We start from the raw sequence: 288,358 nt of genomic DNA, 5'->3' as shown, positions 1-288,358 counted from the left end.
TATCCTTGCCGCGAGCTACTTTGTAGCAAGCTCTCAGGGGTACTTCGAGGTGACCCTCATCAAGGTTGGTCTTTGGGGGAGTTCTTTTGCCCAGGTGCTAGAGCGAGCTGGTTTCCCTAGCTCGCGAGATGAAATAATCTTGGAGTATTCCCTTCTCAGTAGCTCGGGGGATCTAGAGCTCGCGTTGTAGCGAGCTCTCCCTATAGAGAGATATGATGTAGCGAGCTGTTCCACAGACTCGTTACTCGGTCGTGGTCCAGCCAGACTGCTGAGCTATTGCTCGTGCTAAGTCAGGTCCACGTGTCATCATCTCAGTAGGTCGGGTCAATTCATTCTCTGACAATTGCCCCCCACTCCTCGAGCTAAGAGTGTTTCCTTAGCGCGAGGAGTTCATGGAGTGTGACGGATTGATTTGATCGAAATTCGAACTTGATTGGCTGTTCATATTAAATGCCTGCACAGGAATCATGTGATTTTTTGACTTTTTGAATACCGAAAACATGCTAAAGCGGCTCTTAACTCCAGACGTCGTGCAGCCATCGTTACCCCAATCATGGGATACGTGCAGCCAGTCACATTTTGGTTTCAGAAGGCGTGCGGTCAGCTTGACTGTGAATTGTTAGATCTGCTTCGATCTGGGCCATTGATTCAGGGACACTGTGACGATAAATAGGAGGACCCCCTGGGTCTCATTTCCTTTCATGCCACCTTGCTGCCTTCGGATTCTAAGGTCGCGCATTCATCTAGTCTACCCGAGTTCCTCAGTTTACTTTGTTTTGTCTTTTCCGGTGAGTCCCAATCACTACCAACCATGTTTGGGTACCCATACCACACCTACCACCGGGGCGATAATCAGGACGACGATGCTCCCTCGAGCTCGAGGGGAGCCTGACACTTTCGACCCTTCCTCCATGATGGAGGAGAGACTCAGGTCTCTAATCTGCTATTTTCACCTCCCTGGGGACCTGATCTACAGCCTCCCCACTGGCAACTTCCCTTGGGAGCATGGTCCCAATGACAGTTATTTTCTAGGAACAGCTCGAGGCTGGCCTGCGTCTCCCTCTGCACCCCTTAATAGTGGAGATGCTAAACCATTTTAACGTCACCATCGTTCAGCTTCATTCCAACGCTATTCGGAACATGGTTGAGACTATATCTTTGTGTTATGAGTACTGTCTTCATTTGAACCTTGACATTTTTGCCTCTATTTTTGCATAAAAAATGCCACTCCTGGGGTTCCACCGGAGAGGCGCTTTTACTACCTCTCTCCCCGCCGCGGCTATATTCTCTTGTACGAGCTACCGAATAAGATTCCCGCCTGGAAGCGGGATTATTTCGTGGTCCATAACCCCGAGGGGTGGCCCTTCCCCACTTCTTGGAGGGGCACCATCCAGGACCTCGGGGCCGAGTTGGACCCCGAAACTCGAAAAACGATGTTGTCCTTGTCATCGGTAGGCTTCCTCTGTTCGGACTACTTGACCGAGGAGAAGCTCGTGCAGGCCGGCTTGACCCTCATCAAGGTTGGTCTTTGGGGCAGTTATTCTGCCTAGGTGCTGGAGCGAGTTGGTTTCCCTAGCTCGCGAGCTGAAATAATCTTGGAGTATTCCCTTCTCAGTAGCTCGGGGGATCGGGAGCTCGCGTTGTATCGAGCTCTCCCTATAGAGAGTTATGACGTAGCGAACTGTTCTACAGACTCATTACTCGGTCGCGGTCAATCCAAGCTGCTGAGCTGTTCCTCGTGCTGAATCAGGTCCACATGTCATCATCTCAGTAGGTTGGGTCAAATCAAACTCCATAAAAAACAATGAACTGTATTAATGAGCTTGGCTGAATCCAAAAGTTCCCTCAAAGATTCCAATCTGGTGGTGCTAAGATAGAGTGGACCTTATTCTAAAGAACTGTGACTAGGCCATGTATTGACAAAACTGGAGGCGGTTGATAAGGAGATTGGACCGATATTACCTTGTCCATTGCATTGGTAGAAATGCACCTCTAATTCAATGTTTTGAATTGTGAAGAATGTATATAATAGAGTATCTTTTATTGCTTATGACTTATATTTTTTTATTTAGTTCTTGCTTATATTGTGCTTGCTTCACAACAATAAAAATGTCCTACGGCGGCGATTTAGAGCCGGCGGCCTTTAGAACTGCCGTCTAAAGAATGCCGGTATTGGGCGGCGGTCTTTCTGTCATTTTTAACTTCGAACCAAAATTAAACCGCTCTCCACCCCATTCTATTCCAATGGGCAATCGATATATCGCTAAAGTTAAATGCAAAACTCTTGTTATTTCCCGCGTTCGAGTTGAAAGAGAGGGAATCCAATAGTTTGGTAGAAACCGGGATTGAACCCCTGTTTCGGTAGTAGTCGATTTCCCCTTTGTGTAGATTTTAAATCCACCACCATCGCTGCTTCTAGTTCCCGACCACCGCTTGTTATCTCATGGCAGTATGCTACGAGGGGTTTTTACGACCTATCTATATTCCGATCTTAATCAGGTTCCGATGGGCCACCGCTTACATGACTAACTAAAATTAACCGGTGGTTTGTTGGTCAGTTCCAGAAAAGAGCTCACATGGCCAATTGATTGTTGCGTGTTTGGAGGTTCATTTGTTTGCTTGCATTTCTTTATCTATGCAGGTTTTGCCCATCTATATACTTTCCATTTGGAGCAAAGGCTTCGTATGAGGTGTAAGGTGCTTTCTTTCATGTGGTTCTTACTTCAATATAGATTTTATGGCTCTCTTCTTTATTCCATCTTGATTTTTTTGTTTGTTTTAGCACTTTTTTTTTTTTTTCATTTTGTTTTTTATATTCCATTTTTCTGTTGCTTGCATATAACTGAAACTCAATCAACTCAGACAATTTGTTATCCAAAATTAGCAATGATTGAATAGTTTTTTTATCATTTAAGTTTATCTTTTGATTAATCTTCTCCTTCATCCTTATTTTTACTATTTTTTTTCTGTGAATGATTGTATCTTTACATATATTTTCTTATTTAATCAGTTTCCATTCTACAAAACACCAAGAGCCTATTGAGACCCAAGGGGACTCCACTAAGGAGGATTGGTCGGTTGTATTCTTGGAGGGTTTTTGGTGCTGATGTGGTGTTTCTTAGTTTTAGTGTTGTATTTTCTTTCATGAGAGAGAGAGAGAGAGTGTATATGCTTTCTTCCTCTCACTCTCCATTCTATTATTCTTTTTCTTCTTCCCTTCTTACTTTTTCTCTTTATTTTTTTCTTCATTTCTCTTTAATGGAAAAAGACATGGATAATACCTAAAATTTCTTTTGTTTCCCGTTATTGCTTCACAATGTCACTAGTGCTCTGTTGTATTTTTTTTCTTCTTTTTTTTCTTCTTCTTCTTGTGTTCCCTATTTTATTTCCAATTTTTCATTTGGTCGCTAATAAGACCTAAAATTTCTACCATTTTTGCTTACTAGTTTGTAATATCAGCGGTGCTCCATTGTTTTGCTATACAGATTAAGAATGGAAAGTTGTTGACAGATATTGTTGGTGTCTTACATGATTGTTATGTATCTTCCTCCTATGTTCCACATCTTATTTCTAATTCTTCATTTTGGTCCCTAATGTCTGTTTTTCAATTCACCGTTTAGGACCAACTACTTGGAATAAACCGAATCTTAAACAAGCAAGCAAGAAGCTTTGGGTCCCGGGTATAGCAAAAGATTCGATTTCCAGTATTCAAATTATAAACTACGTTATTTTGACAAAAATTATCTGATTGATAAGCTATCTATCTATGCTCCCCTTGGTTGCTGATAAAAAATAAATCTACGCTCCCATCTACTTATGTGTATCATACCGCTGATCCTTGCTCTACACTATCCAATGCCAAATTTCTTTATGGAAGCAAGTTCATGTTTTTTTTTAGCATCTATTTGAGAACAAATACAATGAGGGTAAAGTCAATTATTCTCATAGAGCCATAACTCATATCATTGACATAGCCAGTCAACCAGCAAATCTAGAGTACACACTGCTCAATAAATGGACCTTTGCTTTACATAGGACAAGGCCAGGGATCAGTATGATGAGAGACCTTAAACTTGGATGGGAATAATAGGTTGTGTTTGGCTTAGACCATGGGATCAAAATGTAATGCCTCTATATCAATGTGTGTGTGTACACATCCATGCATAATGAACAGGAATAGTAGTATATGGTTCAGAATTATTATAATATTATAGGCATGAAAACATGTATTTTTAACATGCTCAGTATATGTGCATTATTACTTCTTGAGAGATATTCCTTTTGGCATAGATTTGTTAGGTTTTAATCTCTGTTAAGTGGGCTTACATATTCAGTGAAACAATTGCAATGATGGGCTATCTTGTAAGTGGGTTAAATCAAATGATTCATTTAGGCAAAGCCTTAGACTTCAACAAAAGGGTATGGGACTTAATGAGTGGATACCACATTTTGGCCCATATAGGCTTAATGGGATCCTATTAGGTCAAAATATGAAGACTCCTAGTTATGGTTCCCAAGAGCGGAGAAAATCTAAGGAAGAAAGAAGATTTAACTGAGGGAAACCACATCAGTCGATCAACCATTGATTCATCACTCATTCCACAAGGGTTTCCACTACTGTGATGGATACAAGTATGTATGTTTAAACCTCCTTAATAACTACAACATGATATTCTTTGGTGCAACATGGTTTCTTGTTTTTCGTACATGAATAGTATTGGTATGATTCTGCAAGACTAATGATTGATTTGCTCCCTTTTATTTATTCTTACAAGTGGTATCAGAGCCTTATATCATGTTCGGTTATTAGGATTATCGTTTTTTCTTTGTTTGAATCGATTTCTTTGTGGTTGCCTCTGGATCGATGGATACAGTCATTCGGCTGTGTGTGCTTTTCGAACAGCCATGAAGCAAGGCTATGTCGACCAAAAAAAAAAAAAAGAAAAACAAAGACAAATTGATGATTCAATGCAGTTTTGGTTTTAGTCGAAGGGAAAGACACATTGATGATTCAATGCGGTTTTGGTTTCAATCGACCAAAAAAAAAAAAAGGACGCATTGTCATGATGATTCAATGTTGTTGCGATGCGTCTCTAGAAGCAACAAAAAAAAACACAGAAGATGCATCGGTGTTGCGTCTTTGGTTGCGATGCATCTCTGGAATCAGTGATTTGATGCGTCTATAGAACCGGCTCAAAAAAAAAAAATTTGGAATCGTGATTTGCATGCACGTAAGCAATTTGCATGCATCCGTTCTTTTCTCCTTTTGCATGGAAGTAACCTTGAATTTTTTTTTTTGACTTTGTCATGCATGCGATGAATATAGTTTTGGATGAATACTTTTTCCTTTTCAAATTAAATTGATTGAAGCAAAATGTTACCAAAGTATCATCTGCAGTGTAAAATTAATTTGATTTGAAATATAAAGATTTTGTGTGTTCATTGTCCATGCGGACATTGATCGGCCCAAAGGAAGGTTGATGTTTGGTCGGGCAGTGAACACATGCAATGATTTGAAATATAAAGATTTTGTGTGTTCATTTGTCCATGTGGACTTTGGTCGGCCCAAAGGAAGGTTGATGTTTGGCCGAGTAGTGAACACACATGCGATGATTTGAAATATAAAGATCTTGTGTGTTCATTGTCCATGTGAACATTGATCGGCCCAAAGGAAGGTTAGTGTTTGGCCGGGCAGTGAACACACATGCGATGATGAAATTTGATATTGTAAAGCTATTATCCATGTGAATAGTAGTCGGTCCAAAGAAAGACTATTGTTTGATAGGATTTATTATCAATGTTTGATTGTTGCGTTGAGAGTACCATTTACAATTGATGTTTTTGTGCAAACACTAAATGTCAAGTTGTGTCGGGTATCTTACCTTTGTAATTTATATTGTTATTGATTAAGGACAGAGTGACCCATCTCGGCTGAGGACAATTCCAATGAGGCCAAAGTTGAGAAATGGGATTGCTCTAATCGCATGAGTCTGATGATTATGAAACGTTCCATACCGAAAGCGTTTCGGGGCTCTATTTCTAAGAGCAATAATGCTAAGGAATCCCTTGTGGTGATACAACAGTATTTTGCCAAGAATGAGAAAGCGGAGACTAGCAACCTTTTATCTACTTTAATTTCTATGAGGTACAAGGGAAAATGAAACATAAGGGAGTACATTTAGTTCTCATTTCTCTTCCTGCACAATTCAACCAATTTAAGGTGAATTATAATACTCAAAAGGAGAAATGGACTCTTAATGAGCTCATTTCTCAATGTGTGCAAGAAGAAGAAAGAATCTAGAGAGAAAAGATGGAAAGTGCTCACTTAGCATCAACCTCTCAAAATAATAAAAAGAAGAGGACTAAGGATATTGCAAATGGAATACCCACGCAGAAAAAGGCGAAGAAGCAAGGTGATGGATTTACCTGTTTTTTCTGCAAGAAAGGAGGACACATGAAGAAAGAGTGTCCCAAATACGCCACATAGCGCATAAAGAAGGGTGTCTCTCACTTTAGTTTGTTTTGAGGCTAATTTATCTTATGTACCTATAGACACTTGGTGGATAGATTCTGGCGCTACTACTCACATAAGTGTGTCTATGCAGGGTTGCATCTTGAGTCGACCGCCAACTGATGCTGAAAGATTCATCTATGTAGGCGATGGCAATAAAGTTCCTGTAGAAGCTATAGGACATTTTAGATTGATTTTAAAAACTGGTTGTTATTTGAATTTAGTTGAGACATTTGTAGCTCCGTCATTTAAAAGAAACTTAATTTCTATTTCTTATTTAAACAAATCTGGTTACTTTTGTGGTTTTGGAAATAATAAAGTTAGTATTTCTCTAAATTCAAATATTATTGGTACCGGTATTTTAATTGATCATTTTTATTTGTTAGAAACTATTGCTTCCCACAATGCAATCCTGCATGCAAGTACTAAAGGTGCAAAGCGTAAATTAACCGAGAATTCTGCTTCCCTATGGCATAAGCGTTTAGGCCACATCTCTAAACAGAGATTTCAGAGGCTTGTGTCGGACAGAATTTTTGATTCCCTTGATTTAACGGACTTCCAAGTCTGCATTGAGTGTATTAAGGGAAAATTGATGAACACAAAGAAATTAGGTGCCAATAGATGTACAGAAGTCTTAGAACCGATACATACGGACATCTGTGGGCCATTCCCTACGCCTGCATGGAATGACCAGCAATACTTCATCACGTTCATAGACGACTATTCGCGGTATGGGTACCTATATTTAATAAGTGAGAAGTCTCAATCCCTGGATGTTTTCAAGTCTTATAAAGCTAAAGTTGAACTTCAAATTGGTAAGAAAATTAAAGCCGTCAAATCTGACCATGGCGGGGAATACTATGGCAGATATGATGGATCAGGAGAGCAACGTTCAGGACCCTTTGCTAACTTCCTAGAGGAATGTGGTATCGTCCCACAGTACACCATGCCGGGTACACTCAACATGAATGGTGTTGCTGAAAGACGAAATAGGACACTTAAGGACATGGTGAGGAGCATGATCAGTCATTCTTCTTTACCTGAATCACTTTGGGGAGAAGCATTAAAAACTGCAGTGTATATCCTTAACAGAGTACCCAACAAAACAGTAACTAAAACCCCATATGAGTTGTGGACTAGGAAAAAGCCCAACATAAGGCATCTACACATTTGGGGATGTCTAGCTGAAGTGAGGCCTTATAGGCCCAACAAAAGGAAATTGGACTCTGGGACATTTAGCTATTACTTTGTTGGATATGCGGAACGTTCTCGAGGGTTCAAGTTTTATGATCCCACTACCCGCTCCTTCTTTGAGATGGGAAATGCGAGATTTCTTGAAGATGTTGAGTTTGGAGGGGAAGAATTAATGAACGTCTCTTTTGACGAAACCATTGTCTTGCAAGAAGAGAAATTCATTTCTCTTTCTGATATTATTATCGCCAGTGATCAGACAATAATTCCTGACACTGTTCATGAAGCGATTCTAGTTCAAGACAACAATGAAGTTCCTTCCATAGAGCAAACTCAACAACCTCAAGAAGTGCCATTGAGGAGATCCAACAGACAAATGAGAAGTGCGATTCCAGATGACTATATCGTGTTCCTCCTAAAACAAGAAGATTCGGTAGGCTTAGCGGAAGATGATCCAGCCACCCTTATATCGTGTTCCTCCTAGAACAAGAAGATTCGGTAGGCTTAGCGGAAGATGATCCAGCCACCCTTCGTGAAGCCCTTCAAAGTTCTAATTCTCAACATTGGATCAATGCCATGCAAGAAGAGATGAAATCCATGAAAGACAATAACGTTTGGGATCTTGTCGAGTTGCCTGAAGGCTCGAAACCCATTGGTTGCAAATGGATATTTAAAACCAAAAGGAATTCAAAAGGCAATATCGAAAGATATAAGGCTCGTCTAGTCGCCAAAGGTTTCACTCAAAGGGAAGGCATTGATTATAAAGAGACATTTTCTTCGATTTCTTTGAAGGACTCCTTTAGGACAATAATGGCACTTGTAGCTCATTTTGATTTAGAGCTACATCAGATGGATGTAAAGACAACGTTATCAATGGAGACATTAATGAAACGATTTATATGGTTCAGCCAAAAAACTTTGAATCCAAAGATTCAAAGTCTATGGTTTGCAAATTAAAGAAATCCATTTATGGTCTCAAACAGGCTTCTCGTCGATGGTATCACAAATTTCATCAAGTGATTATCTCATATGGTTTTGAGGTAAATGTGGTTGATGAATGTGTATACCACAAGTTCAGTGGGAGCAGGTTTATCTTCCTGGTACTATATGTTGATGACATACTGTTGGCGAGTAACAATATAGGCTTGTTGCACGAAACCAAGAAACTTCTCACTAAGAATTTTGAAATGAAAGATCTTGGGGATGCCTCTTTTGTGCTAGGCATACAAATACTACGAGATTGCTTTCGAGACGTTCTTCGATTGTCACAAAAGGGATATATCGAAAAGGTGCTTAGTAGATTTGGCATGAAAAGTTGTTCGCCGGGTGATATGCCTGTGGTTAAAGGAGACAAGTTCAGTCTCAGTCAGTGCCCCAAAATAGACCTTGAAATAAAGGAGATGCAAAAGGTTCCCTATGCCTCGGCTATAGGAAGTTTGATGTATGCTCAAGTTTGTACCTGTCCCAATATAACATTTATAGTGGGACTATTGGGAAGATATTTGAGTAACCCAGGACTGGATCATTGGAAAGCAGCCAAACGGGTCATGCGGTATTTATAGAGAACAAAGGACTTCATGTTAATCTACAGGAAATCAGATAGTTTGGAGATCATTGGGTATTCTGATTCTGATTTTGCGGGATGCCAAGGCAGCAAACGATCCACTTCGGGCTATGTTTCCATGTTAGCTGGAGGAGCTATATCTTGGAAAAGTGTCAAAAAGATGCTCATAGCCCCTTCAACTATGGCAGCAGAGTTCATAGCTTGCTTTAAGGCATCTGTTAGATAGTTTTGTATGCCCTTAGCTTCAACCAAAATGATGTACTTTATGAGTTTATTGTAAATGAATAAAAGTGCATATTTGATTCATGTTCCCTTGGTATGTTTCTATGTAATACCCTTACACTGGACACTTAATGAGACTCGTGTTAGTTTAGAATATTCACAGCCAGTGGGTTGGTCTGGGGAGACCTATCCTAACAAGGCTGACACTCTGGTGCCCCCAAGTCGGTTGAGGTGGCCTGTCTCAGCTGCCAGGGTGAGACCCTAGGCACATAGAGTGTAGGATTAATTGAATCTTTGAACTGGACCAGATTTCCAGTATTGCCCTAGACCTTGGAGATTGATGGGCAAAACTGGAAAGTTACACCTGACTCTAGACTCGATTATGATACTGCACTAGGTGTCGGATTGGCTGTCTTTGATATACCACTCAGTGAGATCCTTAGCGGGGGTCAAAACCTGGGTATGTTGGGACAGTCTGAGAATTCATCTGAGTGGGTGATCATAGTGACAGGATCAGCCCCTTTGTCGGACAAAAGTAATGATCGGGGATGCACTCTCATTGATGGAAACCAAGACTACCAACAGCCGATTTCAATCATTGAAATTTGTTTTGCAAAATATATTTTATATGAGATATAAAAATATATATATTATGGTTTTGAAATGATTTGTAAAAAAGTTTTAATTCCCGGGATCCATATAAACAGAGAGTGCAACACTGCTCTTTACAGCCGAGGGAGAGGTCCTCTCTTGTCGGGCAGTGTATGATCATTATGGGCTGAGAGGTTAAGTGTAAGACCATTGAGGATAATACCTGATGGGCTAATCTTGCATCTGCCCACAGTCCCTGGGTGTTAGAAGGTGGCTTGGCACAGGGACCACTTAGGGTAAGTGTTGGGCCCATAGAGACCATGAGATGGTTTTCAGGGGGTGCACTATCCATAACAGTGTATCCAGGCCTTGTAACAAAGGCTGGGCTGAACCCATGTAGCTGATGTGTAGATCAATGTTTGGGTCCCACGCCATACAAGGAAGCCCAACTGGGTAGCAGTTTGGAAGGCTAAGTGAGTACATAACCTTAAATGGGCCTTAAGCCCATTTGAACTGGGTTGATTTGATTAGTCACTTAAAGGGGCGAATTTTGAGATGGATCAGCTAATAGGATTGGGCCTAGACCCTATCCACTTAGAGAGTCCAAGATCTAAATAAGATTTAGATTTGGAAGCCTCGTAATCAGATTAGGAGATGGCTGATCTCATCTACAGATAAGATAAGGGTTATCCCTTATCACTTAAAGGGACTTCTAATCCAAATATGATTTGGGTTAGCAACTTCTAATAGGATTAGGAGCTGATCTTTTTGAGTCTATAAAAGGAGGAGGGGGTGGCAGCCTTTAGACATGCAATCAACACACTCTTGTCTTTAGAGCTGAGATTATAAGAAGAGAGAATTCTGCACCCTGCAAATACTCTCTTGCCGCCTCCTTCCTGTAGCCGCCACTTCCAGTAGTTCGATTTTCAGTTATTGGGAGAAATCAAGATTTGATCTTGATACCAATCTTTTGAATTGTATTCACAGGCCATCCAGTTGATTCTTGCGAATGGTCAAGTTCTTTTGGAAGAACACTGCTGATTCTGCTCCACCCTGCATTGCGCCATCTTCAGTGGGAACAGATTTTGGATCCTTCTTTGGGCGTGAACACCTCCATTGGGAGATACTGCTCCTCCGTATCAGGTATAATCCCTCTCTACTCTTTTTGGTTCAGATCTAGTTCAGTTTATGGTTCAAGAATGACCATTGAAATATGATAGGGAATTCGGTTCCCAGTTGAAGGGAGAGAAAAATTTTTGAAATTCGCCCCCTTATTCCGCAATCTTTGGGCGTCCATGTGATGGATATCCTATCCCTTCAGCATCCAATCATGGGATATGGCTGCGTAACTTTGTCACGGGGCTGCGAGTGGTTAATGGCATTAAAATGCCATTAAAGTTATTATGTGACAATAAATCTGCAGTTCTGTATTCCAACAACAACAAAAGTTCTGTGAAGTCGAAACATATTGATATCAAGTTTCTATCTGTTAAGGAAAGAGTTCAGAGTGGTCAGATTTGCATAGAGCATATAGGGACAAACTCCATGATAGCGGATCCGTTGACCAAGGGATTGCCACCTAAGGTGTTTCATTAGCACACTGCTCGTATGGGTATAGGCATGTTTTATGATACCTTGATTTAGTGGGAGTTTTCTTTTCTTTTGCTGTTGGATGTACTATGGATTAAGGCATGTTTGCATGTCTACATTTACACATAATAAAGTTTATGACTCTTTCCATCATCTACATCTTTGAATATGTTTGTGACTTTGATTGATCTCTCTAAAGAATAAAGTTGAACCAGTTGGAAATAGGCATGTTTTGAGATCACATTGCATGTAATTTTCATGCCACTCATCCATACTTGATCTATGTCATTGAATGCATTGATATGGTGAGCATGAAAGGTTTAGTCACGCATATATGTGGTGAAAGCCGTCATGGTCTCATATTAGTACAGGAGATGGACCAGATTGAAGCTAAGGAGAAGTCTAAAGAAATTAGCACAAGAAGTGTACACATAAGGAATAATTGTTTCAGTTCTCATATGTAGCCCAAGTGGGAGATTGTTAGGTTTTAATCTCTATTAAGTGGGGTTATATATTCAGTGAAACAATTGTATTGATGGGCTATCTTGTAAGTGGGCTATATCAAGTCATTCATTTAGGCAAAGCCCATAGACTTCAACAAAAGGGTATGGGGCTTAATGAGTGTATACCACATTTTGGCCCATATAGGCTTAATGGGATCCTATTAGGTCAAAATATAAAGGCTCATAGGTTATGGTTCCCAATATGTTAAATCATCTAACCGCCCTCTTGCTCTACCCCATTAGAGTCAAGAGCTGAGAAAACCTAAGGAAGAAGGAAGATTTAACTGAGAAAAACTACACCAGTCGACCAACCATTGATTCATCACTCATTCCACAAGGGTTTTCACTACTGCGATGGATACAGGTATATACGTCTAAACCTCATTGATAACTGCAGCATGATATTCTTTGGGATGCAACATGGCTTCTTGTTCTTCGTACATGAATGGTTTTGATATGATTTGCAAGATTAAGGATAGATTTGATCCGCTTTATTTATTCTTACAAGATTCTCCAATGTGGACAATCCTAGGCAGCACCAAAGTTGAATTAGTAATTAAATGTATGATCCTATCCATGCAAACTCGAGTATCATAAGTATTTGGACCAGATAATAATTCACTAACGAAAAGCAAAGATAACACCTTGATCAGCATAATTCTGTCATGTTGATCTAGTTTCTGTGTTAAATCTTTAAATCTTACAGGTCAACTAAGTATTTAAGATTAGTTTCTAAAAGTAGTGATGTTGGATTGGAATTATTGGCATTGGATGCTTATCCAACACTCCACATCAGAATTCTAAATTCCACTACACTCCTATAATAATTCAAAAATTGAAATACTCCCACAATAATTCAAACTTCCTAGAGTGCAAACATCTCATAACACTTCCAAACCACTGTGCCACATTTCATTTTAAGAATGAAAGTAAAATAAAGTATGAGAGAACCGCAGGTATACAGAAGGTTGGATTGGGACGTTTAAAAGGCTAAGCCCGCGGTTTTGTGGTCCAGCAAATTTCGATAGAGTGGTGGCGTTTTGTGGCTTTTGTCATCGTTGTTTTCCATTCCATGCATGAATGCAATGAAAAACGCCGCTCCAAGTTTTTTGCATGTAAATCACTATCACTACTCTCAACAGCATAGCCTCCTAATTTCTGTCCCCCCGATATCCCCATCCCATGTCCTAGGGATTGAGATAATGGAAAAAAAGAAAAGAAAAAAATGCCATCCTAGCCAACTCTCAGTCTTCTCTGGGACTTTAGATAGATGCCAGCCTTTAGCCCAGATTATTATGGTCTTCTAGGCGCGTTGATTGGTCTACCATGAACTTAATTCTCTTCTAAACGTTCTTTGATTTTGTCTTGTGTTTTTCTAAGATGTCCACAACCAAAATGAATATATGCAGTACCCATCGCTTATCAACTTTAATTAATTGGGTTAATTCCATCCCACACAATACACGGCCAACCAGTACGTTTATGGTCCAACAAAATTAAATTCGACAGAGAGAGGAGACGTTTTCAAATGGTTGCGTTCTTCTGAGTCTGAGTGCAAGAAAAACAAAACCTTATGATTAATCCCGCGATCTTCGCATACAATTACTCTACACGACGACGGTAAGCCAAGACATGCAAGAACGTGTTTTTTTGTGGAAATGCAGAAATGCTGAGTCAAACACCCCCTAGCACGGCAAGAAAATTAATTCAATTAGTTGTGTGCACTGTGAATGACGACGGTAAGCCAAGACCTGCATCAACGTGTTCTTTGGGGAAATTAATGCAGATGCAGCTCTATATAAAGGAGATCCACCTCAGGGATATTGGACATTCTCCAATCTCCTGTTGCATACATAACCTTTAGTTTTCTCAATTATTTCAGACGACAATGGCGTATCAATTCATTTGCTTGGCCTCGCTTCTGATCATTTTGGGAGCTTCCATTTCTCAAGCTATTGCTCGCACTCTCCAGCAAGCATCCATGTTGGAGAGGTTTGAGCAATGGATGACTCGCTATGGAGTTGTATACCAGGACAATGTAGAGAAGGAGAAGCGTTTCAACATATTCAAGAACAATGCGGAGCGCATAGACTCTTTCAACCTGGCTGGAGACAGACCCTACAAGCAAAGCGTAAATGCAATTGCTGACCGCACCGATGAAGAGTTGAAGTATTACCGTAAAGGGTACAAAAAATCTGCAGAATTAAGTCCGTCGTCGGAATTTTTCAACAGCCGGTTCAGATATGAAAATGTGACTGAAGTTTCACAAAGTCTAGATTGGAGAGAAAAAGGAGCTCTTACCCCCATTAAGGACCAAGGAAATTGTGGTAAGTAGCAAACTACTTTTATTTTATTTTATTTTAATTATGAAGATGAAGGAAAACTTAGTTGTAATTAATTAATACAATTTTCTAACACATATATTATTTAAAAAAACAAACAACATAGGATGTTGTTGGGCATTCTCGGCAGTGGCAACAATGGAGGGGATTATCCAAATCAAGACAGGTCAACTAATCTCTCTATCTGAGCAAGAGCCATTAGACTGCAACACTGAAAACGATAACTGTAATGGTGGTTCCATGGAAAAAGCATTCCAGTTTATCCAACAAGATGGAGGTCTTACCACTGAAGAAAACTACCCTTACAGTGCAGTGCAGGGAATGTGCGACACAGAGAAGTCAGCATCCAATGCAGCAAGTATCAATGGATAAGAGCAAGTCCCTTCAAACGACGAAAACGCACTATTGCAGGCTGTAGCAATACAACCAGTTTCCGTCGCCATAGATGCCAGCAGTCCTGACTTCCACAATTACCACAGTGGTATTTTCACTGGGGAATGTGGAACAGAATTGAACCATGCTGTTACAGTGGTTGGTTATGGTACAAGTGAAGATGGCATGAAGTATTGGCTACTCAAGAATTCGTGGGGCACTCAGTGGGGAGATGGTGGATATATGCGAATCCAACGAGATGTTGGCTCAAATGGTGGCCTTTGTGGTATTGCCGTGGATGCCTCTTATCCTACTGCCTAAAGATCTTCATTAATATAAGTACCTGCATGGTGATGACATCCATCAGAGTTTATATATATGTATATATATATATATATATATATATATATATATATATATATATATATATATATATTAATTAGCAAGAAGTAGCTAAAAGTGTGATGCATATTATATGTTATATTAATGAAGTTTCGTTAATCAAGTATTAAGTGTTAACTATATGTCATTACTAGTGGAACTTAAATTATAATAGGGAATGTTTACCTAAGGTGCATCTATATTCTATTATAGATCTCTCTCTCTCATGTTTCCAATCACTTATCCAACCCCCTCCAAAAATTTCTCTTGAATTATCTCTCCCACCTAAAATTCCTCTTAAAACACTTCTTGATCTATATTACATGCTCAATAAGCCATCTAAAAACCAGAAACGTGGTTAAATTAACTTGGGTATTTAAATTAATTTGTAAAATAATTTTGATAAATTTCAATAATTACTGATATTATTGAATATTGTTCAGTAAATATCAATACCAAAACTATAATTTTTCGTAACTTTGGTAAATTGGAAAATTTAATTACTAAAAATTGCTTTCTGAAAATTACTAAATTTGATAATTTAATTTCAGAAATTTTTGAAAATTAATTATTGAAGTCAATAATTACTGAAAATAAATAAATAATTAAAAATTTATAAAAAACAATTTAATAATTAAAAATTATTGGTAATGTTTCATTAGAAAAATTAGTTCAATAAATATAAATTTATTTTTTACATTTTAGTAATTTTGATATTATCAATAACTTTAAGCTATAAGTAGTTATTCATATTTTCTGTAATTTTTATCAATTTATTAATATTTAATGATATTATCAGACATTAATTAAATTTTTTGTAGTGAAAAAATAATTTCAATAAATATAATTTTTTTTTTATATTTTCAGTCATTTTAATATTTACTATAGTTTTTGAGCAATGATTAGTGATTTTGGTAATTTAGTTACTAAAAATTACTGACTTTGGTAATTTAATTGCAACCTTAACAGCAATTTGCATCAATAACAATTGCAACCTTAACAACATGCTGAGACGTATAATTAAATGAAAAAGGTCAATCGGTCAGTGCACCTGGTAACCCGATGTTTATCGGTTAACATTCTCATAATTAGATGAGCGTAATCATTTTTATGTTCTTTGTTGAATTCTATTTACTTAAAAAAATGGAAAATTTCTGATCAGTACCCTTTACTTTGGCTCAAGTGACAACTTAGTCTCCAAACTTTAGAATGCGACAATCCAATACCCAAACTTTCAATTTTGTGACAATATGGTACTGACATTAATTTATTGTCAGTCAGCGCATAAAAAGACATAAATACCCATTTCATTTTTCAACAATCAAATTTGAATCATTTTTGAAATGACAAAAATGACCACTGTATTGAGGGATTCCTCTTCCGCCTCAGCCTTGATCCCAAAATCTAATGAACCTGCCCTTCGATTATAAACAACCTATTTACTCCCACTAATTCAACAGCCTCTGCTACAAATTCAGCTGGAACCCTGCCCCTTCTACTACCTCAAGAACCCCTCTCCACTTCCAAACCCCTCTTCCATTTTCACAATAGGAGAAGCCACAGACCCAACATGATAGTAACGCTGAACACAATCCATACTACCACTTGACCTTGCAGTGCGCTTTATCCCAATAGAAAGTTCTCCAGTTTGGTTCTACATAAAAACTACTGAATCTCAAAGAAGAAGCTTCTATGATTAACGGACTTACTCCACCCAGTCGTCAAAAAATGCCAACACAATGTCCCACGGTAAATGTGCCAGAAATCCCACATCACACCATGAACATCTCTCACTACAATTGTCTATACTAGCGGCTCTGCCTTGTAGTTCAGGGGGGGAAATATTGAATCTTCACAAAACCTGGGAACCAAAAACGCACCTCCATTGTTTGCATCGCTTGTGTCGCTTTCGGAAATTTGTTCCTCTCAAAAAATAAAAAAATAGAGAGATCATAATCTCCTACAATATTGATCGCCATCGAAAGCCCATCTCTCCTCTTTACTCTTCTTCGAGGAAGAGGAGATGCTACCCTTCCGGAGTGGGCATACCCTTCAAACGAACAATACCGGGCGATAAACTTTTCATTTCTGCAACCTCTTCTTTCTTCTTCTATCTTGTCGTCGCTGTTGTAGATTAATCGAGTGTGCTTCCCGGTAAACCTTGCCATTTTCTTTTGGTTCACGTTCATCTTTCTCAGCAATGACCAAGTGACCAGAGTCTTTCGAGATTTTGCAACTCTTTGTTCTTTCCATCCATCTCCATGATAGACTAAACACAAAGTAGAATAGATTTTAGAACTCAATTGGATAAGAGGGAAAAGGAACGGATGGTCAGTGAACACCACCTCTGTTCTATTGTTTCTTTAACCCAGATTGAAGGGAAAGGGGAATAGGGTAAAAAGAAAGGAAAAGGGTAAAATCTGAATAATAAAGGTTAGTTTGACATTATGAAATTATTTAAACTGCACCTATTCTCACGTAATGACTTTGATTGATGGTGAATTAACGTTAGGTACCACATTGTCACAAATTGGAAGTTTGGATATTAGACTGTCAGATTTTAAAGTTCAGGGACTAAGGTGTCACTCGAGCCAAAGTACATGGTATTGATCTGGAATTTTCCCTTAAAAAAATAATGTGTTCTTCAGGTAGTCTAGTGTAGCAATGCTATTTGTATTTGAATCATTTTGGGTAGATTTCATAAGACATTTGCATTGTTACACCACATATGAGAATCACATCAGCTGAAACTCCAATCTTAGGAATGCATTTTAGTGTATGCTTGTTTTAACTAGTTTTCAACCTGTAGTGAACTGGCCAGCCTAACCATTTGAACCATAACCTGATCATGATCTGATTATCTACAGCCCTAGACCATCCCAATCATCATAGAGTTTATTGATGGTGGTCGAATCGCCCAGCTTCCTTGCTGGATGATAGCTCGGAAAAGTGGTGTTGAGGTTGGCAAATCGATCTATAAGAAGCAATGTATCAAAGTGCACAAGGGTTTGGACCTGAGCTTGGCACTCCGATGCTTAAGTTAGCTGAGTGAACAAGAAAGCAAAGGGAGATTCTAGGAGCTAGCGAGCTAAAATTCACTAAATTGCACCTACCTCGTGAAGGCATGGAGGTGCCTTATTATAGGCTTTGGGGTCCAAGAGCTGTGTCCAAGATATTCAGGAATGATAGGTCTTATCAGCTCGATACCTTTGGGGCATGTTCTACCAGCGCTAGTGATGATTCTCATCTAGTCCCTTTGAAGCATGTGGGATTGGGGGTCATCCCTGCTAGGTGGACGACATGCCACCATTTGTTTTGGAACTGATAGGCGTGTTAAGCAAATAAGGACAACATGCCACTTAGGTCAGATAGCCACTCAAGTCGTTGGTTGCCTAAGTCGAGGAGGTCAAGCCAGCATTTGAAGTCACCTACTTGTTATCCTGAGGTGATTTGCTTCACTCTGTTGTGGAGCAACCAGCCAGTCTTCTTTCGGTTGAGACATAGGTCAGGCTGGTCAGCTTGGATAGACTTGGTCAGGCGCAACCTACCTCCATGTGGCACCGAGGTGTCAATTAAATGGTTCGGGCTAGCCATGTGGCTCTTCGTGGGTAGATGGTTAGATCACCGCTCATTAATTCCCTTCCACTCCAAAGCCTGATGTGCCAATCTCGGTGAAGGGGGCAACTCAGTTCAGGGTGATTTTGGCCTAGCACCTAACGCTAGCTCTTCATTGGGTCATGGTTCAAGATTGAACCGGTTCGCCTAGTTTGGAACATCTGACAGGTTGCGTCTTGGGCATGCACAAACATCATGTGGTCATTAGGCTTTGCGGACGTAAAAAGCATGCTAAACTCATTTTGGCCTCGGAAGATGAACCATCATATCTCTCTTAGGGATTGGATTGGATCGATCTCAACCATTCATATGACGGGTTTCCCATCTATAAATAGAGGCCTTTGGGGGTATCGACACCTGTCTTTTGAAGTTTGAGTGAGATTGGAGCATCATGAGGTCAAAGAGCTCGACATGGTTGATTGAGGTCAGCAAGGTTGGTCGGTTCTCTTAGTCTTTAGTGAGTCTTTTCCTTTTCTTCTCTTTTCCTTTCCATCTTTAAGTTATGCTTCATAGTGAGTTTGGAGGAGAGGGGGAGAGGGTCGTTCACACCAAGGAGGGGTCCTCAGCTTTGGAACGGCGAGGTTCCCATAAAGGAGCCTTGACCTCCTATTGTCAACCTAAGACTAAGTCAGAGTTTGGCCCGATAGACTCACACCCGAGGAGGTGGTGAAGCTCATAACCGAGTACAACGAGATATGCCTCTTTGAGTAGGCCTTGGTGGCCGGGCTCAGGTTCCTGCTCCACCCCATCATCGGCGAGGTGTTGGGGTACTTTACTATCTTAATTGCTTAACTTCATCCAAACTTCGTTAGGACCCTTGTACACACCTTCTTGTTCTATCACCAATACGGCTTCCCTCTAACCCTTAAGAACTTCATTGGCCTCTGTCACCTGAAGAGGAACCCTACCTAGAAATATAGCTTTTATTTGTCCTACATCCTAATTGCGAATTGCTAGGTGGATTCCTATCCAAGGTGGCAAAGTTGAAGAGAAGATTCTTTTCCCTCGATGCTAATGATGGGTGGCCCTTTAACCCAGAGTGGAAGACGACCATAAGGAACATAGGGTATGCCACTTAGAGTGAGATCCCGCAATAGAGGGTAAAAGACTTGTTTTGAAAGGTAGAATGGGTTGGGGAGTTTTGACCAAGGAGGCGTTATTCGAGCTAGGCTAAGTCCTCTAAGTAGGTCGTCATACCACACTTAGACATGTTGGTAGTAAGAACCTTGGGGCTCTTCCAATCCATGAAGAGGAAGGTGGCCCACAACAAGGCTCCTCAAATCACAATCAATTAGCAGGTCAGGAAGGTAGCTTCCGAAGTTGTCCACATCAACCTCATTGAGGATGAATGAGAAGAGGGTGTCTCTACAAAATTCGGCAGCGTTGAGGCTCCTGAGGAGAGTCGCACACTTCCCAAAGCCAACGAGATCGGCATCTCAGAGGCTGGCTCTAGGGAAACACGCTCGACCTTGGACCCGTTGACAGTGCTAGAGATGAGTAAAGTTATCGTCATCCCAGAGGAGTTAGAGACATAGTGTACATGGTGACCTACTAAGGTCGACAACAAGATACTTTGTTACCTCATGGCGGTAAATGCTGTTACAACTTCAATTTATGTTGTGTGTCTCTTATCACTTTCTAACTATCTTGAGATCTTTTTCAGGTGATCTCCTTGACACATGCTTTATGAGCCAAGCCAAATCGGGTTACTGATAGTCATGGAGGACTGCTAAGGTCATTTGGAATGGGCTTCTACAGTTGGCTTAGACCTGAAGACCGAGCTAGGGTAGGAGAAAGAAGAGAAGACCGAGTTCATAAAGAAGGTCAACAATTAGGCCAACAAGCTGGAGTAGAAAGAGGTGGAGTTTGCAGCGTAAAGGTCAAAGTTGTCTAAAGACATCAACATCTCCAAGGCCAAAGGAGTCGAAGAGTATCGTGCCTCTAACAATTTTATCAGGAGAGAGAGGACTTTGACGTTGCTGCCTTCTATTAGGTCTTCAAGTTGTGTTTCATGCTTGTGGCTTCTTTGTGCCCAAGTTCAACCTAGGGAAGCTGAGGATCTTAATCTGCACTATTGAGATGATGGCATGGGTCAGCAAGGAGCTCAATTTCGAGGAGGAAGGAGAGGATAGTGGAGTTTGAGTAAGCCAATGATGAGGTTGAGGAGATGTGGATTGAGGACAACAACGTGCCCCATAGCAACGAGTGATCATATTCATATTTTCTTGGACCTCCTATACATATGATGAATCCCAAGCCTCTGAGATCGGTTTTCAATTTTTTTTTTGTAGTAGTGATGTACTTTTTTCTTTTCACTGAGAAATGGAAATTCACTTTTTTGCATGATGTTCCAGAGTGTTTTCCTTTCTTTCACCTTTAATTTCTCTAAGTTGGAAAACTTTTTAAGAATTTAGCTAAATCAAAATGATGTCAAGGTGCTTAGTGCATGTTGGCATTCTTTTTTAATGAATCGAAGTGCGTAGAGTGGGTTAGTCGAACCAAATCATGTGAGTGGTGATCGCATAGGTCGGAGCCTCAGATTGCTGAGTTGTTGCTTACAACACTTAGCAAAAATCCCAAAGTTTTAGCTTAGGAGCTTGAAACTTCAAATGTAATAGCTTCTAAAGATTTTGGCATTCCACGTACGGGGTACCTAGCTCCCTTTGAGAGTTCTGAACTTGTAAGTCCCTGGTCCTAGTACCTTAGTCACCTTGTAGGGACCTTCCTAGTTGGCGCCAACATTTCTCGAGCCCAGCTCAGGTATCATGACCTTCCTTAGCATGAGGTATCTGGCATTATGGTATCAAGCTATCCTCTGCTGGTATGTGGAAGTTCAAATTTGAGCCAGGTCGCGTACCTCTTTGATTAAGTTGAGATTGGTTCTTAGCTCGTCATCCTTCTCCTTCTCGTCATGCGTTTTTGATCGTAAGGTCAGTACAACGATCTTGGTAAGAATAATAACTTCAGTCCCAAACATTAGATTGAATGACATTTCAACCATTGTCATTCTACTCGTCGTTCAATATGCCCATAAGAGATTAGGGAGCTTATTGACCCACAAATCTTTAGCTCGAGTAAATCGAGCTTTCATGCCTCACAAGATGGCCCTATTTGTTACCTCAGCATTCACCTGGGGGTGAGAGACCGATGTGAATTGTAGTTTAATCCCCAGATCTGCACACCAATATTGGAATCTGATGTCCTCAAATTGTTTCCTATTATAAGATCAATATGCTTGACAGTCCATATCGATAAATGATATACTTCCAGAAGAGTTTTGGACGTTCCAAGTTGTGATGGTCGCTAGTGCCTTGGCCTCAACCCACTTAGTGAAATAATCCATGCCCATGACCAAGAACCTCCTCTACCTAATTGCTAATGGGAAGGGACTGAGGATATCTATTGCCCGCTAGGCAAAAGGCCACGGGTTGGTGAGGTTCTGCAAGTCAAAGATGAGTTGTTTGGTATGTTCATGGCACTGGCATCAATCACAACGTTGTACAAACTGGATTGTGTTGGCTTTCATTTAGTGGTGTAAAATGGGTCGTGTTGGCCCGCCGACTGTCTTGGGTTGTGTCACCCTCCCTAGGGATGATTTGGGGGGTCAGCTCGGCACGGCTCATGGCCCAAGTCCATGCGGTCTGGGTCGGGCTGGCTATAGGCCGTGCCATGGGCTTGGGCCATATTGGGCTGGTCAACAGGTTGGGAGAGACTCAAAATGAGAAGCCAAAGAGACAAAGACTCAAAATGAATAACAAATTAGAAGAAAAATAGGAATTTTATTTCATTTAAATTTGAATGATACAAAGCATACAATGGTTGGATTAATGGAATATGAAAATTAGAAAATGGAATAAATCAATTTTTTGCCTAGTTGAGAAAACTAGATAATTTTTTGAATGTTTACTCGATCAGGCTAAAATACCAAAATTATTTGTTCGCTTCGAGGTGAAGGAAGAATCACCTAAAGTAGAAAAATTTGATTGTAAATAAAAATTAAGTTCAATAAATGAACTTGTTGTCGAGACAGTGGATTTCTACCTCTTACCTATTAAATAAAAAAGTTTTTCTCTTCCACTATTGGACTCAAGTTTAGAAGTGGAAGATACATTTGTACAAGTTGTAGAATTTTTATTTTTCTCTGTTACTTCGGATTCATATAAACTATACATTTCAAATAATAAACTATTAACTTCTTCTTATTATTTCCAATTTCAATATTAGTATTTTCACAATATGTTTCAAGTAAAATATCTAAACAATCTTTCCTAATCCTAGGTTTTAATATTGTAGCTAAGCAATAAAGAGGAGAAATGTTCTCCCAAAAAGTTTAAAATTTATTTTCCATTATTTCAACAATATTTTTAAATTGTGGATTCTTTCTATATTTTGAAAAACAATCACTAATCATCATTAATTGATAAGCTAAATTACATCTATTTGGATAATAAATACTCAATAATTCATTAGTTGCATCATAAAAATGTTTTAAAAAATCTCCTATACAAATTGACATTTCCCAGTCTTCCTCAAATATAATATTAGTAGGCATTTTTGCATTATAAAAATCACTATGAATTTCTATGTAAGAAATACAACTTTCTAACATAGCATCAGTAGAATCCCATCTATGTTTAACATCTAGTATAAAATGTTTATATTTTAAAGCATAATTTTTACATAAATATTTAAATTATTGTTTTCTTGCTCTAGAACTTTTAATATATATAATACAATTCTAATTTTAGAAATATGAATATAAATAATATTTAAAGCATCCTGAATACATAAATTTAAGATGTGACATGCACATTTATTTGAAATAATTTAAACATGTTTTAGATGAGATTTTAAAATATTTATTGTTGAACCATTTAAACATGTTTTAGATGAGATTTTAAAATATTTATTGTTGAATCATTATTACTAGAACTATCAAAACTAATAGAAAATAATTTATTGTCAATTCCATAAACATGTAAAGTATTTAAAATATTTGCAGCAATAGCTAAACCAGTATGTGCCCATTCAAGCCTAGTAAAACTTAAAATTCTTTTATTTAAAAGGCAATTTTCATCAATAAAATGACCAGTAACAGCTAACAAAAAAGGTTGTTCAGCATGTATAATGTATTTTGCTAATTCTTGCATCATTTTTTTCTTGAGAATATTTAAAAGTACCAAAATACCCCCACCAAATTTGTGTTTGTGTTGTTTCTTTTCCGTCTTCTTCTTTTTCTACTTCTTTTTCTTCTTCTTCTTCTTATTCTTTCTCATGGGTGAGCAAATGTCTGCCCAAATGGCTAGTACCACCCTTTCTACAATAGCTAAATTTTTTCCTACATTTTTGGCAAATCTCTTTTTCCCTTCCCTTGAATCTCCTTTTCTTTAAATATTTTCCAAATCGGGCTAATCAACTTAGTGGCCTTCTTTTTCCTTCCCCTAGTATCAATACTAGGGGTGGAAGTTCCGTCAATACCAATAGCATCCATATCGGTGCTTACACTACCATGTTGTGACTAAATATCGTTGACATTGAACATGTTGAGGAATTGGTTTTGAGAGAAGCAGACAATTTTTTTTTTTAAATTCTAAAAAACTATTAAAGTCTAGTATTAGTACTTACTCGGATTGTTAGTTAGGAATCCCAACTTGATTTCAATGAATAAAACCTTTGAACTCCAAGAGTCCAAGCCTTACGAATTGCAAACTTGAGATATTTGAGCTGTTGAGCAAGCCTTCTTCTTGTTAAAACTTCAATAAAGTTAAGAATTGGAGAATCAGATAATGTATGAGAGATTGAGAGACTAAGACTTGAGAGAGTATGAGAACTAGAGAAGAGATTAAGAGAATTATTGAATTGGTGTGATGAGAATGGTAGTGATGAGAATGCAAAACATCATATTTTCTCCCTTAATGTTTAGTCTTTTATACTTATTTAGTGCCTAAATGGGCTCATTATTCTTATATTTTGATTTAGGGCACAAATGGAGGTGTTAAGTGAAAAACATAACTAATTGGGCAATTCAGGACAGTTTCAGCATCGCTTCGTAATCTCTGTATAACTCTTTCATCTGAACTACGATTGAGATGATTCAAGATTATTTGGAATGACAAGGAAAAATTCTACAACTTTTATGTTTTGAGTTTTGAAAGATACTGACTGCATCAAGGTCGAAACTGGGCTCGAAGTAGCTGCACCTGCACTATTGATGTGCTGGAAACGTTTCTTAGCCCACAAGTTCAATATGCGGAAATCACCACTCTCCCACTTGCATTAGAACTTTATTTTATTTTATTTTTAATATTTTTCTTGATAAGTCAGAATTGGAGACTGTAATCTAGAAAGAAATTTTAGGAGATTTTGTCAGCTTCTCTTGGGGAATGGGAAGTATAGAAAAAAAAAAGAAGAGAAAGAAAAACAATCAGACCATGGCCGATGCACCGCCCTCTCTTCTTCTCTAATTCTTCATCGAGTTTTCATCATGACCATGTGTGGCTAAACCTTGATACTTCGTCAAAGGAAACCGAAGCCTCAGAATCAGCAAAACTGTGAGATCTAATTGAATTTTTATTGTTTAATTCATGATTTGGGTATCGAATGTTCTTCTATGCCTATTTTCATGATTGTCTTGTTTAATAGCTAGGAGGCCTACTAGTTCTTTATTCGTTGCAATCTACTACTAGGTTAGATATCAGATCCGTAATTGTTTGATTCATCTAATCTGCAAAGCAACTAGGATTTAATGATTTGATGCATCAGAAGTTGTTAGATCTTATGAAGAGCACTCGACTAAATTAAATACAACCGCTTGTGCTTGTGTTGTTTAGCTTTATCGATCTCTATCTAATTCTTACAACTACTACTGGATTAAATCTTTAACGCTTGTTTCAGATTATTTAGTTGTAAGGGTTAAGTAGATCGCTTGTTTTCTAATTAACTACAACTAAGGAGAGAGAGGAAAATAGTTCTAATGGTGAATATTCAAGGTGTGAATTGATATATTCTTGCATTGATGATCAGTAGTAAAATTCTGATGGTGGATATTGATTTACACCAAGATTTTCTCTTTTGATTAATTTCAATATTTCAAATTCAGTTGTTCCTTATTTGTTTTCGTTATACTCAAAACCCCCCTCTTTGTTCACGTAGCATAAAATAGGCTAGATACTATCTGTGGGAACGATCCTTATTCGCACTACTGCATGTATTTGTTGAGTATAGGTTTTATTTTTGTTTGCTTGCGACAGCACACCAAATTTTGGCACCATTGCCAGGGAGTTTTTCTAGTTGATTTTTGTTCTTCTTGTGATCCTTATTTCATTCTTGAAATTTTTGAAAAAGAAAAGAGAGATCACTTTGATTGTTTGTGTTTTAGCGTATAATTTTTTATTTTATTTATTTATTTATTTTCATCACTCTAGATTTTTCTTGATATTTTTTTCATGGTTTATTATGGTTTCCTTGATTTATGCCTGTAACTCGATTTTCTAAGCAAGGTGATTTGCAGTACGATCCAGAAATAGAGGGAATTTTGCACAGGTTAAGGAGGGAAGCTCAGAGTAATTCTAAAGAGAACGATCCAGCTCTTGATTCCCTATCTATTAACAATTCTGATTTAAGAGAGGAGAAAATCATGGCTGGAAATCGAACTTTGAAAGAATTTGCCACCCCTGATTTGAATCAACAATTGAGGCAATTATAGCATTGGTTCAATTGCTTGGTTTAGATGGGTTTTGACCAAGTCATCCATAGCTTTTAAGCCAATTTTCATGTTTTAGAAAAACCAAACAAAAAAAAGGGCTAGGTAATGGTTCAAATGATTTAATTTGAATGTCCAAGTTAACAATGTGTTGAAAACGTTTGTTCTTAGCACAAAGATAAAAACCTGGCTCAAACTACTCATGCTGCTACTTTTCCTCCAAATAAAATTGAGAAACCAACGATTAAATTATTGATATATATATATATATATATAAATGACAAATGCCCTCTATTTTCTTATTTTTATTTCATTTTTTTAGGTAATACTAGTAGGGACCCAAGCAACGGGATTTATTAAGCGAAAGTTAAATAATAGAAAGGGTCATTTACTAAAATAGCTCTTATAGTTTTACTAAAATCTACCCTATAGTTAGTATTTTACTAAAACACCGCTTATAATTTGCAATGAATTTAATCAATCTTCCATTAGATGACAGTGGAAAATGACAATGTTGACCCTAATGTTCATTTAAATAAATTTAATCAAAAGAAAATTAAAAATAAAAATACCATTTTTGCCCTTAATAAGACACGGGCAACATGCCACTTTATTAGTTATATTTGGTCAATTTTGTTTTCTATACAAAAAAGTGTTAAGGGTATTTTTTGAATAAAAATCATGGGTCTAATGGCAAAACAAAAACTCCTTAATGAAAGGTTGATTAAGTAAATATGTTGTAAAATATATGGGATGTTTTAGTAAAATGAAAACTATAAGGTAGGTTTAAGTAAATATGTAAAATCATAAGGTGTATAGGAATGGCAAGATGGGGATCATATTCCCCATCCTCGAGCCCAATTTTGAAATTAACCCCCATCCCCGATCCTCGACAGGGATGGTTTCCTCATGGGAACCCAAATCTCCCAAATATTTTCAGATAATAGTATATTTTTTAAATAAATTTAATTAAAATAAATAAAAATTTTAAATTATAAATAACATTTTAAATATGTTTTGATATATATACAATATAAAAATATAATAGTACATTTAATATAAATAACATTTAATATATATATATATATATATATATATATATATATATAAATATATAATTGGGGTCGGGGGGGGGGGGGGACATGGACCTCAATCCCCATCAGCAACCACGACTGGGGATTCCTATTAATCCCCATCCCCGTTCCCACCCCCACTCCCGCCCCGCTAAAACAATCCCCATACTCGGCCCCATCGAGTTGGGGAAGTCGGGTCCCAAAAGGGGATGGGGAAAATTGTCATCCCTAAATGTATGTTCTAGTAAATGACCCTAATAGAAACACAAAAGAGTATACAATTGTTTTACGTTTTCAACTTTTTAAATAATTAATAATTATTCATATTTTATATACTACTTTTAATAAATTATTTATAATAAAAAATAACTAATAATTTCAGTTAGGTTTATTCATCAAACTGATTAAATCGACCAACCCGATCAACTCGACTTGAGTTGTTCATTTTTCTAGTATTTTTGGTTGCCTTTGGTTCAAAAATTTCCCAATTCGACCAAGTTGGATTAGTTTCACTTTGGCCATTTGTAAATAGACCCAAATCGAACGACCTAACCATGGAAAAGTGGGAAATTTCCCATATTTCTTAGTCTAAAATGTTTTATTTCATAAATCTAATTTTTTAATAATTATATTATAAATTTTCAAATTAAATTTAATTTTTAAGTTTAAATCTTTTGAACCAACTGACCAAACCAAAAAATTAACCCAAACTGATACAATTTGAGTGGGTTAGATTCCACAAAATGTCAATCGGTTTTAGCTGACCAACTCCCCAACCTAACCAAGTCAATTTGGTTGGCTAAATAGCCTACAACCGAACCTAACCAACTCACGAACACTCATAATTTCAACTAAATTAATATTCTCATCTCTGATAAAAAAGAATAGTTTAATCTCCAATAATTATTGAAAATTTATAGTGAAAATACATAATTATTGAAATTATATTGTTAATGAAAAAATACAATAATTACAAAAATACAATAAGTACCAAAAATATATTAACTTAGTCAATAAAATTTATAATTTAAAATAATAGTTTAATCTCTAATAAAAATTAATCAATAAGTTATAACAAAAATATAATAAATACAATAAATTAAATTTAAAATTTTCAATAATAGTAGTTTAATCTCCAATAATTATTAAAAGTTTTCTGTTAAATAGCAAAACAAACTAAATGTATACATAACCATTGAAAATACATTTCACAAAAAACAATAAATAATTACTAAAATACAATAAATATTAATTTTAGTATATATAATTATATAATAAATACAGATTAAGAGTTTAAAATTATTATAAATAAATATTATTTTTTTAAGTTATTTCCTTGAATTATTACTTGATATATTTGAAATTGTTTATTTACAATATTATGTAAAAATATTAACTTATTATTAATTTTAATATTATATAATATTTATTTTTCTAATTTTCAGGATTTTAACGGATATTTGAAAGTTAGTATATAATTTTATTAGAATATTTAAATAATTCTTAAGTTTTTTAATCCAAACTTTTCTTTAGATAGATATAGATAAAATGTAGTGGAGAGGATAAATAGGAATTAGAGATAGTTTTGGAGAGAAACTCTCTACTCAATTAGAGATCATTTTGGAGATAAATAGGAATTAGAGATAATTTAGAAGATAAGTAGGAATTATATATAATTTTGGAGAAGGAGGAGGATACTGGGAGAGGTAGTTTAGGAGAAATTTTAGGAGAAGAGAGTATTTAGGTTATTGGAAAAGTACATTTTACTGGGCAGTTTAAAAAATGACATGGAATAAAAAAATAAAAAATTCAAAAAAAGGAAAAAAATTCTTTTGAGTGCAAGATAAGATTAAGCACATCATCCCATATTTTGAATATATTACTACCACTCTCACACCACTAAATTTCTTAATGATAAATGTCAAGTCAAACACCCCTGAACGGCAAGGAAATTAACATAGTTGTACGCTACATGGGGAATTGCACATGCAACTCTATATAAAGGATAGCCACCAAAGGGATTGGATATCCTCAACCACTTAGCCTTTTGTTCTCATCTTATTCATCATCATATAGTTATCCGCTATTTGGGACAATGGCGTGACAACTCATCTACATGGCCTCTCTATTAATCATTTTAAGAGCATCTGCTTCTCAAGCTAGTGTTCATACTCTCCAACTGTTAAATAGTGTATGCCCTTAGTTTCAATTTGATTGATGTATAGATACATTTATTGTAAATGAATCAGAGTACATTATTGTTTCATTTTGATATTGGTATGTTTCTATGAAATTACCCCTTAAACTGAATACTTATGAGACTCGTGTTAGTTTGAATGTTCTTAGCTATTGGATAGACTTGAGGAGTTTATCCTGTCAAGGCTGAGACTGAACCGGGACAATTTTCTCAATTGCTAGGGTTAGACCCAAAGCACATGCAATGTGTGTTTGGATGAAACACTAAACCGGGACCATTTTCTAGTTATGCCTTATACCATGGAGATTGATGGGCAAAACTGGAGAGTTACACATAACGCCTAGACTTGATTATGGTACTACACTTGGTGTTGGATTGGGTTGTCTTTGATATGCCAATCAATCAGATCCATTGAGGGTCAAAACCTGGGTATGTTGAAGTGGTTTGTGAATTCATCTGAGTGGGTGATCATAATGTTAAGATCTACCCCCTTGCCGAACAAAGAGAAAGATAGGGCTTACACTCTCTCCGATGGAAATCTAAACTACCGGCAATAGATCTGTCGAGGAGAGGTGAAACTGTACCTTGCAGCCAGGGGAGAGGTCATTCCCTAATGGGTAGTGTTGTGTTCATTATGGACTGAGAAGTTAAGTGTAAGAGACCATTACAGGGTTGATTACCTGATGGTCTTTATCTTACTTAAGTCTATTATCCTTGGATCTTCATAGGATGGCTAAATTCAATGATCATTTAAGTGTAAATGTGGGGTTTGACGCCATACAAATCTAGCCTAAGCTGGCCATGCAACATCTTAGGTCATGAGCCTTTGAAGAAAATGGGCCTAAGGCCCATAATTAATAAGATTGAGTAAGATGTCACATGACAAATTAAGTTGTCATGTGCTCTAGGTCAAATCTGGGTTAGGAAATGGGTATGGAGCACCTATCCTCTTAAGAGGATAAGGCTTATCTATTATTAGAGTCCAGATCCAAATTTGATTTGGATAATCTCCTAATTTGATTAGGAGAAGTGCTCCATAAAGAGATAAAAGAAGAAGAGGGTGAACCAGACAGGAATACCACTCTTTCTTGTTCTCTCTTCTTCTCTTTTGTCTTCCATGAAACCCTATCACGACCTAGGCTTTCAAGGACAGATAAAGATCAGCTTTCTTTTCATTTTGCAAGAAAAATTTAAAGGAGCTTCAAGCTCACTTCCCCAGTTCTGTATGTTTCGGGCTGTAACTATTGCCAGAGGTTCAGCTTCTATCCACTTTGTGAAGTAATCCACTGCCACCACTAGGAACTTTCTCCCACCTGTTGCTGGCGAGAATGGCCCCAGGAGGTTGATGCCCCATTGTGCAAAGGGCCATGGACTGGTGAGGTACTTGAGGTCGGCAGTAGGCTGATGGTGGATATTGGCATGCTTCTGACACTTGTCGCATTTTTTTATGAGCTCGACAGCTTCTATCTTCATCGTTGGCCAGTAGTATCCTTGTCGAAGTGCCTTTTGGGTGAGGACTCTGCCCCCTAGGTGTCTGTCGTACAGACCTTCATGAGTGTCACGGAGTACAAGCTTGGCTTCGGCAGGCCACAAGAAACGCAGGTAGGGGAGCATATAGGACCGTTGGTATAACCGTTCGTCTATTATGATGTATTTGGCTACATGGCGCTACACCCTCTTGGCTACATTGCGGTCCACAGGGAGGGTTCCATCCAGCAAGAAACTCGCGAGTGGGTCAATCCAGCTCGGCTCTGCTTTAAGGATGGGAGCGACCTCCTCTGCCCCACCGAGAATGCTAGGCCAAGGTAAGTCCTCTATGTACATGGTTCTCATGGTGTTGTGACTCGTGCTGGCTAATCGGGACAGTGTGTCAGCCTCAGTGTTCTCTAACCTCGGGATTTTCTTGATGAAGTGTGACTTGAAGTTGAACAGAGCCTCCTTTACTTTTGCCATGTATGCAATCATAGTGAGCTTGCGTGCTTCGTATTCACCCGTAACCTAGTTGACCACGAGCTGGGAATCACTATAGATAACCATGTGCTTTTCTCTTACCTTTTGCGCTAGGTTCAGTCCGGCTATCAGTGCCTTATACTCCGCCTCGTTGTTGGATGCTGCGAACTCAAAGCGTAGTGTGTATTCCAATTTCGTGCCACCTGGGTCGCGTAAGACAATTCCAGCCCCGCTGCCCTGCTAGTTCGAGGAGCCATCTACGTGAAGGATCCATGGCTCCTCATCCTAGTTCGCGTTTGGCCTAACTAGGAGAAATGTCACACTGGTTGCTACTTCACAGGGTTCAGACTTTATTGGCTTGGGAGCTCCGGGCTCACCCGAACTAGGGATCTTGGGCTCAACCAACCTAGGGACTTCGAGGCTAAACATGCACTCGACGATAAAATCTGCTAAGGCTTGGGCCTTAATAGCAGTTCATGGCTTATACTGGAGGTCGTACTCGCTGAGCTCGATGGCCCACTTCGTTAGCCGACCGAAAACCTCGGGCTTGAGTAAGACTTGCCTTAGAGGTTTGTTGGTCAAGGCCATGACAGTGTGAGCCTAGAAATATGGGCGGAGTTTTTGAGCTGCAATTACCAGTGCATATGCTAGCTTTTCTATCTGCGGGTATCTCATCTCTGCTCACTGCAGAATTTTACTAACATAATAGATGGGCTGCTGGACCCAATCTACTTCTTTTATTAGTACCGAACTGACCACTTCATCGCTTACCGAGAGGTACAGTTCTAAGACCTCGCCTTCCTCGGACCTGGCTAAGGTTGGCGCAGTGGCAAGGTAGCTTTTTAGCTCGTCGAATGCGAGCTGACAGTCTCGGGTCCATTCGAACCCTTTGCCTTTGATTGCCTTAAAGAAAGGTAGACAGCGGTCTATCGATTTGGACATGAAGCGGCTCAGAGCGGCTATGCGGCCGTTTAGCCTCTGAACTTCTTTTACTTTTCGAGGTGGTCTCATATCTAGGATGGCCTTTATCTTGTCCGGGTTGGCCTCAATACTGCGCCGGTTGACAATGTACCATAGGAACTTACCCGAGGTAACACCGAAGACACATTTGTTGGGGTTTAGTTTCATGCTAAATTGACGCAGAATTTGGAAGACAGAATCTAAATCTTGTATTAAGTCCAGTGAAAACTGCGTCTTGACGACCATGTCGTCTACATAACATTCTATTTTCATGCCAATTAAGGGCCAAAACAACTTATTTACAAGTCTCTGGAGGTCGCCCCAGCATTCTTCAGTCCGAAGGGCATGACCTTGTAGTAGTACAGGTCGGACTCGGTTATGAAGTTGGTTTTTTCCTCATCGGACTAGTCCATCCTGATTTGGTTGTAGCCTTAGTAGGCATCCAAGAAGCTTAGCAACTCATGTCCCGAGGTCGCATCCACTAGGCGGTCAATTCTGGGGAGGGGGAAGCAGTCTTTTGAGCAAGCTCGGTTCAGGTTGGTTTAGTCGACGTACATGCGCCACTTGCCGTTTGCCTTTTTCACCAGTACTGGGTTGGCTACCCAGCTCGGGTAATGAACATCACTTATAAAGTCTATTGTAAGGAGCTTTTCAACCTCCTCGTCGACCGCCCTCTAGTGTTCTGGGGCTAAGTTGCATTTCTTCTGTCTAATGGGTCTGACTACATGGTTAGTATTAAGTTTGTGAGTTATAAGGCTGGGGTCAATACCGAACATATCGGTCGCGGACCATGCAAAAACATCTAAATTTTGAAGTAAGAAACTCACCAGTTCGATTCGTAGAGGTTCCTTGATGGAAGCACCGATCTGTAGCATTCAAGTCGGATCCGTAGCCAAGGTCGGGTTGTGACCGTTTCCTCTCTGGGCGAAGCTCGTTCCTCACCCTGCTCCATAGGCCGCTCCAGCTCGAGGTCGTTAGCCACCTTGGTTTTCCCTTCAGGGCGACAACATAACACTTGTGGGACTCAAGCTGGTCGCCTCGCGCTACCCCCACACCGAAGTCTGTAGGGAACTTCATTGCCAGATAGTAGGTGGAGACCACTACCTGCAGAATATGCATAATTGGCCTCCCTATTATGGCATTGTATGGGGAGGGGGTCGCGACCACTAGGAAATTGTGGTTGAGTCTGACTACACAAGACCATGTGCTGACTTCCACAGGTACTGTTATCTTCCCGAGGGGCCTGACTTCCTCTCTGCTGAAGCTCACCAGAGGAGTGTTTGCGGGCTTCAGCTCGCTTTTCCGCAACTGTAGCTGGTCAAATGCTGACTTGAAGAGGATGTCCGCTAAACTACCTGAATCCACAAGTACGCGCCTGACTTCGAAATCGCTGATCCTTACTTTTATGATGAGCGCGTCATCGTGGGGTTAGTGGACACCTCGCGCATCGTCTTCCATGAAGAAGATCGGTTCTTCTGTCTTCGACCTCTTTGGAGGGTTCTGTTCTTCTCGGGTTGCCTCGCGAATTGACGTCTGGGCTACTGCCGAAGTACACCCTGCTACCACCGAACCTCCCATTGTCACATGGATGGTTCCCCGAACTGGCCTCACTTCCGGAGGCTATCGTTGCAACGCTTCAGCTGGTCTGCTAGTAGATTCGGGGGCGTCCTTTTCGTATTGCCTTATTGTTATTATTATTATTATGCTGTACAAAATTTCTCAAGTATCCGCAATGGATGAGTCCCTCTATCTCATCCCGGAGATTATTACACTGTTCAGTACTATGACCATGATCTCTATGAAAAATATAGTACAAATTTTTATTTCTCTCGTTTGGATTCCTCGTTAGGCGAGGTGGCCACTTTGCGTATTGGGCGTCTTTGATCGTCATCAAGATCTCGGTCCGCCTCGTGTTTAACAGCGTGTAATCCGTTCGAACTACTAAGGGAGCTCGGGATGGCTGGCTCGGCTTCACCTCCTGGGTCGGGTTTCTTCTATCACCTGGGTTGGAGGGCTCACCTTCTCTTTTCCTTTTCTCGACCCCACCTTCGGTCCTTTGGTTGATCTCTTCCTCTGTTCTCATGAACTTGTCTGCAAGTTTGAGGAATTCGGCCACGGTCGCGGGTTGGCTGGCTACCATGTGCCATTTAAACTCCTTGTGTGTTACTCCTCTCTTGGTCGCTGTGAGCTGTACTACGGGGTCTAATCGCAGTATCTGCAAGCATGCTTCATTGAACCGCTTGATGTAGCCCCGGATGGATTCTCCTTCTCTCTAGACTACTCCGAAGATGCTTTCCTCGGTTCTAGGGCACTGCTTGCTGGTAACGAAGTGTGCGGTGAAGACCTGCACGAACTGGGTCCAGCTTCTTATTGACCCTGGGGCTAGGTTCCTGTACCAGGTGCGGGCCACCCCCTGAAGGTGGTGGTGAAGGCCACACACATGCATGATTCACTGGCCCTAGCGAGGCGCATTTGGGACTGGAAAGCATCGACGTGGTCGTTGGGGTCAAAGGACCCATCATACTTGTCCAAAGGTGGGAGCTTGAAGTCTCTAGGCATGAGGACTGCCAAGAGTTCTGATGCGAGGGGGGAAGGAACTGAGAGAATTGGGGCAGCTTTTACTTCATCCAAGCTCGTCTCTTCCTTACCCTTGAGCTCGGGCAAGACACGGGTGGTAGTTCGGCGACTTCGCCAGCGCCTTTGTTGTTGAGTGGGCCTGGTACTGGCGCTGTTGGCCTCTGTGTTGCCGAGCTCGATGGGCCCGGAATGTTGGTAGTCTGCTGCTAGGGCACTGAATCGGTTCTCTGTGGGCGGGAACTCAGGCTTGGAGCATCGAGGTGCTAACGTTGCGGGTGAGGTTCCCGACCCTCCTGTGAGCTGCGAGGCGGGGCTGATTTTCCTTTCCCTTCAGCCTGGGGATGAGGCCTTGCTGTTAGGGGGGTTCTGGAGTTGGGAGGTTTCTCCTCGGTGAGGGCGTCCACCCTGAGGGGAGGCCTTAACCGGCTTCGGAGCAGGGTGCCGAGGTGGAAGCAGTGACTGGTTTAGGGGTAGTTGGGGGAACTGCTGCTGATAGTGGTGTTGAGAGAGGTGGTGTAGTACTTGGTGCTACTGGAGTTGATGCTGCTGGAATTGTTGCATTTGGGCTTGCATTGCCCGCATGCATTGCATTAGGTCGTCAAACTGGTTCTGACGGGTCGCCAGGGGGACAGCAGTTGGTTTAGCAAAAGTTGTTTAGATAGGGAGTGGAAGAGGGATGTTCATGGCAGGAAGGTTTACGGGAGCCACTATTTGTGGCACATTCAAGCTGAGGATCCCATCCACCAGAAGGGGAATGGTGAACTGTCTGATGCACACCACGGGGACTTGGAGTTGTTCCCTGGTGGTGTTCATCTCTGTGCCATGTCTGGCATTGTTGGAAGAAGCCATGAGTGTTGGGGTTTTTTGAAGAAGAAGAGGTTATGAGAGTTTTAAAGGGAGGCTTTTAGAAGTGTTTCCCACAGACGACGCCAATTAATGGTGTGCAATCCGGCCGGTCCTAACTGTCAACCACCTTGCCTCTGAATGGAGCTACAGGGAATCTGTAACGGAGAAGATGAGGAAACTCTGGGGGGAATCCGGTGAGATTGCTCTGAAGCTCAAGTTAGAATTCTCTCAAAGGAAAGATAAAACCAGATGGCACAAAGTTCACATACCTCATTCTTGGGGGGTAGGGAGCCTTTTATAATCACCTCGCGCACTCACTCCTAAGCTTCTGTCAAGTTGGGTATGATTATCCCTGCGCTCTTGCTAATTCAGGTGTCATCACCTCTGCTGGGATAGAACCACCACTGCTCTCTTTGTCGGAGCCGTATCAGCAACTGGAGAAGGCGGTAGTAGGTGGCGGTGGCAGGTGGTCGTTGGTGTGCGGCTCTCAAGCTTCAGATCCCAAGTCAGTCAAGTGCACCACCCCTGGGTACGGACTTCCTCGATGTCAGGTGTGGTACGGTTGTTCAGTTTTGCGTTCTGGATGCAAAGTGCTGGAGTGGTGAGCGAGGTGAAGTCTTGAGTTCGGATAGAAGTGTGTCCCAAACTGCTATGGGGCAGGCCAGTTCAGGTCGTTGCCCTTTGTGTTTGCAAGGCTCGGGGCTTAAGGGAGAGCTCGGGCTCCTTAGGAGGAGTTCAGGCTCCTTGTAAGGAGTTCGGACCGCTGGTTTCTTTTCGGAGCTCACATCTTGGGTGTGTTGTCGTGCCGAGCTGTTGCCTTCACCACGTGTCGAGTGATTATGAGGTCAGGCCAAATCTTCCTTCATCGTTATGCATTCATTATATTGAACAAAAATTAAGTTTTGTACATAAGAAATAATTTTATCAATGATGGAAATGTAATACAAAATTTAATGTCAATTTAGAAATCAAATGATTCTTACTTTTAGATGGTGGGTTAGTGGTTTGAGTCAAATGATACCATAGACAAACAAAAATTAAGTGTGATAAGTAAAAACTATTTTATATAATGTAAATGGAATATATAATTTAAAGTGAAAATTATAATTAAAATTTGTTGTGCATTTAAAATTAGGTTTCAAGTTGGTCCAGAAACCAACAAAACTCTGACAACTAGCTCTACATTTAAAATTATAAAAACCGCCACCATGTCATTAGAGGCCTATGTGGTTATTGCCAACATGGGACTCTTAGTCCATGTTGGACATAGCAAAAATTCCATGCCGAAAATAGGTTTTCAGTTTTTCTCTCACTTTCCCTACCTCTCGATCTCCCTCCCTTATCTCTCACTCTTACAGTCTGAAAGAATGGTAGGATCCATCTAATGGATGCCATAAAGGTTGCGGAATGGGTGGGCGAATTTCAAAAATTTCCTACCTTCTCTCAATTGGGAATCATATTCCCTAAATTTAGAATACAATATTCAAGGATCCTACTTGAACCATAATCAAACCAGATCTGTACCAAAAGATAAATGGGAGGAATATACCTGATCCGGAGAAGCAGTATCTTCCAAAGTTGGTGTTCACGCCCAAAGAATGCTCCAAGATCCGTTCCTGCTGAAGATGACACAGCTGTGGATGGAACAGAACCAGCAGGGTGCGTCCTACACACTGGATCCTTCACAAGAATCCTCTGGAAGTACTAAACATTGAATCTTTTTCAGTCTTTTTTGCAAGATTGATGTCAAGAACAGATTTCTTGACTTTCTTTTCTGCAAAGATCTAATCTTGCAATGGCAGATGGCGGCGGCAGGAGGAGATCTCCAAAAATGAAAAAGGCTGAACTGCTTTTTCTCTTTTTCTGGAGAGTATGAGATCTGATCTCAATTCGTAGGAGATTTTCTATACCTCTTCAAGGTGGTTCGAAATCTCCTCCTTTCTTCTTGATTAAGAAACCTCCTTTTTAGGAGTTATCCCAATCCAAATCAGTATTTGGATAGGGGATAATCTTAATCCTTTCTGTAGATAGAGTTAGCTTACTCCTGATCTTATCAGGAGGTTACCAGATTCAAATCTAATTTGAATTTGGTCTCTGAGAGTGGATAAGGCTAAAGGCCCAATCCTTTTACTAACTTTAATCTCAAATTCGCCCCATGGATGGGTGATCATATCAGCCCACCTCGAAATGGGCTTTTGGCCCATTAAGTATTCAGTGTCTAATTACTTTCCAATTTGCTGCCCAGTTGGGCTTCTTTGTATGGCGTGGGACCCAAGCATCGATCTACACACCAGCCACATGGGTTCGGCCCATCCTCTAAAACAAGGCCCAGCCGAATTCACTGAAAAACTCAATGAACCCCTTGAGTCCATCATATGGACCCTATGGGCCCAACACTTACATTAAGTGGTCCCTGGGCCAAGCCATCTTATAAAAACCCAGGGACTGTGGGCAGGTGCAAGATTAGCCCATCAGGTATTATCCTCAATGGTCTTACACTTAACCTCTCAGCCCTTAATGATCAAGCACTGCCCGACAAGAGATGACCTCTCCCTCAGCTGCAAGGAACAGTGCCGCACTCTCCTCTCACATGGATCCCGGGAATTAAAACCATTTGCAAACAATTCGAAACCGTACATATATATATATATATAAATATATTAATTTTGCAAAACAAAATTCCAACGATTGAAATCAACTGCCGGCAGTTTGGTTTCCATCAGAGAGAGTGCATTCCCGATCATTACCCTTTGTCCGACAAAGTGGCTGATTCTGTCACTATGATCACCCACTCAGATGAATTCTCAAACTGCCCCAACATACCCAGGTTTTGATCCCCGCTAAGGATCTCACTGAATGGCATATCAAAGGCAGCCTGATCCAACACCTAGTGAAATGTCATAATCGAGTCTAGGGGTCAGGTGTAACTTTCCAGTTTTGCCCATCTATCTCCAAGGTCCAGGGCAATACTGGAAATCTGGTCCGGTTCAAGGATTCAAGTAATCCCATACTGTATGTGCCTCGGGTCTTACCCTGATGGCTGAGACAGGCCATCCCAACACTTGGTGGCACACCAGTATCAGCCTTGGCAGGATAAATCTCCCCAGACTTATCCAACGACTATGAACATTTAAAACTAACATGAGTCTCTATAAATGTCCAGTTTTAGGGTTTTACACAGAATTAAACCAAACAACATGAATCAAACATGCACTTTATTTATTTCCACTAAATAACAAAAGTACATCAAATCAGATTGAAGATAAGGGCATACAAAACTGTTTAACAGCTCCAACTTGCACTTAGGTCCAATCTGGTACAAGCCTGAGTCCCATACTTTCCACGTGTTTCTCAAACACCTTCTGTGTCAGTGGCTTAGTCAATGGGTCTGCCACATTATCCGCTGATGCTATCTTCTGAATCAGGACGTCCCCTCTACCAACGATCTCCCGCAGTACATGGTACTTTCTGTCGATGTGCTTCGACTTCGAGTGAGCCCGAGGCTCTTTAGCCTGGGCGATCGCTCCATTGTTGTCACACAACAACGGGATGGGAGATGTGCTGGATGGAATCGCTCCCAATTCGTGTATGAACTTCTTCATCCACACGGCTTCCTTGGCAGCTTCACTTGCGGCAATGTACTCGGCCTCGGTTGTGGAGTCTGCAGTGGACCCCTGTTTGCTGCTTTTCCAGCAAACAGCACATGATCCTATCGTGAAAACATACCCAGATGTAGACTTTCTATCATCTGGATCCGACTGGAAATCGGCATCGGTATACCCTAGAACTTGCAGTGAACTACCATCGAATACCAGACAAAGCTCTTTTGTCCTTCAAAGGTATTTGAGTATGTTCTTCACAGCAGTCCAATGCTCCTGCCCTGGGTTTGCCTGGAATCTGCTTACCACACTCACCGCCTGAGCAATGTCAGGGCGAGTGCACAGCATGGCATACATGATGCTCCCTACGGCTGAGGCATAGGGAACGTCTCTCATGCTCTCAATCTCCTCAGAAGTCTTGGGAGACATCTTCTTGGAGAGAGTGACTCCGTGCCTGAAAGGAACGTTTCCTTTCTTGGAGTTCTCCATGCTGTACCTCTTGACAATTTTGTCAATATAAGCAGCCTGGGATAATCCAATTATCCGCTTCGATCTATCTCTATAGAGTCGAAGACCCAGTATGTATGAAGCTTCTCCAAGATCTTTCATGGAGAACTGCTGTGATAGCCATACCTTGACCGAAATCAACATTCCTACATCATTCCCAATGAGTAGGATATCATCCACGTACAACACCAAAAAGGTGATCTTATCCCCACTGGACTTCCTGTAAACACAGGGCTCATCCAGATTCTGCTCAAAGTCAAACGTTTTGACTGCAGAATCAAAACGGATGTTCCAACTCCTAGAAGCCTGCTTAAGTCCATATATGGATCTATTAAGTTTACATACCATGTGTTCCTGACCAGCAGCAATGAAGCCTTGCGGCTGCTGCATGTAGATATCTTCACTAAGATCTCCATTCAGGAACGCGGTTTTGACATCCATTTGCCAAATCTCATAGTCATGGTACGCTGCTACAGCTAGCAGGATCCTAATGGATTTAAGCATGGCCACGGGCGAAAAGGTTTCCTCTTAGTCGATGCCTTCTTTCTGAGTATACCCTTTCGCCACCAAGCGAGCTTTAAAGGTCTCAGTCCTGCCATCGGGGCCCTTCTTCCTCTTGTAGATCCATTTGCAACCAATTGCTTTTACCCCGGGGGGCGGATCCACTAGAGTCCATACTCCATTGGTCTCCATTGAGTCCATTTCAGCTCTCATGGCCTCCACCCACTTCTGGGAGTCTATGTCTAACATAGCTTCCGCGTAAGTCACGGGATCCTCTTCACTAGTCAAGGTTTCCACCAGGTAACTATCCTGGTCATAACCATATCGGACTGGTGGTCTGGATACCCGGGTGGTTCTTCTAGGTTGGTCATTACCTGGAATTTGTGGGACATCTCCCACTGCTCCTGAGCTTTTCTCATCAAGAACTATTTCCTGACGATGGGTGTCCAGGATGTAATCGGATTCTAAGAACAGGGCGTTTCGACTGCAGAACACTTTCTGCTCACTCGGGTCATAGAATAGATAACCCACCGAATCCTTTGGGTAGCCTATAAACAGGCAACGACTGGTTTTAGATTCCAACTTGTCCGCACTTGTTCTTTTAACGTGTGCAGGACAACCCCAAATCTTCAAGTGTCTTACACTTGGCTTCCTTCCGGTCCAAAGTTCATATGGAGTTTTCGGAACTAATTTGGTTGGAACCCAATTCAGCACGTAGATAGCAGTCTCTAATGCGTATCCCCAAAAGGATGTGGGTAATTGTGAGCGTACGAGAAGTGACCGGACCATGTCTAACAAGGTCCTATTCCTCCTCTCTGAGACACCGTTGAGTTAAGGTGTAGCAGGAAGAGCTAATTGTGACACTATCCCCTTGGCCTTTAAGTAGTCCCTGAATTCGTCAGAGAGATACTCGCCACCTCGATCTGATCGAAGGGCCTTAATTTCTCTCCCTAACTGTTTCTCGACTTCCTGTCTGAACTCTTTGAACTTTTCAAATGATTCAGACTTATGTCTCATTAGGTACACGTAACCATATCGTGAAAAATCATCTGTAAAGGTGATGAAGTACACGTGTTGATTCCATGTCCTAACACTCAGGGGACCACATACATCAGTATGTATTAGGTCAAGTGTGCCTTCAGATCTTTCAGGCTTACCGTCAAATGGCCGCTTAGACATCTTACCTTGAAGGCAAGGTTCACAAGTGGGAAGATTTTCTACAGTTAGAAAATCCAAAGGACCATCCTTTACCAACCTTGTGATTCGGTCAATACCGATATGGCCAAGTCGGTAATGCCAAAGGCACGTGGGACTTACTGTATCACGATTCCTTTTCTTGGGATTTTCGACCGACGTAGTTTCGGTTAAGTTAGTTTCCAGAGAAGGATGTAGAACATAGAGACCGTTCTCTTGTTCCCCGCATGCGATGAATTTATTATTCCGTTTAACAGTAATCACATTACTAAAATAAACAGTATATCCATCAGCACACAGTTTTGAAACATAAATTAAATTTCTTCTCAAGTTCTGTACATAAAGACAATCTTTAAGTACAAGTATTCCTTCTTTAAAAACTAATTCTACGGTTCCTATTGCCGCTGCTGCAACACTTGCAGTTGTTCCCAAGAATAATGTCACTTCACCTTCACTCAACCTTCTGCTAACTTTGAACCCCTGCAGTGAGTTACATGCATGAGTTGAAGCCCCGGAGTCAACACACCAGGATACAGAAGTAACTAACATGTTAGTTTCTATGACACAAGTTTCGATGTTACCTTTCTTAGATTCCAGGTAGGCAGGACAATTCCTCTTCCAGTGGCCAGTCTGCTTGCAGAAGTGACAGACATCAGATGCCTTGTTCTTCTTTTGCTTCTTAGGATTTGTAGCCTTCTTCTGAGGCTTCTTTGCCTTTCTCTTTTTCTTGCCCGATTTGTTAGCTTCAGCAAGCATAACTACAGGCTCATCCTTCTTGAGTAGATCCTCGGCTCTCTGCAACATATTGCTGAGTTCCTGGACGCTGATATTCAGCTTATTCATATTGTAGTTCATTGTGAATGCATTGAAGGAAGAGGGCAAAGAATTGAGGATGGCATCCACTTGCGTGCCAAGATGTAGCCCGGATCCAAGAGCTTCAAGTTTGTTAATGTAACCCATCATCCGAAGACAATGGTCATGAACTTTCTGCCCTTTGGTCATCTTCGCGGTCATGAACAATTTCAGGACCTTCTGTCAAGTAGAACGGTTCTGCTCTTCATACATTGTTCTTAGACTGTCCAATATGTCCTTGGCTAGTTCGATCTGATCGAACTGCCTCTGTATTGAGTTGTCTAATGAGGCAACGACAAAGCAGCGGGCTAGGGAGTTCTTATCCTCCCACTCTTGGTAGTCCCTCCTACGGGCCTCAGAAGCCCTATCACCCGGACATTCCGGTGCAGGATTTTTCATCACCTTGTCTAACTTTTCGGAAGTTAGGACCAGCATAAGATTTCTGTACCAGTCGGCATAGTTTGGGCCCTTTAACTTGTTATCGTCTAGAAGCTTTGCAAATTGACCGTTTGCCATTTTCTGATAAAATAGCAAAATCATTAGTCCACAACCTTAGTTTGATTCATGTTACCTACATAGATATGGCTTTTAATCTATGTTCCATTCCCATTTGTTCATCTCTGAGATTTCCCTCCTTTCTCAGTGACGGAGACAACGAAATGTCTCTGGAAATGTGGGAAATCACATGGGATGCGTGAAGCCAACTGTTTCAGCTGCATAACCTCACCACCTTTCTGTGACGGATCATATCCACTCATCAAATGAGTTTCCCTTTGGCCTCTGTCAGACAAGGTTCAGAGCCATTTTCAGGTAAACCTTTCTATCCAGTGAGTGCTTACCCATCATATTCAGGTTACGCCAAGGTACCGTGAGAGAGTTCCCATTTTCTGGTGAAGCCCCTCCCACATCGGTCTATGACGCCCCTATCATCTTATGAAACACTCTAATAGATCCAACAGCAAATGGATAGCCCAATTTTATGGTGCGTTTCCTCATTACTGAAGGACCCATCATTATGCTAATGACGGAAGGCCTTTAGAGAGTCCATCATATGGGTCTCCCTATCACATGCATTCATATTTGCTAGAGGGAACAAAAACGCCCTAGTTTTAATTTAGGTCAAACCAGAGTGGCTCCCACTGACTTTCATAAAGTCAGATTTCTGGTGGGCCTTAATCGGCTAGGGGTTCCGTACGCATCCCTTTTCAGGGTTGTGGGGCCCACCAAGAAAAGAGGGGTCATCCAATGACCTTGAAGAACACTATGGCAATGATGTGCATTCAGCCATGGTGTGCGCAAGAGCCACTAACGAGTCTTCATGGGCGAAATACTTATGGCCCATGGTCGCAGCACATCAAACATCCAAACATCACATGTAAAGGAGGAATTGATCCAATCAATTAACTGCTGTAAAACCCATTGAATAGCCCATTGAAAATCTAAGTCATTAACAATTAATGACTACTAGGTGTATGGGCTGAATCGCAGATAGCAGTTCAGCCCATACAGCTTATCTCATAGTAATGGGCCTTTTGCAGTTTTAACCCTTTAAAACTGGGCTTTACAGGTGGGCCGAATTAATCCTTGTAATTGAACATCAGATTTGGAACAACAAGTGTGAGAAATACAGACTGAAAAACAGTTCCTATCGAACCCCAGATTCGGTCCAAACAGTTTTGGTCCAATCTAGTCCGAGAGGATCCAAAACTGATTTTCAATTCAAGAATTAATTCATGAAAGATCTGAAATTAATAATCTTGATTTCAAACAATCACAAATCAAACTATGGACTGTTCGCACCACCTGCAAAACAGAGGTTAATCACAAGGGTTGCAGTTTCACAAACTATAAATCGCAGAAAGCGATTTCTCCAACTGCAAACCTCCAGCGCCGCCTTCTTCTTCCTTCTTCTTCCTTCTTCTTTAAACAAGAAAAAAAAACAGAAATCCTATTTCTATAATTACATTCTTGATCAAATCCTATACATTCAGTCTAAAAATAAAAAAAAAATATTTACAAACCGAATATAAATAAATAGAAAGAAAAAAGGGTGCGCAGACTATCTGCGCCAAATCTGCACTATGATCTCCAGGTTCGAACAGTCCATTAAATCAAAATAAATAAAGAACAATTCTAAATAAATTTTGGATTTAATAAAATTAATTTCAGATCAATCGCCCTTAACAAGAAACAGTTTCTTCAAAAAGAAAACAATCTGCGCAAAACTTGAAAGAACACCTTTTATCCATCTGCTCAGGGTCAGATCTGATTTTCTTTTGGTTCAAGATTTGAACCTGTGGCTCTGATACCACTGAAAGAATGGTAGGATCCATCTAATGGACGCCATAAAGGTTGCGGAATGGGTGGGTGAATTTCAAAAATTTCCTACCTTCTCTCAACTGGGAATCATATTCCCTAAATTTAGAATACAATATTCAAGGATCCTACTTGAACCATAATCAAACCAGATCTGTACCAAAAGATAAATGGAAGGAATATACCTGATCCGGAGAAGCAGTATCTTCCAAAGTTGGTGTTCATGCCCAAAGAATGCTCCAAGATCCGTTCCTGCTGAAGATGACACAGCTGTGGATGGAACAGAACCAGCAGGGTGCGTCCTACACACTGGATCCTTCACAAGAATCCTCTGGAAGTACTAAACACTGAATCTTTTTCAGTCTTTCTTGCAAGACTGATGTCAAGAACAGATTTCTTGACTTTCTTTTCTGCAAAGATCTAATCTTGCAATGGCAGATGGCGGCGGCAGGAGGAGATCTCCAAAAACAAAAAAGGCTGAACTGCTTTTTCTCTTTTTCTAGAGAGTATGAGATCTGATCTCAATTCGTAGGAGATTTTCTATACCTCTTCAAGGTGGTTCGAAATCTCCTCCTTTCTTCTTGATTAAGAAACCTCCTTTTTAGGAGTTATCCCAATCCAAATCAGTATTTGGATAGGGGATAATCTTAATCCCTTCTGCAGATAGAGTTAGCTTACTCCTGATCTTATCAGGAGGTTACCAAATTCAAATCTAATTTGAATTTGGTCTCTGAGAGTGGATAAGGCTAAAGGCCCAATCCTTTTACTAACTTTAATCTCAAATTCGCCCCATGGATGGGTGATCATATCAGCCCACCTCGAAATGGGCTTTTGGTCCATTAAGTGTTCAGTGTCTAATTACTTTCCAATCTGCTGCCCAGTTGGGCTTCTTTGTATGGCGTGGGACCCAAGCATCGATCTACACAACAGCCACATGGGTTCGGCCCAGCCTCTAAAACAAGGCCCAGCCGAATTCACTGAAAAACTCAATGAACCCCTTGAGTCCATCATATGGACCCTATGGGCCCAACAATTACATTAAGTGGTCCCTGGGCCAAGCCATCTTATAAAAACCCAGGGACTGTGGGCAGGTGCAAGATTAGCCCATCAGGTATTATCCTCAATGGTCTTACACTTAACCTCTCAGCCCTTAATGATCAAGCACTGCCCGACAAGAGAGGACCTCTCCCTCGGCTGCAAGGAACAGTGCCGCACTCTCCTCTCACATGGATCCCGGGAATTAAAACCATTTGCAAACAATTCGAAACCGTACATATATATAAATATATTAATTTTGCAAAACAAAATTCCAACGATTGAAATCAACTACCGGCAGTTTGGTTTCCATCAGAGAGAGTGCATTCCCGATCATTACCCTTTGTCCGACAAAGTGGCTGATTCTGTCACTATGATCACCCACTCAGATGAATTCTCAAACTGCCCCAACATACCCAGGTTTTGATCCCCGCTAAGGATCTCACTGAATGGCATATCAAAGGCAGCCTGATCCAACACCTAGTGAAATGTCATAATCGAGTCTAGGGGTCAGGTGTAACTTTCCAGTTTTGCCCATCTATCTCCAAGGTCCAGGGCAATACTGGAAATCTGGTCCGGTTCAAGGATTCAAGTAATCCCATACTGTATGTGCCTCGGGTCTTACCCTGATGGCTGAGACAGGCCATCCCAACACTTGGTGGCACACCAGTATCAGCCTTGGCAGGATAAATCTCCCCAGACTTATCCAACGGCTGTGAACATTTAAAACTAACATGAGTCTCTATAAATGTCCAGTTTTAGGGTTTTACACAGAATTAAACCAAACAACATGAATCAAACATGCACTTTATTTATTTCCACTAAATAACAAAAGTACATCAAATCAGATTGAAGCTAAGGGCATACAAAACTGTCTAACATACCCTTATCTCTCACTCTTACAGTCATCTCTCGATCTCCCTCTCCCTTTGTCTCTTCCACTCTCTCAGCTTCTGTAGCCAAATCAAAACCTCTCTTCTATTGTTCTCCCTCAATCTTTCTTATTTTTCTCCCTCACTCTCCCACTCGGTTAATATCTCCTTCCTCAATCTCTATTGTTCTCCAATTGATGTAAATTTCATAGCCAAGAGCTTCTTATGAATTTTTATCAAATTGGTGTAATAATTTTTGAATCATACTAGGTTGGTCTTATGTTCTTTTATACGATCTAATCAATACCATATAAGTGTGTAACAAATTAAAAAAAAAACTAGAGAGTGGGAGAAAAACTGAGGGATAATGATAGAAATTAGGGAGAATGAGAAATCGACCAAGAAAGGGAATGAGAGAAAATAATAGATAGAGAGAAATCGATATAGAGAATGTAAATAAAGAAACTAAGAACCATTTTTATTTATTTTCAAATCACATAGTCATTGAGTAGATAAAGATGACTATGAGTGAGAGAGTATGAGGGAGAGAAAGAATGAGAAAGAGAGAAAAAACTAAAAACATTTTTATTTTCAAATCACCCAACATTAATGGGAAATTTTAGTATAGGCTTTTTGTTGTGTCCAACAAGGATTAAGAGTCCCATGTTGGCAACAACCACATAAGCCTCTAATGACATGACGAGGGTTTTTATAATTTGAAATGTAGAGCTGGTTGTCAGAGTTTTGTTGGTTTATGGATCAATTATAGCCTAAATTTAAATGTATAGTCGGTTGTGACTATAATTTCCCTAATTTAGAACTAACCCAAAAGCAAAGTTGTATTCTTATCTAGATGGTGGGTTGGTCATCCAACTTTTCAAAGAAATCCATGATGTCATAATTGAATAATAAATATTTAACTTTATTTTTAATCATTTTGTTACTTTTTTTAATTTTCAATTTCTATCTTAAATATGATATATCTAAATTCAAGTCATTAATATAAAGAAAAATTTCTCACGTGCAATGCATGTGCTTAATTACTAGTATATATATATATATATATATATATATATGAATGGCAACAAGGTGGGGCAGGGATGGGGACCCCATGGGAATACCCATTCCCCGTGATTTTTTATAATGTTAACCATTTTATTTTTGTTTTTAGTTTTATTTAAAAAAATAAAATTTACAATCCTATTAGAAACAATTTAACCATATTTTTAAAAATATTAATATATAGATGTATGTGTACATATATACATATACAACATATGCATACATATATACATATATATTAGTGTGGATCCTCATCCCCACTAATGGGGATGAAAATTCCCCATCCCCGTCACCATAGGGAAAATCATCCCCATCCCCGCCCCATTCGAGGTGGATCACCACGGGGATTGGGCAAATGGGGAAAATTGGCAACCCTATATATATATATATATATATATATATCTTTAGACTAATATGCTTCCAAAGAAATTGGGGCAACTTGTCTCGATTGCTAGGGTTAGACCCATAGCACATGTAGTGTGTGTTTGGATGAAACATTGAACCGGGACCATTTTCTAGTTATTCCCTGAACTTTGGAGATTGATGGGCAAAAATTGAGAGTTACACATATCCCCTAAACTTGATTATGGTACTGCACTTGGTGTTGGATTGGGCTGTCTTTGATATGCCCATTAATCAGATCCATTGAGGGTCAAAACCTAGGTATGTTGGGGCAGTTTGAGAATTCATCTGAGTGGGTGATCATAATGTTAAGATCAGCCCCCTTGTCAGACAAAGCGAAAGATTGGGCTTATACACTCTCTGATGGAAATCTAAACTACCAGCAATGGATCTGTCAAGGAGAGGTGACACTATACCTTGCAACCAGGGGAGTGGTCCTTCCCTATTGGGTAGTGTTGTGACCATTATGGGTTGAGAGGTTAAGTGTAAGAGACCATTACAGGGTTGATTACCTAATGGTCTTTATCTTAAGTCCATTATCCTTGGATCTTCATAGGATGGATGAATTCAAGGATCATTTAAGTGTAAATGTGGGGTTCCACACCATACAAATCTGGCCTAGCCATGCAACATGTTGGGTCTTGAGCCTTTGAAGGAAATGGGCCTAAGGCCCATAATCAATAAGATTAAGTAAGTTGTCACATGACAAATTAAGTTGTCATGTGCTCTAAGTCGAATCTAGGTTAGGAAATGGGTATGGAGCACCTTCCTCTTAAGAGGATAAGGCTTTTTTCTTATTAGAGTCCATATCCAAATTAGATTTGGATAATCTCCTAATTTGATTAGGAGAAGTGCTCCATAAAGAGATAAAAGAAGAAGAGGGTGAACCATACAAGAATACCACTCTTTCTTGTTCTCTCTTCTTCTCTTTTGTCTTCCATTAAACCCCATCATGACCTAGGCTTTCAAGGACAGATAGAGACTAGTTTTCTTCTCATTTTTGCAAGAAAAATTTAGAGGAAATTTAAGCTCACCTTCCCCAGTTCGATCCAAGTAGTTGGGTTGCAATTTTGTTGAAAACTGTGTTATTGAATCAGCTTCACCTACACACTGTGCCATTTCAGAGGAGGCTGGTTTTGGGACTGATTTGGGCATGATCTTCCACCTTAGGATCTGCATTTGTTGTATCCATATCAGGTATAAATCTTCCTCTTTGATTGGTTTCAAATCTGGTTTGATTTAGTGCAAGACCAATTATGAGAAATGTAATTTTTCAAAACATAGGGAATTCGATTCCCAAAAGGATTAGTAAATTTTTTGAAAATTTGCCCAGCAATCTAGCATGGTTCAGCCATCCATATGATGAATCCTAACCCTTCCAATAGTGGTATCGGAGCTAGGTTCATCCTTGGAATGAACCAAACTGAATTTTAACCAAAACTCAAATCAACAAGTGAAGGAAGGTGAAATCCATCATATGGATGGCCGAACCATGCCAGATGGTTGGGCAATATTTCAAAAATTTTCTTGCAACCTTCACGGAATCGTATTCCCAGTTTTAAAAAACTGCATTTCTCAGTGATCGTTCTTGCACCGAAACCAGACTAAATCTAAAGCCAAAAAGAATGGAGAAGTATACCTGATATGGATTCCACAAATGTAGCTCCCAAAGTGATAGTTCACACTCAAACTAAATCCCAAAACCAACTTCCCCTGAAGATGGCACAGCTTGAATTGAAGCCGATTCAGCAACACAATTTTCAACAAAACTACAATCCAACACTTTGGTTCATACAAGGGAGGTGAGCACGAATTTTCTCTGTATTTTTCTTCCAAAAATCAGAGGTGGAACTGATCAAGATCAGTCCAAGAAGGGGAGGTCGAATTAGGGTTTCTGGGGCATAAAGAACAGAGAGAGAGAATTAAAAGTAGAGTAAACTGGGGCAGATTTGATCTCCACTTTTTTTAGCCTTAAGGATCACCACTACTAATCAAATTAGGAGGTTCCTTGTTATGGTCCCGGGCGTAGGATTTCATCACGGGTCGGTCCACCGGGGGAACCTCTTGCTTCCCCTTGCGCTTTCCCTTGCGTGCAGACTCTATTGTGGAAAACCGAATGGGTGGTTTGTCCAAGAGACCACCTGAACTCTCCTCAATCTTCTCTTGACTGGAAATTGAATACTTTATTCCCAAATCACAGCTCCTTAAATAGGAGATTACAAGAGAAGACTCCTTACTCCATTCGACTAAGCTAGGACAATCCAACTTTAAATCAAACTCCTACTTCCAACAGACTTCTAACAAAACTCAGTTCTTATCTCTAATAGATAAGTAAGAACAGAACTCCTACTTCTAACAGACTTCTAACATAACTCAGTTCCTATCTCTAATAGATAAGTAAGAACAAAACTAGAATAAGTAAACTATTGGCAAGCTAGCAAGAAGAGTTGGCGTGGCAAGATAAGCTGTTGTGTGGGCCCCCTTCACAATTGCTGCCGGCGGCAGTAATTCTTCCCACGAATGCATCCACAACATTACTCCCCTCTTGGACTACGAGCTTGTCCTCAAGCTTGAATTCAGGATGGGTGTAAGGAAACACCGTCAAAGGAATCCTGGATAGGTGGAATGACTTTGCCCTCCTGGATCGGGTTCCAATGAAGTGGGTTCATCCTCATCTTCCTCTTTTTTCACTAGGAGGTAGAAAAGTCTCTTGCACTTGTGCCCTACTGAGTAGAGTTCATCGCAATTAAAACATTGCCCCCTTGCCCTGCGTTTTGCCATCTCAGCCCTGGACAAGTGCTTAATAGGGGGTGTAACGACGCTACTCCCCACACTGGATGCTGATCTGGAATTGGTTCTCGTTTGTGGCTTCCGTTCTTGGTTGGCTGCTGGATATGGAGCCATTCCGAGTGGTTCCGGGGATGCCCATGCTGATGGAGGCCATCCCATACTAAAGGTTCCGTGGCTGAGTTGTAGTTCACGTTGGAAGGCGTGTGCTAGGTTCATGGCTGTGACCAGGTTGGGAGGGTGTTGCATCTCCACATCCACTCTTAGGGTTTTTGCTAGCCCCATGGTGAACATATCGACTTGTTGATCTGCGTGAACCGAGGTTGCTCTGGCGAGAAGGGTTTGGAACTGGTGTTGGTATTCTACCACGGTTCCAGTTTGCTTGAGGTTGATTAACTCACCTAGCGGGTTGCTTGTCAACAGTGGTCTGAACCTAAGGAGACAATATGATTTAAACTGCCCCCAACTGAGCCCGTGTTCTTCTTGATCTAGTTGGTAGAACCAGAGTTGCGCCTCTTCTGATAGGTGGAAGGTGACCAGACTGACCTTATCTTTGTCATCAGTGCACTGATTATGGAAGAACTGTTTGCAGTGATACAGCCATCCTAACGGGTCTCCGGTGCCGTTGTAAGATGGGAATTCCAGCCGGCTATACTTGGGAATAACTGCGGTTGTCGGGGCAGCGGTCTGCTGTTCGCTGGATGTCTCTACCCAGTCCAGACGGTGACTGTTTGTGGTGGCAGTTCCCTCAAAACTTTTATCCTTGTTGGAGAGGAATGCTTCTAGCAAGCGTCGCAGCTCCCGGACATCATCCTTGACTTCACTAACCTCCATGCTGGTTTCTGCGAGCCTATGTTCTAGTTCGTGGACCCTAGAAGACAGCGGCTCCTATTCCCCCATGATGGTAGGCTCTAATACCAGAATGTTATGGGCTTGGGCGTAGGATCTCATCACGGATCGGTCCACGGGGGTAACCTCTTGCTTCCCCTTGCACCTTCCCTTGCGTGTAGACTCTATTGTGGAAAACCGAATGGGTGATTTGTCCAAGAGACCACCCAAACTCTCCTCACTCTTCTCTTGACTGGAAACTAAATACTTTATTCCCAAATCACAATTCCTTAAATTGGAGATTACAAGAGGAGACTCCTTACTCCATTCGACTAAGCTAGGACAATCCAACTTTAAATCCAACTCCTACTTCCAACAGACTTCTAATGGAACTCAGTTCTTATCTCTCATAGATAAGTAAGAACAGAACTAGATAAGTAAGAACAAAGCTCCTACTTCTAACAGAACTCAGTTCCTATCTCTAATAGATAAGTAAGAACAGAACTAGATAAGTAAGAATAGAACTGGAATAAGTAAACTATTGGCAAGCTGGCAAGAAGAGCTGACGTGGCAAGATAAGTTGTTGTGTGGGCCTCCCTCACTGCTGTTGCCAGTGATAGTAATTCTTCCCACGAATGCATCCACAACATTCATAATCCAAATCTTTATTTGGATTTGAACTCGCTAAGTGGATAAGACTTATCCTCTTATCCTAATGGATGATCCAGACCCATATTCACCCATATCAAACGACCGCTTAAGCTGTCATGTGACACCCTAATTAATCCAATTAATCATGGCCTTTAGGCCTAATAAGCATGTGGCTCACATCCTTGGTTTGTTGTTGGCCCATTTAGGTTCACTTTGTATGGCGTTGGACCCCAACAATGACCTCACATAAGCATATAGGGTTCGTCCCAACCTCTGTGAAAAGGCTTGGCCGAATTCACTATCAAGCAGTGTGAACCCCTGAGTCCATCAGTATGGGCTCTTAATGGGCCCAACATTTACAGTAAATGATCATTGAGTTCAACCATCCTATGAAGGCCCAAGGACAATGGACTTAAGTGAGATATAGCCCATCAGATAAAACAACCCTTCATGGTCTCTTACACTTAACCTCTCAGCCCTTAATGATCAAACACTGCCCGACAAGGAAAGACCTCTCCCCTGGTTGCAAAGTGTAGTGTCGCACTCTCTTCTCGGATGGGTCCCGGGAATTAAGACCTTTTGCAAACCTTTAACCTTAAAACATAATATATATCATATAAATATATTTTGCAAAACAAATCTCAAACAAGTTTGAAATCGACTATCGGCAGTTTTGGTTTCCATAAGAGAGTGTAGTTGTTATGGGCCCATGCGTAGGATCTCGTCACGGGTCGGTCCACCGGGAGAGACTCCTGTCCCCTGCCCTTGCCCTTGCGTACAGACCCTATTGTGGCAATCGCGTGGGTGATTTGTCCAAGAGATCACCCGAACTCTCCTAACACCTTTCTTGGTTGAAAACTGAATGCCTTTCCTTCAATTCGTAGCTCCTTAAATAGGAGGTTACATAAGGGAACTCCTTGTTGGATTCGGCTAGGCTAGGTAATCCAACTTAACTCAAACTCTTAATTACCTACTCCTAATGATAACACAACTCTTAAGATAACATAAGGGATGGGGTAGTTGGCAGCGAGTTAGCGAGCAGAGTTGATGTGGCAAGATAAGTGCGGACCCACTCTGATGAGCTGTCATGTGGGCCCCACCCTGTTGCTGCTGTTGTGGGGTGCGTGCTGCTGCCGAGTGCTGGGCGGTGCGTGCGCGCTGTCGGGTGGTGCGTGCTGCACGCTGCTTGGCAGTGCATGCTGCTGTGCGGCACTGCTGAGCGGTGCGTGCTGTTGTGTGGCATGTTGTGCGTATTGCAGCCTATGACTGTGCCACAGTGTGCTGCTAGTCGGTGTGTCCATAACATCACACTCCTCCTAGACTACGAGCTTGTCCTCAAGCTCGAGTTCGGGGTAGGCACTGTGAAGATCGGTCTAGGGAATCCAGGTGGCCTCAGTTGATGGTAGTCCGTCCCATTCTACTAGAACCTCAAAGGTACTCTGATTGATGTGCGATCGTACAAGAGCTCGAGGTTGGAGGATGGGCCTGCCGTCCTTTAGAGGGGGTAGAGGGGGCACTTGGTCTGGGGGAGTCCCTGAAAAAGGCTTCAGGAGGGACACATGGAAGATGTCATGGATTTTGCTGTGCTCTGGTAACTCGAGTTGATAGGCAACCTTCCCGATCTGTCTGAGACCTTGAAGGGCCTGTAAAATTTTGGGGCTAGCTTGGGGGGTCCTCGGCGCCTGAGGGAGAGCTGTCGGTAGGGTTGGAGCCTCAGCCAAATGAACTGTCCCAGTTCGAAGGTGACTTCGCAGTGGTGCTGATCGTAGGTGTGCTTCATGCGCGCCTGTGCCTGCTGTAGGCGCAAGGAGACTTTGGCCAGGAGGGCATCGCGGTCTTGGAGGCTGCGGTCTACTTCTTCTAGCCATGTTGAGCCTGGTTTGTATGACAGGAGACGGGGAGGGTCTCGGCCATATACCACTCGGGAGGGAGTCATGCCAAGGGAGGAGTGGTAGGACGTGTTATAACAGTATTCGACCCATGGAAGGCACTCCACCCAGCGTCTGGGCTGGTCTCCCACAAGGCATCAGAGGTACATCTCTGTTGTTTGGTTCACCACCTCTGTTTGGCCGTCCGTCTGTGGATGGTAGGCGGAGGAGAAGGTGAGATCTGTTCCCTGCAATCGGAAAAGCTCCTTCCAAAAGGCGCTGGTAAAGATCGGGTCCTTGTCACTTACAATGGACTCGGGTAGCCCATGTAATCGGAAGATGTGGCCAAAGAAAGTGTGGGCCACTGAGACTGCGCTGTAGGGGTAAGATAAGAGAAGGAAATGGGCATACTTTGAGAAGCGGTCCACCACTACAAATATCACTGATTTCCCTCCCACCTTGGGTAAGCCTTGTATGAAGTCCATGGAAATATCTGCCCAGATCTGAGTGGGGAGGGAGAGGGGTTGGAGAAGGCCTGCTGGGTGCAAGTTTTCCCACTTCTGTTGTTGGCACGTTGAACAATTCTGGATGAAGTCCCGTATCGAAGCCTTCATGCCCTGCCAATGGAAATCTGCATGGATGCGGTGCAACGTCTTCTGGATACCCTCATGTGTGGCGTTGTGTATGCTGGAGATAACAGAGGGAATTAAGGGGCAGTTGGTTGGAAGATAAATTCGGCCCTTGTACAGTACCAACCCGTCCTGTATGCTCCAATTGGAGTTGGCCATTCCCGCCTGTATTGTCTTGAGCAGATTGCTCCATTCAGGTGACTGTGGCAGTTCATTCCGAATGTCTTCCAGCAGGGAGGCTCGGGACTATGAGATCACATGGAGTAGCATGTCGTCTTCGCGATGGGACAAGGCATCTGTGGCACGGTTCAAGGCCCCAGCCTTGTAGTCTACCCGGAAGTCAAATCCAAGGAGTTTGCTAACCCAATGCTACTGTGGCGAGTGGTGAGCCGTTGTTCCAACAGATATTTGAGGCTGTAATGGTCCGTCTTGACTATGAAAGATCTGCCCCACAGGTATGGTCTCTAGTGTTGCACTGCCTTAGCTAGGCCAATAAGTTCTCGCTCATAGGCAGGCAACTTAAGGTGGCGGTCGGCTAGCTTGCGGCTTAAAAAGGTGATGGGGTGCCCTTGTTGCTGTAGTATCGCACCTATGCCGGTGCCGGAGGTGTCACACTCCACTGTGAATTCAAGATCAAAGTTTAGCAACTGTAGAACTGGTGTGGAGGAGTGGGCTTCTCTTAATTTTACAAAGGCTGCTTCAACTGTACCGTCCCATAGGAAGGCATTTCTCTTGAGCAGACTTGTTAGCAGGGCTGCCAGCAGTCCGTAATTGTGAACGAACTTGCAGTAGTAGCCGGTTAGCCCTAGTAAACCATGGAGGGCCTTGGTAGATTGTGGTCTGGGCCATTCTTTTGATGGTTTGAATCTTGGAGTCATCCACAGTGACCCTTGACCACTAATCACATGTCCTAAGTAAAGGACCTTGCATTCCCCAAAGGAGCATTTTGACCGTTTGAGGAAGAGCTAGTGGTGCTGCAAGAGCTCAAGAACAATTTGCAGATGTTGCATGTGCTCCACCCAAGATTTGCTATAGACTAGGATGTCATCGAAAAATACCAAGACAAATCTACGGAGATGGGAGTGAAACACCTCGTTCATCAGGGCCTAGAAAGTGGATGGTGCATTGCTAAGACCGAAGGGCATGACTAAGAACTCGAAGTGGCCATGGTATGTTCTGAAGGCCGTTTTCTCTACATCTTTTGGGGTCATGAGGACCTGGATGTATCCTGATCGAAGGTCTAGCAGTCGGGGTGGCCGACTGTTGTTTGCCAGGCGTTTCGGCCCAGTACGGTCTGCGGCTGTTGTTGGTGGCAGTTCCTTCTGAGTTTCTTTCCCTATTGGCGAAGAATGTCTCCAACAAGCGTCAAAGCTCCAGAACATCATCCTTGACCTCACGTACCTCCATGCTAGTCTCTACAAGTTTTTGCTCCAGTTTGTGGACCTTAGAAGACAGAGGCTCTTGTTCCCCAATGATGATAGGCTCTGATACTGGAATGTTATGGGCCCACATGTAGGATCTTGTCACGGGTCAGTCCACCGGGAGAGATTCCTTTCTTTCCTTGCCTTTGCCCTTGTGTACAGACCCTATTGTGGCAATCACGTGGGTGATTTGTCCAAGAGATCACCCAAACTCTCCTAACACCTTTCTTGGTTGAAAACTGAATGCCTTTCCTTCAATTCGTAGCTCCTTAAATAGGAGGTTACATAAGGGAACTCCTTGTTGGATTCGGCTAGGCTAGGTAATCCAACTTAACTCAAACTCCTAATGATAACACAACTCTTAAGATAAGATAAGATAAGATAATGGATGGGGTAGCTGGTGGCGAGTTGGCGAGCAGAGCTGATGTGGTAAGATAAGTGTGGACCCACTCTGATGAGCTGTCATGTGGGCCCTGCCCTACTGCTGTTGTCGGGCAGCGCGTGCCTCACAATGCTGCTGTCGTGCGGTGCGTGCTACTGCCGTGGGGCGCGTGCTGCTGCCGAGTGTTGCTGCCGTGTTGTGCGTGCTACATGCTGCTGAGCGATGCATGTGTGCTGTCGGGCAGTGCGTGCTGCGCGCTGCTTGGCGGCACGTGCTGCTGTGCGGCCTACTGTGCGTGCCGCAGCCTATGACTGCGCCATAGTGTGCTGCCGGTTGGTGTGTCCATAATAGTAGTCCCAATCATTCACTTTGTCCAACAAAGGGCCTGATCCTTTCACTATGATCACCCACTTAAGTGAATTCTCAAACTGCCCTACCATACCCAAGCTTTAACCTCCAAAGGATCTCACTGATTGGCATATCAAAGACAACCTAATCCGACACCCAGTGCAGTACCATAATCGAGTCTAGGGGTTATGTGTAACTTTCCAATTTTTCCAAACAGTCTCCAAGGTCCAGGGTATAACTGGAAATTGGTCTGGGTTCAGTGTTTCAAACAAACACACACCACAAGTGCTTCGGGTCCAACCCTGGCAGTTGAGACAGGCTGCCCCAACCTTCTTGGCAGCACATTAGTGTCATAAGTCTCATAAGTGTCCAGTTTAAGGGGTAATTACATAGAAACACACCAATTATAACATGAAACAATTATGTACTTATAGTCATTTACAATAAATGTATTAGTACACCAATCTGATTTGAGCTAAGGGCATACACTGTCTAACAGCATGAACAAGTCTAGCCAATTTGAGCAGTTAGTAGAAATCTCTAAGAATTTGGTTTTCAGAGTGGGCCAATGATCTAAAATTTTTATAGATATATCTTGATATATTATAGAATTGTTTCATTATGGAATCTTGAAAGAGTGATGGAGATCGAACTCTTGATGGTGGGAAGATCGGTGCACACCAAATTTGTTAATTTGATTATTTGGTCTATAATTAATTATTTTTGTTTTTTAGAAATAATGTATTAGGTTTTTCTGATGTAAGCAATATAAATTAGGGTTTTTTCTATTTTTTTTTACATCGGAGAAATCGTTGGAGCTTGCAGAGAAGATAGAGATTGCAGATGGAGATCGATCTACAGATTGCAGTTTCGTAGTGATGTGGCTTTTGTCCGGATTGCATTCGGACCATCACACTATCAACCCAAGCCATTTTTTGATTATTTGATATTTATTTGCTTCGTGTACTCTTTCTCCGACCGACTTGGCTAAAATCCGGGAAGTGTACCGCATTCCTGAAGTGAACGAACTAAGGTGTCCTAGGATTTAGGAGATGGCCACTTCAGCCCGTCCCAGGGAAATTTGTATGTACATCCATACTTTGATTGCCGGCCTTAGGTTCCCCTTAAGTCCTAGGGTAGTGTCCATCCTGAGGTGGTATCAGGTCCTGCCCGTTCAGTTGATGCCATTTCAGTACCTAGTCGGGCTGCTTTGCTACTACACTCTCAAGGATATTGAGTTTACCCTACCGATGTTTAGATACTTTCTCCACTTGAAGAAGCACAAGCAGGGGGTACTACTACCTATCGGCTAGGTCGAATATGAAGGTGCTCATTGGGTCTCACTTCCATTATGCACTGGAAAGAGGATTTCTTCTTTGTGAAGTGCCAAGGAGATTGGTCATTCTCCCTCGCCCTATACATTCCAAGGACTAAGGATAAGGGTCCTTCCTAGGTCTAGTTGTCAAAGGAGGAGATAGCTGTTGTGAAAAGGATAGTTTAGGTGCACATCAAGGAGTACACATCATCCCATGTGCTGACCCTGGCTGGGCTGATGTGCCCTTTAGCCAGTCAATTCTAGTTTGGTCTGTGGGCTATGCATTCTCATTTCTTTTTATGATCTTGTCTTCACTTCGTTCTAACTTTGTACTGAACTGTGTAGATTCGTACATTGCTAATGCTAAGAGAGCTTGGCGTATGAAGGTCACGGTCTCAAGGGAGGCATAGGCAGCTAGGACCTCGAGCACGTAGCCTAGGGCCACAGGGCTTCAACACCATTTGATAGAATGCACGCCTCGATAAGGGAAGAGGCCAAGGTCAGTAGAGGAAGTCATGGTAGTTAACTGCGAGGAGGCCACTACTTAGCTTGAGAGGTCCTCGTCACAGAGGGGGGATGCTCCGGAACATGCTTCAACTAAGGGCTCGATCAATGTCTACGTGCCACAATGGTCAATTAGGCTGAAAGGCACCCTTGATACAGAGAGAGTGGCTGAGCATCTTGCCTAGGGTGTGATGCTCCCCGATATTAGGAAGGAAGCTAGTAGCCACACCCTTCATCAAATCATGGTGGAAAGTTCGGCTTTACTTGTCCTTCCTTATTTCTCTTCTTTTGTACTAACTATTCATAGCCCTACAGTCGGTTTGTTTGGTCGTTGGCCTGTCGACTGCCTTTGTGGGTTGCGATGATTTTATGAGTCGTGAGAGATTGAGAATGCCCAACTGAAGGCTGAATTGTTTGAGTTGAAGTGCAGATTCGAGGAGAGGGACAACATTGTCCACAAGCTGAAGGGACGCATCCATGATCTCAAGAAGGTGCGGGATGTGCTAAGGAGGGGGCTCAAGGAGGCAGATGTGAAGATAGCTTGGGCAAAGGAGGGTGTCTCTAATTATAGAGCTTCGAAGTCTCATCAGAACGAGCTGGACAACTATGCTACCGACTCTTGGTAGGAGGATTTTGCTCTCTATTAGTGGAGGGTGATGCATCAGTTCCCAGAGGTGGCCGGTGTCATTCATGGGTTCGACCATTTTGATATCAAAGAGCATGATAGTGGAGATGTTGTCATTGCCAACGCCTAGGATCATGTCTAGGACCCCCAGCGGATAGTTGATGTGCTGTATCTTCCCTTTTTTTTGTTGTACACAAGCTCGATATGTCAACCTCATTATCATTGTATCAACTTATTCAGTAATGGAAGTTTGGTCTTTTTCTCGAGCACTTTCTATGTCGTTTTTCCCTTCCTTTTCTAATATGTTTTGCTTCGGAATTAGGTTGGTCGATAGGAACCATAGGCCATGCTTCTGTACTTGCTCTTAGCTAGTCAAGGTTTCGCACATGACGTTGTGACTGGGGTCTTCAATTTTATGGCATCGGCCTCATGTGTCGAGGTCTTTGGCCTTTGCTGGCCAAGGTCTTTGTCCTTGATTCTCGCTAGCCTAGGTATTTGGCATAGTGACCTCGGTCTTATGCTGGCCAAGGTGCTTCCAAGCTCTCCACATTGCCGGGATGCTCGATGACATCTGGTCTTGGAGAGCTTTACGCTCTTTGACTGGGCTAATCGTGGTCCTCGATTAGCTTTGCTTTGACTGTGAATCGGGAGAGTGTGTGGAGTTCGATGGCTGTCTTCTTGCCATTTTGTGGCAGGGACTTCATTCTCAGGAAGCCCATCAGGGGCTTGTTCTGGCCTTGATCATCTGTGGTCGATCTGGTCTTTCATGATGTTGCAATTGTGCTGGGATCGTTGGTCAACGAGGAGTTCGGTCATTGGAGTTCGGCCAGGCTATGTGTGGGTGTTTGGTCATTTATGCTTGAAGAAAATTCTATATTTACTGAATTTATACAATTCAGTCATAGTTATTGCCAGGCCTAGCATGGCTTGCATGTCGTCATGCTGTGTCATGCCGAGCCACAGGCGGCACGGCCCAATTTAAACCTTTAGTTTTATTTTTGGCTAGTAGTAACCTTGTTGGAGGGCCTTCAAAGCAAGCACCCTATCCCCGAAGTGTTCACCATAGAGTCCTTCGTGGATCTTGCAAAACACATACTCAGCCTCGCTGGGATGGAGACATCGCAATTAAGGAAGGGTGAATGATTTCCTGCACAACTATTCACCATTTATGATGTGGCGATTTGACTTATGTTTGACATTCCGAGCTGTGTTCTGATCTAAGGGCAACACTCCATGGTGAAAATACTCGAAAAGTGAATCAACTTGCTTAGTTCTACAACTTGCATAGGAGCCAAAAGCTATGGAAGCGCGTCAGCCTATGTTTTCTTGGATCTCAGTATTTTTTGGATGCATAAAGTATCAAACTGTCTGATTAGCTCACACGCCTACACAAGTACTTAATCATTGATGGCTCCTGAACTTCGTAATGTCCGTTCACTTGGTTGACCACGAGCTAAGAGTCAATACATGCCTCTACATTCCTCGCACTGACCTCCTTCCTAAGGGATAGACTATGTAAAATTGCCTCTATGTTCCCTTGGTTACATATGTAAAATTGCCTTAATTTTCTCAGGGTTGGCTTCGATGCCATGTCGGGTGACTATGTAATCGTGGAACTTGCCCGATGTGACACCAAAGACACACTTGTTTGGGTTAAGCTTTAGGTTATATTTTCTTAAAATAGCAAACATTCTTTAGAACAACAAACATCATCTATGTAAACTTCTACTTTATTTCCAATCAAATTTGTAAACAAAAGTTGTTTACATGATATAGGTAGGTTGCCCTGACATTCTTTAGGCCAAAAGGCATGACCTTATAACAATACAACCCAATTTTGATTACAAAAGTTGTTTTCTCTTGGTCTGCTGAATCCATCTAGATCTTCTAGAAACCAGAATAGATGTCCATGAATCTCTACAGCTTGAACCCCGAGGTGCAATCAACTAGTTTGTCTATCCTTAAGAGTGGGAAGATATACTTTGGTCAAGCTTGTTTCAGGTCTATATAGTCGTCGCACATATGCCACTTCCCATTTGAGGACCTTCCCAACCTCCTCCTCAATTGTCCTACACCGCTTTGGGGTGAATTTCCTTTTCCTCTACTTTATAGGTATAACCAAGGGAACTACATTAAATCTATGGGTAATAACAGAGGGGTCTATGTCAGGCATGCCGACATGCAACCAAGAAAATACATCAATATTTGAATGTAAAAAACATACCAATTTAGAAGCGTGGAGGTTCATCGAGTTGTGGCCCAATCTGGATTGTCTTCTTGGGCTTGATATATAAGATCAACACGAGGATGACATCTTCCAATGGGTGAGCTCTTTCCACGCTGAGCTTTGGGAGCAGTTCCAGGTAGACCTGTTCATGGGCCGGGCTCGAGCCTAGCTTTTTCCAAAATTTGAATGAGCCTGGCCTGAAGCCCGAGCACAACATAGTGTAAAGTCAGGTCCAAAACCTGGCCTGTGAACAACTCTATTTCCAGGTCAACCGCCAATGACCGCTTTCCCTTGCCTTTCAAGGCCACCATGTAACATTTTGAGAGTCTAGATTGTCCCTACGCACTATGCTAATTCTATTTTTAGTGGGGAATTTTGTGGCCATGTAGTATGTGGTTTGCATGGCTCGAAGTGCATATAGCATAGGGCGACAAAGAATAGCATTGTATGATGAAGGTGTGTCCACGACCAAAAGATTATAGTCAAATAAAATCTTGTTCAACATGGTCCTCACTGTAACCAATAGCTTAACCATTCCTAGAGGTTAGACGATGTCCCTGTTGAAACTAGCCAGATACACATCGGTAGGGAAGAGGTCCTTCCTCTACAGATGCATCTTCTTGAATGCCTCCATGAACAAGATGTCTACTGAGCTACTGCTATCCACTAGGATGAGCTTCACCTTATAGTTATGGATGATCAACCTCACTATGATAGCATTATCATGGGTTAGTGAGCCCCCTTCATGTCATTTTCGATGAAATAAATCACCTCCTTTGTCCTCATCCTCTTGCAGGGCTTCTCATTGTCATTGCTCAAGTCGTATCCTTAGCCTCTACTATTGACCCACCAGTGATCTTGTTGATAAACCCGCCGAGTGGCCATTCATTTTGCTAGGGCTGGTCTCCTTGTGGGCTCCTCAGCCGCTCAGTCCTCCTTAATGAATTTCCTCAGGTACCCCCATCAGATGAGCTCCTTGATCTCGTCCTTTAGGTTCCAGTAGTTCTCGGTGTCGTGCCCCCTCTCTTTGTGATAGTGGCAGTACTGGTCCTAATTCTTGTTCTCTACATTTCCCTTTAAGTGAGATGACCACTTCAAGTAGTCGGTTGATTTAATATTCATTAAGATCCTCCTCCTCCTCACGTTCAATGGTGTGTAGTTCTTGTACTTTATAGGGGGAGTCCTAAAGCGTCTTGTCAACAACCTGGAGCGCTAAGAGATGACCTAGATCAGCATTTCAGTGACTCATAGCACCTAGGCAACCTCTTGCCTCTACAAATGTGCTTACTACTTCTTTTGCCTTGGCCATTATCACATTCCTTCCTCTTTCCGTCTTTGACAAGCTTTTCATGTGCGTGAAGTGTTTCCTCGACGTTCATATAATTTTGGGTGTGCTTAAGGAACTTCCCCTTATCCTCTGGGAGGTTCTTCACAAGCGAACTTCTTAGTGTTAGACAGTTATGTGCTTAGCTCCAATCAAATTGATGCATCTTTTGACATTTATTGTAAATGAATAAAGTACATAATTGATTCATGTTATTATGGTGTGTTTTTGTGTAATACTCTTAAACTGGACACATATGAGACTCGAGTTAGTTTAGAATCTTCATAGCCATTGGATAGATATGGGGAAATTTATCCTGCCAAGGCTGATACTGATGTACCACCAAGTTGGTTGGGGTGGCTCGTCTCAGCTGCTAGGGTGAGAGCTGGGGTACATGCAGTGTGGGTTTTAGTGAAATCCTAAAGCGGATGAAAATTCCAGTATTGCCCTAGACCTTGGAAATAGGTGGGCAAAACTAGAATATTACACCTGACCCTTAGACTCGATTATGATACTGCATTAGGTGTCGGATTGGACTGTCTTTGATATGCCAATCAGTGAGATCCTTAGAGGGGGTCAAAACCTGAATATATTGGGATAGTCTGAGAATTCATCTGAGTGGGTGATCATAGTGATATGATCTGCCCCTTTGTCGGACAAATTGAATGATCGGGGATGCACTCTCTTTGATGGAAACCTAAACTACCAGCAGTTGATTTCAACTATTGAAATTTATTTTTGAAAAATATATTTATATAAATGTTACTTTTATTCTAATCTGATCTGAATTGGACGTGAGCACATTATCTTCAACACTCTAAATACTTACTTTTATTCTAATAGCGCTTTTGTAAGTCACATCTGTTTTATATGATGTATGTCTTACACATGTAAATGGACACTTGTGACTGACCGAATGCAAGTATAATTGTATAAGAGTAAGCAAATTAAGTAGTTTTTGTCACGGTTCCGTTTCCAAAGTGCAAGAAAATATGACCCCGGCCGTTTTTTTTTCCTTCTTTGATACGATGTTATTCCCCAATTTGCGCAGGTAATTCTTGCCACACTCTCGTATGAAGAAAGTTCTTGATCAATGCTATATATAATTTAAGTTAGACTCTCCAATTACTTCAAGGAAATTTTTAGTCACCCTGCACTACTGGATTGATTGGAATGATAAGGAATGCTGCCTATATAAATGGTAAATGTTATTAGTCAAACACCCCCTGCACGGCAAGGAAATTAGTTTGTACGTATTGCTCTACGTGGGGAAGTGCACATGCATGCAAACTCTATATAAATGAAAACCACCAAAGGAATTGGACATCGATCCTCAATTACTTAGCCTAGCTTTTGTTCTCCTCTTATTCATCATATATATATATATATATATATATATATAGTTATCAGTTATTTCAGAGTTCAGAAGACAATGGCCAGCTGTCAACTCATCACCTGTGCCATGGCCTCGCTATTGATCATCATTTTAGGAGCTTCTACTTCTCAAGCCAATGCCCGCACTCTCCAGCAAGCATCTATGTTGGAGAGGTTTGAGCAATGGATGTCTCGCCATGGAGTTGTATACCAAGAGAATGTAGAGAAGGAGAAACGCTTCAACATATTCAAGAACAGTGCCGAGCACATAGATTCGTTCAACTTGGCTGGTGATAGACCATAGAAGCAAAGCATAAATGTATTTGCTGACCGGACCGATGAAGAGTTAAAGCATTACCGTAATGGCTACATAAATTTTGCACAACAAAGGCCATCATCAAAATTTCCCCATGGCCGCAGTTTCAGTTACGAAAATGTGACTGATGTTCCGCCAAGTCTAGACTGGAGAGAAAAAGGAGCTGTTACCCCCATCAAAGACCAAGGCCGTTGTGGTAAGTGGCAATATTTTTTTTTTTCGTTTCTACCAAGTATATATATAACTAGGGTTCAAAGCATTACAATACGTACAATTCACTAACAAAGCAATCAATTCAATATATATAGGATGTTGTTGGGCATTCTCGGCAGTGGCAGAAATAGAAGGGATTATCCAAATCAAGAAAGGCCAAAAAATTTCTCTATCTGAGCAACAGCTGGTAGATTGCAACACTGAAAATAATGGCTGTGACGGTGGTTGGATGGATACTGCATTCCAATATATCCAACAAACTGGAGGTATTAACAGCGAAGAAAACTACCCTTACAGAGGAGTGCAGGGAATGTGCGACACAGCAGCATCCCATGCAGCAAGTATCAGTGGATATGTGGACGTCCCATCAAATGATGAGAATGAGTTATTGAAGGCAGTAGCAATGCAACCCGTTTCTGTCGCCATAGACGCTAGTTCCAACGACTTCCTATACTACTCAACTGGTGTTTTTACAGGGGAATGTGGAACTGATTTAAACCATGCTGTTACAGTGGTTGGTTATGGTACAAGTGAAGAGGGCATGAAGTATTGGCTACTGAAGAATTCGTGGGGCACTCAGATAATGGATATATGCGAATCCAACGAGATGTTGCTGCCTCAAATGGTGGCCATTGTGGCATTGCCATGAAAGCCTCTTATCCTACCGCCTAATTAAACATCTATCAGTTATACTAGCTAATAAATACATGAATGTATGGTGATAATTGATATCGGTCGGAGTTTATATATATAAATTACAAAGAAGTTGCTCTAGGAATATGTTATAATGATGTCATTGAGTATGAAGGGATGAGAGATCCATCGAATGGACGCCCAAATCTTGTGAAATAAAGGGGCGAATTTAAAAAATTTTTCTCTCCCTTCAATTGGGAACTGCATTCCCTATTTAGAAAATCATATTTTTAAGGATCATTCTTGAACCATAAACTGAACCAAATCTGAACCAAAAGGAGTAGGAGAAGATTATACCAGATATGGAGAAATGGTATCCCCCAACGGAGTTGTTCACACCCAAAGAAGGATCCAAGGAGTACTCCCACTGAAGATGGCGCAGTGCAGGATGGAGCAGAATCAACAGTATTCTTCTCCAAGAATTCTGTCATTCGCAAGAAACAGCAGGATGGCATGTGAGCACAACTTCCTATAATTCTTTCTCGAAGAACTGATGTCAAGATAGAATCTTGATTTTTCCCACAACTGGAGATCGAACTGGATGTCTAGCGGCTGTAAGAGGGAGGCGGCAAGAAAGATCTTTGCAGGAATTGAAGAAATCTTTCTTCTCTAATCTCAGCTCTGAAGAGGATCTGATTATGTAATTCTTCTAAAGGCTGCCACCCCCTCCTTTTGTAAAACCCAAAGGATCAGCTCCTAATCCTATTAGGAGCTGTTGATCCAAATCATATTTGGATCATACCTCTCTTTAGGTGATAAGGATAAACCCTTATCTTATCTACAAATTAGATCAGCCTTCTCCTAATCTCATTATGAGGTTTGTAGATCTGAATCATATTCAGATTTGGACTCTTTGAGTGAATAGGGTTAAGACCCTATCCTATCTGCTGACCCATCTCAAAATTCGCCCATATTTAACTTATTAAATAAGTCTAGTTCGAAATGGGCTTTGATAGCTATAAATATATAACCCTAGCAAATGTACTAGTTATCAAGTACTATAATAATATCATTCCCATGGGGATTTAACAAAATAAGTATTAGAATCACAGTTTTTCCTAATTATTTGGACAATCGAAATTTAGGATTGAGCAAGAACTACTGAAAATAAAATTGGAATAAAGAAAATAAAAACAAGGGTGATCACTTAAACGAATATGCAAATGATGAAATCGCTAGGGCTTTAGGTCCACATAACCAATGTAATGAATATTGATGGGTCCGATTATCCAAGACTATTTGTCATTCCCATAAGCTGAGATTTTCCCAAATTTATTTAATATTCTCTTTCAAGATATACTAAACCTACGCCCATCAGGTAACCCTTCGATCTCTCGAGTAGAGCTCTCAAGATGGAAGTGCGGTAAGTCCAAAAAAACCATTAAATTCAGATGAATCATGTATATATATCTCTATATACCATTCAATTCACACTATGAATTATTCTATCAATTATGTGAATTCCTCTCTCAATTCATTCACATAACTCACATCAATTAAGAGGCGGCCAAGCTCTTAATTGCAATAAGCACAATAATTCATAGACTATATGAAAATCACAATCTTGGATAAATCAAGAAGATAAAAATATATTCAATAACATGGTTAGGCTTTCCATGGCCCTAGCAAGAAAACAAATCAGTTCATGATGTAGAATTAAAGCAAACAAAGTGGAATAAAGAACTCTTGAATTCGCCCATGGTGCTGAGATCTCCTCTTCTTGCCGCCACCTTCTTCTTGAAGTTTCTTGAATTCTTGAACCTTTCTTGAACCCTTCTTGACTGGTTGCTCCTTGCTTCTTGATTTAAATCAGGAAGTGAGTGATTGAGTGATTCAGTGATCCAGTGATACCTAAAGCTGGTCCGCCCCCTCCTTTATATAGATTAAAGGGGAGGGGGTGGTCTCCTACTTCCTCTTGAAGTTTATCTTACAAGAATAGAAAGTCCTATCCTAATTCTAACCTTATCTCTTTATCTCTCGAACTCAATCCCTTTTTCACTCTAAGATTACATTAAGAATTTAGATGTAGAAGGATTCTTCTTAGTTTCTTGTTATTGGATTCGTAATAGACCTCCTCTACGAATTGGGTTTCAGCCAGGCTTTTCTGCGAGTTGGGCTTCAGTTGCGGATTGGGCCTTCTTATGAAATTGCCCTGACTTTGGGCCCGGATTAGACTTCGATTCATGCCGAATCTGCGAAATCCCAAAACATGAAAGTTGTGGGTTTTTCTCTTATCTTTTTAGTGGATCTTGAATCAGCCCATTCGGAGTTCGGAGACGCGAGTTAGGCTCAAATCACTGAACGTTGTCGAAACTGTGAAAAATCATCCGATTTGTCTTTCTTTACTCTTGATGCCTTCTTTCATACCATAGACCAAAATATAAGAGATATGAGTCCAATTAGATGCTAATTTAATATAAAAGACAGAATAATTGGGGATAAAAATATGATAAATTCTACTCTCATCAAAACAAACTTAAAACAATAACAAATTAACTAAAGATTTGTTTTCGATTTCTCTCAACAGGGTATTTGTTCTCCCGCATGCCTTGATCAGTATCCATGCTTTTTCCCTTCATCCACTTCTTTTCCTTTTAACTTGTCAAAGAATAATCTTAAATCGTCAATCCTCATGTCCCTAAGTGAGATCGACAATCAAGGGGAGCAGGCATCTCTTCGCATGAATAATTTAGGGCTAGAGTAAGCCCTCTTTGTTTTCATAACCACATGTGGCAAGATTCAAAAAATACCCTCTCATGATTCTTCAGAATGAAACGAGGAATGTTATTACCATAAACTTGCTTATGTGTCACATCTCCACCACTTATCATGAGTGCAATGCATCAAAAGGTGAATTAGGGTTTGGGATTTAGGGATGAGTGCATTTTATGCTCCATCTCACCCTTTTATTTATTTTTAGTGTGAGTGCATTTTATGCTCCATCTCACCCTTTTATTTTTTTAGTGTGAATGCATTTTATGCTCCATCTCACACTAGCTCTCTCTTTTTTTCCCTCGGTGTGAGTGCATTTTATGCTCCATCTCACACGAGTTTATTTTTTATTTTTTGGATAACACGTTCCAATACATGAACTCATTATCGTGGTCTTAACATGCCTAACAAAACAAGTTCTAGAATAATCAACCCATGTTTGTCCATTAGAAACAAAATGCTCACAAGGGTCAAATCTGTATTGCATCTTGCCCATTGATCACTCAAACTACTGAGATACCTTCCATAGCCAAAAATTTCAGCTAGATTTGCCTGCATCATTTCCTGTCTATCCCACCTAAGTACATGATTCAAGGTGGTTTGCAATCATTCAAAAATAAGTCTCTAAGGAGCAGAAATTTCAAAAGGAAAGGTTAAAAAGTGATGATCAAAGCATGCTAGAGTTTGAAAATTTTATCAACCCCTTACTCCTCCCGCACACTTAAGATCTACATTGTCCTCAATGTATGGAATATGCATAGCAAGAACAAGGAGAGAATTTAAGAGGACTTCCCTGCTATCTATGATTAAGGTCTTAAGAAAGGAGAAAAACACAATCATAAGTAACAAAAGAAAAAAAAAATAATTTTTTTTTGTTAGCACAACCTAAAAACACAAGGAAAAAAAAAACAAACTTCCCTATCATGAATCAGATCCTCTAACTCTCTTGGTTGTAGCTTTCGGTGTGCTCCCCTTTCATCCATCATGGGCGGGTTCAAATCTAGAATAGGGGCCTACAAAACAGAGGGTAACGGTTTCTCATTAGGAATATAATGAGCATTACCTTGTCTTGGCTTGAACCCTTCTTGGTTGTCCTCTAAATAGTTCATCGCCTTCTTTACCTCTTCCTCCATGACCTGTATGTTTTTACATGAATTAATAATGTAGCTTCCAAAGGGGTCATCTAATTTAGATGTGTTAATTTCAGCTGTACCAACATCAATGCTATTGATTGCATAAATTTTATGTTCAATTGTGTTGGGATGTTCCATGGTTTTAAATACATTGAACACCACTTCTTCACCATTGATTCTAAGGATAAGTAGACCTTTTAGCACATCAATTAAAGCATCACTAGTAGCAAGAAAGGGTCTCCCTAAAATTAATGGCATCGATCTATCCTCCTCCATATCCAACACAATGAAATCAACAAGGATGATGAAATTCCCTACTTTAACTAAGACATCTTCCACTATTCCCCTAGGGTATTTAATACTTCGATCGGCCAACTGTAGGGTAATAGTGGTCGATGTTAGTTCATGCAATCCCAGCCTTTTAAAAATAGAATAGGGCATTAAATTTATACTAGCACCAAGATCACATAAAGCTTTTTCAAATTCAGTTCTCCATATGGTGCAAGGTATAGAATAACTCCCTGGATCCTGAAGCTTTGGGGGCAATTTATTTTGGAGGATGGCTGAGCATTCTTCGTTCAAATTTACCATCTCACATTCCTCCCATTTCCTTTTATTTGACATCACCTCTTTCAAGAATTTGGCATATTTCGGCATCTGTGATAATACATCAAAAAGGGGGAGATTAATGTGTATTTTTTTGAAAACTTCTAAAAATTTCTCAAATTGTCTATCTAAGTTAGCTTTCAAAATTCTTCCAGGGTAGGGGATAGGGAGTTTAATTTCATGTAAATTCAGTTTAGGTGTACTTCCCTCATCCTCCTTTTGCAGATTGGCCACATCAGCTTTCTTGTCTTCTTTTTGGATTTTGCCAACTGCCTTCCCGCTTCTTACGGCTATGGCGTTCACATGCTCTCTGGGATTCTTTTTTGTGTTGCTGGGCAGCCTTCCTTCTTTCCTCTCTGATAACATGCTCACCACCTGCCCCATTTGAACTTCTAAGTTCTTAATCGATGCTTCATGGCTTTGGAATCTTGCTTCAGTAGCATTGATGAACTTAGAAATCATCTCTTCCAAATTACTCTTTTTTTCTTGTGGGGGCAGCTGTGGTTGGAATCCCATGGGTGCCTTTTGCTGATTATTGCTCCATGAAAAGTTTGGATGATTCCTCCACCCTGGGTTGTATGTATTTGAATATGGGTTGTAGTTTGACATGCCAACATGAGAGATAAAATTAGCATTCTCATGGGAAATAAAATGACTGTTTAATTGACAATCAGAATTAATATGTCCTATTTGGCCACATAAATCGCATGAGATGCTAGATGGTGTATTCATGACTGCAATACTAAAATTATCCAGTTTTTTATTTAAATTGGCTATTTGCGCAGATAAGGATGCAAAGGAATCAATGTGGTGTACTCCTCTCTGATTGGTTCGATCATTGCTCCACTGGTAGCTTTTTGATGCCATCTCCTCCACTAAGTCATATGCTTCCTCTAGAGTTTTTCTCAGGATTGTACCACTTGCGGCTGCATCAATAATGGACCGATTAGAGGGGGTAATGCCATTATAAAAGGTTTGTATTTGTCGCCAAATTGGTATCCCATGGTGAGGACACCTCCTAAGCATCTCTTTAAATCTTTCCCATGCTTCATACAGGGATTCCCTCTCACATTGAGCAAAAATAGTAATATCATTAATTAATTTTGCTATTTTGGAGGGTGGGAAATATTTAGCCAAAAATTTATGGGTTAAATCATTCCAAGTGGTGATGCTTCCTGCAGGGAGTGAGTTGAGCCAATCTTTAGCTCTATCACGCAATGAAAAAGGAAATAATCTTAGCCTAATCGCATCATCACTAACTCCATTGTGTTTAAATGAATCACATATTTCAAGTAAGTTAACGATGTGTGCATTAGGGTCATCACTTGGTAACCCACTAAACTGAATGCTAGTTTGGATCATTTGAATTATTGTAGGCTTTATTTCAAAATTATTGGCATGGATGGTAGACTTGCAAATGTTGGATGTCGCCCCATCAATGTTTGGACAAGCATAATCCAAGAGGGTGCGATTTCCTGCCATCTCTCCTTCAATCTCTATGGCTGGTTCGCAAATAACAACCTCTTCTTTTGATTTTCCTTTGTTGGCCCTTTGCGACAAGTGAATGGTCCTTTCAATCTCAGGATCGAATTCAGCTAATCCTTCCTATCTAGTGCGTGTCATGCACTAGTAATTCTGAACTAACAAGAATTCGAACAAACAAATAAAAATAAAAATAATAACAGAAATAAAAGGAGAATAAAAAAACAGAAATAAAAGGTCCAAATTAATCAAGGTTAAGAAATTCTAATATTATTTTAGGATTAAATCCCCGGCAACGGCGCAAAAAACTTGAAAGCTATAAATATATAACCATAGCAAATGTACTAGTTATCAAGTACTATAATAATATCATTCCCACGGGGATTTAACAAAATAAGTATTAGAATCATAGTTTTTCCTAATTATTTGGACAATCAAAATTTAGGATTGAGCAAGAACTACTGAAAATAAAATTGGAACAAAGAAAATATAAACAAGGGTGATCACTTAAACAAATTTGCAAATGATGAAATCGCTAGGGCTTTTGGTCCACCTAACCAATGTAATGAATATTGATGGATCCAATTATCCAAGACTATTTGTCATTCCCATAAGTTGAGATTTTTCCAAATTTATTTAATATTCTCTTTCGAGATATACTAAACCTACGCCCATCAGGTAACCCTTCGATCTCTCGAGTAGATCTTTCAAGATGGAAGTACAGTAAGTCCAAAAAAACCATTAAATTCAGATGAATCATGTATATATATCTCTATATACCATTCAATTCACACTATGAATTATTCTATCAATTATGTGAATTCCTCTCTCAATTCATTCACATAACTCACATCAATTAAGAGGCAGTCAAGCTCTTAATTGCAATAAGCACAATAATTCATAGACTATATGGAAATCACAATTTTGGATAAATCAAGAAGATGAAAATATATTCAGTAACATGGTTAGGCTTTCCATAGCCCTAGCAAAAAAACAAATCAGTTCATGATGGAAGAATTAAAGCAAACAAAGGGGAAGAAAGAACTCTTGAATTCGCCCATGGTGCTGAGATCTCCTCTTCTTGCCGCCACCTTCTTCTTGAAGTTTCTTGAATTCTTGAACCTTTCTTGAACCCTTCTTGACTGATTGCTCTTTACTTCTTGATTCAAATCAGGAAGTGGGTGATTGAGTGATTCAGTGATCCAGTGATACCTAAAGCTGGTCCGCCCCCTCCTTTATATATATTAAAGGGGAGGGGGTGGTCTCCTACTTCCCCTTGAAGTTTATCTTACAAGAATAGAAAGTCCTATCCTAATTCTAACCTTATCTCTTTATCTCTTGAACTCAATCCCTTTTTCACTCTAAGATTATATCAAGAATTTAGATCTAGAAGGATTCTTCTTAGTTTCTTGTTATTGGATTCGTAATAGACCTCCTTTGCGAATTGGGCTTCAGCCAGGCTTTTCTGCGAGTTGGGCTTCAGTTGTAGATTGGGCCTTCCTACGAAATTGCCCTGACTTCAGGCCCAGACTAGACTTCGATGCAGGCTGAATCTGTGAAAGCCCAAAACATGAAGGTTGTGGCTTTTCCTCTTATCTTTCGACTGGATCTTGAATCAGCCCATTCAGAGTTTGGAGACGCGAGTTAGGCTCAAATCACTGAACGATGTCGAAACTGTGAAAAATCATCCGATTTGTCTTTCTTTGCTCTTGATGCCTTCTTTCATACCCTAGACCAAAATATAAGAGATATGAGTCCAATTATATGCTAATTTAATATAAAAGACAGATTAATTGGGGATAAAAATATGATAAATTCTACTCTCATCAGGCTTTAGGCCCATTAAGCTTATGTGCTCATTTAACCTTCTTAACTGCTTCCCAGTTGGGCTTCCTTGTATGGCATGGGACCCAAGCATTGATCTACACATCAGCCACATGGGTTCGGCCCAGCCTTTGTTATAAGGCCTGGCTGAATACACTTCTATGGACCGTTTACCCCTTAAAACCCATCAAATGGGCTCTATGAGCCCAACACTTACCCTAAGTGGTCCTTGGGCCAAGATTAGCCCATCAGGTATTATCCTCAATGGTCTTACACTTAACCTCTCAGCCCATAATGATCATACACTGCCCGACAAGAGAGGACCTCTCCCTCGGCTACAAGGAACAATGTTGCACTCTCTACTTATATGAATCCCGGGAATTAAAACCTTGCAAACATTTTAGAAACCATAATATATATACTTCTATATCCCATATAAAACATACTTTGCAAAACAAATCTCAATGATTGAATTCGGCTACCGGCAGTCTTGGTTCCCATCAGTGAGAGTGCATCCCTGATCATTACCTTTGTCCGACAAAGGGGCTGATCCTGTCACTATGATCACCCACTCAGATGAATTCTCAGACTGTCTCAACATACCGAGATTTTGACCCCCGCTAAGGATCTCTCTGATTGGTACATCAAAGACAGCCCAATCCGACACCTAGTGCAGTGTCATAATCGAGTCTAGGGGTCAGGTGCAACTTTCTAGTTTTGCCCATCAATCTCCAAGGTCCAGGGCAATACTGGAAATCTATTCCAGTTCATAGATTCAATTAATCCTATACTATATGTGCCTAGGGTCTCACCCTTGCAGCAGAGACAGGCCACCCCAACCGACTTGGTGGCACCACAGTGTTAGCCTTATCAGGATAGGTCTCCCCAGACCGACCGACTAGCTATGAACATTCTAAACTAACACGAGTCTCATTAAGTGTCCAGTTTAAGAGTATTACACAGAAACATACCAAGGGAACATGAATCAAATATGCACTTTTATTTGTTTACAATAAACTCATAAAGTACATCATTTTGATTGAAGCTAAGGGCATACAAAACTATCTAACAGCTCCCACTTGCACTTAGGTCCAATCAGGTACAGGCTAGAGTCCCATGCTTTCTACCTGTTTCTCAAACACTTTCTGTGATAGTGGCTTCATCAATGGGTCTGCTACATTTCTCGCTGACACTACCTTTTGAATCAGGACGTCCCCTCTACTAACAATCTCCCGTAGTACGTGGTACTTCCTCTCGATGTGCTTCGACTTCGAGTGGGCTCGTGGTTCCTTAGCCTGAGCAATGGTTCCATTGTTGTCACACAACAATGGGATGGGTGATGTGCTGAACGGAACTACTCCCAACTCGTGAACAAAATTCTTCATCCACATGGCTTCTTTGGCAGCCTCACTTGCGGCAATGTACTGAGCCTTGGTCGTGGAGTCTGCAGTGGACCCCTGTTTGCTACTTTTCCAGCAAACAGCACACGATCCTATCGTGAAAACATATTCAGATGTAGACTTTCTATCATCTGGATCCGACTGGAAATCGGCATCTGTATACCCTTGGATCTCTAGAAAGCTACCGTTGAATACTAGACAAAACTCTTTTGTCCTTCGAAGGTACTTAAATATGTTTTTCATAGCAGTCCAGTGCTCCTGCCCTGGGTTGGCCTGAAATCTGCTTACTACGCTCATCGCCTAAGCAATGTCAAGACGAGTGCATAGCATGGCATGCATGATGCTCCCTACGGCAGAGGCATAGGGAATGTCTTTCATGCCATCAATCTCCTCAGAAGTCTTGGGAGACATCTTCATGGAGAGAGTGACTCCGTGCCTAAAAGAAACATTTCCTTTCTTGGAGTTTTACATGCTGTATCTTTTGACTATTTTGTCAATGTAAGTAGATTGAGATAATCCTATTATCCACTTCGATCTATTTTTATAGAGTCGAAGACCCAGTATATAGGAGGCTTCTCCAAGATCTTTCATGAAGAATTGCTATGAAAGCCGTACTTTCACCGTAGTTAACATTCCTAATCATTCCCAATGAATAGAATGTCATCTACATACAGAACCAAGAAGGTAACCTTATCTTCACTGTACTTCTTGTAGACACCGGGTTCATCCGGATTTTGCTGGAAGTCAAACGATTTGATAGTAGAGTCAAAATGGATGTTCCAACTTCTAGAAGCTTACTTAAGTCCATAAATGGATCTATTAAGTTTACATACCATGTTTTCCTGACCTGCAACAATGAAGCCTTACAGCTATTGCATATAGATATCTTCAGTAAGATCTCCATTTAGGAATGCAGTTTTGACATCTATCTGCCAGATCTCATAATCATGGTATGCTGCTACAGCTAGCAAGATCCTAATAGATTTAAGCATGGCCACAGGTGAAAAGGTTTCCTCATAGTCGATGCCCTCTTTCTGAGTGTACCCTTTTTCCACCAGACAAGCTTTGAAGGTCTCAACCCTACCATTGGGGGCCTTCTTCCTCTTGTAAATCCATTTGCAACCGATTGCTTTTACCCTGAAGGGCGGATCTACTAGAGTCTAGACTCCATTGGTCTCCATTGAGTCCATCTCTGCTCTCATGGCCTCCACCCACTTTTGGGAATCTATGTCTAACATAGCTTCCATGTAAGTCATGGGATCGTCCTCACTAGTCAAGGTTTCCACCAGGTAACTATCCTGGTCATAACCATAATGGACTGGTGGCCTGGATACCCGAGTGGATCTTCTAAGTTGGTCACTACCAGGAACTTGTAAGACATCTCCCACTGCTCCTGAGCTCTCATCATCAAGCACAACTTCCTGACGATGGGTGTCCATGATGTAATCGGTTTCAAAGAATTGTGCATTTTGACTACATAACACTTTCTGCTCACTTGGGTCATAGAATAGGTAACCTATAGAGCCTTTTGGGTAGCCTACAAATAGGCAACGACTGGTCTTGGATTCCAACTTGTCTGCACTCGTTCTTCAAGTGTCTGACACTTGGTTTCTTTCCGATCCAAAGTTCATATGGAGTATTTGGAACCGATTTGGTTGGAACCTGATTCAGCATGTAAATCGCAATCTCTAATGCGTAACCTCAAAAGGATGTGGGTAACTCTGAGTGTATGAGAAGCAACCAGACCATATCCAATAAGGTCAAATTCCTCCTCTCTGAAACACCGTTAAGTTGTGGTGTAGCAGGAGGAGCTAATTGTGATACTATCCCATTGTCCTTTAAGTAGTCCCTGAATTCGTCAGAGAGATACTCGCCACTTCGATCTGATCGAAGGGATTTAATTTCTCTCCCTAACTATTTCTCGACCTCTTGTCTGAACTCTTTGAACTTTTCAAAAGATTCAGACTTGTGTCTCATTAGGTACACGTAACCATATCGTGAAAAATCATCTATGAAGGTGATGAAATACACGTGTTGATTACGTGTCCTAACACTCAGGGAACTACATACATCCGTATGTATTAAGTCAAGTGTGCCTGTACATCTTTCAGGCTTACCGTTAAATGGCCGTTTCATAATCTTGCCTTGTAGGCAAGGCTCATAGGTGGGAAGATCTTCTACAGTTAGAAAATCCAAAGGACCATCCTTTACCAACCTTGTGATTTGGTCAACACCGATGTGGCCAAGTCGGTAATGCCATAGACATGTGGGATTAACTGTATCACGGGCTCTCTTCTTGGGGATTTCAGCCGACGTAGTTTTGGTTATGTTAGTTTCTAGAGAAGGATGTAGAACATAGAGACCGTTCTCCAGTTCCCTATATGCGATGAATCTGTTATTTCTTTTAATAGTAATCGTATTACTAAAGAAGATAGAATAACTATCTGCACACTGTTTTGAGACAGAAATCAAATTTCTCCTTAAATTTTGTACATAAAGACAATCTTTCAGTACAATTGTTCCTTCTCTAAAAAGTAACTACATGGTTCCTATGGCCGTGCAATGGTTGCATTAGTCCCCAAGTAGAGTGTGACTTCTCCTTCACTTAGCCTTCTGCTTACCTTGAACCCCTACAGTGAGTTACACGCATGAGTTGAAGCCCCGGAGTCAATACACTAGGACGCAGAAGCTACCAATAGATTGGTTTCTATAACACAAGTTTCAAAATTACCTTTCTTGGATTCCAGGTAGGTAGGACAGTTCCTTTTCCAGTGGCCGGTCTTCTTGTAGAAGTGAAGGCATCCGATGCTTTGTCTTTCTTCTGCTTCTTGCCCTTAGTGACTTTCTTCTGAGGCTTCTTTGCCTTCCTCTTTCTCTTGTCTGTCTTGCTGGCTTCAACAAGCATAGCTACAGGCTCATCCTTTTTAATCAATTCTTCAGCTCTTTGCAACATATTGCTGAGCTCTTGCAGGCTGACATTCAGCTTGTTCATGTTATAATTCATGATGAACGGATTAAAGGAAGGGGGCAAAGAATTAAGGATAACATCTATCTAGGTCACAAGGTCCAGCCTAGATCTAAGAGCCTCTAGTTCGTTGATGTCTCCCATCATCCGAAGACAATGGTCGTGAACTTGTTGGCCCTTGGACATTTGTGCGGTTATGAACTGTTTCAAGACCTTTTGTCGAGTAGAACGATTATGCTCTTCATACATCGTCCTGAGACTGTCCAATATGTCCTTGGCAAGTTCGATCTGATCGAACTGCCTCTGTATTGGGTTGTCCAAGGAGGCAATGATGTAACACCGGGCTAGGTAGTTTTTCTCCTCCCATTCCTAATAGTCTCTCCTTCGGGCCTCAGAAGCCCTATCACCCGGATGCTCTGGGGCAGGATTCTTTGCCACTTTATCTAACGTTTTAGAAGTTACGACCAGCATAAGGTTCCTGTACCAGTCGGTATAGTTTGGGCCCTTCAACTTGTTGTCATCAAGCAACTTTACAACTTGTCCGTTTGCCATTTTTTGATAAAAGAGCAAACATCAGTCCACAACCTAATTTGATTCATGTTCATTACATAGATATGGATTTTAATCTACGTTCCATTTTCATTTATTCATCTCTGAGATTTCCCTCCTTTCTCAGTGATGGAGACTGCGGGTTGTCTCTGGAAATGTGAGAAATCACACAGGGTGCATGGAGCCTACTGTTTCAGCTGCATAACCCCACCACCTTTCTGTGAAGGATCATATCCACTCATCATATGAGTTTTCCCTTTGGCCTTTGTCAGACAAGGTTCAAAGCCATTTTTAGGTAAACATTTCTGTCCAATGAATGCTTACCCATCATATTCATGAATGCCAAGGTACCATGAGAGAGTTCCCATTTTCTGGTGAAGCCCCTCCCACATCAGTCTATGACGCCTCTATCATCTTATGAAACACTCAGACAAGCCCAATAGCAAATGGATAGCCCATTTTCTGGTGCGTTTCCTCATTACTGAAGGACCCATCCTCATGCTAATGACGGAAGGCTTTTAGAGAGTTCATCATATGAATCTCCCTATCACATGCACTCATATTAGTTGGAGGGAACAGTTAATTACGCCCTAATTTGATCTAGGTCAAACCAAAGTGGCTCCCACAGACTTTTATAAAATCAGATTTTGGTGGGCCTAAATCGGCTAGGGTTGAAGGACCCATCCTCATGCTAATGACGGAAGGCTTTTAGAGAGTTCATCATATGAATCTCCCTATCACATTCACTCATATTAGTTGGAGGGAACACTTAATTACGCCCTAGTTTGATCTAGGTCAAACCAAAGTGGCTCCCACTGACTTTTATAAAGTCAGATTTTGGTGGGCCTAAATCGGATAGGGCTCTGCATGTAACATCTCCATGAGGTGTGGGGCCCACTATTGAGGGAGGTCATCCAATGACCAAAAGGGACACCATGGCAATGATGTGCATTCAGCCATGGTGTACATAAGATCCACTGTCGATTGTACGTGGACCAAGTACTTATGGCCCATGTACGTAGCACATCACACATCCATACATCACATGCAAGGATAAATTGATCCAATCAATTAATTATCTATAAAGCCCATTTGAAGCCCATTTTAAATCCATAATATTAACCATTAATATTATCAAGGTATATGGGCCATTAATTTAACGAAATGAACATTTTCACCAATCTACTAGACCAACCCATAGTTTCCTGATTCAGCTTCCTGCTTGTATGGTACTAGTTGGCCTTGATTCATAATGAAGGAAAATTACAAATTGGGGTAAACCATGCACAAGCCATAATATTTTATTTATTTTGTTTATAATTAAGGAACAAGTTAATTACTTGCTTTTGTAAAATAGAAAAATAAGTAAGTTGGTTGACAAAAATGGATATTTTTTGTCTAAAACTTGTCTTTGTGTCCCTGTTCCACATTGCTTACTTGGTTTTAGTAGCAAATATATAAATGTTCAAGGTTACCGATCATAATAAGGCAAAGCTTTTTTGAACTTGGTGCTAAAGATATCGGGAATGTAGGATCTGATGACCATCTCAGTATTTACAGAACTAAAACTCAAATCAGTAATCTCTTGGTTGAAAGCAGAGTTCACCCATCTGGAATTTTGTATGCCTAGAAGTTCATGTGATATTTAGCTAAAATGATTAAGCATATGTTTCTATTTCCTTGAAGCAACAAATTATTATTCCATGGCCGCAGTTTCGCCATGGCCGCAGTTTCAGTTACGAAAATGTGACTGATGTTCCGCCAAGTCTAGACTGGAGAGAAAAAGGAGCTGTTACCCCCATCAAAGACCAAGGCCGTTGTGGTAAGTGGTATTTTTTTTTTTTTTTCTTTTCTACCAAGTATATATATAATTTGGGGTGCGAGTGCAACTAGGGTTCAAAGCATTACAATACGTACAATTCACTAACAAAGCAATCAATTCAATATATATAGGATGTTGTTGGGCATTCTCGGCAGTGGCAGCAATAGAAGGGATTATCCAAATCAAGAAAGGCCAACAAATTTCTCTATCTGCGCAACAGCTGGTAGACTGCAACACTGAAAATAATGGCTGTGACGGTGGTTTTATGGATAATGCATTCCAATATATCCAACAAACTGGAGGCATTAACAGCGAAGAAAACTACCCTTACAGAGGAGTGCAGGGAATGTGCGACACAGAGAAATCAGCATCCCATGCAGCAAGTATCAGTGGATATGTGGACGTCCCATCAAATGATGACAATGCGTTATTGAAGGCAGTAGCGAACCCAACTGAAGATGGGATGAAGTATTGGCTACTGAAGAATTCGTGGGGCACTCAGTCGGGAGATAATGGATGTATGCAAACCCAACGAGATGTTGCTGCCTCAAACGGTGGCCTCTGTGGCATTGCCATGAAAGCCTCTTATCCTACCGCCTAATTAAACATCTATCAGCTAAACTAGCTAATAAATACATGCATCCATGGTGATAGTTGATACCGCTCGGAGTTGGTCAATGAATATGTCATAACTTTGTCATTGAGTGGGTTGTCGTTTTGAATGTTCCGTATTAGGCAAGTATTAAGTGCTAATTATTTGTCATTGATCGTGTAACTTAAATTATCTATACTAGTACTGAATGTTTACCTATACAAGGTGTACGTATTTGATATATATATGATTGTTGTTTTCACTTTCCACCATTTGTGTGTGATGTCTTCATCATCTACTAGTTAATTTCTAGATGATGTTATTGCGAATATAGGTGTATTTGATATATATGATTGTTGTTATCACTCTCAACCATTTGTGTGTGAAGTCTTGATCATCTACTAGGATGTAGATGATGTTATTGGGAATTAGGAAAGCTTTCAGAGGTCTATAACTACAATCTCAATCTATCCGAAATCAAACAAAATCATCTTTTAAATTAAGGAGACTAATGCGAAAATTAAATAACAAGAATGAAAATCTACCAATGCTGGTTAAGAAATGTATGCATTTGATGTAGACTTGACTAAACTTTATAGAAGCAATCCTAGTAGAGCTTAACTAGGAATGGTGTCTCTTGTGATTTTTGGACGAACAAAGGTCTTGTGATTGCTTCATGATGCGCAAGGGTGGATATCTGAGCTGGGTAAGGGCTCTGCCTTTCTTGAAGGCTAGGATGAAAACACTGAGAGAAATTGGGTTGTTTAGTGGGTTCTAGTCTGAGATTGAAACTCTTTCTGAAGTTCTTGGCTGAAATGGCTTATTCGGGTGGGGATCTAGGTTCTTGTTTTTTCTTCAAATGTCTCTAGCTTAAAACCCATCTTATTTATAGAGAGGAAGGGCTGAAGCAGGTCTGAGACTTTTAGTGGGTGTTAATCTGAGACTGAAACTCTTTCTGAAGTTCTTGGCTGAAATGGTTGGGTATACGGGTGGGGATTCTAGGTTCTTGTTTTTTCTTCAAAAGTCTCTAGCTTAAAACCCATCTTATTTATAGAGAGGAAGGGCTGAAGCAGGTCTGAGACAACTCAATCTAGCTAACATGCTTTTTCAGAAAATATTCAGGGGACTATTTAATCAATCTGAGGTTCCCAAAATTTCCTTTGTTTTTTTTTTACGTGCAATGGTGTCATTTTCAAATTTGTTCATATCAGATTCAAATCTTACATCTCAATAGCTGAAAATGTTACTTTAAAATTGTCATACTGGCCCTTACGTCAATTTCTAGGGTCATGAAAAAGGGTCATATTGGGGTTTTGGGGATTATTTGGTTTACTTGGTTAGATTTTTGAATTTCATCTGGATTTCTTTGTCTTGAAGGACCATACTAAGAGAATTTTACTCAGAGTTACTAGTAGAGATGGACTATCAGTTTCCTAGAGCAGTTTAATAGAGGATAGAAAACATGGAAGCTTGTGTTGGAGAGAAAACCTCCTTGTCAAAATGGCATCAACGTCTTGGTCATGCCTCCTTAAGAGTTGTGAAAAACATTATTTCTAAATTTGGTTTACCTTATTCTGGTTGTTTTAATCATCATTTTGTGTATGAAGTTTGTCAGATGGGCAATGCCCACCGTTTAAGTTTACCGTCTTCAAATACAGATTTTTCTTCCCCTCTTGAGTTAGTATTTTCTGATGTATGGGGACCTACCCCAACTTTATCCAATAAAAGTTTATGGTATTATCTTCTATTTATGGATGCATATTCAAAATTTTCATGGATTTTTCCTATTGAGAGAAAATCATATGTATTTAATATGTTTATTAAATTCAAAAATCATGTTGAGAATCATTTCTCTACAAAAATCAAGATGTTTCAGAGTGATTGGGGTGGTGAATTTCGCTCTCTCTCCCGTTATCTTGACAGTGCTGGTATTAGTCACCATCTTAGTTGTCCCCACAGGCATGAACAGAACTGCAATGTTGAATGCAGACATCGGCACATTATTGAGTCCACCTTATCTCTATTAGCATCCTTTTCTCTCCCTCAGTCGTTCTGAGCCGATGCTGCTGAAAATGTAGTCTTTCTTATCAACAAACTACCTACTCTAGGTCTTGGTAATCTCTCTCCTCATGAGAAGTTATTTGGCAAACCTCCTGATTATTCTATATTGAAAGTATTTGGCTGTAAATGTTTTCCTCTACTTTGGCCTTAAAATTTTCACAAGATGGATTTTTGCTTTGCTCCTTGTATCTTTATTGGCTACCGCAACAATCACAAAGGGTATCGTTGTTACAACCCTGCTACCGGCAAAGAGATCAATGCTCACCATGTTGTTTTTTATGAACATTCCTTTCCTAGAATGGTACAGTCATCGCCATCTCCCAACCTTGCTGCTCCTACTGGGGTTACTCTCCCCTCTTTGGGTTTTATTAATGCTTACACGTGTCCAGCTTCTACTGATTCTGTTCCTGAGGCATCTCCTGATCACTCACCATCTACATTTGTCACTAATGAGGAATCTGCCACTTATTCCCCTAAACCAGAATAGGAAGCTTCCATCACCGATGATCTCTTACCAATTCGGCGCACCAAACCTATTCAGCAGTAGCATGACAGAACCCATGCCGTGGAGCCCCTTGTCCGTACTCATACTATGACAACTAGGTTAATGGCATCCAGATCGGCTCAAGCTTTGACATCTACTCGCCACTCTCTTCCTCTTGCTCTAGTCCATGATGTTACTGCTCAAGAAGAGGAGCCATCTTCTTACGAAATGGCTGCTAAGTCCCCTCATTGGTGTTCTGCTACGACTGCCGAATTTCAGGCACTACTCCAGAATGGAACTTGGGAGTTGGTTCCCTATGATTCCTCGATGAACGTCGTTGTGTCCAAGTGGGTCTTCAAAATCAAACGGCACCCAAATGGCTCGATTGAACATTACAAGGCCCGTCTTGTCGCGCAAGGTTTCATTCAAGTCCTGAGAGTTGACTTCATTGAGACCTTCAGCCCCGTTGTCTAACCGACAACTGTGCATGTTGTTCTTTCGCTAGTAGTTTCCCATGGATGGGATATCCGCCAGTTAGACGTCCGTAATGCCTTCCTCAATGGTTTTACTACTAAGATGATCTATATGTGCCGACTAAAAGGATTTGAGGATAGTAATTGTCCTGATCATGTCTACAAGCTTCATAAAGCCCTCTATGGTCTCAAACAGGCTCCCCGGGCCTGATTTTCTCGATTAAGTAATAAACTATATGATATTGGCTTTCATAGCTCTCAATGTGATCCTTCTTGTTTATCTATAGTCAAGATGAGATTATAATTTATATTCTTGTTTACATTGATGATCTCATTGTTACTGGCTCTTCTTCTCTGCATGTGTCTCAGCTTATTAGCAGTTTGTCTCAAACTTTTTCCCTCAAGGATTTGACATCGTTGCACTATTTTCTTAGCATTGTGTCTCACTATGATGCCTCAGGTGCGTTTCTCTCTTAGCAAAAGTACATATTGGACCTCTTGTTGAAGACTAATCTTGCTGCAGCCAAACCGGTTTCCAGTCTATTGGTCACCTCTTCTCATCTCTCTTGGTTTGATGGCGAGTTACTCCCTGGTCCCACTCAGTATCGGAGCATAGTGGGTGCATTCCAGTACATCACTCTTACTCAACTGAATGTTGCTTTTGTAGTCAATAAAGTATCAATTTTTGCATGCTCCTACTACTGAGCACTGGACTACAGTTAAACGTATTCTACTATATCTGAAGGGTTCCATTGACACTAGTTTATTTTTCTTGGGTCGTGCATCAGAGACATTGATTGCTTACTCAAATGCTGACTGGGCTAGTTTCCCTGACGACAGACGATCTACTAGAGACCATGGTATCTTTCTTGGTTCTCATTTGATCTCACAGAGTGCCAAGAAGTAGCTAACTATTGCTCACTCTAGCACTAAGGCTGAATTCCATGGTCTAGCCAATGCCACCACTGAATTCTTGTGGCTCAATTCTCTTCTCTCTGACTTGGGGTCAAACTTAGATCTCCATCGGTTCTCCACTGTGATAATATTAGGGCCACATATCTTGCAGCTTTTCCCATTTTCCGTGCCCGTACTAAACATATTGAAGTTAATTTCCATTTCCTTCAGGATCTTATCGTTAAGAAGTGTATAATCGTGCGGTTCCTTTTCACACAAGATCAACTTGCCGATATTTTCACTAAGCCACTTCCTTCTCAACGGTTTGAATGGCTTAGGTCCAAGCTTCAAGTGCTTCCAACCCACTTTTGCTTGAGGGGACATATTGAGAAGCTGACCAACCCTCGGTCAGCCAGCCCTAGCTCTTCCACTCTTAGCAAAGAAAGCTCTAGCCTTCCTACTAAAGAGAGCTTCAGCACTCTTACCAAAGAGAGCCATAGATCTCCTACAAAAGAAGGCTCCAGTCTTCCAACCAAAGGACCAGCTACAACACAGAATACTCTTACCAAAGATAGATCAATCAGAGCATAAAGGAAACTCTCTTCTAAGCAAGTTTCCTACTGAATACCTTTTCTTATTACTCTGTTTCTATTATTGTAATTGATTGTAATTTATTCTTTATTATTTTGTATAAATATTCAGCCATGTACAGTTATTCATCATAGTGAAATTCTACCTATTCTTTGAAGAACATTCTTCTCTTAAACTTTAACTAAGACAAGGTAGAACCAAAATTATATATGCAGCAGTTGGCGCTAATTGAGTGCAAAAGCTAAGAAAACAAAACATTAAGTCTCATTTTGCACTTTATTAATAGGACTTCTGTGTGGGATCATCAATCATCCAATGAGGCCGCTCCTTATCAACTTATTTATACTCCATAATCGAGACATGACCAACCCATGTATATATATAGATAGATAGATAGATATGATCCAGCAAAAATTGATAAAGGTTGTGGCGTTGCGTCCTTTTGAGTGCAAGATAAAATTAAGCACAGCCTCCCAAATATTGAAGTATTATTACCACTCTCACACCACTAAATTTCTTAATTAAAAATGTCTAGTCAAACACCCCTACACGGCAAGGAACATAGTTGTATGCTACTTGGGGAATTGCACATGCTGCTCTGTATAAAGGAAGCCACCAAAGGAATTGCACATGCAGCTCTGTACATATGTCATTTCAGACAATGGCATGACAACTCATCTGCATGGCCTCTCTATTGATCATTTTAGGAGCTTTTGCTTCTCAAGCTGGTGCTCGTACTCTCTAACATGCTTCTATGTTGGAGAAGTTTGAACAATGGATGACTTGCTATGGAGTTGTATATATATACCAGGGCAACGACAATGTAGAGAAGGGAAAGCGTTTCAACATATACAAGGACAATGCAGAGCTCATAGATTCTTTCAACTAGGCCGAAGATAGACCCTACAAGTAAAGCATAAATGTATTTCCTCAATGAACTGTTGAAGAGTTAAAGCACTACCATTATGGGTACATAAATTTTGCAGAACAAAGGCCAGTGCTGAGACGAGGTCAACGACATTTGCTTTGAATGCCGTCAACCTTGAGGGAGGCTGCGACCCTATGAGCATTTATCAAATCTATATGGATCCTGTCGCGTCTCTTTTTCAGGTGGGCCAAGAAGAACGTCCTGTTGGTCCATACCCTTTTGACATACGTCAATTCATCCTGAACATCAACATCTCTATGCACAACTGCCTTAACGATCCTCATGTAGCTTTTCAGATGGGGAGAGGTGTGCTCCTCCCCCAGGATGTGTAGTATTATCATGGCTTGGACCTAACTGAGGTCGGCCCAAGGAGGACTCAGTGAGGAATTTCTCCATAGAAGTTGGAGGCTTCAATTCAATTTCCTAGCGTAAGTCGGGGTGACAGACACCGTTTGTTGCCACGATGAGTTGTACAACCATGTCAATGTTAGGGATTTGGAGATGCTCTAAGTTGAACCTCCTAATGTATTCACAGAGTGTCTCATTAGGCCTCTAAATGCTATTTAATAGGCAGGTCATAGACTTAGGGTGCCTTTTATTGGTGGTGAAGTGAATGGTAAATAGATTGGCGAGCTAATCCCAACTTCTTATGGAGTCAGGGACCAATCCTGAATACCATAGCCGAACTGTATCCCAGAGGGTTTTTGGGAAGGTAATAAATAGGCTTGCATCGTTGGCCCTGTGTAGTTGCATTAGGGCTTGGAAATTATTAGCATGGTCTATCGAGTCTATCGTTCCATTGTAGGATTCAGGGCTGGGTGCCCTGAAGTTCTTTGGTCGTGGGGCCATAAGTATCTCAGGGTCTAGTGATGAGGTGCAAGATATAGGCCACCCAGATAAGGTGTCTTCTTGGCTGGTTGCTTTGCTTTCTTATTTCTTGTCCATCACGCTCACAGATAGAGTGAGATGACTTTTCTTTGAGATGCGGTGAGTGCATCTGCGTAGGGTGGCAATTTTTCTCGTCCTTGACGAGTACCCGAGCTCCCCAACCCGACAAAGCTATCCCTGCCCCGCCCAGCCCCAATTCATATATATATATATAGTATTCATTTATTTTATTAATAAATTTTAAAAACTCAAAAACATAAAAAGTAAAAAAATTAAAAAATAAAACTTAAAAGACAAAAACTATTCTAAAAAACTCTCAAGACTTCTTGAGTCTTGACTACCACTCCATAGACAGAGGTGAGAGGACAAAGAAAGAGTCTCAAAGAATCCTAGTTCTTCTTCTTTCTTTGTCTATTGTCGCCAATTGTCGTCACTCGTTGGACGTCAGACATCTTTGGTCGTCGACTACCACATTATAGAGGTCATAGGACAGAGAAAGACTCGAAAAAGAAAGAACTAAAAGCTAAAACCCTAGTTCTTCAATCTCCCTTCATCTATCGTCGTTGATCGCAACTTGCAAAGGTCCTCACTCTCTCTCTCTCTCTCTGTCTCTCGCTTTTTCTCAGTCTCAGTCTTTGTGTAATTGAGGATCCGGGTCTTTGATAGGGAATTCATCCCTATCAGGGTCAAGGATAGAGGAGAATTCCTTTCCCCGATGGGGATGGAGGATGATTTGGGGGTCGAGGTCGGGGATGGGTAATGTAATCCCTGCCCTGTCTCCATTCCTACGTCTACGACGCCTTCTTTTGGATTCTTTGGAGGAACTGGCGGCTTCAGTACCTATGGGAGTAGTAGCTCAACTTTCTACTGGGTGCTGATTCTGATTTTGGTCTGGCACCCAGTTCTCTACTAGGGGTTGGTTAAGGTTTTGGTTAGGAACCCGATCGCAGACCTGGTTGGGAATTTGACTGGGAACCAAAGCAGATGTTGTGGGAATCTGACTAGAAACCCAATAAGATGTTAGGAACTCGGTTAGACACTTTGTTGGGAATCTATCTGGGAACCCAACCGGTTAGACACACGGTTCTCGCTGGTTCTAATGTTGTTGTTGTTGTTGAATCTGCGGTTGTTGTGTCTATTGTTGCCCCCTATTAGGGTGGCAAACTTGTCCTCACAGGCTCTCATCTGATTGCTCATTCCGTAGATACATTACACCAGGTCATAGAACTAATGCGCGTCGGCTCCAGTGGGAGCCACGGAGGTCTCATCTGCAAGAGGAGGCGCATTCACATGAGATGGTGTCTTGGTTGGGTCTAGAGTGGGTGGGACGCCTGGTGGGGTTAAAGGCACATTTCCGATAATCATTGAAGGTACTTATGGGATCATTCCGAGCTGCTCATGTCCCTTAGTGATTTGATTATTGTTGTTGTTGGAGGGTCGGCTGCTTGATGAAGACATGGATATTAGTGTAAGATGCTTAAAAATGAGAACTTAGCTTTTTTCCATGTATTCTCACAGACGGTGCCAATTGATGGTATGCGATCTGGCGGCTCTCACGTGGCAGATGACTTGGATGCTGAATTGGATGCTCACATTCAGTGGCCAAGCTGTATCATTCTGCAAAAGGCGAGAGTTAGAGTGCTCGGGTTGTTTCCATGTATCTCCCTTAACTTGTTGCTTGTAATGGAGCTTCATTTATTAAACACCGCAGATTTACAGTCTAGACTAATGCAAATCAACCCAGCAAGTATGTCTTCAGTTTGTTCTTTTATCAAATATCTAAGGCCGCTTATCTTCTCGTTATATCTCATCTAGAGGTGATGGTTTTAATTAAGTTGGGTTGACGTGAGCGTCCATTCTTGATAAGTTCATTTTTTTTATTTTGTTCAAGATTGACGATGACTTGTCTAAACTTAGATTCCAAGGCTACCATTTGCCCATGCCCATTGAACATGGTCACTATTTTATGACAATCTTATCTAATATCTAGCACTGAACCCCACATCAGTTCTGTAAATTTAAATTAAGGTCCACGGCATTGACTGATTGTTAATTAAATTGGAGCAATGGATGTCACATCTTCTACTATGCTGCACAAGTCCATGCTCATAACAGTTGTATTGTTATACTTTATAGCCTCAAATCCGCCGCTCTATTCATTATAATATGGTTTGGTAAAGAAGTTTTCAATCAACACCATGGGATGGTCTCCAATGAATAAAGAATATTGGATAGAACAGCAAAGTTTCAGCAAACTGTTTGAGTTTAAACATGACTTCATTTATAAAGAATTACCTTCAGAACTTTAAAGAATATTGATAGAACTTCTCTGTGTCATCCAAATTAAATATTTGATACTAGAAACATTCACTTGGAATCATATTCTAGTTAGCTGATTTTTGAACCTATCACTCTCCATTCTAGGAGGGTGGGACACCTAAGTAGCTTACCCCAGGTTGGAACACATGGAAAGTTATATGCCCCCAAACTATGTTAGAGGTCTTGTGTCTAAGTAGCTATGAAAAGTCCCTAGTTGTCATCAATGACCCTTAATCACAATTCACAAAGTGTCTAATCTTCCAAGCTCAATCTTTTGATTAAAATAACATTAACATTATACACCAGAAATGCCACACTTCAACAACTTCAGCTTTTTAACTACTCTAATACTTATGGTTTATATCTTTAACCCAACACAGACATGATAAGACTTGATCATGCCCAATCTAGCTTCTAAAATCAACATTCCAAATATTTCCTCAAAATCTCTATGTTCTTTTTAATTAAATAAAGTCAATTACTTTCCTTCTTTTTTTTTTTTTTCTTCTGTTACAAATAGCAAGGCATGAGTTTCTGCTAGTATATTGTCACTAATTCAGAAAGTATTATTTAACGAAATGAACATTTTCACCAATCTACTAGACCAACCCATAGTTTCCTGATTCAGCTTCCTGCTTGTGTGGTACTAGTTGGCCTTGATTCATAATGAAGGAAAATTACAAATTGGGGTAAACCATGCACAAGCCATAATATTTTATTTATTTTGTTTATAAGTAAGGAACAAGTTAATTACTTGCTTTTGTAAAATAGAAAAATAAGTAAGTTGGTTGACAAAAATGGATATTTTTTGTCTAAAACTTGTCTTTGTGTCCCTGTTCCACATTGCTTACTTGGTTTTAGTAGCAAATATATAAATGTTCAAGGTTACTGATCATAATAAGGCAAAGCTTTTCTGAACTTGGTGCTAAAGATATCGGGAATGTAGGATCTGATGACCATCTCAGTATTTACAGAACGAAAACTCAAATCAGTAATCTCTTGGTTGAAAGCAGAGTTCACCCATCTGGAATTTTGTATGCCTAGAAGTTCATGTGATATTTAGCTAAAATGATTAAGCATATGTTTCAATTTCCTTGAAGCAACAAATTATTATTCCATCTAGAGGAGCATCCTTGAATTAGCAACAAACTTTTGTAGGCATGAACAAAGTATTGTTCCATGTCATACTCTAATATATAGCATCTATAGGCATGGTCAAAGTATGTACTTAAATTTGCTCATGGCTAAACATAATGAATGTTATTTTTGTATTAGTTCTCTTATTTCTCATACACTTACAATATGACATATGTATTTTTTTTCTCTTTGTCATACACCTAAATTGTATGTTTGCATGTTTTTTTTTCAAGATTTTGTTCAAAATGTCAGAAGTTATACGTTTTTTCTGATTTTTTTCTGCAAAAGTTATACACTTTTTTTATAATTTCTACTTATATGCATTTTCTGGTATTTTCGGCATTTTCTGCTATTTGTCTACATAATTTTTTCAATATTCTGGTATTCTCTGCTATTTTCTGCTATTTGTCTACAATTTTATGGTGTTTTCTGCATTTTCTGTAAATTTCTGGTATTTTTTGCTATTTCTCTGCAATTTTATGTATTTTTCTTGCATTTTCTGCAATTTTTTGGTAATTTTCTGCTAATTTCTTCTATTTTCTGTAACTTTCTGTTATTTCTCAAAATTTCTGCTACTTTCTGCAACTTCCTAGTTTTTTCTGCTATTTTTCGGTAATTTTCATGTATTTCCTGCATTTCTGCAATTCACTGGAATTTACAGCAATTTATGCTATTTTTTTTGTAATTTTCTACAGTTTTTTGGTATTTTCTGCATTTTTTGCAAGTTTCTGTAATTTCTGAAATTTTCTGCTATTTTGTGGTATTTTTCTGCATTTTTTTGTATTTTCTGCATTTTCTGTTATTTCCTGATATTTTCTGTAATTTCTGCTATCTTTCTAAATCTTTCTGCTATTTTCTACTATTTTCCTGAATTTTCTACAATTCTCTGTTATTTTTTGCAATTTTCAGTATTTTCTGCTATGTTTTGCTATTTTCTGAAAATTTCTGCAATTTTCGACATTCTCTGCAATTGTCTACTACTTTCTGCATTTTCTTAATATTGTTATCGCTTTGGCCCTTTGTAAATCAGCCAAAATCGGAGGACATAACAATTGATATATCTTAATATTTTACATTTTAAATATAATTTTTAACATGGAAAAGTGGGAAATTTCCCATATTTCTTATTCTAAAATGATTTATATCATAAATTTAATTTTCAAATATATTTTCCCTAATTTCACCATAATTTTTTAAATTTAAATTTAACTTTTAAGCTTAAATATTTTGAACCAACTAACCAAACCAAAAAATTAACCAAAATTGATACATTTGAGTTGGTCGGTTTTCACAAATGATCAGTTAGTTTTATATGACCAACTCCCCATCCTAACCAGGTCAATTTGGTTGTCTAAACAGCCTACAATCGAAGTGAACCAACTTATGAATGCTCATAATTTTAGCTAAATTAATAGACTCATCTCTCATATTTAAATATATTTTAATCTCCAATAATTATTAAAGATTTATAGAAAAAATGTACAATAATTGAAAATATATTGATAATGAAAAATACAATAATTACAAAACTACAATACATACTAAAAGTATATTAAATTAATCAATAAATAGTATAATATCAAATAACAGTTTAATCTCTAATAAATATTAATCAATAAGTTATAACAAAAATATAATAAATACATTTATCAAAAAACAATAAATAATTACTGAAATACAATAAATATTAATATTAATATATATAATTGTATAACAAATATATATATTAAGGGTTTAAAATGGTTATTAATAAATATTAATTTTTATGAAAGTTATTTTCTCAAAATCTTAATTGCTATAAGTGAAATTAGTAATTTACATCATAATATAAAATTATTAAATTATTACTAAATTTATTTCATTATTAATTTTGTAAAATACTAAGTTAATTTTAATTTCAATGTTATGATATAATTATTTTTCTACTTTTCCAAGTTTTTTAAAGTCACTACATAACTTCTTTATTTTAACTAATTTAAAATCTAGTTATGTTAAATATTTTGTGTTTTAAAATATTTAGTATTTTAATTACTTAAATAGTATGTAAAATATTTAAACTTTAAAATATTCATGATTTATTGAATTTAGTAATCCATAAAATTATAATTTATACTATAATTACATAATTTCATTATTAATTTTGCATGTTATTAAATTATTGTTAATTTCAATATTATGTTATAATTATTTTTCTTCATTTAAGAAATTTTTAAATTATTATATAATATTGTTATTTTAACTATTTAAAATCTAGTTATGTTAAATATTTAGTTATTTAAATATTTAAGTAATATGTAAAATTTTTAAAATTTTTTGTTATATACTTGATTCAATAATCCATAAAATTATAATTCATACTATTAATACATAATTTCATTATTAATTTTTCAATATATTAAAGTATTATTAATTTCAATATTATGTTATAGATATTTTCTACTTGTAAGAAAATTTTTAAAATTATTATAAATTTTCGTTTTTTTAACTATTTAAAATATAGTTCTGTTATATATTTAGTTATTTAAATATTTAAATAGTATGTAAAATATTTAACAATTTTTTGTTATTTGAATTTTATTTATTTAAAGCTATTACATATTACTACATATTTTGTTATATAATTATTTATATATTTCTAATATTATGCTATTTAGGATGTTTATTTCTTAAAATATTAAAATAAGATTTTATATTTTAACGTTAAATTTTTAATATTTGAATAAACATTTCAATTGATGATCTGAAGAAAACAGAATTTAAATTGTTAGTACATAATTTCGTTATATATTTTTTAAAAATATAAAATTATTTTTTTGTGCATTTAATAAATATTTATAGTTTTTAAATAATTTTGTTAGAATATTTAGATAATTCTTAAATTTGTTAATCCAAACTTTCTTTAGAAATAGAAGAAAAGTGGGGGAGAGGATAAATATGAATTACAAATAATTTATATATTTATAATTTATCATAAAAATAATAAATAATTACCAAAATACAATAAATATTAATTTTAGTATATATAATTATATAATAAACACAGATTAATAGTTTAAAATAATTATTAATAAATATTAATTTTTTGAAAATTATTTTCTCGAATTATTACTTCACATATGTGAAATTAGTTACTTACAATATTATGCAAAAATATTAAATTATTATTAATTTCAATATATTTTGTAAAAATATAGTTATTTTTTGTGTTTTTAATAAATATTTTAAAGTTAATATTTAATTTTTTTAGAATATTTAAATAATTATTAATTTTTTTAATCCAAACTTTCTTTAGAGAGATATAGATAAAAAGTAGGGGAGAGGATAAATAGGAATTAGAGATAATTTAGAAGATAAATAGGAATTTTAGATAATTTTGGAGAAAGTGGGGGATAGTGGGGATATAGTTTAGGTGAAATTTTAGAAGAAGAGATTATTTAGGTTCTGGGAAAGTACATCTCATTGGTTGTTTTAAAAATGACATTGAATTAAAAATAAAAATTTCAAAAAATATTACTTGAATCGAACTGAGATGGATACCCCTTAATTGGAAATGTCTTACATGCATCTACTACATCCTTTCTTAAAAAAACACCGCATCCGACTCCAACCTTCTTAGCAAATTGCAAATCACCAACTTTCTCCTACCTGACCTCAGACCCCTCACATTCCATGAAAGTACTTTTAGTTCCATCTGCTAACAATACAGAAAACCCCCATTCAAGACCTTAGACTGTATTTCTAGACTATGATTGGTTGGACATTGAAAAGATCCCTCTACAGGCGAGGCACTGTCTTGCCTCATTTTCTTCATGCAGTTGGATCATAGCCTAGAATCTATTGACGTGGTCGACCGGGTTAGTCATTTAGTCCTAACTCTCTAGGTTCAGGGCCTTGAAGTTATTAGGTCGGGGCTTGGCAAGGATCTTGGTTGAAATGGGCAAAGCTCGAGTGAATTGAGGAGCAATCGAGGTGTTTGACAAGCTAACTTCTTGGCCTTTAGGTGGGCTTGTCTAACAGTCCTCCACCTCTGGACCAAGTTGGCTCTTGATGGGCTTATGCCTTGGGTTTCTCCTACACCTATTCTGCTTGGACCCCGACGTCGATGCCATGTTGTCCAACCTAACCGAGGTGGTTGCCCTACTAATTTCCTCATTAGGGACGTAAGTGGTGTCTCATGCTTTGGAAGTCCAAGTCCTAGCGGGGTTCTTTAAGACGTCGGGAAGTTAACATTTGTCATCCAGTGGGGTTACTGACTTGTTGACGTTCTACTTCTTGGGCGGTGGTTGCGTTTGCAAAGGAACCTGAGCTACATTGGCCCGAGAACGGCAAAATGCTGCTTCATGGACTACATGCGTAGGTCCATGCGTCGGACGTATTGCATCAACTCCTGCAACTATTGATGATCCACATCGGTAGAAACTGGTGCGTTCGGAAGCATGTCGTTAACCACTTCAGAACACCAGATAAAAGCAAAATAAATCTGGACAGATAAAAGCAAAATAGATCTGGGATTTGCCGAAAATAAGAACATAAAATTGATTAATGCTGAAATTAAATGTTCTGAAATGAACAAGGCAATAATTAAAATTTACAAATTAAAGAACACTGGAATCAACAAAAGAAATAAATAAAAATTTGTAGAAATCCTCTATAAATTTCCCAGTTTTTATAGGATTTGCACAGGAACACTCAAAGGTCACAATATTGAATTTAACTGGGAAAAGGGCACATTTTGACTATTCTAAAGCCTAAGTAACCCTAAAATGATGCTCGTTAAGGCATCAAAATATAGAGTTATCAGGAACCACTGAGGGCTTGACTACCTGCGTTTGCCCACCAATGGAGGTTCCTTTGTTTTGGCTGTTCTTTGGGGATGACATGCTGAGTTTATGACTAATGTGGTGAGAGGTTAAACTGGATTTTTTGTTTAGGTTCCCACAAATGGTGTCAATTAATGGTGATCGAATAACCTAACTGCCCTACTGGAGGACAACTCAAACGAGTGGTATTGAGGTTGACAGACCGGTATGCAGGAAGAAAGATATCAGAGTACCTGGGGGTTTTGACTTCAGCTAGGCACTCCGATGCTTATGTTAGCCGAGTTTAATGAACAAGAAAGCGAAGGGAGATTCTGAGAGCTAGAGAGATAAAATGCAATGAATCACGAGTACCTTGAGAAGGCATGGATGACATGCCGTCATTTGTTTCGGAACCGATAGGCATACTAATCGCATAAGGATAATGTGTCATGTTTATCGGTAACCCAGAAGTCGGCCGGCTACTCAAGTCTTTGTCTACCCGGGTCAGGGAGGTGAAGTTGTCATCCAAAGTCACCAACTCATTCTCCCGAGGTGATGTGCTCCACTCTCCTGTGGAGTGACCTGCCGGTCTTCCATCAGTCGAGACGTAGGTGGAGCTGGTCAGCTTGGGCAGACTTGGTGGGTGCGACCTGCCTCCATATGGTGCTGATGTGTCATTAAATGGTTTGGGATAGCCACATGGCTCTTCGTGACCGAACGGTTAGATCACCCCTCATCGATCACTTATCAATTACATGTATACGGGTGTTTATATACGTGTAAATGGACACTTGTGAGAGAGTGAATGGAAGTACAAGACTAGAAAAAAATAGTTTCCAACTCATTAAACATTGAACAGTTTGTGGTCCAGGAAAGAGTAACATTGATCATGATTGCGTCCCCTGAGTGCTAGAAATTATGTTCCCTAATTTGCGCATGTAATGGATGCCACTCTGTCATATGACATGAGGAAAGTTCTTAGTGAATGTTAGGGTTCAAGTTGGACTCTCCAATTAATTGGGTGCAGAAGCCAAGGAACCTCTTCGGCATTAGTCTCAATGTGTAGTTTTCTTAACTTATATTTGTGACGATATCACGGGTCATCAACCTGTTCAACTCGGATTGTTGAACCATTGACCTACAACCTGGAGGAACAAATGGGTCAACAAGTTCTATTTTTAAATTGGTCAATTATAAATAGCATCAAATATGCCAATTTGTATTGATCAAACGAAAATGATTAAAGAAGAAAGTGGAAACATTAAACACAACCTTAATCTCCAACTCTAGACCATCTCAATCATCATATAACTTTATGAAGTCTGAATACTTACTTTTATTCTAATAGTTTGTCAGTCACATCTGTTTTATATGATGTATGTCCTACACATGTAAAAGGACACTTGTGACAGACCGAATGCAAGTATAAGAGTAAGTAAATTAAGTTGCTTTTTGTCACGGTTCCGTTTCCAAAGTGCAAGAAAATATGATTCCCCAATTTGCGCATGTAATTCTTGCCACACCCCCTGCACGGCAAGGAAATTAACATAGTTTGTATTGTTCTACTTGGGGGGAAGTGCATGCAAATGCAGCTCGATCGATCTATATAAATGAAAACCACAAAAGGAATTGGACATCGATCCTCAATTGCTTAGCCTTTAATTTGTTCTCCTCTTATTCATCATCATATAACTAGTTAATTATCAGTTGTTTCAGACGACAATGGTCAGCTGTCAACTCATCACCTGTGCCATGGCCTCGCTATTGATCATCATTTTAGGGGTTTCTACTTCTCAAGCCAATGCCCGCACTCTCCAGCAAGCATCTATGTTGGAGAGGTTTGAGCAATGGATGGCTCGCCATGGAGTTGTATACCAAGACAATGTAGAGAAGGAGAAACGCTTCAACATATTCAAGAACAACGCCGAGCGCATAGATTCGTTCAACTTGGCTGGTGATAGACCATACAAGCAAAGCATAAATGTATTTGCTGACCGGACCGATGAAGAGTTAAAGCATTACCGTAATGGCTACATAAATTTTGCACAACAAAGGCCATCATCAAAATTTCCCCATGGCCGCAGTTTCAGTTACGAAAATGTGACTGATGTTCCGCCAAGTCTAGACTGGAGAGAAAAAGGAGCTGTTACCCCCATCAAAGACCAAGGCCGTTGTGGTAAGTGGCAATATTTTTTTTTTTTCTTTTCTACCGAGTATATATATAATTTGGGGTGCAAGTGCAACTAGGGTTCAAAGCATTACAATACGTACAATTCACTAACAAAGCAATCAATTCAATATATATAGGATGTTGTTGGGCATTCTCGGCAGTGGCAGCAATAGAAGGAATTATCCAAATCAAGAAAGGCCAACGAATTTCCCTTTCTGAGCAACAGCTGGTTGACTGCAACACTGAAAATTATGGCTGTAATGGTGGTTGGATGGATACTGCATTCCAGTATATCCAACAAACTGGGGGAATTAACAGCGAAGAAAACTACCCTTACAGAGGAGTGCAGGGAATGTGCGACACAGAGAAATCAGCATCCCATGCAGCAAGTATCAGTGGATATGTGGACGTCCCATCAAATGATGAGAATGCGTTATTGAAGGCAGTAGCAATGCAACCAGTTTCTGTCGCCATAGACGCTAGTTCCAACGACTTCCTCTTCTACTCAACTGGTGTTTTTACAGGGAAATGTGGAACTGATTTAAACCATGCTGTTACAGTGGTTGGTTATGGTACAAGTGAAGAGGGCATGAAGTACTGGCTACTCAAGAATTCGTGGGGCACTCAGTGGGGAGATAAGGGATATATGCGAATCCAACGAGATGTTGCTGCCTCAAATGGTGGCCTTTGTGGCATTGCCATGAAAGCCTCTTATCCTACCGCCTAATTAAACATCTATCAGCTATACTAGCTAATAAATACATGCATGCATGGTGATAATTGATATCGCTCGGAGTTGGTCAATGAATATATTATCACTTTGTCATTGATCGTGTAACTTAAATTATCTATACTAGTACTGAATCTTTACCTATACAAGGTGTACGTATTTGATATCACTTTCGACCATTTGTGTGTGATGTCTTCATCATCTACTATCATCTATTAGTTTGTAGATGATGTTATCCGGAATTAGGTATTAATTTATCCTAAATCCCACATCTCTGCCTCTAATTTTGAGATTACATAAAGTTAAAAAGAAAGCTTTCATAGGTCTATAACTCCAATCTCAATCGATCCGAAATCTAACTAAATCATTTTTAAGAGGAGACTAATACGAAAATTAACTAACAAGTTAAGAATGAAAATCTACCAATGCACTAAATTTTGTAGCAGCAATCCCAGAGCTTAGGAATGGTGTCTCTTGAAATTTATGAACGAACAAATGTCTTCTAACTGCTCCTTGATGCGAAAGGGTGGATATCTGAGAAGGGCTCTTTCTTTCTTAAAGGCTAGAATGAAAGCACCGAGAGAAATTGGGATGCATACAGGTGGGGGATTATATATGTGCGAGTGCTAGCTAAAAAGGTAGAAATCAAAATTTTATATGCAGCAGTAGGCGTTAATTGACTGCAAAAGCCAAGAAAACACAACATTAAGTCTCATTTACCACTTGAGAATGGGACTTCTGTGTGGGATCATCCATCATCAAATGAGTAATCTCCGCAGGCCGCTCCTTACCAACTTAATTATACTCCATAATCGAGACACGACCAACCAGTTTTATATATATATGGTCCAGCAAAAATTGATAAAGGTTATGGCGTTTTGTCATGGTTGCATCCTTTTGAGTGCAAGATAAAATTAAGCACAGCCTCCCAAATTTTGATTGTATTACTACCACTCTTACACTGCTAAATCTTTTAGGGACATTCTTTTTTCGGATTTAGATAGGGGGTAAGTTGGTCAATGGGATTTTGGTTCTCATTGACCAAGAATCCCATGTTCTTTTTTTAGATTTATGTGAGGATTAGGGAAAATTTATTTTTCGATACCTAGTTCCTTGGTGGATAAATAACTTTCCCACCTAGGGGAAAGTTGCCAATACTTGAATGGGACAAAAATGCCCCTTTTAATAATAGAATTTTATGGTTAAAATGGTCATTACCTTATTTAAATGAGAAATAAAAGAACATGGATAAACAATTTACCAGGATAAGTGTTTCACAGAAAAAGCTTACCCAAATAACTAACTTACCTAATTAATAATTTACCCAAAAGTTTATGGAACCTTTAGATGTTAAGTCAAACACCCCCTGCATGATAAGGAAATTAACATAATTGTATGTCACTTGGGGAATTGCACATGCAGCTATATATATAAAGGATATTCACCAATGGGATTGAACATCCTCAATTGGTTAGCCTTTTGTTCTCCTTTTATTCATCAACATATAGTTATCGATTATTTCAAGCAATGGCGTGACAACTCAAGAAAGGTCAACAAATTTCTCTATCTGAGCAAGAGCTGGTATTTGTTGGGCATTCTTGGATTTTGGTACTCTTTGTCATGCAGCAAGTATCAATGGATATGTGGATGTCCCATCAAACGATGAAAATGCAGTATTGAAAGCTGTAGCAAAGCAACCAGTTTCAGTCGCCATACACGCTAGTCGTGAATTCCATTACTATATTCAAGTGGCGCTTTTACAGGGGAATGTAAAACTACTTTCAATCATGATTTTTAAAATCGGACCAGATCGGACGGTTGGACCAGAAAAACCGATAATCAGTTATTTGATTGGTTCCGTTTTTTCTTTAAAATTGTTTTTTTTCTCAATACCATTGATTTTGATCAGCAAACTATTGAATCGGCTGATTCACCATTTGAACCATTCGAATTGTTCGAACGATTTAACTGTTTTTTAATTTTTATTAGAATGAACCAACCATTCGGTCGAATGATCGGACTGTTCATAGTTTATATATATATATAAAATTATATTAAAAAGAAGCAGCTAGACGTGGGATGCATGTTATATGGAAGTTTTGCGGGTTGTAGCATGGAATATTTCGTATTAGTTAAGTATTAAGCGCTAATTATTTGTCATTGCTCGTGTAATTAACTTAAATTATAATAGTGAATGTTTACCTAAGGTGTGTTTTTCCTCTATATGATATATTGTTGTTATCACTTTGGACCATTTGTGTTTGAAGTTTTTATTATCTAATTGTGTATCATACTTTCCGGATAGAATCATGCCCTACCGGACAGCTGCACTTAGAAGTTATTAATTTTTAAACAACATTGCTGGACTTAGGATCATGCCCTACTAAAATAAAGATTAATTATTTTAAACAACATTGCATTCCTTCCTTATAATAGTTATTAATTTTTGTTATTTCATTTTAATGATAAAAATACATCTTTTACCATATTTTTAATTTAAATCATATGTAGGGGCGAGCAAATGGGTAAGTTCTACTCGGAACTGAATGAAACCAACCTCAAACTAGCCTTGAACTGCCCCTATCCAATCTCTTAAAGGGTAGGGTCTAGTTCCAAATTCTTGAAACCAAGCCCCACCCAAACCAATTTTAGGGTCTAGGGGTTTATCCTACCCAAACCAATCTGATGAACCACCCTTGGTTGGTCTTGGTGTAACTGAACTTGTCTTGAAATAAACCTCAAAATACTTTTGAGAATGTGAAGATTTAAGTCAAAGCACTTATGGTTGCAAAGGCCATGGTCTGACCATTGAATTACTTAAGTGGTTTGATCATTTGTTTTCATTTTAATATTTGAATGTGTATAAAAAATAATGTAAAATGTAATATTTATAAAATTTAATTTATAATGATAAGTTTTGAACCATATATTAATATATTATGATAATTTTCATTCTAAATTACTCAATTTAATCAATAAAGATAATATAAGTTATAAACTATATATTATATTTATTGAAAATCAAGTTTTTAAAGAATGTGTTTCATTTTTTTGAAGGGGGAGATTAGATCTTAGAACCAACCCTAAAAACACCAAGGCCAAAACCGACCTTCACAAAATAGTTTCCAATTCTAAAAACCTACAATCCATAAAACCAAACCGAACCGATCCATACTCACCCCTAATCACATATTTAAATCTAAAAAAAATCTAAAATGTTTAAAACGCAAAAATCCAAACACATTCAAAATCTAAATCACGAGTACTAGGCCTGGGTCCATACAAAAGCATTTAGAATAGGCGCCAAGCCCGGCCCAAGATCACCCATGGGCAGTTGTGTGTGATTTCAAAACTTTAATATATTTAGGAACATAGAAAATAATGAGAAGGCGGTGGCTGGTATTTTTACAACATACGTTTCGGTTGTAAACTGTCGGGACTCTGGAGCAAATGTGATGAATTGCAGGGAAGATGACATACCGAGACCGAGAGAGGAGGAGGGAGCTGGTCGAAATGGAGTGGATTGATCCCTTTTCCCACCAAGCTTCTTCTTCTTCTTCTTCTTCTTCTTCTTCTTCTTCTTCTCCTTCTCCGAGCCAAGATGTTAGCATAGTACATTCATCAAAATTTGATTCAAATTCAATATCTCAGCCATGGCTTTGAACATGAAAACCTTAACTCAAGCTCTGGCAAAGACCGCAGCTGTGATCGAGAGGAAGGTTCAGACCACAGTCCAAGAAGTCACCGGCCCAAGGCCCCTTCAGGACTACAATCTGATCGAACAGATTGGATCTGGCGGCCCTGGCCTTGCATGGAAGCTCTACTCTGCCAAAGCCCGTGGATCGATTCCATCACAATATCCAATCGTCTGCGTATGGGTCCTCGATAAGCGGGCATTCTCTGAGGCACGCGCTCGTGCTGGTCTGTCCAAGGCTGCGGAAGACGCTTTCTTCGATATAATTCGTTCTGATGCTGCTCGGTTGGTCCGGCTTCGGCATCCGGGAATTGTTCATGTGGTTCAGGCATTGGATGAGAATAAAAATGCGATGGCCATGGTCACTGAGCCGCTCTTTGCTTCGGTTGCTAATACGCTCGGTGCAGTTGATAATATCGCTAAGACGCCCAAGGAGCTCGAGGAGATGGTAGGTAGTGGAATTTTGTATCAATTGCAAATTGGAGGATCTATTTCTATTTTGTGCTTTCCTGGTTTATTTAGGCTTTTCTTTTACATTCCTGTTCTTTTCCTTTCTCTATTACAGTATTCACATTTGGTAATTCAAATTGGTTTCTTTTATTGAGAGATCTATTGCTGTTTTCTTTTTTCCCTAGAAAGCTAGAATGCAAGCGAGCTTCACTTTAATTCTACATTCATGAGTTGTTGCTAAATGTTTTATTGGATGCGTCTGGAGAACTATATATTCTGCTGTGATTGCAAGGTCAAACTAGAATCATGTAGGCATAATTCAGTGCAATTGATGTTTTTCTCCTCCTAATTGCACTTTGTCCCCTTATTAACATAACACAGAGTTACTGGAACAGTATGAATACTTTCCCTTAAGTGTTCCTTAATATGGAAAAATGAATTTTATAATATGCTTATTAGCCAGTAATTCTTGTTTTTTAGATAAGAAACAGAAATCTTGTTTCACAGTTCATACTTCGAGATATGTGGTAAACTAATGGCACCCACTCCAGAAGTTAAAAGAAATATTGTTCTTTTTCCGGGAAAAACTTTGCAATGAGATTCTTCTGATAATTTTAAGTCAGAAAAGACTCACTCTCTGATGTAGTACAGGACGTGTATTACCTTACTAAATTAAAGATGTGAATGTTCATGCCTGCTATAGATTGCCTCGTTATTGAGGTGTATACCTTGTTCTCTTCGCTGGTTAAGGACACTGTATGTCACACTGGCTTAAGGAGAATTATGTTGGTGCTAGATGTAGAGTGAACTTTCTTATAGAAGAGAAAGTAGACTAAGATGGTTAGGCTACATGCATATACTATCGACAGCACCTGTAAGAAGAAGTGATCTGTTGCAAGTTAAGAGGCTAGAAGGGCTAGGGGAGGGTTACACCAAAAGGACGTGGATTGAAGTAGTAAGAAATGATTTAAATGCTCATAATTTAACAATGGAATGGCATTAAACAGAACAGAATGGTGAAAGAGGATTCATGTAGCTGACCCCACATTAGTTGGGATAAGGCTTGAATGATGATGATCAATTGATGATGGTGTTTTTCCTGTTATACTTATACCTAGTGCTATAAGGTGGAACACAATTGGATATCTGCCTTCTAGAAAGGCATGAGGATGCTGAGGTGTAAATTATTGCATCTCTAAAGGTAGAGATGTATGCTGGAATTATCTGCATATTGTTTATCTTAAAAGAAGTGTATACCCCTTCTAAAGATGGTTCTGATTGACAAAAGTATAAGAAAAAAAATCTAAATGGTGAAGAACTTAGACAGGACAGACTCTGTGCTTGGACGTTTTTCATTGCGTCTTTCTGTGAACAATGTTAAGGCATTGTTCAAGAAATAATCCATGATAAATTTTTTCTTTCTGTTCCCTGGAAATAAGTGAAGGGATAGGATATCCATCACATGGACGCCCAAAGATTGCGGAATAAGGGGGCGAATTTCAAAAATTTTTCTCTCCCTTCAACTGGGAATTGAATTCCCTATTTAGAAAATCATATTTTCAAGGATCATTCTTGAACCATAAACTGAACCAGATCTGAACCAAAAGGAGTAGGGAGGGATTATACCTGATACGGAGAAACAGTATCTCCCAATAGAGGTGTTCACACCCAAGGAAGGATCCAAAATTTGCTCCCACTAAAGATGGCGCAGTGCAGGGTAGAGCAGAATCAACAGTGTTCTTCCAAAAGAACTTGACCCTTCGCAAGAATCAACTGGATGGCTTGTGAAAAAGATTGGTTTCAAGATCGAATCTTGATTACTCCTGTAGAGAGGAGGAGATCGAACTGTTGAAGGCGGTGGTTGCAGGAAGGAGGCGGCAAGAGAGTATTCGCAGGGAGCAGAATTCTCTCTTCTTGTGATTTCAGCTCTGGAGACAGGAGTTGTGTATTGCATGTCTAAAGGCTGCCGCCCCCTCCTCCTTTTATAATCTTAAAGGGATCAGCTCTTAATCCCATTAGGAGTTGGTGATCCAAATCATATTTGGATTAGAAGTCCCTTTAAGTGATAAGGGATAACCCTTATCTTATCTGCATATCATATCAGCCATCTCCTAATCTAATTAGGAGGCTTCTAGATCTAAATCTCATTTAGATCTTGGACTCTCTAAGTGGATAGGGTCTGGGCCCAATCCTATCAGCTGATCCATCTCAGAATTCGCCCCTTTAAGTGACTAATCAAATTAGTTCAGTTCGAAATGGGCTTAAGGCCCATTTAAGGTTATGCATTCACTTAGCCTTCCAAACTGCTGCCCAGTTGGGCTTCCTTGTATGGCGTGGGACCCAAACATTGATCTACACATCAGTCACATGGGTTCAGCCTTGCCTTTGTTACAAGGCCTGGCCGAATACATTGTTATGGACAGTGCACCCCCCGAAACCCATCTCATGGGCTCTATGGGCCCAACACTTACCCTAAGTGGTCCCTGGGCCAAGCCACCTTGTAACACCCAGAGACTGTGGGCAGATGCAAGATTAGCCCATTAGGTATTATCCTCAATGGTCTTACACTTAACCTCTCAGCCCATAATGATCATACACTACCCGACAAGAGGGGACCTCTCCCTCGACTGCAAGGAACAGTGTTGCACTCTCTGCTTATATGGATCCCAGGAATTAAAACCTTCTTGCAAATCATTTCGAAACCATAATATATATACTTTTATATCTCATATAAAATATATTTTGCAAAACAAATATCAACGATTGAAATCGGCTGCCGGCAGTCTAGGTTTCCATCAGTGAGAGTGCATCCTCGATCATTACCTTTGTCCGACAAATGGGCTGATCCTGTCACTATGATCACCACTGAGATGAATTCTCAGACTGTCCCAACATACCCAGGTTTTGACCCCCGCTAAGGATCTCACTAATTGGTACATCAAACACAGTCCAATCCGACACCTAGTGCAGTATCATAATCGAGTCTAGGGGTCGGGTGTAACTTTCCAGTTTTGCCCATCAATCTCCAAGGTCTAGGGTAATACCGGAAATCTGGTCCAGTTCAAAGATTCAATTAATTCTACACTGTATGTGCCTAGGGTCTCACCCTGGCAGCTATGACAGGCCACCCCAACCGACTTGGTGGCACCACAGTGTCAGCCTTGTCAGGATAGGTCTCCCCAGACCGACCCACTGGCTATGAACATTCTAAACTAACACGAGTCTCATTAAGTGTCCAATTTAAGGGTATTACACAGAAACATACCAAAGGGAACATGAATCAAATATGCATTTTTATTCATTTACAATAAACTCATAAAGTACATCATTCTGATTGAAGCTAAGGGCATACAAAACTATCTAACAATAAGATGCAAAAGAAGCAAACGTTCTTTCTTCTTGCTTGGTGGAAATTATTTGTAAAGTCCTCTCAAAATTTTCTTTATGCAAGAACCATGGTCATGTTTAAATCCCATGTGTTTGACTATGCCAAATGCCTCTTTTTATCAATAACAAGTGGGTTTTCATTAAAAAGTATTAAGGATTGAGTACAGGATTGTATTAAGGATTGTTAAAAAGTATTAACATGTAATTTTTCCCATGCCAACGGCTTCCTAGAAGTGCAAGTCAATCTTAGATTGTTATATGCCTACAGAAAATGGGTAGTGCATTGATGTGACAGTGTGACACTGGGGATAGCTTTTTGTTGATATCCTACCATATATGTTAATTGGACTTCCTTGATTGCTCTTACATGGGAAAAATTACTTGGTTTGTATATCTTTGACAACCATTTGATGTTGATGGATCTCTTTTGACCTTTAAAACTTCTACAAGCCTATCTATTCACCAACTTGTTTATTTCTTTTTTGTGAGATGTAAGAGAAGATGGATTTATAAAATATTAAGGCTAGGGAGAACTCCTACAATACAATGTGGGTCTTTGAATACTCAACTCACTGTAAAATTGATTGATGATCAACATTATATTAATACGAATATCTAAGGTGTTCAATCTCAAGACAAGATCACTATAAAATCATAATCTGATCAAGAACATCAAAAGTTCCTCTTTCTACCTATGTGGCACCTATAGTGGGGTGTGAAATCCAGACTATGAACATCCTTCACCTAAGATGGAAGGAAGGAGCTCATGGCAGAACGCAGGCTGTATTTGTGTAGTTGGCGTTGGATGGGTAAGAAGCAGAATAGAGCTGTTGGATGGATGCTTGGTTGAGAGATTTTAAAGGCAAATCTTGGAGATGAGTTTTCTGCTCATTGGCTGTTGCAAGAATGATGTCTTGGTAATCCAATTAAATTTATAGCCATTGGTAAGGGGATTTTCCTGCTTCTCTTGAAAACAAAAGAATGATGCTGTTTAAGTTCTTACTTTGGAAATGTTTCAGAGATTGCTGGAATTTTGTGTTGATCATTGGTCTACAATGAGGGGTTGTATTAGAATTGATAGACTTTTTAAGGTGGTCCATTGGATTAAGTCATTTGAACTCTTCCATCCCTTCTCTGCAGATGATAGAATGGAATTGGTGAGCATGGTGCAGAGGGAAAAGAAAAGTTATAGAAGTTGGACACCAGCGGAAGAGGGCTTCATCAAGTTAAATATTCATGGGAGCAGCATGGGTATCTGGGACCTTAAGGGATAGAGGGTGCATTTAGAGATGAGAAGGGCAATATTAGGGCGTTGTTCTCCCGGGCAATAGGGGAACGTAACTCTCTAAGAGCTGGAATTATGGCTAGTTGGCTACAAAATAGGGGATACAAAAGTGTATGAGATGAAAATCAAGAAGATTGTGATTGAAGGTGATTCTAAGGTGGTGGTGGGCTGGTTGCAGAGAAAGGATGATGTTCTGTTGATTTATAGGAATGAAGCAAAACGCTTATGTGGCTAATAGCAGGGATACATGTGCAGGTGCAAACAATACAGAGATTGACCAACTCTTGGGCTGATGCATGGGCAAGACACAGAGTGGTTAGGAATGAATTATTTTGGGCTGAATTCTATTGTTTGCTGAAATGGTTAAGTAGAAGAGCAGGAAGAGATGAGAGGAGAAGAGAAGAGAGCTGTGTATGGGTGGGAATCTATTTTCAGCTGGCCCCAGAAACTAGTACATATATTAACATTAGGAAGATACAATGAAAGGACTAGAATGCCCCTGATTAGTGATGGGACACCTAGACAGTACAAGAGAATAAAACCAGTTTAGGCCCAATAACAGAATATAACACTAAAACATAGAATGTTAAGCAGACCCACTAACACTTAATCACTCGACACGACACTAATTTTATTTTTATGGGTTTAAGAAACATTGTGTTTCTCAAATAGATGTTTAACACTTTGTACTCATACTTTTTTTTGTGTAATTAATAAATTGCTATTACTTTATAAAAATGATAAGACTTTTTAGTTTGTTATGGATTAATGTTGTTGGGATTCCTCTCCATGCCTGCTGTTTCCTTTGGTAGATGTATATTCCCTCTCTAGGTCTAGCCACCCTCTATTCTTAAGAAATATTTCAGAGGTCCCAGATCTTTGATTTAAACTCTAAGGCTAAGAAGTCTTTCAACTTTCGAATCTCATTCGAATCATCTCCTGTAACAACCATATCATCAACATAAACAAACAATTCTGTTAGTTTCCCTTCATTTATTTTATAGAACAATGTGTAATCAGCACTGCTCTACTTGTACCCAACAACCTTCGCTGCCTTGCATAATCTTTCAAACCAAGCCCTTGGAGATTGTTTGAAGCCATATAATGTCCTCCTTAGTTTGCATACCTTTCCTCTCATGTCATACCTTGGAGGAGGGTCTATGTAGACTTCTTGTAGATCTCCGTTTAAGAAAGCATTAACATTTAACTGATGTTATTCCCAAGAAAATTTGCTGCAAGAGAGAGTAACACCCGTATAGCATTCAATTTGGCAATTGGAGCAAAGGTCTTTGTATAGTCAATCCCTTCCTTTTGGGTGAATCCTTTTGCAACTAATTTGGCTTTATACCTTTTGGTGGAACCATTAGCCTTGTGTTTGACTGTATATACCCACTTGCACCCTACATTGCTTTTCCTGGCCGGTAGATCCACAAGCTTCTAAGTGTTAGCTTTCAACAAGGCTTTCATTTCCTCATCCATGGCTTCCTTCCATTTAGGATCAATGATAGCCTCTGAGTACCTAGAAGGGGTAGAGACAAAGGACAAGGTCAATACAAAAGAGTAATAGGCAGGAGACAAGTGAGAATATGAAAGAAATATATTAATAGGTTGAAGAGTGCATGAACGAATCGGTTTCCACAAGGCAATAAGAAGATCTAAATAAGGATTAAAGGAAGTAATTGGAGGAGCAATACCTTGGTAAGAATCTGAAGTTCCTGATTGGTCGTAGTCATTCACTAGCAGGTCTCTCTTCGATAAACACTTAGCTTTCTTTGATCATCAAGGTCATCATTACAGGCATGACCAATTGCCTCAGGACAAGGAGTAGTACCATGAGGAGGGTTTTCATCATTTGTAGTCTCCACTAGACAAGAGGAAGAAGGTTCAACATGAGGAGTGTCTAAGGAAGAACTAGGGGAAGTAGGAGCTGAGACAAAAGGGTTAGCCTCTGAGGAAGTCTCTTTCACTCCACTAGTCTCTCCCTGAAGAGTTTTCTAGGAAGGCTCAAAGAAGGATTGTGACTCACAAAAGGTGACATCCTTAGTGATGAACTTCCTTTTGGTAGTTGGATCAAGACATTTATACCCTTTTTGTGTATGAGAATAACCCAAGAACACCCCACGGATTGTCTTTGTACTTGTTGAGAATGTTGATTTGTACAGTTATGTTAGTTCGAGTGCCCTCTTACTTAAAGAAGGGCACTCAAGTCTTTTCCAATAAGTTAATAATATAATAATAGGTCTGGCCGAATCTAGGGACAACTTTTTCTTTAATTCGAACCAGCCTTTCTCTCTTTCCTTTCTTTTCTCTCTTCTTCTTTCCTCTTCTACTTCTTGCTGTTTACTTTACTTTACAGTCAACGAACAAGACAGAATTCTAGGGCAGGTCAAACTTCAACATGGTATCAGAGCGAGGTTCACCAAATCAGACTTGCTAGAATTCTGTCTTCTACGCATTCGAATTAGGGTTTCTCTTGGGTTTCTCAGCTGTGAGTTGGAGACTGGGAAAAGGGCTGAAAAGGAGTGATCGCCCTCTTCCCTAGGAGGTTCCTATGCCTCCGATTGTGTCGGTGGTGATTGGTTGATGTGGTTTCTAATCCCTAGTTAGGGCTGGTACATGTGGTGCAGTGGTGTCTCAGCCCTTTGTGTGGTTGGCCTTCAGTCGATAAGGTAAAGTTTTTTTTATGCATATTTTTCTGTTATGGAATACATGAGAGGTGTAGTACAGGGCAATAGTGTCTACTTAATGGTGACACTTCCTGTAGTTGTGGATTAGGGTTGGTAGTGTTACAAGTGTGGTTTTCAGCATTTGATATCGTTGAAATTAGTGTGTAGACTTCGGTGAGTAAGGGTTGTGGTGTTGCAGTTTTCAGCATTTAATACTGCTGAAATCAGTGTGCAGATTTCGGTGAGTAGGGTTTGTGGTGTTGCAGTTCTTAGCATTTATTACTGTTGAAATCAGTGTGCAGATTTCGGTGAAGTGTCTGTGTGTAGTGTGCAATGTGTAGTCCTAATAATTCAGTGCTTAGAATTCAGTGATAAGGGAGTTCGGCAATGACAGATAACAGTGATAGTAAACCTAGTGTCATGATATCTACTGACTACCTGAATGTCCAAATGACCTTCATTAAACTGAATGGAGAGAATTATGTCCCTTGGGCCAAGTCTGTAGAGGTTTTTCTGAAGGCGAAGAAGAAAGTGAAGCATATAAGAGAGGAGAAACCCCCGTTAATTCTCAGGAATATGAAGACTGGGAACAGGAAGATGCATAGATCATTACATGGTTGTGGAACAGTATGGAACCCAAAATCAGTGTGAACTTCATGTTTCTTGACACAGCCAAAGAGGTGTGGGATCATGCTAAGAAACTGTAGTCAGGTTAGGATAATACCACTAGGGTATATCAACTGTATCAAGAATACTTCAATCTGCAACAGGAAAATCAGAGCCTTGAGGAGTACTATGCCAGTGTGAGGAATATCCGTAATGAGTTAAATGTCTATCATCCTCTCACTTCAGATGCTAAAGTTCAACAGCAACAGCGAGAGCAGCTTGATGTGACACGGTTTCTGGTGGGGCTGAAGTCTGAGTATGAACCAGTACGAGCCCAGATACTAGGGGGATCTGCCTTCCATCTTTAGAGGAGGTGTTTGCTCGTCTTCGGAGGGCTTCCATTGGATCTATGGACTCTAATTTCTCCGATAAATCAGCATTTGCAGTATCGAGAGGTCGAGATGGCAGAAGTGGGGCTCGAGGAGCCCAGCCTGGTAGGAGTGGTAGTGGTGGATCTACACATATCCGTGGTGGTGGTTGTACTGGAGGCAGAGATTCAGGGGGTGCTCGTGGTAGAGGATGTGGCTCGGGTCCACGGAAGTGTACTCATTGTGGTTTGGATGGACATACCATTAACTACTGCTATGACTTACATGGTCCTCCCTCGACGTGGTCCAACCATGCCATGACTAGTGACACCAGTTTCAGCTCTAGACAGGAGAACCGGTCAGCTGACCCGATGCCTTCTACTCCCTCAGATGGTCCAGGCAAGGAGATGGTGAGTGTTCCTCGGGATGAGTATGAGAGGTTTGTTCAATCCAAGTTGCAGCAGAACACAGCTTCCTTTGCACACTCAGGTATGGCTTGTTTGGCATCCACACCCAACCCCTGGATTATTGACTCTGGAGCCTCTGATCACATGACGGGAACTCCAGGTGTGTTTTCATCTCTCACTCATTGCTCAACATCACAATCTGTTACCCTTGCTAATGGCTCCACATCATTTATCTGTGGTGTTGGCAATGTTGACCTAGACCCTGTATCCCTATCCTCTGTTTTATATGTACCTAAGCTTCCATTTAATCTTATGTTTGTTAGTAAGTTGACCAAGTCCCTTAAGTGCTCCATCACATTTTACCCTTCTATGTGTGTTTTTCAGGATCTCAAGACGGGGATGAAGATTGGTGGAGGGCATGAAGCCGGTGGACTGTATTATCTTGATGGTGGTGGACGAACGTCAACGGCCCTTTAGTCATCCATTTCTCCTCTCCAGTGGCATTGTAGATTTGGTCATCCTTCGTTGAAAGTGTTGCAGTCCTTAGTCCCTTCATTGAGTCAACTTTCCGTTTTAGATTGTGAGTCAGGTCAATTTGGGAAACACCATCGTGTTTCCTTTCGTTCTAGGGTCGATAACCATGTGTCGAGTCTTTTTTCTTTAATTCATTCAGATGTTTGGGGTCCTTATAAAGTGATGTCATATAATGGATACCGATATTTTGTTATTTTTGTTGATGACTGTTAAAGAATGACGTGGCTCTATTTAATGAAAGAAATGAGTTAATTATTTGCCATCTTCTAGAAATTTTATGCTGAGATCCGCAATCAATTTGGTGTTCACATCAAAATTTTCCATTCTGATAATGGTCGTGAATACTTGTCTTCATCTTTTCAAGAATACTTGGACCAACTTGGCATTATACACCAAACTTCATGTACCTACACTCCGCAACAAAATGGGGTTGCTGAGAGAAAGAACCGCCATCTTGTAGAAACGGCACGCTCCCTCATGCGACACATGAATGTTCCCAAAACCTTTTGGAGCGATGCAATGCTCACCTCTTGTTTCTTAATTAATCGGATGCCCATGTCTATCCTTGATGGTCGTTCTCCTTTTAGTGTCTTATTCCCCAACATGTCTCCGTTTCCGCTTTTTCCTCGGGTATTTGGGTGTGTCTGCTTCGTTCATAATCTGGGTCCCGGGACTGACAAGTTAGATGCACGTTCCTTGAAGTGTATCTTCCTTGGCTATTCCCGAACTCAGAAAGGGTACAAGTGTTATCATCCCAGTTCTCGTCGTTCCTTGGTATGTGCTGATGTTACATTCTTCGAGTCTACTCCGTTCTTCGTGGGGTCTGGTGCTGCTGCTTCCTCCACATCACCACCTCCTCTTCCTCTTCTTGTGGCTGATCCACCTTCTCTGGCTCCAGTCATGCCTACGTCCTTGCCTCTGGTGCCACCGTCGGTTGACCGTCCACTCATCCGTCACGTGTATACACATCGCCCGCATGTACCGGCTGCAGCTCCTCCAGCTTCATCACCGTCGACAGATCCAGCTCCAGCTCCGACACCAGCCTCCGACCTAGATCTTCCTATTGCCTTCCGGAAAGGTAAACGTACTTGCACCCTTCACCCTATTTCCAATTTTGTTTCACTTACCCACCTCTCCGCCTCCCATCGCCAGTTCATATCTTTGTTATCCTCCGTGGTTGTTCCCAAGGATGTCCAGGAAGCCCTTACCTCTCCAGAGTGGTGCCGTGCTATGGAAGAAGAGCTCTCTGCTCTGCATCATAATCACACTTGGGATCTCACCGCTCTTCCTCCTGGGAAGCAGGCTGTCGGTTGTAAGTGGGTGTGTAGTGTTAAGTACTTGCCAGATGGTCGTGTTGAGCGCCTGAAGGCGCGGCTGGTTGCCAAAGAGTACCCCCAAACCTATGGCATTGACTACACAGAGACATTCTCCTCGGTTGCTAAGATAGGGTCAGTTCGTGTCGTCATCTCCCTTGCAGCTATGTATGATTGGCCTCTCCATCAGCTAGATATAAAAAATGCCTTTTTGCATGGTGATTTGCTCGAGGAGGTCTACATGGAGCAACCACCCGGGTTTGTTGCTCAGGGGGAGGATGGTAAGGTATGCAGACTTAAGAAGGCTATTTATGGACTTAAACAGTCCCCTCGAGCATGGTTTGGTAGGTTCAGTGAGGTGGTCAAGAAGTTTGGTATGAAACAGTGCCAAGTTGATCACTCTGTCTTCAGTTTTGACTCTTCGACAGGCAAAATAATATTGGTGGTGTATGTGGATGATATCGTTGTGACTGAGAATGATAAAATGGGCATTGACAGATTGAAGGCATTCCTACAGGAACACTTTTAGACAAAGAACCTTGGCAAGTTGAAATACTTTTTGGGCATAGAGGTAGCAAGATCTAAGCATGGCATTAATTTGTGTCAGAGGAAATATGTGCTTGATTTACTGGAAGAAATAGGGTTGTTGGGTAATAAACCAGCTGAGACACCTATGGAAACAAATATGAGGCTGAGCAGTGATATAGGTGAAGTATTTGAAGACCCTCGCAGATACCGACGACTTGTAGGCAAACTAAACTATCTAACCATTACTCGACCAGATATTTCCTTTGCAGTTAGTGTGGTGAGTTAGTTCATGCAGAAACCTTTGGTCCCACATTGGAATGCAGTGCTAAGGATTGTGAGGTATCTGAAAGGAGCTCCTGGTCGTGGTTTGTTGTATAGGAGTGGTGGAAAACTGGTAGTAGAAGGATACACTGATGCTGATTGGGTAGGTTCCATGTCTGATAGACGATCTACCATAGGTTATTGCACCTTTCTGGGGGGTAACCTGGTAACGTGGAAAAGTAAGAAGCAAACAGTTGTGGCAAGAAGCAATGCAGAAGCAGAATATAGGGCCATGGCACATACTGCTTGTGAATTAGTGTGGCTGAGGAACCTTCTACAAGAGATAGGATATGACATCAGTACTCCAGTGAAGCTCTATTGTGACAATCAGGCAGCGGTTCATATCTCTTCCAATCCAGTGTTTCATGAAAGAACCAAGCACATCGAAGTTGATTGTCATTTTGTGAGAGAGAAAGTGCTGAATGGGGTGATAGAAACTGCATATGTTAGTACGGGAAACCAGTGGGCAGACTTGTTTACAAAAGGTTTGAGTCGCGGGAGAGTGGACTACATATGTAACAAGCTGAGATTATATGATATATACTCACCAGCTTGAGGGGGAGTGTTAGTGGTGTTAGTGAAGGGGTATTTCAGTCTTTGTACTTGTTGAGAATGTTGATGTGTACGGTTATGTTAGTTCGAATGCCCTCTTACTTAAAGAAGGGCACTCAAGTCTTTTTCAAAAAGTTAATAATATAATAATAGGTCTGGCCGAATCTAGGGACAACTTTTTCTCTAATTCGAACCAGCCTTTCTCTCTTTCCTCTCCTACTTCTTGTTGTTTACTTTACTTTATAGTCAATGAACAAGACAAAATTCTAGGGCAGGTCAAACTTCAACAAGGATCACTAACATGAATAAAACATACACAACCAAAAACCTTAGGAGGAAGAGAACACAACTTGCTTTGGACACAGGATAGAAAATGGGGTTCTCATTCCCAAAACCTTGGATAGTATTCGGTTGATGAGATAAGAAGTTGTCAGAACAAAATGAGGCCAAAACTTCTTTGGGACCTCGCTTTGAACCATTAGAGAATGAGTAGTCTCAAGTAAATGTCTACCTTTCCGCAATAGTGATGGAAGGGTTGACCTATTACCTCAATAGTGATGGGAGGTGCAAGAGGCTCATCTGAAGGTGTGGAAACAACTTACACATCCTTGAGTCTTTGTCTCTGGTACCACCTTTGAACAATAGGATGGGAAGAAAATGTGGGAGGATAAGTAGGAGGAGGAGCAGGAGCAGGAACAAGAGAAGAAGACTCACTAGAAGACTCAATGAGAGGAGACTCAATAGAAGACTTAATGGGGATTAGAAGAAGGACAGATGGTGACATCGCAAACAACTCCTTTGAATGCTCCCCCTTAGGAAAAGTACCAAAGAAAGGAACAGACTCAACAAATGTGATATCTCTGGAAACAAAGCGAGTGCCATGAACTAGATCAAAACAACAATACCCCTTTTATGTGAAGGCATATCTCAAGAAGACACACTTGTGTGCTTTAGGCTCAAACTTATGTCTTTGGTGACTATGAACATGAACATAACAAGTGCACCCAAACACTCGGAGAGGAAGAGAGAAGAGATCCTCGTTTGGAAATAGGAGGCTAAAGGGGGTTTTAAAACCCAAAACTCGGGAAGGCATCTGGTTTATCAAGTATGTAGTTGTAAAGACAACGTCCCCCCAAAACTTAACAGGAACATGAGAAGCAAAAAGGAGGCTCCTCGTAACCTCAACCACATGTTGGTTCTTCCTTTCTGCCACTCCATTTTGTTGTGGAGTGTAGGAACAATAACTCTGATGAATAACTCCAAAGGTATCAAAGTAGGAGGAAAGGCTCTTCTCAAAATAATCCTCTGCATCATCAGATCAGAATATTTTGATCCGAGCATTAAACAGGGTAAGGATAAGTTCATGAAAATTTTGTACAATATTTGGCACTTTATACCAGGATTTCACAGGGTAAATCCAAGTGTAACGAGAGAAATCATCAATAAAAAGGATGAAATACTTGTAACCACTAATCCCCCATAGCAGATAAATGATATGGGCCCCTACACATCAAAGTGTACAATATGGAAAGTAGAAACCGATTTTTTATTACTCACTGAAAATGATTGTCTACAATGTTTTGCAAGTTCACATGACTCATAATGAAGACTTGATAGGGATATTCTCTTAAACATTTCTGGAAACAAATGACTTAAAGCTGAAAAAGACAAATGACCAAATCTCAAATGACATAACATGACTCTATCAACTAACTCTGATGAGATAGACTCCAAAGCTACTCCACTAGGTGGTCCAGGACTTCGATAAGAGATATCCAGCAAATATATTCCATTAGCCTCATATCCACTCCCAATCATCCTTTGAGTTTTCAGGTCCTGAAAAACATAATGAATAGGAAAGAAGGTTACACTACAATTCATTGATTTTGTTAAGCTACTAATAGATAAAAGGTTAGTGCTAAGTTTGGGAACATGAAGGATAGAGGACAAAACAAAGGAGTCAGAAGCTCTAATATTCCCTTTGCTAGAGATGGGAGCAAGAGACCTATCGGCAAGTGAAATCTTCTCTCTACCAAAGAGGAGCTGGTATGAACAGAAAAGCTTAGATATGCTGGTCATATGGTCTAATGCACCAGAATCTATAATCCAAGGAATTCTATGATTACCTGAGTTTGTAGCATGATTTGCACAAGCACGAATACCTGAATGGGCAAATACATATGAAGAGGTGTTGCCTGAGGAGGAAGCTACAACAGTAGTCTCCAAGTGATTAATTAACCTCCCATATCTCTCAAATTCTTCCTTCACTGCTGTCATCTGCTCCACAACAGATTTTTCAAACTGACCACCTTCAGATGTTGTAGCAACATTTGCATTCTCTGGCTTTCCAGACTGACCACCTTTCTTAAAGTTGTTGTTTCGAAACCTATTTGGACGAAGATCTGGATGAAGTTTCCAACAAGTATCCTTAATATGTTTCGATTTCTTGTAGTATTGACATATCACCTCTTTCTTCTCAGCTGACCCCTTTGGTTTTATTCCAGCATGTGCAAAATGTTCTGAAGGTGGTTGACCCTGTAACTGCACCTGTCACCTGTTCTCTTCACTGCTCACCATAGAATATGCCTGAGCAAGTGTTACTTCATCCTTGGCCAGAATATTTTGTCTCATAAAATCAAATCTGGGTTAAGTCTTGTAAGAAACTCAAACACCCTGTTTCTTTCCACAAATTTCCTGAATGTCTCTGCATCCTTGGTGCTTTCCCATCCATAACATCAATCTCTTATCATAATGGCTTCAACATTGAGTGGTAGACAACTACACTCCTCTCCCCTTGTTTCAGATTTTTCACATTATTCTTCAGTTTGTAAGCCCTTGAAACATTCAATTTTTGAGAATATGTTTCTTTAACACTATCTCAAATCTCCTTGGCTGAAGTCATCCAAAGATTATGTTAACTAATGTGGGGCTGCATAGAATTTACCAACCATCCAATAATTGTGTAGTTATCCTGCATCCATTTCTCATATGTAGGATCAGTCTCTTCCAGTTTCTCCTTACTGCCCATGGGAAACCCTAGTTTATTCTCTACCATAGGCATGAATTTTTATAGATTGTGCCCAAGCTAAATAATTTGTTCTATCAAGTTTGATTGTAGTCACTTCTGTCAAAATGGAATCTATGGGACTAATCCCCAGCACCGGGATCTGCTTCACCTTACTTCTAGATTGCTCCATTGATTAAACAAAAATAAAAAAAAAACAAGATTTTCAAGCTTTATAGACCTAACTAAGATCAGTCCAACACTTAAAAATCCCAAAACTAGGGTTTTTAATTGTACCTAGCCTTCGGGGAGAAAGAGAGAAGTAGTCGTTCCAACCAGAGCTTCCCAAACCTCTTCCAACTCCAACCACCCACTTTTGGAGATCAAAAGGAACCCTCCAAGCCTTGAGCGCCACTCCCAAACAATCTCTTTAACCTGTAATCGGAAACTCTCTAGTTGGCTAGGGTTTTGGGCAAAAAATCAGCAGCCCCACTTTCTTGGCGATCTATAACCAGATTCTAATGCTCCAAACCCTCTACCAACTAGGCATACAAGTTCTTTGAATAATCAGCAATTTATCTCTCCATACACTTTTTGATTAGAAGAGTGTATGGGAAAAGAAAAGAAAAGATAAAAGAGAAGGAAGACCTCCTGCTCTAATACCAAGATGTGATTTAGACCAATAAAGAAAGTAGTAAAATATTTCAGTTTATAGCAGAAGAGGAAGAGAAGAAGAGGAAGACAGAAAGAGGAAAAAGGAAGAATGGTGAAGAAGGGAGAAAGAAGGAGTTCAGTGATCTCTCCTCTTTCTCCACTCTAATCTTTTATTAATCTTATTAAGATTACATAAATCACAAGTCTGCCCCTAAGAGGGCGTCCACCTCATCAGCATACTTAGAAAACATAAAAAGAATTAAGGGCCCATTAAGAATAAAATAACAAGAAAGAACTAACCAATAAGATAATAATGGGCTAGGGCCCATTTGGCCCAGTCTCTCTACAAAAATAAAGAAAAAATGAGATCCCGCCTTCCTCTTCTTCCTCCTCCTTCTTACTCTTAACCCCCCTCCTCTTAAGGAGGCTTATGCCTCCTTGTGTTTGGGAGGCTTATGCCTCTTATGTTCTGAACTACACTTCATGCCTCTAGGTATTGGAATGCCTCGCATCACACCTCTGTGTTTTAAAACATTGCCAAGATCCTCTCCTATATCCCTTAGATTAGAATCCACCTCCTTAAATAACTCTCTAATCAACTTACTCCCATCCTAAAACCTATTAAAATAGTGGCACTTTGTCCTTTTTTGTTTTCCATACGAGACTTCTCATAATTCTATAAGGAACTCATCGTAGAACTCCAATTGCCACCTTTTTTGTTTTTTAACTTGTAACATATGTTATTGTCATTTATTTGCTTTCCCTTTTCAATGAGTCCCTTGAGAGGAAAATGCATGGTAAAATTGTTGATCTATGCTACCAGGATACTTGTACAAGGGTGCTATATAATGTTGAATACTTCAGTTTCTAGTGTAAATTCCATATCCAATACTGTCAGTTCAGCTGTATCCTCGCGAAATCCAGGTAATATAGTTATTTATAGCAGTGAGAAGGAAGCTTTGCAGTGTAAATTCCATATCCAATACTATCAGTTCAGCCGTATCCTCCAAATCCAGGTAATATAGTTATTTATAGCAGTGAGAAGGAAGCTTTGCAGTGTTAATGAATCCGTACTCCCAATCAAGACAAGAAAATAAAAGGATTGACTGCTCTGCCACTATACTTCCTCCTTCCTCATATGTAAGAATTAAGCAGCATTGGATAAATATAACTCTGCCACTATCTTTCTTTTTATATGCAGAGCTCCTGGGCCCCCTGTGTCCCATTTCCCTTTTTATATTTGTTGTTTTTTTCGTTGTTATTTATTTTGGAATTGTATTTAAATGCTCCCCCTTCAGAATAAAGTGGCTTCTTCTTCTTTCAAACAGATGAGGTAGTGATTGGCTGATCATTAGTCATTTTGACTCAGTAGCACCGAAGGAACTAGAGAATCTCAAAAATTATTTACAAGGGCTTGTATCCAGTCAAATATATTGTTATATAGCATTGATTTGATCTGCTAAACTATTTTAAATATGCATGTACAATGCCATGGAGGAATACTAAAATGGCCTTTATAAGGAAAATCTATGCTACAGAAGTGGTCATTCAGAGTATTTTTCTTTTTCTTTTATGAAAAGGTAAGATAGTTTCTGCATTTAAGTATAGGTCAAAAAATACAGGTATAGTCCATTGGCCATCACATTGAGAAACTATACATGGGGAGAAGTCCCCTAGAAACAAAACAAACAAATAGTTTGCTTTTTGGGGCCTTCTGATTGCTTTTCTTCTTATCTTGTTTGTCTAATCCTAGTTATTTTAAGTTTACTGTTTACAGATTAAAAGGATGTAGAATATTTTCCAATACTGCTTTTCATGCATCCTTTGCATATGACTGACGAAGCTTTTTTCCAAACACCTATGCAATAAAGATTTGTATATCTGGGATAACTAAAGTAATTCCAGCACTGGTGTTTTTCTATACCATTTCAGGCTTCAATTTATTTATGAATTTATCCTTTGCATTTTCATAACTTTCTGACACAGCTTTTAGCTTTCATGCAGGAAATGGGATTGTTAGAGATGAAACATGGTTTGCTCCAGGTTGCAGAGTCCTTGGATTTTCTCCATAACAATGCCCACCTAATTCATCGTGCTATATCACCTGAGGTTGCAGCTTCCTGATCTTATCATCTCTCCCTTCATCTCTCTATATTTGTATGGATACATTATGTGTATATGTGTGTGTGTGGGTAAGTGAGTATGCATGTATGTAAAAAAAAAAAAAAAGAAATGCAAGAATAAAACTAATCAAAATATTTGCAATATCTTACATGTGTCTTCTAGTTTTCATTAAATATAGATATCCCATGTCATCATATCAACATTCATAAAAAAAAGAAAAAATATCATCATATCAACATTGACATTTCCTAGTTAATAGTGCTGTTGAAATAATTGATTTTATGTTTGTTAGGGTCTGTTTGGCTGATTAAAGCCTTTTTATTTTAATCTATTATTGTACCATCACTTAGTAGGGGCACAAGGGTCATTTCCCTTCTTATTTTTTCGCCCTATATATTATAATGAAGCTGGTGCCATCAACACTGTTCCATTGCCTCAATCCTTCTTTCTCCCTTCTCTTCTCTTCTCTCCTCTTCTCTTCTCTTCTCTTCCTTTCTCTTCTCTTCTCTTTTGCTGACTGTCAAGATGGTATCAGAGTGTGGCCATTGAATCTGGGCGATCAAGTGTCTTCTCCAAGCTGCTGAATTTGGACGGAACAGAGGAGTACATCTGGGTTGATTGAATCAGACCTGCAACTGGTACCGCCCCATTTTTTTTCCTTTCTCTTCCCTTGGTCGTGTACTAAGAGGAAAACGAATGGACCTGAACCACTGAATGTCGGCACACCCTTGTGAGGATTTTCCTCTGTTTGTTTTGGATCATGTGATCCTGTACCTGTGAAAGGTTGCTGTAGCTCACGTATGACCTGTTTTCTCTACTTGTTGGCTTGATGCCTTGTGTGTAAGGATCTCCCCTTGTGATTAATGCTTGTAGACCTTCTGAGAAAACTAGTAGGCTGGGATTGCTATTCTGTACAGGTCTGAAAATCAGATCTATCATCTTGTTTTTTTTTGGAAATTGATGCTGGTCTTGTGCTCAGATTAAGTCCAAAAACTGTAGTGTGGGTGGACTAATCACTTGTGTGTGGAGCTTTTTGTTCTGATATGAGGAGGGATCCTAAGGTGAAGTTTTTTGATAAAAAAATTCTGTGTTGACCATGTCTTCTGAGAATTCTGCTACTTCAAAGATTTCTGTAAATCAAAATGGGGTAAGTGGGGGAATGGATATGAGTTTCCCCATGGCTGTTATTCCCTTTGATGGTCTGAATTACCTTAAATGGTCTAGGGGAATAAAACTCTACATCACTACTAAGGGAAAAATAGGATACATCAATGGGAAAGTGAAGGAACCGAAGAGTGGAAGTGCTAAATATGATAGATGGAACCAAGAAAATAGTATGGTGATGTCATGGCTCTTGGTTTCCATGCTTCCACAGGTGAGAAAAACTTTTATGTGGGCTGAAACTGCTTGTGAAATATGGGAACAAGCAAAGTCCACCTATTCAGAGCAGAGACATTATGCCAAGATATACCAACTACAAGCTGAATCATCCACTTGCATGCAGGGGGAAAGAAGTCTCTTGGTGTACTATTCAGATTGACATCGATATGGAAAGAACTTGAACACTATCAGAATGTTAACCGGAAGTGTGATGAGGATGCAAAGGCATTCAAATCACTTGCATCTCAGCAATGGGTATTTGCCTTCCTCTTGGGGCTGAATCCTTCATATGAGTCCATCAGGGTGCAGATCTTGGGAAGTAAAGACTTGCCATTAGTTCAGGAGATTTATGCCTTGGTTCAGTCAGAAGAAAGTAGAAGAAATGTGATGAATTCTACAGAGCCAGTTGCTCTAGCTGTCCGGGGAAGTTCATATACTAATTTCGGAGGTGGTATTAAGAAGGTGATTCGTAGAAGAGAACAGATGATAAGAGTAAGCTTTGGTGCACTCACTACCAGAAGGCAAGACACACCAAAGATACTTGCTGGGATCTCCATGGAAAATTTAAATGGGCACAGGATTTGGGTAAGAAGTCAACAACTGATCAAGGCAAGTAACCAAGTCAGCAGAATTAGAAAAGGTATAACTCAGCTAATATGGCATCTTAAGAGACTAGTCCCATGGTAACTTAGGAAAGGCATCCCAATTCTGACCCTAAGGAAGAGATCATCAACTCCTTCCATGACCATTTGGAGTTATATGGCAGGACTCTTTTCCAGATGGATACTGGTCTTACTCCTTCTACCTCTTTTGCATCTGCTTCAGGTAGCATTGCCACTGCCTTCCATGTGTCATCTCATACCTCTGATTCCCCTTGGGTAATTGACTCAGAGCCTCAAACCACATGACCGGTAAGTCAAATTTATTTCAGGCATACAATCTTCTCTCTGGGAGAGATAAGGTGAGACTAGCTGATGGTTCTTTCTCCACCATAGCTGGCGAAGGAACCATATCTCTCCCACTCGGCCTTACCCTTTCTAACATACTACATGTTCCTAAATTACCTATAAATCTGCTTTCCATTAGTAGTATTACTCACTCCTTAAACAGTTTAGTTACTTTCTATCCGTCTTCATGTGTGTTTCAAGATTGGCCTCGGGAAGATGATTGGTAGAGAAAGCATGGTGGATGGCCTCTACGTGTTGGAGAATAAAGCTGGTCTTGTGGCTACAGAGTCCTTGAGTTTGTCTAGTGAGAGTCAAGCCTATTTATGGCACAATCGTCTTGGTCATCTTTCTTTTGAGTCATTAAAAGTTATGTTTCCAAAGTTGTTTGAGTCTTTGTCAGTGAGTCAGTTGTAGTGTCAGACATGTCAATTGAGTAAACATTGTAGAAGCACTTTTCCTTTGAGAAATAAAAGATCATAATTTCCGTTTCATATTGTTTGTTCTGATGTTTGGGTCCCTGTTACTCTACCTATTGAGGCTGGATATAAGTACTTCATTACCTTGATTGATGATTACTCTAGATACACATGGGTTTACCCTATGCGATCTAGAGAGGAAGTGCCTAAAATTGTGAAAGACTTTCAACACATGGTATTCACTCAGTTCCAAACTGATATCCATATTTTCTAGTCGGACAATGCAAAGGAATACTTCCATAGTGATCTCACGGAATTCTTTCCTTCAAGTGGATCACTTCAACGAAGCTCTTGTGCTAGGACACCTCAACAAAACAGTGTTGTTGAAAGAAAAAAACTATCATCTTCTTGAAGTAGCTCGTGGCTTGTTAATCCATATGAATGTTCCAAAACTTTTTTGGATGTATGTTGTTCTGTTGCTACGTACATCATCAACTGTATGCCCTCTCAGTTACTAGAGTATAAGGCCCCACATCAGCTTTTGTTTCCTATAGCATCGTTGTTCCCCATTCCAATACATGCTTTTGGGTGTCGTTGCTTTGTTCATAACTTGTCACATACTCGGGGTAAACTTGTTCCTTGTGCTATTCCTTGTGTCTTCCTTGGTTACCCTCTATCTCAAAAGGGATACCATTGCTATTATCCCGTCTCTCATAAGTATTATGTCTCTATAGACGTGTCCTTTGAGAATCAACCTTTCTTCTCGGTTTCTCCTTAGGGGGAGTGTAGGGTTGAGGAGAAATAGGCTCAGACTCAACTACCTTCTCTACCTGGCCCTCTTCCATTCCATGTCTTTCTTTGCTGCCACAAAAGCTAGTAGAGTTTAAGAGCCGTGGAACCTGACACTATGCAACCAATATCATTGGCTTCACCAGAGGTTGATCCTTCCCATTGGCCAGGTACACTTGCTTCTATTGATATGCCTGCTCCTTTCAATGTTGATTCCCTTGTCATTAATGATCTTGATGTTCCTATTGCTAAGAAAAAGGGTGTTAGATCTTGTACCACTAACCATCCTATCTCTCACTTTGTGTTCTATGATCATATTTCATCTTCATATCGTGCATTCCTCTCCTCTATTGACAATATCCTTATTCCTAAGAATGTGGCTGAAGCTTTATCCAAACCTTAATGGACAGATGCAATGAAGGAAGAGATTGATGCATTACATAAAAATGGCACTTGGGAGTTGGTGGATCTTCTTGAAGGGAAGGAACTAGTGGGGTGCAACTGGGTGTTCACAGTGAAACACAAGGTTGATGGAATTGTTGAAAGGTACAAGGCTAGACTGGTGGAAAAAGGCTTTACACAAGTATATGGAGTGGACTATGCAGAGACTTTTTCCCCAGTAGCCAAGATGAACTCTATCAGAATTCTCCTTTCACTAGCGGCAAATCTTGACTGGGAACTTCACCAATTGGACATAAAAAATGCTTTCTTGAATGGTGACTTAGAAGATGAAATGTACATGACCCAACCTCCAGGCTTTTGTGCTAAAGGTAGTGAATAGAAAGTGTGCAAGTTAAAAAAAATCTTTATATGGGCTGAAACAATATCTTCGGGCTTGGTTTAGTATGTTCCACTTAGCAGTTCAACAGATGGGGTTCAAACAATGCCAGTCAGATCACACACTATTTGTGAAGAAAGGTGAAGGGAAAATTGCAGCTCTAATTGTGTATGTGGATGACATAGTGATCACAGGAGATTGGGAGGCTGAAATATAGAGACTAAAAAAGTTCTTAGCCACTTAATTTGAGGTGAAAGATGTAAGCCCCTTACGTTATTTCCTGGGAATTGAAGTCACCTGCTCTCACAAGGGCATTTTTATTTCCCAACGGAAATATGTACTAGATCTACTAGAAGATACAGGCAAACTGGGGGTGAGACCAATTGACTCACCAATTGAACCTAACCATCATTTGGGAGATAGTCAGGGAGAGTTCTTGAAAGATGTGAAGAAGTTTCAGAGACTTGTAGAGAGACTCTTGTATTTGTCTATGACCAGGCCTGATATTGCTTATGTAGTGGATGTCCTTAGTCAATTCATGCACAATCCTAGGACAACTCACCTTGAAGCTATAGAGAGGATCCTCAGATACCTCAAGAAGTTTCCTGGAGCTGGTTTGCTGTTCCAGAAACATGGACATTTAAAGGTGGAGGTATATATTGATGCTGATTGGGTAGGGGCAGTTGATGACCGAAAGTCTACCAATGGATATTGTGCCTTTGTAGGGGGAAACCTAGTCACATGGAGAAGTAAGAAGCAAAGTGTGGTGGCTAGGTCTAGTGCTGAAGCAGAATACAAAGCTATGTCTCATGGAGTTGCTGAAATCATGTGGATAAGAAATCTATTAGGAGAACTGGGTTCTACAGTCAGCAACTCTATGTCACTCTATTGCAACAATAAGGCTGCTATCAACATTGCAGCTAATCCAGTCCTCCATGATAGGACGAAACACATTGAAGTGGACAAGCATTTTATTAGAAAGAAACTTGTAAATGAAGAAGTGTGCACCCCATATGTCAGCTCAAAAGAACAACTTGCAGACATCTTCACCAAAGGTCTTCATCATGTGCGGCATAATGATTTGTGTGACAAGTTGGGCATGATTGGCATCTATGCTCCAACTTGAGGGGGAGTGTTGAAATAATTGATTTTTTGTTTGTTAGGGTCTCTTTGGCTGATCAAAGCCTTTTTTATTTTAATCTATTATTCTACCATCACTTAGTAGGGGCAAAGGGTCATTTCCTTCTTATTTTTTTTCCCTATATATTATAATGAAGCTGGCGCCGCCAGCACTGTTCCATTGCCTCAATCCCTCTTCTTTCTTCCTTCTCTTTTCTTCTCTCCTCTTCTCTTCTCTTCTCTTTTTCTGTAAATCTTCAATCAGATTTACTGTCAAGAAGTGCTAAATCCTATTTGCCATTTAAGTCTATCTGGAAGGACAACTTCTGTTAAATTTACATGCATAAACACATTTCCTTTCATACAAGGAACCATCTTGGTTTTCTTTTTCTCTCAATTAAAATTCTGTTGATATATCTACAGAGGTGTGATTGCTATCCTGGGAATAGATTCTTTTTTCTTAGTCCCACTGGTAGGTGTTCCTCTGGGTGCCATCAAAGCATGGCTGATGCTAGGAGATTAGTTTTTTTTATTTTTTTTCAGTTTTTCCTGTCCCTTTTCTTCTCTGATAGTACACATTTCCTCGTGGGTGTAGATTATCTTGCAGCTAATTTAAATTGTATTACTGTAATTTGTCTTTTGGAAAGATTTTACTTTTCATTGTGCCGTTAGCTTGTATTCTCTTCTTTCATGATGGCAATCTACTCCCCCAAAATGAAAATGACTTGGTATTGTATTTCCTCCTAGTTTGCTGTGTGATGGAGACTTTTTTCTTTTTCCAATACCTTTAATAGAATTTCCAGCAGTTGATGTCTAAGCTACTCAAGAGTCAAGACCCAGCGTTTTTCGGTTCTGAGTCTGAGGCTTATATTACAAATGCATAAAATTAATCAGATCTTGGTATTGCAGACCATTTTTATTACTTCTAGTGGAGCTTGGAAACTTGGTGGATTTGGTTTTGCAATTTCTGCAGATCAGGCTTCAGGTGACCAGACCAATATGCAGCCATTTCATTATGCTGTAAGTGGATTCTTTATTCTGCATTGACAAAGGCCACTTCCCAGTTTGTTTGTATATTGAGTTTCTCTTCAATCATTTGATTCAAGGTTGATTATTAATTGCATGAAGAGAGATCAGAGCATCTGTCCTTTTTTTTTTTTTTTGCAAAGATGAATTAATTTCCACTTTTCTTAATCCTCTACTGATTTTGTTCATTTCCTTATTATTTTTCTCATGGTAGTAATTGGGGCAATTTGTGCAGTTAAGTGCTGCAAAATTGAGTATGTCTTTCATTTTTATGCTGTTGCATCTGTGGAAAGCACCTCCCTTGGATACCTTCATTTTAATTGCTTATTTGCATGGAATTCATTTAGCATTTCTTTCATACATATGTTGTTGAAGAAACACTAAAATCCTGTCTGGTCATGGACTCATGAGTGGTCTATAACAGTGTGGGTTTCCTCCCTTTATGTTAGAAAGTTCATTGTGGCTTTTTAATGTTCTTATTTCTTGTTTCCAATTTTGAACATATCAAGCAGTTGAGGTAGTTATGAAAATTGTATATAGATCAGAAAAATGCTTCTAAGGAACATGGCAGTACAGAAATTCATTTAGAGAAATCAAACTAGTTCAGCAAACTGCTTGCCCGATTCACTCGCTTAGCAAGGGACAGAGGGAACAATTGTTTTTCTTTCTTTTTTTGGGTGGGGTGGGGTAAAACAATGAAAATTGTAGGTAGAGTTAGGCTGCATATATATATATATATATATATATATATATATATATATGTATGTGTGTGTGTGTGTGTTTGTATTTGTTGTGAGATGATAACAAGTTAACAACCTTCAAGATGTGATTAGGGCTGTTCACGGGTCGGGTTGGGTTGGTTTACTAGTCTTTTTTCAACCAACCCGACTTGGTCGGGTTATGTAAAGATTAAACCAAAACCGACCCTCTATTAAGCAAAACCGACCTGGTCGATTTAGGTCTGTTTGGGTCGGTTTTGGTTTAAATATATACATTTCCGAAATATATATTTCAGCTTTAAAATATATATATATATATATATATATATATATATATATATTGGAAATATACATATTATATATAATATTTCAGAATATATTTTCTGGAAATATATTTAAAACTGAAATATACATTTCAGAAATATATATATTTAAAACCAATATATATATATATATATATATATATATATTTAAAACTGAAATATACATACTATATATAATATTTCAGTGAGAATATATTTATTGGATATACATTTAAAACTGAAATATATTTCGGAATATACATATTATATATAATATTTCAGTGGGAATATATTTATAGATAACTCGGTTCAGTTCGGTTCGGTTTCAATGTGAAAACTGAAACCGAACCGAATTATCGGTTTACCCATCTTTCCAACCCAAAACCGACCGGTGGTGAAGAAAAAACGGCCAAATCGGATTGGCCGATTTGAATTTATTTGTGAACAACCCTAGATGTGATGGGGTATTACTAAATTTAACTTGGTGATGGATTTTCCATGGGAAACTATGCCCCTCCCAAGCAGGTGCTGCCTTTAGAGACCAAACGAATAATGAAGTTTCTTGGGCTTGGTTGGGGAAGACAACTCTTTAAGGGCTAAGCTTCTTTCTCTTTGAGGTCATTACAACTATCATGAGGAATTTTAACTCCACATGCTTTTATTCTCAGAAAGCCTCCACTCCTACAATCCAAGTTTACATGGTCAAACTTCTAAGAAAATCATTAAGCTCAATAGGTTCCTATTCTTTGTGCACTGGGCAGACATTGGTTAGGTTTATTCTGTCACTCTTTGTTGAAAAGGTACCTGAAATCATTGTTCCTTACTTCCCTTGAGAAGGATCCTCTCCCTTTAAATTTGAGAATATGTAGATAGGATACCCTTATTTCCTAGAGACTGCTAAATCTTCATGGGAGGAGGTGGACAATAAAAAGGCGGAATTCATGTTTTAGAAGAGGCTTAATGCACTAAAGTCAAAGTCAAAAGTTTGGAATAAAGAGGTTTTGGTTTCATTAGGGAGAAGAAAAATCTGATAATAACCTAGATAGAGGACTTGGACAAGCTTGAGTTTTGTGAGATTAGGAGGTGCTAGAAAACAATAATGAAACTTGAGAGAATTGTATGAGATTCTATTGAGGGAAGAGATATCTTGGAGGTAGACATCTAGGTGTAGATGGATTAGAGGTGGAAGTTGAAATTTTTTTACTCTTTCAAAATGGCAGAAAAAAAAAAGAAAAAAAATTATTGTGACATTGGAATAGATCTCCAATCAAGAGGATATCCCAAAGATTCTCATTGCAATGTCACATGTGTCAACACTCTTGGCCGAATAGAGAAAAGAACAAGAATAATCTTAGAGGTGTCAAGAATGTATTGACCCCTACCTCAAAGAGTTTTTTATATATTAAAAGATATATACAATTACAAGAATGCCCATATAGGGTTGAAAGAGAAAAGAAGAATAAGATGTATAAGTAATATACAATAGGGACTATACTAATAAGATACATCAAGTTATAGAGTCTCCACACTCCCCCTCAAACTGATGCCTAGACATAAGCATCAATTTGTCTATAAGAAAGAGATGTCGAACTCTAGTCATAGCTTTGATGAAGATATCAGCAATCTGCATGTCTGAGGCTACAAGAGGAAGCAAAATAGATCAAGTAGTGAAAAGATCTCAGATAAAGTGGCAGTCCACCTCAATGTGCTTGGTCCTCTCATGGAAAACAGGGTTAAATGCAATCTTGATAGCACTCATATTGTCTGCATAGAGAGGAATAGGAGTAGGAAGCTAAATGCCAAAATCCATAAAGAGAGATCGTAACCAAACAATCTCACTGCAAACCGAAGTCATGGCCCTATACTCTAGTTCAATAGAAGACTTGGAGACTGTTTGTTGTTTCTTACACTTCCAAGAGATGAGTGAATCACCCATAAAAACACACCACCCAAAAGTGGACCTACAAGTGTCTGGACAACCAGCCCAATCCACATCAGCATATGCTCTCAACTGAATAAGAGAGGAGAAGGAAAAGAACAATCTCTGAGAAGTTGTGCTTCTAACATATCAAATGAGGGAAGATGAGAAGATGAGAATGTTACCTTCAGCAACTAATTGGCCAACAGAAATCAAATTTGTTGTGAGATTAGGAACAAGAAGGGTTTTGGTAAGAAGGAAAGAAGCAGTGGGTGAAAGCTTAAGAGACAAATCACTACTACCAATGATGTTTAACTTTTCACCATTGGTAGTAACAATATGTTTGTGATGGGTTTCAGTAAGGTTACTTGGTTGGTTAGGGTAGGCTCCTATCATGTGGTTGTAGCTCCAAAGTCAATGATCCAAATATGAGAAGGGGAAGCACAATAACTGGAAAACTCACCAGTTAAGCCAATAGAAAAAAGAGCAGAAGTAGCAGATGTTACCAATTGTCGAATGTTTTCCTCAATCATAGATGCCAAAGAATCACCTTTAACAAAAGAATCACCACCAATAGTAGATTTCTTACTCCCATGTGCTACAACAGCAGTGTCAATTCCATAGGTAGATCCTTCCAGTTTTATAGGAATAATATTGTCTCTATTGGAGGCCATTTCAGCAAGAAAACAGCAGTCCAGGCACAAGGATATCAGAGACAACCAAATTCAGCAATCAAGAACTCAAGAAGACAGTTCAAAAAAATCAAGTTTTTAAGACTGTCAAGTCTAAAACCTTTGAAACATGAATCTGAAGTCTAAATCAAATAAATGGGAAGCAAGAAAACCTTAGGACGACACCAGATCTAGGGTTATAGGTTGATCGTCAGCCGATTGAGAGAAAACTATCCTTAAAAATCTCCAAACCAGAACCTGAGTGTAGGGTTAAGAAGAGCATGAGAGAACCCTTCAATATGGAGAGAAAAACTCAAATTGCAGGCTGATGTAGAAGGCCTGAAGTCCAAAAAAAGCTGCAGTCCAAAAAAGGAAACTGTGCAGTGTTGCTTCCCCAAGAAGAAGATCAGAACTCCTTTGAAAACTTCACCAAACCAGATGCTGTTTGTAGGTATAATAGATCAGGTCTAGGTGACACCAGATCTGAAGTCCAAAGCTGTTGCAGTCCAAAAAAGGAAACTGTATAGTATTGCTGCCCCAAGAAGAAGATCAGAACTCCTTCGAAAACTTCACCAAATCAGATGCTGTTTGTAGGGAGAATAGATCTGGTCTAGGCGACACCAAATCTGAAGTTTGGCCTCGAACCAATGTCTCCCAAGAGAGATCTAATGAAATCTCTTCTGCTGGTTGTGCAAAGAAGACTGAACAGAAAAGGGTTGATCAAAACAGCCATAATACGACAGGATTACTGCTTCTAGTGAGGTTAAAGAGAGAGAGAGAGAGAGAGAGAGAGAGAGAGAGAGAAAATAGATCAAAGAGCAACCTGCTCTGATACCATGTCAACACTCTTGGCCGAATAGAGAAAAGAACAAGAATAATCTTAGAGGTGTCAAGAATGTATTGACCCCCACCTCAAAGAGTCTTTTTATATATTAAAATATATATACAATTACAATAATGCCCATATAGGGCTGAAAGAGAAAAGAAGAATAAGATGTATAAGTAATATACAACAGTGACTATACTAATAAGATACATCAAGTTACAAAGTCTCCACAACATGTTACCTCCTAATCTCCTATCGTTATGTTACTAATATTTGGGAATTTGTCTTCTCTATGTTTGGTTGCAGGTGGACTCAACCAATTGACATTAAGAGTTTGTTTAAGAAATCATTCTTCACGATAACAAGGAGGAGATGAAAAATTATGTGGAGATGCACTAGGGTAGCAATATTATGGTGTTTATTGGAAGAAAAGAACTCTAGAATCTTAAAAGAGATGGTCCACACAATAGAATTAATCATTGAAAAAATATATACTAAAGTGGCTTCTAGGTTAAATGCAAACAAAGTATAAACCCAAGCCCTCTTAAACACATTAAGAGGTTGGGACCACATCTAAAAGGGGTTAAATGAAAATAAAGTATAAACCCAAGCTCTCTTAAACACATTAAGGGGTTGGGACCACACCTAAAAGGGGTTAAATAAAAAGAAAGTATAATCCAAGCCCTCTTAAACATATAAAAAGAAAATATATGCCCAAAATTTTAATAAGATTTCAAATTCTGCCCCTTATAATATTTCAAATGGACCATAAATACCCTCAAGGGCCCACTTAATGTTTAATTAAAATTTTAATCAATTAAAAATGAAAAAAAGGGGGGAATAAATCACATCCATCTTTGGATGCTATATTAAAAGAAATAGATTCCCCATTATTTAGGCCGGAGACACAATTGGGCCTTATCACTTCAGGTTCCTGGTGCAAGAATCCTATTCAGATTAGGACTCTTATTTTCCAAGCAAAAAAAAAAAGAAAAAAAAAGAAAAACCGAATTACATGATTATTTCTGAAAAAAAATCCTACTCAAGCTAGGATTCCTCCACAAATTTTACTTAGTTCAGGACTCTTATTTTATGAGCTTAATCATCTTGGTCAAATCAAATCAGGACCACGATTTAACTGTGAATCAAAGATAATTTGATAAAATCAAGGAGTCCTTCAACTAAGACTCTTCCAATTGTGAAGATTTGTGATTAACCCTCAAAATGTTCAAATCAAGCCATACAGTTAATAACATCAAGCATAATGAAATCGAAAGTCCTAGTTGCACTTGGACTTCTCAATTTAACAAGACGAGTTAATATGAAGCCTCATCAAATCAATCAAGTAAGATTATATCAGATTTTGTATGATGAGAGATACTGCAAGAGTCCTGATCATACTAGGACTCTTCTAATTTGGGCTCAATTCTTTTCTAATGATGAAACTTCCATAAGTATTGGCTCTAATTGCTTATTTGAGCCCTGTATGCCCATATTCTAGGCCCACAATGCTCAAGGCGGCACTATTGAAGGAATATTTTTAATCCAATAATGTTTAAATCATTTATAACCCAAATAAGTGGGTTGGGCTAGTATGCTAGCTAAATGATCGAAACTAAAAGGTGTCCCATATGGGTGTTCCTCTCTTTAAGTGGGAGGGATAGGTGTCCTTCACCTAGGGGGAGGGGGTAGTTGCATAACTACCCCACTCCCTATTTAAGCTCCTTAAGGAGAAGCTAGAGGTTGGCTCCTCTTCGGAGAAAATTGTGTCATAGAGCATACCACTCTTAGAAATTGTTAAGAAAAGCCAAGATAAAGAGAGAATTAAAGAAAGTTCTCAAGGGAAGATAAGGAAGGAAAAGAAATCTCACTAATGTAGGTAGGTAAAGGAAAGTCCTCTGTAAATACTTCCTATATATGTCTTTTGCTATGTATCTGTTCAGATTGTTTGGATGCAAGGGTATTCTTGTCTTTTTGTTCTTTTGTATTTGGGTGTTCTTTTGTAGTTAGGCACCTTTATGATGGCTTTCTTGTAATTTTTCTTAATAGTATAAAATTCCAAGTTTGAGAGAGTGAATAGTAACTCTCTCTTCTCCATTTGAACCTTTCTCTCTTCTTCTCTTCTCTTCTTGTTTTCTTTCTCAATAAAGCCTAGATCATAACTTGGTACCAGAGCAACTAGAAGGTCATGGGAGAGTCTTTATCTACTTGTTTTTGCTCAGAGGGTGAGCTGCTGACGTCAGACTGTCACTAGATGATGCCAACAGTCTGTATAGGTGGTGGTGGCAATGTCTAAAAATTATATGGTTGGATTCACCCTGATTTTAGATGAATTTTGGTATATGTCTCATTGTGGTTTGATGTTTCTATGATTTTTTGTGGATTTTTTAAGTGAAAAATCGCAAAAATTCCATATTTGGTTTAGAGGCTTGTTTCTCTTGTTTGATGGGTTTTTATTTTGTAAAACCTGGTTCTTCTAGGCCGTTTTATATTTTGGGAATGACGGGAAGTGGTCCCCTATTTTTCTAAACCATAAAAAAATTTTGGAAGTTTTCTTCTCCCTTTATTTTGCTGCCAGCAAGCTTTTTGGCCCCTTTTCTAGCCTTTAACCGAGTTTGAACCTTCCTTTTGGGTTTGTTTGTATTTTGGTTGGGAGTTGGGGTGTTTTTTGGTTTCTGAAATAGTTTTTTGTGAGGTATGGAATCACCAAAATGGGTTCCGGTGTGTTTCCTGGAAATGTTGATGTTTCCAGTGGTATGATAACCACCGCAAAACTTGATGGGACCAACTTTCTGGAGTGGTCCCAATTGGATAAACTTACTATCACAAGGAGAGGTAAGTTAGGATTCATTACAAACAAGGAGGTAAAGCCAAAAATTAAAGAACCTAAGTTTGCAAAGTGGGAACAGGATAATTCATTGGTAATGTCTTGGATGGTCTGTTGAATGCAACCTCACATTGCTCGTAACTACAAGTTCCTCTCGATTGCTAAAGATATTTGGGACAGGGTTGCGCCACTTACTCAAAGGTTAACAATACTGCTAGAGTATATTATCTTAGGAGAGAGGCTTGTAGTATGCGTCAGGGGGAAAGAGCAATGGCTATGTATTTCTCCTCTCTACAATCTCTTTGGGAAGAATTGACCATTTGAAAACTTTTGAGTGAAAGGACCCTATAGATTCCGAACAATATAGGAAGTACATTGAGGAGAATAAGGTCTTTGGCTTTTTAGCTGGCTTATATAAAGAGTTTGATTTCACTAGGCAGCATATTCTGAGTACAGGCATTGTCTCTTTGGATACTGCTTACTCTCTTGTGCAAGGGGAAGAAAGTAGAAGGGCATCCATGATGCAACCCGCTGTGATTGAACACTTTGCCTTTATATCCTCTAAGCCTAGGCCAAGTGATAGTAAGCATCCTACTACTGATAAATCTGATGATTTCATCTACGAATATTGCAAGAAGCTGAGGCATACTAAGGAAAGATGTTGGAAACTCAATCCTCACTTGAAACCAAACAAGTTTAAAACTAGAAAGAAAGGCAATGCTCATTTAGCCATAGTTGGTAATGAGGGTCAATATTCTAATGTGACCATTCTACCTATTGACTCCTCTAACATGATGGTTAAACTTCGGAGTCTACTATTGCACTTGGAAAAGAGTGGGGCATCCTCCTCATCTTGTTCTGGTAATCCATCTAGTGCATATGCTAACACAGGTACTACACTTGCTTGTTCCACCTCCAGCCCATGGATTGTTGACTTTAGGGCTAGTGCCCATATGACTGGTATGCCTTCACACTTCATACAAACTAACCCCTGGGAAGGGCAAGATTACTGTTGTAGATGGATCTCAGACCCCTATCTTGGGTCAGGGAGAAGTCAAACATATCCATAACATTTCCCTTCGATATGTTCCTCATGTTCCTCAATTGAATAAAAACTTATTATCTGTCAATTCTCTTACCAAGTCCTATAATTGTTCTGTAACCTTTTTTCCTACCCATTGTGTTTCTTAGGATGTGAACATGGGGAAGATGATTGGAAGTGGGCATGAAATCAATGGAGTGTGCCTTTTTGATGAAGCTTCAGAATATGGATTGTTAAACCGAGATGAGTCTTGTTCTAATGAGAAATTGAGTTTTTTGCAATTATGGCATTGTCGTCTTCGCCGTATGTCTTTAAGTCTATAAAACCTTTGTTTCCAAATTTGTTCAATTCAGTGTCCAACTTGAATCCTCAATGTGGAGTTTGCCATTTATCCAAACAATGTAGAACCATATATTTTGCGATTAATAGAACAAGTAATGTTGCTTTCCATTTGATTCATTATGATGTTTGGGGCCCATATACCATTCTGTGCATGGGTGGGTATAGATACTTCATTCTCTTCATTGATGACTACACTTGATATATATGGCTCTACTTGATGAAACAACGTGATGAAGGTCCTATGATTGTTCAAAATTTCATGAATATGGTGGAAGCCCATTTTGATAAAAGAATTAAAATAATAAGATCTAACAATGCAAGGGAGTACTTTGAAAACCACCTTCGTGTGTTTCTTGAAGAACGGGGCACTGTTGAAGATTAATCAGTTTTATGATGTTTTTCTGAGTAGATGTTTAATGTTAGTTGTTAGATAGGAGGTAGGGACCATAGTAGTTATGTGAGTCCAATTTTTATTATGTTTTTGAGTGGTATATATGTTGTTTTATGTTTTGCCACCCTATAAGGGCATAGTTGTCTTTGTACTGTTCTATTATTTTTAATATAAATAATAAGTGAAGGGGGTGGCTAGATCATTGCTCTCTTTTCTTTTCAACTTTTCTTCTTCTCTTCTTCTCCTCTCTTCCTTCTCTCTTCAAGAAACTACTTTTCTTTCATATTTTCTAATTCAGCAGATTTCTACTTGGTAATAGAGCATCGGCTAGGGTTTATTGAAGCATTCTCATGCAGCCCTATATCAGCCGACTGCATGAAGTAGTAAAGGGCTGATCGATCTGCTATAGATTGCCCAATTCTTGGATTTTTTGGTGGGATTTAGTCATCAGAAAGGTGATCTACTGTTCAACATCAAAATCAGGAAGAACTGGAGTACAGGGAAGAGTCCCAGAAAAGTTGGACTCTTTGTTTTTTATCTAATCTTGGGCACCCAGGTATTGTTAGTTTTCTTTTGATTTTCTGAAGAGGGCGGTTTGGTTTTTGGAATTTTTTGAGCCCCTTAGAGTGATCGATTCACTCTTCTCTCTGTTGGGAGGCATGGGGAGGAGAGAGATTTCTCTCTAGCTAGGGTTTTCTTCTTCCGGAAGGGTTGGTTTCTGTGTGTGTGATATTAAATTATTTTTGGAAGGTCTCCAATCTATTTTTTCTTACTGTTAAACTATTTGAAGTAAGATGGAGAGTTGAAATACCGAAATGAAATCTACCGGTACTGTGGGACTGGGTTTTGGAGGTAGTAGTGATATTTTTGGGTCTGGGATCATTACTACAGTAAAACTTGATGGTACAAATTATTTGGAGTGGGCACAATCAACTAAGATGGCTATTAGTGCCCATGGAAAATTAGGGTATCTCACTGGGGAGGAGAAAAAACCTAATACAGTGATGGGTGTATCAGAATTACATGGTAATGTCCTGGCTGTGTAATTCCATGTTACTCATATTGCAAAAAAATTCTTATGGGCTAATACTGCTAAGGAGATTTGGGATGAAGTGGCTGAAACCTATTCTCAGAAGAAAAATGAAGCCAGGGCCTATCAATTAAGAAATCAGGTGATAAGTATGAAATAGGGAGAAGTACTTTGGAGTGTGAAATCAGGTGATAAGTAGTAGTGGGTTAGAGTTAATGAACCAGATTATTCTTTGGCACAATCGCTTGGGACATCTTTCTTTTAGTTCTTTGAAATGTTTTTTCCCAAAGTTGTTTGAGTCTGTTCAGTTATCTACTTTGGAGTGTGAGAGTTGTCAGTTAGGAAAACATTGTAGACAGTCTTTTAAACCAAGTAATAAAAGAAGTACTTCTGCTTTTAATATTGTTCACACTGATGTATGGGGGCCATATCATATCCCTTCCATGGGAGGATTCCATTACTTTCTCTTGTTTGTGGATGAATATACATGATATTCTTGGATTTATTTGATGAGATCACATGATGAGGTTCCTAACTTAGTACAACAGTTCCACCAGATGGTTCTCACACAATTTGGAGTGAGAACCAAGGCTTTTAGATCAGATAATGCCAGAGAGTACTTTGAGTAGGACCTGACCACGTATCTCTTAGAACATGGTGTAGTTCATCAGAACAGTTGTGCATATACACTACAACAGAATGGAGTTGCTGAGAGGAAAAACAGACACATTGTGGAGGTGGCAAGGAGTCTTATGGTGTGTGCTTCAGTTCCTGTGCAATTCTGGGGAGATGCAGTTCTTACAGCCATGCAGTTCTTACAGCCATGCATTTGATTAACCAACTTTGGAGTTTAAGGTACCATTTAGTCTTCTTTTTTCCAGATGGGGAGATATTTCATATACCTCTAAGGGTTTTTGGTTGTGTTTCCTTTGTTCACATTCTTGGCCCTCACCACAAGAACTTGGATCCTAAGGCTAAAAATGTGTTTTTCTTGGGTATGCTCAGAACCAAAAGGGGTATTGTTGTTATGACCCAGTGTCGAGGAGTAGATTTGTCACTATGGATGTTACCTTCTTTGAATTCACCTTCTTCTCAAGTTGTTCTCCTCAAGGGGAGAGTTTTGGGGAGGAGAACTCACAATCTGTTCCTCTTCCTGTTTCTTTGGTGCCTCCATTAGTTCAACTAGCACCTACACCTCCAGTCATTACTTGAGCCACTACGGGCAGCCTCACAGAAACTTCAGTGCCGGTAGATAATGGTTGACTCCACACATCCTTAACCTACACCACTCTCTATCAGTCCTTCTGAAACTCCAAATTTGGCAGATACAGTTCTAGGTATTTCTCTTGAGTCTGAGCCTATTATGTTTCCTGATGACAATGTTCCTATCCCTAACACCATTGTTGCAACTGATCCCACTGGCCTTGATCTTCCCATTGCACTTCGTAAGGGGAAGAGAAAGTGTACAACCCATTGCATTTCACACCATCTTTCCTACGGTGACTTATCATCCTCCTACCATGATTTTCTTTCTTCTCTGGACTCTGTGTCTATACCTAGGAATGTTACTGAGGCTCTCTCCAAACCTGAGTGGAAAACAGCCATACAGGATGAGAAGGATTCTTTGGTCAAAAACCAAACTTGGGAAATAGTTGATCTCCCCCCAGATAAGTAGACAGTTGGATGTAGATGGGTATTCACAGTGAAGTATAAGGTCGATGGCAAGATAGAGAGGTACAAGGCAAGGTTGGTAGCAAAAGGGTATACTCAGACCTATGGTGTTGATTATTTGGAAACCTTTGCACCAGTAGCTAAGATGAGTTTAGTTCGTATCCTTTTATCTTTAGCAGCCACCTATTCATGGCCCTTGTTCCAGCTTGATGTCAAAAATGCCTTCCTCAATGGTGATTTACAGGAGGAGGTATTTATGGACATTCCAACAGGCTTTTATGAAAATGTTGGTAAAGGAAAGGTGTGCAGAATAAAAAAATCTCTGTTTGGACTGAAACAGTTACCTAGGGCTTGGTTTGACAGGTTCAAAGAGGCACTCATTCGTTTTGGATACACACAGACACAGTCTGATCACACCCTCTTTGTGAAGAGGAGAGATGCTCTGGTGTCAATTCTGATTGTGTATGTGGATGATATAACGGTGACAAGAAATGATCTGGAGGTGATTGATGATCTCAAAAAATCATTGCAGCAAGAATTTGAGATTAAAGATCTTAGTGAGCTCAAATACTTATTGGGTATTTAAGTTGCAAGATCCAAGCATGGGATCTCTCTTCCTTTTCTCTTCAAGAAACTACTTTTGTTTCATATTTTTTAATTCAGCAGATTTATACTGGAACTGTTCACTAGAGCTCATGTAGTCATACTCCATAGCAAAATGGGGTTGCTCATTGTTGAGAGGAAGAATAGACATATGGTTGAAGTTGCTCGTGGGTTATTGTTCCAAGCTTATGTTCCTACTCGTTTCTAGGAAGATGCTATCTAGACTACTGTGTATCTTATTAACTGGATACCATCAATGGTGCTAAATCTTTGGCCCCCTCAGCAACTTCTTCTTCCTGATGAACCCACCTTCAATTTACCTCTCAAGGTCTTTGGATGTGTCTGTTTTGTTCATGATATGAGTCCTTTGAGACATAAGTTTGATCCTAAGTCTATTAAATGTGTCTTCATTGGTTACTCTCCTATTCAGAAAGGTTATAGATGTTTTGATCCTCAATCTGGTCAGAGGTATGTTTCAAAGGATGTTACCTTCCTTGAGTCCTCATCCTCTTTTTAGTTATCCCGTCCACCTCTCAGGGGGAAATTGCCAGTGAAGATCGGACTCTACCTTCCTGTTCTTGTTTTTGTGTCTACTAGTTCTTCTTCTTCCTCCCATCCTTTTATTGAGGGCATTCCTTCCCCTCCTCCTCCACCTCCTGTGTTTCGGCCTCGACCCTGGCAGTAATTCTTCATTAGGCATAGTAAGAGGGTGGCTCCTGAAGTTGAACACCCACCATAATCTAATCACTTGGACTCCGGTAATCTTGAACTTCCTAGTACTTCTATTGCTCACGTTGATCTTGATCTCCTTATTGCCCTTTGGAAGGGAAAGAGAACATGTATCAAGTATCCCATTACCAATTATGTGTCGTATGATGCTCTCTCACCTTCCTACTATGCCTATATTTCTGCCATCTCCTCTATTTCTATTCCTCGCAGTGATACAAAAGCAATGCAGTCTCGTCACTAAAAGGAAGCTATGAACCAAGAGATGGAGGCCTTGTTAAAGAACCAAACTTGGGATATTGTGCCTCATTCCAAGGGTAAGTTTCCTATTGGGTGTAAGTGGGTGTACACTATTAAGCACAGAGTTGATGGTTCAATTGAAAGGTATAAAACTCACCTTATAGCCAAAGGATATAGCCAAACCTATGGAGTTGATTATCTATAAACCTTTGCTCCTATTTCTAAGATGAATTATATTTGTGTTGTTATAACACTTGCTGCCCATTTCTCTTGGCCTTTATATCAAATGGATGTGAAGAATGCATTTCTTAATGGGGATTTGCAAGAAGTGTATATGGACTTACCTCCTGGGGTAAGCTTCCCTAATAGTGAAGGGAAAGTTTGTCATCTGAAGAAATCTTTGTATGGCCTCAAGCAATCCCAAGTGCCTGGTTTGACAAATTTAGAAATGTTGTTTTGAAGATTGGATTCTCTCAGTCTCAAGCTGATCACACTTTATTCTTAAGGAAGGTCGATGGACGATTGACTATGTTGATGACATTGTTGTGATTGGGGATGACATCTCAGGTATCTCTCAGTTAAAGTCTTTTCTTGCTTCAGAATTTTTGATTTAAGGATCTCGGTGATCTCAAATATTTCTTGGAATTGAAGTTGCAAGATCCAAGAAGGGAATCTTCCTCTCTAAAAGAAAGTATATTCTTGATTTGCTCCATGAAGCTAGGAAATTAGGATGCAAACCTGTAGAAACTCCAATTGATCCCAATCACAAGTTGAGTACTACTGAAGGAGATGTTCTTCTAGACAAAGGGGTCTTTTAGAGAGTGGTTGGCCGTCTTCTTTATCTCAGTTTGACTAAACCTGATATATCATATGCAGTCAGGGTGGTCAGTCAATATATGCATGATTCCAGAACCTCCCAAATGAAGGCTGTTAATAGAATCCCAACTTATTTTAAGTGATGTCCTAGTAAATGGATGTTGTACTCCAAGCATGGGCATATAAAGGTTGAGGCCTACACAGATGCAAATTGGGTAGGGTCTATTGATGATAAAAGATCTACATCTAGTTATTGTACCTTAGTTGGAGGTAATGTTGTTTCATGGAGAAGTAAGAAACAATCTGTTGTTGCTCGATATAGTGCTGAGACAGAGTATAGGGAAATGGCCCATGGAGTGTCAGAATTACTTTGGTTGAAGACCTTATTGACCGAGATAAGTATCCAAGCTGATCCTCCAATGAGAATCTATTGTGACAATCAAGCAACCATAAACATTGCCCACAATCTTGTGCAACATGACCGTACAAAACATATCAAAGTGGATAAACATTTTATCAAAGAGAGGATAGCAAGTTGAGATATTTGCCTACCCTTTGTAAGGTTAGAAGACCAACTAGCTGATTGTATCACTAAGGGCTTTCATCATCCAAAGTTTGCCAAGAACTTAGACAAGCTGGGCATGATTGATGTATATGCTCAGCTTGAGGGGGTGTTGAGATTGTTTGGATTCAAGGGTATTCTTGTCTTTTTGTTCTTTTGTATTTGGGTGTCCTTTTTATTTAGGTACCAATATGAGGGCTTTCTTGTAATTTCTCTCAATAGTTTAAAATTCCAAGTTTGAAAGAGTGAACAGTAACTCTCTCTTCTCCATTCGAACCTTTCTATCTTCTTCTCTTCTCTTCTCTTCTCATTTTCTTCTTGTTTTCTTTCTCAATAATTTTTACTTTTAAGAAAGGGAATAGAGGGAAATAAACCATCTAAGACCAGGTGCTTTTACTTGGTTGATTATGGTCTTTCTACTGAGACAAGTTAGGGATATAACCATCTACAGCCTAATATCCAAGGGATGATTATGGTTTCCTTTAAATGAAAATGAAGAATAGAGGGATAAAAGCTCAATACAATAAAATGTTCAACTTGATTGACTACGGTTCCATTCTTGTAAACAAAATCCAAACGATTAAGGCTGTCTACAGTTAGAATTTCATCTGATTGTCTACAACCTATTGTGAAGAAAGGAGTGAAAAGGAAATCTTCTTTATATCAAAAAAGAAAAAAGAAAGAGAGAGAGAAATGTATTATTGTAGAGTTTCTCAATTGTATTTTTTTCTTCTCATTCTTGTACACTAGATGTAAAAGAAATGCAAATGAATAGTTCTTTCTTAAGAAATACTCCATTGTTTTTTTCTTTTGTATGCATTCATTTCTCTAAGTCAGAATTAAAAGGTGTTCTCTACTTTCTCATAGAGATGTGATTAAAGGGAACAGTGCATATGATTACTTAAATGGGCCTTAACCAAAAGAATAAAAATTCAATCACTTGTTTGAGTGAGTTATGTTGCATGAGAATTTATTAAAATTTTCACAACAACATTGGCATTTTTTTGAAATTTGAGCATTTTTTTGCATTTTGCGCCTTGCTTCAAAAAGGTGCACACCTCGCCTTGCGCCTTGTGCTTTTAAAACACTGCATGAATGTCCCCAATAGGGAAGCTGAATTGGTAAGCAATAAAAATAAATAATAGATGGTCCATATATTTAAGGCCCAATATAAGAAAATACAAATTAAAGATAAAACAATAAAAAGAAGCAAGTTAAGGCTCATCCATCCCAATCTTTGTTCAAATGATGAGCAAATGATCTAGCTTCTCAAACCTGATGATGATATTGCCACAGCAAGAATAGCTGTTCTTGGAAACTCAGATATTTCTATGAATTAACTTAAACCTTGAACATTTTTACGTAAATTGACTGCAGATTCTTATTTTAGAAAGCAATTAAATGGAAATGGTGATTATAGGGATACCAAAAATGCAATGCATGTAATAATTTTTTGAGAATGTAATATAGCTACATTCAATTAATGGAGTTTATTGGGTGAAACTGATTTATCTGTATTCCATAGGTCATATTTAGCTATTGATCTCTTAATATTTGAATTTCACAGGAATATGATGTTGATGATTCTCTTTTGCCCCTTCAACCATCTCTCAATTATACTGCTCCTGAATTGGTTAGAAGTAAAGAATTCTCAGCAAGATGTTCTTCTGATATGTTCAGTTTCGGATGTCTAATCTACCACTTAGTAGCTCAAAAACCACTCCTGGACTGTCACAATAATGTCAATATGGTAATTCCATGACACAGATTTATATCATTTCTTAAGTAGTGATATTAGGTAAAGCTTGATCTTACTTTTATTTTTCTAGCTAACAGGGGGGCAGCAGATTTACAGTTATTTCTTTAATGGAGATATTTTGCATAGTTTGGTCTTGCTATGCTTTTTTAATTAACAAGATAACAACTTGGAAATTTCATGCTTTGTCAATTGGATTAGTTTTACTTTTTAGCTCCCAACCAACCACCCCCAAAAACTATAGATGTATATGTAAAGCTGTTTGTTTATGTGAAACTTCTAATAACTTAAATCTAATAACAAGTTGATTCCTTATATTTTGTGCAGCCATAACTTCCACACATTATGTCAGATTCATGCAATATAAGACTACTTGTATAAATAACTGGATAAATTTTGAAATTTCTTGGGGACTATAGTAGTATTGTGTAGTTGACAACATTTTATCAAGCGTATAATGGTCACTGTATTGTCTTTCTTATTAATAAATAGAAAAGTAGAAGTAGGCAATCAAGACCACCTATTTCCAAATTTCACCCTTTCTCTTCCTTGTTTTTTCTTTTCTAACTCCACCTTCAAGTCAATACATCTTACAACTTGGTACCAGAAGAGGAGTCATTATCATGGTGACCTTATGGAGAAGGTATATATGGAGCAACCACCTGGGTTTGTTGCTTAGGGGGTGGATGGTAAGGTGTGCAGATTGAAAAAGGCAATTTATGGGTTGAAACAATCGCCTCGTGCTTGGTTTTGGAAGTTTAGTGAAGTGGTGAAGGCTTTTGGAATGAAACAATGCCAGGTTGACCACTCGGTGTTCAACTATGATTCAGAAGCCAGAAAGATTTTATTAGTGGTCTTGTGGATGATATTGTCATAACTAGTAGTGACAAATTGGAGATCGATAAACTAAAGGTCTTTCTGCAAAATCATTTTCAAACAAAAGACCTTGGGACATTGAAGTATTTATTGGGTATAGAAGTTGTTAGATCAAAACAAGGTGTAAACCTGTGCCAAAGAAAATATGTTCTTGACCTGCTGGATGAAACAGGACTATTAGGTGCAAAACTGACTGAAACTCCCATGGAGCCAAATGCTAAGTTGAACAGTGATAAAGGGAAAATATTTGATGATCCTGGAAGGTATAGACAGTTAGTGGGGAAGCTGAACTATTTGACTATCACGAGACTAGACATCTCCTTTGTAGTTAGTGTGGTGAGCTAATTTATGCAGAACCCTCGGATACCTCACTAGGATGCAGTTCTTCGAATTGTAAGGTACCTGAAGGGAGCTCCAGGTCGTGGGTTATTGTACAAACCAAGAGGAAGACTTGAGGTAATTGGGTATACAGATGCAGATTGGGCAGGCTCTGTGTTTGATAGAAGATCTACTATAGGTTACTGCACATTACTTGGAGGAAATCTTGTGACATGGAAGAGTAAGAAGCAGACGGTTGTGGCAAGGAGTAGTGCTGAAGCCGAATACAGTGCCATGGCACACACTACATGTGAATTAGTATGGCTGAGGAATCTCCTACAAGAAATCGGATTCTCCATGGACAGACCTATGAAATTGTACTGTGACAATCAAGCTGCACTACACATCTCATCTAACCTTGTTTTTCATGAGAGAACAAAGCACATAGAGATTGATTGCCACTTTGTGAGGGAGAAGGTCCTTACTGGAGATATAAGCGTAGAACATGTGGGCTCAGATGATCAATGGGCAGATTTGTTTACAAAAGGCTTAAGCTCAGGGAGAGTGAACTATATATGTAACAAGCTGGGATTATATGACATATATTCTCCAGCTTGAGGGGGAGTGTTAGAGCTAGCCAAATAAGGGTAGATTAGTCATTTTATTTAGTTAAGTTATGTGCTTATGTGGCAGTTCTAATAGAGACTTCCTATCCCATACTTAAGTGGGGGCAGTTTAGTCTTTGTACAACTAATAAGAGACTAATCTACATTATGGTCAACTGATAGGTTTAGCTATCATATTCGACTGTTCTTCTTCCTTCTTCTTCTTTCTCCCTTACTCTCTACTGGTTCGAACTACTTAAACATAGCTGTCAAAACAGGGTGGAACTGGTTAGGCCTTCAGTCCTAGTGGCAGATAGAACATCATTGTTCAAGAGGCCCACACATGAATCAACTCAGGAAATTGAAAACAGTAGTCCCTCTATCTCCTACAAACATGCAATTAATTGGTTTTCTGATGAAGGATTGAACAGAAAACAGGTTTTCCAAGTGGGATTTATGATCCTTTGCATAGGACGCTACGGTGCCTTCCAAATATTCCAGAATTTCCAAAAGACAAAGAACAGGAGGTGCCAGATGCAAGGTGACGCATGTAATGGACTATTGAGTTTATCAAAGGAAAGCATGTTACAGTAGAAATCTTGCTGAATTAAAAAATCTGTAAAAGAAAAGATGTTTTCTTGAAGAAGAGAAGAGAGAAGAAGAAGAAGAGGAAGAGGTTTGAGAGAGAAAAGAGAGCTCATAATCTGGCCGCCCCCTTCACTAGTATTTATATTAAAAATATAAATTGGAGTACAATGACGAATATGCCCTTATAGGGTGAAAAGCATCTAAAACTGCATAAAACACTTAAAAGACAATCAACAAAGTGCCTAACAAGAGTGTTGTGGTCCCCACTTCCTATCTAAACAATAAACATATAAAAGATTATTGCTAAATCTGCACAAAACTGACTAAATCCTCAACACCTCCCCTCAAGTTAGGAGTATATGTCACACATTCCCAACTTGCGTAGATCATGTTCAATCTTGTTCTTTGCAACTCCTTAGTGAGGACAACAGCCAACTGCAATTCTAAAGAGGGATAAGGCAAGCAAACTTCTCCGTTTGTTACCCTTTCTCTTATGAAGTGCCTATCAACTTCAATGTGTTTTGTCCTGTCATGCTGAATTGGATTGTGGGCAATATTGATTGTAGCTTGGTTGTCACAATATAACATTGTAGAGAAGATGGGCCGAATGGCCCATAGGCTGTTATTCTTTCTTACTATTTATGTTCCTTTCTGTAATGGGCCTTATTCTGGGCCCATCCTCTTCTATGTTATGTTCTTGTAATTTCTTGCCCAACCAAGGGCCCCCCTTGTAATTATTCAAAACTAACTTAATGAAATAGTGTTAGGGTGTTAGAGGGAGAGTGAAGTTCGAAACTCTCATACTATAACCCTCTTTGCTGCCATCTCCCTCTTCATCTTCTACTCAATAGAAGCAATCTTCTCTGCAGTTTTTCATTCCTTTTGATTTCTACATCTATCCTAAACAGTCCCACTGTCAAGGACTGATTTTCTTCTTGGCATCAGAGCAGTCCTGAACTTGGCTTGGCTCTCATGTGGGTGTAGTCCAGCCGACTGCATGAGAATGTTCTAGGGCTGGAAGCTTCAGCTTGTTCTCCTGATTCTTGGAGGTCATTGGAGGATGCCCAAGACTCTAATCTCTTGGAGAGTGGTTCGGTGACCAGGAAGAATCAGAGAAAAGGACTGTTCGGTTCCTGATTTGGAGCTCAAATCAGAGATTGATGAGATTGTAAGTTGCAGTCAGTTATTCCTGAGTTATGTTTCTGTTTTGGGGACTGTTGAAGTGTTCGAAGTTCCCTTGAAACTGTACAGCTGTTCGGCTGTGGTTAATCTGGTTTAACCCAGAGATTTCTGGGTTGGTTTTCTCTTTTTTTTGGACTGTCAAGCTGCCGAAACCTCTTTGGATTCAGTGGTGCGAGATCTTGCTTCTGTTTGGTTGTTTTTTGGACCTGTACGGACTGTTCCTGAGGTGTTTCTCACTTGTTGACAGTGGAGTCTTCTCTGCTGCCCACACAGTGTTCGTAAAAAGGCCCCTTAATCATTACGGACTGTTTTTTTGCTCTTTTTAGGGCACTTGTTGGTGAGTACCTAGAATCCCTGATTAGAAAAGGTACTTCAATTGGGTGCACAGTGCTTGGAGGTCTGTTGATTACTTCTTGAAGGCTGAACCAAGCCATTTAGTGTCTCATGTAGACAGCAAGGTGCTGCTGCCAGGCTTGGTTCTCACAACTTCCGAGTGTGGTTTGGCCTTGTGTATTGCTGTGTTTGAGGCTGATTTAACAAAGTCCTAGCTCATCCTCATTCAGTACACTAGTAGAAGTTGACTGAATCCCTATTTGAAGTGTTTACATGATGGACTCCTCAGAGATTGAGAGTAAGAATGTTGCTGAATTTGGACAAGTTCAGGGAACTCCAGTTGATTCCTTATTGACTGTGACCACAGTTAAGCTGGATGGAACCAACTATCTGGCATGGTCACAATCGGTAAAGATTTATATATGTAGTAGAAAGTGGGGGTTTATCTCCGGGAGCAAGAAGGCTCCCCCAGAGGATGATCTATCCTATGAGAAGTGGATGCAAGAGAATTACACTGTTATTGGGTGGCTTGTGAACTCAATGCAGCCACAGATTAGCCAACACTATCTATGGATGAATTCAGCAAAGAAAATCTGGAATAGTGTTGCAGAAACCTATTCCCAAAAACTAAATGTAGCTAGAGCCTATAAATTGAGAAGTGATGTGAAAATTTTAAGGCAGGGGGAGAAATCCCTTGCTGTATACTTCTCAACCCTGAAGTCTCTGTGGCAAGAAATTGATCTAATAGAAGCTGTAACTTGGGACACTACCAATGATGCAGAGACTTACAGGAAACTAGTTGAAAGAAACAGGGTGTTTGAGTTCTTAACCGAACTAAACCCAGAATATGACATCACAAAACAGAATATTTTATCCAAGGAAAGTGTCTCATTGTCACAAGCGTATGCTTTGGTGAGCAGTGAAGAAAGCAGAAGGATGGTCCAAGTTCAAGGGGTTGGTATTAGTGATCACTTTGCGAATATGGGGGTTAAACCCAAAGGAGTTGTGGGGGCTCCTAGTGGCTCTGGAAAGAAAGAGGTTGTATGTGAATACTGCAAGAAGCCAAAGCACACCAAAGACAAGTGCTGGAAATTACATCCCGATCTTGTTCCTATTTGGTTTTAGAAAAAAACATGATAGTAGAAGGACAGGGAGTGCAAATGTGGCTACTGGTCCAGATACTGAAGTTGAGTCTGCTTGTGCACAGTTGGCAGCCATGAAAGCAGAGCATGAAAAGTTTGGGAAGATGATCAGTCATCTCGAGGGTGTAACTTCTTCTTCCAACCCTTTAGGAAATTCAGCTCTTTCTGCATTTGCTCATTCAGGTATAAGGGCTTCTGCTAATCATGCAACCACTTCAGGTAATCTTAAGATCCCTTGGATTATCGACTCAGGTGCTTCTGATCATATGACCAATGTTTCTACTTTGTTCATTTCATATTATTTGCTTCTTGGACGTGATAAAATCACCTTAGCCGACGGTTCTCTTGCCTCTATTTCTGGCAAGGGAACCATCAAGGCTACAGATTCCTTGCTCCTATCTTTTGCCCTTGATGTACCTAGACTAAATACAAATTTGTTATCTGTAAGTAGTTTAACTAAGTCATTAAATTGTTGTGTAACCTTCTTTCCTTCCTACTGTGTTTTTCAGGATTTGGAGTCTCAGAAGGTGATTGGGGGTGGCCATGAGGCGAATGGAATATACTTGCTTGATACTCCGGGACAATTCCCTGATCAGCTTGGGAATGTTGCTTTTGAGTCTGTTTTTTCAGAGTCTACTAGTCGAATTATGTTGTGTCATCGTCGTTTGGGTCATCTGTCTTTTTCTGCTTTAAGTCATCTATTCCCTGAACTGTTCAAGGGAATTAGTGTGTCTAGTCTTCATTGTGAGTTTTGTGAGTTATCAAAGCATTGTAGAAACAATTATCCTTTAAGCAAGAAAAGATCTTCTTTTCCTTTTAATATTGTGCACTCTGATGTGTGGGGGCCTTACCACTTACCCTCTATGGGGGGCTACAAATTTTTTATCTTGTTTATAGATGACTTTTCTCGGTTCACTTGGATATTCCTGATGAAATCTCGTGATGAAGTTCCAAGACTTATAAGACAATTCCATGAATATGTTCTAACCCAGTTTGCTACCAGGATTAAAATTTTCAGATCAGATAATGCAAAAGAATATTTTGAGAAGAGCTTATCCTGCTATCTCTCTGACATGGGGGTTATTCATCAAAGTTCCTTGTTAGGACCCCAGAATAGAACGAAGTTGCTGAAAGAAAAAATAGACATATTGTCGAAGTTGCAAGAAGTATTTTGTTTGCCTCACATGTTCCTACAAAATTTTGGGGTGATGCTGTCCTCATTGCTACCTACCTCATAAACGTATGCCATCCAGGGTTTTAGGGTTTAAGTCTCCCTTCAATCTTCTTCATCCGGACAAGGACCTTTTTCCTATTCCTCTTCATGTCTTTGGTTGCACCTGTTATGTACATGTTCCAACTATCCAAAGGCATAAATTTGAACCAAAAGCCCATAAGTGTATCTTCCTTGGTTATTCCCCCCACACAGAAGGGTTACTGTTGTTTTGATCCAAAGACTGACACTCGATATGTCTCAATGGATGTCACCTTTGATGAGTTTTCTCCCTTTTATGATTCCTCTCTAGAAGGACATTGTCCACAGGGGGAGGGTTTATCACAAGTGTTTGCTATTCCTCTCCCTGTCCCAGTTGAGTCTTTTGATGAGTCTGCGTCTCCTTCAAATGAATCAAGGGAGGGTCAGTCATTCCATTCTCCCTGTCCCAATGTTTCTTCCCTCTTTACTTCCTTGTCCTATCCTCAATCCCAATGTGTATCAAAGGCAAAGGTCCAGAAATGAGCAGGTTGTTTTCCATACAACACATGAGCCTGATGCACTTCCAGTCACAGATGAGACAACAGGTACTGTTTCAACCCCTTTGGAGCAATCTTTCCCTGACCTTGATATTCCCATTGCTGTTAGGAAAGGAAAACGGAAGTGCACTACACACTGCATTTCCAAACACCTTTCTTATAGTCTGCTTTCCCCTTCATATTTTTTCTATCTCTCTTCAGTTGCCTCTAACCCTATTCCCAGGTCTGTGTCAGAAGCTCTTAATATTCCAGAATGGAGGGATGCAATGAGATCTGAAATTGATGCCCTACACAAGAATGACACTTGGGAAGTGGTTGATTTGCCTGAAGGGAAGGATCCAGTTGGTTGCAAGTGGGTCTTTACTATTAAATATCGGGCTGATGGGACCATTTAGAGGTACAAGGCCAAGCTAGTTGCACAAGGCTATACACAGACGTATGGGATTGATTATTTGGAGACCTTTGCACCTGTTGCTAAGCTGACATCTGTGAGGGTTCTTCTATCTCTAGCTGCTCACTTTGACTGGCCCCTTTATCAATTCGATGTAAAGAATGCATTTCTAAATGGTGAATTACATGAGGAGGTTTATATGTCTCTTCCTCCAGGGATGTATGGAAGAGATATGCAAGGAAAGGTATGCAGACTGAAGAAATCCCTTTATGGCCTCATGCAGTCCCCTAGAGCATGGTTTGAGAGATTTAGAACACTTGTCAACTTTGGCTATGTTCAGACACAGTCTGATCATACTCTTTTTGTGAAGAGGAGTGGACCTTTGGCAGTATACCCCATTGTGTATGTAGATGATATTGTTGTGACTGGTAATGATGTTTTAGGAATTCATGCTCTCAAATCTTTCCAACACACAGAGTTTGAGATTAAAGACTTGGGGGAATTGAGATACTTCTTTGGCATAGAAGTTGCTAGATCCAAGGATGGGATTCTTATCTCCCAAAGGAAGTATGTTCTTGACTTGCTCTCTGAAACTGGGAATATGGGTGCTAGACCAGTTGCTATTCCTATTGATATAAGTCATAAACTTTCTGCTTCAGATGGAACATTGTTAGAAGACAAAGGGGTCTTCTAGAGACTTCTTGGGAAACTCATGTACCTATGCATGACTCGGCCAGATATTGCATATGTTGTCAATTGTATTAGCCAATTCATGCATTCTCCCCAAGACACTCATATGGCAACAGTAGAGTGAATTTTGTGTTATTTGAAGGGCTCTCTAGAAAAGGGAATTTTGTTTGCCAAGCATGGTCATATGAAACTTGAAGCCTATACTGATGCTGACTAGGCTGGAAACATTGATGACAAAAGATCTACTTCTGGGTATTGTAGCTTGGTGGCTGGTAATGTTGTTTCTTGGAGAAGCAAGAAACAATCGGTTGTTGCTTGATCTTCAACAGAAGCAGAATACAGGACCATGGCACATGGAGTTTCTGAACTGTTATGGCTAAAATCATTGACAGAGGAACTTGGGGTTGAGCATGACAAGCCAATGATGTACTGTGATAATCAGGCTGCCATCAACATTTCCCACAACCCAATGCAACATGATAGAACTAAGCATATTGAAGTTGATAGACACTTTATTCGAGAAAGGGTCTCTTCGGGTGAAGTGTATCTTCCTTTCATCACATCTGAAGGACAGTTAGCAGATTTTCTCACCAAGGGCATTCCCAAGGCAGCATGACACTGGCAAGCTTGGCATGATTGACATCTATGCTCAGCTTGAGGGGGAGTGTAGAGAAGATGGGCCGAATGGCCCATAGGCTGTTATTCTTTCTTACTGTTTATGTTCCTTTCTGTAATGGGCCTTATTTTGGGCCCATCCTCTTCTATGTTATGTTCTTGTAATTTCTTGCCCAACCAAGGCCCCCTTGTAATTATTCAAATCTAAATGAAATAGTGTTAGGGTGTTAGAGGGAGAGTGAAGTTTGAACCTCTCATACTCTAACCCTCTTTGCTGCCATCTCCCTCTTCTTCTTCTACTCAATAGAAGCAATCTTCTCAGTAGTTTTTGATTCCTTTTGATTTCTACATCTATCCTAAACAGTCCCACACTCTCAAGGACTGTTTTTCTTCTAACATCATAGGTTCCTCTGCTTTTATCCCAATCTCACTCAGTAGGGACCTAACCCAAAGTAGTTCTGAGACACCATGAGCCACGGATCTATATTTTGCCTATGCACTTAATTTAGCCCCAACTGCCTGTTTTTTACTCTTCCATGAAATCAAGTTTCCACACACAAAAGTGTGTACCCCTGATGTAGATCTCCTGTTATCTAAAGAACCTGCCCAATTTGCATCTGTATAGGACACTAGTTTCAAATTTTCATGGTTTGAGAAAAGAATACCTCTGTCGGGGTGCTCCTTTAGGTATGAGTAGAAATCACTATTTGCTGATTCAGTCAAGCTTCTTGTGAAAGAAAGAGGGGGAAGGTGAAGATTTCAGTAGTAGAGAGGGAAGGAGAAGAAGAAAAGAGTAGGAGGTCAACTAGAATTGTGAGAAAAATTAACCCTAGCCGCCTACCTCTCATTATATTTATATTTCTTAAAGATGAGATATTACAAGGATGCCCTTAGTAGGGTAGCTACTAAAACTGAGTAGTCACAACTTTAAAAAATATAAACTAATGGGTCTAGGCCCAACAACTTCCTAACTAAATAGAAACAAACTAAAACAAAACCGGGCCACTCAACACTCCCCCTCAAGTTGGGAGTAAATGTCACACATTCCCAACTTGCGTAGATTATGCTCTAGCTTGTTCTTTGCAACACCTTTTGTGAGAACATCGGCGAGCTGCAGATCAGAAGCAATGTATGGAAGACAAACTTCTCTAGAAGTTACCCTTTCTCTAATAAAATGTCTATCCACTTCAATGTGCTTAGTTCGGTCATGTTGGACTGGGTTATGGGCAATATTAATTGCTGCCTGGTTATCACAGTATAGCATCATGGGTTCTTCTGCCTATACACCAATTTCTTCTAATAGAGAACGGATCCAGAAAAGTTTTAAAATTCCATGTGCCATGGCCCTGTATTCGGCTTCAACACTTGATCTTGCCACCACTTTTTGTTTCTTACTCTTCCATGAGACTAGGTTACCCCCAGTTAGGGTGCACACTCCTGAAGTTGATCTCCTGTCATCAAGGCATCCTGCCCAATCTACATCTATATAAGCCTCTAGTTTCAACTGTCCATGATCAGTGAACAATATGCCTCTGCCCGGGTGTCCCTTCAGATAAGCAAGAATCCTGTCAACTGCCTCCCAATGCTGGACTCGTGGAGCATGCATGTATTGACTTACTACACTCACTGCATAGGAGATGTCTGGTCTTGTCATACACAAGTATAGCAGCCGACCCACAAGTCTCTGATATCTCCCAATATCCTTTATTGGTTCACCTTTTGATGCATTGATTTTATGGTTCTGATCAATAGGAGTGCTAATTGCCTTTGTTCCAAGCTTCCCTGTCTCTTGAAGAAGGTCCAAGACATACTTCCTTTGAGAGACAAACATTCCATGTTTCGATCTTGCAACTTCAATGCCTAAGAAGTATCTCAGTTCTCCAAGATCCTTAATTTGAAATTCCTTATGTAGGTTCCTTTTCAGACTATCAATCTCACTCAGATCATTCTAGTGACAACAATATCATCCACATAAACAATTAGGACTAACACCAAAGATCCCCTGTGCTTCACAAACAAAGTGTGATCGGATTGAGTCTGAGTGTATCCAAAAGCAATCAAGGCCTTTCTGAATTTGTCAAACCATTCTCTGGGAGATTGTTTCAAGCCATAGAGTGACTTCTTAAGCTTGCATACCTTTCCCTTTTCAGTATCATTGTAAAAACCAGTAGGAAGATCCATATACACTTCTTCTTGCAAATCCCCATTTAGGAAAGTATTCTTCATATCCATTTGAAACAAGGGCCAAGAATATGAGGCAGCAGGTGAAAGAAGTATCCGAACGGAGGTCATCTTTGCAACTGATGCAAAGGTCTCTAAGTAATCAATGCCACAGGTCTGTGTGTACCCTTTTGCAACAAGTCTTGCCTTGTACCTTTCTATACTTCCATCTGCCTTATATTTTACTATGTAAACCCATCTGCATCCAACTGTCTCCTTTCCTTCTGGTAGGACCACAATGTCCCATGTCTGATTCTTAATCAAAGCTTCCATCTCTTTCTGCATAGCTATCTTCCACTCAGGTTTGGAGAGGGCCTCACTAACACCCTTGGGTATAGACACTGAATCAAGAGAGGAGAGAAAAGCACCGTAGGAAGGACAAAAGCCCATTGTAGGATAAGTACTGTGAAATACAATGAGCAGTACACTTTCTCTTCCCTTTTCTGAGAGCAATAGGAAGATCAAGGTTATCTGTAGCAGATTTAGCAGGATCACTGGGAACTGAAATAGTAGCGGGATCAAGAGAGGAGAGAAAAGCACCGTAGGAAGGAGAAAGTCCACTGTAGGATAAGTACTGTGAAATACAATGAGCAGTACACTTTCTCTTCCCTTTTTCGAGAGCAATAGGAAGATCAAGGTTATCTGTAACAGATTTAGCAGGATCACTGGGAACTGAAATAGTAGCGGGACCAAGAGGAATACTTGAATCCATGTCAGCCGAATTTGGAGTCTCCAAGGGATCAACAGGAACTGGTGTGAGTTCTGCTGTAGTGGAATCAACCGCCTCGTGAAGTCTCTGCCGTGAGTAATGCTGAGAAACAGAAAGCAAAGGAGGTGTCAAGGTAGGTGTCACAGGGTGGTGGTCAAGCACAGGAGTAGACATAGGGACTGGAACTAGGAGAGGAATAGATTGCTGACTTCCCCAAAACACTCCCCCTGAGAAGGATTCTTTGAGAAGAAGTACGTGGATTCAAAAAAGGTGACATCCATGGTAACATATCGGCTCCCAGAGACTGGATCATAGCAGCAGTACCCTTTTTTATTCTCTGCATATCCAAGGAAGACACACTTCTTTGCCTTGGGGTCAAGCTTCGAACGGTGAGGACCAAGGATTAGTGCAAAGCAGACACACCCAAACACCCTGAGAGGAATATGAAACATCTCTCCCAGAGGAAAAAGAAGACTGAATGGAGTGCTGAATCCAAGTATACGAGAGGGCACCCTGTTAATCAGATATACTGCTGTGAGAACTGCATCACCCCAAAACCGAACCGGAACTGTAGATGTGATCATCATGCTTCTTGCAGTCTCAACAATGTGTCTGTTCTTCCTTTCTGCAACACCATTCTGTTGTGGATTGTAGGGGCAACTGCTCTGATGGACAACACCATATTCTAACAGATATGAGGCAAGATGTCTTTCAAAATATTCCCTGGCATTGTCAGATCTGAACACCATTATTCTTGTTCCAAATTGTGTTAGTACCATCTGATGAAATTGCCTCACCAAGGATGGTACCTCATCGCGGGATTTCATCAGGTAAATCCAAGTGTATCAAGAGAAATCATCCACAAATAAGAGAAAATAGCGATAGCCTCCCATAGAAGGAACGTGGTAAGTGTTAGACAGTTTTGTATGCCCTTAGCTACAATCCGATTTGATGTACTTTTGTTATTTAGTGAAAATAAATAAAGTGCATGTTTGATTCATGTTGTTTGGTATGACTCTGTGTAAGACCCTAAAACTAGACGCTTATAGAGACTTGTGTTAGTTTTAAATGTTCACAGCCATTGGATAACTCTGGGGAGATTTATCCTGCCAAGGCTGATACTGGTGTGCCACCAAGTGTTGAGATGGCCCGTCTCGGCCACTAGGGAAAGACCCAAGGCACATGCAGTTTGGGATTACTTGAATCCTTGAACTAGACCAGATTTCCAGTATTGCCCTGGACCTTGGAGACAAATGGGCAAAATTGGAAAGTTACACCTGACCCTTAGACTCGATTATGACACTTCACTAAGTGTTGGATCGGGCTATCTTTGATATGTCAATCAATGAGATCCTTAGCGGGGGTCAAAACCAGGGCATGTTGGGGTAGTCTGAGAATTCATCTGAGTGAATGATCATAGTGACAGGACCAGCCCCTTTGTCGGACAATGGTAATGATCGGGAATGCACTCTCTCTGATAGAAACCAAACTGCCGGCAGTTGATTTCAATTGTTGAAATTTTTGTTTTGCAAAATTAATATATATATATATATATGTATGTATATGTACGGTTTCAAAATGTTTGCAAATGGTTTTAATTCCCGGGATCCATGTGAGTGGAGAGTGTGGCACTGTTCCTTGCAGCCGAGGGAGAGGTCCTCTCTTGTTGGGCAGTGCTTGATCATTAAGGGCTGAGAGGTTAAGTGTAAGACCATTTAGGATAATACCTGATGGACTAATCTTGCATCTGCCCACAATCCCTGGGTTTTTATAAGATGGTTTGGCCCAGGGACCACTTAATGTTAGTGTTGGGCCCATAGGGTCCATGTGATGAGCTCGGGGGTTCACTGAGTTTTTTCAGTGAATTCGGCTGGGCCTTGTAATAAAGGCTGGGCCGAAACCATGTGGCTGGTGTGTAGATCAATGCTTGGGTCCTACTCCATACAAAGAAGCCCAACTGGGCAGCAGATTGGAAACTAGTTAAACACTGAACACTTAATGGGCCAAAAGCCCATTTCGAGCTGGGTTGATATGATCACCCATTTATGGGGCGGATCTGTGATTATGTTAGCAAAAGGATAGGGCCTTTTAACCTTATCTACTCTGGGAGACCAAATTCAAATCAGATTTGAATCTAGTAACCTCCTGATAATAACAGGAGTAAGCTAACTTAATTTGTGGATAGGATTAAGATAATCCCCTATCCAAATACTGATTTGGATTGGGATAACTCCTAATTAGGAGGTTTCTTAATCAAGAAGAAAGGAGGAGAAACCCTAAGAGAGAAATACATCAGATTTTGAACGAAGGGTTTTAGTGTGCAAGAAATTACCTTGCGAGCTGAGATTAGATCTCACAAAAAACTCCAAAGAGAAGAGAAGCAGTTCAGCCATCTTAACCCGACCAAGAACACAAAAACCCTATTCTTCTCTACCAACTTTTGATAGGTTGCCGCATCATTCACATGATTGGAAGGAACGTTGATCTCCCGTAGGCGGGTGTCACCGGCCTCGGGGTTTGTCCACCATTTATGGATTGTTGTTTTGTGTCCATTGCAAGGTATTAGTTCTGTGTCGGGTTTGTCTTAGACTAGCGATGTTATTTTATGTCCATCGCAAGCCTTGGGTGACGCTCATTGCTCATGATAGGTCCCAAGAGGTGTTTTATGGTCATCGTATGTTCTAGGAGGTGTTTTATGCTCATCGCGGGTCTTGGATGTCCCTTTGTGCTTATTACAAATCCCGAAAGGTGTTTCATGCCCATCACACGTCCCAGCTGGCCTTATGTGCTCACCAAAAGTGTATGAGATTTTCATCATTTTGATAGTGTTTTTGTATTGTTGCGGGGGTATCCCGATTGAGATTCCTCCATGCTTGCTGAAATAGAGCTGTCGAATGAGAGGAGAAGAAGAAGAAGAAGAAGATATGAGATGGGTGGCAGAATTGTTCTCAGCCAGCCCTAATCTATTATATATAAGAACATTACATAATGTTACATAAATAGACCAGAATGCCCCTGATTAGTGATGGGACACCTAGTCAAATAAACACTAAATAAGATTAGGCCCAGTAACTAAGGCCCAATAACTAATGACTTAAGACCCAACAAAGATAAACATACAAATTAAGACAGTCGAACCAACACTCCCCCTCAAGCTAAGCATGGATGTCAATCATGTTTAGCTTGCCAAGTAAGTCCTTGAATTTCACTGTAGCTAGCCCTTTAGTCAGAACATCTGCAATCTGCATCTCAGAGGGGGTACAAGGGATGTAGAGTTCTCCTGAGACAATTCTTTCTCTGACAAAGTGACGGTCTATCTCAATATGTTTCGTTCTATCATGTTGCACTGGGTTATTTGCAATGTTGATGGCAGCCTTTTTGTCACAGTACAACCTGAGAGGACACTCAATCTTTATTCCAAGTGCACCAAGCAGGATCTTAAGTCATAAAAGTTCAGCAACACCATGAGCCATAGCTCGATATTCGGCCTCTGCACTAGATCTAGCAACCACATTCTGTTTTTTACTCTTCCATGTAACTAAATTTCCTCCAACAAAGGTGTAGTACCTAGAAGTAGACTTCCTGTCCCCAACAGAGCCAGCCCAATCTGCATCAGTATATCCTTCAACTTCAATTTTACTATTTTTCCTGAACAAAATCCCTTTCCCTGGGTAAGACTTCAAATATTTGAGGATCCTTTCCACAGCTTTCATGTGAGGGATTTTAGGAGTGTGCATGAACTGACTGACAACATGTACAACATAAGCAATGTCAGGGCGAGTGAGGGACAGGTAAATCAACTTCCCCACCAGCTTTTGGTATGTTTCCTTATCAAGGTAGTCCTCTCCTACTGACTCCTGTGGACCATGATTCTGTTCTATTGGAGTATCTGCTGGCCTACACCCCATCATGCCTGTCTCTTGAAGAAGATCAAGGATGTACTTCCGCTGACATATATAGATGCCCTCTTTGGATCTTGCAACTTCAATCCCAAGAAAGTATCTCAGTTGGCCCAGGTCTTTGATCTCAAATTCAGCAGCCAAGACCTCCTTTAGCCTTTTAATCTCTTCCTGATCATCCCCTGTAATTACCATATCATCCCCTCAGAGGTATATGAAATATCTCCCCATCTAGAAAAAGCAGACTAAATGGCACCTTAAACTCCAAAGCCTGTGAAGGAACACAGTTAATCAAATGCATGGCTGTAAGAACTGCATCTCCCTAGAACTGCACAGGAACTGAAGCACACACCATAAGACTCCTTGCCATCTCCACAATGTGTCTGTTTTTTAACTCCATTCGGTTGTGGTGTATATGCACAACTGCTCTGATGAATTACCCCATGTTCTAGGAAATACATGGTCAGGTCCTTCTCAAAGTACTCTTTGGCATTATCTGATCTAAAAACCTTAGTTCTCACTCTAAATTGTGTGAGAACCATTTAGTGGAACTGTCGTACCAAGTTAGGAGCCTCATCACGTGATCTCATCAAATATATCCAAGAATATCGTGTCACAAACAAGAGAAAGTAACGGAATCCTCCCATGGAAGGGATATGAATTGGAGTTTAAGGAGAGTTGATTTAAAGCAACTAGATTTAAAGCAACTAGAAGTTTTGGGTCAGTTTCTTAGTCTGAATTGGAGTCTATAAAGGGACACGATTTAATAAGTTGAGTTTATAACTAGAGTCATTATAATTGGAGTTTAAGGAGAGTTGATTTGGTGAAATAAAGTTTGGTTTAGTGAACTCGGGTTGTTGTCAGAAATTTGTCTTTTTCCTTCTCTCTCTTATTTCTTATAAGCGATCTGTCTTTTTGTTGCTTACCCTATCAGCAAGACTTCTTCATTCTCTTCTAATTTTTTTTATCTTTCATAGACAGCAAGCATTCTACTTGCTTTTCCGTCCATATTCATCATCTTTAATCACCCACAACCCCTCATTCCCCCCACAAATCCCACCACCAGATCTTAAATTTGTAGGACCCCTACTCCATCCTACATCAATGTGATCAAACCATCTTAGCCTACTTTCTCTCATTTGATTACCTATTGGAGTTACTCAGGTTCCTCAAATGACTTCATATCTGATCCTATCCTTTCTACTTTTTCCACTTATCCATTTCAGCATACATGCTTCTGCCACATTATTTTTTGGACTAGTTTCTTGACTGCCCAACACTCTGCTTCATAAATTATAACTGGCTACAACTGTTTTATAGAATTTTCCTTTTAATCTAAGTGGTATTTTCCTATAATATAAGACTCAATGCACTCCTCCATTTTGCCCATCCAGCTCTAATTCTATGGACATATTTAACTTCATAATCTATTAAATTACCCTCAACATTTTCCCATGAAAATAGCAGTCCATATAAGTTCATTTATGTTTTCTATTTCTTTTCTTTCCTTTAAAGTTGTAACCTTCTTTTCTCATGTGTTACTGCAGTACATGAATAAATTGACTTACTTGTCAAATGAGGCCTTTTTAACCATCCCACCAGAATTAGTTTCTGACTTGAAAAGGATGCTCTCTATAAATGATGCTTCAAGACCAACTGCCTTGGATTTTACAGGTGAAGATAGCTGCTTATGTGTTATAACATATCTTTAATGTAACATCTTCCTAAGTAGGTGGTTCACATTTGTAATTTCATTGTCTTTTCTCAGAAGTTGTATCCATAAGGGCACTTGCCTTTTCTAGTTAATACTAGCATAGGCACTTGGGTAGATGTTGATCAAAATATTTTTTAGGGATGCCTAAGGAGACAGAAATAAAGTGATATCCTTTGATGAAAGAAAAAGACAAGTCAAATATAAGGACATAAATGGTTGAAATGATGATATTCTATGAAGTTTATTACAAATGCAGTCCAGTTTCGTAGGTTTTATTAGGGAATCACCTTGATTGAATTTGGGACATTGCTGTGCCAGAGAGAGATACCATGTAGTTGGTTCTAGTTGTTGTTTATGTTTTACCCATTTTCTATTTTATTGTACTTTTACAATGTGTCAGTAATGTTTTGACCAGTGTGTACATATGTGTATATACACTTTATTCTTTCTATCAAAATTGTTTTTATTATGGTTCATTTTGTTATATAATATTTTTACTATTAAAAAGCATGTCTTAAAATTCTATCTAATGTAATTCATCAAAAAAAATCTATCTAATGTAACTTTAGTTGAAAAATTGTGAAGCATGTATAGATATGATTAATAGATCTAATCTATGCATGTATAGTCTCTCACTGTACATGGTTTATTCTTGTAAATTCTTATAGTTGTGGATATCAATACAATTATTTCACTTTTTTTTTCGAAAAGAACCTCATTAATGGAACTGATTTTCTACACATGCATCATTTGGAATTTTTGAAAATAGTAGTTCATTATTAAATCTGATAGTGTCATTGTGTTTATGCATGTCATTTGATTCATTATATTGAAAAGAAGAGAATAATGAACAGCTGAAAACATGTTAAACATGCTTAACATTTCTATTTTTCTGGCCGTTGTTGTATATGCATTTTCATTTGTTGATCTACATATGTAGATATTTATATGTCAAGTCTTTTGAACAATTGAAAACTTCTCAGAATTTCATAACATTCTGAAATTTTAATGTTTTTTTTCATATTTTTTCTGTAAAATGTGTTGTGCCCTTGTTACCCAAACCAATGGTTTGCAACCCTCGCTCTGTTTCTCAACTGTAAAAGGGACTGGGCCACAGGTCAGTGATTCAATATACTAGGTTGAACCTCTAACATGCCACTCATAGTCAAATGTATTTTATAAGTGATAGAAATATAAGAAAATTGAAAATGCAAAGAAAAGCAGAAAATAAAAATTATTGGTAATATATGGAAGAATAGAACTAAGGCCTAAAAACTTGAAAAAGGAGAAAACATATCATAAACCAAGAAAAGTGGCAACAAAAAATTTCAAACTTTTCAAAAGAAGAAATGAAAAACACCAAAGATAAAAAAGTATATATACTTAGGAGAAACCCAGGTCAAATCTCAAGTTCCCTGTTTTGGAATTTCTGGTATGGGGGTTTGATCCAACCTAATCTAGAACCGGCATATTACCTGAATGTCTAAACCTCTTGTCTAGTCTTGGTTTCCAAGCACTGGGGTAGAATGTAGTTTGATACTTTTAGATTCTTCTGGTTCATCTGATTGCATTCTTGTTTGAATATCTGATTGCAGTTGGGATGAGAACATGGCATAGTTTTATTCCATTATGAGTTCAAAGCAATAGAATTCTTATTTAGGCAAATGAACAGAAGAATCCTATTTTACTAGCATCAAACTTCCAGAATATTTAGGCTGCATTTGGAAACGATGCAAATATGTGTGAATGCAATTATGTAGAGTGTAAAACGGTTCATATAAATTGCAAAGTTGGGTTAGTTTTGCATTGACAAATTTACCTTCTTACCCAAAAGACTTTTAGCTATAATGGATGCAAACACGAATTCCAATAAAGCATATGCTTTTTTTTTTATCAAAAACCTACTTGAATGCAAATTTATTTCTTTTTTATTGATGTACTTTTACATCGTATTATCAATGTAAATATGCATTGGTCTATCATTTGTCAATGCAAAAAATGTAATGTTGCCAAAAACAAGCAAAAGTGAACCAGACTGCAAATTTACCCTGAACCGGGATTTACACTCCATTTGCATCATTTCCAAACACAGCCTTACAGGTGCATCTTGTATTGTTATATGGTAGCATTGGAGTTGTTTTCTGAATGAAGTATTGAGATTTATTACTTGCAATTTTTCAGGCTTATATGTTGGGACAATACCTTTTTCTTTTTTCTGATAAATGAAGAAAGAGATAAAGAAAGAAAAAAAAAGTAAGATAATTTGCAGTGCTTTTACCATCCGTGCAGCAATGTGTTCAATAAAATGATGCCATGGTATTCTAAATTATCTGTATGTGTAATTTTGCTTATCTGTATCTGAGAACAACTTATGATGTCCTTCTCTTACCGCATTTTATTTTACTTGATTGATAGGTACTTGTGTTTTGACTGTTCGTTCTTTGATTTCCAGGTTCTCCATTTTTTCGGGATGATGCAAGGTTGCGTGCTCTTTTTTTCTTGGATCACATGCTTGTATGGATTTTATGTTTCTTTTAAAGTTTACTATTTACTTGCTCCTGGGATAGTCATCCAGGTGCACCTTGAGTGAGAAAGGAAAATTGATGAGTAGTTGATTATATAACATCTAAATCAATGAATCTTGTCTATTTGCAGGCAAGGGATAATATGCAGAAATCTGAATTTTTAAAGGCATTTTCAGATATGTGGAAAGATTTTGATTCCCGTGTGTTGCAGTACAAGGTTTGAGCAATTTCTTGTCCCATCCATGTCATACCTTTTGTAGGTTTTTTTTTTTACATTGATTTTCTTATTTTCTTATTTTTTAATCCTCACTTGCTTTTGCATGCTGTTGAATATATAACAAATATATTAGTTAGTCTTTTTTATAGAAAATGGTAACTTCAATTAAATTAACTTAATAATAAGAGTACACAGGTTCATTATGTATTATTTAGCATTCCATGGATTCTCCGAAATGGATGAAGTGTCTGTGTTTGATATATGTCTGATTCCAACACTTAATGAATTCTTGAGGAATACTTCTATCCAATACTTTTCTTTTTCTCCACACTTGTTTGACATAAATGAACGGCGCATGTATGTGATGAATCCACTTTTCCTACAAAATAATACTAAGTAGCCAAAATAAACTTTTAGACCTTTTTCATATGTATAATGTGTTAGAGACTTAGAATTCAAGTATGCATTGGATTCTGATTCTTGTATTTGTGTGAATGCAACATTGGTATGGTTGTGTTTATGCTGTTAATAATTATTTCTAATTCCATGTTTTCCTTTTCCAAATTGGTTATTTAGGGAATCTCCTTGGGTGTCCCAACCAATTTCTTCCACATGCAGGAAACCTATGGTAAATCCTGACAATTCAGTAGATAGGTTATCCTCTTGATGAACAATGTTTCTATCCTACACACCATCCCAAACATTTAACTTTTTAATTTGAGATATTTTGGGATGAAGTTCATTTATGAGCAGAGCCTAACTTTGGAAGACCGGGGAATCTTCCGCATGGGCTGAACTTTATTTGTGAAGAAAAGGTAGTATATGGATGTACACACATGCATTTGTCTTTTCCTAGGAGAATCATTATCATTCCATCATCATAATGGTTGTTTACATAGAAGATAATGACTTATTAAGTTGGGAAAATATGCAAATGTCAATGTGGATTGGGTGCAGAGCTTGTCTTCATCCATTAACCACCTTACTTGTTTAAGGCTAAAAGAAAGATTACAAAATAATAAAAAAAAAAGCCTCAGAAATTCTGGTGATATGTCTTGATGTTTTGAATTAGCCTGTTCTTTTAGTTCCTATACTGTCCATAGGCCTGCACAAAGCAGGATTTTATGTCATGTAGTCTCTTCAAAGCTTTTAAATCTTCCTGTTGCTTGCTTTCCTTGGACACGTGATCTTTATAGCAACCTGGATTAGTTGTATACATTATGATTTCATGCAGGTACTTCCACCACTTTGTGCAGAGCTCCGGAATATGGTTTTGCAGCCAATGGTTTTGCCTATGGTTCTTACAATAGCTGAGTCTCAGGTATCATATTTACTCTATCCTTGTAATGCAAAGTGCAACTTACTTGGCATGCTAAAAGATTTTTATTTTTGTACTACTTGTTTATTTTCATCTAGAAAATCTGTTAACCTTTGGATTACTGTATTTTTTGGGGGGTACATTTTTTTTCACATGTACAGTCTATATAGATTAATTTACCTAGAGGGGGAATCCCTAGATTTAATAGAGTTCTACATTCTTAGTTTGTGTACATATATGCGATGAAATCTTTATAAATCCAAAAAAAAAAACAACAAAAGATTAGCTCCCTTTGATGCCAAAAATTATTAAAATTGAGCCCCAAAATCCTTTAAAACCAAAGGCCAATTAATCGACCGCCTCTCAATTGATCAATCCTTCCCATGATTTTCAAATGGGGAATTCTTCCTCTTGAAAGTGTGACCATGGTGCTCTCTCCAAATGCTCCAACACAATGAGAGGAGTTGTTCCATTCTTTTAAAATTGCAATTCATCCATCTGGTCAAACTATGAACTAATGACTTATTCAGCTTTCCCATTGCTAGTTGGTTTTTGAAACATTAGTTCATAAATGCTGCCACAAGGTCTGGAGCCTTTAACTAGCCAAGATGCTCTGACCATGGACTTGTCCTTAGTGTGAATAAACCCTAGTTGTTTCTAGGTCAAGGTAGAGAAGAAAAGAGAAGAAAGAAAAGAGAAAGAAGAAGAAGAAGGAGAGGAGAAGAGTGTTCGGCCAGACTAGAAGAGAGGATGTTCAAAAGTCACTCTCCTAGCCAACCCACTTGACTTTTATTCTTGAAAAACTTGAGTTACAAGAAAGACAATTTTGTCCCTCATAGAAGATGGGATACATAACTTAAACTCAGATACAATAGACATTTCACTTTCAATAAGATACACCAAAATGACCAAAATACCCCTTACTCGAGCATTCTAACACTTAGGAAATACCTGAAGTTGCTAAAAAGGGCTAACAAGTGACATTACATGTAATAGGACTATTTGCAACAATAAAAGTTAGGGGAAATAATTTCCATGGATGTTAAGCTTTCTGGTTAGAAAATGTTAGGACTCTAGCCTCCGAGCAGAACTGCTTGTTTTGGTGGATCCTTAGAGAGACCAATAGTTTGGCAGACTTTAGCCAATGTTGGGGTCAAAGGAATCAGTGTTTGAGGATTTTATGCAGATTTGTTAGTTGTTTTTGTTTATTATTTGTTTAGATAGGAAGTGGGGACCACAAGACACTTGTTGGGATCCTTTGGAGTGATGTTTTTAAGTTTTTTATGCAGTTTAATGTGTTAGTCGCCCTATAAGGGCATATTAGTCATTGTACTCTCTTTTTAATTAAAGTATAAATACTAATGGAGAGGGCAGCTAGATCTTATTTGCTCCCTCTTTCTTTCTCAACTTCTCTTCTCTTTCTCTTCTTCCACAAGAAACACTTCTTTCCTTTACAGATTTTTTATTCAGTGGATTTCTACTAGGTATTAGAGCAAGACTATGGTTTCTTGGGGTTCGTCCATGCAGTCCTAGATTACCCTATTACATAAAGAGATAAAATGCTGATTTATCTACTTCAGACTGCCCAGTTCTTGGACTTTTTTGGTGGGTTTTAGTCATCAAGAAGGTGATCTGTGTTTTGGAGCTTGGAAGAGCAAGAAACAAACAGTGGTGGCAAGAAGTAGTGCAGAAGCAGAGTACAGGGCTATGGCCCATACCACATGTGAGCTAGTATGGCTGAAGAACTTGCTTCAAGAGATGGGATTCTCAATTGACAAACCCATGAAACTATACTATGATAACCAAGCTGCTGTTCACATCTCTTCCAATCCCGTCTTTCATGAGAGAACTAAGCATATTGAGGTTGATTGTTACTTTGTAAGAGATAAAGTGATAAGTGGAGTGATAACCACATCTCATGTGAGCTCAGGAAACCAGTGGGCAGATATTCTCACAAAGGGATTGTCTCGGGGAAGAATAGATTACATTTGTAACAAGCTGGGACTATATGATATATACTCTCCAGCTTGAGGGGGAGTGTTAGAATGCTCAAGTCAGGGGTATTTTGGTCAATCTCGATTATCTTTCTTGAGAGTGAAAGGTCTATTGTATCTGTGTTTAAGTTATGTGTCCCATCTTCTATGAGGGACAAAATGGTCTTTCCTGTAACTCTTTGTTTTTGAATAAATACAAGTGGGTCAGCTAGGGAAGGGTGATTTTGACTCTCTTCTAGTCTGGCCGAACCTTTCTTTCTTCTTCTTCATCTTCTTCTTCTTCTTTCTCCTTTCTTTCTTCTTCTCTACTTCAACCTTAGAATCTACTAGGGTTTACTAACAATTTACAGGTCTTGGAACTTCATCACAGGATTTCATCAGGAATATCCAAGTGAACAATGAAAAGTCATCAATAAATAGGATAAAATATTTGTAGCCACCCATGGAGGGTAAGTGGTAAGGTCCCCACACATCAGAATGCACAATATTAAAAGGAACAGAAGATCTTTTATTGCTCAAAGGATAATTGTTTCTACAATGCTTTGACAATTCACAAGACTCACAATGAAGACTGGACAAACTAATTCCCTTAAACAGTTTAGGGAATAGATGACTCAAGGCAGAAAAAGACAGATGACCAAAACGACAATGACACAACATAATCCGACTAACAGACTCTGAAGACATAGATCCGAGAGCAAAATTCCCAAGATGTTCAGTGCATTGTCCCTGAGTATCAAGCAGGTATATTCCGTTCGCCTCATGGCCACTCCCAATCACCTTCTGAGACTCCAGATCCTGAAAAACATAGTAGAAGGGAAAAAAGGTTACACAACAGTTTAGTGACTTGGTTAAACTACTCACAAACAACAGATTTGTATTTAGTTTAGGTACATGAAGGGTAGAAGGTAGGTACAAGGAATCCGTAGCCTTGATGGTTCCCTTACCAGAGATAGGGGCAAGTGAACCATCAACTAAAGTGATTTTATCAGGTCTAGGAAGTAAGTCATATGAAACAAACAAGGTAGACAGATTGGTCATATGGTCAGAAGCACCTGAGTCAATAATCCAAGGGATCTTGAGATTACCTAAAGAGGTAGCATGATTGGCAGAAGACCTTATACCTGAATGAGCAAATGCTGAAGCAGTAGAATTTCCTTCAGGGTTGGAAGGAGAGGTCACATCACTCAGACATCTCTTCACTATCTGGCCCACAGCTATATTTGCACTTCTTGATCTTTTACTGTCATGTTTTTTTCTGAAACCGAATGGGAACAAGATTAGGGTGTAACTTCCAGCACTTGTCTTTGGTGTGCTTCGGCTTCTTGTAGTACTCACATATAACTTCTTTCTTTCCTGTGCCACTAGAAGTTCCAGCATTCCCTTTAGGTTTAATCCCCATATTGGCAAAGTGATCATTAATATCAGCCCTTTGAACCTGGACAGCCCTTCTGCTCTCTTCACTACTCACCAATGCATAAGCTTGTGACAAAGAGACACACTCCTTGGAAACAATATTCTGTTTTGTGATATCATATTCTGGGTTTAGTTTAGTTAAGAACTCAAAAACCCTGTTCCTTTCAACCAATTTTCTATAGGTCTCTGCATCATTGGTGGTGTCCCAAGTTACAACTTCTATTAGGTCAATCTCTTGCCATAGGGACTTCAGGGTTGTGAAATATACAGCAAGAGGTTTCTCTCCTTGCCTTAAATTCTTTACATCACTTCTCAATTTATATGCCCGGGCCACATTGAGTTTTTGGGAATAGGTTTCTGCAACACTGTCTCAAATTTCTTTTGCTGAATTCATCCATAGGTAGTGTTGACCAATTTGTGGCTGCATTGAGTTCACAAGCCACCCAATGACAGTGTAATTTTCTTGCATCCACTTCTCGTAGGATGGATCATCTTCTAGGGGAGCCTTCTTACTCCCGGAAATGAACCCCCACTTTCCTCTACTACATACATGAATCTTTACTAATTGTGACCATGCCAGATAATTAGTTCCATCTAGTTTAACTGTGGTCACGGTCAATAAGGAATCACTTGGAGTCCTCTGAACCAGTCCATATTCAGCACCACTTTTGTTTTCAAACTTTGAGGAGTACATCATGTAAACACTCCAAATATAATTTCAGATGACTTCTACAAGTATACTGAATAAGGACAAGCAATAACAGAGTTCAGCCGACCACAAGAAGGCAATACACTGAGTTCAGCCTTCAAGAAGTAAACAGAAACTTCTAGGCACTCAGCCGAAGTACCCTTTTCAAATCTGGACTTCAAAGTAAAAAACCACTTGGCACTCAGCCGAAGTACCCTTTTCACAAACACAGTGTGGGCAATAGAGACAGCCCCACTGTCAAAAGAGAAAAGGCCTCAAGAACAGTTCGTACAGCTCCTCAAAAACAGCCAGGTATAAGCAACAATCCACAGCCTTGTTTCAGGGATGTTTCGGCAGTTTGACTGTCCAATAAGGAGTGAAAAACAGCCCAGAAATTTCTGGGTTAAACCAGATTCAATGGAAGCCGAAGGTAGTACAGAACAACCAAAGTATTTCGGGCAGTTCAACAGTCCAAACACATTCGAAAGCAATACAGAACAACCAGAAGAATACTGTACCCAGAAATCAGAGTGCAACTTACAGTTTCGAACCAGAAGAAAACTGAACCCAGAAATCTGAGTACAACTTACAGTTTCGAGCTTCAACAGAACCGAACTGTTCATCTTCCCCTTTTTCTTTTCTCTGATTCTTCCTGGCCACCGAACCACTTCTCCAAGAGATTCGAGTCTTGGGCACTTCCAATGACCTCCAAGAATCAGGTAACACGATTCAAGCTTCCAGCCCTAGGATATTGAATTTCAGGTATGCTCTGATACCATGAAGAAAACTGAAGAGAAGAGAGTTGAGGGTTCGGCAATGAGGGTCTGAGAAGAGAGTTGAGGGTTCGGCAATGAGGGTCTGAGAACTTAGTATTACAAGGAGGCCCTTAGTTGGGCAAGAATTTACAAAGAACTTAGTATTGACAGGATGGGCCCAGAATAAGGCCCATTACAGAAAAGAAACATAAATAACAAGAAAGAATAAACAACCTACAACCTATGGGCCATTCGGCCCATCTTCTCTACAACCATGAGTTAAATGACTATAATCTTTATAGATGATTCCCATACCCAGTGATCCCTTAATGTACTTTATGATCCTGTGTACAACTTCAAGGTGTGGACACGTGGAGAGCTCATAAACTGACTTACAACCCCCACTACGAAACAAATGTCTGGATGGGTGACAGTCAAGTAATTCAGCTTCCCTACAAGTCTCCTGTGTTGCTAGGGATCAACAACTAACTCCCCCTAATTTGAAGTGAGCTTAGTATTGGGATCCATGGGTGTAGCAACAAGTTTAAATCCATGCCCATCTCTTCAAGTAGATCCAACGTATACTTATGTTGTGATAAAGAGATCCCTGTAGCTGATCTCATTACTTCTATGCCATGAAAATATCTCAATTTTTGAAGATCTTTAGTATTAAATTTCTCTTGTAGAAAGTGTTTCAATTCACTAATGCCTTGTGAGTCACTCCCCATGATAACAATATCATCTACATAGACAACACGGGACAATAATACCACCATCAGAGGTCTTGCTAAACACAGAGTAATAAAACTGACATCTATGTAGGCCAAACTCCACAACTGCTTCACCAAATTTTCCAAACCAAGCACATGGAGACTGTTTCAGACCATACAATGCCTTCTTTAACTTGCAAACCATACCCCTATACTCCCCTTGAGCAACAAACCCAGGTGGTTGCTCCATGTATACTTCCTCCATAAGATCAGCATGTAAGAAAGCACTCTTAACATCTAACTGATATAGGGGCCAATAATTAGTTGCAGCCAAGGAAATAACCACACAAACAAAGGTGGTATTAGCAACTAGAGAAAAAGTTTCATCAAAATCAACACCATATGTTTGAGTAAATCCTTTAGCAACCAAGCGAGCTTTAAGTCTCTCTACTTTACCATCAGGGTTGAACTTCACTTCATATACCCATCTACATCCCACAGGTTGCTTACCAGAAGGGAGAGGAACTAAATCCCATGTGTCATTTTGGTGAAGTGCCAACATTTCTTCTTCCATAGCTGTCCTCCACCCAGGATTAGACAAGGCTTCCTGTAGGGATTTTGGAATGGAGACTACAGAAAGGGATGTAACAAAAGCAAGCGTAGAAGGTGATAAGGACTCATAAGAAATAAAGTGACTAATAGGGTGTCTTGTACATGAATGCTTACCTTTCCGAAGGGCAATGATTAAATCAAGGTCTGAAGCTGGTAGTACAACTAGGGTAACAATAGTAGTAGTAGAAGTAGAAGGGGCAATAGGACCTTTAGACAGTAAGGCGGTTGATGTTGGAGCTGAAGCCAATGGCGTCCTTAGATACACTTCTTGAATAAGTAGCCTAGGAAGGGTAGTACCAGTGGGCAGTGGAGAAGAGTCACAAACTGGAATAGGAAGAGGAAGTGACTCGCCTAATGGAGAAGGAGCGGATCAGTAGACGAGAAATACAGAGTAAACTCATGAAAAGAAACATCAGCACTAACAAAGTAGCGACGAAGAGACGGACTATAACACTTCTACCCTTTTTGCGTTTTAGAAAATCCCAAAAAGACACACTTAACTACTTGGGGTTCAAGTTTGTTATGTTGGCAATCAAAAACATGGGCAAAGCAAACACATCCAAAAGTATGAGGTGGTAAAGCAAACAAGGGAGCATCAGGAAACAAGATGGAATGAGGTATCTTATTTTGAAGAACTGATGAGGGCATTCTATTAATGAGATAACAAGCGGTAAGAACAACATCAATCCAATAAATCTCTGGCACATTCATTTGGATAAGGAGGGTCCATGTAACTTTTAGCAAATGGCGGTTTTTGCGTTCAGCCACACCATTCTGTTGTGGTGTATCGACACAAGAAGTTTGATGTATGATTCCATGCTCATTGTAAAATTCAATAAATGGTAAAGACAAGTATTTTTTAGCATTGCCAGATTGAACAACACAAATAGTAGAGCCAAACTAGGTTTTTATTTCCATAAAGAAAGATTTGAATACAAAAAATAATCCGGACCTTTCCTTTATCAAATATAACCAGGTAACCCTTGAAAAGTTATCAACAAGAGTAACAAAGTACTTGAACCCCAAATAAGACACTACAGGACACGGACCCCAAACATCTGAATGAACTAAGGCCGTGTTTGTTTTAGGTGTAAATAAGAACCGGGGTAAACTTTACACCCTAGTTCAAATTTCCCTATGTTTGTTTTAGGTGTTGTTTTACACTATAAATTAGCGTAAAACTCCACTTATGATGAGTTTTACATTAAGAATCAGTGGAAAGCTCCCACCAATAAAATCGATTAAAATCTTCATCGTCTTTGGTGTAAAACTCTGCAACGGTCAAATAGTCTCTACTCCGTCATTATCTTTTCTGGGCAACATTTCATCGGGGAATGGTATAAAACTCTCCGTCGTCTTTTCTGATCACAGGGGGCAACAGCCTCATCTCCACTTCCCCCATCTTCACCTGCAGCTTCTGCTGCTGTGTCGTTGGTGTGGTTCCATGAACCAACAATGGATCCTTGTTTGATGTTCAAGATCTTTGGATCTCGACTTCAATCTCCAGTTCTGGAATGCAGAGTACAATGGGATAGCCAAGCATGCAACAAGCAGGATGAGAACCACAATGGAAAAAGAGATGGAAAGAAGACGGAGGACAGTGGGACCTCACAGAGCCGGAGCCGGAGGACAGTAGGGCAATGGGACAGTGGGACCTCACAAAGCCGGAGGACAGTGGGACCTCATGGAGAAAGAGGATGCCGGTGAAGTAGACTAAGGTAGAGAATATCAAGAGAAAGAGAGAATCGTTCCCGAGTTCGTATTTTCCGAAGAGGAAATTATCTGGTGATGACATGCTAATCTCTGGCATGGCATTGCCGGGATAGGGAAAGTTCCAAAGCAGAAACAGAGTAGAAGCCTTTCACTTTACACTGTGATGGCCAGACATCATCAGCATAAAAATTTAAATCCACCCGGTTTTATTTTCCATTGATCACTGAACCAGCGCTAACTTTTTCATCAGTGTAAAACTGAATTTACACCTGAAAGAAATGCAGCCTAACTGAAATGGTTTAGACACACAACTCATAACTCGAGGAGGAAAAACAGCCTGCATCTGACACACATCACACTCAAAATTGGTATCGGATGGAAGGGAAGGAACCATGACACAAAGATTCTACAATGAAGGATGGCCCAGCCAGTAATGAAGCTGAAAAGGAGACACACCAGAAGAAGAAGACTGTAAGGCAGTAGGTCTTAAGTCACCTCGCAAATACTAAAGACTGCCTGACTCAACTCCTCCACCAATCTGCCTCTTCATCTTTAAGTCCTAAAACACACAATGAGAAGGGAAAAAGGTAACAAAACAATTTAGGGATTTTGTAAGCTTACTCACAGACATAAGGTTAAACAGAAAGTGAGGTACATAATGAATAGATGATAAAGACAATTGGGATGTTGGGTTGACATGTCCTATGTTAGATACTGGAGATTTATATCCATTAGCAAGAGTAACATGTTGGATACAACATGCCAAATGATTTAATTGAGAAAAGGTAGATGAAGTACCTGACATGTGATCAGTAGATCCTGAGTCAATGACCCATGGAGATGGTGATGAAGTAGAGAGAAGACAGGTGGAGCCAATACCTGATGCCTGACATATGATCAGTGGCTGATTGTTTGTAGCAACTATCTGTGGTTGGGTCTGTGATACATCATCTGGATAGGTAACCTTGTTGGCATAACTTCCTGGCTTCTTCAACAGACAACAATACTCCACAGTATGTCCTTCATGATGACAGTGAGAGCAGAAACGAACTCCATATACATCTCTACAATAGCCAACACTGTGTCCTTCTAACCCACAATGAGTACAAAACCTAGTATTACCATTCCTGCCTCGTCCACGACCACAACGAACACCATTATTACCTCTACCACCTGAAAATCCTGGAGGATCACGACCCCATCCATTACTTCCAGATACAACTAGTGCTGATTGATCAGATGCTTGGATGGGTTCAGATAATTTGGCCCTTTGTAGCAGGGAAAACACATCTTCCATGTCAGGTAGTTCTGGACTGCCTAATATCTGGGCTCTCACTGATTTGTATTCAGGTTTAATTCCCGAAAGAAATTTAACTACATACAATTCTTTCCTCTGCTTTTCTATAACAGTTATATCACTGGTAACAGTTACATCACCTCCATTGAAATTCACTATCCTCACATAAAATGGAATCACAATTGAATTTCACTAAACTTATCACGTTCACAGTTCACACACACATCTGTCATGTCACTATAAAAATCACTTCACAGCCTTAATTCATCAGGAAATCAGTCTCATCAAAGCTTCATAAGAGATCTTCACTTCACAGTACTGAACAGACTAAGTATCACCTTTCCCTCTTGGCTTCAATCCATTAGAAGGTCACCAATCACTGATCACCTATCACAGCACCTATGATGGTTCGAACCATCACTAATCACCCAGAAATTCTGCTGAACCTAGTTCGATCCCCTGTAGCAAGCCTTAATCTTGTCTTATGTAACCTGCTCTTGTACCATGTGAAAGGTGGTACAATAGAGTTCGAACCAGAAAAAAAAAATAAAGAAGAAAGGAGAGAAGAGAGGAGAAGAGAAAATAGAGGAGAGAAAGAGAGAAAGTGCCAATCTGTTTTAGAGAAGGATTAGACTTCATAATCCTCTCTAAGCAGTCGGCCCACCTTTTATATTAGTACTAAATATGTGCTGGATTACATATATGCCCCTGTTTATGATAAATAATGGACAGGAGTGACCAAAACATAAAATAAAAGGACATCTCTGTCCTGCCACCCAATACACCCAGAAAGACTATTCTTCTAATGGTTCCCTAGGTTCCATAACCATATTTCCTTAATAATTATCCATAATTTTCATAAGAAAAGTATAAAAAATCAACATATTCCAAAATATTCAAAAAATTCAAAAAATATAGGGGCTGAACCCCTATTTCTGTTATAGGAAAAGAAGAAAAGAAAAGGTGTTGATTAGACAACATTTTAAGTTCTTCCTTATTGGTTCAGGTTTTGAAGTCTTTGAGGGTTCAATACAGCATTTAGCAATGTTTGTGTTGATTAAACCCTAACAAATAAGAAAATAATAAAAAGAAATTAGTGTATAAGCACACAAAGTGAATATTTTAGCTTAATAATGTCTATTTTATAATTATAACCTCAAAAAATTAAGAATACAGAAGTTTTTTATAACACACTGTACAAAACTGCTTGGTGATTAGGTGAGGCGAGCCCCCAAGGGCACCTTGTTTCCTAGGCACCCACCTAGGCGTTGCCTTAACAACTATGGGATGGAATTGGACCCACGAAGGGGTAAAATTGAGCAGTATGGTGGTATGGTGGAGTTGGAGGCCCAACTCCAAGGGTTTATTTACAAGGTCTGAAATGGGAAAAGTTTTCAGAACAGTGTCCAGCCAAGCATTGGGCTTGTATTCACTGCATTGAGGGGGAGGGGGATGGTGAGAGGGCTCACGTGGAGTTATTGTCCTCTTCATTGATGTATCTGATTGGGCTGTTGTAGAAACTGCACAGCGCGGCTTTGATAGTGCTCAAAGATGATGAAGGGCTGTTTCTGGGAGGATGGAGGGGCTGAAATGAGGGAAGTGATTGAGGTCTCCCACTTAGAAATCTTGCCAGTGGAAATTTTGTTGATTCAAATAAAGTCCGGCAGAGGCATCACAGTGGGTTGTTTGGCAATTAGTGTTACTACTCCACAAGACCAGGTGGAGGCATCACTGTGGATTGTGTCAAAGGTATGGAGGTACAAACCATAGTGCTCCTTTCAGAAATTAAACACCGATTCTTGGAAGAAAGGAGGAAGATAGGAAAGTGCACCTCCAAGAGGTGTTCAGACTTGCACAGGGGTTGAATGTTCATGTAGGCAGCACATTAACCAAGGGTGGAAAGGGTAGAAAGGTTAGCAAGTGGTTATCCTTTTAACCTCTCAGTTATTGATGGAATGCACTAACCTGCCAAAACAAACAAAAAAGAAAAAGAAAAACTGAAAATTCTCTTGGTCCTTTAAGATCCAGTGATTCTCCTGTGTGTGACCTTTTCTTTGTTATGTCTTTGCACATCGGATATCTGGTAATTCAGAATAGAAGGTCAGTCCATTTGGCGTGGTCTTTATTTACTCCTTTAAATTTCTTAGATACATTTGGAATGCATGTGGATATTATATAAATATATAACTGGTACTTGGAGAGTAGCAAAGCTTGAAATGTTAATATTGCTGGGAATGATTTCCCTAGGGATATTATCAGGAATCTCTCCCTGTTATTTTGACCCAAAATATATATAGTGTGCTGCATAGCTCCTTTATTTGACATATTGCTTCTCATAGATAAATCCGTACATCATGAATGGTGATCATTGACAGATGCCTTCAACACTTCTCTGGTTGTAGGATAAAAATGATTTTGAACGATCAACATTGCCTGCACTTCTCCCTGTTTTGATTTCTGCCACAGGCGAGACACTATTACTTCTTGTGAAGCATGCGGAATTCATTATAAACAAGGTAATTGGGATTATTTTGTGATTCCTGGAAATTATCATGTAGCTGTTGCATCCAATAGTGAATTTACTGTTTCTATTTCTGTTTCCTTGTGTTTGTAAATAACAATCTTGTAATAGAGCCAACTTTTCTAGTTTATGGGTATAATTTGTCATTTAAAGTGGCTAGCATTTTTGGAATGAATAACTATATACTTTTAACATCTTATTTTCTAAACACATTTGCTTTAAATTGTTAGTTAAATCTTGTATACTGCAAATACTCTTATCTTTTATTAGGAAGAACCAAAGAAGATGATAACTGTTGGGTTAATTATTAATAAAAAATAAAATTGCAACTTTGTCAAGAGATGGGACCAACAGGGCCAGGTTGTATTTTGGGCCTTTCCTAGTCAGGTTGGCTTTTGTGATTATTTGTAGATCACCACATTTTCATTATCCTAATGTTCTACATGCACGACTTTCCAAAAACAACAATCTCTATGAAAATTAATTTTATTACAATATACTGCATATTACATAACCCTTCAAATTTTATGCTTTGGTGCATTCTAAAGTTCAAGCCTAATTCTGGGGTAGCAGGGTAAATGAGGAGAGGGGGAATGATGCCTTGGTCATAAAGACTTTTAGATAGGGAGGCTAGATTTCTTGCTAATAAGTAATAACTTCAACGTCCCATTAGATAGGTTGAATAATCTCCAAATATCTAGCACTTAGGCTTGCTAGAGAATGGGTGAATTGGGTGGTTTTAGGATCCTAATCTCCAGTCTAGAGCAAGGGACTCCAGTGTAATATGAGTTGAGTAAGCCAGTGGGCTTATTGGTTCTCTCTGTTCTTCATCCCAAGTCCCATCGGTTCCTTTCAAGGAGTTTTGGTGCAACCCCATCCCCCCTAAGATTCATGCTTTTTGTTGGGAAGTTTTTAATGGGGAAATCAATATTATGGATAATCTACAAAAAGGAGACCTTATCTTTGCTTGTCCCCTAATTGGTGCATCTTGTGCAAGGCTAATAGAGAGAATTGTTACCATCTATTAGTTTCTTGTCCCTCTATAGATTTGTGGTTGTTTCTTTTCTTTCTTCGGAAGCAGGTGGACTCTACTAGTGGAGGTAAGTGGCTTGTTCGAGCCAAATAATTTTCAGTGGCCCAAGAAGAAGGAAGAATTTTGTGGAGATGCACAAGGACAACAGTGTTATGGACTATTTGTTAAGAATAGAATGCAAAGCTCTTTCTTGAGAAGGAAAGGAGTGTAGAAGCTGTGAAAAGACTGCATTTTGGAAAAGGTGATACATTGGGTGAAAACCATACACTTATTCTCTCAGTTCTCCTTTGATGACCTTTGGAGGAATTGGGGTGAGGTGGCTGCTATTTCTTCTAGAAGAAGGATGACTATGCTTCTTGGATTCCTCCTGCCGATGATTTCATTAAGTTTAACTTTGATGGAATTAGCCGTGGAAATCCAGGCCTTTCTGGGATTGGAGGGGTTTTTAGGAATGAAGTTGGACATGTTGCTATGTTTTCAGGTCCAGCGGGTGTGGGAGACTCGACCAAGGCTGAGATTTTGGCAGTAGTTCAAGGACTATTGATAGCAAGAGAGTTAAATTTGAACTAACTAGTTGTGGAAGGAGACTCCAAAATAGTAGTGGGATGGCCACATAACCCAGAGACTATTATTTTGGAATTAGGGTTGAATTTAAGAAGGTTAAATGGCTCATCAGCAACTTAACATTGGTGTTTCAATGGGAGAGGAGATTGGCTAAGCAGGGGGTTAATAGGGATCACTTATTCTGGTCTCAAATGTAATTTGCACTTTTTCTTTTATTTTTTCTGTCTTGGGATGAGGTGAATCTCACACCTCTCCCTCAGATGTTTGTACTGATGATTTTTCTTCTTATAAATAAAATCACTTTACCTATCAGAAAAAAAAAAAAAAAAAAAGAAAACAGCGAATAGTCATTGCAGCATTTAACTTAACCTCTCCTCAGGACCTTTGGACATGGGAGATTCATTAAGGGCAGAGCTGTTGGCAATAGTATAGGGACTTCATCTGGCAAAGGCTCTTAACCTGACATTTTGGTGGATGGGGATTCAAGTGTAATAGTGGAGTGTTTCAAAGGAAACAACATAGGTTCATGGTGTTACAGGAACATATCTTAGGAGATAAGGGCTCTAACGGGAGGGATAGAAATTGAATACACTTTGGTACACAGATCAGCAAACTCTATAGCATATGCACTAGCCAAAATCAAACAAATGGTTAATAGATGACAGATATTTTGGAAAAGAATCGTATCTTCATTTCAAGTGTATTTGGGATTAAATAGCAGTAGCCACCCACCCAATTAAGGAGCTGATTGACAAATTTTAAATATTTTTTTCAATTACATTTAACTGAACATCTTATTGCTGTTAGACAGTGTATGCCCTTAGCTCCAATCAAATTGATGTACATATACATTTATTGTAAATGAATAAAAGTACATAATTGATTCATATTATATTTGGTATGTTTCTGTGAAATTACCCTTAAACTGGACACCTAAACTCATGTTAATTTAGAATGTCCTCAGCTGTTGGATAGACTTGGGGAAGTTTATCCTACCAAGGCCGACCCTAACCCCTAGACTCGATTATGGTACTGCACTGGGTGTCGGATTAGGCTGTTTTTGATATGCCAATTAGTGAGATCCTTAGAGGGGGTCAAAACCTGGGTATGTTGGGGCAATCTGAGAATTCACTCGAGTGGGTGATCAAACTGACAAGATCAGCCCCTTTGTTGGAGAAAGTGAATAATCAGGACTGCACTCTCTCTGATGGAAACCAAAATTGCCAGCAGTCGATTTTGTTAGTGTAGGGGTATTTCAGTCTTTATACCTTGATTGATGTTGCTGATCTGTAATGTTGTGTTGAAACATGTGCTCTTAACTTAAGTAAGGGCACATCAGTCTTTTCAGTTATGTTTTAATAATAATATAAATACTTACTGGCCGACTGGGAGAAGTCATGTTGACACTTTCAGTTCGAACCAGAATTCTCTCTTCTCTCTTTCTCTCTTTCTCTCTTTCTCTATCACTCTTTCTTCTTCTACATAACTGAACTCAGTCAGGCTGAACTCTAAGGCAGACCTGAATTCTAACATGATATCAGAGCAGGTTAAATCTGCCTAGATTTCTGCTTGCCTAGGGTTCATTCTCTACGCACCCTATCTAGGGTTTTCCTCTTTTTTTTCTGTGTTCGATTGGAGATAAGGGAAAGGGCTGAAAAGGAGTGATCGCCCTCTTCCCTTGGGGGTCTCTATGCCTCCAGTCAGGTCATATGTGGTCAGTTGCTGTGATTTCTGAGATCGCCCTCTCCTAGTAGAGGAAGAATAGAGAACCGAACTGTGTGTGGCTGTTGTGTGTGGACTGCTCTCCTGCTCGCATGGGTGTTACTTCAGCGATAAGGTAAGAGATTTCAGTTCTTGATATCTGTTATGGATTAAATAGGAGGTGTGTTTCAGACCATTTGCTAGTGTTTCGGCCAATAAGTGCTAGGGTTTATGTTGGTTTCTTTGTGCAGGTTAAAGGAAGAGATATGATCATATAGTGGTGAGATTTCAGTTAGTTGTAGGAGCAGGGTTTGTGGTGTAAAGAGCACACATTCCAGCAACAATTAGTGCTGCAATCAGTGTGACAGGTGTGACCTAGTGGTGTGTAGTGTGCAGATCTCAGTGATAATAGAATTCAGCAAGTGTGTAGAATTGGTGATAACATAATGGGAGACAGTAATGATTATAAACCTAGTGTGATGGTGCCTACAGACTACCTGAATGTTCAGATGACCTCCATTAAGTTAAATGGAGAGAATTATGTGCCTTGGGCTAAATCCGTTGAAGTCTTTCTAAAGGCAAAGAAGAATGTAAAACATATCAAAGAGGAGAAACCCTCCTCTGACTCTCACGAGTATGAAAATTGGGAGCAAGAGGACACTCAGATCATCACATGGTTGTAGAATAGTATGGAACCCAGGATTAGTGTGAACTTCATGTTCCTTGATACTGCCAAAGACGTGGGACCATGCGAAAAAATTGTATTCGGGGCAGGACAATACAACCAGAGTTTATCAACTTTATCAAGAGTACTTTAATCTGCAACAGGGCAATCAGAGTCTTGAGGAGTACTATGCTAACATGAGGAACATATGTAATGAGTTGAATATCTATCATCCTCTCACTTCTGATGTCAAGATTCAGCAACAACAGAGAGAGTAGCTTGATGTGACTAGATTTTTGGTGGGACTAAAGTCTGAATATGAGCCAGTACAGGCTCAGATATTAGGGGGATCAGCTCTTCCGTCCCTAGAAGAGGTATTTGCTCGACTTCGGAGGATTTCTATCGGATCTACTGAGAACTCTAATATCTCAGATAGGTCTGCCTTTGCTGCATCGAGAGGCCGTGGTGGTAGAGGTGGAGCTCGGGGAGCTCAGTCTGGCCGTGGTGTTGGTAGTGGTTCTGCATATGGCCGAAGTGGCAATGGTGGGTCTACTTATAATCGTGGTGGTGGTCGTACTGGGAGCAGAGATTCAGGGGGAGCCCGTGGTAGAGGACGTAGCTCAGGCCCGAGGAAGTGCACTCATTGTAGTATGGATGGACATACCATCAACTATTGTTATGATTTACATGGTCCTCCCTCAACCTGGGCCAATCATGCCGCGACCGGTGACTCAAGTTCCAGCTTTAAACAGGAGAATCATTCATCTGACCAATTGCCTCCTACATCCACAGATGGTCCCATGAAGGAGATGGTGAGTGTTTCCCATGATGAATATGAGAGGCTTATCCAATCACAGCAGAACACTATTCTAACAAGAGGACTATTTTCCCTCCTTTAACCACTTGAAGTGGGGGGACACATGTCATCCTAGGGGAGAAAGTTATCTTCCCTCCTCTAACCACTTGAAATGGGGGGAAACATGTCACCCTAGGGGAGAGAGTTATCTTCCCTCCTCTAACCACTTTAAGTGGGGGGACACATGTCACCCTAAGAAGAAGGATTTGTTTTCCCTCCTCTAACCACTTGAAGTGGGGGGGACACATGTCACCCTAGGAATAAGGATTTGTTTTCCCTCCTCTAACCACTTGAAGTGGGGGGGACACATGTCACCCTAGGAAGGAGTTATTTTCCCTCCTATAACAACTTGAAGTGGGGGGACACTTGTCACCTTAGGAAGGAAAAGTTTTCTTTTCCCTCCTTAACCCATTTTAAGTGGGGTGACACTTGGCACTCTAAGAAGAGGAGAGTGGGGAGTTAACCACCTCCCTCCTCTATATAAACCTCCCTCCTACAGGGAGAAGAGGTTAATGCCTTTTTTGTTGGCTATTACTAATAGATTTGCAGTATTTCTACCATTAAGAAACAAGTGGGAAGAGAAAAGAGAAGAAGATTGGTGTGGAGAGCATAAAAGAAAAAGGAAGAAGAAGGTAGGGAATCTTGTGTTCTTCCTACACCTCTTCAATATGATACTTCTTGTGCTTCTCACATGAGATGGAAGCCCATATTCTATCAATTCCTCTCACTCCTTTCTTTCTTCCTTTTATTTTTTTTTCTTCCTTGTTTCATATTGAAATACATGTAAGGAGACAACCATCTACAGCCTTGTTCATGAAACTTGGCTGATTATGGTTCCTTACAACCTACTAACCTATGTGTGTGGGGAAAAACCATCTACAGCCTTGTTCATGAAACTTGGCTGATTATGGTTCCTCACAGCATGATAATGCACACAACCATAATTTAAAGGCCATTTGTAGCCTTATTGATGAAACATGCTTTTTATGATACCTATTTACTTGTTATGCATACAATGTTTGTTTCATTATATGCTGGTTTTCTCTCAAATAAAGAGGGAATATATACCAGAATTTTCAAAGGAAAATTCTGTAGAAAACTCATACTTAGTTTAGTCTCTATTCATTGGTACTTCTGAATCAGAATCAAAAGGTTTTCTCTGCCCCTAACAGAGACGTAATTAAGGGAATATCTACGTGATTTCCTGAATGGTGATTACCCAAATAACAAAATAACCCAGTAATTAGTCTAATTGGGTGAGTTTTGTTATGTGAGAAATTATACTAAAAAAAACATTTCCACTAACCAAGAGTTCCTCTTTTTTTATATCCTAGGGATCATTCCATCCAAAGGAAAGCTCTTGAACTAAGTTTAATCCTAATATCCTTGCTCTGATTCCATGTCAACATGTAGGCAAGAAAAATAAATAAAGCAGAAAATAATAGAAAAAACAAAAGGAAGAAGAACATCAAGATGTGTGTTAGTCTCAGTAGCCTACATCCATGAGTGAAGAGGGAAAATATTCATTATGAGAAAATAGGATACACCAAATCCAATATCCACCTCACAATAATATGCCTGCTTTCTTTTTCACCCTGTCTCAAACAATTGCTTAAATATGCCTAAAACTGAATTTTGCTAATAACTATGCAGCCAAATCCTTTGTCCTCATAATTATAAAAATGTCCCATAAAACTTAAATTACAATAAAACTCTTACCTTGCCATAGAATGAAAAATCTTTTGCAAGAACTTTGACGCATACCTATGAAAAGGATTTTAAAGTTGGGAAACCTTCAAAAACTTCAGGCATATGCTATGTGAAGGTAGAAGCTACTGTCTTTTCCTGTTATATCCTTTTGGGCATGTAAACTAAATTACTCTCACATGTTCATGGTTTGCACTATCATCTGTTTCCACGCATTGGTTTCCCAGTGGGCAACATGTTTGAACTGTGCTTGGAAATATTTTAATTATCTTCTGTCATTAATGGTCACAAACTTATCTTTTTGCAATTGTTGCAGACTAGTCAGGAACATTTGGTAGCACATATCCTTCCATTGCTTGTTCGATCTTATGATGATAATGATGCTCGAATACAAGAAGAAGTTTTAAAAGTAACTATATCCCTTGCTAAGAAACTTGATATTCAGGTGACTGACCTTTTCTCAATGATAAATTTTTTGCTAAACTAATTTATCATTTTTTTTTCATTGTTTCCTTCAGAAACTGTACTACCTTTATGCTTCTTCACAAATATCCTGAAATTAAAGAATTCCTTAGTATATTATTAAGCAATTAAGGCACAAAAGTATTTGCTTTATGGTGTTGCCATTTATCTATAGACATTTCACTGATCTGCTATGTCCATCTAGGATTATGAACCATATATGCATCTATAATTCAGTAATATGATAACAATCATGTTATGTAAACACATTGAGGCAAAATTCCCGATTTCCAGATTAAAAACTTTTTCAATGGGTTCCCATATTGGTTAATATTGCCTCAGATAGTCTTGCTCAGAAGGGAGATACCAATTTTTCTCTATTTGGAGTTTTATTTTTGTTGAGTTTTGGGCTGATGTAACATGTTTTTTATTTACATAGCATAGTTAGGAAGTTATTGGGCCTTAGGCCCATTAGTTTATGTTTCAAGTTAAGGGTGTTTTTAAGTTCTCACAAGTAGCTAACTTACCAAGGGCATACTTGTCTTGGTACTCTCTTTTATTTATGAGTATATAATCTAATGAAAGGGGCGGCCAGACCTATTTCTAATCTTCTCCCATTCTCTTCTATCTCTCATCTCTCTCTTTCTTAGCTGAAACCTTTTCTCCTCTTTCTTTTCTTCTTTCCTTTGCAGTTTTTATATCAAAACAGGTTGTCCAAACCTTTCTACTTGGCATCAGAGCAAGTTTAAACATTTCTTGAGTTGCTCCATCATGCAGCCCTAGATCGGCCAACTGCATGATAAGGTAAAGGGCTGATCGATGACTTTAGGTTAGCCCAATTTTTGGATTTTTTGGTGGAATTGCAATCCCTTGTAGATGGTCTAGGGTTTTACACCAAAATCAGGAAGAACTGGAGAAAGGGAGAGAGTCCCATTTTAGTACGACTCTTCAATTTTGACCTAGGAATTGGCACTCTAGTTTTCTAGGGTTCCTTAAGGTTTTCTGAAGGTGGTGGTTCAAATACCAACCTTTTTGGAGGTCGCTGGAGGGAGCGACAGCCTCTTCTCCCACTCCCACGGAAAAAGGAATCTTTGGAGGGAGGGACTTCTAGGGTTCCAAGAAGGTGTTTAAGGTTTCTAAAGGACATAAATACCTTCTTTTTTATCTCAAATTGATTTCCTAACCTATTCTGAGAGTTATGGAGGGTTTTGTAGTTGAAAACAAATTTTCAAGAGAAATGGGATCTAGGGGAGGAGGTGTTGGAGACTGTAGAGAAGATGGGCCGAATGGCCCATAGGCAGTTTATTCTTTCTTGTTATTTATGTTTTTCTGTAAGGGGCCTTATTCTGGGCCCATCCTGTCTATATTAAGTTCTTTGTAAATTCTTGCCCAACTAAGGGCCTCCTTGTAATTATTCAAACCTATCTTAATAAAATAGTGTTAGGGTACTAAGAGAGAGTAGGTTTGAAACTCTCATTCTCAAACCCTCATTGTCGAACTCTCAAGCTCTCCTCTCTTCAGTTTTCTTCATGGTATCAGAGCAGGCCTGAACTTCAATTTTATAGGGCTGGAAGCTTAGGCTCGTGTTGCCTGATTCTTAGAGGTCATTGCAAGTGCCCAAGACTAGAATCTCTTGGAGAAGTGGTTCGGTGACCAGGAAGAATCATAGAAAAAAAAAAGGAAGGGGAACAGCTCGGTTCTGGTTTGAAGCTCGAAACTGTAAGTTGTGCTCAGTTTTTTGGGTTATTTTCTGGTGTATTTGGACTGTTGAAGTGTCCTAAAATTTCTGGTTGTTCTGTACTACTTTCAGCTGTGTTTGGACTGTTGAAGTGTCCGAAAACTTCTGGTTGTTCTGTACTACCTTCGGCTGCCATTGAATCTGGTTTAACCTAGAAATTTCTGGGCTGTTTTCACTCCTTCTTGGACTGTCAAAACTGCCGAAACATCCTTGTAAGAAGGCTGTGAATTGTTACTTATATTTGGCTGTTTTGGGGGGCTGTACGAACTGTTCTTGAGGCCCTTTTTCTTTTTTGACAGTGGGGTTGTCTCTATTGCCCACACTGTGCTTGTAAAAAGGGTTATTTCAGCAATACCAAGTGGTATTTACCTTGAGTCCAGATTTGAAAAGGTACTTCGGCTGAAAGTTTTTATTTACTTCTTGAAGGCTGAACTAAGTGTGTTGCCTTCTTGTGGTCAGCTGAACTCTGTTATTGCTTGTCCTCATTTAGTATACTTGTAGAAGTCATCTGAAATCATATTTGGAGTGTTTGCATGATGTACTCCTCAGAGTTTGAAAACAAAAGTGCTGCTGAATATGGACTGGTTCAGGGGACTCCAAGTGATTCCTTATTAACTGTGACCACAGTTAAACTAGATGGAACTAATTATCTGGCATGGTCACAATCAGTAAAGGTTCATGTATGTAGTAGAGGAAAGTCGGGGTTCATTTCCCGGAGTAAGAAGGCTCCCCCAGAAGATGATCCATCCTACGAGAAATGGATGCAAGAAAACTACACTATCATTGGGTGGCTTGTGAACTCAATGCAGCCACAAATCATCCAACACTACCTATGGATGAATTCAGCAAAAGAAATTTGGGACAGTGTTGCAGAAACCTATTCCCAAAAACTCAATGTGGCCCGGGCATATAAATTGAGAAGTGGTGTAAAGAATTTAAGACAAGGGGAGAAACCTCTTGCTGTATATTTCTCAACCCTGAAGTCCCTATGGCAAGAGATTGACCTAATAGAAGTTGTAACTTGGGACACCACCAATGATGCAAAGACCTATAGAAAATTGGTTGAAAGGAACAGGGTTTTTGAGTTCTTAACTAAACTAAACCCAGAATAATATATCACAAAACAGAATATTGTTTCCAAGGAGTGTGTCTCTTTGTCACAAGCTTATGCATTGGTGAGTAGTGAAGAGAGCAGAAGGGCTATCCAAGTTCAAAGGGCTGATATTAATGATCACTTTGCCAATATGGGGATTAAACCTAAAGGGAATGCTGGAACTTCTAGTGGCATAAGAAAGAAAGAAGTTATATGTGAGTACTGCAAAAAGACGAAGCACACCGAAGACAAGTGCTGGAAATTACATCCTAATCTTGTTCCCATTCGGTTTCAGAAAAAACATGATAGTAAAAGATCAGTAAGTGCAAATGTAGCTGCCAGGCCAGATAGTGAAGAGAAGTTTGCTTCTGCATAGTTGGCAGCCATGAGAGCAGAATATGAAAAGTTTGGGAAGATGATCAGTCAGCTGAGTGATGTGACCTCTCCTTCCAACCCTTCAGGAAATTCTGCTGCTTCAGCATTTACACATTCAGTTATAAGGGCTTCTGCCAATCATGCTACCACTTCAGGTAATCTCAAGATCCCTTAGATTATTGACTCAAGTGCTTCTGACCATATGACCAATCTGTCTACCTTGTTTGTTTCATATGACTTGCTTCCTGGATGTGATAAAATCACTTTACCTGATGGTTCACTTGCCCCTATCTCTGGTAAGGGAACCATCAAGGCTACGAATTCCTTGTTCCTACCTTCTGCCCTCCATGTACCTAAACTAAATACAAATCTGTTGTCTATGAGTAGTCTAACCAAGTCACTAAACTGTTGTGTAACCTTTTTTCCTTCCTACTGTGTTTTTCAGGATCTGGAGTCTCAGAAGGTGATTGGGAGTGGCCATGAGGCAAACGGAATATACCTGCTTGATACTCCGGGACAATGCACTGATCATCTTGGGAATGTTGCTCTCGGATCTGTCTCTTCAGAGTCTGTTAGTCGAATTATGTTGTGTCATCGTCGTTTTGGTCATCTGTCTTTTTCTACCTTGAGTCATCTATTCCTTGAACTGTTTAAGGGAATTAGTTTGTCCAGTTTTCATTGTGAGTCTTGTGAACTGTCAAAGCATTGTAGAAACAATTATCCTTTGAGCAATAAAAGATCTTCTTTTCCTTTTAATATTGTGCATTCTGATGTGTGGGGACCTTATCACTTACCCTCCATGGGTGGCTACAAATATTTTATCCTATTTATTGATGACTTTTCTCGGTTCACTTGGATATTCCTGATGAAATCCCGTGATGAAGTTCCAAGACTTGTAAAACAATTCCATGAATTTGTTCTAACCCAATTTGATACCAAGATTAAAATCTTCAGATCTGACAATGCAAAAGAATACTTTGAGAAAAACCTATCCTGCTATCTCTCTGACATGGGGGTTATTCATCAAAGCTCATGTGCTACGACCCCAGAACAGAATGGGGTTGCTGAGAGGAAAAATAGGCATATTGTTGAAGTTGCAAGAAGTATCTTATTTGCCTCACGTGTTCCTACCAGGTTTCGGGGTGATGTTGTTCTTACTGCTACCTACCTTATAAACCGTATGCCATCCAGGGTTTTGGGGTTTCAGTCTCCCTTCAATCTTCTTCATCCGGACAAGGACCTTTTTCCTGTTCCTATTCGTGCCTTTGGCTGCACCTGTTATGTACATGTTCCAAGTGTCCAAAGGCATAAATTTGAACCCAAAGCTCTGTAGAGAAGATGGGCCGAATGGCCCATAGGCCGTTACTGTATATTATCTTTATGTTCTCTATAATGGGCCTTATTCTGGACCCATACTCTTTTATGTTCCTCTTTTGTAATTTCTTGTCCAACTAAGGACCTCTCTTGTAATTACTAAAAGATTAACTTAATAAAAGTGTATTAGAGAGTTAGAGGGAGGTTATGTTCGAACTCCTCATCCTCTAACCCCTCTTGCCGCAGCTCTCTCTTCTTCTCTAATCCTCTCTTGCTAGTTTTCTTTGTTTCATACATAGTCCCTACTTCTAGGACTGTTTTTCAACTTGGTATCAGAGCAGGCCACTGCTTGGCGTGTCCCTCATGTGGTTCTAGTTCAGCCAACTACATGAGGAGGTTCTAGGGCTGAGAGTTTACAATCATCCGCCTGATTCTTGGAGGTCATTAGAGGGTTCCCAAGCTTCTACACACTTGGAAAAGGGTTCGGTGACCAGGAAGAATCAGAGAACAAGTTGCTTTGCCTGATTTAAAATCAGAGAAAAGGGTTTTCGAAGCCATCCTAGAGGACAAGTGTTCGGCCTGGTTTATTATTCAAACCAAAGAATCTCTTGCTGTAAGTCTTTGCTCAGTTGTTTCTGGGTTAATTTTTCACTGTTCTGGACTGTTAAAAGGTCCGAAGTTTCCTTGGAAACAGTACAGCTATTCGGCTATCCTCTAGTCTGATTTAATCCAGAGATTTCTGGGTTGTTTTTTATTTCTTTTCTGGACTGTCAAGTAGCCGAAATACCTCAGGAATCACTACTGCTGAGACTACTTCATTCGGCCACTGTTGCTGGACTGCTCCTACTCAGAAATTTCTGGGTTGCTTTGGAGGTCCTATTCAGCTAATTATTGGGTTGGGAAGTTGCTGAGACTGTTTTAAAACTAAGTGATACTAGTCTCATCTTCATTCCAGCCCCTTCTTGAAGGCTAAAACAGTAAACAGTGCTCTATACTTTGAAGGCTGAAACAGTAAACAGTGGGCTGCTAAGTATTGCACACTGAGTGTTCGACAAAAGGTCACTCAAGGACTGTGATCTTTTGTCTTCCTCTTGGGGACATCAGCTGTTAGAATCTGAAATACCTTGTGTTTGGAAGTTGCTGGGTGTCTTTTTTGAAGGCTGAAACAGTAAAGAAAGAACTACCATCGAACTCTGCATGATGGATTTCTCAAACTCTGAAAACAAGAATACTGCTGAATATGGGCAGATTTTGGGAACCCCAACCGATTCTATGCTGGCTGTAACTATAGTCAAGCTTGATGGGACCAATTACTTAGCTTGGTCACAATCAGTGAAAATCCATATTTGTAGCAAAGGAAAATGGGGTTTTATTTCTGGGAGCAAGAAAGCTCCTTCAGAGGATGATCCATCTTATGAGAGATGGGTACAAGAAAACTACACTGTGATTGGGTGGCTTGTGAACTCAATGCAGCCACACATCAGTCAACATTATCTGTGGATGAATTCGGCTAAAGAGATCTGGGACAGTGTTGCAGAGACTTATTCCCAAAAGTTGAATGTTGCTAGAGCTTACAAACTGAGAAGTGATGTGAAGAATCTAAGACAGGGGGAGAAGTCACTTGCAGCATACTTCTCAATCTTAAAATCTATATGGAAAGAGATTGATTTGATAGAGGCTGTGACTTGGAATACCCCTAAGGATGCTGAAACATATAGGAAATTGGTTGAACGGAATAGGGTCTTTGAGTTTTTGATAGGGCTGAATTCTAAATATGATATTACAAAGCAAAACATCTTGTCCAAGGAAGATGTTTCATTGTCACAAGCATATACTCTGGTTAGTAGATAAGAAAGTAGAAGGCAAGTGCAGGTCCAAGGAGTTGGTATTAATGATCATTTTGCAAATATGGGAATTAAACCCAAAGGGGTTACAGAAGCTCACAGTGGCACAGGAAGGAAGGAAGTGGTGTGTGAATATTGTAAGAAGCCGAAACATTCAAAGGACAAGTGCTGGAAATTGCATCCCAATCTTGTACCTATCAGATTCTAGAAGAAGAATGATAGTAGAAAGACAGGAAGTGCACAGTTGGCAGCCATGAAAGCTGAATATGAGATGTTTGGAAAGATGATCAATCAGCTTGAAGGTGCATCTTCATCATCCATCCCTTCTGGAAGTTCAGCCACCATTGCATTTGCTCACTCAGGTATAAGGGCTTCCGCTAACCATGCATCCACCTCAGGTAAACACAAAACCCCTTGGATCATAGACTCAGGTGCTTCTGATCACATGACCAACCTTTCCACTTTATTTGTTTCATATGATTTACTTCCTGGCCGTGACAAAATCACCTTAGCTTATGGTTCTCTTGCCCCTATTTCCGGCAAGGGAACTATCAAGGCTACAGACTCCTTACTCTTATCTTTCACTCTTCATGTGCCTAAATTAAATACCAATTTGTTATCTGTAAGTAGCTTGACCAAATCATTGAATTGTTGTGTAACCTTTTTCCCTTCTCACTGTGTGTTTCAGGACCTGAAGTCTCAGAAGGTGATTGGGAGTGGCCATGAAGCGAATGAAATATACTTGCTCGACACCCCTGGCCAATGCTTTGATCATCCCAAGAATGTTGCTTTTGGTTCTACTTTTTCAGTCTGTTAGTCAAATTATGTTGAGTCATTGTCGGTTGGGTCATTTACCTTTTTCTGCTTTAAGCCATTTGTTTCCAAAACTGTTTAAGGAAGTCAGTGTGTCCAGTCTCAATTGTGAGTCCTGTCAGTTGTCAAAGTATTGTAGAAAAAATTACCCTGTGAGCAATAAAAGATCCTCTTTTCTTTTTCATATTGTGCACTCTGATGTGTGGGAGCCATACCATTTATCCTCTATGGGGGGTTACAGATATTTTATCTTGTTTATTGATGACTTCTCTAGATTCACCTAGATATACTTAATGAAATCCCGGGATGAATTCCCAAGACTTGTGAGGCAATTTCATGAGCTTGTTCTAACTCAGTTTGGTACCAGAATTAAGGTTTTCAGATCCGACAATGCAAAAGAGTATTTTGAGAAGAGTCTATCCTTGTATCTTTCAGACAAGGGGGTTGTTCATCAAAGCTCCTATGTTAGAACCCCTGAACAAAATGGAGTTGCTGAGAGGTAAAATAGACATATTGTTGAAGTTGCAAGGAGCCTTTTGTTTGCCTCACATGTTCCCACAAGATTTTGAGGTGATGCTGTACTTACTGCTACCTATCTCATAAACCGTATGCCATCCAGGGTACTAGGGTTTAAATCCCCCTTCATTTTTCTTCATCCAGACAAGGATCTCTTCCCAATTCCTCTTCGTGTGTTTGGCTGTACCTGCTATGTTCACATTCCAAGTGTGCAAAGACACAAGTTTGAACCGAAAGCCCACAAATGTATCTTCCTTGGTTACTCCCCCACACAAAAGGGTTATTGTTGTTTTGATCCAAATACTGGCACCCGACATGTCTTTATGGATGTTACTTTTAATGAACTTTCTCCTTTTTATGGTTCCTCTCAAGATGGACATTGTCCACAGGGGGAGAGTCTGTCACAAGTTTTTGCTCTTCCTCTTCCTGTCCCTTTGAGTCTCTTGACAAACCTGTATCCTCACCAAATGAGTCAAAGGAGGATCAATCACTTCATACCTCTTGTCCCAGGGACCCTATTTCTTTACCCCCTCGCCCTATCCATAATCCCAAAGTGTATCAAAGGCAGAGATCCAGGAATGAGCAAGTGGTTTCCTTTACAACAGATGAAGCTCATACATTCCCAATCACATATGAGATAACAGGTACTGCTTCAACTCCTTTGGAATCATCTTTTCCAGACCTTGATGTTCCCATTGTTGTTAGGAAAGGGAAGCGGAAATGTACTGCACACTGCATTTCCAAACACCTTTCTTATGACCTGCTTTCTCCTTCATACTTTGCCTATTTCTCTTCTGTTGCTTCTAACCCCATTCCTAGGTCTGTCTCAGAAGCTCTTGGGATTCCAGAATGGAGAGATGCCATGGAAACCGAAATGGATGCTCTACATGCAAATGGTACTTGGGAGGTGGTGGATTTGCCTGAAGGGAAGGATCCGGTTGGGTGCAAGTGGGTTTTCACCATTAAATACAAGGCTGATGGAACTATTGAGAGGTACAAGGCTAGGCTTGTTGCAAAAGGCTATACACAGACATATGGGATTGACTACCTGGAGACTTTTGCTCCTGTTGCCAAGATGACATCTGTGAGGGTTCTTTTATCTCTAGCAGCTCACTTTGATTGGCCTCTCTATTAGTTGAATGTAAAGAATGCATTTCTGAATGGTGACTTACATGAGGAAGTCTACATGTGCCTTCCTCCAAGGATGTATGGGAAAGATATGCAAGGAAAGGTATGCAGATTAAAGAAATCTCTTTATGGTCATAAACAATCTCCTAGAGCCTAGTTTGAGAGATTTAGAGCTGCACTTGTTAAATTCGGCTATGTTCAGACACAGTCGGATCATACTCTGTTTGTGAAGAAAAGTAGATCTTTGGCAGTGTATCTCATTGTGTATGTTGATGACATTATAGTGACTAGTGATGATGCCTCAGGCATTCTGGCCCTTAAGTCTTTCCTCCGTACAGAATTTGAGATTAAGGATCTGGGGGAGTTGAGATACTTCCTTGGCATAGAAGTTGCCAGATCCAAGGATGGGATCCTTATTTCCCAAAGGAAATATGTTCTTGATTTATTGTCTGAAACTAGAAAACTGGGTGCAAGACCAGCTGCAACTCCCATTGATATGAGTCACAAACTTTCAGCTACAGATGGAACTCTGTTGGAAGACAAAGGGGTTTTTCAGAGACTTCTTGGAAAGCTTCTGTACCTGTGCATGACTAGACCAGATATTGCGTATGCAGTCAGTTGCATTAGCCAATTCATGCATGCTCCTAGAGATACTCATATGGCAGCAGCAGAACGGATTCTGTGCTATCTGAAAGGCTCTCCAGGGAAAGGAATCCTATTTACCAAGCATGACCACTTGAAACTTGAAGCCTAAACTGATGCTGATTGGGCTGGAAATATGGATGACAGAAGATCTACTTCAGGATATTGCAATCTGGTGGTTGGTAATGTTGTCTCTTGGAGGAGTAAGAAACAATCTATTGTGGCCAGATCTTCTGCAGAAGCAGAGTATAGGGCCATGGCACATGGGGTCTCGGAATTGTTGTGGCTAAGGTCCTTAATGGAAGAACTTGGGATTGATCATGACAGACCCATGATGTTGTACTGTGATAATCAGGCTGCCATCAACATTGCTCACAACCCGGTACAACATGATCGAACCAAACATATTGAAGTCGATAGACATTTTATTCGAGAAAGAGTCTCCTCCGGAGAAGTGTGCCTTCCATTCGTTACCTCTGAAGGACAATTGGCAGACTTTCTCACCAAAGGCATCTCTAAGGCAAGACTTCATCATGACACTGGCAAGCTGGGCATGATTGACATCTATGCTCAGCTTGAGGGGGAGTGTAGAGAAGATGGGCCGAATGGCCCATAGGCTATTACTGTATATTATCTTTATGTTCTTCTCTGTAATGGGCCTTATTCTGGGCCCATACTCTTTTATGTTCCTCTTTTGTAATTTCTTGTCCAACTAAGGACCTCTCTTGTAATTACTAAAAGATTAACTTAATAAAAGTGTATTAGAGAGTTAGAGGGAGGTTATGTTCGAACTCCTCATCCTCTAACCCCTCTTGTCGTAGCTCTCTCTTCTTCTCTAATCCTCTCTTGCTAGTTTTCTTTGTTTCATACACAGTCCCTACTTCTAGGACTGTTTTTCAACTAGCTCAAAAGTGTATCTTCCTTGGTTATTCCCCCACATAGAAGGGTTATTGTTGTTTGATCCAAAGTCTGGCAATCGGTATGTCTCAATGGATGTCACCTTTAATGAGCTTTCCCCCTTTTATGGTTCCTCTCTAGAAGGACATTGTCCACAGGGGGAGGATTTGTCACAGGTGTTTTCTCTTCATCTTCCTATCCCTGTTGAGTCTCTTAATGTGTTTGCTTCTCCTTTAAATGTATCAAGGGTGGATCAGTCGTTCCATTCTCCTTGTCCCAGTACTCTACCTCCTCATCCTATCCTCAATCCCAAGGTGTATCAAAGGCAAAGATCCAGAAATGTGCAGGTTCTTTCTCCTACAACACATGAGCCTCATACACTTCCAGTCACTGAAGAGACAATAGGTACTGTTTCAGCACCTTTGGATTCATCCTTCCTTGACCTTGATATTCCCATTGCTGTTAGGAAAGGAAAACAGAAGTGCACTGCACACTGCATTTCCAAGCACCTTTCTTACAGTTTGCTTTCACCTTCATACTTTGCCTATCTCTCTTCTGTTGCTTCTCATCCTATTCTCAGGTCTGTGTCAGAAGCTCTTAAGATTCCAGAATGGAGGGATGCTATGAGATCTGAAATCGATGCCCTACACAAGAATGACACATGAGAAGTGGTGGATTTGCTTGAAGGGAAGGATCCAGTCGGTTGCAAGTGGGTCTTTACTATCACATACCGAGCTGATGGCACCATTGAAAGGTACAAGGCCAGGCTGGTTGCAAAAGGCTATACACAGACATATGGGATCGATTATTTAGAGACCCTTGCACCTGTTGCCAAGATGACATCTGTGAGGGTTCTTCTATCTTTAATTGCTCACTTTGACTGGCCCCTTTATCAATTGGATGTGAAGAATGCATTTTTGAATGGTGAATTACATGAGGAGGTTTATATGTCTCTTCCTCCAGGGATGTATGGAACTGATATGAAAGGGAAGGTATACAGGCCGAAGAAATCTCTTTATGAACTAAAATAGTCCCCTAGAGCATGGTTTAAGAGATTTAGAACAGCCCTTGTTAACTTTGGTTATGTGCAGACACATTCCGATCATACAGTATACCTCATTGTGTATGTAGATGATATTGTAGTGACTAGTAATGAAGCCTCAGGAATTCATGATCTAAAATTTTTTCTCCATACAGAGTTTGAGATTAAAGATTTGGGGGAATTGAGATACTTTCTTGGCATAGAAGTGGCTCGATCCAAGGATGGGATTCTTATCTCCCAAAGGAAGTATTTTCTTGACTTGATCTCTGAAACTGGAAAGATGGGTGCTAGACCAATTGCTACTCCTATTGATATGAGTCATAAACTCAGCCTCAGAAGGGACATTGTTAGAAGACAAAGGGATCTTTTAGAGACTTCTTGGGAAACTTTTGTACCTATGCATGACTCGACCAGATATTGCATATGCAGTCAGTTGCATTAGCCAATTCATGCATGCTCCCCGAGACACTCATATGGAAGCTGCAGAGAGAATCCTATGTTATTTGAAGGGCTCCCAGGAAAGGGTATTCTGTTTGCCAAGCATGGTCATATGAAACTTGAAGCCTACACCGATGCTGACTGGGCCGGAAACATTGATGACAAAATATCTACTTCTGGGTATTGCAGCTTGGTGGCTGGTAATGTTGTTTCTTGAAGAAGCAAGAAACAATCCGTTATTGTTTGGTCTTCTGCTGAAGCAGAATACAGGGCCATGGCACATGGAGTTTCTGAATTATTATGGCTAAAATCTTTGATGGAAGAACTTGGAGTTGAATATGACCAGCCGATGATGTTGTATTGTGATAATCAGGCTGCCATCAACATTGCTCACAACCCAATGCAACATGATAGAATCAAGCATATTGAAGTTGATTGACACTTCATTAGGGAAAGGGTCTCTTCGGGTGAAGTGTGTCTTCCTTTCATCACATCTGAAGGACAGTTGGTAGATTTTCTCACCAAAGGCATTCCCAAGGCAAAACTTCAGCATGATACCGACAAGCTTGGCATGATTGACATCTATGCTCAGCTTGAGGGGGAGTATAGAGAAGATGGACCGAATGGCCCATAGGTTGTTTATTCTTTCTTGTTATTTATGTATTCTATAATGAGCCTTATTCTGGGCCCATCCTGTCTATATTAAGTTTTCTATAAATTCTTGCCCAACTAAGGGCCTCCTTGTAATTATTGAAATATATCTTAATAAAATAGTGTTAGGGTGCTGAGAGAGTGTAGGTTCAAAACTCTCATTCTTAGACCCTCATTGCCGAACTCTTAAGCTCTCCTCTCTTCAGTTTTCTTCAGAGACCTCTTTAGGGCCGGAATCATCACTATAGTCAAGTTGGATGGTATAAACTATTTAGAATGGTCACAATCTGCAAAGATGGCCATTGGTGCTTGTGGAAAATTGGGGTATGTCACCAGTGAGGAAAAGAAACCTGAAACTAACCATTCCCTATGGGTACAGGAGAACTACATGGTGATGGCTTGGCTGTGTAATTCCATGTTTCCCCCATATAAGTAAGAACTTTTTATGGGCTAACACAGCTAAGGAGATTTGGGATGGAGTAGCAGAAACCTATTCATATAATTAAAATGTTGCTAGAGCCTATCAGTTGAGAAACCAGGTGATTTCTACTAGGCAGGGAGACAAGTCTATTGCTATTTATTTTTCAGCCCTTAAAACCTTATGGTAGGAGATAGATCATGTGGAGACTGTGGTTTGGGCCAATTAAGGGCCTTTTATGTTTCTTTATGTTATGCTTAATTTAGTTAATCGCCCAATTAAGGGCCTCTCTATAAATACCAAAACTTTGTAAATTATGTTTAATGAAAAGGATTAGGGAAGGGAGTAATATTCGATTGACTATTCTCCCAAAATCCTATCAGCCGCCAACTTCTTATTCTTCTCTCCTCTTCTTTCTCTTTGCTGCTGACATCTTATACTTTTTTCACAACTTTTAATCAGTCCTTTCATTCTTTTGGAATGTTTTTCTTCTTGGTATCAAAGCAGGCTCTCTTTCTTCCTTTTTGTCCCTTTCTTTCCCATACACAGTGTGTATGGGGAGCTGAATCGAATGAGTGATTGAAGAAACTTTTCAGCCCAGTTGTTAGCGGATTTTTGGAGAAAAGGATGTTGTCTTGGTCATCATTCTAGCAATCCCCGGAGTTTTTGGCCCAAAACCTAATCAACTAGAGAATTCTGATTGCGGGCCCCACAAGGAGCTTCACCTTGGCGCTCAGTGACTAAGGGGGTTCTTTCTCTTTATCTTGAAGATCGATCTAAGTCTTGTGGTGTTTTGTGAAGCCTACAGGGAGTGGCTGCTGTTTTTTTATTTCTCCCGAGTTTCGGGTGAGACGCAACTAGCAGATACGACTTCATAGAGGTTGGTACTTGGTGTTTGATTTTTTTCTGTCTTCCTTGCTTATCATTTGAAGTTGTTTGAAGTTCTTTTGGAGTTGTTTGAGGAAGATGGATATCTCGAGAGTTGAAAATAAGTGTGGAATAGAATCCAGATAGGTTCCGAGAGCACCCGTAGACTCACTGCTAGCTGTGACCACAGTCAAGTTTGATAGAACCAACAATATAGCATAGTCACAGTCAGTAAAATTCATGTTTGTAGTAGAGGCAAGTGGGGGTATATCTCCAGGAGCAAGAAAGCACCTCCAGAAGATAACCCATCTTATGAAAAATGGATGCAAGAGAATTATACTGTCATTGGATGGTTAGTGAAATCAATGCTACCACAAATCAGTCAACATTATTTATGAATGAATTCAGCCAAGGAAATATGGGATAGTGTGGCAGAAACTTACTCACAAAAATTGAATGTTGCCAGGGCATATAAGTTAAGGAGTGATGTGAATAATTTAAGGCAAGGGGAGAGACCTTTAGATGTTTACTTCTCAATTCTGAAATCCATGTGGCAAGAGATAGACCTAATGGAAACTGTTGTCTAGGAAAGCAGTAATGATGCTGAAACATACAGGAAATTAGTTGAGAGGAATAGGGTATTTGAATTCTTGACAGGGCTGTATCCCGAGTTTGACATTACCAAACATAATATCTTAGCCAAGGATAATGTATCTTTGTCTTAGGCATATGCCATAGTGTGTAGTGAAGAGAGCAAGAGGCTGGTCCAGTTTCAAGGAACCATCCCAAGTGACCACTTTGCTAATATGGGGCTGAAATCGAAGGTGACTACAGGCAGTTCAGGTGGTTCAAGAAAAAGGGAAGTTGTATGTGAGTACTGCAAGAAACCAAAACATAAAAAAGATAAATGTTGGAAACTGCATCTGGAACTCCTTCCACCTTGTTTTCAAAAGAAGGCTGATAATGGGAAGTCAAGAAGTGCCAACATAGCCACAGTCCCAGATAATGACAGGTGCTTAACAAATGAAAGGATTGCTAGTGAGCAGTTAGCAGTTATGAAGGCAGAATATAAGAAGTATGAGAGGATGATGAAGGAAGGTGAGATCCATCATATGGATGGCCAAACCATGCTAGATGGTTGGGCGAAATTTCAAAAATTTCTTTCTGCCTTTCAGTTATCGCATTCCCTCGTTTAAAAAAAATTGCATTTTTCTAGGATCGTTCTTGCACCGAAACTAGATCAAATTTGAAACCAAAAGGAGGGAGATGTATACCTGATATGGATTCCATAGACGTAGCTCCCAAAGTGGTAGTTCACGCTCAAACTGAATCCCAAAACCAGCTTCCACTGAAAATGGCGCAGCTTTGAATGAAGTCAGTTCAGCAATGCAGTTTTCAACAAAACTACAATCCAACCATATGGATTGAACAAGGGAGGTGAGCACAAAATTTCTCTGCAATTTTCTTGCAAAATTCAAAGAAAGAACTGATCAAAATCAGTCCAAGAAATTGGAGATCGAATTAGGGTTTTTGGGCGGCAAGAGTAGAGAGAGAAAGAACTGAGAACAGAGTTATATGGAGCAGTTTGATTTCCTTCTTTCTTAATCCTTAAGGAACACTACTCCTAATCGAATTAGGAGGTTTGTAATCCAAATCTCTATTTGGATCTAGACTCTATCTTAAGATAGGTCTTATCCTTTCATGAGAATGGGTGCTCCAAACCCAAATCCAGACCCATATTCGCCCATGTCACGACTACTTAAGCTGTCATGTGACATCTTGAGTAATCTCATTAATCATGGGCTTTAGGCCCATTAAGCAAGTGGCTCACGTCCCAAGATAGTTGCTGGCCCATTTAGGTTCAATTTGTATGGCATGGGACCCCAACAATGACCTCAAATAAGCTCACATGAGTTCGGTCCAGCCTCTGTGAAAAGGCCTGGCCGAATTCACAACTAAATGCAATGAACCCCTAAGTCCATCATTATGGGATCAAAATGGGCCTAACATTTACAGTTAAATGATCCCTGAGTCTAGCCATCCTATGAAGGCCCAAGGATAATGGACTTAAGTAAGATATAGCCCATCGGGTAAACAACCCTTAATGGTCTCTTACACTTAACCTATCAGCCCACAATGATCAAACACTGGCCGACAGGGAAGGACCTCTCCCCTGATTGCAAGGTGTAGTGTTGCACTCTCTACTCAGATAGGTCTCGAGAATTAAAACCTTTTGCAAACATTTTTCTTGGAACATAATATATATATATATCATATAAATATATTTTTCAAAACAAATCTCAAACACAATTGAAATCGACTGCTAGCAGTTCTGGTTTCCATCAAAGACAGTGCAGTCCCGATCATTCACTTTGTCCGACAAAGGGGCTGATCCTATCACTATGATCACTCACTCAAGTGAATTCTCAAGCTGCCCCAACATACCCAGGTTTTGACCCACAAAGGATCTCACTTATTGGCATATCAAAAATAGCCCAATCCAACACTCGGTGTAGTATCATAATCAAGATAAAGTTGATAAACTCCCTAAGTCTATCCAATGGCTGAGAACATTCTAAACTAACACAAGTCTCATAAGTGTCCAGTTTAAGGGGTAAGTACACAGAAAACACACCAATGATAACATGAAACAATTATGTACTTTTATTCATTTACAATAAATGTATCAGTACGTCAATCTAATTGGAGCTAAGGGCATACATTGTCTAACAAATGATTAGTCACCTTGAGAGTGCAGCCTCCTCCTCCAATCCTCTGGGCAATCCAACTACTTCTGCATTTGCACATTCAGGTGTACGTGCTACTGCCAATCATGCAACTAATCTCAAACAGTTCCATACACCAAGTGGACTGTTTTTCAACTTGGTATCAGAGCGGGCCATTGCTTGGCGTGTCCCTCATGTGGTTCTAGTTCAGCCAACTGCATGAGGAGGTTCTAGGGCTGAAAGTTTACAGTCATCCGCCCGGTTCTTGGAGGCCATTGGAGGGTGCCCAAGTTTCTATACACTTGGAGAAGGGTTCGGTGACCAAGAAGAATCAGAGAGAAAGTTGTTTGGCCTGATTTGAAACCAGAGAAAAAGAATTTCGAAGTTATCTCAGAGAACAAGTGTTCGGCCTGGTTTATAGTTCAAACCAGAGACTCTCTTACTGTAAGTTTTTTCTCAATCCTTTGTTGGGTTATTTTTTGTTGTTTGGGAGGACTGTTAAAGCATTCAAAGCCCACCACCATTCGGCCCACTGTTGCTGGACTGATTCTACTCAGAAATTTCTGGGTTGTTTTGGAAGTGCTATTCAGCTGATTATTGGACTGCCAAGCTGCTGAAACTGATCTAAACTAAGTGGTGCTAGTCTCATCTTCATCCCAGCCTCTTCTTGGACCTATACTGAACACTTTGAAGTGGTTTCTTCTAGTTAACAGTAGGCTGTTAACTACTGCACACTGAGTGTTCGACAAAAGGTCTCTTAAGGACTGTGGCTTTTTTTTCTTCTCTTTGGGACAACGGCTGTTGGGAACCTGAAATACCTTGTGATTGGAGGTTTGCTAGGTGTCCTTTGAAGGCTGAAACAATATAGAAAGAACTACCACCGAACTGGACTATCACAGTTATCAAGATTGAACTGATTCTGTGAGCTAGTTGTTGTTGCCTATTCAGCTCAAACTAAACTCATCAAGACCCCCAGTACTTTGGGAAACCTATTGAAAATCCTAATTGGAGCCTTTACATTATGGATTTCTCAAGTCTTGAAAACAAGAATGCTGCTGAATATGAACAGATTTTGGAAACCCTAACCGATTCTATGCTGGCTATAACTACAGTTAAGCTTGATGGGACCAACTACTTGGCTTGGTCACAATCAGTGAAAATCCATATTTGTAGCAAAGGAAAATGGGGTTTTATTTCTGGGAGCAAGAAAGCTCCTCCAGAGAATGATCCATCTTATGAGAGATGGGTGCAAGAAAACTACACAGTGATTGGGTGGCTTGTGAACTCAATGTAGCCATAGATTAGTCAGCATTATCGATGGATGAACTCGGCTAAAGAAATCTGGGATAGTGTTGCAGAAATTTACTCCTAGAAGCTGAATGTTGCCAGAGCCTACAAATTGAGAAGTGATGTGAAGAATCTAAGACAGGGGGAGAAGTCACTTGCAGCATACTTTTCAGCCCTAAAATCTCTATGGCAAGAGATTGATTTGATAGAGGTTGTGACATGGGATACCCCTAAGGATGCTGAAACATACAGGAAATTGGTTGAAAGGAATAGGGTCTTTGAGTTCTTGACAGGGATGAATTCTGAATATGACATTACAAAGCAAAACATCTTGTCCAAGGAAGATGTTTCATTGTCTCAAGCATATGCTTTGGTCAGCAGTGAAGAAAGTAGGAGGCAAGTGTAGGGTCAAGGAGTCAGTACCAATGACCATTTTGCAAATATGGGAATTAAACCCAAAGGGGTTACAGGAGCTCCCTTGGAATCATCCTTCCCAGATCTTGATGTCCCCATTGCTGTTAGGAAAGGAAAGCGGAAGTGTACTGCACATTGCATTTCCAAACATCTTTCTTATGACCTACTTTCCCCCTCATACTATGCCTACTACTCTTCAGTTTCTTCTAACCCCATTCCTAGGTCTGTATCAGAAGCTCTTGGGATTCCAGAATGGAGAGATGCCATGCAAGCTGAAATGGATGCTCTACATGAAAATGGTACTTGGGAGGTGGTGGATTTGCCTGAAGGGAAGGATCTAGTTGGGTGCAAGTGGGTTTTTACCATTAAATACAGGGTTGATGGGACTATTGAGAGGTACAAGGCCAGACTTTTTGCAAAAGGCTACACATAGACATATGGGATTGACTATCTGGAGACTTTTGCCCCTGTTGCTAAGATGACATCTGTGAAGGTTCTTTTATCTCTAGCAGCTCAATTTGATTGGCCTCTCTATCAGTTAGATGTAAAGAATGCATTTTTGAATGGTGACTTACATGAGGAGGTCTACATTGTCTTCCTCCAGGAATGTATGGGAAAGATATGCAAGGAAAGGTATGTAAACTGAAGAAATCTCTTTATGGCATCAAACAATCTCCTAGAGCCTGGTTTGAGAGATTTAGAGCTGCACTTGTTAAATTCGGCTATGTTCAGACACAGTCAGATCATACTCTTTTTTGTGAAGAAAAGTGGATCTCTAGCAGTGTATCTCATTGTGTATGTTGATGATATTATAGTGACTGGTGATGATGCCTCAGGCATTCTGGCCCTTAAGTCTTTCCTCCGTACAGAATTTGAGATTAAGGATCTAGGGGAGTTGAAATACTTCCTTGGCATAGAAGTTGCCAGATCCAGGGATGGGATTCTTATTTCCCAGAGGAAATATGTCCTTGATTTGTTGTCTGAAACTGGAAAACTGGGTGCAAGACCAGCCGCAACTCCTATTGATATGAGTCACAAACTTTCAGCTTCGGATGGAACTTTGTTGGAAGACAAAGGGGTCTTTCAGAGACTTCTTGGAAAGCTTCTGTACCTGTGCATAACTAGACCAGATATTTCGTATGCTGTCAGTTGCATTAGTCAGTTCATGCATGCTCCTAGAGATACCCATATGGCAGCAGCAGAACGGATTTTGTGCTATCTGAAAGGCTCTCCAGGAAAAGGAATTCTATTTGCCAAGCATGGTCATCTGAAACTTGAAGCCTATACTGATGCTGATTGGGCTGGAAATATTGATGATAGAAAATCTACTTCAGGGTATTGCAGTCTGGTGGCTGGTAATGTTGTCTCTTGGAGGAGTAAGAAACAATCAGTTGTGGCCTGATCCTCCACAGAAGCAGAATATAGAGCCATGGCACATGGAATCTCGGAATTGGTGTGGCTAAGGTCCTTAATGGAAGAACTTGGGATTGATCATGACAAACCCATGATGTTGTACTGTGATAATCAGGCTGCCATCAACATTGCTCACAACCCGGTACAACATGATAGAACCAAACATATTGACATTGATAGACACTTTATTCGAGAAAGAGTCTCCTCCAGTGAAGTGTGTCTTCCATTCATTACTTCTGAAGGACAATTGGCAGATTTCCTCACCAAGGGCATTTCCAAGGCAAGGCTTCAACATGACATTGGCAAGATGGGCATGATTAACATCTATGCTCAGCTTGAGGGGGAGTGTAGAGAAGATGGGCCGTATGGCCCATAGACTGTCATTTCATGTTATGTTATGTTTCTCTCTGTTGTGGGCATTATTCTAGGCCCATACTCTGTAATGTTCTGTTTTTTGTATTTTCTTGCCCACTCAAGGGCCTCTCCGTAATTTGTCAAAGATTAACTTATTAATAAGATGTTTAGAGTGTTAGAGAGGGGTTATGTTCGAACCTCTTACTCTCTAACACTCATTGCCGCCAGCTCTCTCTTCTCTTCCTCTCTTGTTTGTTTATTTTCTGGTTTGCATCTAATCTCAAACAATTCCATACATCAAGTGGACTGTTTTTCAACTATGATATAGTAGTGACTGGTACTGTTGTGACAAGGATTAATGATCTTAAATCTTTCCTTCATATAGAGTTTGAGATCAAAGATCTGGGGGAGTTGAGGTATTTCCTTGGCATTGAAGTGGCTCAGTCTAAGGATGGCATCTCTCAGCGAAGGTATGTGCTAGACTTACTCACTGAAACTGGCAAGATGGGTGCAAGACCAGTGGCTACTCCTATTGATATGAGTCACAAACTTTCTGCCTCTAATGGAGAACTATTGAAGGATAAGGAAGTGTTTCAAAGGTTACTGGGGAAACTGTTATATCTTTGCATGACTCGGCCTAACATTGCATATGCTGTCAACTACATTAGCCAGTTCATGCATGCTCCTAGGGACACTCATATAGCAACTGCAGAATGAATTTTATGTTATTTGAATACTCCTGGAAAGGGAATTCTTTTTGCTGAGCATGGTCATATGAAACTAGAGGCTTACACAAATGTTGACTAGGCGGGAAACATTGGTGATAGGAGGTCAACTTCTGGATACTGTAGCATGGTGGCAGGTATTATTGCTTCTTGGAGAAGCAAGAAACAATCAGTTGTTTCCCGATCTTCAACTGAGGCCGAGTACAGAGCTATGGCTCATGGAGTCTCTGAGTTACTTTGACTTCAATCCTTGTTGGAGGAACTAGGTGTTGAGTATGATAAGTCATTGATGCTATATTTTGATAATCAGGCCACCATCAACATTGCTCATAATTCAGTGTAACATGATAGGACTAAACATACTGAAGTTGACAGGCATTTTATCAGAGAAAGAGTGGCTTCTGGAGATGTTTGTCTACCATTCATTACATCTGAGGAATAGTTAGCTGACATTCTTACCAAGGGAATCTCCAAGGCCAAACTACAACATGACACTGGCAAGCTGAGCATGGTTGACATCTATGCTCAGCTTGAGGAGGAGTGTAGAGAGAATGGGTCGAATGGCCCATAGGATGTTTTTATTTGTTTATGTTTCTGTTTCTTTTGTTAATGGGCCTTTTATGTTTCTTTATGTTATGCTTAATTAAGTTAATCGCCCAATTAAGGGCCTCTCTGTAAATATCAAAACTTTGTAAATCATGTTTAATGAAAAGGATTTAGGGATCTTCTTCTTCTCTCCTCTTCTTTCTCTTTGCTGCTGATATCTAATACTTTTTTCACAAATTTTAATTAGTCCTTTCATTCTTTTGGACTGTTTTTCTTCTAGTGTCATAAGGACAATACATGTGCTGTAGTATATGCATAATTAATGTGGATTCCCATACATTATATCTATCATGGAGAAGACCAACATGGTGATCCTAGTTCTATATATGGTATGCTTCCTAAAACAAGGGGATAATACATATTGGCATTTCCAGAAGCAGGCAAAGGAGTGGGCCGAAAACTTTCAGAGGAAATAGATCTTGTCATATGGAGTTCCCAGGTTTATGATGCCTGAAGTTTGAACCAAAATCTACCTCATAGCTTGTCCTAGGATCCACTCCTCTATCTAGTAATTTCTAATAACATGCTCGAGCCATGTCCGTTATTCAGAAATGTCAATACTGTTGAAAAGTAAAACCTCCAAAGCACCATTGAAAGGGCTGAAATTCTTTCAGAATTATGATGGAAAATCTTTTAAAGCATCAAATATAGGGTGTTGAACATGTTAACTAATGGTATCAAGTATTCTACACCCCTCTCATTTCATATTTTTTAGCAACCATGAAGACAGTGCTACCAACTCCCAGTCTGTCAGATGTAAAATCTAGGTACTACCTAGTGGAAAATGTGCTAAGCCAAAAAGTTACATGTATGATAACCAGGGATTCTCAATCCCTAATAAATGTCATTTGCTTGATTACTGTTTTCTAAAATGACAGAAAGTGGCATCTTTTTCAGCTGCTTCAGATAGTAATATAAAAGCGTCAATAAATAAGTTAAGGATCCTTTACAATTGAATATTTTGGTTTTTTTTAACATGTATTGGAGATTATTTGAGATTAGGTCATTTATGCCTAGACCTATTGACTATCCATGTCACCTGTGAGGTTATGGTTGCTTTTATTGCTAACAATGTCCATATAAGCTTTATCCATGGAGAAGCCTTTTCAATTTTCCTCTTCTACACCTTTTTATTTTCATTTTTTGGCAGATGGTGAAACAAGAAATTTTACCTCGAGTTCACGGCTTGGCACTTAAAACAACAGTTGCTGTGGTACGTATAGGCTATTTATGTGATGCATTTTTTTCTTATTTTTCACTAGTCTTTCATCCCATTTTTACATTCTAACTATCAAAGCAATGGATAGATTTTATGGATTTGTTGTAGTTTGACCCTAACCTTCATATTGATGGATTTTACCTTGGATTTTAGTTTCTTTTCTTTCTTTTTCAATGTTGTTTTATGTCAGATTATTTTGGTTCCTCACATATGTGATATGCATCACGGTCCATAGATATACAAGAGATTAGAGAAAGTAGAAATCACTAATGGTAGATTTTGTTGAATTTCTTGTGAAAGGAAAAGGGGAGGAAGATAAAGATTTCAGTAGTAGAGAAGAAAAGAGAGGGAGAAAAGAGTAGGAAGTCAACCAGGATTCTTGAATTAACCCTAGCTGCCAACCCCTCATTATATTTGAAAAGAATGGTAGGATCCATCTGATGGATGCCATGAAGGGTGCGGAATGGGTGGGCGAATTTCAAAAATTTTCCTACCTTCTTCCAACTAGGAATCATATTCCCTAAATTTAGAATACAATATTCAAGGATTCTACTTGAACCATAATCAAACCAGATCTGAACCAAAAGGAAACAGGAAGGATTATACCTGATCCGGAGAAACAATATCTCCCAAAGTTGGTGTTCATGCCCAAAGAAGAAACCAAGATCCGCTCCTGCTGAAGATGACACAGCAGTGGATGCAACGGAACCAGCAGGGTGTGTCCTACACACTGGATCCTTCGTAAGAATCCTCTGGAAACTTTGAACACCGAATCTTTTTGGTCTTTCTTGCAAAACTATTGTCAAGAACTGATTTCTTGACTTCCTATTGCTGCAAAGATCCAATCTTGCAACAGGGAATGGCGGCTGCTGGAGGAGAAATCTAGGGACAAAGAGGGCTGAACTGTGTCTCTTCTCTCTGGAGTCTGTGTGTGAGATTAAATCTCAATTCGCAGGAGGTATATTTTTTGCATACCAACCCTAGTTCGAAATCTGATATTTCTGTTAGGGTTTCTCCTCTTTCTTCTTGATTAAGAAACCTCCTAATTGGGAGTTATCCCAATCCAAATCAATATTTGGATAGAGGATAATCTTAATCCTATCTGCAAATTAAGTTAGTTTTCTCCTGATCTTATCAGGAGGTTACCAGATTCAAATCTAATTTGAATTTGGTCTTCTAGAGTGGATAAGGTTAAAGACCCAATTCTTTTACTAACATTAATCTCAGATTCGCCCCATGAATAGGTGATCATATCAGCCCAGTTCGAAATGGGCTTTTGGCCCATTAAGTGTTCAGTGTTTAACTAGTTTCAAATCTGCTGCCCAGTTGGGCTTCTTTGTATGGCGTGGGACCCAAGCATTGATCTACACACCAGCCACATGGATTCGGCCCAACCTTTATTGCAAGGCTCAGCCGAATTCACTGAAAAACTCAGTGACCCCCTTGAGCCCATCACATGGACCCTATGGACCTAACACTTACATTAAGTGGTCCCTGGGCCAAGCCATCTTATAAAAACCCAGGGACTGTGGGCAGGTGCAAGATTAGCCCATCAGGTATTATCCTAAATGGTCTTACACTTAACCTCTCAACCCATAATGATCAAGCACTGCCTGACAAGAGAGGACCTCTCCCTCGGCTGCAGGGAACAGTGCCGCACTCTCTACTCACATGGATCCCGGGAATTAAAACCTTTTGCAAATCTTTTGAAACCATACATATACATATATGTATATACATATTAATTTTGCAAAAACAAAATTCCAACGATTGAAATCAACTGCCGGCAGTTTGGTTTCCATCAGAGAGAGTGCCTTTCCCGATCATTACCCTTGTCCGACAAAGGGGCTGATCCTGTCACTATGATCACCCATTCAGATGAATTCTCGGACTGTCCCAACATACCTAGGTTTTGATCCCCGCTAAGGATCTCACTGATTGGCATATCAAAGACAGCCCGATCCGACACCTAGTGAAGTGTCATAATCGAGTCTAGGGGTCAGGTGTAACTTTCCAGTTTTTCCCATCTGTCTCCAAGGTCCAGGGCAATACTGGAAATCTGGTCCGGTTCAAGGATTCAAGTAACCTCATACTGCATGTGCCTTGGGTCTTACCCTGGCGGCCGAGACAAGCCATCCCAACATTTGGTGGCACACCAGTATCAACCTTGGCAAGATAGATCTCCCCAGACTTATCCAATGGCTGTGAACATTTAAAAGTAACACGAGTCTCTATAAGTGTCCAGTTTTAGGGTCTTACACAGAATTATACCAAACAACATGAATCAAACATGCACTTTAATTTATTTCCACTAAATAACAAAAGTACATCAAATCGGATTGAAGCTAAGGGCATACAAAACTATCTAACAGCTTCCACTTGCACTTAGGTCCAATCTGGTACAAGCCGGAGTCCCATACTTTCCACGTGTTTCTCAAACACCTTCTGTGTTAGTGGCTTAGTCAATGGGTCTGCCACATTATCCGCTGATGCTACCTTCTGAATTAGGACGTCCCCTCTACCAATGATCTCCCGCAGTACATGGTACTTCCTCTCGATGTGCTTTGACTTTGAGTGAGTTCGAGGCTCTTTAGCCTGGGCGATCGCTCCATTGTTGTCAACAACAACAGGATGGGTGATGTGCTGGACGGAATCACTCCCAATTCGTGTATGAATTTCTTCATCCACACGGCTTCCTTGGCAGCTTCACTTGCAGCAATGTACTCTGCCTCGGTTGTGGAATCTGCAGTGGACCCATGTTTGCTGCTTTTCCAGCAAATAGCACATGATCCTATCGTGAAAACATACCCAGATGTAGACTTTCTATCATCTGGATCCGACTGGAAATCGGCATCGGTATACCCTAGAACTTGTAGTGAACCACCGTCGAATTCCAGACAAAACTCTTTTGTCCTTTGAAGGTATTTAAGTATGTTCTTCACAGCAGCCCAATGCTCCTGGCCTGGGTTGGCCTGGAATCTACTTACCACACTCACCGCCTAAGCTATGTCCGGGCGAGTGCACAGCATGGCATACATGATGCTCCCTACGGCTGAGGCATAGGGAATGTCTCTCATGCCCTCAATCTCCTCAGAAGTCTTAGGAGACATCTTCTTGGAGAGAGTGACTCCATGTCTGAAAGGAACATTTCCTTTCATGGAGTTTTCCATGCTGTACCTTTTGATAATTTTGTCAATGTAAGCAGCCTGGGATAATCCAATTATCTGCTTCGATCTATCTCTATAGAGTCGAAGACCTAGTATGTAAGAAGCTTCTCCAAGATCTTTCATGGAGAGCTGTTGTGATAGCCATACCTTGACCGAAGTCAACATTCCTACATCATTCCCAATGAGTAGGATATCGTCCACGTACAATACCAAAAAGGTGATCTTATCCCCACTGGACTTCCTGTAAACACAGGGCTCATCCGGATTCTGCTCAAAGTCAAACGTTTTGATGGCAGAATCAAAACGGATGTTCCAACTCCTAGAAGCCTGCTTAAGTCCATATATGGATCTATTGAGTTTGCATACCATGTGTTCCTGACCAGCAGCAATGAAGCCTTGCGGCTGCTGCATGTAGATATCTTCACTAAGATCTCCATTCAGGAACGCAGTTTTGACATCCATTTGCCAAATCTCGTAGTTATGGTATGCTGCTATAGCTAGCAGGATCCTAATGGATTTAAGCATGGCCACGGGCGAAAAGGTTTCCTCATAATCGATGCCTTCTTTCTGAGTATACCCTTTTGCCACCAAGCGAGCTTTGTAGGTCTCAATCCTACCATCGGGGCCCTTCTTCCTCTTGTAGATCCATTTGCAACCAATTGCTTTTACCTCGGAAGGCGGATCTACTAGAGTTCAGACTCCATTGGTCTCCATTGAGTCCATCTCAGCTCTCATGGCCTCCACCCACTTCTGGGAATCTATGTCTAACATAGCATCCGCATAAGTCACGGGATCCTCTTCACTAGTCAAGGCTTCCACCAGGTAACTATCCTGGTCATAACCATATCGGATTGGTGGTTTGGACACCCGGGTGGACCTTCTAGGTTGGTCACTACCTGGAACTTGTGGGACATCTCTCACTGCTCCTGAGCTCTCCTTGTCAAGAACTATTTCCTGACGGTGAGTGTCCAGGATGTATTCGGATTCTAAGAATTGGGCGTTTCGACTGCAAAACACTTTCTGCTCACTTGGGTCATAGAATAGATAACCCACTGAATCCTTTGGGTAGCCTATAAATAGGCAACGACTGGTTTTGGATTCCAACTTGTCTGCACTTGTTCTTTTAACGTGTGCAAGACAACCCCAAATCTTGTCTTACACTTGGCTTCCTTTCGGTCCATAGTTCATATGGAGTTTTCGGAACTGATTTGGTTGGAACCCGATTCAGCATGTAGATAGCAGTCTCTAATGCATATCCCCAAAAGGATGTGGGCAATTCTGAGCATACCAGAAGTGACCGGACCATGTCCAACAAGGTCCTATTCCTCCTCTCTGAAACACCATTGAGTTGAGGTGTAGCAAGAGGAGCTAGTTGTGACACTATCCCATTGTCCTTTAAGTAGTCCCTGAATTCGTTAGAGAGATACTCGCCACCTCGATCTGATCGAAGGGCCTTAACTTCTCTCCCTAACTGTTTCTCGACTTCCCGTCTGAACTCTTTGAACTTTTCAAAGGATTCAGACTTGTGTCTCATTAGGTACACGTAACCATATCGTGAAAAATCATCTGTAAAGGTGACGAAATACACGTGTTGATTCCGTGTCCTAACACTCAGGGGACCACATACATCAGAATGTATTAGGTCAAGTGTGCCTCCAGACCTTTCAGGCTTACCGTCAAATGGTCGCTTAGTCATCTTACCTTGACGGCAAGGCTCACAAGTGGGAAGATTTTCTACGGTTAGAAAATCCAAAGGACCATCCTTTACCAGCCTTGTGATTCGGTCAACACCGATATGGCCAAGTCAGCAATGCCAGAGGCATGTGGGATTTACTGTATCACGATTCCTTTTCTTGGGATTTTTGACCGATGTAGTTTCGGTTAGGTTAGTTTCCAGAAAAGGATGTAGAACATAGAGACCGTTCTCCAATTCCCCGCATGCGATGAATTTGTTATTCCGTTTAACAGTAATCATATTACTAAAATAAACAGTATCTCCATCAGCACACAGTTTAGAAACAAAAATTAAATTTCTTCTCAAGTTCTGTACATAAAGACAATCTTTAAGTACAAGGACTCCTTCTCTAAAAACTAATTCTACGGTTCCTATTGCCGCAGCTACAACACTAGCAGTCATTCCCAAAAATAGTGTCACTTCACCTTCACTCAAACTTCTGCTAACTTTGAACCCCTGCAATGAGTTACACGCATGAGTTGAAGCCCCGGAGTCAACACACCAGGACACAGAAGCAACTAACATATTATTTTCGATGTTACCTTTCTTAGGTTCCAGGTAGGCAGGACAGTTCCTCTTCCAGTGGCCGGTCTGCTTGCAGAAGTGACAGACATCAAATGCCTTGTTCTTCTTCTACTTCTTGGGTTTGGCAGCTTTCTTCTGGGGCTTCATTGCCTTTCTCTTTTTCTGGCCCGATTTGTTAGCTTCAGCAAGCATAACCACGGGCTCATCCTTCTTTAGTAGATCCTCGGCCCTCTGCAACATATTGCTGAGTTCCTAGACGCTAACATTCAGCTTATTCATATTGTAGTTCATTGTGAACGCACTGGATCCTTCGCAAGAATCCTCTGGAAACTTTGAACACCGAATCTTTTTGGTCTTTCTTGCAAGACTGTTGTCAAGAACTGATTTCTTGACTTTCTATTGCTGCAAAGATCCAATCTTGCAACAGGGAATGGCGGCTGCTGTAGGAGAAATCCAGGGACGAAGAGGGCCGAACTGTGTCTCTTCTCTCTGTAGTCTGTGTGAGATTAAATCTCAATTCGCAGGAGGAATAATTTTTGCATACCAACCCTAGTTCGAAATCTGATATTTCTGTTAGGGTTTCTCCTCTTTCTTCTTGATTAAGAAACCTCCTAATTGGGAGTTATCCCAATCCAAATCAATATTTGGATAGAGGATAATCTTAATCCTATCTGCAGATTAAGTTAGTTTTCTCCTGATCTTATCAGGAGGTTACCAGATTCAAATCTAATTTGAATTTGGTCTCCTAGAGTGGATAAAGTTAAAGACCCAATCCTTTTACATTAATCTCAGATTCGCCCCATGAATAGGTGATCATATCAGCCCAGTTCGAAATGGGCTTTTGGCCCATTAAGTGTTTAGTGTTTAACTAGTTTCCAATCTGCTGCCCAGTTGGGCTTCTTTGTATGGCGTGGGACCCAAGCATTGATCTACACACCAGCCACATGGGTTCAGCCCAACCTTTATTGCAAGGCTCAGCCGAATTCACTGAAAAACTCAGTGACCCCCTTGAGCCCATCACATGGACCCTATGGACCCAACACTTACATTAAGTGGTCCCTGGGCCAAGCCATCTTATAAAAACCCAGGGACTGTGGGCAGGTGCAAGATTAGCCCATCAGGTATTATCCTAAGCGGTCTTACACTTAACCTCTCAGCCCATAATGATCAAGCACTGCCCGACAAGAGAGGACATCTCCCTCGGCTGCAAGGAACAGTGCCGCACTCTCTACTCATATGGATCCCGGGAATTAAAACCTTTTGCAAATCTTTTGAAACCATTCATATGCATATATATAATATATATATATATATATATATATATATATATATATATATTAATTTTGCAAAAACAAAATTCCAACGATTGAAATCAACTGCCGGCAGTTTGGTTTCCATCAGAGAGAGTGCCTTTCCCGATCATTATCCTTGTCCGACAAAGGGGCTAATCCTGCCACTATGATCACCCACTCAGATGAATTCTCGAACTGTCCCAACATACCTAGGTTTTGATCCCCGCTAAGGATCTCACTGATTGGCATATCAAAGATAGCACGATCTGACACCTAGTGAAGTGTCATAATCGAGTCTAGGGGTCAGGTGTAACTTTCCAGTTTTGCCCATCTGTCTCCAAGGTCTAGGGCAATACTAGAAATCTAGTCTGGTTCAAAGATTCAAGTAATCCCATACTACATGTGCCTTGGGTCTTACCCTGGTGGCCAAGACAGGCCATCCCAACATTTGGTGGCACACCAGTATCAGCCTTGGCAGGATAAATCTCCCCAGACTTATCCAATGGCTGTGAACATTTAAAAGTAACACGAGTCTCTATAAGTGTCCAGTTTTAGGGTCTTACACAGAATTATACCAAACAACATGAATCAATCATGCACTTTAATTTATTTCCACTAAATAACAAAAGTACATCAAATCGGATTGAAGCTAACGGTATACAAAACTATCTAGCAATATTTATACTTAACTCAAAGGATGAAATATTACAAGGATGCCCTTAGTAGGGCGGCTACTAATGTAGCTAAACAGTCACAACTTAAAAACATAAACTAATGGGCCTAAAGCCCAACAACTTCCTAACTAAATAGCTTAAAATAAGAATAAAAAGCCGCTAGGCCCAACTCAACACTCCCCCTCAAATTGGGAGTAAATGTCACACATTCCCAACTTGCATAGATCATGCTCCAGCTTGTTCTTTGCAACACCTTTTGTGAGAACATCTGTGAGCTGTAGATCAGAAGCAATGTATGGAAGACAAACTTCTCTAGAAGTTACTCTTTCTCTGATAAAATGTCTATCCACTTCAATGTGCTTAGTTCGGTCATGCTAGACTGGGTTATGGGCAATGTTAATTGCTGCCTGGTTATCACAGTATAACATCATAGGTTCTTCTGCCTGTACACCAATTTCTTCTAATAGGGAACAGATCCAGAGAAGTTATGAAACTCCACGTGCCATGGCCCTGTATTCAGATTCAGCACTTGATCTTGCCACCACTGTTTGTTTCTTACTCTTCCACGAGACAAGGTTACCCCCAACAAGGGTGCACACTCCTGAAGTTGATCTCCTATCCATGATCAGTAAACAATATGCCTCTGCCCGGGTGTCTCTTCAGATAAGCAAGAATCCAGTCAACTGCCTCCCAATGCTGGACTCGTGGAGCATGCATGTATTGACTTACCACACTTACTTCATAGGAAATGTTTGGTCTTGTCATACACAAGTATAGCAGCCGACCACAAGTCTTTGATATCTCCCAATGTCCTTTACTGGTTCACCTTCTGATGCATTGATTCTATGGTTCTGAGCAATAGGGGTATTGATTGCCTTCATTTCAAGCTTCCCTGTCTCTTGAAGAAGATCCAAGTCATACTTCCTTTGAGAGATAAAAATTCTATGTTTTGATCTTGCAACTTCAATGCCTAAGAAGTATCTCAGTTCTCCAAGATCTTTAATTTCAAATTCTTTATGTAGATTCCTTTTCAGACAATCAATCTCACTTAGGTCATCCCCGTGACAACAATATCATCCACATAAACAATTAGGACTGACACCAAAGATCCCCTTCTCTTCATAAACAAGGTATGATCGGATTGAGTCTAAGTGTATCCAAAAGCAATCAAGGCCTTTCTAAATCTGTCAAACCATGCTCTGGGAGATTGTTTCAAGCCATAAAGTGACTTCTTAAGCCTGCATACCTTTCCCTTTTCAATATCACTGTAAAAGCCAACAGGAAGATTCTTATACACTTCCTCTTGCAGATCCCCATTTTAGGAAAGCATTCTTCACATCAAGTTGAAACAAGGGCCAAGAGTATGAGGCAGCAAGAGAAAGAAGTGTCCGAACAGAGGTCATCTTTGCAACCGGTGCAAAGGTCTCTAAGTAATCAACACCATAGGTCTGTGTGTACCCTTTTGCAACAAGTCTTGCCTTGTACCCTTCTATAATTCCATCTACCTTATATTTTACCATGTAAACCCATCTGCATACAACTGTCTCCTTGCCTTCTAGTAGATCCACAATGTCCCATGTCTGATTCTTAATCAAAGCTGCCCTCTCTTCCTGCATAGCTGTCTTCCACTCAGGTTTGGAGAGAGCCTCACTAACACCCTTGGGTATAGACACTGAGTCAAGGGAGGAGAGAAAAACACGGTAGGAAGGAGAAAGTCCACTGTAGGATAAGTACTCTGAAATACAATGAGCAGTACACTTTCTCTTCCCTTTTTTGAGAGCAATAGGAAGATCAAGGTTATCTGTAACAAGGTTAGTAGAATCAGTGGGAATTGAAACAGTAGCGGGACCAAGAGGAATACCTGAATCCATGTCAGTCGAATCTGGAGTATCCAAGGAATCGACAAGAAGTGATGTGAGTTCTACTACAGTGGAATCAACCTCCTTGTGAATTCTCTGTCGTAAGTAATGCTAAGAAGCAGGACGCAAAGGAGGTGGTAAGGTAGGTGACACAGGATGGTCAAGCACAGGAGTAGACACAGGGACTGGAACTAGGAGAGGAATAGACTGCTGACTCACTTCCCCAAAACACTCCCCCTGAGAAGGATACTTTGAAAAGAAGAATGTGAATTCAAAAAAAGTGACATCCATGGTAACATACCAGCTCCCAGAGACTGGATCATAACAGCAGTACCCTTTCTAATTTTCTGCATATCCAAGGAAGACACTTTTTTGCCTTGGGATCAAGCTTTGAGCGGTGAGGACCAAGGACATGTGCAAAGCAGACACACCCAAGCACCCTGAGAGGAATATGAAACATCTCCCCCTCAGGAAAAAGAAGACCGAATGGGGTGTTGAATCCAAGTATACGAGAGGGCACCCTGTTAATCAGATATACTGCTATGAAAACTGCATCACCCCAAAACCGAACTGGAACTGTAGATGTGCTCATCATGCTTCTTGCAATCTCAACAATGTGTCTGCTCTTCCTTTCTCTGCAACACCATTCTGCTGTGGACTGTAGGGACAACTGCTCTGATGGACAACAACATATTCTAATAGATATGAAGCAAGGTGTTTTTCAAAATATTCCCTGGCATTGTTTGATCTGAATACCTTTATTCTTGTTCCAAACTGTGTTAGCACCATCTGATGAAATTGGCTCACCAAGGATGGTACTTCATCGCAGGATCTCATCAGGTAAACCCAAGAGTATCATGAGAAATCATCCACAAATAAGAGAAAATATCGATAGCCTCCCATAGAAGGAACGTGGTAAGGTCCCCACACATCAGAATGAATAACATCAAAAGAATAAGAACACCTTTTATTACTAGGTTTTAATGAATGTCTACAATGCTTTCCAAGTTGACAACCTTCACACTCCAGACTTGACAAACTAACAGACTCAAAAAGTTTTGGAAACAAAAGAATCAAAGAAGAAAAAGGTAAATGGCCCAGATGATTATGCCAAAGCATAATTTGGCCCACAGACTCTGACTCACTATCCCTGCTGACATGATGACTCTGATGAGGAGGAAGAACATCCAAGAGGTAGATCCCATTCACTTTATGACCACTCCCAATTGTCCTCTTTGAATCCAGATCCTGCAAAATACAATGAGTAGGAGAAAAAATTACTGAACAGTTCAGGTTCTTAATCAAACTACTAACAGATAACAAATTACTACTCAATCTAGGAACATGAAGGACTGAGGGTAGAGAAATAGCATCACTAATCTTGACAGATCCCTTCCCAGCAATAGGAACATGGGATTCATCAGCTGTGGAGACGCTATCTCTACTAGAACAGAGCTAGTAAGAAGAAAAAATAATAGAGCTATGGGTCATGTGCTCTGAGGCTCCAAAATCTATAATCCAAGGAGGTCCCTCCTTACCTGAAGTAGAAACATAATTTGTAGTGACGTGTGAACTACTTGTGTGAGCAAAGGCAGTAGAGTGGGCTCCACCAGTGCCACCTGTACCTTGTTGTCCGCTTGCTGCTGAACTGGAACTGGCTGTATCCCGCAGGTTTAGAAGTTGCCCATACCTCTCAAGTTCGGCCCTTACTGCAGCAACTGCAACAGACTCCAGAGCAGTTGTAGTAGGAGGGGCCGGAATGTCACCAGTAACTTCCATGTGTGCATTTCCCTTCTTATTTAGTTGGCACAAGATGTGGGTGAAGCTTCCAGCAAGTATCTCTTGTGTGTTTAGGCTTCTTACAGTAGTCACAGATCAAATCTCTTTTATCTTCCTTCTTGATTTCATTGCCACCCTGATCTCTACTTTGTTTAGGTTTCACAATACTCACCATGGCAGACTGATCAGAAGCAGGATTTTTCATCATCACATCTCTCCTGCTCTCCTCCCCTGACACAAAGGCATATGCCAGGGAGAAGGTAACACTGTCCCTGGAAAGATGTTGTCTTGTAATATCATACTCAGGATTAAGGCCAGCAAGAAATTCAAACACCCTATACTTCTCTAGATGTTTCTAATAGGTAGTTGCATCCTTAGTGGTTTCCCAAGCAAATGTCTCTAAATGGTCAATCTCCTACCACAGGGTTTTAAGGGCTGAAAAATAGGCTGCAACGGGTCTATCTCCCTGCCTTGTAGAAATAATCTGATTTCTCAACTGATAAGCCCTAGCAACATTCTCCATCTGTGAATAGGTTTCTAAAACCTCATCCCATATTTCCTTAGCTATATTTGCCCTATATGGGGCAACATGGAATTACACAACCAAGTCATCACCATATAATTCTCCTGTATCCACCGGGAGTTGCTAGTTTCAGGTTTCACTTCCTTACCAGTGATATACCCTAATTTCCCACGAGCACCAATGGCTATCTTTGCAGATTGTGACCATTATAAGTAATTTGCACCATCCAACCTAACTGAAGTAATGGTCCCAGTCCCGAAAAAGTCTCCAACACCTCCTTCCACTGGTCCCATTTCTCCCGGGCTTATTTTCAACTCTGTGACCCTCCATGCTTCTCAAAAAATGTAAAGAAAATAATTGAAATTTGTAACAAGATCAAAAGAAACACTTCTGGAACCAACAACACCTTTCTGGTGTCCTAGACTGTCTTCCCACAAAAGATTCATTTTATGTGGGACGGGAGAAGAGAGAGAAGAGGCAGCCGCTCTCTCTAGAAGCCTCCAAATCAGGTAGGACTTGAACCGCCCCTTACAGAAAACTCCAAGGAACCTTAAAAAATTAGGGCGCCACTTCCTAGGTCAAAATTGAAGAGTCCAACAGAAACAAAACTCTTTCCCTTTCTCCAGTTTTACCTGAGAGCTTCGATCGGCTTCTTAAATCACCATGCAGTCGGCCGATCTAGGGCTGCATGAGGAAACAACTCAAGGAACCTTCGGCCTGCTCTGATACAAAGTAGAAATCACTGATTGTAGATTTAGTTGAATTTATTGTAAAAGGAAAAGGGGAGGAAGATAAAGATTTCAGTAGTAGAGAAGAAAAGAGAGGGAGAAAAGAGTAGGAAATCAACCATGACTCTTGAATTAACCCTAGCCGTCAACCCCTCATTATATTTATACTTAATTCAAAGGATGAGATATTACAAGGATGCCCTTAGTAGGGCGGCTACTAATGTAGCTGAACAGTCACAACTTAAAAACATAAATTAATGGGCCTAAAGCCCAACAACTTCCTAACTAAATAGCTTAAAATAAGAATAAAAAACAGATAGGCCCAACTCAACAGAGAATTTGGGAATAAAATTTAAATTTTCTTTTTCCTTTTTTCTTTTTTTTTTTTTGAGAATTTGGGAAATATAAATTGGTTTCTGTATCTGTCATAACCTTGTTGGCTTGGCCAAATTTCATTGGACATCTTATTGAGATAGAAAAAACGAATTTATTAATAAGAGCAATGAGAAAAGGCAAGATTATAGTCACCCAGAGGATGGGGCAAGATCAAGCCCAGCAAAATGCAGGACCAACCAAATAGATGCAATCATACAACTGTAAAAAAGAATCATGTGACGTTGTCCCAGGTGGGAGAATATCCTGTACAACGCAATCCTCTCCCAGCCAAGTTGTTTTCCTTATAGGCTATTACCGGATGTCAGTCCTGGCCATCCAGGGTCTTTGGATGACGGGACTGGATACAGACCTATCAATTGACAGCCTGAGATTTTACCAGTGCACCAAGCAATGTCCCCTAAATAGATTATATAGAATTCCATCTGATGTTTAATTATTCATATTGAAGGTGCGTGTATCATGAAATGATAACTGGTTCTGTAAATTATATGATTTATCAAGTTAAAAACATGGGTTACTGTACCTCCATCTCTTAGATTGCCTGAATTTCAATGTGATTATCAAGTTAAAAACATGGTCGAATTGTATGGATTATCAGCTAGACACAAAATCACTTGGGCTGTGTTTGGTTTGAAGGAAAAAGTAGGGAAAGGAAGGGAAATGAAGGGAAACCTTTACAAACCTTGTATAGGTTTCCCTATGTTTCCCTACCTTTCCGTTCAAACCAAACATAGCCTTAAGGTTTACTCCTGAACCATCAATTCCTTTTAAAGTCATAGGAAATCCAAGAAGAGAAATAGACATTGTTATTGGTTTTTCTAGCCTTTAGATGCATGAGGTGTAAGCTTTATAGTGTGACTGTGTGAGGTCTAAGCTCCCAAGTTACTAACTTTCAAGAAAAAACATCGAAGTAATATAACAGAAAGTATAAAAGTATGCATAAGAGGAGTTTCTTGTGTAGGAAAGGCATAAAAATAAATAAATGGTACATTAGTCGTTAATGTTAGGAGCTTTAGATAAACCCTCTGCATTCATAGATACCATTTTATAACTATTTAGAATCTTGTTAGTTAAATAATACCTACAAATCGCATTGCATATGTTAAAGCATGTATGTAAACACATGCATACATGCATATACATGTTGATATACAAATATATGGTATAGGTATCTGAAGGTGTGACAGATAAAAGAAGGGCATTTCTAGATCTGAGGAACGTATTTATTTTACTTTCAAAGGTGTACCTTGAGGTTAAGCCTCATGAACCTTTTGAAAAATAGTGTCCAACCAAGTACATAGGGTTTCACTGGATTGGTCTGTTTCTGTAGTCTTTTCTGCAACAAAACAAATGGCATGGAACAATTGTTATTGTTATTATTCTTCCTAATTGTCAACTGCCTTGTAATTTATGAATTGGGTACTTTTTCCATGATTATATCTGAACAATTGGGATGCTTCCATTGGCAGGTAAGAGTGAATGCTTTGTTGTGCCTGGGTGAGCTGGTACACATGCTTGATAAACATGCTGTTCTAGATATCTTACAAACAATCCAACGTTGTACAGCTGTTGATCGATCAGCCCCCACACTCATGTGTACCTTGGGGATTGCAAGCTCAATTACCAAGCAGGTGAAGTCTTTTTATCTGCTACATCTATTTGTTAAATGTGAAATGCTTTTAGAAATGTAATACCTGCTTCAGTTGAAGGCATAGTATACTCATGGCTTTAGCATTGAGTACAGATACAAGCAAATATTGTTATTGTGGAATGACAGCTCATTATTCTTCTACATCAATGTTTTTGGTTCAGTACAGCATAGAATTCACTGCAGAGCATGTCCTTCCGCTGCTCATGCCACTACTTGTTGCCCAACAACTTAATGTTCAACAATTTGCCAAGTACATGTTCTTTTTGAAAGATGTCCTCAGGTATTATTGTGCTTTCAAAAAAAATCGCTGGCAATTCCGTTTATAACCTATAACCAAGGTGATTGAGTTGGTTGTATGCTTTTCCACTTGCAGGAAAATAGAAGAAAAACGAGGTGTAATTTTGACTGGTTCTGGCACCCCAGAAGTAAGAGTGACACCCATAGCCAATGGATTTCAGTCTGGAGCATTGATGAAACCAAGCGGGACTTTCTCTTCAAAAAAGAGAAGTTCAGCATGGGATGGAGATTGGGGTCTCATAACTAAGGAACCTACAAGTCCTGTGCAGTCTTCTACAGCTAGTGTATCAACCACACTAATGGCACCAGACTCACATCTAAGCACTGTTACTATCACTCAAGTGCAGTCTGTGACATCCACCACCTTTTGCCAGCAAAAAGCTCTATCATGCACAGAAGTTGACATAGAGTGGCCTGCTCGGACAGCTTCTGATCTTGCACCTCAAGTAGGTGACAATGAGAAAGAGAATCAGAGCTCAGGTGCATCAACTTCTAGTTTTGATGATATAGATCCTTTTGCTGATTGGCCTCCACGACCCAGTAACTCAGTAGGTGATTTGGGGTCTTCCACCAATAATAAAATCAGTCTGTCCATGAATAAATATGGTTATGAGTTGAACACAAGTGGCCAGAGTGGCACAAGCACCAACAGCAAACCTATTGGACTGTTAAAACAGGAAAGTAGTTCTTCAAATGCCAATAATCATAGTAGCAGTGGTTTCAACACCCAGAGTTCAATTGGGTTCTCAAGACAGAACCAGGGCAACAATCCAGCAAATATTAACAGTTTGTACACCGAGGGGCTCAACCCCCAAGCCTCTATCGGGTTCTTGAAATCTAATCAAGTGAGTTCAGCAATGGGTCTTGGGAAGAATAATTCTTTGATGGGGTCATACGCTGAAACAAAAGCTGCAGACCTTGGCTCCATCTTTGCCCCTGCCAAGAGTGAACAGACGGCAACCAGACTTGCTCCACCTCCCCAGACTGCTGTTGGAATGGGAAGAGGGAGTGGAAATCAAGGACATCCCAATAGCATTCAAACATCACGATCTGTCAATATCAAATCATCAACTAATGAGCCCATTCTGGATTTACTGTAATAGGTAGTAGTAGGATCCACCTATATTTTATCACAAACTGGTGGACCAGCCCTTGTAGATCAGCTGTTGGATTAGCCATCAACAGTGTTGATCTGTTTCTCATTTCATACCCACTCAACGTCCGTGACAATCTGGGGTAGTCAAGTTTGTTTATGATGGTTTGCTTGGTCGAGGTGACCTGTAGTAGCCTATTGTCATCCGACGTGGGAGTTTTCCTTTCGTTATTATTCGTTATTCGTTTTTTTTTTTCTTTTCTTATTTTCCTTTTTCTTTTAATTTAATGATCTTGAGTTTATTTTTCTAAGGTTAGTGTATTCTTTGGAACAGATTCCGCTCTTTGATGGAATCTGGACACAATAAATAAATTAACTTAAGGGGCTGAATCTTCTGCTCTGCATATTCTTTAGATTTTATTTGAATAATCTAGCATATGGAACTAGTTATGCTGAACATAATAATCTACATTGAATTTTAAATCAAATGCAGAAAAGATTACAGAAACTACGTGTATCACCAATTATCTGCTGTTCTTGCATTCTCTCAACCACCTATTACATGACTTGAAGATGGGTGATGAGACACCAGAATTGTTTACGGTGTTCATCAGTAAGGGACTCTGCCAGGTACCAATCATGTTGCACAAGGCAGGGTTTTAATTTTTTATGAATGCCTCAAACAAAGCTTGTGATTCTCATCTAGCCAAGTCAACGATTTCGACTTTGAATGAACAAGGCTATTAGGCTACCGACTAGATTTGATGACTTTTGGTTGTTGTTTACGTGCTTTTATTTTTTATTTTTTATTTTTCTTTTTTGGCCCCTTTCTTTTCAGTATTTCTAAACAAAACCAAGTTGCAATCAGTTGATAGAGAATCATCACAATATATTTATTAGTATTTAGGTATAAAATACTTTTTGTACTTCTCATACTATCAAATACAATTAAATGGTTGTAGAATGATGATCGGAAGTAACCCTCTCTGATTTGCCTTAAAAACCTTCTTTGTTACTGTTTCAAATTTCAACACCTCGGCTTGTGGACGTCACTCATTCGTTCAAGTAAATAGGGTTTCTTTTATCTTTTTCTCTTAATTAGTCTTTCTTCATTATTTATCCAATGAAGGATCAAACATGTGACTTCATGGCTCATGCTACGAGGAGCCTCTTCGGTGATAACTTTTTAGTCTTGAGTAAGTATCAAGGGTTTCTATCCTTTCTTTCAGGTGGGCCCGAGTTAGGGAACCTCTATCTAGCCTGGTATTCGAAAATCCTAATTCGAATCCGAGTTTTGGTTTAATTGAATCGAATTCGGATAATTCGAATCGAATATTTGGTCAAATTCGGATACTATTTTTTAATCAAATAAATTATTGGATCAAATTCGGATATGCACTGATCCGATCCGATCAACCACCAACCATTTGTTGGAGTTTGAACGCAATCGTTGCTCGTCTTGTGTCTCGTCTTTCTTTTTAGGCTCTTATCTCTATCTCTCTTCTCTCAGTCTTTGACTCATCGCCCAAACAACCACCATCACCGATGGCTGTTAGACAGTTATGCAATTATCTCCAATCAAATAACATTTATTGTAAATGAATAAAGTACATAATTGATTCATGTCATTGTACTATATTTTTGTGTAATATCTTTAAATTGGACACTTACGAGACTCGTGTTAATTTAAAATCTTTACAACTGTTGGATAAATCTGCAGAGATTTATCCTGACAAGACTGACACTGATGTGCCGCTAAGTTATTTGGGGTGACTTGTCTCAGCTGCCAAGGTGAGACCTGAAGTACATGTAGTGTGGGTTTTTCTTGAAACCCTGAACCATACCAAAATTTCAGTATTGTCCTGGACATTGGAGATAGATGGGCAAAACTGGAAAGTTACACCTGACGCCTAGACTCAATTATGGTACTGCACTAGGTGTCGAATCAGGATGTCTTTAATATGCTAATCAGTGAGATCCTTAGAGGGGGTAAAAACCTGGGTATGTTGGGACAGTCTGAGAATTCATCTGAGTGGATGATCATAGTGACAGGATCAGCCCCTTTGTCAGACAAAGTGAATGATCGGGTAATGCACTCTCTCTGATGGAAACCTAAACTGTTGGCAATTGATTTCAAACGTTGAAATTTGTTTTTTGCAATATATATATATATATATATATATATATTAATATTATGGTTTCAAAATATTTGCAAAAGGTTTTAATTCCTGTGATTCATGTGAGTAGAGAGTGTAGCATTGTTTCTTGCAACCGAGGGGGAGGTTCTTTCTTGTCGGGTAGTGTTTGATCATTATGGCTGAGAGATTAAGTATAAAACCATTAACAGTAATACATGATGGGTTAATCTTGCATCTGTCCACAGTCATTGGGTTTTCATAGGGTGGTTGGACCTAATGACCATTTAATGTAAATGTTGGGCCCATTAAGAGCTCATGGTGATGGACTCAGGGGTTCATTGTCTCCTATAGTGAATTTGGCTAGACTTTGTAACAAAGACTGTGTTGAACCCATGTGGTTGATGTATAGATCAATGTTTGAGTCCCACACTATATAAAGAGAGCCAGCTGTGTAGCAGGTTAAGAGGTTAAGTGAGCACATAAGCTTAATGCGCCTAAAGCCCAATTCGAACTGTGCTTAAGTTAGTTAATTAAAAGGAGACAAGATAGGATTTATAATCTGATTAGGATTAGCTGAAGGATAAGATAAATCTTATCCATTCAAGAGTCCAGATCCAAATATCATATTTGGATTAAGAAACTCTCTCCTAATTAGATTAGGAGACTGATCCTGAGAAGGCTATAAATAAAGGGGGCAAATTCCCCAGTTACATAACACAACAACTTGCATAATTCTCTCATATTCTTACCATCTCTACCCAGTTCGATCTTCTCTTGAGGAATTGATCAAGAAAGGTTCTTGATATTGTTTCTTGACTGAAGAAACAATCTGAAGTCGTGCTCACCAGCCCTATTCGATTCTTGCTGAAGGATCCCGGTTCTTACTAAAGAGTCATTCTGCTGATCCTGCTTCATCACACACGATGTCATCTTCAGTGAAAGCAGGTTTTGATATTCTCCTTGGGCGTAAACACCTTCATTGGGAGTTACTGCAACTTCATCTCAGGTATATCCCTCTCCTCCCTTTTGGTTTCAGATTTGGTCTGGTTTTGGATTCAAGAACGATCCTTTAAAATGTAGTTTTCTAAAATAGGGAATGTGAACCCCAGATGGGAGAGAGAAATTTTGAAAATTTCGCCTAACCTTCTTGCAGGGTTCGGCCATCCGTATGATGGATCTCTTATCCTTTCAACGACATCGCCAGTGATAGTAGTCAAGCACCGGTCACCGGCCATAGCTCAAAATCAATGCCGTCTCTTTCACCCAATTGCCCGTTCACCGCTGCTCAAGCTCAAGCAATCCTCAGGCCTCAACCATCCAGCATCATCGACTTTTGCTACAACCTACGACTGCCGGTGGGAACCCATTGCATTCACACTGTCGGAAAACCATGCTTGCTGCCGTCCCCTCCCTCTTTTCTCAAGGTGATTACACTCTTACAGGTGGGAACCCATCACATTCAGTTGAATTCAAATGGAATTGAATATTCGATTCAATAATAGAAATCAAATTCGAATTGATGTATTTGATATCCATTGGATATCGAATCAAATTCGAATATCAGTAGCAGAATATAGCCTGATTCGATTAGAATTAGATCCAGTTACAGGCCTACCTCTATCAACTATCGAGTATAATACGACAGTCCTAAAGGATTCTGCATTGAAGCTCCGAAAATGGGAGGGGGCGTGGGAGAAGTGGTTCCACCACCACTGTCCACTGAGGAGGATTCAAGAGAAAACTGCCGTACCACGGTACGGCATGCTATTCGCAGTGTTAACTTTATAAGGTTAAACCGATTTGATCTGCCACCACAACTACAGCCAGACTCAAGCAGCTGGGTCAGCCATCTATCAAAAGCTGCTTATGGTGCTACAATTTTAAACCATTTTGACCAACTAGTCGGACCAGTCTGACTCAGGGCTGAGCCTTCTCTGATTCAAAAGCTGGATCGGCTCTGGTAGCTATGATTGTAATACTGCAGACTGTAAAATAAGATCAACCTTTGTGAGTTGTGATAAATACCAACATAATCGACATTGGTGGAGATGAGGATAACATTATCAACCTCGATGGGCAGAACAGAGAAACAGAAAAAGGGTGCCCCAGAAAGGGTTGTCAGTCCTCACCCACTCTCAATTCAAGCAATGCCAATCTGTATATTATATTCGGCTAAGAGCCCGCATTACGAAGTTTCCCAAAAAATCATGGTGGCTCTCCTACTTCCAAGTGGGTGTCACGTGTCCTTTTGCAGCTCCCCTCAAATTCCTCTTCACTAACGACTTCTTTCATCCAGATTCCAGAGAGAGAGAGAGAGAGTGAGATTCATGTATGTCAATTTTGTTCAGTCTATCTTAACACAAGTTCAGTGATGCCACTGCTCTGACTATGGGCAATGCTCTGCCACTCTTCTGGAGATAAATACAACGAAAATCAGAACCAAAAAAGAAATATTAGAAATGTTTAATGCAACTAAACATTTAAAGAGGATAAGATAACAGCCTACAATCAACCTCCATGTGATTCTCTCTCTCGCATATGTGTTGGTCCCATGTGGTGCACATGTTCAGTCAGTCCACATGTGCTTCTTAGCACCAAATGTACCCCACTTTGCTTGGCAAGCTACAATATTAAGTAGGAATTAAGAGACATCCGCCTAGACAACCACCATTGTCTACCACTTTAGTGTCAACAAATTCAGTGCATGTGGTGCACATGCAATGGTGTGGTAGTCACCATTCTAAAGGACCCACTAAATTTGAATCAACTTGGCCAACTTCATTCATTCCAAGGGTCTAATTAAGCGGCTCACTGTGAGCCGGATCCAAGATGTAACTAGAACCGAGCGGGATAAGATCATAATAAGATTGGCCACCAAATCAATTTGCATGGTCAGACGTGTGAAGTAATCTATACAGTAGACAGACCACCACTTCTAATATCCTGCATGTGATTGCGTCACATAATGCAACATTGGAAATGAACCTTATCAACATGTCCACGAATTATAGGACTCTGGGACGAAACTCTCGTTAGGGTATATGGATTATTGTTTTGTTGGCCTTATTACTATTTTTATATTGCACCCGTATTCTGTCCCTCTGAGAGTCCTAACTCCGAGACATTCTAAAGTTCCTCGTCTCAGTTTTCACTCATATCACATGGTTTGTCAGTCTCTTGGAAATAAATAAGATTCTGGCTTAATTATATAAATAAGATTCTGGCTTATTCTGATCTCTCATCTCTCTGTGGGTAAGCAAGATTAGGGGTTTCTAAACGACGAACTGAAATGGGTTTGCTCTAATTTTCACTCTCATCTCTCCGTGGGTAAGCAAGATCAGAGGTTTCTAAACGACGAACTGAAATGGGTTTGCTCTAATTTTCCCAGATTAATTAAATATGGTTTAGGGAAGCTAAGAATGTTTTTGAAGTGACAATTGATGAGACGTGAAGACTGATCGAGTACACAAACAAACATGTCCTAGTTTAAATTCGTTGGCTCTATGCCTCTGTCTTGGGGTGACGGTGAATCGATGAGGTCAAATTTGATTGCTTGCAATCTTGAATGAGCAGATAAAATAATCAATAGGAACTAGGAAGAACGAAAACCCAGAAAACCGGCCGGTTTTAGATCTTCCAAACAAGAGCATGTTGGTGGTACCCAACATGAACCGATCGAGACTGTAATTCTGTATACATGACCCCAGTTTTCAGGTCTTCAACCTGAACCCAGTAGGCCAGTACTCAGAAGGGAACCCACTTTCGACTCCCATGGATGCCTGCTCTTTCCCTTTGTTTTATGTGTTTGACTTTGGAAGGCACATTATGACATTCATGGAGAGAGAGATAGAGAGAGAGAAAGAGTCGTGATCTCAAACAGCTTATAAGAACCTTAAAGACAAACTCTGGGCTTTACCACGTATCTAAATACCCATTGGTTAACTTGTCGCGCAGAGCCATGTTTCTGTCAAGTCTTCGTGCTGCGTGGCTCATCGGAAAATGGTTCCAAATGCTCATTGGACGATGAAACTCTTCCTGTAAATTTGGCATAAACAAGGAGTTACTGGATTGCTATCTTATACAATGTCGGGGTTGGTTTGCTTTTTGCATGTAAATTTTGAATTCTATTTTAATGTAGTTGGTCGGTCTCTGCCTTGACATCTGCTTACTTCTGTACTTTTAAACAAAATAAGGGGGCCTCCTTATTTAATAAACTGAAAAATAAATCCTTACTTAACAAATTAATTAAACTTCATATCTCAAGCTAAAATGAAACAAATAAAAGAAGAAAGCATGCAAACTTAAAATTTGATCAACAGTTTGCTGCCATTTTCTTTTCATTAATTATCAATTCATTTGTTTCACTAGAGAAAAAAATTATTAAATAGCTTATGACAATAAGCTTAATCAATATTCAAGTTATTGCCAAAGAACACATTCTCCACTAATTATGGCACTACCTAGAAAAACTAATAAGTGCATGTGACCCTCATTTTGAATGAAGAAAAAAAAATGCCTTGACTGTGAATCAAGTGATCATCATTCACAATTTACAAAGAACTCTTGGACTAGAAGACATTCACAATTTTCAGGTACTCACTTGCTAATTAAGTCACTATTTCCAATGGTTCCAACAATCACATAAGTCTTAAGCCATTGTAAGTCATAAATTTCACTTCTACTATACCCATTTTGCTTTTGGTTTAGCTAGCTAGCCTAGACTAGACACAGCTGCAAATAAAACCAATAAAAATTAAGCCATCTGATCGATCAGGCAGAGTTCTGGTGTAGGCTTTCTCTGAAGTGGGACCTGGTCAAATGGTGGTGGATCCCAGTTTATGACCCCAAACTGGGAATCCCAACCATCGTTCCCCCCTCAGATGTTTCCTCTTAGTGTTGCTTATCAAAACAAAAAATAAAGAAAAAGAAAGAAAGAAAGACTGTTTCTTCTCCAAGGCTCCCAGCTGCAATGTTTGGATGAAGATTTGCTTGTTTTACGTTATTGGTTGGATCAGACATGGTCTAACAGTCAAAATGGCTTATGGTTGGCCTTGATGCGTGAAAGGTGATAACCCACCATCAAATCAATAGTTTCTTTAGGGGCACGGACACCCAGAACTTCCAACCCTTCTTAGCTTGAGGCACGGCATGAGGAAGAGGACCGACAAGCAACATGCTTGAAGAAGGGTTGCGTGCCTCCTGTACATGGCAAAGGAATGAAGGATCCCTTAGTTCTACTTGGGACATGTCTGTCAGCAAATAGAGGATGAAGGTAAAACAGGTTGATTTTAATTTTCTCTTTTTCCATTTCTTGGGTTGGATGTATGTTGGCCTTTGAGTTTGTGTACACTGTATATCTCAATCGAATTTCACTACCACAACCCTTCTTCTTCATTTATGGCCCCCCACTGTCCCACAGGCCAGTTAGACCTTTGTTCTTTTCCTCTTTCAGGCATCAAAGTAAGATCTGGATGGTTGGACCCATTAACTCCTCCATCCAGGAAATTCAACAGTGGGCCACCTCCTGGATGGGTACTTACAGAAAAGTTAAAATTAAGGATCTTAATCACTTAATTATGAAAGTAGAAGAGCATCTACTGCTTGAAGGATAGACCTTTAAACACACCCAAAATTGCCAAATATGACTTCTTTGAAGATAGCCAGCCAATTTGTTTGGCAGAGTTCTCTGTCACGGCTCCTTCTGTTTTCTCTCTTCTTCCATCAAATCAGAGAAAGTCTGCATAGCCGGCCACCAGAACTATCTACTTGATCCAATGTTTATCCTGACATACAGAGGTGACCTGCCCTCTGCATGGTCCAAGTTTTGGTCTGGAGGGCCCTGTAGGTAGGGCCATTGTGAGCCAGGCTTGAGCTGTCCTACCTATAGATGTTTATGTTACTAATGTCCATTGTTTTAGTGTCAATGCAATAACCTAATATGCCAATAAGAGCCCATCAAAATCTGATAAGCCTGAATCAAGCTGGGCAAAAGCTGGCTCACAAAAGCTCCATGACAACCCTACCCGTACAGTAGGAGAGTAACATCTATTAAATACGATTGACTTCTAAAAATTGGCATTCACCACAACGACTGTTTCCAGTTGAGTTACTCCCATTTTTTCTTTCTCTGCCTTCTAAACGCTGATGGAACCTCACATTATTTGAAAAAGATCTGTCAAAAAGTTCTATGCAATTTTGCATGCTTCCAAAGACTTATAGATGATATTATAGAATAATCTGAACATTAGACTTGCAGAAGGGGACAAAGAACATCAAGCGTTAGATTTCATTGGTCCAATCAATGAAGAGTTTCTTAAATTGTTGAGAGCAACTGATCAATTAGTGAGTTAGTGACAACTTTCTTGATTAGCAAGTTCACTAGGAATGGCAATGAAACGGGTTTGGGGAGGGTTTTGTAAATTTTAGATCGTCCCGACCTCCCAATCTGTACCTCTCCAAAACCCACAGTAGTTAGACTTTCAGAATCTAACCCTCACCCATACGAAAATGTAAAACCCTCCCTGACCCTAGTTACCCTACCCTCTCCACATTTGAGGGCGTGGGTGGGAGATTGGGTCCAAAATCCACATCTAATTTCTTGTCATTTCTTATTATATAAACAACAAGCCAGCAAAATAGTATGAACAAATCAAAATTATAATTATTTGATTAAAACATACAAAAAATACATAAATTATCAATCATTATTTACATAAAATTCAAAACATTATTAAATTTAACACAAAATATATTAGTTCATATGCCTTACAACAGTAATATACAAGTTGTAGATGGTCAGATTTAACCTAATACTGACCCAATATATATCTGTTACAAGTTGTAAAATCCCATAACCCGTTATGACAAATAGATACTCGGTCCGCAAGATGAAAATTGCCCACTAAAGCTCATGTTTTGAATGAAGTTCTACCTAGGGCTGAAAACCAGCTGAGGAGTAACTGGGTCATTAGCTGGCTTACCCCACAGGGGCTAAATTTAGGGCTCCTGAACCAATTCCAGCCATAGCTCTAAAGGAGCCTGAGACAAGTTATGATGTGATTAGTTGCAACTGGGATTGTGTAGGTTATATATAATAATAATATATAAATTTTATAATAATAATTAATATACCCTAAATGTAGATCAGATTGTCAATCTTTGAGTTATTGTTAATTTGTTTTCATTTAATGGCTATAGACCATGGCTTCTCTCAACTGTGAATTTATAGCCAATAATATTAAAACTGCAACTAACTGAGTCAAGTGTGTCCTAATCACTTGAAGACCTTTTGGTTCACAGTCAAAATTGAAATTGGAATCAAAATTGAAATCCTCTAAAATTGGAATTGGAATGTCATTCAAACAGGAATAAGAATAAGATCCTGATTCTATCCAACCAAACAGTTAAAATTGGAATAACCCATTCCAACTCAGATTCTAAACCCCTATTCTCACAAACCAAATGGGGTCTTAGATTTTAAGAACCAAAGTCCATTAGTCAAGACAAGCTAAGCAAAGATCTTTTCTCATCCATGATTAAGTAATAGCTCCACTGCTTCCATCACTCTCTAAACATTAACAGAGTTGCCTCATGTGTCTATGCTAAAGTTCTAGCATTTCTTCTATCAAACTACCTGATTCCAATCCATACTAAAACATGTCTGAATTCATCAACCAATTAACAAAGTATATTAATTTCAAAACTCCATACCCCTTTATCCACATAAAAATAACATTAAATGTGCCAGTTTGGAGGTGGGTTACTGAAGAAGCATGGAATTTTAATTCCTCCTGTTCACCACCACTCAGCCAAATTAATAGATGTCCAGTCAATTGCAAATCACACCATTAGTCCGTCCACTGGTGAATCACTCCTAAAATTCCAGTATCAATTTAATTAGCAATTTTTTTTTCTATTGAAATGCACTAGCCAGCTTTATAGTATTTAGTTGACTAACCATGCAAGTTGAAGATAAGCTATATACGGATCATATTTGATAAAATACAAAATCCATTCTTTCCTATTCAGATTAGAAAAGATGAATGATACAAACTACTAAGATCAAGAAAGTTAAATTCTCAGTACTTGTTCATAACCCTATTTTTTATTTCGTACACTTCTGAATTTGTAAGGCCTTGGAGGCATCAAACCCAATTGTTTCTTAATTCTTCTTTGTTTTGGATTTTACAATAAGTGTACTTCAATATGAGCAGTTGAAGAGATTTTATTCTTCACGGTTCGTCCTACTCTCCAAATATATGTAGAAAACAGCACAAGAAACCAAGTATAGAAAATGAGAACAACCCAAATCTGTGACATCTTAAGAACTGTACACGTATCACACAATGTAATTAAGTAGTAAAGCCAGCTGAACTACTTTTTGTTATTGTTTTTTATTTATTTTCCCACATGCTTATTACTAGCCTTCAAATATCCAAACAATACCCACAGAAAACCCCAAGTCTTTATGTAGTTCCCTTTGATGTCTCATTTTGTTAATGAGACAAAATTCAAAAATTTTATCAAGAGAGAACACTAAAATATTTATATATCTAGCTAGAGGGAAGAATAGGAGAAAAAATCTTTGCATAACATAACAAACAGCTTCAAGATTATAAACATTATTATATTAGATGCCTCCCCAACAACCTCTGTCGAATTCCCATACAAAAGAAAAAAGAAAAAAAAAGAAGAAGAAAAAGAAGAAATGCACAAGATTAAAATAATGATAGAGATAATACAGTACAGTATCCAATGAAAATTAAGCTTTTGGTGTTTACAATGAGCCTTCCCAAGAAGAAGTGATGATTAAAAAAACTAAATTAATAATAATAATTTTTTAAGAATGATCATGTTCACTTCATGTACTTACCCATATCAATGGGAAAACTTTGCTAAAACTGGCTCAACATAACGCATTCAGGCCGTTGGATTAGTGGAACATGTATTCAAGATTTTCTTATCAAAATTCAAACACACATTGATGGAATGATCTTTGATATCCATACAGTAGTCATTCCTAGCTAGTCGTACCTTTTCTTAAAGGGGGAAATTTAGATGAATACAATTCTTTGTACCAACCATTCACAAAAGCCATATTCTCGAAGTACTCTACATTGAGAAACCCCACATGAACAAAATAACCTTTCATCCTAGCTAGCTTGTTTCCTTGAAAATGAAACCTCTATCGGGTACTTCTACGATGTTTCACATGTGTTTTCTGATGTAGGCGCATGTGGCAGGGCCTAAGATGGTGCCATGTGGCATCAATCGGATGCAATTCTAGTCGTTTGCTGCCAATCACTTCTAACCACTCTCAAGGCAAAGTCAATTGTAAATAGAGGTGCCCCTTTTCAGGTAAACCGCCTTGTTCTCTCCTGTTCTTTAGCTCTCTTGCTCTCGAGTGACTTCATCTAAGCTCTCACCTCGGATCTCATTCAAGCTCTCCAACATACTTGACTAACTTGATTGCCGAAGTCTCCGCCTCTGGGATAATGCCCGGGGCCTTTGACGTGTGATCTCTTGCTCTCAGGATTGGACACATCGGGCTCGACTAAGGAAGAAAATTTATCTTGTTGCCCTCTGCCCATCCCTAGCAGCAACAATTGGCGCCATCTATGGGAAACATTGCTAAGGCATTCCCTAAGTAAACACTTAATTCAAAAACAACTAAGCTTCCAACAATGGCTGATAAACAAGATAACAATCCAAAGGTCGGATGAGGTGGGGCACCCGACAGGAGGCCGCCCACAAGGTAGCCGCCCCCCTAGGAGCCAGGGGTAGTACAACTGACACTCTACTCACACTCCACTGGTCCAACGCCCCCTCGGCCATTGCAAAGAAGACCCCTCAGCGTCCAACAGAAGTAGTCGACGTGCTAGCTAGCAAGTCATCGAAGACATCTTGCCTCCCCAGCCAATGGGAAGATGATCCAACTGTGTCCAATGACAACTATTGAGACCATGAACATTACCATCGAGCAGAGAGCCACTGAGACAAAGGCGAGCTCTCGGATCACTATAGCCCTCCTCCGAGGGCTAGAGGCCGATGCCACACCTCTCCCTTGCCAGTGTCAGACCTCCGACATCTCCTCAACGATCGTTGAGCTCGAAGAAACCAAGACGTACCAACGTCCAAGATCTCTGGGAATCGGGCCTCTCCGTTATGCTATGGAGAGGACCAAGACGAATCCTAAGTCCCCATCAACAAATGAATCGATAACCTATAGGCACAAATCGGTGCCATGAAAGATGAGCTACGATAGGTGAAGGAGGGTCGAGGTGATGCCTCCACCAGTCAGAACCCCTTGTCCACCTGGATGGATGCCTTCACTAACTCCATCACCTCGGAGCCGCTCCCACCTCACTTCAAGGCTCCCACATAGGAGACGTATGATGGAACCACTAACTTGGACGACCACTTGAAAAGCTTCCGAGTGCTCATGCTTCTCTATGGGTACTCTGACACCTTGACATGCCAAGCTTTCCAAGCGACATTCAAGGGAGCAATATGTAGATGGTTCTCCATGCTTCCCCCTTAGTCCATCAATTCATGGGAGTTGTTTGTCGACCTCTTCCCCTCCCACTTTGTCAGCAGCTGACGATGTCAGAAGACCATTGTCTCCCTTATATCAATCTGATAGAAACACGGAGAGAGCCTCCAATCTTACATTAACCACTTCAAGAAAGAAGAGCTCGAGGTCAAAGGCTCCGACCCCTCGGTATCCATGCACGCAACAATCAACGACCTTTGCCGAACCCCTCATGTGGTCATTCGCCAAGACACCACCCAAGAACAAGGCAAAAATTCTAAAGAAGGCATAGAAGTACATCGTTGTTGAGGAGGCCTCGGCTGGCGAGAGCCTCCAAGAGAACGAAGCCGACCCCATCCGAGGGACCTCAGAGAAGAAGAGAAAGGATAGAGATAGCCGCGGCCACGACCACCACAACAATAACAAAGACGCTAACAAGAAGCCGTCGACCCCGCCGTTCAACAAGTATACACCACTTAACTCCACCCAAATGCATATCCTTAAGCAAGTAGGGAAGGAGGAATACATGAAGTGGCCTGATAAGATGAAGAAGAATCCCAAGAGGAGTAATCCAAAAAAGTATTGCAAGTACCACCATGGCACCGGCCATGACACTGAGGATTGCTACTTGCTAAAAAATGAGATTGAATCCCTCATCCGCCATGGTCACTTGAAAGAGTTTGTGGGGGCAACGCCGATGCCTCGTCCTCACAGCAGCAACAACAACATCACACCTTGGCCAGGGTCATCAACATCATCATAGGGGGCACAACATCGACATCATCGCAAGGGGCACAACTCGACCACAGGGATGAACAAGTGAGCCAAGGCTAGCAAGCTGAGGAACTCATCTCGGTTCCCCTAGGCGAGGCCAAGCCCGAGAAGACGATGTACGTCGGTTCCAACCTTCCTCCAGACACCCTTTCCAAACTGGTAAGCTTCCTCAAATCTAATGTTGTTGTCTTTGCTTGGTCTACCGCTAATATGCCCAGAATTGACCCCTTAGTCATTATTCACAAGCTAAGCATGGACCCGAGCTGTAGGCCAGTTAAGCAGAAAAAGATGAACTTTGCACCAGAGCATTGGAAAGCCATTGAAGATGATGTATACAAGTTACTTGATGTCGGTTTCATCTGAGAGGTACACTACCCTAACTGGTTGTCCAATGTGGTCATGGTTAAGAAGGATAATAGGAATTGGCGGATCTACATTGACTTCACAGACCTCAACCGAGCCTATCCCAAAGACAACTTTCCCTTGCCAAGGATCGACCACCGCATTGACGCCACCACAGGGTACAAGCTACTGATCTTCATGGATGCCTTCTCCAGATACAGTCAGATCAAGATGCAAGCCGATGACAAGGAGAAGACCTCATTCATCACCGAGCATGGCACCTACTACTACAAGGTCATGCCCTTTGGCCTGAAGAATGCTGGAGCAGCCTACCAATAGCTTGTAAACAAACTCTTCAAGGATCAGATGGGAAGAAACGTCAAAGCCTATATGGACGACATGGTGGTGAAGAGGACCTTGACCAGGCGGCCGCCTCTCGGCCAGCTGCTCTCTTTTCTCCTCTGAGACTCTCAACTGCTGTAAGAGGACCTCGACTTTGTCGCATAGGTTGACGAAATTTGAAGATGCTTGCAATGGACAAACGACAGTCAACTAAGGAAAAACAAGGAAAAGAAGAATTTCGACTAAGTCCTTAAGAAAAAAAAAACTCACCTCGGCCAATCGATCTAGAAGAGTGTTCCAAACACCTTGCACATTCACCTTGGTCCAGGATTGCCTATCCCTAACCGGGAGCATCCTAGTCAATAGGACTCCATCAACCCATGGGATCCCGACTGGCGATGATCTAAAGAAGTATGGGGCCCTAACTGGCGAGAACCCCCAGCAACACCTTCATTCGGACGCTCCCTCGGCGGACAAGAGCCCCCTGTCAACGCCCTTGGCTAGACTCTCCTTCACCACCCACCTTTTACCCCTTGGAGATTGTGGGACTCAACGGGCCTCTTCACAGCAGGCTCTTTCCTCCTATCAGCCTCAACAGGCACCTTCCCTCTCTCGATCTCAGCAGGCCCCTTCCTTTTCTCGGCCCCAATAAGAGCCTTCGGTCGACGTTCCCTCTTGGCAGTGACCGCCCTTGATGACAACATCCTCGCAGCCCCTCACCCTGAATCCTCTTCTAGGACTTTAACATCTCCATCAACATCTCCCTAATGTTCCCCTGCATTTCTGCAAGACATCGCGAGCATGTTAGTACGTGATGTGAAAAAAGTAATGAAGGCAACGTGTAAAGCCAACAGCAAGAGTTCCCCTACCGAGGTGGGCGAGGCTGAGACCAGCCCACACCAAGGGCTTGGCGCGAATCGTCCCCATCAGTCGAATCCAGGTCATCATGCCGGCCTCCTCGTCCTTAAAGTATGGCTGAATCCTCTCGGCCACGAGATCCAATTTCCCCCAGCCAGACCTGAACGGCCAACCCTCCGAACAAGATGCGAACAAGTACTTCTTCTTCCAGTTGTGGAAGGACGACAGGTTGTCCACCACTCTACCATGTTGGCCATAGAAGTAGAAAGGACCTTCTCTAATAGGGTGCTTCCTCAGTACGAACATGCACTGGAATATGTTCACGGTCACATGGACACCTCGGAGCCGGGCCATCACCAGCATAGCAATAGTGGTCCTAATGACATTGGGGCAAGCTAACTGAGGGAGATATTGTAGTAGGTTAAGAGCTCGGAGATGAGAGGAGGTATGGAGAATCAGAGGCCAAAGTGGAGGTAGTGCTCATGTACACACACCTCCCCCATCAGCTGGCTCCCAAGGTTTATCACCTACATCTAGGACTCTAGGCCTATAGCCCTTGGGAATATGGTACAACTTAGCAAGAGACTTCGCTTGCTCTATACTAAGTTTGTTATCCATGTCAGAGTGCGGATAGCGCATTAGTGTTACGCCTTGGGCCTTGGCCTCGGCTATGTCCTCAGGGCTTGAGTCTTCAACTTCATCGCCCTTCACCACCTTGGGTGGTGCCAAGGCATTGGCAGCTATGCCACCCCTCGGCCTCGTAGAACCAGTACTCTCACCACCTCGTTGATCGCACTCGACACCTCTAGGAACAGTCCTCTCCCTCGGTACTTGGACCTCGAGCCTCTGAGGCGAGCCCTCAGACTCAATACTAGAACTCTCACTACTATTGGATGAGGTGGGACGAGACGAGCTATCGCCCCAAAGGTCAGGGAGCTCATAACACTTGGGACCAAAATCAAAGTATGACATGGCTAAGGGAGAAATCCTTTAACTAGTAGTTGGATTCAAAGAAGGAAGCTAAGGGTTCGATTAAGAAGGTGGTTGAGGTCTTTGGAAACTTGAGCGGAAGCATGCAAATGGTAACGACTGCCTCAACCAGTGACCCTATTCAAAGAAGAATGAACACATCAGATCGCTTTGATCCAATGACTAGGAGTAGCCAACCTAACAGTCTAAACCGATGCATGACACATGGTGTCGACCTCAGGATGTGAAACGATGCCGAGTGAGTCAACCGGTTCGCCCGCCGACCCTAGGACAGAAGCGACGAAAATGCCTGTCTCGTGTATGGTCACGACCCGTCGACGTTGAACCCGTCTTGCACACGGCTATAGTAAACCAACCCGTCGCCCATCCCGCATACGGCCATGGTCGGTTGACACCAACGCCTGTCCTATGCACAGGCTCACCGCGATGCTCGTGAAGCACACGATTGAGGAGCGAAGCATCTCACACTTGCACAAGACACAATACCTAGCCCTCGGCCCTCCCTGACCCTCCTAAGAGGTGGAATTAACTACAAAGTAACTGCCACTAGACAACCAAGGGAAGCCCTCAACACTAAACACGGTACCAAGATCTCCACTCAGCATTCCATTGGACCTCGTCCATTATGGCCTTGAGAGTGAGGGGAAAATGATGTAGGCGCATGTGGAAAGACCTAGGATGGTGCCACGTGGCATCGACCGAATGCAACCCTGGCCATCGACTGCCAAACACTCCAAGGCAAAGTCAAGTATAAATAGAGGTGCCCCTCTCCAGGTAAACCACTTTGCTCACTCATGGTCTTTGGCTCTCTTGCTCTCAAGTAGCTTCGTCCGAGCTCTCCTACTTACTTGACTAACTTGACCGTCAGAGTCTTCGCCCCTGGGATAACACCTGAGGCCTTTAACGTGTGATCTCTTGCTCTCAGAATTGAACACACCGGCCTCATCTAAGAAAGCAAATTTACCTTATTGCCCTCATTCCATTTCTGGCAGCAACATTTTCCATTTTTCACAAAAGAAATAACAATGTTTGAAGAATTAATATTAATCAATTTTGGTTTATTTCAATTAAATTTTCTGAATGGAAACTGAGGAAATGAAAGCATTCAAGTATGATGCTTTCATTAATTTTGGCAGCATGCTAAATTCATATCTCAATCAATCAATCATGTTAAAGTATGTTCGTTTTTCATTATTTCACATTTTGTAAAATGTGGTTTTACATTTAACAAAAGGTGTACGTACAATTAAGAGGGGACATTTGTTTTTCGGTAAATGGGTGTGGGTAAATTGGTAGATCCTATGGAAAAAAAAAAAAGAAACCCATGTTCGTGTTTCGATATTAGTGGATTCCACACAAAAGAACAATTCATGAGCGTCTCATTTAAGTAAGTAATACCATCTTGAGACTTAGGTAAATAGCTTTTTCTGTCCATACAAAAATTTACTAATGTATGATAGGACAATATTATCCTTTCAATAATGACTGTTTGTGGATAAAATAATCATTATATAATTTTATCCCGTAAGTATTTCCCGAAAGAACACTAATAAATGCAGCATGGATTTTGTCGAAAATGAAATCAAATTTGCTTTTTACATAAATCTATTTGTAGAATAATCATTTTAAAATTGTGAACACAAAGAACTGGTATACTTTTATGCTGTAATCTGAAACAATTCCAGCATGTTTTAGGGTTGGCAAAGGCATTCATGATGATTTACACCTCTACTTACCAACTGTAGGAGTGAGTGTAACAAGTGTTGACAGGGTCCCAGTCCCACTATGGCACCATGAAAGAAACTTGGGAAGCTGCAGGACGGAAACCGCGTCTGCTCCATTCCATGGAGAGAGATGCCCTCTCATGTACCCAACTAGTTTTAACGAGTCCTCAGCAAATATATTAATAGAATGCTCCAAATCAACAACCTCACCAACCACTTATATTTATACTGATGTTTTAATGTAGATATCTGTTGGTGAGATTGGAAAAAATCCTTCTTTTATGGTGAGATTGGAAAAATAACTAAAACAAGGGACAAACACCTCCTTTAAAATCACATTATTGTTGTTTGGTATCTGTTGTTTTTAACAAATAAAAGAAGTAATTCCCTTTTTTGACGAAGATTATGATGAGCTTTGATGATTAAAACAAGAATTGGTAGAAATTTTCATAGGTGAAGCAAATCAAACCTATTTTCAGATAAAAAAAAAAAAGATAACTAAATAAAACGTTAATGGCTAGGAGAACCCCGAAATTCTATGAGAAATTGGAAATATTGAAATGAGTTGTGGCTTATAAATAGGAAGATGAGTAGATAACGGGCGAAGGATATTCATTTGTTCATCTGTTGTTGATTGAACCGATGACTTATGCCTTACCATGGCAATATGGCATAACTTTTGTTTTCGAAGCACTGAATTACTTAAGACTCATCTAACAGAAAGAGTGTCCCAAAGGGTACCTTTTCTCTTTTGGTTTAATAAAAAACTAAAGAGAAACAAAAGTTGAAGGAAAATATATTGTTATGAGAATTTTTCCTCAAAACATTTTCTCTCTCTTATTTTCTGTCAAGCCAACCACATTTAGAGAAAGAGAGAGAAAAGAAGAGCTATGAAATCTGACTGTAAAAATGTGTTTTTCTTTTGGTGGGGAGGGATTGGGGGTCTCAAAACTCAAAAGGGTCACTTTTAACTAATGGATTGGTGTGACATGGAAGTACAATGTGTCTTGCAGAGAATGAATATTATAATGGGATTCCAATCTAAAATGTTAAAATAAAAAATACAGAACATATTCTTGGTTGCGTACTGTATTTCCTGTTTCCAAAACTGAAACCAAGAGCATATTCTCCCCCTTATCTTTCTGTTTTAAAAATGAGATTATTATTCTAAATCAAACTGATGAAAGTGTATATGTTATCACTTTGTTTTTTAAGAAGAGAAAATAAAATCTCTCATGTTACACCCCTGCCCCCTCCAACCCTCCAAGGTCCATCGGGAATCATGATTTTTGTCTCCCCCACCAAAACTCAAATCCATTAGATGCCAAAGGTTTACTATAAACAAGAAAACGATGAAGAACAATAGAGGGAAAACAAAATTTGTACCGGAACAAATTTCTAGAACCATCAAATCTCATTTCACACGCCTCACTGTTTGCATTAATTCTATAAACATATGACATGAACTAGAACAATTTTGTAATTAGATGTCTGCTTTAGATCCCAACTCCCAACTCTGCTGTAAGTCTGTAACCTGCTTTCGAAGACTCAAATTTTTCACATGGTTCACGAGTCACAATCACCGACTGTGCTCGTGAGTCGTGACTCGTCAGTGAGCAACCCTTTCACTTGGGATGCTGTTTGGATCACATGGTTCCGCACCATGTATGCATTTCGATTTTGCAGCTATTAGGAATTTGGGACCTAGTCATTTCATTTCCACGGAATCAATATGCAGGAATGGAATTAAAATTCAAATTGAATTTTGCTCCCCAATCTAAACACTGGCTAATAGGTAAGGCCACATTAGTTAAAACCATCTTAAAAACATAATGTAGCATATAGTGGGTCCATCCATTTCACCCACGTCTTTATACAAATTAATTGATTGGATGGTCAGGATTATTCAATATAATTGATCTCATATCCATTCTTGTGACCCTATACATCAAATGGGGAAGTCAACGGGTCAGCTTCGACATTTGTCAACATGGCCCGACCCTATAGGATTTAACCCAATATCAGTCTGACCCAATTCCATAATACAGTTTTTATAACATTATCGTGAAAGCGTAAGAATCATTAATTTAAGTTGAATTTTGGTTATGGATTCTAAGGTTTCACTTTCTCCATAATAAAAAGAAAAAAAAAAAAAAACCAAAACAAACATTTATCAAATTATAAAAATACCCTCTATATTTATCATGGCCGGTAATGTGGATGAACAAGAACCCAAACCCCACTTCGGTTGAAAAATCAAAATTCTAACCTGACCCTACACCGAAGTTAGTGGTGATTACGGTTCATCGAATCGACCAATTCGATTAATCGATTTTTCAGTTCAATTTCGATTGATTCGATTTTTTTATTCAATTTTGGTTGATTCGATTTTTTGATTTTTATTCTCACCCTAACCGAAGTAAGCTTTACCCTATCTCGACCCTATAGGATTACCGCTCAATCCAACCCATTGACATGCCTGGGATCAAATGATAGTTCAATAGTTTGGGCTGTGCTGTGAACTGAAATAGAAAATTAGAACAACATCCAATTTTAAAGCCGCGTTGTCCTCATAAGATTTGGCGCTGTCGAGGCCAAGCAAGGGAGGTATTAATTAGGGTATTAATTATTAGAATTTGGTAGATGGCGAAATATAAGACTTTGATGAGGGGAGATCTCAGGTCTCTTGCTCACTACTCATACTACTCATACTGTATTCAAACACTAGTGGGTACATCATTCAATGGGTCTCACACACAAAAGACTGGTCTCCTCTGAAACAAAAGGAAAAGGAAATCTGGCCCCATTAACTTCTGATCCATCACATTCGCCCTTGGAGCCTCATACACAGTCTTCTGTTTTTTTCTTGGGTGTCCAATTGTGTACATTTGGGACCATGGCTCATAGCTGTTCTCATGTACTGCCATGGCCCGGAGGGAAGCGGAAATAAAATAGGTACAAGAGAATTCATCAGAGCGTGGATTGCGGGGCCTTAAGTTCACTTTTGCTACAACACTGTCGTAGCGCAGTGCTAAAACAGAAAATCATGGCCTTGATCCACCAACAAATCATTTTATCTAATTGAGATGGGGCCATGACAATAAATCAAAGGCTTTGATTTACTTGTTTCAGCACAGGGCTACGCACACTGTCGTAGCAAATGTGGGTTGGATGGCATTGGCTGCAGGGGAGCCTACCCATTGACCATTGCCACCTCTTTGAACCCGTGACCCCGACAAGCAATGGAGGAACGGTGTGAGCCATAGAAGTGAGCGGCCATTGTTGTTGGTAGGTCCATTTGGGGCTGTAAAATTTGTATCGGTTTTTGCATGGCTGTACAAAAGGACGAGGAGAAGGAGGAAAAAAACAGAGACCAGATCCAATGTTTAGACAATTATGGGTTTGGAGTCATGTTTATATATACATAGTTCTTAGACATGGCAGCTCAAGTTGCAGATCAGAAATATTGCTGCTTCATGCTTGTCTCCCTGTTTTTCACGTTTGATCCATTCCGATTACCAAATGACACTGTCATGCCGCAACAGAGGAGTCTTTCTTTGCCTTTACTTGTTTGTAACGATTCAAAACCTGCTATTGGTGGGGCAAATGTGTTACAAGTTACTACACAAGGCTCATCTTAAGTATTCTAATAGAATAAATCTGTTGACAAAAATCGGCAGACTGTTGATTAATGTTGGGTTCATTAATCTCTGTATCCCAAACTGAGCCTCATAAGCTTTATTACTCTCAAGTCTCAAGTTACACAAATATTATAGGAAAGTATTTGTATTGATAGGCTCCCTTTTGTTTCAGTGCAATTTCATTGGCACTAGCATAAATGCATTACAGACTTACGAGTGCAAATTAATAAGAAGAATTACTTTCGTTTTGAGTTTTATTTTATACCTTGCTTCAGGTTTTAAATTTTTAATTTGCTTCATCTGTAGTGCAACAAGCAAAATGAGACAAAAACATAAATAAAAATAAAATCAAAATTTGCACTCCCATGCTTCTGCATCATTACAAATGAAATTACACTCCAAACAATCCAGGCCCTAACAATTTTTAATCCACCAAATTTATATTCCTTGTCAACTCACAAAACTGTAGGCCCGTAGTGAGAATTAGTCGATGGAGCAACAAATTGTGGTTGGTTTTAATTCTTAGTTGATCCACATTGTCTTATAGAAACAAGCTTAGTGGATTAAAATAAAACCAACTTAATTATATCAGACAAATTCATGAAGAGTTGCTTTATAGCCTGGGTGATTAAGGTTCAAAGCTTGAAAACAGCCTTTATATTTGTGCAAAGATAAGGCTATATACATCTATCAGACCCCACGTTGATGGGACCCTCATGCACTAAGCGGCCCTTTTAAATGAAGAGTTTAGTACAAATAATTAAACTAACATATAAAACAAATCCTCATTATTATATCATTATATAATATTTAATTGAATGCTTTGTGTACAATAGAACCCACAAAAGCATGATTTGGAATATTATCATACAATTAATATTATAGTTATAGCAAATTAATTATGCTCCAAAGTATGGTGTATTTAAGCAATCGTATCAATTCGACTTAATCCACCCAAATTCTTTAGAAACTGCCTCCAACAAACCCAACAACTCCAAATCACGACAACAAATTTAGAATGCTTCACCCTCTTTTGTACTTTATTTGGGGACTAGCTAGAATAATGGCAATATCTATAGCTAGTATAATAAGGTATCTACTACAAAGTGGAGAGCTCACAGTAGAGAGAATAATCTGAACAGCATATGGCTCGTTTGGATAGTTTCGACATCATCAACGTCAAAATTCAAAAGTTAAACATCCTTGGTATTTTTAAATAAAAGAACAAACATCCTACCAATAAAATACGTTCCAACATCCTATCAAGGTTCAAAATATCGATATGCCTATTGGTGTATCAGGCAGTATCAGTAGTTTTTTTTTTTAGTTTTTTTTTTTTTTTTTCAAATCCGGTTTGGAGGAGTCGGTTTAAGTTCACCCCCTAAAGCAGTCAAAACCTCGATACACCCTTTGTAGGAGCGTATTGGGAATGTATCAGTCAATACGGGCCGATACGTATTGATATTTTGAACCTCGCATCCTACCCCAACATGACCTGATACCACGAGATGGTGAGATGTGGTGTCAAATCATGTTGGTAGGGCATTGGAATGTGTTTTGTTGGGAGGAGATCCAAATTCATTGCTCAAGCAACATCTCTATGCCTTGTGAGTAGACTTACTCACGCGTCAGGTCAGGCTTTGTCTTCGTGTTAATAGAATATATCCAGGCTTGAGCCCAGACCGACCAGTGGGCCTAGGTCTTGAGCCCAAGCCCAACCCTTATATAAAGGTCGAAGCCCGAGCATGGCCAGAAAATTGGAAAAAGATTTTTTTTCTTCTTTTATTCAATAAAAAACTGTTTTATTTATATTAAAAGACCTCAAAACCTAAAAAATAATGAAAGATCCCACTATTACTTGAAAAAAGATAAGAATAATAAAGAAAAAATATTATATATAATATAAAATATATTTTTATTATACAAATACATTATAAAGTCGAGCTCGGGCTCAAGCTGGGTTTTTTTGTGAAAGCCCGAGCACGGCCCGAGAAAACATTGGGCCCAATGTTTTAGGCCTGAGACCAAGTCCACAGGTCTGATATCTTGTCCAAGCCCGACTTAGATCGGGCCAAGCCGTTGGGCTACCCAGCCCATGAACAGGTCTACTTGTAAGGACAATGAAGAGGTCTACTTGTTTTAGGCCCCCCTACTACAAAGTACAACCCAAGTGGTAGAACTTTATCCCTTAATTAATTTTAGAAATTTTCCTTTAGGCTAAGGAATAGGGAAAGGAAGGGAGAGGTAAGAAAACCCATACAAGGTCTATAAATGTTTCTCTACATTTCCTTGCCTTTCCCTACTTTTTGTACAAACCAAATACAGCCTTAACATTTTAATTGCAGCAATTTCGGCTCCATTTGTTTGTAGTGAAATTTCATTCGTGGTAGTACAAATGTATGGGAGTTCAAATTCTAATTTAGTCTTGATTTTTTATTTTATTTTATTTTACTTCATCTGCATCACAAACAAACAAAATAAGGTGAAAGCCTAAACAAAAAATAAAGCAGAATTCTCACTCTCATATTTTTGCACCAGCATAAATGATTTTACACAAATTCTAACCCCACAACCATATAATTATATTGGTAAAATTCTACAGCCACGTGTCTCAGTGGTAGAAACTTCTATAAATCTACAATTGCTTCTGGTTGTGGGGTTAGCATTACCTCAGAAATTGGTAGAGGTGCTCAACAAAATCCAAAAAAGTTGAATCGAACCGAGAAAATTGAATCGGAAAATCCAGGTAATCGAACCTTTTGATTCAGTTTTGCTTTGATGTTTTGTAAAAACCAGTCATACCAGTTAAGTTTTCAGTTAATCTAAAAGAAAAATCAATGGTTAAACGAATTAAAATATTATATATTATATAATATACAAATAAAATATTAACCAAATCTGTTAAAAACGAACCGATAAATTGATTAACTTATTGGTTTCGGATTTTAGGTCTTTAAAAATCCGGTGGTACCAATTCACTTTAAAAATAAATAAATAAATAACTCATGATTTGATTAACCAAACGGTGATCAAATTGGTATCCATGGAGGAGGATAGATGAGATTTGGCATGGAGAAAGACAATAGCTAGTTAGCTACTATTTGAGAGGAGAGTAACATAGCGTGTCGGGTACAGATAGGACCACCATTGAATAGATCCAACCGGGAATATTCTTCATGTTGAAGATCAAGTTGATCAAAATGATCAGAACAACTTTGCTTCGCAACTTCGTTGCTACACTGTTTAATTTGTGTCTTGGATTGCCTTGGGACAGTCTTTTTTGTGTGGCGCTGAATCAGTATTTAAATGAAACCCAGGAACACCTCATTTGCATCAAGCAATGAGTTGGAGATGTGATTCAGGATTTATTGCCAAAATTAATTTTTCACATTAATTGAATCAATCAATGAATACAAACGTGCTTTTTTCTTTCTAGCTAATTAATACAACAGATGAATATCCATTTGCTTCAGTAAATAACTTGTGGATGGTACATATATATTTCACTGCATCTGCAAGACCAAGAATAAAGGAGAGAGAGACGTGTCGGTTGATAATGAGAGAGATGTAGTTTTTCATTTTTTTTATAGTTTTTTACTTAAAAAACATATCTTTAATTTATAATTTTAGGGTCCGTTTGATTGATAATTAGAATAGAAATCAAAATCTCTTTGAATTGAAATCAAAATGGCTTATTCTAATAATCTGTTTGGTTTCGACAAAAATCAAAATTGGAATTAGAATACATTAAAATAGAGGAATGCCCAACCAAACCCTATTCCTGTAAACCAAACGGACCCTTATTTTCTTAGGGCGTATAGTAAATCCCACAGTATCTTCTTGAAGAGTTACCCTAAAATGTAGAATTTGGGATATCACTAGATAACACTTAAAAAATAAAAAGAGGAATCATATTTGGCTTTCACAAAATCAAAAGAAACTAATAAAAAATGCGAGCAACGATATTGTAAACTAAATCAATTACATAAACTTAGAAGGTTGTAATTTTCTTTTTCTGATTTTAGGCTTAGTTTATGCAAAAGAAAGGAAGTACAAATAATGATTTATTTTTGTTTTGACTTTCATCTTATTGTGATTATTTATAGCACAAATAATTAAAATAAAACTTAGAGCAAAATAAAGTGAAAATTGAAGGCTCAATTTGGAAGGATACAAATATAAATATGTAGAGTGTAAAACCTTGTATTTTGTATTAATTTGCATGTATTTGTGATGTATATATTTGTATTTGTATTCTTTCCAAACTGAGCGGAAGTAAAAATGGACCAGAATTTGTATTTTTCTTATTTAAACTTGCATGGGTTTATACTAATGCAAATTAAATTGCAGTGAAGACAAACGGATTGGTGAAAAAGTTGGAGGTATGGATGTCAACAGGTCATATTCCATACCAGTTTGCCTCAGCCCTAACCCAACCCTCTAATGTTTTTCACCTAAACCTGACCCAACCTAACTTAGAAGCAATCCATTTCCGAACCCATCCTAAATCCTTTTGGCTGCATTTGTTTGAGGTGTAAATTCAAATTTTACACCATGAAAAAAATGAACCGATTTAGTGATCAATGAGAGTTAAAACTGGTTGATTTTTGAAAATTTACACCTACCTTGTTTGGTTGTCAAGGTGTAAATTCTGTGAAAATTTACACGAAGGAGAGAAGCAGAGGAAGAAGAAGAAGAAGAAGAAGAAAAGGAAGAAGAAAAAGAAGAGGAGGGAAGCAAAGGAAGAAGAAGAAGAAGAATAAGGAGGAGGAGAAGAGAGAAAGAAAGACAGATGGGAGGTGGATTCAGATCTGCTGCTGCAATGTTGCAGTGATGACAGAATAGAGGAAGAAAAAAAGGGGGGAAGAAGAAGAATAAGAGAGAAGGAGGAGAGAGAGAGAGAGCAAAAGAGAAAAATGCCGATGCCTCTGCCGCCCTGGTTTCAGATCTGCCGCTGCATTGCAGCGGCGGTGATGGAATAGAGAAAGAAAAAAAGGGGGAAGAAGAAGAAGAAGAGAGAGAGAGAGAGAGAGAGAGAACAAGAGAGAAAAATCGCCTATCGCTGCCACTGCCGCCTTGGGTTCCAATCCACAAAGAGAGAAGGAGAAGAGAGAGAGAGAGAGAGAGAGAGAGAGAGAGAGAGAGAAGAGAGAGATGTTGTAAAACTACACCGATAATTTCGATGTATACTTTACACCGATTATTGTTGTAAAAAAATTTCAAAAATCAGTTTTACACCGATTTATGGTGTAAACCCCAAACAAACATGGCCTTTAGGGTATAAGTTGATGCTGGTTCGACTCAGCATGCAGCCATTCAATTTTATTTCTTATGAAGACATAAAATCCATTAATTTAGGAATTTTGGATTATAGGCCCAAAGGTGTCACTTTCTCCATTAGTGAAAGAAAAAATAAATTAATAAATATGAAAAGAAATTATAAGAATACCTACTTATAGGACTAGCCAACCAAACCCAAACCCAAACCCAACTCAAGTTAAGGAATCAAAACCGAAACCCTAACCCAACCAAATAGGATTGGATCAAGATAGGCTTATTGTCTAACCCGACCCATTGGCATCCCTAGTTGGAGGCTAAGGTAAGAAGTTCATTCATAAGGTTAATTACTAAATGAATCCCCAAGGCTGTGTTTCATTGCAAAAATAAATTGGCACTGATGCAAAACTATGGCAGCACAAATGATTTGAGTATAAACTATGACCTATTTTTGTTTTAACTTTTAGCTTATTTTCTTTGATTGTAGTACGAATGAAATAAAACAAAAACAAAATTAAATGAGAATTTTCCATTTTTTTTATTTGCACTTTCATGCATTTGTACTAGTGCAAATAAAATTGCACTGCAACCAAACACAGCGTTAAGAACTCTCCCTCAACATTCTTTTTCTTATTTTCTATCAATCTAAGACTGCATTTGGCATTCCTTATTTTAAGAACTTATCTCCTTTTTATGGTTAAAATGCCCTTATGAATGTGCCCAAAAAGTAATACAAGGAAAAATACCTTCATACTTTATGGACCATGTTGTAATTTAACCAAATAATATCCATCATATCATAATAGTTGTCACAGTTATGGGTCCTTTTCCCATATTATGACATTTTTAAGATAAAAAAATAATGAAACATATTCATTTTTACTATATATTATTATAAGGTGAAGAAATTATATATATAAATCCATTATTATTTATAATGTTAATATAAGCTTGTATATAATATAAATGTGCCCTATAACCCTAGCCTCTCTTTCTCTCTCTCCATATGTGGGTTAGATAGAATCCTTCCTTTGGTCTTTGTTGATATAATCAACTAAGAGTGAAATGTATGTGAAAATTGAATTATAAATTCATTTTGTAGGTATTTGACATCGGTGCTGAGAATATTATATCGTTTTCTGAAAAAACGGTACTAGACATATATAAAAAAATGATGGTTATTTTTTATTCAGAACCACACATAGACTATTTTCTTAAAAAAAATAATACTGATTTTATTTAATATCAGTGCTGACAATGTTTTCAACACCCACTTTTTTACTGTTTACTTATACATTTAACTTTGCACACATGAATGTAACTTGCCTTCACGCTTCGGCTTTACATCCGAACCACCATGCAAAAAAATTAAATTTATTTATTTTCATCTCTTTGCATTATATTATCACTCTCTCTTCTTTACTTTTCTCCACACATGCCACTCAATTAATAATGTGTTTATTCCACGTGTATCCTTGTCTATCTCAACTTTCTATTACACGCTATATACAACAGAACCATTTAAGCCCAACGCTGGTCCCGGGCTCTCCGGGTCTTGGGTCTTGGCCTTGGGAGGGGTGGACTGTTTACAAACCCATTTTGGCACTTTTCTTGCATGGAAGTGGCCAGGAGTTGGATCCACATTCACACTCCTGCCAGCCCGAGGAGATTTCCCATCCCACCATACAATAACTGAATGGCCCCTCCTTAAACCAGTTCATCCAGGTTGACCCACGGCTGAACCAGTGCCATCCAACCCGAGGTCACAACCATTCCCGCCCTTTACTTGTCCAGGCTGGCTTCGATAAGTACGCTTGATATTTGCCAACACTAGCAGGATTAAAAGCGGAGCAGCCAGGTAGTAATTTCTGCAAAAGATAAAGTGGGGTCTGGCCTGCTGGGGTCCCACTCAAAAGAGCTGTTCCGTAGTGGACCCTACTTGCATACTTGGTAATCCAAAGTCCAAAAAAACCCAAACTAGTAATCTTGTCCAATAATGTGATGTCACCCCAACCTCTAAGGCTCAGTTTGGAAAGAGTATAAATATAAATCTGTAAAATGTAAAATCTTATATTTTATATGTATTTATACTGTATATATTTGCATATGTATTTATTGAATCTAAGACTCAATTTAGAAAGAGTATAAATATAAATATATAATATAAAGTCTTGTATTTTATATGTATTCATACTGTAGAGATTTGTATTTATAATTTTTCTAAACTGAGCCTAAAAAGCAAATGGGCTGACCGGTTTGCAACTTGGGTCAATTCCATCAGAATTTCACCACTGACAAGAACAAAAAAATCTCGAAACATTTCAAGTTTGAATCTCGTTTTCTCTGGGTTGGTTTGGAAGGTCATGATCATTTCAAGAGGTAGGTTCCGATGTAGATCTTCTTGTAGGGCCCTCCAAATTGTCAAATTGTGGTTTCTGACTCCCTTTGCAAGTACTGAAGTACACCTTATTAGGTTTATATTTACCCTACTAGAACAAATATATATATTTAAACCCTCTCCCTCCCTCTTTTGTGAAAGAGTTTATCCTTTTAAACAAACAAACTGTTTGTTAAATTGTTCCAGAGAATTTTACTCGTGTCTCCATGAAGTCAAATCAACTATCAATATACAGAACATGGAGACACATGGAGCAAACAAGCTTTCTTTCATAAGAGGGCGTAACTAATCAAAATAATGAAACAAGACAAATGTAAGTGTGTTTTAATGAGGTAGCTCAGTGGTTTATTAGTAGTTTTGGATTTCATCGTAGGTCTGGCACTGGCATTCGATCCCTGTAGAGCGGCTCAGTTGGTTTACGATTAATTACCGATCTGATGTTCATTTGAGACAGTCCATGTACAGTCAACAGCTGTTGATCTTCGCCGAGCCAACTCGAGCCAAGCGGAGCGTTGGACGAGTCAGGGTGAGCTGTCGGGAAATAGTGGGTCGCCTGGTCATCATTTTCTCGCTCATGGGACTGTAGATAGCTGGCGGCCTGGCGCTCTCCGTTCAACATCCCGTCAACCCTGGTTAACTTATACAGACGGAATATTCTTTGGAGCCACGGAATATTCGAGCTCTCAAGACGGAAGCCGTTAACTCCTCCTTTGCACGCTTAGCTGGAGCCCGCTGGATCGCTTAGGGTTCCCTGAAGGCGCCAGCTGGCGCGGCACACTGCACATGGCCAGCTGCCCCTGTCAAGAGCGAGACGTGGTTTCCAAAAATACCCTTAAAATCTCCATTCAATTTTCACTGCCCTCCAGATTGTCAACCCTCCTCATTTTCTTTACTTCTTAGTTTTAGGTAGAAGATGAAGGAATTAATGTAACACTGAATAGGAAAATTAGGGTAATTTTGTAAACATACTGTAACTCTGGCTTGCGTAAGAAGAAAAATCTCGAAAGTACGGAATCAAAGGATGAATAGTAAGTAGGAAGGAGAGAGAGAATAAAATTAATTAATACGAGGGTGTTTACACCCCAACTCTAATAATAAGTTTGGGTCTAACGTTAGCCCCGAGGCAAAGGAGGCTTATCGTGCGCACTCTCATCTCATCTCAGAAAAAATAAGAATAAAAATAATAAATGGAATTTATTATTGAAAATTAGGAAAGAACAGAAAATACAGCAAATAAAGGAATTTTTTGTTTTGGTAATAAAACAGAGGAAATTGGATTACGAGACAGGAGAGGGAGAGATAACGAAAGAAGAGAGATGAGAAGAAAAATAATAAAGAAAGAAAGAGAGAGAGAGAGAGGGAGAGTAGTGGTAGTAGAGAGAGAAGAGGGACGGAGAGGTGTCTCGTGAAGCAGCAGGTGAAGGGAAAGAAAGAAAAGTGAAAGAGGAACAAATAGAAAGAAAAGCTCTTCTCTTCCCTTCTCCTCTTTCTCGCTCTCTTTGTTCTCTTTGGTCTTTCTAAGACCCCCTCCTCTGTTTCTCTCTCTCCAGCTATCTAGCTTTCAATTTCTCTTTCCTCTCTCTCTCTCTCTAAAATTTCCAACACTCGCATTCATTCCTTGCTTCCTCTTTTAAATCACGAGATCCCCATCTCTTTCTTTCTTTCAGTTGTTCTATATGTCTTCTCCAGGGTCTCTTTGGTTTCATTTTGTTGTTGCTGGTGGTATTGTAGTTGTAGCTACAGACATTGTTGAGAGAGAAGATTGAAGAGAATAATCAAAGCCCAGACTGAAAAATTAAGTATTTTTGGGTGATTCCACAAGAAATGTCGCATCCGGGAAAGCCCATTCCTGAAATAGGGTTTAATTCTCTGTCCGATCGGTTTCGCGACGCCTTGTGCTGCGAGTACAACAAGCCGGATTTCAAAGAGCTCGATCTGGGTTCACCGGTCTCGCCGTTGAGGACTCGTGGTCCAGGTGGTGGTGTTGGCGGTGGACCCGTTGCCAGTGGGATTACCACTACAAGCAGCAGTTCTAGTTCTTCTGGTTCGGTTTCTGGCAAGACTGGGAACAACCCAGTTGTTAAAAGATCCGATGGAGTTGGTAACAATCATTCTGGTGAGCTTTCAGGCTCGGGCGAGAGCAGCCCGACTGCCGCCGAGGGCGTCCGATCCGCCGCCGCGACTCGTAATAACAAGCCCGGCCATCGGAGATCGAATTCCGGGGGTGTTCCATTAATCTATTCAGGTGGAAGCGTCACCAGTAGCAACAGTGGAGGTTCGGTTAATTCGCCGACTATGAATGTTCTCCCTAGTGGGAACATTTGCCCGTCTGGGAGGATTTTGAAGACGGGCATGGCTTGTCGGAGCTCTTCTCGCAGTGACGTTTTGGGTTCGGGGACGGGCAATTATGGGCACGGGAGTATAATGCGGGGCGTCGGTGGGGGGAAATTAGGCTCAGGCAGCGGTGGGGAAGCTAGTGGAGGGAATGTGACTGGGAACATCCAATTTGCGGGGGAATCAATGATGGTGAAACGGGCCATGGCGAGTTCGGATCCAGAGGAGGTGAAAAGGGCTGGCAATGAGCAATATAAAAGGGGAAATTTTGCAGAAGCTCTTTGTTTGTATGATCGAGCCATTGCAATGTCGCCGGACAATGCAGCCTGTCGGAGCAACAGAGCAGCGGCATTGACAGGACTTGGTAGGTTAACCGAGGCCGTAAGGGAATGTGAGGAGGCGGTGAGGTTGGATCCTTGTTATTGGAGGGCGCATCAGCGATTGGCATCTCTCTATCTGCGGTGAGTGAGGCGGATATTTTGCTGTATTTTCTTTTTTTCTTTTTCTTAATTTCGGTCGCCTCTGTAAATGTTACATTTCATTCTACTGTCATATTTTCCGTGGTTGAATGTAACTTTGCGAGTGGTTGGTGTTCTTGTTTTCAAGTAGAGGAATGTGTGTTCGGTGTTGTGATCTATGTTCTGTTTATGCTATATTTCTCATTGGCTTTGGTGTTGATGGTGGTGCGTTCTGCGTGGTCAGATCTGTGCTCTGTGTGCAATTTTTCGTTGCTCCCTTGCCTTTTTTTGTTTGTTCTGGTTGTTGTCTCTCTCGTGTACTGCTTCGCGGTTCTTTGTTGGTGATCAAAGTTTCTCTTTTCTCCTTTCTTCCCATTTTCTTTTCACTTTCATGGATCGTTGGAAACTTTTGCACTTTCATGTACGTGGGTGTTGGAGTAGCTAAGACTCATGAGCTTTTATTGGTCCGTTTGGTGATTGAGTTGCTTAGACTAAGCCGAGTCCTCATTGTTTTGTCCAGTCAAATGGTTCTTCTTGCTTCAGTTTAGACTATAAATCATTGACTGTTTCTTCTCATTAAAACCATATTGTTTAATAGAAATCTTTGGTTGGTTGTTGTTGAACTTTTGGGTATTCCTTGTTCATGGGTTCTTGTGTCTTTATCTTTTTGATGGTTTTAGAATCGTGGGTTCTATCAAAAATTTCAGTGGTTGCTGGATTTGATTTATATATGTGGTTTATCTTCTGGCACATTGAATCATTTAGAAGCCTGTCCCCTTTCTTTTGCTTTTTTTTCCTGATCTAGGTTCAAGAAATTACCATTGATTTTCCACACTTTCCTTTTAAATGCCATTTAGCAATCAGAGTTGATAGGGGTTGGGTGACGTTTTCTCAACCTGATTTTTATACAGATTAGGCCAGGTTGAAATTGCACGGAAACATCTATATTTCCTTGGACAGCAACCAGATCCTACTGAGTTGCAAAAGTTGCAGGCTGTGGAGAGGCATCTGAACAGATGTGTTGATGCCAGGAAGGTTGGTGATTGGAAAAGTGCATTAAGGGAAGGCGATGCGGCCATTGCTGCTGGAGCAGAGTCTTCTCCACAGGTAAAATCTTTTGTTTGTTAGTGCTATTGTTGCAAATAAGAAAATTTGGATGGCCTGAAATTGGTTGAAATGGATTTTACAGCTTTTTGCATGCAGAGCAGAGGCCCTTTTGAAGCTCCAGCAACTTGAGGACGCAGACTGTGGACTATCTAAAATACCTAAATTTGAAGTGTCTACACCCTCTTGTTCACAGACCAAATTCTTTGGGATGCTTGCAGAATCTTATGTCTTCTTTGTCCGAGCCCAAGTTGATATGGCATTGGGAAGGTGAGCTCAGATATATAAAGTTCCACGAGAGAAATAGCTAAAGGGTCTTGGGGTGAGTGAGAATCGATGATCGATGTCTTGCAGGTTTGAGAATGCAGTTGCAGCTGCTGAGAAAGCTGGACAGATTGATCCCCGCAACATTGAAATCACAGTGATGCTGAACAATGTGAGAATGGTGGCAAGGGCTCGTGGCCGTGGTAATGATCTCTTCAATTCTGGCAAGTTTGCTGAAGCATGCTCGGCTTATGGGGAGGGCCTCAAGTTTGATCCGTCCAACCCAGTTCTCTATTGCAATAGAGCAGCTTGTTGGTCTAAGCTTGGACAGTGGGAGCAATCTGTTGCAGACTGCAACAATGCTCTGAGGATCCAACCAAATTACACCAAGGCCCTTCTTCGACGGGCTGCCTCAAATTGCAAGGTGAATTGAATTTATATCTTACACTTTTTTTTTTTTAATTTACAGCTTTTTTTGTGGCAAAAACTCCTTGAGTATGATTAATTGATTATTGTTATTTGGGGGAATTATTATAGCTTGAAAATTGGGCTGAATCTGTAAGAGATTACGAGGTCTTGAGAAAGGAACTTCCAGCAGATAATGAGATTGCAGAGGCTCTATTCCATGCCCAAGTTGCATTGAAGAAATCTCGAGGGGAAGATGTTTATAACATGAAATTTGGTGGTGAAGTAGAGGAAGTCTCAGGTCTTGATCAGTTCAAAGCAGCCATATCTTCACCTGGTGAGCTTTCTCTGCTTTTCTTGCATATGTGGGCCTATTGCTAAATTCTCGTTCCATTTTCACTTATCTGTTCCTTAAGTTACTTGTTCATTGTGAGATTAAACTTGAAATACCAGGTGTTTCAGTAGTTCACTTCAAGGCAGCCTTGAACCAGCAATGTGAGCAGATATCTCCTTTTGTTGACACTTTATGCCTTAGGTATCCATCAGTGAATTTTCTCAAGGTAGGCCTTTAACAATTGTTGGTCACCCTAGTTTACATAACTGTTTGAATCTTTTAATCTGATATCTGCATTCCAAGTATTTTTCTTTGATGCCCTTTGTATGTTGTTTCAATGAAGGTGGACGTGGAAGAGAGTCCAGCAGTAGCCAAGGCTGAGAGTGTGAGGATTGTTCCAACATTCAAGATATATAAGAACGGTAGTAGAGTAAAAGAAATGATCTGCCCAAGCCATCAAGTTTTGGAGTATTCGGTGAGGCATTACAGCCTCTAGAACAAAAAGCATAAGAGCTCCCATTTTTTTCCTTTTTTTCCTTTTTCCCTCTTGCAAACCCACAATTCCTGATCCAATGGGTGCTCCTGCTCCCACAGTGCCCTTTATCCTTCCCAATTCATACAAGGATTAGTCGTCTACTTTGGCGAAAACGAGCTACATAATAATTTGATAGAGCCAAGGCCAAAAGAACCCAGAGAGAGAGAGCTTAGTTATCTTTTGCAGTTTATAATTATTCTTTCCATTTTCATTGCTCCCTCTGTTTTTTTTTTTTTTTTTTTTTTTTTTTAATCTTCCGTCCATCATCCTTTTTTTTTCAATTTTTTCCCTTGTTTAGGCCAGCCTTATTCTTGTATCTTCCCCTTCTTCACCATTAGAAGAAGATAAGAAAAAATGTATAATTAAACTGGCTCTTTAAGTTGAATTTGAGAGAGAGAAAGAGAGTTGGCTGGTAGAAGATATTGTGTACATGTATATATAAGATACATACCAAATATCGGAAGCCATGGGAGAGATTGGATGTCTGGTGGGTTCTATTGGGTTAGTGAGAGGAGGATGATCATGATAATGCCATTGATGTTGTTGCTTCTGCTCGACCAATTTCATGAATAAAAATCTCAAAATTTTTCTTTCCATGGTCATACTTATTATCTTTTTAGTTTTGTTTCTTTGGTTTTTATTATTATTTTGGTCTATGTGCTCCTGGCACAACCATTACACTGGTAAAAGTTGTGTCTGGGTTTCAACTTTCAGAGGCATTGAAATCATTTCATTTGAATATGCTCAACTGGGCCAGGCTGCTACCTGCTAGGCAAGGTAGATCTTAGAATGAAGGGTAGTTTTGGCATTTAATAACTAATAGGGGAATCCTGATTGCTGAACTGTTAAACTATAGCACTGATCTCCGACAGGAGGTGGGGTGGGGGAAAGAATTGGGAGCCGGTACATGTTACTTTAAGTAGAGAGGTTGGCTTTTTTTGGGTAAAAAAGAGGTAGTTGTAAGGCATTGAATTCTAAGGGTCTGTTTGGTTTGCAGTTGGAATCAAAATTGAAATTGAAATCCTTCGGAATTAGAATGTGAATGGTGAAATCCTAGTCTGTTTGGTTTAGACAGGCATAAGAATAGGAATTGGAATCAACAAACTTTGTTATCGGAATAGTCGATTCCAATTCCGATTCCAGACCCTATTCCTGCGAACCAAACAGGGTTTAAGAATTTGAGGGGCTAATCAAACGGGGCAATTTGAGAGTAGGGACTGGAAAATGCTGTTTATTTGGGCATTGTGCAAGGACTGTGTAGAAGAGGCAAGTATTTTGTACTCGACGGTCGACACTTGGGACTTGGAGTGGAGTGGTGAGAGAGCTGACGCCTGAGCAATGGAAGGAAGAAAGGCAGGAAAAACTCCATAAAATAGAAAAGAAAAGGAGCGGTGGTCCACTGTAGGTCCCAGAGAACCGGCTGAAGGCTGATTTCACATCCAAACTTCAACGGTTGGCTTTCATACGCAAGTACGTGGTGGGGTAGTGTGGTGCCAACCCAAAACTGACCGTGGCTGGTGCCAACGTTTCAATTTTCCTTGTCTTTGTTCCGTTTTGTTTTTCTACTTGCTTTTCCATTCATATATGTACTGTTCGGCCCAAACTCAAATAGCTCAACTCATCGCATCGTCCCACTTTTAGCCTGCGGTACGGTTCGTAGAGAATGAGAGGAGAGGAGGAACCCCCGGCCCCACCTCCTTGAACTGATTAGTTTGATCTTATCGTACGGCCACGTGTGTCAATTTTGACCGTCAAATCGGTGAAACAGATATTTGACCATTGAAGATTGGTCATTGAATTGAAGTCCAGCACTCGAACAAATTGATTACCAATTCTCTCCCAATCCCCATACAAAAAGTGAATAGGTGCATTGGCCGACCAAATGAAGGGTGCAGATGATTTGCCATGGGTGGAGTGGAGGGCTAGGATATGACCGGAACTAAGCTTTTCTTCTTTTTTTTGTTTTTCTGAGAGGTGCGGAGGAGACACTGACGTAATGATAATAATAAAAAAAGTAAAGAGAGAGAGAGGGAAGGGGAGACTGGGTAAAAAGCAATAATGGAATAAGTCGGACAGTACAGGGTGTTAGGGTACCAAACCTAGGGTGTGCATATATATGGGAAGGGCCAGGGGAATCAGATCACCATCATCAGACCCTCTCTCTTCTTCTCTTTAAAAGAATGGCCATTGTGTTGGATTGAAAGCCAGACAGCCTCCTCCAGAGAGAGAGAGGGGGGAGAAAGAAATCTTTTTGATCCGCACCGTTTTAGGCTTTTAGCTGCATTGTTGATGATGGCTTTTGTCTGTCACTCCTTTGTCATCTTTTATACTCACCATCTCCATGTACTGTTTAAGCTTGAAACAGCGAACAAACGTGGCAGCCATATATCCCCACACATCGGTACACAGACCACGTCACCCTTCGCACTCAACACGTGGTGATTCAAGATTCTCTCTTTAGATCTACGAACGAGAGGCATGCCACGCATTCAATTTACGTCACTACTTGGAAAACCGAAATACATAAACAGTCACTAATTTGTATTGTTCCTCTCCCTGACCGGAGTCCCATACAGGCTTCCTGTTCCAGCTCTTGAGTTGAGAGTTGAGACCTCAATTGGAAATGACTTTGGGTGAGAGACTGAAAGAGCCTCAGACAGAACGGGACCCATCTTTGTCTTATAATGCCCTAAACCCCTCTCACCCCCGACTCGTGTACCACAACCGTTTCGTTCTCTATTTCACACTAATTCCTTGTTTTCATTCTTACGACTGCGTTTGGATCACTCACGACGGAATCGAAATTCCGTCGTCGTCTTATAGTTCGAAAACGGCAAAGCTGGAATTTTTTGGCCTTAGAAATACGCGTTGTATTACATATAGAAGGAAGAAAAAAAAAAAAAAGAATGAATAGGGAGTTGTCGGAATTCCAGGTTAGACGTCACAGCGGAGCTCAATTCCAATTTCTCTCCTGTGCTCAAAATCCAGACATAGTGATTTTGCTATGTGATTGGTCAACATCACTCGAATCCTCTGCAGAGCCAGAGGATGTTACCTCAATCGTAATATGCCATGTCACCCTGACATGTGGAAGCCACATGTAAGGGAGATGACGTGGTGCATTGTAACTGCTTCAGGCCCAGCATTATGAGTAGAATCGCAGAGCATTTGAAGTTCTGAACTCGGATGGGCCACACCACATGGTTGATTTCCTATCCTCCTATGCCACTCCTGAGCTCCGCTTCCCTTAATAGTCAATCCAACTTAAATCTCAAGCGGAGCTTACAATTAGTCTAGGCTCTATTTGGATAAGTTGTTGCTTTTGAGTTCTTACTATAGAAAATAAAAAATGAACCAAAAAGTATTTTGAATATTTGGCGAAGTGTTCCTTTCAAGAACATTACAATAAAGCAAATGCACTGTTGATCCCTTAAGCACAAAGCCTGAGGCTTTGTTAAGGTTTGTGCTTTGCCTTTAAAAGCACAACTCTTTAGCCAAATGCAACCTTATTCATTGAACAATAAGATAGAGGAATAATCTTATTCATTAATTCAGTCACTTCAGCTGTTACCAAATGGCCCCCTAAACTATCATTATCAAAAGAAGAAAGGGAAGATAAGAAGAGAGATGAGTTCTAAGGTTTAACAAGTTCAATAGGTAAACTGAGATGTTGGCCCTCCATGTGTTTGATGTTGGAGCATTCGCAACTTCTACAACCACTAGTTGGTTGTAGAGTTAACAAAAATGTCCAGGCAGCCATTTCTAGGACAAAAACTGTTGATTTGATCAGCGGTTTGCAGTATGATTTTGAAAATCGGACCAGATTGATAAAACTAGGCCAAAAACTGTTGATTTGATCAGTTGTTTTCTGCATGGTTTTCAAAATAAGATTAGACCGGACGATCGGACTGGAAAACCGGAAACTGATCTAACCAATTCTGTTTTTTTCCAAAACTGAATTTTTGTTAAAAAAGTTTTTTGTCAAAAACTTCGGCTTGCTGATTTGGGTGGTCGAACTATCAACATAGACAATAATTTTTTATTGTTTTTTATTTTAATTATTATTTTTTAATCAGAACAGACCATCCGTTCCAACGGGGCGAAAGCAGTTCCGATTCCTAATCGGTTTTCAAAACATTGCTTTAAACATTGAAATGCCAACAACATCCAACCCAAATGGAAATGGTTAGACTTTATTCTGGTTAAGCTTTCCTGTCTCATACTCTCTTAAGACATGTAGAGGAATGAGTGGTCAGTCTAAATTGCCCATCATGCAAGGAATTCAGCTCACATCTTCTGCCATTCACCATGGTCACAGCATTTTTCTTGTGACAGCCAATGGCATATCTGACACGATCCTGTTTGTATTAAATTCAAAGCGCCAGTCGATATGCTTATTTTTTAGCTGGGTGTCAGTGTGCCTGTGTTTTATTAGGCAGTCACAAGAAAATCCTGCAACCATGTTTGCAGCAGTTGCGAACTCCAAGGAGACCTGACCACTCTTAGTTATATTATCTGCCCTGCATTGAATATTTTCCTTGTAAAAGCAAACGAAGAAGGTTTGTTTTAGCCATATGGGCAATCTATATCTTTTATATATTAAATTGCAATGTGTCAAGCTGCTAATTTTCTGATTTTTGGATTTTTGTTAAAGGTATTTATTTTTTCTGTTTTCTTTTTATTTTTAATTATAATATTGAATAAAACAATTCAACTGGCCAATCACTTTTAAAACTTTTAACTCTCCTTATTAACTCACCATTAAGTATCTTTCTTCTTTCTCATTAACTCTTTAAATTATATCTCCTTATTAATTATGCCATTAACTCTTTACTTTAATAACTCATGCGACTAATTCTCACTCCTCTCCATTATTCCATTAAATTGCTCAAAATTCAATAACTTTATTTATATCTATATCCATTTCAATCGAAATATGATTTTATATACATTAGATATATTTATATTATATTGTAATTATTAATTAAGATTAATTATATTGAAATAAAGATATTCAATGATATAGTATTAAGGAAAATAATCTACTTCCACTTAAAGGATAGTTAATTTCAAATTAATTAATCAAGTAATTTACATTTTAGAATAAATATTATTTACTTCACCCAACAAATTGGTGTTTTAAAAACTGGCTTGGAGGCTGAATAGTTTTTGCCTCTAAGTCACAAAATCAATGGTTCAATTATTCAGGTTGGATGAATTAAATCATGATACATCATCCATCTAGCTGAAAACTGAAATTTGAGGCCAATAATTGAGTTTTTTTTTTTTTTTATAGCGGGGTTATAAAGGTTGCAAAAAAGTCATCCAAAATAAAAAAAAAAATCATCCCCAATTAAATAATTAAGCACAAAATTAAATCCTCTAGAAGTTTTTAGTTACAGATGCAAATGGATCAGATCAAATTCGAATCCGGTCAGATCTGACCCGATCTAACTTGTTTTCTTTAAAAACTAATAAATCATTAATGAAAAATTAAAATATACCAATTTAAATATAGGAAAAAAAAAGTATAAGTATTTTTTAATTATTTTCATCATATATATATATATATGTCTTTTATAAAATAAATAAATAATATATTTATACGTACATGCATACATACTCTCTCTCTCTCTCTCTCTCTCTCTCTCTCTCTCTCTCTGTATATATATATATATATATATATATATATATTATATCGGATCTCCTCGGACTAGATAGGGGTGATTCGAATCTGATCCATTTTTTTATTGTGTCCTATTATCCAATCTAATCCAAAGATCCGAACATAGGTGATCCAAATTTGACCAAATAGGATTGGATCGGATCATGATCCAATCCATTTGCACCCCTATTTTTAGTATATTGTACATTGTAACCTATGACCTAATAACTAGATCAAAACAATCAATGGTTCAACCACCTAGGTCGAATAGGAATTTAATTAGTTAAATTTAGTAAGGACTAATCAAAATAAAAATTATTAATTTTAAATATAGAGAAAATTTTAAAAAGCCTCCTTGGGTTTTCCCCTATGTTTTGACCTTAAGGCTCAGTTTGGAAGGAGTACAAATACAAATATGTAGAGTGCAAAACCTTGTATTTTATGTATTTATACTATACCTTTTTGTATTTGTACTCCTTCCAAACTGAGCCTAAGGATCAGTTTGGAAAGAGTACAAATACATACAAAATACAAGGTTTGCACTTACGTATTTGTATCTATACTCCTTCCAAACTGAGCCTAACCAAAAAAAAAAAAAAACTCCCCATTGTTTTGAAAAAAGGTGCAAATACACTCCCTTCATTAGCATTCCAAATGAAAAATGCTGATGTAATGCATTATTTTTTTTAAATACCAAATTTACCCTTAATCAACTTCACTCACATGTAAATATACTAAAATACCTTGAAAAGAAATTTGCTTTCTTTTACTTCATTTTAGCCTTTTTACCTTCAACCATGAAGACTAGGGAGAATTACTCTCTAATTTTCCTAGCAAAATAAATTAGTAGAGGGTAAAATTGAACCTTTAAATTGTGTATGATAATGCCTTAACAATGATAAGGGTATTTTGGTAAGTTCAATGTATTTGTTAATGAAATGAAAATCCAAGGGAAAGTAGGTATTTGCACCTTTCTTTTCAAAACAATAGGCTCAGTTTGGAAAGAATACAAATACTAATATGTACAATGCAAATGCTATAAAATAATACAAAATATAAGGTTTTGTACTCTACATATTTGTATTTGTACTTCATCCAAACCGAGCCATAGTGAAGACCTTTGTTAGGGTCAAAATACAGAAGTGTTTTATAGAGTTGTTATAAGAGGAGCTTTTTTGTAATTTTACCTACAAATAATACAATAATAATAATAATAAGCCAATAAAATTAAGAACAAAAATAGCATTGAGATATAAAAAAATAATACAAATTTATTTAAAGCATAGGATATCTACCACTCTCACTAAAGCCCAACTTAGATTGTGATCAGATAAACTAGACGTAACCCAAAAAAATAATACTTTAATTGGACTTAGTTGGGTATTGCTTAATTGGAAATATCATAGAGTTTCATCCTCGTTTTGCTTATAAATAAAGCCCGGCCCATGCATTGCATGGGTCTTGAGTCATAGTCATTAATTTGCAAATTATCACCTTATAAGAGGGTGAATTAGCATTAATCTTTAAGCTTTATCCAAACAATTAGATTTAGTTGTTTTTTTCTTCAATTATATGTACTACTACTGTAGATAGATAATAATAGAATTTAGCAATAAAATCAAAATGGCAGCGAGGAAGTAGGGTTTCTCTCTACTTGAGGGTCTCTCTCTTGGCAAGAGGGTTTCTCTCTACGTGAGGGTCTCCCTCTCAGAGGGAGGGTTTCTCTCTCTGCATGAAGGTTTCTCTCTGCGTGAGGGTCTCTCTCTCAGCGGAGGTTTTTTCTCTCACATCTATAGATGTGAGTTTTTCTCTCTCACACTCTACATGAGGGTTTCTCTCTCACATCTATGGATGTAAGTTTTCATTTATTTCTCTTCATATCAATGTTTGTTGGAGAGGTTCTTTAGACAGATTTGAGAGACGATGGTTTTGATCCAGGCCTATAGAGCAGACTTGGGATCTTTGGTTCTATTTATTCTAATCTTCATTTTCCTTTGCTCTTTTTCTTATTTTTGTTGGACTTTAGTCGAATTTGTGTGTGGTGTGCCTTTGGGGTCTTTCATGGGTATCCATTTGTTTTGTAATGATGTTATCAATGGGTGGTTTTTTTGCACATTTTATGTCCCTACTGTTATAAATTACAACTTCTTTTGTGCACTTTTGGCTTTCTATGGGGCCCATTCCTTGAATGTTTGGACTATGGAGCGTTAGGGAGAATTTTGTAACAGGAGGCGATCTTAGGCCTCTCTCGCTTTCAAGTTTTCAATATTGCCATGGATTGAGTGCCCTGGTACCTGTTTTCTCTATACCCCTTGAGGATTTTGCATAGTTGATCCGGACTCATTTGGTAGGGAGACACACTTGCTGGCTTCATCTCTGTTGGAGGCATTTAGCCGACCTTGTTGGTGTTTCTTAAATTTGCATAGGGAGACACATTTGCTGACGTCAGTTGCAGAGATTTCTCAATTTGTTTTTTTCTCCCAGTTCTTGTGGGTACCCGTTATTGTCTCAGCACACTTAACATGCTTTTTTTATTGTATTTTTCATTGTTGTTAATTTTTCTACTTTGTAACCTCTGAACATTTATGAATGAACTTGACTTTAGGTGTCAAAAAAATAAAAAATAATAGAATCTTTTTCCAACCAAAAAAGACATAAAACCATCTCAACTCAACTCAATTAATACTCGTCCCAACCTCACCTAGTTGGCACGAATGTAGTTCCACCATTTCAATATGTTCATGTCATATCCCTTGTTGAATTATGCATGGTTTTTAAACTGTCGGTGACTACAGTCAAACCATTCAACCGAGAAATTATTTAGGCAATCGATTCCATTTTACTCCAAACCGAGTCCTTGGCCAAAAACTATTGAATTGGTCAATGACCCATTAACCCGGGTGGTTGAACCATCGACCCTGTTCAACAGTTTTTGCCCATTTTTATTTTAATTATTATTTTTTTTATTTTTTTGTTAGAACGGTCCATCTGTTTAGACTAAACGATTAAACCAACAATCCAAAAACCGATAACCAGAACAATTCCATTTTCAAATCATTTTTTAAAACATTGAATTATGGGGTTGGCCATATCAGAGTCTCAATTGGTATATGACTTCCATAACTATCCACATCTCTATACTTGTAAATGAACCAATCTGAATGATAGGCTATGCCAAACTCAAACTGAACGGCTGATGTAACCATGTTTTTTAGCTCTATTTGAAATAGGTGAAAGATCATTCTATTAAATTTGAACAAGGTCCAATCTGAAGATAACAAGTTTAGGTGGTCAAATTTTTTCCAGTTCTTGGTTTTTTTTGAGGTAGCCAATGTCTTACATGGGACCCATTAAATGCTGAATCTCGGCCACCCTCTGAGCATGGAATACGTGGCAAGTTATGGGGGACTAGGATTTCCCTCCTCATTGGCTTGTTTTATTGGTAAACTTTGGCCTATCTGCTTCTTTCCACAAGTCATAGCATGAGAGGAGGAGTGAAGCCCAAGAGGAAGCATCAATGAGAACAAATAAAGACATCACTTTCAGGCAGTCAGGCACCCAGTTTGAAAGACAATACTAAATGTGTCATGCCTTACAAAATACAGAATCCTGCCCATTGGAGGGTTGTCTATTAGTACCTACCACATATGTGGTAAGAGGAATTCCAATCAGCAAAACCAATTCATAATAGTTAAGCTTGCCGATCAAGATGCCCTATCAAAGAGGACTCAAGCTAAAACAAGAAATTGGTGAGTGACTCCTATAACAGGGCTAAAATGAGAGTCACAGCTCCTCAAGTTTACCCATCTTCCTATGCTTCAATCCACTTTCAATGTAGCGGCATTCGTCGTCCGTTCGAATATGGACGCATGAGATCAAACCAAGTAACTGATGTCTGATGGCTCCTTGTAATTTTAAGGTCAATGAACCACACCCACACAAAAAAATTAACAAAATATATACTTATATGCGGGGTTCGAAAATGATGTCCCAAATACATAATAACATAAATTTTATAACCAATCAACGGGCACCATAAATGTCGTAATCAATTATGCTAGGGGTGGCAAATGAATGGGTTGGGTTGGGTAAGGGTTGAATATCAATCGATCCATATTGACCCACCAACCCACTATGTCCTATCATCAATCCTTGTTAAAAGGTCATAACTAGGGGTGTCAATTGGACTGGATTTGGTCCAACTCGATCCACTCCAATGTGAATTCATTTATAAATGAACCGGATCCAATCCAATCTATTAAAACGTAAATGGACTGGATTGGATCCAACCTAATCCAAACCAAATGAAATATTAAAACTTTTTATATAATCCAACAATCATGCTATTAGAAATTCAAATTAAAATTACAAAAATATATTAAAATAAAGAAAATCTGAAACATTAAAATCAAGGTTTTTAAAATCAGACCAGACAGGGAACCGTTCTGGGGTCCAGTTCTCAGGTTGAACGGTCTGACCGTCCAGTCTAAACGGACAGCTTGCTCTAACAAAAAAAATTAAAACTTTTTAAAAATTTCAAAAAATGGCCAAAAACCGTTCCCGGGTCAAACAGTTTGACCGCCTAGGTCCAAGGTTCAAAGTATCATTACGTATCAGCCGATATATATCGTTCCGAGACCCTTCCGATGCACCCCTACAGTGAGTGTATCGTGGGTCTGACCGGTTCAGGGGATGGAGGGGTCCTAGACCGGCTCCTCTGAACCAGTTTTGAAGAAAAAAATAAAAAAACAAGTATCAAAACGCCCGATACGCCCCTACTGGCGTATCGGGTGTATCGATATTTTGAACCTCGCCTAAGTCAGTGGTTCATTGACCAAATCAACGGTTTTTGGCCAAATAACAGTTTTGGGGTAAAACGGAACCGATCAGGTGATTAGTTCCCAATTTTTCAAATCCGGTCTTGTTTTGAAAACATTGATTAAAATCAAAGCTTCTTCACAAAATGTATTTTTTTATTTTGTTCATTTTATAGATTAATCTTCTTCACGTTATACTATTAATCTTCTTAATCTTAGAAAGCTTTTTTTGCAAAAATTCCCCCACATATGCTCTAATAACCAGTACATGTAAAACACAAAAGGTTCTGATTTTCAGTTCTATTGTGAACATTTGATTTAAGTTCAACTCAAACCAATAGGAGTTTGGATGAATTTATTTGAATTTAATCCAACCCAATTTCTATACTAGGCCGTTCAAATCTAATTTGATTAGTTTCGTTCGGATTAGATCCAACACAAAAATTGTCAATTCACACCTGTTGTCATAACCCACCCTGACCCTGATCTACCCATATTGACCCACTTGACCCATCTATATTAACCCTTAAGCACTCTCATCCATACTTAGGGGGTGGATTCGAGCCAAGCCAAGCCAAATAGTAGCTATTCGAGCTCGGCTCGCCAAGGTAATACAAGGCTTGAGCTCGGCTCGAGTCAAAAGCTCATAAGCTCAAGCTCGACACGCTCAAGCTCGACTTGAGAAAATGTTTTATAAAAATAAAAAATTATATATAAAAATAGTTTTTATTTGATATATAAAAAATAAGAATTATAATAATTAGTTATTGTTATATACAAAAATAAAAATATTATATATATATATTTTTTTTCTATAATTTTATACTATTACTATTACTATTACTATTACTATTATTATTATTATTATTATTATTATTATTATTATTATTATTATTATTATTATTATTATTATTATTATTATTATTATTATTATTACTATTATTATTATTGTATGTATATATGTATATATGTATATATGTATGTATTTATGTAGCTATTCGAGCCGACTCACGAGCCTCACAAGCCGAGCTTTATTAAACTCGAGCTCGACTTGATTAATAAATGAGCTTGTAAATTGGGCTCAAGCTTACTTGGTTAGAACTGAGTCGAGCCAAGCGCGAATAGCTCATGAAGAGGTCGGCTTGTGGCCACCCCTACATACTAATCCACCTACCCTCACCTATAAATACAAAAATGGGTCGGACAACCCATATACTCGAAATAATATTTTTTAAGAGGAACATCTCTCTCAAGGTTGCCACGTGGCAAAAACGGGTTGGGTTGACACGTATAACGAAAATAACAAATTTTTTAGAGAAACATCTCTCAAGACTATCACATGGCATAAATGGGTCGGGGGCAACCCATATACTCAAGGAAAAAAACAATTTTTGAGACAATAACCTTTCTCAAGGATGCCATGTGAAAGAACTGGACCGGGTTGACACGTTACCTGAAAAAAAAAAAAAAAAAACGTTTTGAGAAATCATCTCTCTTAAGACTGCCACATGATAGAAACAAGTTGGGTTGACCCGTATATCTGAGAAAATATTTTTGAGAGAATCATTTCTCTCAAGACTGCCACGTGACAAAAACAGGTTAGGTCAACCCGTATACTCAAAAATGCAAAAATTGTAGATAAATGCACAAAATAGTAGAAAATGCAACAAAAAAAACCAAAAAATTTGCAGAAATTTCAGAAAATACCAGAAATTATGAAAAATGCAGAAAATACTAGAAATTTGCAGGAAATACATGAAAACACCAGAAGAATGTAGAAATTATGTAGAAAAGCACCAAAAATGTAAAAAAAAATGTAGAAAAGTGCCAAAAAATAAAAAAAAAGTAGAAAAATACAAAAAAATTACAAAAATGCAAAAATGCATAACTATTATAAGAGTGCTTTTGTAAAAGTACTGTTATAAAAGTACTTTCATAAAATTCCTTTCATAAAAGTACTTTTGTAAAAGTGCTCTTATGCTTTCATAAGTGTTTTCATAAAGTGCTTTTGTGTAAAAGTGTTTTTATAAAAGTGCTTTCGTGTAAAAGTATTTTTGCAAAAGTGCTTTCGTAAAAATGCTTTGCATAAAATTACTTTAGAAAATTGCTTTTGTAAAAGTGTTTTCGTGTAAAATTGCATTTGAATATGAAAGTTAATAAAACCTACTTTGTTTCATTTGTAATTGCAAAATGAAATGTGACATTGTGGTTTAGATTTGTAATGAGATGTGTGTGTGCTAAGAGACATGAGTTTGTGTCACTTCATCTGCTATGTTTTTGAGATTTGGCGAGTATAGACCCAACCCATCCTGACCCGCATGACCCAACCCACCCTCTCCCTTTTCCACTGACCCTAATGGGTTACTCGACCCATATTGACCCACCAATAGAATGGGTGGGTTCCAAGGTGGGTGGGTTGGGGTCAAAATTGCCAACCCTACAATTAGAGAGGTTTTAATTGGTCAAAGCCTTTCCAGTATCATATCTTTCCCACATCATAAATTGTTCCCAAAACAGTGTAAAGTTGAGATCGAAACCCAAACATACCAATAGTCCTCATACCAAAATATATTTTGACTCCCTCTCTGGGTTTCTAGAGGTTTACTCTCTCTCTCTCTCTCTCTCTCTCTCTCTCTCTCTTTGCTCTGAGAGAGTCTCCTTCTCAGGGTTTCCTCGGGTTTCTTCTCATCATCCACCCTCCATAGCTTTCAGTCAAATAATTGATTTGAAGATGAGGGGGAGGTTTGTGAAAAGGATATAACTTATTTGACTGTATATCTACCTGAGTTGTTCTTTTTCAAACAAGAGTATCTACTTTTAGCTGTGTATTTACCCTTATTTTAATTATATGGTTAATTGACTCTGCTGTAAAGTGTTGTTAGAGATCTTTAGATTCCATGATCCATTTGAAATCAGAAAATCAGAAACTCTTAAATGTGTTTGATTTTGCATACCATTATTTGACAATTGTGTGGGGGATCCCTCCGGGTAATGTTGGTATCTACGGGTTATTTTATGATTTTAACTGTCAGTTTCCACCAAAGAGAATTATGAGCCTTCAATCTGAAATAGACTTCGATCTTTGATGTTCTTGGCCGGGAGTGTACATGTTGGGGTTAGTGAGAATTCTCCATCATGTATTGTAGAACTGGCTGAAATAATGTTTGAACACAGGACCAAACACCCCCTTACTACCCAAGATGCTTTACATTGAACAATACAAATTTGTGAAAGAATTTTTTTTTTTTTCCACTCTAAACATTTCGGGGTAATCAATACAACTTGTTTTTATCTGAAATGTCAAATTTGACAAAAATGCCAATAATCAGCCCTACACATTCAATTTTTCATTTGGAACAGCTCTCATGTGCATGTTTTTAAAGTTGTCGTTGGTTGACCCGGGCAGTCAAATCTTTCAATTCTCCTATGGAGTTTCATTTTTTACCTAACTTTCAAAATATTTAAAATAAAAAAAAATTATCTACTTAAATCAGTAACTGTTTTTATATCATTATTTTTTGGAAAATTTTCCGATAAGTACCTTGTACTTTAGGCCAAGTGTCAATTTAGTACTCGAACTTTAAAGTGTGACAATTTAGTACTCAAACTTTCATTTTGCGACAATGTAGTATCTACCGTTAATGGACTATGTATATCATGTGATCTCATGTGCAATTTAAGACTTTTGAAAATATCAAAATTACCCTTGAACACTGTTCATCATCTTCTTTCTTAAGAAAATGAAACAAAGCCCAAACACACTATTCATCTACTTTTTCAAGAAAATAAAGATCAGGTTCTGGAAACCCAAATCTCTTGATGGAGGTGAAGCACCACCAGCCAAACATTCTCTGTCACACCGAAGAATGCTTGCAGCAATGGCTCTGGCCTCACTCATCTAATATCCAAATCCGAATCCTCCCTAGACAAAAAACAAATAATAAAACATTCCACCTCCGAACGAAAGCCTCCGCACCTCTCATCTTGTTTACTGATTGAAGAAACAAATAATAAAACATTTTACTCTTTATCGTGTTTGTACTTGAAACCACTTTAATGAGCAGCGGAAAAATAAATTTTGGGTTGTATAAGCAATTGTCTTAGCATTTACAGAAGAGAAGGATTTTTTTTGTCTTTTTGCTAGTTACTTAATAGTTGTTTAACACCGCCGGGTACTTAGATTGTCACAAAATGAAAGTTTCGATACTAGATTGTCATGTTTTAAAATTTGGGTACTAAATTAACATTGGCCTAAAGTACAAGGTACCTATTTGGAAATTTTCTTTATTTTTTTCATTTTAATTAGAATAAATTACAAACACCCCATTGTACTATGACGGTGAGACAAATTCAACTTACAATATTTTTTAATCTCCATAAACACTGTTCATCTTCCTGATGGAAATCCAAAGTGCATTGTTCATGATACACGGAGAGATCTGGAGGATAAAAATCCAGAGTGCGCTGGCATGAATGACTGCAAGAACCACTCAGCAAGAACCACTCGGAATTCTCGACAGAACAGCAATTTATCTGACACAACGAACTCAGCAAGAACCACTCGGAATTTTGGCTCCAAATCTAGCAGAACCTCCAGACTTGTTTCTCTGTTCTCACTAACAACCCTAAGAATCTCTTCTATCCTCCATTGCAATGATTTAGATCAACATGGTCGGTTGCAAAGATTTGCTTCGCTTAAGAGATAGTTATTTAATTGGGGATGGGAGTGAGGTGAGAATCCTCCATGAACTTTGGTTATCTCATCCCGTAGAACTTCAACAAGTGGTGGAGTTAGACTCTCAAACCATGGTGGACTCCCTTATTAATATTATCTCAGGTAGTTGAAAAATTAATGAACTAAACCTCTCTCTTTGACCCTCACACCGTGACCACCATATTCATGATTCCATTAGTCTCAGATTGTTGGAGCTAGGGATCGACTTGTGTGGACCCTAAACCCATCAGATTTGTTTCCACCACTAGCCAGTTGTTAAGAGTTCCATTAGCACTCCTGGCCCATTGTGTCGATGGACTCCTCCACCTGGGAATTTTCTGAAAATTAATGTAGATGGTGGTTCTTCGAATGTGAAGTCAAGAGTCAGTGGATGTCGACTATGGACGAGAAAAACACCAGATCTGTGTATGGTGGGTCGAGGATGTCGGCTACGATGATATTATCGACCCACCATACTAGATCTCGACTACGAGGAAAACACCAGTCGGTGTCACCGTTTTTCGTCTACGGTGATGTCTGCTTGGTGCTTGACGAGAAAAGCACCAGATCCGCGCTAGCTTTGTATCACCTCTCACTAGAAAAGGGTATAAAGAGAGATAGGGGGAGAGAGAGAGAGAGGAGAGAGGGAGAGGGAGAGAGAAATTTGAAGAAATATGAGGTAAATGAGACTAGTTCCGCTACTGTTAGTGTATCGTGAGGTCGGGAAAGAATAACAGTGTTTTTCTCGAGGGTAATATAGAGATTAAAAAAATATTGTAATGGTTTTTTTTTGACAGAAGGCTAACGAAAGGGGGTCTTTGTCTCACGATTATAGTATAAGGAAGTGTTTGTTGCAAAATAAAGTATAGAAGCGTCTCTGTCACAGACCCCATGATACGGGGAGGTCTTTGTAATTTATCCTTTTAATTATCTTAAACGTCACAAGCTGACCACTCAGATAAAATGGTTGAACGGTTCAACCCAAAAACCGGGATTGTTTTTTTAAAACATTGTTCACGTATGATATGATTTGCTGTGGTTAGACTTGTTCATGGGCCAGGCCGGGCCAGACTTTGTCTCTGTATTAACAAAATATACTCAAGCCCGAGCTCGAGCCTGGCCCAACCATCGGGCTTAGGTCTTGAGCCTGAAGCCTAGGCCCGAGCCCGAGCATGGCCAAAATTTTGGAAAATATTGTTTTCTTTTTTTATTCAATAAACAACTGTTTTATCTATATTAAAAGACCTCAAAACCTATAAAATAATGAAATATCTCATTATTACTTTAAAAAACAGATAAGAATAACAAAGAATATATATATATATATTATCAAGTCGGGCTCAGGTCAGATCTAATTTTTTTTAAGCCTGATGTTTTAAAACTGAGGTCGAGCCCAGGAGCCTGAAATCCTGTCCAAGCTTGACTTAGATTGAATCGGGCCAGATCGGCCCGTCGGACTATCTGACTTATGAACAACACTAATTGGGGTACATGAAGAGAATGCACGATAGGAGCTTCTAATGTGCATTTTCGTCATTAGAGAAAATGACAAGCGCTAACTTTGTTACCACGGATGCAAGACTTCTAAGGCCAAGGTCCTATAAATGGTAAATGGCAAGGAAATGCTCAATTGCTAGGTGGTCAGTGGTCACTTAGAACTGAGTACTCGTTAGTAGACTCTCGACAGTGAAGAGGCAGACTCAACAACCGAAACGCCATACAGATATCTCTTAGGTTTCAAAAACAGAAAAATGAAAGGGAGAACGAAAATATCGCTCGAAGACTATGTAGCTCTCTGCACAAATGCTAGTGATCACCACCATTTCACCGTCAATCAAATTCATCAGGTTTTCTTCTTCTTCTTCTTCGAAATCAATGTCTTCATTTCATCCGTTTTACTTTTTACTGTTTACTGAAATTTACTCATTATGGATTTTCTCTTGGACGGACTATCTGTTTCATTTCAAGAATATCTGCCCTTCGTGTTCTTTTCATACTTCGTCTTTCTCCCCAAACTCTCTAAAATTTTCATGTAGTTGAGTCTCTCTGCGGCTTCAAGAAGATCTGATTTATAATTTCATCCAATGGTTTTCTTGCTTGTATTTTAATTATACTTCAGGATGATTTGATATCCTGTGAGGTTTAAATATACTCTGAATCTGATAAGAAACTAATTAAGAACCAAATAAGTTGAAGATCTTTCATCAAGTTATTATTAAGTTCAGTAATTTCAATTCCTGCGCACAACATCTAATCTTTTGATTCTTCTTGTTTTAAACAGATCATCAGCATGCACGGATACGTGAAACCACAGAATCGACCCAAGGTGAGGAAATAATTTGATAGATCATACTGTCCTGATCTTCACCGTCATTTCTTTCTCATAAAATCTCCCTTTCTGTTCTTACTTCAGAAATATCTGCTTGATTCCGTCAGCGAACTTACGTTGCTTGATCCGTTCCGATCCACACTGAAACTGACAGAGGAGATCATTTCCCCTGCCTTCATCACAGTCGAGGAGATGCTGGAAGACCTCTCCGCTCTCGAATGGAACGAATGCTCTGTTCAGTCGATCCAAACCCTAAGCTCGGGTAGGGGGAACCTTGCGAAGGAAGATTTAGTACACACCAAATGCGAGTCTGCAATTGACAAAAGCTCAGAAAAAAGAAATCGGAAGAGGAAGCGAAGAACCATGAATGCAGGAACGACCGTTGATGCTCCTCTTCCTGCTCCATCTTCTACTTCCCTGTCTCTAGCTCTTGCACTGTATTAGATTTAGATCAAGAAAAATCAAATTTACAAGAGGGCGTAGACGTCGCTCTCTCTCTCTCTCTCTCTCTCTCTCTTTCTCTTGCCGGGAAATTTTGCAGCTGTTCCGTGGCTTTCCATGAATGATAGGGCAGTATCGTCTTTTCATAATTGATTTTCTGATTTTCCTGGAATGAAAAATTATTCTGAATGTTGTAGATTGTCGGGATGTTTTCTGTGGACAGGGTTGTTCCTTGTTAGTTTTTTCCCCATTCCCTGAACCAACAACAGTCGTTTGAGCGCTAAGGCCGTTATGACGGTTAACAAAACACGGACCCACCCAGCACAACTGCCTCTCTCTCATAGGCCCCATAAGAATTAGGGGTTTCAATTGGTCCGGATTTGCTTCAATCCGATCCGACTCAACATGTGTCCATTTGTACCCAATCCGGTCCAGATCCATGCAAATCGATTTCAAACCTGTCCAACTGAAATGTAAATGGACCAGATTGGGTCCAATCCCATCCAGATTGAATGAAACATAAAAAAAAAAAAAAAAAAAAAATTATATGAGAAAACTTAGATAATATAAAAAAAAATATAGAAATATATTAAAATTTTCACAAAATATAAAAAAAAAAAAAGAGAAATATAAAAACTAGAGGAAAAAATTGTAGTATTCACAGTGAACATACATACAGTAGTTCTCCGCTGTTTCTGTTCAATAAAACATTATGCACAAACAAGAGTTCCGTTAAACATGGACAAAACATGGAAGATTAGACTCTTCCCCCCTCCAGATGTTGCCAAATCACTTTGCAGCAATGAATCTTCCCTCAATTGCAGCCAGTCTGATGTAAGACAAGAAGCAACGAAACTCATATACAGATATACTGCAGAAGCAATTCTGATTTATTTTTGTTTCAAGTTTTTAATCAGTTTTGTTTGCTTATGGTGTGAATGAAGTGAAATAAAACTTAAGAAAAGTAAGGTAATACATGATGCAAACGTGAACCAAAATGCTTCCAGCGTTGCAGAAGATGAACATGTTAAAGAAAAGTATGCTCTAGCAGCACTATTGACGCAGCGTGACATACTTGATCGGGCTAACTATACAAGCACCTGGACAATTGAGTCGGCTTCAGACTGTGAAGCCTCATGAAAAGAACTAGGCGTAGAGCCTTAGTAAAGAGAAAAGTGATAAAAGAAATTCATGTGTGTTATTAAAGCTCATAAACAGAAGTATTTATAAAACACTTGAAAACTTGTAGAGTAAAATAACTAGGTAATTCAGACTTGTAAAACAACTAGGAAACTTGGCAACTTCGAACTCTTCTTCAGTATGCCTTCGACGCCCACCATTCGATGTCCACCATCATCCAATGCAGGTTGGTTGGCATAAGGAGTCCTTTCTAAACTTGAGCTGACGCCGGTTGGTTCGGTGGGTCTCGAGCTGGCCCTCCATCATTCTCCCCCACTTGGAAAGAACTCGACCTCGAGTCATGATCAGGATAGGCAAGCATCACTTCCGGCAAATAACGATGAAGATCAACAACATTAAACGTTTTGGCAGATCAGCAAGCTAACATCCAATTGGATGTGCCCCTTTTTCAATAGTTCCTCTACCTTCTCCCGTAAAATCTCATTCTCTTTAGGACTCATTCTGTAGTGTGGCAGATTAGATAGGCTAGCATCAGAAACAAAATCAATGTGGTGCTGAATGTCTCGCATGGGTGGAAGCTCATTGGGTAACTCGTCAGGAACTACATCATGAAACTCGTCGAGCAATCCCTGTAGTTCCACTAGAATTTTGTTCTCCCCTAGTGGTTCACTCATACTCTCCCCTTTTATAACCAGTAAGTGGACCTCGCGGGTATCTTTACACTCCCTTACAAACTCAGAGTGGCGATGTGTTATGGTAAGAAAATTCCTCTCCTCTACCTTTGAAGCCTTGGTTTGGTTCTTTTCCACCATAGGTAACAGTGTATAGCACACACCCTCTTTCTCAAACTAGTATGTGTTCTTCCTACCCAAGATACCCAAGTGTTTGGCATCAGCATCAAATTGCCAATGCCTACCAAGCAAAATATGGCAAACATCCATATCCACAATATCACAATAAACCTCATCAATATACTTACCAATAGAGAATGGAACCTTGTAGCGTTCCTCCACACATACGCTCCCTTCCATGATCCAACCAATTGTGTAAGGGTTCCGGTGTTTCTTAGGAATTAGTTGCAGTTTCTTCACCACATCTCTACCGATAATATTCTCCTGACTGCCGCTATCAATAATCAACTCAAACAACTGACCTTGTACCATACACGTAGTGCGAAACAGCCGGTGTCGTTGTGTGTCATCTTTACTTCTCTAAGATAGCATGAGCTTCCTCACAACACACGTATACTCTTCATGCTCATAAGTACCTTCTTTGTTCTCTCCATCGGGCCCACAATATACTTCATCATCACCAACTTCTTCCTCATCCCTCTCCACCATGTTAACTGCCTTTCTCCTCGGACAATCACTAAACCTATGCCCAACTTCATTGCACTTGAAGCACTTAAAAGGAGCAGGTTTTGCTTAGGGATTAATGGTTTTAGGAGGGTTTGAAGTATTACCTCGAGTGTTTCCTCCTGTTGCGGCCTTACTGGTGTTAACTATATTCAGCGAGTGGGAGGGTTGTACCCCTTGAGTTGGCTTGCCCTTGTCAACCACTACGGGCCTATTGTCATTCCCGCTATACCGTCGATAATTATCGACTCGAGCCCTCTCTTAGAGCATTAACTCACCTTTCAAAGCTAAGTTCCTTGCTTCTTGCACACTCATAACCATCTGGACTCCAATCTTGTCTCGAATAGTAGGCTTCAAACCACTCAAATAACGGGCTGCCTATTGATTGTCGCTTTCTGACAACTGGTTCCTTTCAACCAATCTCAAAAATTTTGATGTGTACTCGTTCACGCTTCTTGTTCCCTGTGCACATCGTTGATACGACTCAAGCATATATTGTTCATAATCAAAAGGCAAAAACCTACCTCTTATTAACTGTTTCATGCGTCTCCACGTTCGAACCAGACATCTTCCTTCTCTGATCCGAGTCTCCCTCATTCGTTCCCACCAGACAAATGCTCATCCCTTCAATCGAAAAGCTACTAGTTTCACCATTCTTTCTTCCGGGATCTCCATGTACTCAAAGAAACGGTCAACATCGGTGATCCAATCTAGAAGGCCCTCTATATCCAGATCTCCACTAAAAGTAGGGATATCCACCTTGAGTTTAAACTCATCATCATTCCAACGGCGACTAAAATTGCCATGATTTCGCCAATTCCTACCGGTCCTGCCATCACCGGGAATAACTGGAGCAACGCCGAACTCTAGCTCATCGTCGCTATCATCATCAATAATAGGGTTCCTGGGTATAGGATCAATGATTAGCCTACCATGGTCGTCTCCCCCGGCTTGGTGCAATGTGTTATCCCTATTCCTTGGAACATCCTCCCGCAACAAAGTTCGTAATTGTCCAACGATCTCTGCCAACTATTGCTCAATGTTACGAGTGGTTGTTCGATGCTCTTCGATTGCTCTCCAAACAGCTTGTAACCCCTGATCTCCGTCACGAGGTTGGTTGTGACTACTACCGTCTTGGTTAGCCATCTGACTAGGCGAACTCCCGCTCTGATACCACCTGACGCAGCGTGACGTACTCAACCAGGCTAACTATACAAGCACCCGAACGATCGAGTCGGCTTCGGACTGTGAAGCCCTATGAAAAGAACTAGGCGTAGAGCCTTAGTAAAGAGAGAAGTGATAAAAAAAAAAATCTTGTGTTATTAAAACTCATAAACAGAAGTATTTATAATAAACACCGGTAAACTTGTAGAGTAAAATTTGAGCTGGCGCCGGTTGGTTCGGTGGGTCTCGAGCTGGCCCTCCATCAACTATTATATACTTGATTGATAAGATTGAGGCAACGACTATAACAAGAAACCCACCCTTTTCCTGGATGCTTGATTCTGAGTTTCAACATGTTAATTTGATAGATCACAATTCTCATCAATCGGCAGCAAGAAACACAAGATTCATTTCTCTTCATGGTATCTGAAAAAAGTTGAGACAACTCCAGGAACAAAAATGACCGTCTGTTCATAAAATTCACAACTAATAGATATTTATCCAAAAATATGAATTTCTGTACTTTTTCTTCAAAAACTTCTTTATGCTATATGGCTATGAATTTCTGACTATAGTTTAAAAACCTTAGTTGTGCTTCTTTTGTAGCAAAGATCAATAATGACAAACTTTGTCACAATAGTGACTATTTACAGAACATACGACCAAAACTATCATGAAACAAAGAGCTAACCCAACCAAAACCCTCTTGCTTATGATTAGAACTCCACTCTAACCTTCCAAATTGCTAAATTGTGTTGTAGAGTGTTAATTAGTACAACTTCATCTCTATGGGTTATAGTTATATGGGTTCGGCAAATAGAAAATGAAATCATTTCTCTTCCACATCATAGCATGCATGCCTGCAAAAAAAAGGAGAAGCAAATACCTGATGGCCACATCCAAAAGCAAGATCCTTGGCACTCCAGCTATCTGGAAAACTCCTTCCCATTATGGATATTGCCTGTTCATAGGGATTTGGAGAATACCCAAGATAATGCAAACTCTCCTATGATTGGAGAGATCTTGTACTCGGTCCATTCATTGCTCTTTGTGAAATCAATTCCAATAATGGGATTTGAAGATTAAGGCCAGATTGAGAAAGAGACACAGTTACCTAACATGAAAAAGAGTCAAACTTCTATTCTATTACTGCGGATCTCAGAGAGAACTGCTTTCATGTATGAGAATACATTATTTAGAATCATGCATCATGGATCATGTTCCGTAAGTAGGTAAAGATGGAAAACAAATGCCAAACAGGTTTTCCACTCTTCCCTTAACTTCCTCCTTTCATTCATTATATTCATGCAGGCTGCATTTGTTTTTAGTGTAAATGTGAATCGACTAAAATCCCATTGTCGGTTTACATTTGCATGCGTTTGTTTTCAATGTAAATACATATTTTCACACACTTGTTTTCGATGTAAGATTTACATCGAAAATCGATGCAAACCTTCCTATTGATTGACTTTTCCATCAATAGTTGATGTAAATAATACATCGATTTTATCGGTGTTGTTAGAGAATCTCAATAGATATGATAGACTTGTAACTGGAATGGGTATCACTGGATAACTGGTCATGATTATCTAGAATAACTATCCTAGATAATTGATCACCTTATCTCATTATCATGTAATTTCCTAGATAAAATCTAACTCTGTAATTATAACCTTCTGTATATAACTATCCTTTTGTAACTTATCTATTTAAATGATTCAAGAGATCAGTCATCACTGACTGAGTCATTCCATTCTTATTGTTTTTTTAGTATTGCTCTTATAGATGTACATTTACACTGGTTATCACATAAAAAATGCTCCAATGGTCCATTAAAATTTTAAACCCATCGATTGAATTTTTCACCGAAAACAAAAGCAGGCACAAGAAACAAATAAAAATCTATTTTTATGTAGGTACATGAGTACTAGGTGCCAGACACCAACTTTTAGTGCAAATTCAGTGTCTAACAACTTGTCTAGCCATGTCCTTGCTGTATCCGAGTATCAGCATCATGCAGGTAAGTTACCCTTGGGTTTGTAAAACCACATGGAAATAGAATTGTTAACTGTCAGGAGTCTGTGTACCTTCTCTGCACTCGACTTCTTACATTGCGCTGTGCATAGTTAGTTTACAATTAAGGTGAAGCATTTGGAATTGGAGGAGGTCCATAATAATATGCTGGAGGCCTGGAGGGTAGAAGCTTTTGAAGGAAGTGATTCAAAATTCAAATAACTCTTTAGCACAAGTTCATCCCCAATTCAAATAGCTCTAAATATGCAATTCGTGGCAAGTTTATATTGTTTCTAAAAACGCAAACGAATTACCTAAAAGAAATATCAACCCAATATCATTCACGAGATTAACTTGATGGGGAAGAGTGGATGACGTACGTCTATGGTGATACACTCTACCACAGGGGTGCAATTTGGGTAGTTCCAAACTGAGTCCAGAACAATCCAGCTTCTAATTTTACACGGGCTGAGTTTGGATTTTAAGGCCTCGGACTAGGCCTGGATTCAAAAATTTGGCCTTTTATTTTTTGGGTCAGGCCTAGGTCTAGTCTTTAGTTAGCCCAAACCCAATTCTACCTTATCCAAACCCAAACCTGACCCGTCTACATACATACATATATGGCATATACACACACACATCAATTTTACTCCAGGCCAGGCTCAGATTGGCAAGTTCGAGCTTGATCTTGAACATAGGCTGTAAGCCCAATTCTTAGGGTTAGGCCTTGGTTGAACTTAAACCTGACCACTCGACTTGCACTGCTATGTACGACCCACTTAAAATAACTATTGCTCACTTCATTTGATGAAACTATTCCTCTTTCACTAACTTGGTGTGAGACTTGTGCGCCTTGTTAAAATGATTCCAATTTTTTTTTTTCTTTTTTATGTTTTTGAAAATACCTAAGCGAGAAAATGCAAAGAGTTAGCACATATGCCACTTCCACTCAAGTTAGCCTCCTCCAACTACCCATGATAACCTTATCTTACCAAATACCAATCATTCATTATTAGTCATGGATTGAACAAATTGCAAAACTAATTCTAATCGATTTTAATGTAATAATCAACTTTAAATTTGCATGTTCAAAATTTATTACAACTGAAATAAGAATCAATTCTTTCAAATTGAGAAGTTTAGGCCTTATTTGGCTCACTATTACAAGCCTCATTTTTCAATTCTTTCTCATTCTGGGCATGAATGAATAACGTAAAAGTATTTGGTTACAAAATTCTGCCATAAGCCTCATTCATTTCAGAATGAAAAATGAGCTCATGGCATAAAAATTTGATTTGACTTAATGAAAAATAAATGGTGTTTCATATTGCTCATTGTCGTTCTTCAAAAAAGCTCTGTGCTAGCAGTCATAAACTGCTGGTCTAGGCCTCAAAAACTGTTGGCATAGTTTTTACCGGTGGTTTGTCATGAAAACTCATGCCGATAGACATTGACCGTCAGCCATCCGCCACTGAAGATCTATGTTGGCAGTTTTTGAGTTCTGGGCCCAAACCCAGTCCAAATGCATCAAATTTTAGTGTTGATTGGGCTTACGTTGGAAAGGATTTTATTAAAATGTGAGAGGGAACAGACACCTAATTCACATGTAAATCTATATTACAGATATTTTGAAAAATATGAAAATTGATAAGGAGAGCCACATAGTCATATCCCTGCTATAGCAGAGATGTGATTCCACCATGTCTACCAAAAATACTTATAAAATAGTGGCTAATTAGTAGGGATGCAACTTGGGTCTGATTGGATTGACAATTTATTAAATTTTTCAATGACCCGAGCCCTAATTTGAGTCCAATGTAAGCGAAATTCTTCAAGTTGTACAATCCAACTTGAACGTGCCAAAGGGAAAAAATTTGTCAAATAAGACGTAGGATAGGCCAATTAGGCCACCAACACATCAAAATCGAAATGAAATAAAGTGAAAGAAGAACGAATTTATGGAACATCCTTTTTTTGATAAATGAGGCAGAAAAGACCAAAAAGAACTATCGGTTGGCATAAAAGTCAAAATATGGAGAGCATTTTTTTTGTCATCTACTCTGAATTTTATTTTTTCTTCTTGATACAAACGAAATTACTTCTCAAATAAAAATAAAGAAAATCTTTTTAAATGAACGAAAAAAAAAAAAAAAAAAACTTGGAAACCCAGATTATCCTATTGAACATTTTTGTTCGAATGCAACCTGGTGCTCTTTTAACCATACATTTATTCAACGTATGTTAGATTTTTAATGATAATAATAATAATATTTTTTGGTAGTCATGTTAGATCGATCACCCTTCTTTGTCTCGTTTTATTAGTTGTTTGCATTTACCAGCCTATTCTCCATCCCTCGTCTGGTTTGTTTTTCACTTTTCATTTTGTCCCATTCTATCAAATCTCTACCATTGCAGATGTGAAGATCAGAGAAATTAATCTCGGTTTTTTTACAGGCTTTATAAAACTGAAATTAGTCTCACTTTCCCACTTGATCCAATTGAAAACCTAGCTTAAGGTTTTATCTGTCACTTTTTCCATGGTGGATCTTGTGCCATTTAACAATAGAGATTTAGAGAGGGAGAAGTGTGGATGGTGTTTTAAGTCAATAATTTATACTTGAATCGAATTGAATTGTAACATTGGAAATAAGATGTTTTGGCAAATAACAATGCAATTCACAGTTGTTTATTGTAGTTTTAGTCATATAAGTATTACTAGTGCACCACATAAGACTATCCAACTGAAAATACCCTGATTTTCCCTTCCAATACCTCATTCACATAGTCCAAAATAAATAGTAATACAAATGTTTTAAAATGACATCATATATGGAATGGTCGCAGTGTAGTGCGGTTGTGATCAACATGTGCTTACAAAAGGAATTGAAGAAAACTTCAAAAAAATTGTTTCTACTTGGGGTTCTCTCTTTGGCACTTAATGATCTCTATTTGTTCCAAATAATAATTAGGGGGCCTTCTATTTTTTGGATTTGGAGAGGGAGGACAGTTGGTCAATAGGATTTTGGTTCCTATTGACCAAGAACCCCATGTTCTTTTTTCAACTTTACGATGAGATCAGGGAAAGCTTATTTTTCTGTATATCGTTTATCTAAGAAGGTGATATCCATTTCTTAGGTAGATAAATAACTTTCCCACATAAGAGAAATTTTGTCAACACTTGAATGGGATGAAAACACCCCTTTTAATAATGAATTTCTATGGCTAAAATGGTCAGTGCCTTATTTACCTAGGAAATCAAAGAACATGGAAAATATACGTACGTACCTAGGTAAGTATTTTCCAGAAAAAAACTTATCCAAATAATTACATTTACCCGGATAATAAATTATCAAAAAACGAACAGAACCTAAATCATTATGCATTAAATCCCGAGTTTAATTTGACTTCTTAAATTTAGGACGTAAACGCGTATCAAATCATTCAACTAATTGATACATAATCAGTAAGAATATTTCATCATCTAAGCCTTATCCCATTTATGCGTGCACATGGGGTTGCTACCAATGTTTTGTCATTCTGTTTCGTTCAATACTTGAATTAATTAATTAATTCAAGTAACAAAATTTTTCCTTAACTAGATGCTTTTTTTTTCCTCAAAAAATAAATAATAAATAGATGTTTTATTCTGAAAAAAACGGGAATTTGAGAACGGTGATTTGTTGTAAGTTGGAAAGTTGTCCCATTTTCTGTCCGCTAAGTTGTCCAATTGCCAATGGTAGCCACGTGGGTGGTGTTGGAATAACACAATTTTTTCCTTTTTTTTCTCTCTCAAAGTTCAATTTTGTGGTCCCATGAATTCGGAACTGCTAACTATAGCACATTGCTAGTCACATTCATTTAGTCATATGTTAAGAATATCGATGATCATAACACAATTGATGTTCCATATATACGGGTAGATGAATGGCCCCACCAAGATGTCACTTTATCTAATGCCGCAAGGTGCGATCAGTATAATACATAAAAAATGCTCAAATTATTAATCGGCCCGTTCAGCAGTTTAGTGATGAAAATCAACGATTTTGAGGAAAAACGGAATCCATCAAATAACCGGTTCCCAGTTTTTTTTGTCCGATCCGGCCATAGTTTGAAGGCCTTTATTTTGGCGTTTATTGACTTTGTGCCGTTTGCAGAGATTTTCGGAAGTTATTGTGGTTACTACGTTGCAAAGCAAGTAATAAACTTTGCCTTCTATAGATAAAAGCCATGCATTTTACATGGCTGATATATGGAATATTGTCGTTATACAACAAAAGATGAGCCATGTAAGATGCACGTGGCACCTAGACAATGTAAAAAAACAAATGGAGATGCATGCGTAAGGTGGCATGCAGTTACACGTACCCTTATTAGTACTCCACGTGGCATAAGTCAGAAGCATATATTATATTAATCATGTTCTTATGTTCTCAATATCTGAATCACTACTAATTAACTAGATTAATTATCTAGGTGTTCAACCATGCAGATTACATACATTATTAATGTACGTCATGGCTTAGATGATGTTTCATTGACTATTCGACCAACCCAGTGAGCCAAATCCTTCCTTCCTTCTAAAGACTCTCTTTCCTGGAGAATACCCAAGAAATCCCCAAGGAAATACAAATCAAGCATTATTGTATAAATAAGACTACCTCTCGGCTCTCACAACCACCAACCCTAAAGAACCCCCTGAAACTTTGCGCATTGGGAGACCAGTAAAAGCACCTACGCTATCAAAGGCTAGCTCCTGAGTGGCAGCGAGAAGAAGAGAAACAATGGCAGCCTCTCTCCTCCATCTCTGCCACTGCAAACCCCACACCCAGCCAATTTTGCTTCCAAATTTGGCCCCAGAAAACACCATTACCACCTTCACCAACACTACTAATAACCTCAGTACTGTCTCTTACAGATCAAGCTCCTCTAATGTCGGCAAACTTATACTACGAACCCTTCCTTTGACACGCCCCCACGTACTGAACCACGCCCACAGTTCCTCCTCGCAACCATCCGTCGCCCCCTCCGAGACCACATCCACGCCCGAAGATCATCTCAGAATTGGAATCGTTGGGTTCGGCAACTTCGGTCAGTTCATCGCAAAGCGGCTCAAGCGACAAGGACACATCGTCTTGGCAACATCCCGCTCAGATTATTCCGAGTACTGTGTAGAAAGTGGCATTGAATTTTTCAGGTAAGCTCGATCGGTTATTCCGATCGAGAACTACTGTACCCTGTACATCTCGACAACGTAACAGGAAATTAAAACTCAAATGGGTGCTTTGTCTACACGATTTTAAGCTGCAACTCTACACTAACGTGTCAATAACATAACAAATTAACAGGGATATCGATCAGTTCTGCGAAGAACAGCCAGATGTGATATTGCTGTGTTGTTCTATATTGTCAACCGAGACTGTTGTCCGAAGCATCCCAATGCACAAGTTGAAGCCAGATACCATCTTCGCCGACGTCTTATCGGTCAAACAGTTCCCCAGGAATCTTCTTTTGGAGGTACCCACTACCCAGCTTGTATATGATGTATATGGAATTGAAGTTCACCGGAAATTAATAGGTTGAAATTTCAGGTGCTTCCACCGGAATTCGGCATTATTTGCACGCACCCGATGTTCGGACCGGAGAGTGGAAAGCAGGGCTGGGCCGCGTTCCCGTTCGTCTTCGACAAGGTCCGGATTGCGGAAAACAGCGTGCAGGGCCAGAGATGTGCTCAGTTTCTAAGCTTCTTCGAGCGAGAGGTTTGTAATTGTTTGTCCAGAGAAGACAAAATATGCACGTAACGTAATTTGACGTTTCCAAACTTGCTGCTGGTGCTTGCTTAGCACGGCCTGCCTTTTCCGGACCCGGTCCTTCTCGACAAAAGAGGGCTAGGGCACTCTTTAGGGATCAAAATGTTCGCACATAATATAATCACTTGTGGGTAGGGATGTTGAAACAACTCATTGGTAACAGATCCAAGCCCCGATTAGGGATCAAAATCATAGCCCCAGATGGAGATGGCCGGGTTTATTTTAATGGGGCCAGTGCTGCTGTGCCTAAGGTTCAAAGGATGTTATGTATCAGTATATTTGGGGTAGCACCTTTGGGCTGTGTATTAGGATGTCAATGGACCGGTTTTAGGGACCAATACCTTATCTGTCTATAATGAATTTATATTGGATTGAATCAATATATGATCCATAAAAGATAAGAATATAGGTATCAATGGACCATAACAGGAATTTGAATAGATTGGACAGTTTCTAGATCGATCCAAAATATTCATTGGACTGAAACGGATTGAACCAAATCCAGTCCAATTGACACCCTTACTGCCTACCCCTTAAACAGGTCAAACCCCAAAAACAAATGTTTATTGTAGGAACATCATAAGGGTCATCGATACAATATTGACCACTACACTCTGATGCATTGCAAAATTTTAATCATCTGACTGCGCCTAAACATTTAGCCCTTCCATTGCTATCATATGGCCTTATTTTTTTTTAATTCTATGATTAAATATTATTTTCTGTCCAATTAATTAAACAAATGATTTTTGGGGGTTTTTCAGGGATGCAGAATGGTCGAAATGTCTTGTGAAGAACATGATAGACACGCCGCCGGCAGCCAATTTATCACCCACACCATCGGAAGGTATATATTTACTAACAAAATTGCATATAGTTTGATAAATATTATAAGAAATTTGATTATTAAAATAAAATAAAAAATAAAAACCTTGACTTAATGCCCCCCCCCCTTTTTTTTTTAATTCCAGGATTTTGTCACATCTGAACTTAGAGTCCACATCCATCAACACCAAGGGCTATGAAACACTCTTACAACTGGTAATTAGCTTTATCAGGATCCATTTGAAGTAGAACCTATTTTATTTTAGTTAATAAATCGAACAGATATTGATGTATTAGTCTTGCGTTTGGACTCTTGCAGACTGAAAATACGGTCAGTGATAGCTTCGATCTCTATCATGGGCTCTTCATGTATAACGTAAACGCCACTGAGCAGGCAAGTTTACCATCTCCCATTTGAATTTTCAAGCCTTGAGAATAGATTAAGCATCCTAGCAAAAAATTGAGAGAGAGAGAGCAAAGAATAAGATTGTTTATAATTATATTTAAGATTCAATATAATTAAATCGAATTTCGATAGTTTAAATATCATAATCACTTGAATTTGACTAACCATTTAAATAATCAAATCAAAACTCAGATATGAACTGATTCAATTCGATAACTATCGGAATTTGACTAACTATTTTGTTTTTATATATTTAAATATTTATATAATTATATAAATAAAATATTTATTAATTATCAAAAATAATTAATCGATTAAATTTAAATTAAATTAAATATTCAAATATTTAATCTAATTTAAATATCAAATTCCCTGGTCACATTCGAATTCAGATATTATCTATTTGTCTTATTCAAATATTTGATTCGAATTCGACCCATTTACACTCCTACTTCCATCCTCATGTGATGGGACCCATATGATGATTTGCCTCCTTAAGGCCCATATCTTATCTTGGTGCTTATGCCATCGGATCCTTATCTGATGGGACCCATACAATGACCCAAATTGGAATAACTAGTACTTGTATGACATTATCTAACAGAGGTTTGCTGACTTTGTTTTTGCATGATCGTTTGCTGCAGATTGAGAATCTTGACAGAGCATTTGAGACACTGAAGCAGAAGCTATTCGGAAGACTCCATGATATACTGAGGAGGCAGATTGTAGAGAGGGTCCCACTACAGGAGGGCCCAACAAAGCCAAGGGAACCCAACCCCACAACTTACTTCTTGCCCAACAACGAGGAGATGAAGGATCTCTCCTCTTTTGCCATGCCCCCTCCTCAGCAAAGCAAAAACGTAGCTTCTGCATCTCCACACCGTAGAGACTCTCGGTCTAAATAGTCTGGTCCCACATTAAAACCAAAAGATGTTTGTTCATCATCAGCCATCTGATTTTTTTCATCAATCGAAATTTTTAATTGAGCATGTTAATAAAATGTTGGTGAAGCAGAGAAAGTCTAGTATGCACTATTCAACCTTTTTGTAAGAGGGGAATCCATATTGTAATATTGGATAGGTGGGTCCAGGGTCCGATCCGTGACTGAGGCGACTCGTCAAATTTTTTAGTGGGCTCTACATGACTACATCAACTATGAGCATTTATTATTTACCAAATAACCCACCTGGCATCAGATTTTTGTATTTTGCATGTATTAATATTTTTTTTCTCAATAAAAAGCCAAGTTTCAGATTGGCATGGTAGAGATAGTACGCCAGAGGAATCTCATCTCATGCCTTGAGAGCAATTGTCACTAATTCATACGCGTTTCAACTCGTCAAATCAGTATTTCAGATTGGCATCACAATTTTGGCTGATTTTTGGGGCAGGTGTTAATCTTCAGGTTCAAGGTTCAAAGTAGGAGGATGCCCTGATCATCCTAATTTTGACAGTTGGCAAACTTTTGACTGAACAAATTTTCAAACATCTTATCTTAACAAAGACCCTATATATAAAGATGTCCTCTGAACATGGAAACATGTCATCAACACTCCTCAAATCAAATCAAATTAGTTGCTTGAGTAATGAACATTGATTAAAAGCCCAAATGAGTCTTGGGTGTCAATTGGACTGGACTTAGTTCATCTCCCATGTGAGTTTATTACAAATGGGCAGGTCCAGTTCAATCCAATAAATATTTTAGAGACCAGCATTTAATATATGGACTATTCAATCTGTTTAAATTTATTTTAGTTCAGTTTAATTCTCACTCAAACTTGGTTCATTAATACATATTTTTATCTTCTATCAATGGATCAGATATTAGT

The 288,358-nt window shown here is 39.5% G+C and overlaps 4 protein-coding genes, 1 non-coding gene and 4 pseudogenes across 7 annotated transcripts; all 9 read left to right on the top strand.

The window, feature by feature from the left end:
* The first annotated feature begins 14,060 nt into the window (after positions 1-14,060).
* On the top strand, positions 14,061-15,207 carry LOC148873764 (senescence-specific cysteine protease SAG12 pseudogene; annotated as a pseudogene).
* A 49,691-nt stretch (positions 15,208-64,898) lies between these two features.
* LOC148873763 (senescence-specific cysteine protease SAG12 pseudogene) lies at positions 64,899-66,011 on the top strand (annotated as a pseudogene).
* Positions 66,012-71,480: 5,469 nt separating this feature from the next.
* LOC148873762 (small nucleolar RNA R71) lies at positions 71,481-71,587 on the top strand. Its single transcript, XR_016106234.1, has one exon. It is a non-coding gene; the product is annotated as a small nucleolar RNA R71 (small nucleolar RNA).
* Positions 71,588-80,241: 8,654 nt separating this feature from the next.
* On the top strand, positions 80,242-81,126 carry LOC148873761 (senescence-specific cysteine protease SAG12 pseudogene; annotated as a pseudogene).
* A 5,176-nt stretch (positions 81,127-86,302) lies between these two features.
* Positions 86,303-98,588, top strand: LOC148873760 (senescence-specific cysteine protease SAG12 pseudogene; annotated as a pseudogene).
* Positions 98,589-102,026: 3,438 nt separating this feature from the next.
* LOC148873759 (SCY1-like protein 2 A) lies at positions 102,027-221,817 on the top strand. 3 transcript variants are annotated; one of them, XM_088944236.1, is made up of 14 exons: positions 102,027-102,733; positions 120,365-120,469; positions 126,823-126,933; positions 143,193-143,375; positions 160,246-160,372; positions 162,865-162,926; positions 163,068-163,154; positions 164,389-164,475; positions 176,060-176,173; positions 183,020-183,148; positions 205,617-205,679; positions 219,833-219,994; positions 220,181-220,294; positions 220,388-221,817. In XM_088944236.1, the coding sequence occupies exons 1-13, from the start codon at positions 102,245-102,247 to the stop codon at positions 220,244-220,246; spliced, it is 1,785 nt and encodes a 594-aa protein (XP_088800362.1). In that variant the 5' UTR covers positions 102,027-102,244; the 3' UTR covers positions 220,247-220,294; positions 220,388-221,817. The 3 variants fall into 3 exon arrangements, with proteins under 3 accessions (XP_088800362.1, XP_088800344.1, XP_088800351.1); XM_088944218.1 differs by having other exon boundaries at positions 220,176-220,294; XM_088944225.1 differs by having other exon boundaries at positions 102,603-102,733; positions 120,354-120,469; positions 220,176-220,294.
* Positions 221,818-251,730: 29,913 nt separating this feature from the next.
* On the top strand, positions 251,731-256,447 carry LOC148873758 (TPR repeat-containing thioredoxin TTL1-like). The gene is made up of 7 exons (XM_088963545.1): positions 251,731-253,214; positions 254,123-254,318; positions 254,401-254,585; positions 254,670-255,003; positions 255,117-255,321; positions 255,438-255,544; positions 255,662-256,447. The coding sequence occupies exons 1-7, from the start codon at positions 252,244-252,246 to the stop codon at positions 255,812-255,814; spliced, it is 2,151 nt and encodes a 716-aa protein (XP_088819671.1). The 5' UTR covers positions 251,731-252,243; the 3' UTR covers positions 255,815-256,447.
* A 16,260-nt stretch (positions 256,448-272,707) lies between these two features.
* LOC148873757 (uncharacterized) lies at positions 272,708-274,005 on the top strand. Its single transcript, XM_088976388.1, has 3 exons — positions 272,708-272,896; positions 273,331-273,375; positions 273,463-274,005. The coding sequence occupies exons 1-3, from the start codon at positions 272,801-272,803 to the stop codon at positions 273,820-273,822; spliced, it is 501 nt and encodes a 166-aa protein (XP_088832514.1). The 5' UTR covers positions 272,708-272,800; the 3' UTR covers positions 273,823-274,005.
* A 10,019-nt stretch (positions 274,006-284,024) lies between these two features.
* Positions 284,025-287,803, top strand: LOC148873756 (arogenate dehydrogenase 2, chloroplastic-like). Its single transcript, XM_088940825.1, has 7 exons — positions 284,025-284,685; positions 284,837-285,005; positions 285,080-285,247; positions 286,063-286,145; positions 286,270-286,339; positions 286,443-286,517; positions 287,174-287,803. Exons 1-7 carry the CDS (start codon positions 284,273-284,275, stop codon positions 287,432-287,434), a joined length of 1,239 nt encoding a protein of 412 aa, XP_088796951.1. The 5' UTR covers positions 284,025-284,272; the 3' UTR covers positions 287,435-287,803.
* Positions 287,804-288,358: the final 555 nt, after the last annotated feature.

The sequence above is a fragment of the Nelumbo lutea genome, chromosome 1 (assembly GCF_056320005.1).
Source record: "Nelumbo lutea isolate HS-2025 chromosome 1, American lotus-T2T, whole genome shotgun sequence".
NCBI lineage: Eukaryota > Viridiplantae > Streptophyta > Magnoliopsida > Proteales > Nelumbonaceae > Nelumbo > Nelumbo lutea.
This window is presented reverse-complemented; position numbering and strand designations above follow the sequence as displayed.

Bases quoted from the DNA above. Each gene is read 5' to 3' on its own strand.
- LOC148873758 (XM_088963545.1), top strand. From the start codon at position 252,244: ATGTCGCATCCGGGAAAGCCCATTCCTGAAATAGGGTTTAATTCTCTG. The intron at 254,586-254,669 runs GTGAGCTCAGAT...GATGTCTTGCAG, and splicing joins GTTGATATGGCATTGGGAAG to GTTTGAGAATGCAGTTGCAG. The intron at 255,545-255,661 runs GTAGGCCTTTAA...GTTTCAATGAAG, and splicing joins CATCAGTGAATTTTCTCAAG to GTGGACGTGGAAGAGAGTCC.
- LOC148873759 (XM_088944218.1), top strand. From the start codon at position 102,245: ATGGCTTTGAACATGAAAACCTTAACTCAAGCTCTGGCAAAGACCGCA. The intron at 120,470-126,822 runs GTTGCAGCTTCC...TTGGTATTGCAG, and splicing joins ATCGTGCTATATCACCTGAG to ACCATTTTTATTACTTCTAG. The intron at 163,155-164,388 runs GTTTGAGCAATT...GATTTCATGCAG, and splicing joins CCCGTGTGTTGCAGTACAAG to GTACTTCCACCACTTTGTGC.
- LOC148873757 (XM_088976388.1), top strand. From the start codon at position 272,801: ATGAAAGGGAGAACGAAAATATCGCTCGAAGACTATGTAGCTCTCTGC. The intron at 272,897-273,330 runs GTTTTCTTCTTC...TGTTTTAAACAG, and splicing joins CCGTCAATCAAATTCATCAG to ATCATCAGCATGCACGGATA. The intron at 273,376-273,462 runs GTGAGGAAATAA...TTCTTACTTCAG, and splicing joins AACCACAGAATCGACCCAAG to AAATATCTGCTTGATTCCGT.
- LOC148873756 (XM_088940825.1), top strand. From the start codon at position 284,273: ATGGCAGCCTCTCTCCTCCATCTCTGCCACTGCAAACCCCACACCCAG. The intron at 284,686-284,836 runs GTAAGCTCGATC...ACAAATTAACAG, and splicing joins AGTGGCATTGAATTTTTCAG to GGATATCGATCAGTTCTGCG. The intron at 285,248-286,062 runs GTTTGTAATTGT...GGGGTTTTTCAG, and splicing joins TAAGCTTCTTCGAGCGAGAG to GGATGCAGAATGGTCGAAAT.